The sequence below is a fragment of the Strigops habroptila genome, chromosome 10, assembly GCF_004027225.2.
Source record: "Strigops habroptila isolate Jane chromosome 10, bStrHab1.2.pri, whole genome shotgun sequence".
NCBI classification, from domain to species: domain Eukaryota; kingdom Metazoa; phylum Chordata; class Aves; order Psittaciformes; family Psittacidae; genus Strigops; species Strigops habroptila.
In genome coordinates, this window is record NC_046359.1 from 30,708,179 (window position 1) to 30,988,546 (window position 280,368).

Here is a 280,368-nt window from a genome sequence, read left to right on the forward strand (position 1 = left end):
AGCAATATCAGGCTAGAAGGAGAAAATCCAGACTAACAATCATATCACAGAATCATAGAGTGGTTTGAGTGGAAGGGACCTTCAAGCTCATCTAGTTCCAACCCCCTGCCATGGGCAGGGACACCTTCCACTAGAGCAGGTTGCTCCAAGCCCCTATGTCCAACCTGGCCTTGAACACTGCCAGGGATGGGGCAGCCACAGCTTCTCTGGGCATCCTGTGTCAGGGCCTCAGCACCCTCACAGGGAAGAACTTTTTCCTAATGTCTCATCTAAGTCTCCCCTCTGTCACTTTAAAGCCATTCCCCCTTGTCCTGTCCCTATAGTCCCTTGTCAAAAGCCCCTCTCCAGCTTTCTTGTTGGCCCCTTTATGCACTGGAAGCTGCTCTAAGGTCTCCCCTTAAGGAGCCTTCTCTTCTCCAGAAGAACAAATAAACATTCTGTCATTGCTGATGGGGTGGAGGGTTCTCACCAGCCGTTCTTCTGTGCAGTTCAGCAAACACATAGGTAAAAGGTCAATTGAGGATGTGTATTTATGAGTGTGGCATTTCTCCTCATTCCAGTGGTCTTACCAGTCATCCCTTTGCTGCTCCACACTGAATGGTTACAGCCACCTTCCACCAAAACTCGCCTAGGGTTTGGGTTTTTTCTTTTTCCTTTTTAAGTATGTTTATGAAGCCAGCAGTGGCTGGTACAAGCCCACAGTTGAAGAGGGAGTCCCACAGTTACAAAAGTAGACCCTCTTTTTGGATGCAATTAGTTGCACCGGGAGTTCATGAGTTTGCTTCAGCACATGCTGTGACACAGCTATAGGGTTTTATCAGATGGAACAAATTTGCATTGTCCCTAGCAATATAATGGCTGCTAATGTCATCCTGTGTGTTGAATCCAGGGGTTGTACAGCACCTGTGAGAAGGAGTAGCACCAGCTACTAACAGCATTTTGCTTTGGAAAGCTGAAATAAAAATCCAGTTCTTAACTCCTGCCCCTTCAGCTTCTGGCCAGTCCCAGTTATCAGCTGCAGTTTAACAGTGAATTTTGAGTTTCCAGACTAAATACTCTCAACATTTTTGGAATCTGAACTGACTTGCCAGCAGTGCTCAGTTTCTTTATAAGGAAACAACTTGTCTCCTGACTTGGAGACACGTTTCTGGCTGTGCAGTAGCACGAGCATATGCTCTTTGACTGCACAATTTGCATCAACCTGCAGCACTGTTGCTGCTCCGTACTTCTGGGTCTCTGCTGAGCATTAACCTCTTCTTCCAAAGTTGACTTCTAGTTGCTGTGGTCTTGGAACAAAGACCAAGAAATGACAAAGGTAGAGCTATTTTATGCAATTACTAGACTCATTCCCATGCTAGCTCAGGCTTTCTAAGCATTTTCTACTTAGACTTTTAAGGGCTTTGTGACTGAAAACTGAATCTTGATACCTGTTGTCAGCTACTGACATGCGATTATTTAGAAGACAAACATCAGGGAAATAAAGGTTGTCTTGAGTTCAGTGCAGATTTGTCCTTAGTGAATGATGCAATAGTTCTAGTTGCTGCACTCTTTGCTTTATTAGGAGAACCATGTCTTCCCAGAGAACTCTTGTCCACACAAACAGCAGGAAGAGAAAGACCTTTATTCCGCATTAGTTCTATATCACGCTCTCACAAAGTGCGAGTCTCTTGCTATGGTGGAAGTGGCACAGGAATGAGTCACTTTGAGTCCATGTTTGCACTTTTGCTCAGATTTATCCTGAAATGGGCTCTCTGGGCTTACTTTCCTTGCCTTATTGGTGATATGCATAAGGGTGGCTGTCTGCCAGGCACAGTGACTTTCTCCCTGTTCTCCTATCCCAAAGTGCAAGGGATTCCGGATAGATTACCCCTAATAAGGAAGCCGTGTGTTAGAACTCTTGAGGGAGGTCCCCTTGTGTTTGAGTAACCCCCTAAAGAGCACTGTGGTCCGTGCTAGAGAAAAGCTGCTGTCTCAGATTCACTGCTGTAGGAGATTGCCCTGGTTTTGCATGACCAGCACTTGATGTCAAAATTCTATGGTCATAGATGCTGCCAGCTGTGCCACCTCTCTTCACTGGGTTAGCAAAGCTATGCCAGCCACTGGAGTTACAGAAGGAGACATGTTGGTAGGAAGAGGACTCATCTGAGGTCCTGCGAGGTAGGCATTGGTCAGGGCTTAAAGCAAAAATACACGTTAAGTAGTTGTCCAGTCCAGTAACCATCTCCCAAGGACCTGTTGGAAAGGTAGCACTGAGCACCCCTGTACCACTGACCTCCCCAGTTTTGCAGCTGAACTCTGCTGTGTCTTTAGAACACTTCCACTCTGGCAAGGTACAGTGCCCCTCCAAATGAATGCATCAAACACACATTTTGGGGCTAAGCTTGAGGAAAACCAAAGTAAAGAACAACCTTTAGTCCTTTTCAACCTTTACTCCTTTTCAGTTGGTGTGTCTCACATAATGCTTTACTTGACTCTATAGTAGTGCTGGCTGTGCTTTAACAGCGATGTGTGGGAGTTTACACAGAGGGAGGAGGGCTGTTTTTCCTTCTGTGATATGAATTACCGTATCTGAGGATAAAGTCATCTGGATTTGGAAGACCAGCAGGGGAAGAAGCAGTATGAGAAAGGAGTCTCACTGTTTACACTGCATGCAGGGTTTTGAACAGACAAATAAGTGTTGGACAGCCTTCGGTTTGGTTTTTACTGCTCTGGCCAGGATGTCCTTCCAGCATGACTTCCCATATTTGCTATTACACAGCTGCTTTTAAGCTCTCCAACTTTGCTGCACTCTGATAACAAAACACAGATACAAATGCTTCTACCCTGCCACCTTTTTTTGTCTCATTCCCAAAAAAGCAGCAGACTGAAAATGCAGTTCAGCCTCTTGTCGTTCTCGTTAGGTCTTGTCCTCTTTATTCTGTGCAGCTGCCTTTAACATCAGATTGGTGATGCTGCATCTGCACCTCCTATTACAGCCAGGACAGGAAGATAAACCACTAAGTAACTAGAATTTCTCATCGGACTTCAAGGGGAAAAAGATGAAAAGGGAGGTAGCTTGCTTTGAAAAACTGGTGAATTGCTGGGAAATAGACACTTTAACTGTTAGACTTGCAACTTCTCCCTTTAAAACACTGAATTCAGAACAGCTTCTGAAAGTTGGCTTGTTCAGCTAAAAACCGTACCACTGCGGTCCCAGTACCCCACACTACATCTCTCTTCATGTCTAAACCAAATCCATGTGACAAGTGTGGAATTTGGCCACGTTTTACCTCTGCTCCTAAAGCTGCTAGTAAGCATGCTAGGAAACTTTGAACAGAAGATTCTCATGGACTTGGTTGTGTAGTCAGCCTGAAATGGGTAACAAAATTCAGCTGCTCTAATGCCAAAGGATCTGCCACAGCTGAATCTCGGAGGACAAGGGGTGGACATGCGTGTGAAACTACCCCAAATATAATGTTCTAGTATAAGTAGGATTGTGTCTTCTTTGGAATAGTTTTGGTTTGCCAGCTGTCTGTGGGCAGCATCGAGACTCCACATTCTTTACTTGGCCTGGAAAAAGAGGGCCTGCAGCCTTTCCTGACGAGACTCTTGGGCCACTGGCAACTATTGCCAGTGTCGGTTGTCTTCTAGCCTTGGATTTAAGGCAGCGTGGTAAAGGAGTTGTGAAACTTTGCGGTGGTAGCCCTAAAGGTCTTTGCTCTTGTCTTTACAGGCATCTGGAGTACAAGTTGCTGATGAGGTATGCCGTATTTTCTATGACATGAAAGTGCGGAAGTGCTCTACGCCTGAGGAAATCAAGAAGAGGAAGAAGGCTGTCATCTTCTGCCTCAGTCCAGATAAAAAGTGCATTATTGTGGAAGAAGGCAAAGAGATTCTGGTGGGAGATGTTGGTGTGACAGTTACCGACCCTTTCAAGCACTTTGTGCAGATGCTTCCCGAGAAGGATTGCCGTTATGCCTTGTATGATGCAAGCTTTGAGACCAAGGAATCCAAAAAAGAAGAGCTGATGTTTTTCTTGTGGTAAGCCATCTTCCCAGCTCACTCATTCCTAACATGCAGTCCAAGCACTGTGGGTGAGGTCTCTGAGAAATGGCAGGCTTAAAGTGAGCCTGTCTTTTGAGCCATGAGACACTTCACTTGTTCATCATCAGTAGGATACTGCTTCTATCTCTGCTGGATGATAAATGTCACTAACTGCACTCTTTCTGGTGTATCCCACTAGGGCACCAGAACAAGCACCTCTCAAAAGCAAGATGATCTACGCAAGCTCCAAGGATGCAATCAAAAAGAAGTTTCAAGGTATGTAATGCACATAGTGCTCCTACCTGTGCCATGCTCCTACAATGCTTACACAGCGTGGCTTAACCGTTGGCTAATTGGTTTGGGATGGTTTCGGGTTTTTTTGAGGTACTAGTGAGAGATGAGAACTTCACAGGTGAAATGCCTATGACAGAGTGAAAGTGAGATCTGCCTAAAACTTCCACTGCTGACTCTAAATTATAGAGACACAAGAGCTATGCTCAAGACAAGAGCAGGCTTTGCAGTGTGTGACACTGTAGCTGTAGTGTACAGAGCAGCACATCTGCACCCTACAGGCTAGAAACCATTAGATTCCTAACACAGAGCTGGGTTTTGTGCAGACCTGCCTCTGTGGCAGAGGACTTTCAGCCCTGTGTCTGATGAAATACACAATCTCATAAACTTAGTGTGCTGTAGTAGTAGTAATTAACGATTCACTTGATTTAGAGATGCAGTTGGGATTACTCATTTCAAAAGGCATTGCATCTCCAAGTGAAGAAGAGAAGTTCTTCTGTGAGGCACCATTAGCCATGAAGTAAACACCTTGCTGCAGCATTCAGAAATTTCATGCTAAGTCAGTCTGGCGCGTAGGCAGATAGCACTGCCCCCCTTCAGTTCCTGCTTGCAGTGTGCAGGACTGATGGGATCATTGTGCAGCAGTGCCAGCCAGTGGGTTGGAACTACTGCATTCAGCTCTGGGGCCCCCAACACAAGAGGGACATGGAGTTGTTGGAGTGAGTCCAGAGGAGGCCACGGAGATGCTCCGGGCGCTGGAGCAGCTCTGCTCTGGAGGCGGGCTGAGAGAGCTGGGCTGGTTCAGCCTGGAGAAGAGAAGGCTCCTTAAGGGGAGACCTTAGAGCAGCTCCAGTGCCTAAAGGGGCCGACGAGAAATCTGGAGAGGGGCTTTTGACAAGGGCCTGTAGGGACAGGACGAGGGGGAATGGCTTTAACCTGACAGAGGGGAGATTTAGATGAGACACTAGGAAGAAGTTCTTCCCTGTGAGGGTGCTGAGGCCCTGGCAGAGGTTGCCCAGAGAAGCTGTGGCTGCCCCATCCCTGGCAGTGTTCAAGGCCAGGTTGGACACAGGGGCTTGGAGCAACCTGCTCTAGTGGAAGGTGTCCCTGCCTGTGGCACGGGGTTGGAACTGGATGAGCTTTAAGGTCCCTTCCAACGCAAACCATTCTATGGTGAGACTTGTGTGCTTCATGTGTGGGAGTTAGGAAAAAAAAAAAAAGAAATCCTGAAGAAATTCTGCTTTTCTCCATATAAGACAGGCTTGGGTGTTGGGCTCCCTGCCCTCCCTCCCTTTGCCTACACCAGCAAAGTCTTTCTGGATTTACATCTCAGGTTCTCACTCTGATTTTTTCACCCACATCTCCAGAGCCAGCAGGAGCTGAGTCAGCCATCTTGGTGTGCTTGCGTGTAGCTCCCTCCCCTGCCATCACCAGGGTAGCACTAGAAATGAGAGCTTTGCTTGTGAGACAGCCTGCAATGAAAAGGCCAACAGTCTGAGCACTGATGTAGTGAAAACTTTCTCCCTGATATTTGTGTTGGTATTTGGTGTGCAGCCACATGTCTGTTGTGACATATCAGGGGAAAACCATCCAAATGCCTAAGCTAAGGCAGGACTTATCTGCTTGAGTGATCAGATTGCTGCTTCTAATATTACTAGCAAGTATGTTTCTTTGATTACTAGCATGTGGAAATAACAATGCATTATTGAGTGTTTTGCCTCTTTTTTAGGCATAAAGCATGAATGCCAAGCAAATGGGCCAGAGGACCTCAACCGAGCTTGCATTGCTGAGAAGCTAGGAGGCTCCCTAGTCGTAGCTTTTGAAGGAAGTCCCGTGTAGATGTCATACAGTGCCACAACTCTACAAGCATTCCATGTTTTAATATATCAGTTATGTAAAGCAACCATTCTAGGCAAGGGTTTCACTAACTGTAGGGAAGCTGTCTTGTAGAATAAAGTAGATTTTGGAGATGTAGCTCGTATGTACAAATGACCCTAAATAAATCAAATCTAAGGATTTATCTTGGTGTATTAATATTTGCATTGGTTGTCCAGCCCAGTTATGTCCCCAGTGGATTTAACACTAAAGGTATTCAAAAAATTTTGGTCCAGTGCAGCACTGTATCATGGGATGAAAGTGGGGGGAGGTGAGAACAATCTGGTTCCTGTTCTTGCTTTTCTAAATTGTATCAAGCAAAATTCAGCCGGTCTTTTTGAGGCTACTGGCCAAATTGCCAAACTCAAAAATGTTTCCCCTATAACTGTTTAATACAAAACTTCAAACCTGTAGTTAACTGTTTGGCTAAAGCAACCTGTTGGCACCAAAACTGGGTTAAATTCTTAGTACTTTCAGTTTCGGAGCAGTACTAATAAAGGCTAATTCTGAAGGTAAATAGAGATGAGACACACTTTTTTTTTTTCTTGGAGAAATAGTCCTAATCCACTCTCTTGTAAACTCACGGTGCAGTAATAATATTTAAAGGTTCACTTGTTGTGTAGGTTCAATTTTCTTGTTATGAAGTGTCTTGAGGTCTTTCCAGCCTGAGTGATTCTATAAAAACTGCTTTTCTGTTGACATAGTTTAATTTAGAACTACCTTAGTTTCTCTAATAACTCACTTACTAGCAGATCAGATGCTTCTGAAGCTTTTACAAGTGCAGATTCTTATAGCAGCGCTCTCCAGTTATGGGTAGTACAATGAGGAGGAGCCACATCTTTAAAAAGTGGTATTCTCAGCCCCAGTCCTTGGTCACTTGGTCCATTTGTCCGTAATTACTCTTGATTTAACTTAGTAGAACCCATCAGCCTGACTAATACGGCTTGATCTGGGCTTTTTTGTCTGTTAGCTTCTTTAATTCTGTAGAAATGCATGGAAATATCACCTACTAGAAAGTTTGACCTGAAATGCCTTTTGTATGGGGGGGGTGGGAGGGGGTAGAGAACATTCCTGTGCCAGCTACAGAGATCTTAAAAGCTTCCATGTTTCACCAGTGGTTGATTAAAGCTGTTTCCTTTGTGTAATGTGTACATGGGAGTTGCATAGAGTTTTCCTGTATGTCTGTAGAGAAAAAGAAAAAAAAAATAACAAAACCAAAACCCTTAGCCTCCAGTGCATTACTGTGGTATGTTCTGTGCGTGCCAAATTAAAAGAGCCTAAATAAATGGGCTTTCGCCTCCCCTGGGTCAGTGACTGATTCCTCTCCAGCCTCTGGAATAGCCCGGTGCTTGAGGAGCTGGTACTGCCCTGTGCTGCTCATGGTGGGAGAAGGGATGGGGGGAAGCAGGTTCATCAGCACAGTGTGCAGCTTGGTGCAGGCACTAGCTCCCGGACCTGGTCTCTGCCTTTTAGGTTTCAGACCTGAGTTTCCATGGGTTGGGGAGTTTTCTGGCAAACACTTGCTGTCTGAGCAGGAGAAACCCAGCACGTGTCAGTGATTGTGTGCTGCTTTCCCTGTAAAAACTGAGGGTGCTTTCTGTGACCAGGCAGTTGCAGGCTGCCCCTTCCTCTGGCCAGATGTGCAGGGACAGAACAGCTGTGCTGTCCCCACAGCTCGTTGGCAGAGCAGTGAGCTGCTGCCTGGTTTATTGGTGGAGCCAGGGAAATAATGGTCCATTGCCTACCTCAGTGTGTGCTCTCTCTGGCCATGCTGCATGGTTAAAACCCATAATTAAAGGCAGGCATTGCCTCTTTGCTCCAGCTTGGCACCCAGGCGGGTCACAGAGTTGGGAGCACAAGGTTTTCCAGTGCAGAGACCCACCAGCGCAAAGCTTTCTGATCTTGACAGAAGCAAACCAGCCTGGCTTCTGCTGGTGCTTTTAGCCTGTGTTTGAGTCAGCTTTGAGCTCACTCAAGTGGGTGATCATCATCAACAGCTCCTCCTTGCCTAGGTGTCTGCAGTACAGGTCTCTGTCCAAAGTCCAGGTTGAGATAAGGTGTGACACAGCGGGAGTGGCGCTGCCTGACAAACAAAGGGAACTCCCAGCCAAGATCCAGCTGATAACTAGTGCTGCCAGAGCCGGACTGCAGGCATCTTTCAAGACATACCCAGCCCAGGTGACGCCGTGGTGGACTTCTGCCTGGGATTTCCTTTCTTGGTTAGAAGACTGAGCCAGAGACCTGCAAAGGGAGAAGGATGTCAGACCTGCAAGGTAGGAGGGAGCTTCCCACAACATGAAAGCTCTTGGATAAGGGTACAAAGTGTTTTAGTCTTGGGACTTTGAGGGATGAGGGTTCTGAGGTGGCACTTGAGACATTGGCTAGGTGTGGTCCCACAGTTTAAGCTGATCTAAGAGGCTCTGGCTGGTTTTAGGATCCTCACAACAGGTCCCAAGGTAGTATACTGGCCTCTGGAACAGTGCTCCTTGCGCTCCAGGGCTGGCAGAACTCTTAACCTTCAGAGCTATAATGCTTCATACTTGTCCATGTCATGGAATTAGTGAGCCAGACTTCACCACCTCCCAAGGCTGTTTGTCCTTCTGTGGTTGGAGAGGATAAAAAGCATGGGAAGATGTTTCCTCTTGTGATTCAAAGGTTTCAGATCCTTTCAGTTCATGTTTCAGTTGAAGTTTCTCTGGTTTGGACTTGATGATCTTAAAGGTCTTTTCCAACCTTGTTGGTTCTAGGCGAGCAGGGAGAGACAACATTAGGAATTTTTCCTACAGCTTGGCTGGTTGCTGGGGAGAGAAGGTAATTTCTAACAATACTACATGAAGAAGAAAAAGGTGTTCAGGTGATGGACATGGCTCAGAGCCGTGCAAGCTCAGCAGGACCACAGCCCAGGTAGTGCAGCTTGGCTGCAGCAAGAGAAGAGCTGCCAGAAACCTTTTCAAGTCCACATGCAGTCAAGAGTTTCCCTGAAAGCCATTTTTGTCCATCATGCTGGGGAGAAGATGGGGATGTGAGGTGGAGACTGGTAATTCAAGCCTGAGCATGAGCAGCAGATGGTGCAAACATCACTTAGCTGCTCCAGCAAAAGTAAGGTTGGGTGTCTAAGCTGTGGCTTAGACAGGCTGATAGGTAACTCCAGCTGTGGCTGAAACCAGCATAAAGACCCAGTGTTCCCATCCAAAATCACTCCACCTGGGTGATTGCTTGATCCTTATCACTGAAGTACCTGTCTGCAGCACCCAGATCATACCTGCCCTGAGTCAGAGACTGACAAGTAACAAGGTGACAGCATGGCTTGCCTGAAGCAAAGAAGGTAGCCCTCACCCTTGGTGAGTAGTCAAAGCCTATGGTGGTACATCGCAAAATCCCACCAGCTCCTGTGAGAGCTGGGGATGGCCCGTCCTCAGCCCTGCATGAGGGCAAGGCTTGGGTTTCTCCTAGCCCCTTGGGATGTCCTTCCCTTTCTACCAAGGTGCTGAGAGAAGAAACCAAATCCCAATGAAACTCTGCCAAATGTCAAAACTTAAACTAAATGTCTTTCCCCAAAGAGAAGTGTGTTTTTCTGCCTCTCTCTTCCTAAAGCAGCCAGCTTGGTGACGTGTCCTGGAAGGGCACCATGTCACCCAATGCAGGGGACACCGAATCTCCTCTTGTGTGGTTTTTGGAGCCCTATCAGAGCCCACCTCCCCCATGGCACGTATGGGACACCAGCCACCCTCCTTGTGTTGGCTGTGTTGAGGGCTTTGTTACTGCTGGTGGATTAGTGCCTGGGTAGGTGCTCTGTTTTCTGCGAGAGCTCACGAAAAAGGAAATCATTGTTGCAAAAGCAAAAAAACTGAAAAACCAAAGTATTGCATCACTTGGTGGCTCCCAGTGCTCTGGGGCCCTTCTTACCCGTGGCTGTGTGGGGTGATGGCCACCCTGATATGCTCAACAGCTCCCTCCAGCCTCTGGGGTGGTTTATTTGCAATCCTGCTGAATTCCAGGTGATCTTCAAAGCCACAAGGTGCCAGGCCAGGCACGCTGCTCTGCAGCAAGAGGCGATGGTGGCGGCCTTGAGGGCTGAGGTCACCAGCGGTCCTTGCTTCATGAGGTTCCCCCCCCCATGCACCACAAAGTCCAGAAAGAGAAACCAAAGGGTAATTATGGCTGTGGGGCTGCTGAGCGAGTTTGTCCCTCCATTGTGGGCAGATGGACCTGCCAAAGCACTTGTGTGATCTGTGCATACGTGTACATCCATAAAGTCCTGCCTGTGTGAAGTCTCTGGCGTCTAATACAGAGGTTGAGCACACACTGCCCTCCCCAGGAACAAGATGGAGGTAGGTCTGCCCCTCATCTCCCTTCCTGGCCTTGGCTCTTCACACACCCCTGAGGGACCCAGCGCTTCCGGGGCTTTTTCCCCTCCTGCCCCTCTCAAATCCTGCTGATGTCAGCGCCCAGCTCAGCAGCTTTATTGTGGGAGACAGGCACCGAGCCATCGCGTGGGATCTGCCTCTTCCTAAGAGCACAGCTTGGGGGGGGAAATGAAAAAAAGACATAAAGAAAAAAAAAGACAGCAAGATAAAAAAGGGAGAAAAAGGAGAGAGAGAAAAGAGAGGAAGGGAAAATGGGGGGAAAGAGAAAGAAAGATAGCTAGAAAAAAGAAAGCTAGAAAAAAGGGGGTTGAAGGGAAGAAAGAAAGAAAGGAAATAGGAATAATGGAGAAAGAAGAAGAAAAAGGGCAAAAAAAGAAAGATAAAGAGGAGAAAAGAGGGGGAAAGAAAAAAGGAAGTGTGGGAAGAAGGGGGAGACGGAAAGGGGAAAAAAGGAAAAAGATACAGAATAGAAAAAAGAAAAAAAGGGAGAGAAGGGAAAAAAGAAAAAAAGGGAGAGAAGGGAAAAAAGAAAAAAAGAGAAAAGGAAGAAAGGGAAAAACGGGGAAAAGAAAAAAAGAGTGAAAGTAAAGAAAAAAATTTTAAAAAGGGGGTCAGGGAGGGGGGAAAAACCTTCAGAAGGAAAGCCACAAGAAGGGGAGAGCGGAGCAGAGCCCAGCAGCACCCAAGGGCCAGCACCACACAGCACCCACAGGGACAAACTCACAGGCAGGAGGGACAGTTGGTCACCCAGTGTGCCCCGTCCCCAGGCTTGCCCAACGCTGTAGCAGGGCAGTAGCAGCCCACAGGAGCTCAGTGAGCACAGCCAGTGCTGGAGGAAACAGTGCTCTGCTTCGCTTATGTTGGAGAAAAAACCCAGAGGGAATGGCTCTTGCAGCACAGCAAGCAAGGGGCGGGTAAAGGATCTGCTGCTGGCCAAAGCAGGGGCCTTCTTCAGTGATGCCAAAGAGCCGCCGGGCCTGAAAACTTACAATAAAAAGAAATAATAAATAGAAAACCAAAGCAAGGCCAAGCTCTTCACTACATCATTTTAATTGCATCAACACCCAGCAATACAAACAAGGAGACATGCCAAGAGCCACCCATCAATGGGCGGCTCCCTTCCTTCCATGGTGGGTCTGACTGTCACGCTTCTTTCACTCCCAAAATAACCAAGACAAATAAACCAAATAATAATAATAATTGCACCGGTCTTTTGCTGTACAAACACAGTCTTCCCTTTTCACACATTCGTGGGCTCTGTCGCAACAGGAGGGTGAAGCCCTGGCGCCCATCCCGACATGGCCGGAGCAGCTCCCCAGGGAACGAAGGCTTGTACAAAACAGTATGAAGATTTTCTTACAAACGGGTTTTTTTGGGGGGTTTTGTATGGTGTTTTTAAGTTTCAAAACTAGGTTTTGGGTCGCTAATGGCTTGTATCTTTTATCTACAGTAAATTCAGCATATATTTTTATCTTTAGGAATGTGTAAGGCATTTTGGTAAGTTGAACAGTTAAGGTCTAGGTCACAGACTTGTCAAACTGAAGTCCCTTCCTTTGAACTGTCCTCTTGTCCCTGGAGAAGGAAAAAAGAGGTGAGTTAGTTACTCAACTGCTTCTCAACCTCCTTCTTGTGGCAGCTCAAGCATCAAAGCATTCCACAGATGGCCCAGCTCCTGCCTTCGGGGCAGGGAGAACCATGACCACCATCACGTGTGATCCCCAGGACTTCTCAAAAGCCAGCAGCAAGTGCCACCTTGCCTCTGGTTTTAAACCACTGCCCGACCCATGGTTCCCCCAGCATCAAGGTGGGGATGGCCGTGGCCACCACAAGTACCGTTTCCTGAAGCTGTTCTTTCAACTTCTTCACCGTTTCTCTCTCTTTGGCCAGTTGGTCCTGGGTGACCTTCAGTAGCTCCTGTAGTTTAGTTGCTGCCTGGCCCAGGTCCTTTGTTAATCTTTTTTCTTTTTCAAGTCTTTCCTACGTGGGAGCCAAAAGAAGACATCTGCCTCAGCCTCCCTTTGCCGTCTGGTGACCTTCCCCCCTCCAAAACAGCTTGGGTCACCTCAGGTCTGCACCGAGCCACCTTGGTTGCCACAGGCCAGAGGAGCACCCAGCTCCCTCCTTGCCAAAAGGGCCAGGCATCACCCCAACAGCTACACAGAGCTCACTCTGGCTCCTCAGAGACGCCATGAGCTGAGATAACCTCATGATAGCAGAACAGTTTCTCAATACATGACAAACATCTCCCTGATCTTTGCCAATGTGATGAAGTGGCTGTGACTTGCACCCTGCTGCTCTCCATAGAATCCCAGACTGGTTTGGGTTGGAAGGGACCTTAAAGCTCACCCAGTTCCAACCCCCTGCCACAGTCAGGGACACCTTCCACTAGAGCAGGTTGCTCTAAGCCCTGTCCAACCCGGCCTTGAACACTGCCAGGGATGGGGCATGCTGGAGTTCACAGCCAGCCCCAGGCAGGATGCTGCCTCTAGGGGAACCATCTACCTTGCCACACCATCCCCAAAAATGACAAATCATGCCCTTATTCCTGCTTGGACATGGCTGAACCCCAAGCACAGGACAGCCCGGCAGCCAAATCACCTTGAGATGCTGGGCCTCCTCTGTGTCTGCAGCTCCTGCGTTTTCAGCCAGTCTCAGCTTTTCCAGCTCTGCTTGCAAACTGCATGCTCTACTCTGGGCCTGGAAGGGGGACACATAAGCACACGGTGGCAGGCATCTCCTGCATCCTGCCCCGTACACCCCGTGCTCTCCGGCGGGTCTGCCTCTGGTGAAGAGTTCAGTTATACAGCCAGGGTTGGATGCTAAACACAACACATTGCTTTTGCTGATCCACGTTCCACCAGGAAGATGGCATTTCTCACCACATGCTGCATGAAACCCAGATAAAGCCCTCAAGGGAAAGAGCTGGCAAAAAACCCTGGGGGGACTAGGAAAGGGGCAATTCGAGGGGCCAGCAACACCACCCTGGCTTTAGCACAGCTCCTGCAAGAAGTTCTTCAGATGTATGAGGGAATGTGTCCGAGATAGGGACAGGGATGGGCAAAAACTTGCAAATTAATCCTTCAACTTAATTCCTGGGCTTCATTAGCAGCCAAGAACCCACTAAGGCTTTGCAAACCCTGGTAACCTTCTCGACTGCACCTACCTCTTCCAGCTCCTGCGCCAGCTTCTGCCGCAGCACTTGCTCCTTCTCCACCAGCATTTCGTTCTGCTCCAGCTGGGTTTTCAACTGTGTTAAGAGGTGAAAAAAACTAGAAATAAGATTTAAAATATATAAAATAAAGGACCCAAGAGATGAGCTGGTGGTGACATCGCCAAGAAGTGACGTTGCCAAGAAAGCTGGGCTAGGCAGAAGAACTGAAAACTGAGCTCTCCCAGGGCACCAGAGGGCAATAGGTACAGGAATCCTCTCTCTGCACAAAAGCTGTTTGGATGATGATGGCAAGCCCCAGGCTTGGCTTTGCATTGCCAAATTTTGCCTGCTCTTTGGGCAGCACCAGATGGGACCTGGGACAAGAGGCACCCCATAGTGGAGGATCCCTGGCAGTGTTCAAGGCCAGGTTGGATGGGGCTTGGAGCAACCTGCTCTAGTGGAAGTTGTCCCAGCCCAGAGGGTTGGAACTAGATGAGCTTTAAGGTCCCTTCCAGCCCAAATCAGTCTGTGGTTCTATGATTCTATGACCCTGGCAGATCCCTATGCCCAGGAGAAGGCTCCACACTTAATAGGATTAAATGGGAGAGATAAATCCCAGCTCATGGCAGCACCACCACCGTTGAGAGGTGTTAGCTGAAAGGGAATAGCTGCTGCTGATTCCCTCAGCCTGGCTCCCATGAGATTTATGGAGTCTGTAATCTTAATCTCCACTGGCAGGGAAGGGATCCCGGTGCAGCTCTGTCAAGGTATCTGCTTCCTCCAAGGAGACCCAAACCCAAAAGGGCACTGTCATATGGCAATGTCAGCCCAAGGGCTTGCAGCATCCACTGTCTGCCTCCCGCTAAATCCTGCCAGCCTGACACTGTGATGGAGGGCTCCCAAGGGGAACAGCCTGGTGAAAGCCAGCTGGTGATGCATTCCCAGCAGGAATAGGACACATGGTTGAAGGGCAGGGGGGCTGGCTTCCCCCCAGCACACAGGACGGGAGACAACACAGCCGCAACAACAGCAAAGCCACGTGCGGTTCTCCATGCAGTTAGAGACGGTGAGACAGGACAAGGGACGTGGTTAAGGGTCAGCGGTCTCACCACCCTAACCCTGAGGGGTGCAGGCTCGCTTGAGTCAGCTCGTAACCCCACTACTCCATCCTGTACATGGCTCTTCATCTCACTCAACTGCTGCCTGACCTGGAAGGAGGACCAGCAAGCTCAGTTGCACATCCCCACACTGCAGTCATTACAAGACCCACAAGGACCTATAGATAAAGTTTTCCAGGTTTTTTCCCTTGCACATGAGCCAAAATGTTTGGAAAACTACCTGTTTCTGCTAGACACCTAACGTGGGCAGCTTGAGTCACAACAGCTCCCAGGAGTGCAGAGCACAAGCTCACGCATCGACTGCTCTCCTCTGTTCATGCATTCTGATTTAAAGCCACTTCTGAGGGTTTGCACTAACACATTTGAGGTGTTCAGTAAAGCAATTGAGGGAGGGTGGCAGGTGCCATTGTGCCACCCATCACAGCTGGCATAGTCGGAGAGGCAGTTTGCCCAGAGAAGCTGTGGCTGCCCCATCCCTGGCAGTGTTCAAGGCCAGGTTGGACACAGGCGCTTGGAGCAACCTGCTCTAGTGGAAGGTGTCCCTGTCTGTGGCAGGGGGTTGGAACTGGGTGAGCTTTAAGGTCCCCTCCAACTCAAACCAGTCTGGGATTCTGCGATCTAATGAGATTAAGGCTAATGATGACCTCATGCCATGTTCTCTCAAGAGCAAGAGGCTGCATTGACCTGCACCACAGCAGTTGCAAGGTCAGGAAGAGTCATGGCACCCAAGGGAAACTCTTCTGGCTCCGTTCTGAGCAGCTCTGCAGGCCAGCAGTGCTGCTGAGGATTTTAAAAGCCATCTCCTGAGCCTCTCAAAGTACGGATTTAACACCAAGAGTCCCCATGGTTTTGTCAGGTCTGTTTGCTCTTCTGGCTCTATAACCCAGTCCACTTCATGCAGAAACTCAGCCCCATCCTCCAGCTCCGCCAGTGACCTCTACATGAGGTTTACACAGCCTTGGTCCTCCCACCCAGAGGTGGATGGATGGATGGATGGATGGATGGATGGATGGATGGATGGATGGATGGATGGATGGATGGATGCTAAAGGCACCCAACTCCCTGCCCCAGGGTGGTGTTGGGGTAAGCAGTGTCCAGCAATGGGGTGGCTGCTACATGCCAGCTCACGTGAGCCTTGCTGCTTTCCCTTCCTTCCCACCCTCATCACTGGAGGAAAGGCAGGCAAATAGAAATCTCCTGGGTCCCAAACAACCCCTTACCAGGGCGAGCTCTTTGCTCTGCTTCTGTGTTTCCACCTTGGCTGTCTCCAGCTGCTCCTGGGACTCTGATAAGAGCTGCCTCAACTGTCAAGGAAGAACAGAAAAGTCCATTTATGCACTTGGGTTTGGAGCCCTTTGGCCCAAGGAAGCATTTTCATGATGCAGGATCTTCCCATTGAGGCCGAGAATCACAGAATCCCAGACTGGTTTGGGTTGGAAGGGACCTTAAAGCTCATCCAGTTCCAACCCCCTGCCACAGGCAGGGACACCTTCCACTAGAGCAGGTTGCTCCAACCCCTGTCCAATCTGGCTTTGATTGGATTGGTTCTCTCCTGCTTTTCAAAGCTGCAGATCCCTGCGGTGCTCCCCCAAATCCCGAAAACATGGATGGGTGGTGAGTCTGGCTTAGAAGAAAGAAGCATTTGAGAAGGTAATGGCCATCACACTTACCACTTCAACTTCTTTTGTGTAGTTTTGGCGTTCAGAGCTGGCTGTCTTCAAGTGATTTTCCAGTTGCGTTTCCAGAAGAGAAGTGTATTCCTTTAGCTGGATTAAAAGGGAGGAAAGCACGAGGGGGTTGATTGTTTGAGGTCCAATACCTCCCAAACAGCCCATGGTCCAAGCCTGCCTTCCCCAGGACAAGACAGGAGATGCGTCCCAATCCAGCCCGAGCACAGCATGTACCCATCTGGCACCTTCACAGGGACCTTCTCCCGTGCCCAAAAAACCTTACCTGATCTGTGCTCTGCAGATCTGCTTTCAACTTCTCCACCATGTCTTCAAGGGATTTCAGCTGGAGCTGTGACTAAACCAGAAAGGATCAGAGAAGGTCATCAGTGAACAACTCACATGGACACTGAGCACCTTCCATTCAACTAAAAACCAACCACTGTTTCCTTCCCACCTCTGCCACTTCATCCTGCACCCAAGTGTGAAGGAGACCTGACACCAAATTGGAGCTCCACAGCCTGCAGGGCAGGAGCTCCCCTTCTCAGGGAGGATGAATCCAACAAGCCCAGGCTGTAAATCGTGGAGCAAGGCAACAGCTTTTGCCTGCAGGACTTCAGCTGGCTGCAGTCAGCTTCCAACACCCCAGAAACTGGCACCAGACTCAGTGCAAGTTTCCTACTGAAAGCGCCTTTGGTTTGGAAGCAGCAAGGCAGACTTTCCAATGAGGTGTCATGGGCTTTGCTATGAAGAGCAGCCAAGCACGGGGTTTGTATTTAAGCCTGGACTGCTTTGTGAGAGGACTTGGCTGCTGAGCTTTTGGGATAGGAGGAATTCACCTCTTCTCCACAGAGAGGCAGGGCTGCTCCGGGACACGCTCTCACCACCAGACGTTCATCCCATCACGCACACCACCAGCAGCCACGTCATCCCGGTGCAATCCTACACCAGCTCTCAGCAGGAGCCAGCAAGGGCTGAGGAACCAAAGATCTCTTGTACAAGAGCTCCCCCACCTCCCTGCAGCCCCAGTTAACTTCAGAACCCCACGTGATGGATGGGGAGCAGCCAGACCATGGAACATAGCTTCATCTCAGTTCTGCATTCAAGAGGGAGGAGATAACTTAGGTCTGCTCTGCAGAAGAGGCACGGCCAGCCAAGTTCTCCTAGACTCCAGCTAAGTCACGAGAGCTCACAGAACTCCCTCCCTACCAAACTCCTGGGCAACAACAACGGCTCTCTGGCTGCTGCTGGCTGGCTTTTTAACCAGGAAGAGCTGTACCCAGAGCTAGACACACAGCTGGATCCAGAACTATGTGCAGAATGTGGCTTGGACCTCAACTCCTTCCTGAAGGCTCAACGAATGCCAAGGTCAACAGGTTTCAAGAGCAAGCCAAGTCCTTCTGATAATGGGAGTCCAAGAGCTCTGCACGTGCTCTCCTCCCGTCATGCCAGCACCCACCAGGAGGGCTCAGCCCCATTTCCAAGCATCCGAGGTTGGATTACTGAAGCGGTGTCATGGTTTCCAAACTACCACAATGCCTGAACTGGGGAGCTGCAACCACTCCTCCAGCTCCACTGGCAGCGTGTAGGCACGCACCAGAGGGAAGAGAGGCCTTGCTTCTATGTGAGGTGGGCTTCTTGTCTCCTGGTTTGGTGACAGGAGAGTCCCTGTGTCCCAGAGTTCAAGGTTGGCACGAGCAGTTAGTGTCAAAATCCCATTTACAGCCAACAGCCCATCTGCTCCCGTAAGTCCAGCTGCTTGAGTGACAAACCCACCTTCTGGAGTTCCTCTTCGGATGCCGTGAGCTTTGCTTTCCACACCTGCTCCTCCTCCTCCACGCTCTTCTGTAGGTCTCGCAGCATCCCTTCCTGTTGGCAAACCCTCAGCTGAGCCCACATCTCCTCCAGCCCTCCCAAGCCGAGCAGTATCAGGGCTGGAAGCCCTGGAACACCCAACACCCCTCCAAGGATTTGGGCCAAACAAGGGGTGATAGAATTAGGTAGGACTAGGAGATCCCAGCTCCTTGACTGGCTCAACCACCCTGCCCATCAGAGCCCACATCCCACCACCACTATCAAGGTTTCCAACACAATTAGGCTGAACAACAACTCAAGAAATTCACATTTCTCCTATTCTCCTGTCTCGACAGCAAACACAGCAGCCCCCCAACATACTGAGAGATGCGCACCATGAGCTCATCGGCAGCCTGAGCTGCCAGGAGACCTCTCAAGAGGTATTTTTTCGTGGAAGACCAACACAGTACAAAGGCCTGCAACCTACCGTCTCTGCAAGGATAGTTCTATACTGCTCACATTCTGCTTGTAAAGTGCTTTGCGCTTCCTCTGCCTCTTTTAATTTAAGTGCTGAATCCTGAAAAGAGAGGGAAGGGATAGAGAGGGAGGTGAGGAAAAGACATGAGTGACCTTCAGGCATTCCCTCACCCCTTCACTTTCCAGCTCCTTCACTTACTGGGGGCTCTGCTGTAACTGTTTGCTGCTTTAGCACATCCACGGCCTTCTCCTTAAACTCTTGTAGCCACGTGTCATAATCCTGAGTTTGGAAAAAAAGAGGACAAGGAAGAAAAAGAACGCTCAGACATCTGTCCTTCCCACGCGGTGGAGGCTTGGGAGGCCTGAGCAAGCCCATGCCTACCTGCTGCAATGACATGGTGACACCGGGGAGGGCAGAGAGCAGCGTCTGCTTGGTTCGTGTCTGGAGTGTGTCCAGTTGTTGGGTCAGCTCTTCCTGTAAAGAGGGACAAACTGGCATGGAATGGAGGTCTTTGGTGCCTCCAGTCCTGCTTTTCTGTGCCTACAGGGGTGAGTTGGCATGGGGAAACCAGCCAACAGAGAACACCACAAAAACATCCCTTCCAGATCACCTATCTTCCCAGTTCCCTGACCATGACCTGTAGCAGGGATACATGGCCCTCAAGACAACCTTTGGAGAAGCTGTCAGGAGGGTTGGGCCAGCACTGCTCCCAAGAGAAGACAGGCAACCCAGGGCAAGCATCTCTGGTGGCTTGGGGAGGCTGAATGTTTCCCTTACAACACCTCTAGAGAGAAATGCTGGGCTCACCTTTGTTTTTGTAGCAGCCAGCAGTTTTTCCTTGCATGCCTTCTCCACCGTGGTCAACGCTTCCATCGCTTTCCAGTTCTTCTCACGAAGGTCCTGCCAAGACAACAAACAGAGGGCAATAAGCCACACATCACACCAAAGGCCACCAAGCTGCTTGCTGGCACTGAGGAGGATGTCAAAGCCTCCACTCAGGAAAATAGGCATCAGCCCATCACTTATGTCAAGCCCAGGTTGGACGGGGCTTGGAACAACCTGGTCTAGTGGAAGGTGTCTCTGCCCGTGGCAAGGGGTTGGAACCGGATGAGCTTTAAGGTCTCTTCCAACCCAAACCAGTCTGATTCTATGAGTCCACTGCCTACATGTGCCCCTTTCTCCTCCATCCCTGCCATGGCCCAGATGGTGGCCTTAAGAGAGCAGAGCGGAGCTGGATGGAGGAGGAAGCTCTAGGAGCAGCCCTCAGGGTGCCTAGAGAGGACACAGGCCAAGCAGAGGGCCTCAAGTTTGCCTCCACACAACTATTACCACCTTTAGTAGAGGGATAAGGAGCAGAGGAGCAATGAGCTGTGAGGGACCCCTTCTCAGGGATTGCTGTGACCCTGATGGGGTAGGATCTCCCTGGCTTACCAAGAGAACAGGGGACAGACACCTGCACAGCCTCACGAGGGGATTCCTGCTCTCCAGCAGATGAGGCAATGCCTCCAGTGCTCCGCTGGGCTGGAAGAGCCTGTGGCCACACCATGGAGCTGTGATGGGGTTGTCATTCAACCTCCAGAGATCCTGGGTTTGGAGGAATAAACTGTGAGCAGCAAAAGCTGAGCCTGGTTCACTCACGTACGTTGTTTTTAGTCTTCTGTTGCTCCACCGCCTCCCGCAGCCCTGTGGCTTCCCTTTCCAAGGACAAGAGCCGGTCTGTCTTCTCCTGGAGCCTGGAAGGGCAGGATGCAGGAGTGAGTCTCAGCATCCACCTCCCTCCCAGGTAGCAAGCTCCCGAGATGGGGACCGCAGCCCTTCCTAACCCAGTCTGCTCCGGGATCTACAAACAGCAGGAGGAATCAGACTAAAAACCACAGCCATGGCCATGCTGGCATGGGATCTGGTTTTCTACTGGCTTATCAGCGTAATGGAGTAGCTGGCTGTACACCCAGGACAAGAGGAAGAAGCAACCTAATCCGAAGGCCAGAAATTCCAGCTTACACAACCAGGACTGCTCCTGTCCATGGTTCCTTAGGCTGAGACAGCTCTGCATTTTTAAGGCACCATCCTACTATCTTGAGTAACCAGCCTCAGCTTGAGCAGACCTACTACCTGTTAACCTGGGGCCAACACTGGAGCCAATTAATACTTTAAAGCCCTGGAAGACACGGACAGCAAGCTGGAAGTGCCACAGCAGTCTCCATGTGCACCTAGACCCACCTTGACTGCAGCTCCTTCATTTCTGCTTCATTGGCTGCCTGGAAGAGAAAAAGCACTTTGGTTATCTCTCCTAGGCACACGATGCAGGTTCAGCCCTTCCTGCAGCATCCCAGAGCAGAAGATAACACAGGCACTGTGTTAACACAGTGCAAAAGCACCTGCTTAAGCAGTGTAACCCCCTCTCTTCCTCCCACCCCATTTAAACAAGCACACAACCTGCAGGTCTCTGTCTTTTTGTGCCTCCCTCATCTGTCCTGCCTCCAGCAGAGCTTCAATAGACTTGATCCTTTCCAGGAGCTTTGTATTCTCCGAGCTGGCATCCTGCAGCCTCCTCTTCACGTTGTCTAGCTCCAGCAGCTTGCTTTTAACCTCTGCTTCAGAGCTCAGCAGCTTGTCCTGCAGTTCTGTTGGAGAAAAGGGTGAGAAACACGGTAAGGTAGGTGCAAACAAATTTGGAGGCTCCCCACCCAGCCCTGCCCAAGTAGGACTATTGGGCAAAGAAGCCTTGGCCATGGATGCTTTTCGGAGGGCAGGGATGCAGGACAGCATGGGAGAGAGGCACTGCAGTGGCATCCACAGGAGCACGGACCAGTCCCATGTCTCGCTCACACCAACACCAGGCATCCTAACTCAACCCTGGGTCTCCTTGTCCCACCGAGCACCCAGCCTCAAAAGCTCCAGGTCTGTCCCACAGCTCTCCCTGCACCAATCCATGGTCCTCACCAGCAATGCTCTGCTGTTGTCCTTTGGCCTTTTCTGCGTCTGCCAACAAGCTTTTGTAACTGGTCTGGGTTTTGCGGAGCTCGTCACTTACTTCATCCAGCCTCTTCTGCAGCATCACCTCCACCTCCCTTTGGGAAGCCTGCATGGCAGCAAGAGAAGGCTTCTGTAGTGTGCCAGTTCAATGCAAAGCTCCGTGTGTCACATAATGTTATTTTTAAGCTGTGCTTTGGGGGTTTAAGTCATCCTTCCCCCCTACTCCCCACTGTGCACGAAGCATCTTGCCTCGTGCTTGGGTTTTATCATTTGCCAGCCCTCAAGAGGGAAACAGACAACACCCAAACGTCTCGGTTTTGGGCCAAGACCACGGCCATCCTCTCCTCTGGAGAGCTCAGCTCTGAAAGCCCTGGTCCTAATGCACAGCGCAGCAGGGAGAGGTGCTGCCACAGTGTTTAGCAGGACGGAGACACCCAGCCACGTGTTTCTACATGCGGAGGAATGTTCTGTGCGGTTTGGGCCAGGGAATACTTTATTTTTCCATCTTAGAAAGTGGTGAGGAAGAGGCCTGGACAGGGCAGGCACTTCGAGGGGGAAGGCAGAGGAGGAGCATGATGCAAACCAGCCGCGCTACGGGTATGAGTCGCACCCTTGCAGATGGAGAAACATTGCTTTGCGTGGAGGTGACAGAAGAAGGTAAACCAGCAACCCCATCTCTCTCCGAGGGATGTTTCCACAACCACCAGGAAAGCAGGGCTTCTCCATTCTTTGAGATTTTGAGACATCATAGAATCATAGAATGGTAGAACCGTATCTCATAGAATCATATCATAGAGTCATATCCTCAGCTTAGAGGATATCCTCAGCTCAGAGCTCAGCTTCTCTCTTCCAGGAGAAGAAAAGGTTCAGAGGAGACCCTGTAACAGTCTTCCAGTGCCTAAAGGGGGCCTACAAGAAATCTGGAGAGGGGCTTTTGACAAGGGCCTGTAGGGACAGGACGAGGGGGAATGGCTTTAACCTGACAGAGGGGAGATTTAGATGAGACATTAGGAAGAAATTCTTCCCTGTGAGGGTGCTGAGGCCCTGGCACAGGTTGCCCAGAGAAGCTGTGGCTGCCCCATCCCTGGCAGTGTTCAAGGCCAGGCTGGACACAGAGGCTTGGAGCAACCTGCTCTAGTGGAAGATATCCCTGCCCGTGGCAGGGGGTTGGAACTGGATGAGCTTTAAGGTCCCTTCCAACCCAAACCAGTCTGTGGTTCTAAAAGCAGTCAAGGCAAGAGAGAGTACCCACATCCACGTGAGCACAGGCTGGTGGGGACCAGTGGGTTTCCTCTGTCGCCTTAGGGTACCACCATCTAGGCTTCCCCTCCACACCTTCACACGAGGCTCATGAGCTTCATAGGCCAGAGAGAAGGCCTTCAACTAGGGCATTGTGCTCCCAGGGTTTTGCTGCTGATGCTGCACCAAGACTGCATGGCATGTGACTGATTAACAGCAGGGAGGAAATTAAGAGGTCTGCAATGCAGCTTGCTTTCCAGCCACAGACTCTCATCTCCCTCCATGCGCTTCCTATGTTCAAGCCCTCAAATCCCATGCAATTCAGCCACCATCTCTGTGAGTGGAGTGGGTTTGCTGGCGCCTGCCTGACCTGCAGCTGCTCGATCTGCTTCTCTGAGGCCAAGGCTTTGATTTCCCAGCTCTTCTTCTGCTGCTCCTCCTGCTGCAGCACCTCCGATTTCTCAGACAGCTCTTTCACCAGCTTGTTGCACTCCTGCCGCAGCTTGGCCAGCTCAGCGTTTTGCCTGCACCGACAGAAGCAGGGTTAATGTAGCCCACAGGCCAGCCAAGCACCTCTGATGTTACCTAGGGGGGGAATCATCCTCCTGTGGGCCTGAATCAGGTCTTGAAACTTCCCAATGGCTGCATTCCCTGTTTCTAGGCCATGCCTGGTCCTTCAGGGAGGGGGTGGAAAGAGTTGACAAATCACTGCTCAAAAGCCATGTTTCAATCACAGGAGACATTCCTTTCTCATGAGATAGAGGACACAAGGATCTGTGTTCCCAGACACAAGAGGAACCGCTCTGAGCAGCTGCAGTCCGCTCTGTAATTATTTGACTGCTGTTAATCACCAGCCATTCAGACTGTCTATAAAAAGGAGTGTGAAATTATTCTACCTAGCTCCTATTTGTTCTGCATGCACCAGGCAGCTCTCAGTTCTCTGCAGCATCAAAGAGCCAGGTGCATTTGTTCAGATGCTTGAGAGTACAAGCTCCTCTAAGGTGGGAAGTGCCATGGTGCCTTCTGGTCCCCTCTGCCCCCACCCGCTGCTTGTTGGATCTACCATCAGCACAGGTGACTCCAAAACAGAATGGGGTTCCCCTGCCCTTCCACTTGGGAAGAACATCCTTGTTTCCCCTGCCAGCCTCCCAAAAGCCATTTGGCAAGCTCTTCCTCGCTCCCTCCTCCACCTCCACCTAGTTGGGCTGTCTACAGAAGCAAGGAAAGGGGGTGGCCAAGCCCGATGGACAGCCAACACCAGGGTTTGACAGAGGGCAGCCCCATGCTCTGCCCCCCGTCCCAGCCTTACTTGCTTTCCGTCTGGCTGGTGGCCTGGTTGAGGGCATCCCTCAGGATGGAGTTCTCCTGCTGCAGGCGGGCCAGCTGTGTGTTAGGGCCATTCTCCAGCTGCTCCTGCAGCGTCCGGATCTAGAGGAACCCAAGAGGGGTTAATGCCACCACCAGCCCCTTTGCTGTCCCTGTGAACCTCCCACAATGAGCAAGAGGGACCGGCAACACAGGGAGGATGTCTACTGATGCTGACAGCCCCCAGGGATGCAACATCCCATGAGGATGCCCCCACATGCCTCTTCTCCATGGTCCAGGAGCATCACAGGATCATTAGGGTTGGAAGGGACCTCTGGAGATTATCTACTCCAACCCCCCTGCCGAGGCAGGGACACCTAGAGCAGGAATGTGTCCATGGTGGGTTTTGAAGGTCTCCAGAGAGGGAGACTCCATGACCCCCCTGGGCAGCCTGTTCCAGTGCTCAGCCACCCTCAACACAAAGTTCTTCCTCTTGTTGGGGTGAGCCTTCTTGCATTTTAGTTTATGCCCATTGCTCCTCGCCCTGTCACTGGGCACCACTGAGAAGAGGCTGGCACCATCCTCTCCCCGAGGCTCTGGTCCCCTCACACCCCTCAGTCTCCTCCAAAAGCCCAGGTACCTGCCCCCAGAAGCCACGCCAGAAGCTGCACAGAGGAGCACAGCATGGGGCTCACCTTGCCCTGGAGCTGCTGCGTTTCACTGACGTGGTCCTGGTAGCTGGCCTGCATGCGTGCCTGCACTGCGGCAAGCTCCCGCTCGCGGGCCAGCAGCTGCTCCTTCAGCTTGCCCTCCACGGCTCCTGCCTTGGTCCGCTCGGCCACCAGCTCCTTCGAGGAGAGGTCATTCTGTTAGTCTCCAGCGTAGGAGCTTCCCCGCTCTAGGGATGCAGGACGGGTGGCCTCCTAGCTCAGAAGACTTTAGAGTTTAGCCCTTCCAGAGCTGCCCCCCTGCCCAGCTGCACTGTTTAGCACTTACATTTCCTCCTGCATTTTGTTTTGGGCTCTGTGGCCACTGGATGCCACTGTTGTTCCACATTGGGGCAGCTAAGAGAAAGGAGTTAAGACAGCCTGGAATTTTATTTCCTCCCCCTCCCAGGATCGATAACAACACATAAAGTTTGGGGCAAAGCAGGAAAAGTAAAAGCAAAAAAACCCCAAAACACAACCAAAAAGCCACCCTCTGCCCCCTGCCAAGGCAGGGTGCTCTGTTGGCTGGCTGGGCAATGCTGTGCTGCTGCCTTGTGTGGTCTGCACAAGCTGGGGTTTATAGCACAGCATGGGGTGGCTTTGCCCTCTCCTATCCTGCCTGCAGGCAGATGGACTCACCACTCCCAGGTCCTCCTGGCTGTAAGGTGCTGAGTACAGCATGGTGGGGTCTGTTCCTACTTGAACACCCGAAAAGAGGTGGAGGCAGGGGGCTGAGTGATGGAAGGGGGCTATAAATACAATCAGGCTTCCTAAAAAGGGACTGATCAACATCATCTCAGCTGAGGGGATCAAAGCAGAGACAAGAAGGGATCTATTTTCCTCCCTAAAGCAGCAGAAAGCTCTATCCTTTCCAGGAAGGACTTTCCCCTGCTTCTCCCATGGCTGCCAACAGGCACTACCCTGAGGCTCTTTGGGCTGGATCAGGCCCAGGAGAGGAGGTCAGAGGAGAAAACAGCAAATGGGTGAAGGGACAGAGAGCCCCTGGGCTTCACCTCTGAGGGGAATGAGATGCAGGAGGCACATGGTGAGCCCCAACCAGCAGAGCCCACACCAGGGGTGCCGGGAGGGCCGCGCAGCCCTTACCTTGCCCAGCTCCCGCAGCTTGTTCCTGGCCGCAGCCGCGTCCTCCTGCTCAGTGGTGAGCTGCTTCTCCTTCTCTTCCAGCTGCCGTTTCAGGACAGCGACCGGGTCTCCCTTCTGTGTGGCCTGCCAGCGCAGGGGGGCATGTCAGTGGGGACCACCACCTCCAAACCCCTCCCTCCACCCCATACATGCAGGATCCTGCCCTCTGCTCCAGGGAAAACTCAGCTCCATCTCCAAGACTGACCACCTTGGAGATGGAGGTGTCTTCCCTCCCCTCCGCAGCTCCCGAGGCTCGGAGAGCCCTAGTGGCAGCCCTACCGTGTGCCAAGTGTCCTGGACGATGCCTGCTTTCTCCGTGAGGATCTCGATGAGCTGCTGGGCCTCCCCCTCGCTGAACACCATGCTGCTGATGGTGGACACGAGTGTCTTGTAGGGCAGGTAGAGGGGCCCATCTGAGTCTGCGGGCGCTAGGGAGGAGAGAGGAGGGGTTGGGACCACTCGGGCCAACAGCACTGATGAGTAGCAGCATCTCAGTTGGCTTCAACCCCATAATTGCTATTTCAAATGAGCGTCCACCCAGATTTCCAGTCAAGTTTGATATGATGCTGGGCTGCATCCCCAGCAATGTGACCAGCAGGTCAAGGGAGGGGATTCTCCCCCTCTGCTCTGCCCTGGTGAGACCCCCGCTTCAGTCCTGCCTGGGGCTGACTGTGAACTCCAACATGCTCCATCCCTGGCAGTGTTCAAAGCCAGGTTGGACAGGGCTTGGGGTAACCTGCTCTAGTGGAAGGTGTCCCTGCCTGTGGCAGGGGGTTGGAACTGGATGGGCTTTAAGGTCCCTTCCAACTCAAACCAGTCTGGGATTCTGTGATTCTAAGTGCTGGAGCTGACACTCACCATACACGTGTGCTTACTGAGCCAGTTGTCACCTCTGTCCGGCTCAACTACCAGTACCACTGCCCTGCCACCATCCTCCATCAAACAAACAGAGTGATTCCCAGCAGGAGCTGGATGTGCTTTGCCAGCGCCAGGGAGCAGGGATGTGCTGGGCATCAGAAGCACCATGATACAGCCTTGCTCAGGGACATCACCCACTGCAGCAGTGCTGGTGACGCAGAGCACAGCAAGGTCAACTCCCGCCTTTCACCAGGCAGGTTTGTTCCAGCTATTTCCTAAGCAAACAACACAACTCCAACCCTTCCCCACTACCCCTCTGCTAACCCAGGAAAGCCAAGGAGCATCAAGGGTGATGATGCTGTTGTAGGACCACAGTGCACACAATCATGATGGATAGAGGGTGCCAGGCAGTGGTTTAGGAGCTCCTGCACATTATCTATGGTCCAGTGTGCTTATTTTCCTAAAAAATCTCAGACAAAAAAGCAGTTTGGACTCCAGTAGTCCCAGAGCCTCTAAAGCCATTAACATCAGGGTCTCGTGGACACAGAGCTCGGATCCCCCAAGGATAGAGAAGAAGGACAAGGTGCTCCAGGCATCAAAGCAGAGATTCCTCTGCAGCCCCTGGAGAGGAGCCCATGCTGGAGCAGGTTCATCCTTGAAGGACCGCAGCCTATGGAGGGCCCCACACTGGCGCAGGGGAAAAGTAGGAGGAGGAAGGAACAGCAGAGAGGAGCTGTTATGGACTGACCACAGCTCCCACTCCCCTGCAGCTCTCAGGGAGGGGAGGTAGAGGAGTCAGGAGGGAAGGAGTGAAGTTGAGCCTGGGAAGAGGGGCAGGGGGGAAAGGTGTTTTAATTTTGACTCGGTTCTCATGTATTTTAAGTGGAAATAAATTAAATTAGGGTTTTTTGTAGATGAGGCCCTTAGTGACATGGTTTAGTGGTAGATTTCAGCAGTCCTGGGGGAACGGTTGGACTTGATGATCTTAAAGGCCTTTTCCAACCTCATTGATTCTGTGACTCTATGATACCCAAGTCAAGCCTGTTTTGCCTGTGACAGTAATTGCTAAGTAATTGCCATGTCTCTATTCTGACCCACAACCTTCCCCATCATATTTTCTCCCCAGTCCTGTTGAGGAGAGGAGTGAGAAAGCAGCTGGGTGGGCATCTGGCAACCAACCATGGTCAACCCACCACAGCCACAGAGCGAGAACACCTAGCAGCATTAGCATGCACTGCTTGCTCCTGGCTTCTGGTAGATCCATTGGGATGGCAGCACCAAGCCCTCTTCCTCATATCCAGCCTGGATCTCCCCTCTTTTAGTTTCAAACAACTACCCCTTGTCCTGTCACAACAGGCCCTGCTAAAAAGCCTCTCCCCATCTTTTTATAGGCCCCTTTTAAGAACTGAAAGGCCACAACAAGGTCTCCCTGGAGCCTTCACTTCTCCAGGCTGAACAACCCAAACTCCCTCCTCCTTTCCTCATAGCAGACGTGCTCCATCCCTCTCATCATCTTTGTGGCCGAAACAAGAAGCAGCCATGTGGCAAAACTCCCATGGGCAAGCACAGCAGGGATGAGGGGTCTGAAGAGCCATTTCTCAAACCTAAAAGGACATGGGAGACACGGATGTCCTTTGAATGAAGCCCACACCCAGGAGGCAGCACCCCAGATCCAGTACCCACATGTGTTTCATGGGAGAGCATGGCTCCTGCTATCACAGATACAAGGGATATGAGTACAGACCAACCACTTGCAAGCAAGTTTCTGTGTGATGCAGGAGGCTAAAAACAAACCACACAAGAGCAAAATACCCCAAGATGCTCTTTGTGAGGTTTTCCATCTGTTTCATGTCTTTGAACACTTTGAACACACATTTTCATCTGCTACAGGATAATTTGTTGCTTCTGCCTCTGAGGAGGAGAAACCACAGCTGACAACAGGCTGCCCAAAATACCTTGGTCAAACAGCAGCCAGCTTCATGGCACAAATACTGCCAAGAGCTTTCCTTTGGAAAATCCCATAGGAGCAGCTAAGACATCACTCTTGTCTTTTAAGACATGCAGGATCTTCATACTCAATGGAATAGATGTTCGGAGCAGACAAAGAACTCCCAACTTAACAAGTGCTAAAAGTTCATGTCCCATCCACATTCCCTCTGCTGCTACACCTTGGATTTAGGACCATGATTTCCAGTGCTAGAGAGATGCAACCCTGCAGGCATATGCCAAAACAGTTTCCCCAACACCATCACTGCAATACCCTCCCGTAGTGGCTACTCAGACCATTTCAAACCTCACCACTATGTGGAGATGGCCTCTAGCAAAATCCTTTCCGCAGAGAAGCAGATACAAGGGGTTTAACCCAACCTTGGAGACCAGTGGCTGCAAAACATCCTGCTGAGTAGCAGGCCCTCTTCCAAAATGTGGGAAAGGAAACTCTAGCAGTGACCCACCTCCCCACAGAAGAGTGGTAGAGCTCTTGTGCACTTTTAATAATCGGGGTGGAAGGGGAAAACACCTCAACTTGGCTTTCCACCCGTATGTCCAGCACCTTGGCAGCTGTCCCCTCTCCCAGGACAGGTACATGCACCTTCTGTTCATTCCCAGTGTGCAGATCTGCCCAGAGACCCACAACACAACAGCAAATACAGAGGAACCTGTAACTCCCCAACATCTGTGTGCTGGACCAAGGAGCTAAGCATCAAGTAGGGGAACCCACTGCAGGAGGCAACACATTACAGAGTGAAAACAAGTCAATAAACTCTTGACTTCAACTCTACTTCCCCCAGAGAGAGCTACAGTCTAGACAGGCTTCTTCAGCCCACCTTCCCCTTGGCGCACATGATCCATCTCACCAGAGACAGCCTTTCTACAGCTGCCCTGTTTCCAACACTGAAGAACAAAGAGATCTCACAATTGTGCTGTTTTAACAGCACCAAGATGTGCTCCTAGCTTACTCGACAGAGATATATGCAGAGGAATTTGGCCTTACCTGGTTCGCTCTTCTTCTTAGATGAAGCCTTCTTCTTGACAGGTCCGTCATGCTTCTGCTCCTCATGGGTCGGAAGAGCATCAGTTTTCTTGACGGCAATGGAGCTGACGACTGGAGAAGCACTTTGCTGCGTGCCAACCGGCGGCACAGCCACCACGGGCACTTCCTTAGGGGTCACCTCCAAGACAGGAGAACTTTTGGAGACACTGACAGGAGGCGAAGCCACCACTGGGCTAGGAGCAGGCTCTACCTTTGCAACCTTCTTCTCCTTCTTCCTCTTCTCCTTAGGTGATGCAGCAGGTTTCTCCTTTTCCTGGGGAGCCACTGGCACCGCTGCAACTGGAGACTCAACAGTTACAGGCTCAGGCACCACAGCAGGCTCAAGAACCACATCCTTGGGAGAGTCCACCACTTCCTGAGTCAGTTGCTGCTCCGGGATCTTTCCATTAGGTTTCTCTTCCTTTTTCTTCGCTTTTCCCTTTTTCTCAACAGGTTTCTCTTTCTTCTTTTTCTCTATTTTCTGCTGCTGGGTCTTCTCAAGTTCTTTGCGTTGCTTTGCCAAGGCTTCCTCATAAGATGTCTCCTTCATGGAAAAGGTGGACACCAGGAAGATCCCAATGGCTGATATCACCATAAAACCTCCAAAGACCATAACACCCAGTGTCTGAGGGTCATACACATCCATCCTGCCTTATTCTTCTGTGCCTGCAAGACATCAGAACAGTTAGTGGAGGGAAAGAAAAGAGACAGAACAGTCTCCCTGAGCAGGGAGTTTCACAAGGACATCTGTGTCTCCAAATGGCACCATGGACTGAAAAGGCTGTAGCAACCTCCAGAAGAACCAAAGAGGGGGAATTAAAAAAACAGGGATGCAGAGACAGCCATGAGCAACTACCCCTTAGTCCAAAGGGATGTTTTTGCATGACCCCAGGCAATACCTGCAGCCCTGTGGCAGGTAGAGAGGCTGTTTTCAGACTGTCTGGTGCAGGTTGGCCAAGACCTGGGCTCTCCCTGGAGCATCTGGCCTTGTCATTGCGCCCAGACATACATCCAGGTCTCAACTTTGGAATAAAACACCCCCCGGAAGGAGAAAGCATGCACAGGAGAGCTTTCCCCGGCTTTGCAGCAGCCTTCCCTTTGCCACCTACACCCTGAGGCACTGCTGGCTTCTGCCCAACCTGGTAAGGATGCGAGGTGACCACATCCCGCTGGGTTGCTGTTCCCAGCAATGAGAACCACCCCAGCAACGATGCTGCATGCACAGATTCCATGCAGCGAACCCAGTCACCACCATTTCCTTGAGATGCAAATACCAATGAAAGCCACAAGTTTGAGCTAAAACCCCAAAAGGATGATCGTTAGTTATCTCATCTCCCAGGAGCTGCCTGCAGGAAGAAGTGAGACTTGCAAAGTGAGTGCTGGATGCAGCACTTCTCTGCTATTAGCTGGCGGGCAAACTGGCCATGGGGTCCTTCCCACCCTCCTCTCCAACCTCAGGTTCTCCACCTGTCATGGAGCAGCAATGGAGCCTGTACCCCTTGTCTGAGATCTGGCAGCCACGCATGGAGAAAGATGCTGTTATCTCCACCCTTCTCAATTGCTAATTGAACCCTGTCCCTAGTTTCGAAGACAATCTCTTATCTGCTGTCCCACGCACGAGTTTCTCCCATCAGGGCATCACCTTCACGTGGCTCCAAGGTGGCTCCTGAACCCCAAGATGCTGAAGTCAGGCAGTTAATCTGCAAAGGGGCACTTCCCAGGAGGTGCCCAGCTGCGGTTTCTTGTTATTATGCCTCAAAACATGCTGCAGAAAGTCCTTGGCTATCACAAGTTCCCATCCCCACACTTAACTGCAAACATTATCATATTTCCTCTTTAAAAGGTTGTGGGTTGAAGCAGGAGGGAGGGGCTGGAAGGGGAGGAGGTGAAAAGAAGAATAAACCCAAGGAGATCAGTATCTTTTCAAAACTTCAGTGCTCACAGGGGGACACCTCGGAGCCTTCACCTGCCCAACAGCCAGAGGAGGGAACTTGCAGCTGAATCTGCAGCTCAAGGCTGCTCGTGTAGCAAGGGGGTGACAGTGCAATGAAAAACTCTCCTCCAACACCCAAGCAGAGCTGGAAGCAGCTGCAAAGCAGCTGTTTCCCACTGGAGATACCGCCCTGCCCAGGGAAGGATGCTTTAACAAGCAGCCCAGCACTCCCGGCCCACCTCTCCAAGCATCCATGCAGGCGAAGCAGGAGAGAGCTGGCAGGCAGGAGGGCTGCCAATGCCAGCTGGAATCAGCCTCCCCTGGCAGGGCCAGCTTTCTACCCCAGGGCACCACTCGAGATCCCAGCTGATACTACAGGCATCCCTATTTCACATCCGCCCTGGCTGTTTCGGATTTAAACAGCCTCAGCCTGCTGTATCCCAGCACATCTGGTGCCAAGTCACTCCCTTCTTATTAAGCAGCATCACTCTGGGACAGTCCCCACCAGGACTGACAGATTAATCCTAACCTACAGGGTGGAAAGGGCTGGATTTCCTCTCCCTGGCAGTAAATACAAAGTAGGGCTGGAGATCACATATCCATGACCTTGTGCTGGGTTTAGGGCTACAGTGAAGCACCCAGGAGCTGGTTTAGGGAAAGAACAAGGTGACCTGTGTTCCTTGTCCAGCAACCCAGACACATCAGTAAAAATAAACACTTCCTGGCCTCACACCACCGCAGCTTTGTATTTACATGAGAATTTGCTGCTCCAGATTAGGGCAAGGACATTGCTGATTGCTGGCAAACGCACTCCAACACCACCAGCTGCTACTGCCACCTCCAAAAGCAGCTAGATGGAGCCCACAGACAATGCGAGTGGAGGAAAACACCCCAAACCTTTGCTATAGAGGCACCCAGCACACAGAGGATGGATGAGAGAGGACAGTTACTTCACATAGACCAGGGTGGTGAGGTGGGTGAGATGGCAGTGCCGGATGCGGCACTGTGTTGCCATAGCTCTCTGCCTGACCTGCATCTCACCCCACACTGCTGTCCCCAAGAAGCCTTTATACACAGGGTGCTTGAGCCCCATGCTCCCTCTGCCCCACACGCAGCCTTACCCAGCCCACTGCTGTAAAAGCCGCCTGCACCTTGCCTCCTCTCAGGTTTTACAGCCAGGGCAAGATAAGGACGGAGATTAGCGTTAAAGTCCTTCCTAGTTAAACAAAAAAACCACCCAGCAACCCCCTCCAAAACAAAATCAACAGAAGGAAAAAGCAGCCCAGAGCACTGACCAGCTGTGGACCTGCTGGGAGAGCTGTCACAGCAGTGATGCTTGCATGGGCCATTCGCAAGCTCCCACCACTGGACCAGAGAAACCCTGTGCTGTTCCCAAGGTGTGCCAGGAGAGATCCAATCAGGCAGCAACTGCTCCCAGCATCGCCATTGAGGCGAAGAGAAACTTTGGTCCTGTCTCGATGCTCGTGCCCTGCAGCCCGCAGCGTGGGGCCGGTCTTGGCAGACCTGGCGCTGACTCCAAGGAGCAAGTTCTACCAGTAGAGTTCCTCCTGCGGTTGAGACTTGGCACGGACCAGCCCAACAGCTTGTTCAGGGAAGAGCCTATCTCCCTGGCAGTGCAAAGACGGCGGCAGGCTGTGTGCTACCATAGAATCATAGAATGGGTTGGGTTGGAAAGGACCTTAAGATCATCTATTTCCAAGCCCCCTGCCATGGGCCATGCATGCTTAAATCAAACCAGCTTTGCCCTTCGGAAGGAAAGCCCTTCATGCTTCCCACCTGCACAAAGCCTCAGCCAGGACATGGAACAACAGGGCACCGAAGGTACCACTGCTTGTCTGCTTGTGGATGCCTCTAAAGGATAGTTTCACACTTAAAGGTCTGGCTCAACACCCAGGCTCTGAAGAGGCTTGAAGACTTCAGCATCCTCCCCTCTATACCTTCTGGTCCTCCACAGGACTTTGTCCCTATGACAATGCTTTTCAGTCTGATGCCCAGGCTGTTCTGAGAGATGGTTGGATGCTTAAAGGGTACAGGGACAGCACCAGCTATCGGAGTTCACATTCGCAAAATCAAGTTCACATCCAGCACTAAGCACATTTACCTGCATGTAGTTTTTTGATTAGGATAATCCTCTGCTCCTCACCCAGCCAAAACAATGGAAATCATCGAGTATCTCCATATGCAAACTCCGTCCCCAAAACAGCTTGTTCAGGTAAAGCTTTTCACCATCACAGAACAGAACTAAGATGGACAAGCGGTATTTATTTCGCTTGGCCTTGTCATGTAAAAGAGACAACTGAAACGCTGAGCTCTGACTCTTCCATTCCCATTATCCATCAAACTTCCCAACATTTCAAACAACAACCCAGGAGACCTGACCTCTCCCACAACGCTGCACATGCACTCACCTCTGTTTGCCCTCAGCAAACCCACTCTAAGGAAGCAAAACCAGTAAGCACTCAGCCTTGCTGGTTTTCCAGCACCAAACAATTTATAGGAGAAACTAATCCACAGACACATGGTGTGATGGCACGGGGGCCACACTCAGTGTCTTGTTGCATTTGCCAGGGACAGCTACGTGTCAAAAACCAGCTAGAGCCTTCTCCTGTTCAGCCTTTCCTCCCCTCTGCAATCACTTCCATGGAATCCATGGGTATTCAGCATCTTTGCACTCAGCCCTCCACCAACCCTGGTTTAAATCAGCAAGGTCAAGCGTCAGGTGGGCAGGAGCAAAGGAAGAGACAGTGTTATTGTGTAATAACTACAGAAACCTTAATTCTTTACACAGCCAATGGAAAAAGATATCTGTTATCTCCTCCTGCTCTGGATAAATGCTGCGGAAAGGAAAACATGCTCTTTGCAAGCAGGACACTTGGTTCCCCCGCAATCCAAAGCTCCATAGAATCCCAGACCGGTTAGGGTTGGAAGGGACCTTAAAGCTCATCCAGTTCCAACCCCCTGCCACAGGCAGGGACACCTTCCACTAGAGCAGGTTGCTCCAAGCCCCTGTGTCCAACCTGGCCTTGAACACTGCCAGGGATGGGGCAGCCACAGCTTCTCTGGGCACCCTGTGCTAGGGCCTCAGCACCCTCACAGGGAAGAATTTCTTCCTAATGTCTCACCTAAATCTCCCCTCTGTCAGTTTAAAGCCATTCCCCCTCGTCCTGTCTCTACAGGCCCCTCTCCAGGCCCTTGTACTTCACCGTGGTGTCAACGTGGCATCTCAGGTTAAGGCAATGTTGAGGAAGAGGTGATGGGGTGTTGGAGGCAAAGAGAGAACTGCACAGCCCTCAGCAATGCCTGCCTGTGAAGCACCAGGCTGAGATTTCAGCTTTCTCCCAAACACAAAGTTATCTCCCTAGGCCAGCAGGGTGAGAAGCAGCAGCAGACTGACCGCTGCTTGAGGAGGGCACTGCCTAGCCTCTGGTTCCAAGAAAAAAGGTCTCATCTCCTTCCCTGCCCCGGGGCTGCAGCTTCCATCACCAAAAAGGAAGCACAAGGCAGCAGAGACACAGCTGGAGAAACAACATCAAGGAGGGAGAGGGAACCAGGAGGCCTGATCCTGCCAACAGCAGCAGGAGAAGACAGCAGCAGCACCACCAGCAGATAACAGACAAGCACCAGATACTCCTCCTGGAGTTTCTCTCTCTGCTCTGTTGCAATAGAGAAAGGCAAAAATTAAACACAAATGCAAAAAGCCCATGTGCAGATCCTGCCCACATCACCATAGCCTCTGCTTAAACACATTTTCTGCTTAAGTGACTGTGCACTTCCAGCCTCCTGGCAGCATGTATTACCCTATGGAGCAACTCCAGATTGTCAACAGTTAGAGCTCAACTTAATTGAACATGTCTCAGCGCTCCATTAGCTCTTGGAGTGCAGCAGCAGCGGCCACGGCCCTGGGCAGTGCTGCCAGCTCCCTCCCTGAGCCCCAGAGTGCAAAAGAAAAACAGAAAAAACACATATATCACAGATCCACTGACCGGTTTGTGTTGGAAGGGACCTTAAAGCTCATCCAGTTCCAACCCCCTGCCACGGGCAGGGACACCTTCCACTCGAGCAGGTTGCTCCAAGCCCCTGTGTCCAACCTGGCCTTGAACACTGCCAGGGATGGGGCAGCCACAGCTTCTCTGGGCACCCTGTGCCAGCGCCTCCCTGTGCCAGCGCCTCAGCACCCTCACAGGGAAGAACTTCTTCCTAATGTCTCATCTAAATCTCCCCTCTGTCAGATTAAAGCATCTCCCCTTGTTCTATCACTCCAGTCCCACTACATATATACACACACAGAAGACGACGTCTGTATTAGCATCATAACACAGCTGCAGCTTGAGTAATCTCTGCACTGGCTGTTACAAATTTCCTCTCCCAAGCAGCATCTCACCACCAGCCCTCGTTACATCTGCTTGGGGTCCACATCCCAGGGAGCACCTGCCTCTCACAACCTCTTCCAAGCCCTTTCCCTGCAAGTGGAGGCCGCTACCACCACTTCTTGCCGAGAGGAACCCTGACATTTCAGGCAGGGAGGTTCCTCTATCGCGCCTAGCCACGTGTGCAGCGCGATTCCCCGGCGGGGCGAGGAATTCCCGGTTTGCCGGCGGGAAAGCTAGTGACATCCAGTTTGGAAAGATCCCAAGGTGGTGAGGGGGGGTGTCTCTGCTTATAGAGTCGATGCCTCTATCGGAAAGCTTCGGGCATCACTGGACTCAGCGCTGTGGGGGTCCCTCAGTGCTTGGAGGGATTTGGGGGGGTGTTAATTAAGAGAAATAAATAAATACGGAACAACTGCCTGCGGGCTGTGACCTTTTGCAACCGCGATTAACCAGATTAATGAATTTCATCAGGACGGCGCTGGGGCAGTGAATGGGGCTGAGGGCTGCGGGTGATGCCTGGAGGGGCGATGCCCGTGGGTAACCGGGAAGCCAGAGGGCGACCGGGTTCCCCCCTCTCCTTCTTCTCTCCCCTCCCGTCCCGTCCCCTGCCCGTCCGCACCCGCCGCCATTCCGCACCGCCCTCGCCTCGGAGGCCATTCATCCGCCTGACCCCCCCGCCCCGCAAACGTGGCCAGCCCCCAAACCCGGGATCCCATCCCCCTCCCTTCCCCGTTCCCCGTTCCCGGGAGCGCCGGGATGGGGGTGTCCTCCTCCGCTGCGAGGAGGGTCCCGCCTGGAAGTGGAAGGGAAAGCGGGGTCTGACCGCCGCCGCGTACCCACCGGTGACGGGTCGCGGTCCCTCCTGCCGCCGCGGCCGCCCGTGTGGAGTCGTGGCACTTTCCGCCGCTGTCTCGCCGGGTTCGGGGCCGCCCCGTCCCGCCCCGTCCCGCCCCGTCGCTCCGCGCCGCACCGCGGGGCCCACTCAGAGCGCGGGGCGGGACGGGACCGCACCGGACGGGACGGGGCGGTGCTGGGGGGTGCAGTCCCCGCGGGTGGAGGGTCCTCCGCGCCCCGGTGATCGGGCTGTGCCCTAAGGAAGAGCTGGGAGAGGATGAGGGGAAACCTGGGGAGCTCTCTGCCGGGGATGGGGGTGATGATTCAAGCTCTGGAGGCTCCCCAAGGGGTGGGTGCGGGCACCACGGAGCAGAGAGAATCCTGAAGAGGGACGTGGAGCTCTTGAAGCGAGTCCAGAGGAGGCCACAGAGATGCTCTGAGGGCAGGAGCACTTCTGCTATGGAGACAGGCTGAGAGAACTGGGCTGGTTCAGCCTGGAGAAGAGAAGGCTCCTTAAGGGGAGACCTTAGAGCAGCTTCCAGGGCCCAAAGGAGCTGACAAGAAATCTGGAGAGGGGCTTTTGACAAGGGCCTGTAGGGACAGGACAAGGGGGAATGGCTTTAAATTGACAGAGGGAGATTTAGATGAGATATCAGGAAGAAGTTCTTCCCTGTGAGGGTGCTGAGGCCCCGACACAGGGTGCCCAGAGAAGCTGTGGCTGCCCCATCCCTGGCAGTGTTCAAGGCCAGGTTGGACACAGGGGCTTGGAGCAACCTGCTCTAGTGGAAGGTGTCCCTGCCTGTGGCAGGGGTTTGGAACTGGATGAGCTTTAAGATCCCTTCCAACCCAAACCAGTCTGGGATTCTATGAAAATCACACAAAAGGTCTGGGCTCGAGTGGGAATGTCTCCCACACCTCTACATCTTTAGCCAAGCCCAAAGCCATCCTTCTCCCTTTCCTGCACCTCTCTGGCCACAGTGAGGTGCACACCCTGGGTTCTGGGCACTGACTGCAGAGTAATAAACGAATTTATTATGAGAGTGGCTGGGAGGGAGCGGTAATTCGGGATCTTCCAGCCTCCTGCCACCTCTCTCCTTGCAGCCTGCATAGCTGCTTGGGGCACTGATGTTGTAGTATTTCGGTGGCCAGACCTTCTCAGTGGGAGGCAATCAGAGCTGTTCTCCGTGGTATCCCTGGGATTTACATCCACATCATCACCCCTTGCATGGAGAACAAGCTGTGCCATTGAGGCTGGGCTGGGCACGGGCAGCATGTCCTGCCCGCAGCCTGGTACATCTCGACACAACAGCAAGGAGAATAAGTGACTGTTTCATGCAAGCTGATGTGATGGAAGAAGAGAAAAAACATGCTAATGGAGAGACATTTTGGGTAATTATGATAATATGGCTTCTGCAGAGGGACCTGGAATAGGCACAAACACTTCCAGTGTGGTGTGAAACCCTGGGCAGATGGAGCTGGGATATGAACCCTGGTGTCCTCCTGCCAACATGGCACAGCTCCCTTTGCTCCTTGTCCCTCTGCTGTGTTTCAGGTCTGTAGATGGATGTCTGAAAACTTTGCTTGCCCTCTGCTCACCAACACCGACGTGGCTCAAGGCTGGTCCACCCCACAGCACTCCTCCCAGCATCCACAGCCTATTCTTGGGCCTTTCCCCCACACACACTTTTTAAGACCTCAAGCATATACCTCCCACCATGGTGTTTCCCTCTGATTCTTGCTGCTGATCCAGGCCACTGGGTCCTATATTATCAGTATAATTTGCTTTCACCCCATATCAAAGGAATTCTCCCTAACTACTAGTTCTCCCAACTCCTGCCCAGAGGCTGCATCCAGCCCAAATCCAGAGGTCTGTGTACCCTGTTGTTAAAACAACCAGAGTGCTGGCAATTATCCACAGTCATCCTCACCGCTAGAAAGTTTTTCTTGGGTTCAGTTTGAAAATCCCTTGCTCCAGCTCAAGTTTTTCAGTTCCTAGTTATTTTTGCATCCACAAGTCTTTGGCTGTTGGTGAAGAAGCTGTTGTTTAGCCCTGGAACGGCTCCAGATCTTTCCACTGGATGTATTAGTTATCCTAAATTCATAACCATCGCAGCGGTATTTTTAGCTCTGCGCAGCAATCATCAAACCAACCCTGCCACAAGGTCTGCAGGGTTCGCCCTGCAGCCCGGCTGCTTCTGAAGGTCCAGGCTTGGTTGTTGCAGAGATGACCATGAAATCCTACCTGGGGAGCCAGCCGGGATTGCAACCAAGTACTGCGTCCCATCCCTGTGTGATCCACATCCAGGAGGTCGAGCACGCAGACAGGCATGGCTTGTGTTTCCTTACAGGAGAGCAGTCAGCTCTGCCTGGGCTCAGCCATGCATTTCAATCCTGAGCACTTGGATTGTGCCTGCCACCCTTGCTCTCACCATGGGATACTTAATGCTACAGAAATACACCAAAAACCTGGTAGGAGTGAGAGCAGAGGGGTCCTTTGCTCCAGATTTGGCTGCTGCCTGCAATATGGACATAATGCTGCGTTGTCTACCAGCTGAGCTGATCCTCCACATGGCCCCACATTGACGCTTATCCCTTTGGAGACTCTGGAAGCAGCCTTTCCTTTTGTATAAAGGCAGGAATCGGTACATGTGGCCTGGATAAGGCTTTACACCAAAGAGACATGCCAACCAGTAACTTCAGCTTTTCAGTTGCATGCTCAACCAGACCTGTTCTGCAAGCAGGTCCTGCTCTCCATGGCACTCAGGAGCCCTGATTCATCCCTCTGTGTGCGTGTCTATCTCGCTGCCACTTGGAAAATATTTCACATTCTACTCTTAATTTTTTCCCAGATCTTTGCATTGTTTCATGTACTAGATGGACCCATCTCACTAGGATGGCTTGAAATACCAGAGCTGCACACCTTAGCCCATGCCAGATGGTAACATTCCCTCTGCCATGATGGCAGGGAAGGAGTTGTCCTGACTGCTCCTGGTCTTGGTCCAGCACATGCCATGGTCCACCAAGTCTTACATCAAAGCTTGAGGTGTTTGGAAGTTTCCACACAGCTCTGCCAGGCACTGGAGAGCTGCAGGGCTGTAGGACTCAGCATCAGCCTGAGGTCAGTCAGGAAGGGCAGCAGAGTAGACAGGGTAGACAGAGTATAGCTGGATCCATCCCAACCTAAGCTGCAGCATGCAATGCTGCTGTAGATGCTGCTGTATCACTGTGCCGGGGCAGGCTTGTAACAGGAAAAGCCAGCCTAAGGGCAAAGCCAGAAACACAAGCTAATTTGGGAACACAATGGTTATGCTAATCAAAACACCTTTCAGAAAAGAAGGGAAGGAAATTACCTAATCCTTCACCATGCAGTGTGGCATCCCAGTGCCCAGTCTGCAGGAGCAAGGCTATATACAGCTTGGAAGAAGAGGTATTCCCATCTGGGCAAGGAAAAAAACATAGGGACCTCTTTCCTCCAGACATTATTCATCCACACTGGATGCAGGAGAATCCGCCTCTTCCCATCCGCAGACTGGCTTTAGGTCCAGATAACTTAATGCCTCTCTTGAAAGCTTGGCTGGACACAAACTGACGTGACTCCAGGAGCTGGGACTTAACAAGAAACTTTTTCAGGACTGGGAAAATCTGCCTAGAAAGAAGGGTTGCAGTGATTCAGGGACGTGCAGCTTGTCTTGTTCCACCACTAACAGACTGTGATGGGGCAATCACTGATGATGTCAAGGGAACTCTTCTCACTTCCCATGTATAATCTCAGCAGGGTTCATGCTCATTGCCTGACTCAACATCTGGAAATCGTAATCCAACTGAAAACAGCCCAGGAAGGACCTCCTGACGTGCCAGGAACAAACACAGCTCCCAGCTTTGAGAAATCCCAGGGCATGGCCCCGGATGGAGAATTAAAGGTATTTTGGGGATACTAGCACTGCAGAGCTACCAGAGGACACGAATGCACAGGCAGGATTAAATAAAAAGCCACAAGACAACACCTCTTCTGGGGTCAGGCTGCTCTGGTTGCAGCTCTCCCATGTTCAAGAGCCTCCTCTGCCTATTGCAACGTCCCCTCAAAGGTGAAACTCATGCAACACATCTCCGCTGGCTGAAGCATCTTCTGGGGAAGAGCAGAGGCATTTGCTTCTGCAGGTACCATTTGCCTGGCACAACCTGCATAAAGACAGGGGTTGGGACAGTCCACCTCTTCAGCTGTGCACAAGAGAGAGTGTGTCCATGCTGGTGTTGTGTGCAGATGCCAAGTAGACAAAAGTAGGCTTACGTGATCCATGTGTCTACTTCCCATCAGCAGCTGATCTCCAACCAATGTAGTAACAGGCCATAAGCTTCAAAGACACTGGTGTGAACAGGAGAGGTACCCAGATAGCCTACGAGTGCTTTGACTGGGTGAAAGACAGAACAAGCAGTTGGGGAAGGTTGGACACCACATAGGAAGAACATCAGAGCTTCCCACCCCACAAATGCTGCACAGCAAAGCCTGAGGGCCACTGGATCATAGCCCTGAAGGCCAAAGGGAAGAGGGAACTCAAAGCAAAAGGAGCTGGTGTGGCAGCCATCACCCTGCCACACCAGCTTCTCTTCTCTCTGGGCTGGGTTTGCAGGGAAGCAATAGGGGAAAGTGTGAACCGTGTCCATGGCTGGAGGTTTGGATGCGCACAGAGGGACTGCAGAATCTTGGCACAAGAGCCAGGAAGGGAAAGCAAAGACCTGAAGGGGTTTCTGCTATTCCACAGTGCAATGAAAGCTGCAGACAAAGATAATAAGGGGGAAAAAATCTCCCCATGGCTTTGTGTCATGGCCTTGTGGACATGCTAGTGATAGCAGTTTCCAGTATGTCATACCAAGCTGCTGTGAAGCCCTTTGGATAGAAAGGCAGTGCCATCAACCCCACTTTTCAGGAGGAGAAATGCAGGCAGAGGGAGGACGCAGCTTTTCCAGGGCCAGTGGTGGATGCATCTCCCAGGTCCCAGCTGAACGTGCTGACTCCCCAGCGAGCACGGCATCACCCACCATTCATGTCTGTTGATGCACAGTGCCTCCTCCCAAAAAAATCACATTCCACACTGACATAAAAAAATCTATACCCTGTGACATATTTTTCTGGAGGAGAAAAATTCCTGGTTTGAATACGGAATTCCCTTCTCTCTCCACACCCCACCCCACCCCAACCCTACCTCCTTCCCCCCCAAATTTTAAGGGGCTTTCTATGGGAAAAATGAACTTGGTTTTTTTTTGCCCCCCTTCGATTTTTGCCTGTTTGAGTGTTTCTCCAGCCCGCAGACACCAATTTCTCTTGCTGGGCACAGGCATCGAACACGTACCTACTACTGCAAAGGGGACTTTGCAAAGGTCCAGCAGCACCTCTCCATCTCTGCTGGGAAAACCTTGCTTCAGACGTCCTGGGATCTGCCACATCAGCATTGAAACATATCAGAAGGTCTCTAAAGCAGACACACCTAGGGATGGTTATTTACCCAGAGAAGCTGAACCGGTGTAAAGGGAATGCTCTGAATGTGCTGACTCTGTAATGGGACCAGTGAACCAGATCCTGAGAAGGAGAAGAAAGAGAATAAGAAGGAGGAGAAGGAGAAAAGAAGAAAAGGAATAAAAGAAAGAAAAAGAGAAAAGAATTTTTATTTTTTTTTTAAGGAAAGATTTATTTTTTTAAGTAGCTTTGCTTCCAAAAAATGGAGCAGGAAACCTGAGGCTCGAGGAGAGGTTAAATCTGTGTGTGAGGTGGCACTGAATAATGCCAAGGTAAATCCTAATTCTGAATTACTCCTCTTAGGGCAGAGCCATGTACCTGCACACTGCCATCCAAGAACACGCTGTGCTTACTGCCTGCACACAACACTTTGTACTCTGAGCAGAGCAGGGAATTTTATATTACCAAATTAAAAAAAAAGGCCTCTGAGTGCATATACAATTACACCCAGGTGCCAGGCTGACATTTCATCCAGCAAGAGGTTTGAAGCCACACATGGGTAAGCAGCATTGCACCACGGCCCTCCCTGCAGCAGCACAGTATAATGGCTAATGCTGGGGTGTCAAAATATCAGGGGTTTGGGGCTTGGGGAGGTTTTTGGGTGTGCAGGAGGGAGCTGGGACTTGTGGGAGAAATTAAAAGTCCTGTTTCAAGTTTTCCAGAAGTATCTCACTTGTCCCCTCATCCAAAGACAACAGACTGATATTGAATTGATAGACCAGGGTGGCTGCTTGTGCCAGCCCTGCGATACCGGCATTGGACTCTGGGAGGAGGAAGGCACCCCAACACCCCAAAATGCCCTGCTAGGCTTTGCCTGCCGTCTCCAAGGGGAGTTCTAAGTGATGCTCATAAAACACCTCTTCCCTGGGATGCACCATTGCTCATCCCCCCTGCCTTGGCAAGGGGCAGCATTACTGGGGACCTGACAAGGGCCTTCAAAATACAACCAGAGTGAAAAGAGATTAAACAGGAGAAGGCTGAGGAATAAGGTCACCACAACACTGGCCAGTTTGAAGCACTCTGACACAGCAGAGCTGTCCCGTGGGCAATGGCCTTTGGCTTGCTCATAGCTCCCGGGGAGCTGAGCGTGCCGCCGCAGCGCGGATCCGTCCCAGCCAGCAGAAGCTGTTCCCATTTTCACTGCCGGAGGCAGTGCCTCTCCTGAAGTTAATTAATCTCTTCATGCAGCATAATTACCCTGTGGGAATTGCTCATAAAGAACATGTGAAATCCAGGCCTTTACATGGGACAGAAATGCCAAGATTATCCTAAAAAAACCCCCACACGGAATCAAGTGCTTAAAACTTAACAGAGGGCAGGGGTCATGCTCTCCGGACTCTTTCCTAGCTGTGATTTCATTAATGCTGCTGGAAGAGCAGACTTCAAGCAGAGCTTCCCTGCAGCAGCTGCCCATGCTGGAACTGCAAGAGGTCCCAGAAGAGGACAGGGCAAGCACTGACCCGGAATAAAGCCGGCAAGCTGCGGTTTGTCCCTGGCTTTATATATATATTGTAAGCTGTACTTTAACTCTGTGTACTCAAGGGAAATATTTACCTTGAGAGTGACAATGTAAAGCTTGTCTGCAGAGCTACCTCTGCTCCTAATTGTATACCACCTTGCCAACCTCTGAAATACCCATCACCACACTCACACCTTCGCCAGGAAATAAATGGCATATGCATAGAATCACAGACTGGTTTGGGTGGAAGCGATCTTAAAGCTCATCTAGTTCCAACCCCCTGCCGCGAGCAGGGACATCTTCCACTAGAGCAGGCTGCTCCAAGCCCAATCCCAAAAAGCCCCATGCAAAAAGGCTGTCCCTCCCATGGGAGTGCAGGTCTACTTGGAGGGCTCAGAGATGCTCAAGAGGGAGAAGGGCCAGGTTTAAAAGCTGGGGAGTTTCCATCTGGTTCCCACAATTAAAGGGCTATCTTGACTCCTGGATGAGATGCATTTTCCTAGAAGAGCCACTTTTCTATGAATACCTATAAAAGCAAGAACAGATACTGCTCAGCCCGTCCTAGTTCAATGGGAAGAACAAGTTACACACTTGTTTGCAAGCCTGTAGATACTGCTAAGGACACTTTGTTCCAAAGAGCAGCTTTGGGATTAAGTGCACTTTGGTAGCAATTCAGGCAGGATCATCAAAGCCTTGCTCAACCATCTAGCACCTGGGTGAGAGGCTGGAGGTGACACAAACACCCCGCTCTGGGAGCTGCAGTGGGGTGGACTGTCTCCATGATGGCTCTCCATCATCTGCTGGGGCTCCAAGGAGGACCTATTGACAATGCAGGGGCTTAGCCCTGCTCCTTTCCAAATCATCCCGTATCACGCTGGGTTCCTCTAGTTTTAAATGTCAGGCTGCATTGTTCAGAAGGTGCTAAACACCTAGAGACAGGGCTTTTACTAGAAAATTTCACTCATTTATTAGTGTTATGTTGGAACTGGAAAAGGGAGGGTAGGGTTTGTAGCATGTATCCATGCTCGTTTATTAATTGGGTGCATGGATGAAGCCACATTCATTAATCCAGCTAATGAAGTGTTCTCCCCCTAATCATTCTGCTGCTCAGGAACAAGAAGCTTCCTGCTCAGGTGTTCCCATCTTCCCTATAGAAATGCCTCCTGTTATGTGGGAAGAGGCAAGGCTCACGTGGAGATCAAGGGGCAATGACAGGCAGGGATCAGCCTGTGAATAGGCTGGTAGTAAACACAGAGCAAATACATCTTCTGGGGAGCCTGTGCCTTTGAGAAAGAGTGTCTGAGGCTCAGAAAGAAGAGAAAAATATTAATAATGCTGCCTGACACTCCTGAATCATCTTTAACTGCACCACATAGTTTGCAAGAGGCAAGCTCATAGTGTATCTTGTGATGTTTTAAGAGGTACACCTGGCTAGATGGAGAAGGCGACAGCCAGGGACATGCATGGCCCATTTGGAGAGAGCAACACCACTCCTGTAACCAGCGGCTGCCGGGAAATTAGTGCAATGGAGTGGCAGGAGGTAAAGAAAAAAGCAGCCTGGCAGTAAATAGACTCGGCAAATTCAAACAGTGAGCGAGTTCCAGGAAACTGAGATAGCCCTGTAGGCACAAAGATCCTGATCCAAAGCCCACGGAAGCCAGTAGAAAACCATGTTAGCTTTTAGCAGGCTTTGGATGAAGCCCAGGGAAAGTCAAGTAAGTGACCCAGTCCCAGTAACTCTGTAATTCTTCCCAGTTAAATAGCCACCCCAATCTCACACACCTTCCCCCTGGCAGCTCCTCACACGCGGGTTGGCCCCACTCTAGGAGTTTGCACTGAGGGTTACCTATACATATTTTACTCACTGACTACTACTGGGTCCTGCTCTCCTGCCTGCTCTCTGGTGCCTGCAGCTTTGTCATGAGACTGAGCATTTGGTGTTTCTCCTTGAGCCTCCTGTAGTTAGAAAGATATTTGAAGATTTCAAAAGGAAGCAAACAAAAACTGAGCAGCCCCAAAAGTGGTGGATTTCCACATAACCTCACAGCACTCTACCCTAGGGTGCAGGAACCACGGGTCACCCAGCAGGGACTGGCATCCCATGGCATGGAGAGTACACAGGCTGGGGGAGACTGGGTGGGGCAGCCCTGAGGAGAAGACTTTGGGGGTGTTGGCTGTGAAGAAGCTCCCCATGACCTGGCAGTGTGCACTTGAGCCCAGAAACCAGCCGTGTCCTGGGCTACATTCCCAGAGTGTGACCAGAAGGTCAAGGGAGGGAATTCTCCCCCTCTGCTCCACTCTGGTGAGACCCCCCCTGCAGTCCTGTGTCCAGCTCTGGGGCAAAAACACAAGAGGGACATGGAGCTGTTGGAGCGAGTCCAGAGGAGGCCATGGAGATGCTCCAAAGGCAGGAGCAGCTCTGCTCTGGAGACAGGCTAAGAGAGCTGGGCTTGTTCAGCCTGGAGAAGAGAAGGCTCCTTAAGGGGAGACCTTAGAGCAGCTTCCAGCGCCTAAAGGGGCTACAAGAAATCTGGAGAGGGGCTTTTGACAAGGGCCTGTAGGGACAGGACAAGGGGGAATGGCTTTAACCTGACAGAGGGAGATTTAGATGAGACATTAGGAAGAAGTTCTTCCCTGTGAGGGTGCTGAGGCCCTGGCACAGGGTGCCCAAAGAAGCTGTGGCTGCCCCATCCCTGGCAGTGTTCAAAGCCAGGTTGGACACAGGGGCTTGGAGCAACCTGCTCCAAGGTGTGCCCGCCTTACCCTGGAGGTACAACCTCAGCTGTAGCTCACCGGTATGGACAGCATGGGTTGTCTGTGCTTTCCTTCCACAGGCTTAGGCTGTGCTTAGAACACAAAATACAAAGAGAGAAAGTAAAATCTCTCTTTTAAAGAGGGCAGCCTCAATTCTCCCAAGGGCTGAGCAGTTCAGTATCTCTCTCTGCTTTGGGAGGTCTGGTGCAACACCCTAGTTTAAGCAGGACCCTTGTTTGTGCTGCTCACCAGTCAGCAGACCTGGGCTGAGAATGCTTTACTTTTAAAATAAAAACATGGAGGTTTAACTGCAATTGTCTGGATTAAAAAATTACAGCAGCTACACAGTGCCTGCTCCAGAGACCACTGACATCAACAGCAAATCGCTCCTGCCCTTCTTCAGTGGGTTTTGAATCAGATCCTAAAAATGCAGCCCAGCCCATCCACATCTGCAATACCACAGTCAGAAATGAGCTCAAGCATCCTAGAAATCCAGAGAGGCAGGGAAAAAAAGGTGACATCTAGGAAAAGAAATGTGCTGCAGGTCAGCAGCTGCGTTACAGCTTGAGGGGAGAACACGGAGGGGGGATATCACATGGAACCACAGCATGGAGTTTAAAGGGACAATTGCCCTGTTAATACCAACATCATCCCACTCCAGGCCACTCAGTTTCTCCACGCTGACAAGTCTGACTGTCCCTGGGCTGTCAGGGCAAAGCTAAGCAACCATTTTCCAACAGAAAGAGCCTTGTCAAAGAAGGAAGTGCCTTCCTAAGAGCAATATGTTTGTATGAGAAAAAACAGAGATTTTATTTCTAAGGACTCCCTTCCCCCACTTGAATTTCTAACATTAAATGAATTGGATTAAAAATAAGACTGTTGGGTTTTTGAATTACAATATTTATCAAAGAGAGGCTTTCATGGCGCTGGAAAGGAAATTGAGTTGAGACTTTGGAAAACTGTTCCTGGAAACAACTCCTTTTTTCTTAACATAGTTTTAGTATGGTTTCTTAAGGCCATTAAAGCTTAAGCAAGAGCTGCATCTTCTCATCATTCCCCCTCTTTTAACATTTTAACCCACTGAACCCTTTCAAACAGATTTGATAGAGGGTAAGAGCTTCTAAACACAGTTCCAGTGATTTCTCTGGGGAATGAGCTATGGAGAAGAACTCCTACAAAGCCCTCTCTCCCCACCAGAGAGGCTGGACCATCATTAGACACCAGAGAAGCCATCATAAGGCACAGATCCACAGAGACCTGGCACCACACTAGACTGGCACAACCATTTGGGATGAGTCTCTGTTGCAAGGGACAGGAGCCTGGATGGGTTCAGTGGATGTTTGCCTGGGAGCAACTGGGAGCCAGCTTGACTACAAGGGCATCTGGCTTTGCTACCCACCAGACTCAGAGCCAGCATGTGGGCAAGGAAATAAATGAAGGCTGGATGACACAGCCTCCTTCAAGGCAGGGATGACTTAGGTTTTCCATGCCTAGCATCAGCTCCCTGGAGGTCACATCCTTGGTGACTGAGGCAGGCAGGGGGTTGTGACCCTCATGCTTCCCACCCACATGCCAGCAACAGCATGGGTCCAGAGCCAGCACCAAGAACCAGCCCTGTTCGGGGTTATAGCCAGTACTGTAATGCACACACTGCTGTGACATGACCTCTGTGGACAGGGGATGGACCATGCCCTGTGCTCTCCCTCCCGGAAGCGTTTGGGCTTAGGCCAGGTCTTTGTGCTACAGTGTGAAGGTCTAGGCTGGGTTGTGCTGATGATGCAGGCTCAGCCTTTGGCTCCAGAGGAACATCCCTTCATTGTCAAATCAAAGGCAGCAGCTCTGATGGGGAAGAGAAGGAACAACGCTGTGCAGCTCACCAGGCTTGTTTACCTGCTTGAACACAAAAGGTTACCAGCTCCTTGCAGCATTTCAAGGAACCACATCAGGCCAGACTGCACGTAGCTACATCTCTGCTACTCTGTAAGCTGATGTTCTGCTCATCCACCAGATCACCGGAGGAAGACTTGGTCTGCTATATTTTCTTAAAGTTTTTTCCTCTTTCCCATAGCATTTTGAAGTGTCAGGAGGTTTCCTCTATACATAGAATGTTTTTCTACTCATCCTTGGGCAGCTGAACACCAAAGAGTAATTCTTTTACAGAAATCTAATGGTTTAAATTACACCCTGTCTGTTCTGATTGTCATTAACAATATTGGATGAGCTGCTCTACAGCTAGACCTGTACGGAGGAGTAGGTCCCATCATGCCCGGTCCTGTCCCAATGCATGGCAGACACAGGACCCTTGCCATTACACTCCTTGGAAAGCTGATCTGAACCAAGGACCTGTCCCACAGCAGCTAGAAGCTGCTGTAATATCCTCTGAAGCAGGTTCATACCTCTGCTCCTTCTAGCGATGTCAGGCGAGAGTGGAGTAAATAACACAAGGTATTTCTCAGCATCAACATCCTGTGCAGAAGCTTCAGGGGAGAAGTGCCACGTAGGAGTGTGCTAGACACCAAATCATCACAGGAAGCTACACTCATTTATTTTTCCAGCACTGATCTTGCCATGTCTCCATCTCCTGGGGCTTTTCTGGCCACTCTCGAAGGTCTCTGTGCTGATGTGCATTAGCCAGCACATGCTCTTGGGTTCAACACAGCATGTTATCAGGATATATTAACCCCCTGCTGCAGGCTTTTCTGGCTCCCACAGACATCCAGGGCACGCAGCAGCAGCTCCACCAGCTCCAGAAGCCTCTGCTGTTTGGGCACCATCAGTCAGTATTTTGGTGCTGATTTTTCCCAAGGAATTTTAGGGGCTCAGGCCAGTGGTGAAAGACACCACCTGCTTCCCACATGGACAGCTTGGACCAGCTCCTGCGGCTGTAGCTGTGGTGGACTGAGCAGAGTGGCTGCAACCAGGATGGCCTCAGGATGCAGGAGAGACTGTGCTGCCTGTCTTCCCACAACCATGGGCTCTCCTGAGACTCCTGTTTCCTGGGGCTCTGCTTAACTCATGCGCTCACAATTTCCTATTGGGGAAAAAAGAGATGAATGCAAAGCAGGCCTGAGGGAAACATCTCCTCCTCCTCACCGACTAGCCAAGAAGAGCAGGCAATAAAAGGCCCGTTCTGCCTGCTCCCTGGTGCTCTGTTTTATTTGTCTTTCCAACACGTGGAAGGAGACTTTTGGCTGGGATGGAAGTATTTTGAAAGGCTGAACCTAGAGCCTTTCCTAGTTTTCCACAGCGGGGAAACACTCAACCCATCCCTGGCATCAGCATGTGCATGGACCCATCCCCCCATCTGTGTGGGGTCAGACTTGCACATCATCCTCTTCCTTGCAGCTAGAAGTACTTACCCAAACCTCTCCCTAAACACCACCAAGCTCACTTTTGTCTTGGATTTCAGCTCCGAAGCTGACACAACACCAGAAACTGAAATACTAGCCCTGAAAGCGAAGCTCCATGTGGCATGTCCTGAATGAAAACTGCTTCAGAGCTGAATGAGAGCAGCACATCCTGCAGATGTGGCAGGAGAAAACAGCGCAACTCTCAGGCTTAGCATGGACTCCACCACCCTGGAAGACAGGTTCACACTCCTGCCACTGCTTGACCATGTCTCTCAGCATGTACCACAAACATCCAGTCAGAAGGCCTGAGGAGAATGGCAACAATGGCCATGAAGGTACAAGACCTCAGGATGTTGCAGAGAGGGATATGAGATGGCAAGCTGCACCCTACTTGCTAGGGAATGGGAAGATCAGCAAGAGCTGTTGGTGGATCACCGAGATAGCAAGTTGGCTGATCAACACGGCCAAAAGTCTTGACTACCAGAGATTTGTAGCACTGTTGCTGGTGTACTCATGAGGAACTGGCACATAGAGCAAGAGCCTTCACATTAGCACACAGCCAACCCAACTCCTGGCCTTGGCGCATAGTCACTGACAGCCCAGTTACAGCAATATGTGGCTTTCTGGAAAGAGGAAACGAGAGCTGCAACAAGAACCTCATCACTGCTGGTAGCCACAGCCATCGCTGGCTGCTGAACCCATTCCCTTTCTGTGCTACAAAGGAACAGGCAAACCCTGGGTGGCCAACAAAGATGTGACCGAGTCCAAATAATCCTGCCAGCAAGCAGGTTACCAAATCAGCGAGGCCACCCAGCAAGAGAGCTTGGGCACCCTGCCCAGGGGCAAGAGCAAACGAGGCTGGGGAAGGCAGTCATGAGCTAGGAAGAAGAGAGGTCAAGGGGAAGCATCCTCAGAAACACAGAAAATAAATTTAATGGGAAATAGTCCAGTAAGCAATGCAGCATTTAATCATAGAATCCCAGACCGGTTTGGGTTGGAAGGGACCTTAAAGCTCATCCAGTTCCAACCCCCTGCCAAGGGCAAGGACACCTTCCACTAGAGCAGGTTGCTCCAAGCCCCTGTGTCCAACCTGGCCTTGAACACTGCCAGGGATGGGGCAGCCACAGCTTCTCTGGGCAGCCTGTGCCAGGGCCTCAGCACCCTCACAGGGAAGAATTTCTTCCTAATGTCTCATCTAAATCTCCCTCTGTCAGGTTAAAGCCATTCCCCCTCGTCCTGTCCCTATAGGCCCTTGTCAAAAGCTAGCGAAAAGCACAGAAATGGTTGTGCTCAGATATCTATAAGCAGCAGGAAATATTGCCAGAATTAGTAAGAATTGCAGGTTACGCCTGGTAAACAGGAAAGGAAGCAGGCACACTGACGCTGAATATCAGTCAGTCCCTAAGACAAGCCTGTCCTGTACCTGTACGCAGTGGGGCCGTACCCCTGAGGTGTGAAAATCTGAAACTCAGTTTCTGAAAGCACTAAACTCTGTGTGAAGGGAAGCCAGCTTTCAGGAGAAAGGATGCCTTTTTATCTAAGTGTGAATGAGAGGACCTTTACCATAACAGCCCCATTCCAAATTCTCCCTCAGGGGCAAACATATTGGAAAGGATTAGAGGTGTTCACCCATAAAGCATCAGGGGAGGGTCTGTGCTTTTGTTGCACTGATCTGACAAAGAGGACTTGCATCAGTAAGGAGAACCTGCCCTCTGCTTGCTTGTAGGAAGAGGGGTCCCTACAGGCATAAATCACTGCTCCCCACATGCTCAGAGCGACAGTGATTTCTGCCACTGGCAACAGGGATGGCCAAGCCTGGGTCATGTAGGGGCACAGGTTCCCCTTGCACCACCTTTGCTCAGGAAAAACTTTCTGGACAAAAGAGTGCTGGTGAGAGCCTTGCTCCTGGGACAGGGGTGAGTTTTACCAGGGATTGGCACTGGGACGGCTGGATCAAACCTTGTCAGAGGAACGTCACCCATCATGAGCTCTTCTACCCTGCGCTGCTCTCAGCCCATGCTGAAAACCAAAGTGTGTGCCAGCACGTCTGCAGCGGAAATCACCCCCTATGATGGGAAAGTCTGAAGGTCACAGATGCAAACAAATATTTGGTGAGCCAATACAAGGCAGCCTTGAACAGTGCACCTCCAGCAGCGGGGAGGACCCTCCTCCGCCGTGCCTGTGTGTGAATGCCCTTCAGCAAACCACCCACACCACCCCTGAGCTGCCCTGCTGCCTGCACACCGCCGGCTTTGTTAATGTTTAGACTTCCCCTGAGAGGCCTGTTCAGGCTCAGCAAGCAGGAACCGGCAACATCAATTAGCTGGAGACAACGTATTTACCTCAAATGCTGCTATCGTACCTTTTCCATAGGTGCAGGAGCCACGTTTCTCCTGAGCTTCTCTGGGCTCCACAGCCCACCCTCTCCTGGGATTGTTTGATTTACAATTCACCCGCTCTGGGTTCGACCACCAGAACCTAGACCAAAGGACATGGAGCTGTTGGAGCGAGTGCAGAGGCGGCCACGGAGATGCTCTGAGGGCTGGAGCAGCTCTGCTCTGGGGACAGGCTGAGAGAGCTGGGCTTGTTCAGCCTGGAGGAGAGAAGGCTCCTTAAGGGGAGACCTTAGAGCAGCTTCCAGTGCCTAAAGGGGCTACAAGAAAGCTGGAGAGGAGCTTTTGACAGGGGTCTGTAGGGACAGGACAAGGGGGAATGGCTTTAACCTGACAGAGGGGAGATTGAGATGAGACATTAAGAAGAAATTCTTCCCTGTGAGGGTGGTGAGGCACTGGCACAGGTTCCCTTCTAAATTTTGTCGATGAAGAAGAAGAAAGCATTTTACTGACACCTGAGACTTGGAGGAATGCAGTTTAGGTCTTGTCTCCTGACTCAGCAAATCCCCATATGCCCCAAAAGTGACTGCTTGCTCTGCTGGGAGTTTCATGGAAAGCTGGGAGAGAGAAGATTTAGGGTTTCTTCCCCTCATCCCTCACTCCCCTATAAATGTTTACATGGACAAATAAGCCTGGCCGTCCCACAGGCCCTCCAGCCAGATTTACTGCCCCATCACAGCGTGGCAGGAGAGCATGAGACCTACCAGCCCTTCCAGCTCTCCATCCAGCATCTCAGCACGGCTCATCCAACTAGCACAGACTGAGGGCTCTGCCACAGCTATCCTGAGGAAAGTCTGCTTTAAAAGGAATTAAGAGGATATTGCAGTATTTCTACAGGATTAGTTTAACTGAGACGTGTGCCACAGACAGCAACGAGCCCCAGTGCCGCTCCTCAGGAAGAGAAGCCTATAAGACAGACCTGCTTGCAAATCCCTCTCACAAAAGTCAGTTATTCCCCACATATAGCTTGGCAAAGGCAAGCTGTTCCACAATGCCAGCTTAAAACTCCTCTCCTTTCTCAAGAGCTCAGCTTTCATCACCCAGACTCCATGTACCACCTAAATTGAGAGCCACAAGATGGTACTTGCCCTGGTGAACTGCGATCCCCCTTGCTGCAGGAGCTGAGCATTTATTCGCACTGAATTCCCTCAACCCTCCTCAACACGTAGCTGCAAGAGCAACAAAACACCCCATTAACCATTGTTTCCCTGTCATATTCCCAGCAAATGAGGTTTGCAACAGGTTTTGTTTGAATTCTCCAGCTATGTGGCCTTTTTTAATGCCCAGCTGCCCAAGCATAGCCACAGGGCTCAGCAAAACAGGCTGAACTTTCAGCCTGTGGGGTGGTTTTGGATCTAAAATACCTAAAATCCTGGTGCTAAAAATACACCCTGTCACTTTCAAGAACTAAAAAAGTGCCTAGTAGTCATGTTAATTTACCTGTTGGCCTGGCTTTAGCACCCCCATATGTCTGCTAAGGAGCTATTTCCCATTTAAGCGGTGTGTTGTCTCTTTCCTCTTTTTTCATTCTAAGTCTTAGCTTATAATCCACAATGAAGGGGGCATGTAAAAAATAGCATCATACCCTCTTACAGCAGTTTCGGGTGCTCTGGTTCCTCCCTGCCATACAGCTGTGTGGGTTTCTGGACAGAGGCCCATGTATAGTAGCTATTTCTCTAAAGAGCCTCCCAAAAATGCCAAGGGGTGGCCCAGCACCAGGATCTCCACTCCTGCAAATGAACCGGTCCAATCCTGCCGGCCTCAAGTGCTCCAGGTTTGGTGCCTCCCACCTTGGCTTGGAGCAAGCCTGTTGGTTATGGACCCTGTCCAGTCCAGAAACATCAGGACTAACTAACCTGAGACAGAAGGAAGTCTCAGGATTTCCCCTGTACATTAGAGCCTGTATATATCAGAGGGCTGGAGCAGCTCTGCTCTGGAGACAGGCTGAGAGAGCTGGGCTTGTTCAGCCTGGAGAAGGGAAGGCTCCTTAAGGGGAGACCTTAGAGCAGCTTCCAGTGCCTAAAGGGGCTGACAAGAAATGCAGAGAGGGACTTTTGACAAGGGCCTGTAGGGACAGGACAAGGGGGAATGGCTTTAACCTGGCAGAGGGAGATTTAGATGAGACATTAGGAAGAAATTCTTCCTTGTGAGGGTGGTGGGACTGAGGGAGAGATTAACGTGCTCATGGCCAGTGGGGGAGGCAGCAAGGGGGACTCTGTCCATTGGATTTCCCAACAAGGCACCCTGCACCAACATGTGAGCCATGCCACCCAGGATGAAGCATTGGGAGGAGAGATGGGAAAACATCTCCCACTCTTGTTACTCCACAGAAGTAAATGGATGAGAAAAGAGTAATCCAGAAACTTTAGTTCAGGCAAATGAAAAATTACTGTCTTGGTTTGAGCACGAAGCTGTAAAAGCCGTTGTTCGCACAGTTATCCCTGTGACCGAGAGAGAAAGCAGCTGCAGAGAGTTTGGTGGGGTTTTTTTTAACATGAAACCGAGCAGCAGAAGTGTGAACAAAAACCTCGGCAGAGATGAAATTTCACATATTTACATGTAATTAGGACTCTTGGCTTTCCTAGAGCATTCCCCTGTCATTTCTGGGACCTCTGACACCAGCTTCCAAGAATCATAGAATCAACCAGGTTGGAAAAGACCTTCAAGATCATCAAGTCCAACCATTCCCCAGCACTGCCAAGGCCACCACTAACCCATGGCACTGAGGGCCTTGTCTACACTTTTTGTGAGCACTTCCAGGGACGGTGATTCCACCACTGCCCTGAGCAGCCTGTTCCAATGCCTGACCTTGGCTCGGACAAGTCAGACTTTCGCGTGCCCTTAAGCAGGCACGATGAGAATAAAGTATCTCTGAGGTCTTGCTTCCCAGTTCCAACCCCTTCAATGGACCCCATCTCCCTGCTCCCCACCTCCCGCCTGGCTTTGCCTCCACCCCAGGCCCACGTCACCCCCCCACAAAGAGGGGCCTGTGCAGCAGCCGGGGGCTCAGCCGTGCTGAGGCATCATAAAGCTCCTTTTAAGCTGGGCAGCACAAAGCCAAGCCTGTTCGGCCGCAGGTTGGGGCCGCCGCCTGCCCTCCCTGCCTCTGCCAGGCACCGAGTCATGGCCCCGATGTGGGGCTGCCAGCCCAGTGCGCGGGTGAGAGGAACCTGCCCCACTAACCACTGCAGCAGCCAGGGCTGTGCATCGAGGTGGTGCTTTTCCCAGAGATGTAGAGAGGAAATACTGTGGAATAGACCCAGGTCTGGACAGGAAAGGGGCAGCCACATGGAAGGGTCATGTGAAGTCTTCCTCAGGTTTGGGTTTTCCAGCACAAACCCCTTTCAAAGCTCTTTTTGGCATAAAGAAGGAAGGGAGGGTTTCTACCTGCTTCCTTTTACAAGGCAAGGGAGGGGGCCAACGAGAAAGCTAGAGAGGGGCTTTTGACAAAGGCCTGTAGGGACAGGACAAGGGGGAATGGCTTTAAACTGACAGAGGGAGATTTAGATGAGACATCAGGAAGAAATTCTTCCCTGTGAGGGTGCTGAGGCCCTGGCACAGGTTGCCCAGAGAAGCTGTGGCTGCCCCATCCCTGGCAGTGTTCAAGGCCAGGTTGGACACAGGGGCTTGGAGCAACCTGCTCTAGTGGAAGGTGTCCCTGCCTGTGGCAGGGGGTTGGAACTGGATGAGCTTTAAGGTCCCTTCCAGTCCAAACCAGTCTGGGATTCTGTGAAAGTGGAAGACATTTTCCAGCTTGCAGCACTCACAATTCTCATGGTGGGAATTTTTCTCTCAAGGACTCAGCACCCAGAGTCAACATTGCAAAGAAATCTCTGCTGTTGTCTAAGGCAGCACAAATACAAGACACACACCGTATTCTGCCCACAGAGGGGAAAAAAAATATAAAAAAATTCAGGAGTGGTTTTTGGCAATTTTTCAAGTTTTTAAAGCACTTTCATGACTCTAAGTCCCTCTTTTTTTGACACTCTGAGCTGGCAGCAAAGCAATGCTCACAGGTCAGGGGCTTTACTGGAGCCCAAGGAATCAAGGTGCTAGTTCTCCTTAGCTCTCTTAGACAGTACAGTCCAAATCCTCTAAGAGCAAACGGAGATGCAAAACCTCCTGCAGAGATTTGATGCAAGCAGGGAGGAGAGCTAGAGATACACATCATGGTTTCAGTCTACCAGCTCTTAAACCATAACAACATAAAGACTAAGTAAAAGGTGGGATAAAGCTGGGAAAAGGGTCCTGCTCAGAGCTAGAAATATGAGGTAGGTTGGAGAAACATCCTCCCAACTCCTTTACCCTGCCCATGCCTGTGATCCAGGGGCTCTCTTAAAGGACAGTTAGCGCCAGCAGCCAATTTAAGTGGAGTGAAATAAGAATAAAGCCCTTGAGCACCTCATCTGCACCCAGATGTGCGAGTTCAACAGCTGGAAGCCCTGGGCTGTTGCAAAAGCTGAGTCACACTCCTAAATATGTCCCAACGGGCTGGTTTCACTGAGTAATTGCCTTTTTAGATCGAAGAGGGTGATGGGGAAGACAAACTAAACAGCTTAGAAGTGTGCAAGCCGAGAGAGAAATAACTTCAGTGCAACAAAAAACACTCAATGCAGGCAGGAGATTCATCCTCCTCACTTATTCTTTGTCTTCCTGACTCTGCCTTTCCTCTCCCTTTGTCTTCCAGGTTATTCAAGATATATTGACAGCAAAGCCTCAGCCAATGTCACCCCCATGTCCTTCTGAAAGTCTAAACGCAGGGCAAGTGCCAAAGACTGATTTGCAAATCAGCATCAGCGCTGCAAAAGCTCCCCACACCTCTGCCCTGTGCTTCAGGTTCACTCCATTTCCATAGATATCATGGGCATTCCCCAACAAAGAAACGTTTTTCACCTGACACCCTGACTAATCTTGCCATGATCCCACCTAGACTCACTCATGGGTCCTGTTCTTCTTACAAGCATCACAGATTGTAGTATTGACCTCCCTGGTCACAACAGGCAGATCAGCTCCACCTTTTACATATGTGCTGAGCTGAACGATGTGTGTTTGCTCTCCAAGGAAAGCCTGTGGCAGCAGGTTCTGGAGGGATGAGTGGACTTGATCAGTGCTTCAAATGGCTCAGCTTTTTGTGCCAGGGTAGGCACATTTCAGCCATGCCGACCCAAAAGCTCCAAAGCTATAAAGGGAGGGGGTCAGACTCCTAAAACATAAAATAAAAGCAAAGTCCCACTGTTATTGCTGTCAAGCAGAGAGAAGAGGCTCCTCTCCCCTGCCAGGGCTGGTTCCCTCTGCAAAGGGGATGGGTACCTTGGGCACACTGGGACATCCCAGAGATGCTCACTGCTCCAACTCAGCTCCGGCCAGTCCCACATGTAGCGGCACCAGGCACTGCATCTCCACTGCTGGATCAGTGACCACAGGCAGCCCTGTGTCTCTCCCCACCCTCAGGTCTGCAGAATGAGCCCTTCACCTCCCCTTTTCCCTGTTCTTTTTTTTTGTGTTCCTTAACTGAATTGGTGGATTTTGCAGGGACATGGGCTGGAATGGGTCTCACCAACAAAGCTATTTTAAACTAGGTTTCCCTTTGCTGTCCAAAGGCCAGCAATTCCCTCCTCCCAGTAGGATGCTCTGCCCACACAGCCCACAATGTGCTCAAGGCACAATAGGGAGGAAGTGCTGTGAAGCTGCCGGGACTCCCAGCACAGCTCTTGGCTCAGTTTCCCCTCCCCAGCCCCCAGCTCCAGCGAGCCCTGGGAATACTGGCCCTGGTTGAGGATCTCCACTGCACATGTGCCTCCCTGAAGATCCCTTTGCCCCTTCATCTCAGCCAGCTGTGAATGGCGTCCCCTGAAACACATCTGGCAATTCCAAGCTATAGTTTCAGGTGGACCAAACCAGGGTTTGCCACTGATAAGCTCCATCAGCAGCACTGCAATGTGTTGCACACACTCAAGAGCAGCTGAATCATGCCCCTGATGCTCTCCCATCAGCCCTTCATTTGCCAAGGTCCATATGAACCTTGCTGCAGTCCTTCCCCCTCTGCAGCTTCTGGAACTCAGTGTCCTGCTCCCTGGGTCCCAGCATCCATCTCTCCCAAGCCTCCTCTCCATCTTCTTGCAAGGAAAAGCCCAGGAGAACTATATCCTTCCCCTCCATTTAAATGCACTCCTATTCAACTTTATAACCCTGACGGGGCTGGCTGTGCTCTGCATAGAAGATCTGTGCAGGTACTCCTACCTCTGGGCAATGTTTCACCTAATAGGAATGATCTAGGACATTTTGTAGAGTGGTCTATGCTACTTCAAGCCAGGCACTTGCTAGGGGAAAGAGTGGTTTTGGTTTCTTAGTGAGTTTACACTTGCTCCAGGTGAGCACTTGGTGATCAAGTTTACATTAAAAAGATCCCTGATTTTGGTGGCAATTCTTTCCTTTCCCCAGTCACAAAAAGTCAAGCCAACCCCTGCAGCTCATGGGAGTAACTTAACACCTCAGAAACAGGCTCGCATGTATGTTAAACTCCAGCCACACAATATACACAGAAGTCAGAGGGGAAACTGCTGAGGGAAGTGACAAGCATTGGTGCCCTGCAAGTCCTCACTCTGCTGAGCCCCCTACAAAGCCCTGACCTGCAGCCTTCAACCACCACCAGCGCAGAAGCGCTACCAAGCATCAGTAACTGCTCCTGACAGCCTCACACGGAGTCCTTGTCAAGATGTCAGGACCAATTAGTGAGCATGCAGAAGCCAGGACAGAGACCACTCCCCATGTCATAGAGTCACACACTGGGATGGGTTGGAAGGGACCTTAAAGCTTATCTAGTTCCAGCTCCCTGCCACGGGCCAGTGCCTCACCAGCCTCACAGGGAAGAGCTTCTTCCACCCCAGAGCACCTCCTCCAAACCCCATATTGATTATTTTCCTTCTTCTCCCACTTTCTCCCCTAATCTTTTCGCACAGTCTTACCCGTGCTTACTAGGGATGCTCTGGCTAACCAAAACCTCTTTGGCAGCTCAGGCACTGTCATGGCAGTGGGAAACTTTACCTCAAGCAGAACTGGGATCTGAAAAGAAGCCATCATATCCCCTGCAGGGGTGTGGAGCCTGATGGGACACGTGTCCAATGTCTGTCTGATAGCCTGATGTATGGTAGACCTCACCCTACTCTTTTGCAGATTAGATTGTATAAGCAGCCTGACTAGGCTCCTTGGCCTACAGAGACCTTCCTGCTCATCCCTCATCCCCGAGGACAAGGGTGGCCCTGTTCATAACTAGCCTCCTTGAAACCCTGCTTCTGGGCAACAAGCAGAGCGGGGTGGATGGGAGCAGGAGGCAGCAATTCACCCGCTGTGAAGATGCGCCCCATGCTGTTCCCAACTACAGCTGCCTGGAGGTGAGAAGGAAGGACCGCAACGCAGTGCCTGTGAGCCAGAGATTTTTCCCTTCTGCATCATGTTGACATTGGCAGCCATCCTCAGCCTCCCTCCTCCTCCATTTTTCTTTCTCTTTTAAAGATTTTCTTCCCCCCCGCCCCATCATTCAGGCCTCAGATCACTGCTGTGACCCTTCTGGGTGGCAGGGGGGCCTCAAGAGGTGTGTGAAGATGATGGGGCAGAGATGGCTTTTCTCTGCACGGAGGTGTTTCTGCAAACCAGCCCTCCCACGTATTTCACAACAGGCACACAGCCACCAGCAAATGTTGCAGTGAGTGCCTGCAATCCCAGTCCAGAGAAGACAACGCAGTCTATTGGGCTACAAAAGGATCACAGGATATATTAAAAGAGCTTATTAAACTCACTTTGGTCATGCTCCGAAGCACATTGAAAGTCAGGGGAGACTGACCCATGAATGGGTTTTGAATGGGGATTGATACCATTAAGCTGTGTGCTTGGGAGCTGCTGCAAAGCCAGACAGCCCTATAGCTATTACTGTGTGTGTAAGCTCTCCCCAATAAAATAAAGAAGATAAACTGGCCTCCTGTGTTTAATAATCTGTGATGACTAATGAATCATCTCTGTTTGTTAATATCCGTCTCTTACACAGCCTTGTCGCTCCCTAGCTAGCGCCCAGCTTGTCCTTCCTTACTGAAACCACAGCCAGCTTCCCTGCTGAAGGTGAATTCCTTCCAGTCACATTTCATTTGCTGCAAGCTACCCCTTTAAATCCGGGCTTTTACATTCAGTGACTCCAGAGACTGTGAGGACTGCCTCCCTGTTTTTTCACTGAGCCCATTTAGCCTTTTTTGGACAGGAGGAAGCATCAGAGAGGGAGGGCACATTTTTCCCTCTTTGAATCACGGAAGGAACACCACAGCTCATTCTTCATGTCCAGGCTGCTTAACCCTTCCCATATCCAAGCATCCCTCAGCCGCTCCTCCTGGCATTGGAGCCTCCCGCTATCACTCTGCCTGCTGGTCTGAAAAGCCATGTAAAGGACATGTATCAGGGAAACAAAGGCATGGGGTTTTCCCATCCTTTCAGGGCTAGAACCAAGGCAGTTGCTCCCACCTCAATCCCACGACACAGACCACAGCCTGACATGCAGTCCCACAGAAAACCCAGAGAGATTCTTCTCTCCAAAACAAGGAAAGAGTATTTTTCCCTTCCCACTCGTCTAACAGCTGGTCTCCACCAGCTTTACTGTGCAGCCCTCCAGCTTAGCTGGGTTTCCAAGTGCCCTGAATCTGCATCCGTGCCACGTGAGCAAGGCATTAAGCCTGCCCACACAGCTGGCAGAAGGTTCACTGGTATAAGTCTGGCTGCCGGGAATGGCTTTCTGATCTTAACATTACTCAGAGATTCCCCTGCCCTCTTCTCCTCCTCACGCTCCCATGGGATGATGTGGCATGCCAGATCACTGGGCTGGAGAGCACAGGGAAGGTCAGAGCTGTGGGACTCAGGTTTTATGTATGCACAGAAGGTGTCCTACCTCTTTTGTTTTTCCCCTAGTGTTTGAATACAGATTCAACTACTCACATAGGCAAAGGCAAGGATGAAGCAAAGCAGATCACATCTTCTCTCTGCCACTGCCTGGAAAGCAATGAAAGCTGGTCACAGTCAAGGATGGTTTATAAAGAACTCAGCATCTCTAAGTTAGAGCATTCCCTAAGATGACCTTTAGATGTACTTTTTTAACTGAGCTGGTGATAGAGATGCTTGCTTGGTAATAGCCCCACTCTTCATAAAAAGAAAATCCCACATAACAAAACACTGAAACCACCCAGATCTGACAGATGTGCCTGTTTGGAAGGCTGGAAAGTGAAATTACATAGCAACAATTCTACAGTGGAAGAAACAATTGATTTCAGATGCTGCAGACTGTGGGGACTCAGGGAATTATCACATCTCAGCTCAGCCACGTCGGCATCTGCCCCTGCACACCCAGCAGCGGAGACTACCCCATGACGGAGCAGCTCGCCTACCCCAAGGCAGGATAACACCCGGTCTCCTGTCCCAGCAAGCTGTGCCAAGACATGGAGAGAGCGGTCAAGTGCTCAGGCTACACTTCCACGACCAGAAACAGAGCATCTGTGCACCAGACCACGCACCAGCATACATTTCATCCTTGTTTTGCATGAGCAGAACATCCAATTCCTACCCAATTAGCCATGGTGATGGAGTTTATGCTGTCTCTGCACAAGGAAACAGACGGTGCGTGGTCCAACAGTTAGTGGGCCACAGAGACAGGCAGCTCCTGATGTGGCACAAGGCTCTGCAGTCAGCCTGCCAAAAACGTTTAACAAATCTAAACCAGAAAAGTGAGGTTGTATCGGTCATTATTGCCTAGAGTTATGGGACTGGGATATCTTTTTGATGTGGTAACCAGGAGCCCTGAAACCACAGCCTCCAGCCCCGGGCATGAACATGGCAAAGGACAGGAGGCAGCACAGGATTCACCTCGTGACAAGCAGCACCATTACCCTTGCTTCATTCTGGAGAGCAGAGCCTTGAAATATCATAGAATGGTTTGGTTGGAAGGGACCTTAAAGATCATCTAGTTCCAACCCCCTGCCACAGGCAGGGACAAAATAAATATGGTTCTATGAGGACCACACAGATGAACAGACAAATCTCAGCTCCTCCAACACGCTGACAGAAAAGCAGAAGAGCCTAAGAAACTTAAAATATGACAGCAAAAAAACAGCATGAAAAGAGATCTACATGGCTTAGTGGTAGCCAAGATGCTAAGGCAGCAGCTGCACAAGGGGATAGAAAAGCACTTTTAAACCGACCAGACGCACTTCTGCAGTTGTGATGGTTTCTGCACATGGTCAGAGGACAAGAATATTCCGTTTCCTTTGACAGCTTCGTCAGCCTACATGTGTGCCAGCATTCCCAGCCACTGCACCACAAGTTCCATGTTCTCCGAGGCCAGGACCGCTTTCTGCAGCACTGTTCAAGCACGCACAGCAAGGACAGCCCCGATCCCAAGCAGCTTACAGGCTGAGAACAGATGGATTGTGTTGTAAGGAATTATCTGGGAGCTGCTGGAGGAGAGCAGAACACAGCAGCTGTTGATACAAGGCTTCCTTGCCCAGCACAGGAATACTTCTGCCTTGGGGAGGAGCGTGGCAGCTGCTTCTGCGGAGACCTCGGTGCAGCCACAGCTGGAGTGGATGATGGCAGCTCATTGCAAGATGCAGCAGCATACTAAGAAACCAAAGACTTCCCAGCGCAGACACCAGCATTATTCCATATTCACATGGAATATTCCATATTCACATGGAATCACAGACTGCCAGAAGCATGACAGCCCATTGCTGAATGACCAGTACTCCTCCTTCCAACCCAGCAAAGCCATTTGTTTTCAAGGCCAGACTGGACGGGGCTTGGAGCAACCTGCTCTAGTGGAAGGTGTCCCTGCCCATGGGAGGGGGTTGGAACTGGATGAGCTTTAAGGTCCCTTCCAACCCAAACCAGTCTGTGATTCTATGATTAATGAAACTGCTATTACAGTCAAAAGAACAAGCACTTCCTGAGGAAGTGGGAATACAGGGTGAAAACACACAAGTGGAGACACAGGGACTTAGCAGTCAAAACACCATCTTGCCCCCTGCCTTTTCAGGGGCTAACACTGGGCAACCCCTTTTGCTGCTCCCTGCCTTTCTCTGGGTCAAAATAGAGTTTCTCATTCTGTGCCAATGTTACACCTCTCTAACACATGCAAACATCGCCTCAGCAAGTCAATCAGAAAACGGAACATCATCAGACTCAGACTGGTGCAACATTCACACTCACTTTGCCTAATTCTGGGTTGATTCAGGGTTTAGGGCTTTCTTACTCTGAAATTATTACCTTCAAGAGCTGGCATGAGAGCAGAAGCAGCAGCGTATTTCTCAAAACCCTTCTCTGATACCACCAGCCTTGTAGCTGTTCAGGCAAAACATGTCTGTACTCAAAAGCTTAGAGCAGTTCTGGGAAGTCCACCTACCATCTCTGACCACGGCCAGGGTTTCACAAGCAGTGTCAGCAGCAACACCTAAGCCATCAGTTTTGCTGTGTTATTTTTAGCCTGGGTCAGTTCCCTGCTCTTTTGCTCCTGGCTCCACATTGTGGATAAACAGGGAGGCAGGAACAGGGACCATTGCTTAAACCTGTATTGCTGCAGAGAGAATACTTTTGTGTGAGCAGGGAGAAAAAGGATATTCCTGAACAGCATCAGGAAAAAGAGTGGAAAGGAAACCTTGCCAGGCAGACCCTGGCAGAAGTTAGTGGCACATTAACACTCAGAGATATAACCAGAGATGCTTCTCTTTGCTCCCAAGGGATGCAGTAACAGAGCAAAGGAGCAGCCATCCCAGTTGGGATGCTCAGTGTGCTCCAGGCTGCTGCAGTCCATACACCAGTCTGTTTGAAACCAGCTTTGTCCAAAGACTGCAATATAGACATGCCCTTAAGGTGCATCTTTCAACTTCTACAGTCATTGCAGCAGTTTAGATAAAGAAATTAAGCTAATTACTTTCACTGTGCCAGCCTTGTCTCCCCATCTTTCTCCCTTTTAACACCTCAGAGTGGGCTCAGGAGTCCGCCACAGTTTGAAAACTATCAGACACTTCCTGGTGTGGTGGAACAAGTTATATCGGGGGTTTGGAAGAATGATTCATCAGGAGGGAAGGGGGCTTTAAGCCAGAGCAGATCCCTGGTCCAATCCACCATACAGCCACTGATAGGGCAAGGCTGGGCAGAAATCAGGTGGGTGATGACCCTCATGCTGGGGGACCAAAGCAGAGTTGATGGAGGGGAGGGTCGTATTCAGGCAGAGACAGCTGAGAGAGGCTCCCAAGGAGTTCAGGCTGCTGAGACCCCAGAGAGCGCCTCAGATCAGAGCCCCAGTGTCTCCCTTTGCTCCATACAGCAGCACAAATGTACCTGTTGCACTAGGAATGGAAAGGAAAGCAGCATGTTGGAGATCCCAGAGTGGCCATGGCAAGGGATGTGAGTTCACTGGTCCTAACGCTGGGCAATCTAGCCACTGCTGACTCACAGAGAGTCTCGGAAGAAGAAAGATTAAATCTGCAACCACTGGAACTGGGTGACTCAGGAAAGCATTAAAAGATGAGAGATTAGGCACATTAGTTTACAAAAAGCCCTGGCTCTTTGCAGGAGCCTAGAAGGCGTTTCGAGCTGAAAGCACGTCTTGCTTTGTGGGCAGTTGCTAGATAAACTGAATGCCCCATAAATCCCCAGATGAACACTGCTGATACCATGCCCCTTAGCAGCATGACACAGCAGAAGGAAACACCACTGCTTCCTTCCCACCGAGCAGCCTTCTTACCCAGCTCCCGTGGACAGGCTGCACACATTAGTTCTTCAAACATCTGTTACCTTCTCCCTGTGCAAATACCAGGCTGCTGATGGACGAGGGAGGCATGCAAATATTGACAGACAAGGCGAAGGTGGGAGCTCTGCCAGGCATTGTGCTTTGCTGGGCAGCAAACGGAGTGGCCAGGGTACCTGTGGCATGTGCCGGCTGCACGGACAGACCCAGCAAAGCCTCAAAGCACCAGCAAAGCGTTTCTTCTTGGGTTGGTTTCAAAGCATTTGGTTTAAAGCTGAGATGCTGGAGGCAGCTGAGGGTGTGGGAAGCAGTGCCATTAACCTGCCAAGCAATCATAGGCCCTGGTTAGGTATACAAGGGTCCCCATCCAGCACACCAGCAAGCTTACCAGGTATCGGTGCCACCACAAGCCTGCTGCCCAGCAGGAAAGGCTGCAGGAGAGAGGAGCAGCCACAGGAAGTCCCTACCTCCACCTCCCAGACAACACCAAATGCCAAAACACCCTTCTTTAGATATGTTCAGTCTCTTCCTTGTCCAGCTGGAATATTCCCTGCCCTCACACAGACCAACTAGGGCAAACCAGGCTCCCACTGGACCAAAGGAAGGAAGAAGTGGTTTCTGGATTGGCTGGGAACTGGAACTACGGCTGTTTGGATGGTCCCTGGTATGGCTTCAGCCCATGCAAAGTAGCTTCATTCTGCAGGTATCCCAGATCCGAGACAGGATGGACGAGGCAGCACTTCTAGGAGGCAGCATGGACACGGCTACCCTGTTCTGGAGGTACAGACAGACTTGGCCAAACCCGGCCACAAAACACTCCTGCATACCTTTAACTTCTTTATGGCAATGTAGCCCCCTGCATTTCTCCAGTTGGAGAGCTAAAGGTTAGCACCCTGGGGCAGGTGGACTATCTTTCATTCCAGTTTTTGCAGGCCTGCTCATGAATTCCTCTTTGATCTGACCTTTGCAGCTATCCAAAGCATCAGACCAGCTTCCTGGGGTTTATCCTTTCCCTAAAGCTGGAAACGAATTTGTGGCGATGAGGGGAACATTGGCCAGGGAAGCAGAGCTTGCCTTTGATGCTTGACAGGGAAAATCAGCCAGCCTTGCTCTGGGAGCATATTCCTCCCAATATACAGCAGGAGCCCCTCATATGGGAACATGCACATTAGGATAGGACTCTCCTACCTGCTGCAGTGTCCTTGTCACAGCTGATCGACTTTCTGCTTTTCGTTTCCCAGTCTAGTGCTACGCTACAAGCAGCACCTCACTGAAACGTGCCAAGTTGTTTTTCCAATCCCTGTCCTTACCAGCCCCAGGAAATCAGCCATGATACTGCTTTCACAGATCAGATTTCCGGCCTCACTAATTCATGGCAACCAAACCCATACAGTGAGACCACATCCTGCAGAGCCCATCAGGGAGGCACAGGAGGCCAAACCAAATGGCCAGGCAGGGATACAGGCCACAGTGGAGCCCATGGGGAGGCTCAGAGCAGGGCAAAGGTTTTCTTTACCTTCTCCTGCCACCAAGCTTGTCCTCCATATGGGCTCCAAGTAGCTGGCATGCCACTCCGCTCTGGCAAACACTTTGGATATGGAGACATTCACCTCTATGTACTTTGATGGGACAGCTGAGGACACATTATTCCTGCAGCCAAGGGGTTCTCGATTTATTCCAACACTGTGGGTAGCACTAGCCCTCTCCCCTCTCCAATCTGTACTTGTGCACTGCAGCGCTACAACTCTTCTCCTTTAAGCATCCCTACAATTCCAGGCCAAGGGAATAAACCTGTTTTCTCTGGCCCAAGGCTGCAGAAGTCTCTCCCATAACCAGCACAGAGGCTGTCTGCAGGCAGCCAAGACCGCGGCAGAGCCTCCTCCTCTCTCTACGACTCAGCACGTATCTGCCTAGAGTCCTGCAGAGTAGAAAGCTCTGAAGGTTCAGAGGGCTTGAAAAATGCCTGCTCCCAGGGAGATCACCGAGAGCTGGGACCACCGAAGCTGTGGCTGCCCCATCCCTGGCAGTGTTCAAGGCCAGGTTGGACACAGGGGCTTGGAGCAACCTGCTGTAGTGGAAGGTGTCCCTGCCTGTGACAGGGGGTTAGAACTGGATGAGCTTTAAGGTCCCTTCAACCCAAACCAGTTTGGGATTCTATGATTCCTACATCTTTCCTGCCATAGGTGAAGCAGGGGAAGGGAAGAGGGGAGGAAGCTGTCACCACCTCCATCTTTCACCAAAGCAATCCATTTCTCACTAGCTATCAGTCGGGCTGCCTGTCCTCCCAGTGTCCTTTCTCCTTCTTTACCTCCTCTATAACCAAACAGACCCAGGTGGTTTATTTACAAAGGCTTATCCACAAAGACATAGGGATGTTTGTCTCCCACAGACGACTCCCTGTTCACACGGGAGCTCCCTCTGGTTGTGTGCACCGTGGAGGCTTTGGCAGCTGAAGGCTTGCGTACTCATACCACACTGCTGCTGTGATTAACAGGTTGCTGTAGACCAATTCCCCTGCCTGAGGAAAGTTTTCAGCCAAGCACTATCTCCCTTCCTCCAGCGCACATCCTCCAGCTTGCCATTTCACTGAAGCAGGCAAACATTACGTGCACTGCTCCAAGGACAGCAAATAAGTGTTGCATTTGCCCTCTTCCCCTCGGCCCAAGGCTGAGCCACATCCAGATGCCACGTTACACGTTGCACTTGGCTTAAGGCGCTCTGAAGTATTTTACCAAGTCACCCTCTCCACAGCCCTTCAAAAGGTCTAACAAAGCTCATAGGCACGTGCATGCAGAATGCAAAAGATGGGCAGACATACACCCGTCGGTCCTTTTGGGGGGCATTGGCTCCATTGACATTGCTTTCCTCTTTTCTCCTGCAGAAGACCAAACTCTGGCTCTCCTTTGCCTATCCCTGCCACAGAGGGAGGAGACACTGTCTTGGGGTCTAATGGGAGACATGAGTCATTTGCTCTCCTGGGCCATGTTCCTTTGCCTCTTCTTTCAACAAAATGATAGCCTGGTCCCTCTATAAAATAAAAGACAGGCTGCACGCTGCACACAGCTGCCAGAATGGTTATCACAGACAATGGAGTTGAAGATCAGCAAGATCATCTCTGTTTTCATTTAAACTGGCATAGGAGAGAATGAGATGAGACATCGGGAAGAAGTTCTTCCCTGTGAGGGTGGTGAGGCCCTGGCACAGGGTGCCCAGAGAAGCTGTGGCTGCCCCATCCCTGGCAGTGTTCAAGGCCAGGTTGGACACAGGGGCTTGGAGCAACCTGCTCTAGTGGAAGGTGTCCCTGCCCATGGCAGGGGGTTGGAACTGGATGAGCTTTAAGGTCCCTTCCAACCCAAACCAGCCTGGGATTGTATGATCCATTTATTGCCTTGAATTCTTCCTTTTTTCTCCCTTTGATACACATAAGGGACCGGCAAAGCTTCTCTTTTTTACATTTTCTCATTGAGATCAGTGAGTGGTTTCTGTGCCACCCTCATGTTTTACAGGCCAGAGGATGAGGCAGCCTTAAAGAAACCCAGCCAGGCCCTACATCAACAGGAAAAATGGTGCCAGCCCAGCCCCAGGGCTGAAGCAGGCTTCTACAATAGATAGCTACAAAGCCTTCAAAGCCCAGCCTCACACTGAGGCAGAGGAACCACATCATGCAGAGGCGAACACCTCTCAAGCACACACCATCAGCTACAAATGGAAAAGTAAAGCAGCACAGTGGGTGGGACTTGACTTGTGCAAATACACCTAGGGAGGGCTGGTGTAGAAAGGAGGAGATGGCACTTCGTGGTCAGTCATAAAAGGATGATGTGAACTGGGTCACTGCATGCTGACTCCAGACAGACATCACAACCTGCCATATTCTGTGCTAGGCGAAGGCTGCCAGAGAGCCCCATCATGTAAATCTGCCATGCATTCATGCAAGTCAACCCAACGAGGCCAGGTTACATCAGAAGACACTCTCTCAATGCAGAGGAAACAGCACAAGAGGGTTGTTTGAACTAGGATTGCATCATCCTGCACTGCATGAAAGCTGGGCCGTGGCAAGTATGGGAACAGCTGCCAGGGAAATCCTGGAGCAGCTTCAGGAAGGATCAAGGAGTTTAACCCCCACAATCACAGACCTGAGGTTCTGACACTGTTCTCATCACACCAGATGTCAAAGGTGCCTCAAATTCACCCACCCCATCCCTATGAGCAGTTCCCAGGATGTATCCCCAGAGGCCTGGCTGGTGATTTAACAGCATGCAGCATTAGGAACAACATTTCTTTGCTTGGAAAATACACTTCCCAATCCAGTCGTCCATCCATGGGTGATCGATAACCACTGGTGTACATCAGTGGTAATCTGCTCATCTGGCCTCTGAAGCAGACCATGGGGAAGAAGGACAAGTACTGGTGATGGATTAGGTATTCATGCCAAGCAGCTCAACTGTTATACAGCTTGATTAACCCACTAGAGGCTTGTCAGGTCTCAGCTGCTGAAGGAGCTGTGTCCACTCATGGAGCCTGCATGGGAAGATGGCACCAACATGCCCTGAAAGATCTTTCTCAAGTCTCACCTTTTCCCCATCTCATTAGGATAGTCCAGCTCTAAGCCTCTAGGTATTAGCAGACACGGATGGCCAGCTGCTGGAGTTGCACACCTAGCCCAAACTGGTGTTCCCACCTCCAGCAATAGCAGCCAGGATACATCTGGGATTGCCAGTTGGAAAACACAGACACACCAGAACAAAGGCCTCCTGCTAGAAGAGGTCCAAAGGAAGAAAAGGCAGAGACCTTCCTCTCCAAACAGTAGAGGGAAACAGGAATAAGAGGAGCTGCAGAGTTAAGACAGGCAGATACTGTAAGTTGGTTGAGTATCTTACTCCCAAGCAAAAATCCCTCCTTGTTTCTCACATTAATCAGGGCACTTAAAACTAGTCCTAAACAGCTGCTCCCACATCCTTTGTCCATTAAGAAACAGAGCAAATATGTGCAAAGATTTGCAGACAAAACAGAGACCTTTGGGAAACCCCCACCCCCAGAAGCAAGCACCCCTCTCCCAGCTCACAGGCAGCTGTGCTTTACAGTAGGACAGCTTCCAATGTTTTCCTTCTCTGTGCAGACGAGGGATTTCCTGTCCTCCATGGCAACAACCTTGCAGTTACTGGAGGAGGCTGTGCCAATAATCTCCACAGCAGAATGAAAAGTTTTAAAGTGGCACTGCCTGTTAGCTCGGGGCTTCAGCTTCCTGATATGTTCCACACTACGGCCCAAACCCACCCTGCTACCTGCCTCAGAAGGGAGTAGGGGTAACCCTCCAGCGCTGCACTGCCAGCACAAGGGAGTTGGTATTTCCTCAAGCACTAGTGATGGGAATCCTTGTGAAGAAGTCACCAACCACCATCGCCCAGCATGAGCTGTGCAATCACTGTCCAAAGAAGAAGCTTTTTATAACCACAGCTCCCAGGTTGCTCCAAGTCCCGTGCAGCCTGGCCTTGAACACTGCCAGGGATGGGGCAGCCAGAGCTCCTCTGGGCAACCTGTGCCAGGGCCTCACCACCCTCACAGGGAAGAATTTCTTCCTAATGTCTCATCTATGTCTCCCCTCTGTCAGGTTAAAGCCATTCCCCCTTGTCCTGTCCCTACAGGCCCTTGTCAAAAGCCCCTCTCCAGATTTCTTGTAGCCCCTTTAGGCACTGGAAGCTGCTCTAAGGTCTCCCCTTAAGGAGCCTTCTCTTCTCCAGGCTGAACCAGCCCAGCTCCCTCAGCCTGTCTCCAGAGCAGAGCTGCTCCAGCCCTTGGAGCATCTCTGTGGCCTCCTCTGGGCTCTCTCCTGAAAGGGAAGCAGTGACTGGACCAGTGCTGGTCCAACAGTTTCAAAGCAGAGCTGAGCTAAGACTCCCCAGCAAGGTCTCCCCTCTCCAACCCCTCCACATCACCCTCACACAGGCCTGTGTGCTTCCCTGCTGCAGGAACACTGATACAGTGCACTGACTTGGCAAAAAGCCTGCCTTCGCCTTGGCCCATCTCATGCCATTTTAGTGAGTTACATCAGCTTGGCACAAGGCCACATGAACATCAGGGACCAGCCCAAGGGATGCAATAGGAACAAAACAGGAGGGGAAACGAGGCCATTCCCTTGCAGTGGCAGCAAGCTCGTGACAAAACTATATCCATCACTGACTCAGGTTTAACCAGACCAGTTAATGTCTTTGCTAACCTGCTCATTAACCTCTTCTGCCTAATGAAGTTCTGTTTAGCGAGGCCTTCAAGGGGGAGCAGCTCAAGAAAGAGCTGGAAGCCCCTGCCTATGTTATACCACTCCTGAGGTATACTTTTGGGCTGAGCCACGAGTGCAATCTAACCCTGTGCTGTCCTACAGAGTCAGGCTTTCTTTTCAATTTCAAAATCCCCCAGAGAGGAAGCAGCAAACTTGATCCAAACTCAACCCAACACAATAAAGCAGCATGTTGTTTTCAAAGCAGGTAGCAGGCTAGTGTTAAACAGGAACCTTCAACTTCTTTTTCACCCTTGTTTCATACGAGTCAATCAGACTCTCAGGGCATTTTCCCCACACAGAACAGGCTTAGGAAAGCTTTTAAGTAACAGTAAAGCAACATTAAACACAAGAAAGAGAATGAGAATGCCCTAACTGGTGGGGATGACTTGCACAGCCTCACCTAAAAGAAAGCAACGTGCTGCAATACAGCCGCTGCACTCTACCTTTGAGTGCTGACAAGAAGCTAAAGCATCAGCAGAGAAGCACTCACATTTCTACCTCCCTGGGACTCCACCACCCTCTCTTGCAGAAAATGACCTTGCAAAGTAAAACAGACCCACAGAAGAGAGCACTAAAAGTCATTGAAACCGACACGTTCCACTGCAGGCAGAACAGTCACGCTGGCAGTCACCACATCTCCACAGAAGAGCAGTAAACCACAGCCAAGGGACAGCCCAACTAAAAATCACAAGCACTCATTTGACTGCTTCCAAGAGCAGCACATCGAGACAGCAGGAGCCCCAGAGTGGAATTTCAGATCCAAGTTTCTGGCTCTGACAAAAGCTCCCTGTGGAACAACAGGCAAAGCACCTTTTCCACTCTCTACCTGAATTCCCTCCCCTGTACAGCAGGCACTGTTCCTGCCTGTCTGTTCAAGTTACAAAGCAGTCCTTGCAGGGATTATTTTTAGCAGGCAAGCACAAAAACCCAGCAGAGCTGGACTCTGATGTCAAGCTGGGCCTTCTCATTGGCTTTGTAATACAAAAAGTAAACAAAGCCCAAGGCTGAGCTCACACCAGAGCTTGGCCACAGCAATTAGACAGCAGATGAACCACAGTTTTCAGAACACAGCTCCAAAGCTGGAGCCAGGCAACAATCTAAGGGATTAAAATGGATCACTGGTGCCTGGTGACCAGCAAGCTGCCAACAGACAGATTTCAAATCCATTTCAGATATTCCACTGTCACCAGCAATGACGCAGGTGCTAAAGAGCACACGTTGGAATAACTCGTAACTGCCCTTTCAGACACTGCAGCAAGTGCTGGGATAGCAGGGAAGTACTGGAAGCTGCAGCCAAGAATGGGAGCTCTGAAGAGCTCTCTACTTCACAGCATAAACAAGCAGCTCCTCCCAGTCTTTTGAGAGACTGCAAGTGCCAGAAACTATTAATACCTGCCGAGAAAACCTCCCCAGCTCTGTGTTTTGAGGAGTTCACATTTGCTGCTATCAGAAGCATAGCACAAACTGCTAGAGGTCAGGGCCTCAGATTAGGGCACCCCTACAGAGTGTGCAGTCAGGAAGAAACAGGATGGAATAGAGAGGAGCTGAATAAATTGGCAGCACATCCTAAGATAAGTCAGGCTGCACCTGAACTTCTGCCCCCAGTCAAGCCAGGGAGTTTAACAGAGTTTCAGGCTTGTAAAGCCAGTCATAGCTGCAGAACCACAGTGGAAAGCACAGACCCAGCAGTAACTAACATAAAGAGTCCATGCTCACAGCTCTTCCAGGCTTTCTGTGTCCCAAGGGCACAGAAACCATTCTCTGCTTAGTTTACCAGCCTTAGCATTGGTGATGTGCCTTCCTAGAACCATAAGTACTTGCATAAACCAGCTCTTTCTTGAAGTACACTCAATCCTTAATCATTCCCTTTCTATAGCTCTAAACCCCTATTTTATTTCACCACCTGGAATCACAATCTCATACTACAGGACACATTTATGAGCCTCTCTTACGCAACCAGGTTGGTTCCCATCCCAAAGATGCTCTCATTTTAGTATGCCTGACCTGCTGCAAGCAGCAGGACTGCAAGCCTTCTGCATCCAGCTATCTCTGGATAGCTGGATGCAGAAAAGTCTAGTCTCTCTATTGCTAGTCTCTCCTGGGTCTGCCCTGTCATCCAGATCCACTGCTCTGTGCCCGTCTTACACATCAGCTCTGCTCCACTGAAGACAGCCATCACCCAAGGACTTGGTTCTAGTCCACCTTGCCTGCACCACCACCAGTCACCATTGCTTCTCTGTAAGCAGAGATGTGCTACTGCTGTCCAAGGACACAAATCACCTCCTTACCTTCCAATGCTGAGCACACAGCTAGATTCCTCAGGATCCATGCTTCTGTTGGGAAGATAACAAACATCTGTTCCTCCCCAACATGGAAGAGAAAAAGCTAGGCTCCAAATTCATCATGTGGAAAAGGAAGCATTGTATCTTGTAACACCCTTGTAACACTGTATCTTGTAAAGCAGCCCATAAGAAACATCCTCCCTTGGAGGGCAGTCTCCCTCCTTTGTAACACAGGCCATGAACACAGCACCAAGGCACAAAAGGACACACCTCTGCTACCAGCTCTCTTTAGACCATATGCCCTTGACTCCAGGCTGGAGATTTGTACCTGCTGGGACAACCCTATCCCATTTCAGGCAAGGCAAGCTGGATTAGCAGAGACTCGCTATTTAAACTTTTGGAGGGAACATGGCTGAAAGGAATTGCATAGAACTAACCCAAGCACTTGTGCTGCAGGCCAGTGGCATGCTTACCTTTACATAGCAGCTGCAGCTGCCTTCATCAGTAACACAAGCTGGATGTCTAACAAACCTTGGTAAACTTCATCAAACATTAGTTTTCCCCCTCTTGCCTCATTCAAATGGACAGGGAAGAACTGACATCTCTTCACATCAGTTACCATCACAGTGATGAGGCTTGGTTTTGTTCTTGAAAGCCCATTTACAACCCATAAACCAGAGCAACAAGCTCATAAAGTTAAACTGCTTTACAGATGTGATCAGTAAATACACTCTAGCCAATCCTTGGTTGGGACACCTATGAAACTGCTCTCACCCCCCAACCAGCCTTTTGAATTCAGCCTCAGCAGTATTCCTAAAAGCTTATTTTCATGTTGATGATAACCTGCCTTATCACACTGGACATGATCATGCTGATCTTTGTGCTGCTAAGGCTTTACTCAAGGCCCTGCTGCAAGGAAAGCCAGGTCCAGACATACTACATTAGTTAAAGAAAGATTTCTGTCCTTCCTTACGAGCAGACTGCCCACATATGCAGCTAATTTCTCTTCCAGATCAACATACGTCCAGCTGCCAGGTAAGAAACTGGGGTATGCAGCAGCCTTTCCAGTACCTCATTACAACTCAGTCTGAGTAAACACCGTGCAATTAGTTGCCAGCAGCTGTCCCAGCCCGCCACCCACTGGCCTCCAGCAACGGGATGTGTGCTGTGACTCGTATTTTCCAAGTCAACGCGTTTCAGACGTCGAAGCCGACTGCAATGCACTCTGCTGGCGGAGTTGACACAAAACAGGTTCAGAGCAACTGTTACTGGCAGAGATTGCTTTTTAGCTACCGTTTCTTGCAGTTACTGTAGATTAACTATAATTACGATACCTACAATATCAGTACAAAGCCATAATTACATCCACTGAAGTCTTTTACATATTTTAATCTGATCAGATTAATACTTTAATCTGAATCGAGCTATGTCAGGAATTTGGAGTGCAAACCACACAAGAGCAAGCATCTTAAGGAAAAGTTCTAAAAGCATATTAAAAAAGGGCATCTCAGCCTCAAGCATACTGTTACTGGCAGTGCATAAAGCTCACAACAGTCTAGACTGCTTCTCGAGTAAGGACAAAGTGTTGTTTGTCATGTTGATAGAGCTGCAGCCTTCCTCTGGGGAAAATAAGGCCTTTGAACTGGCACACCAGCAGAGCCTAGGATGAAGCAGCCAGAAGTGAAGGTAAGAGGCACAGTGGGCATTTTTAGGAAAAGCCAAAACTTTGCCAGCATGAATTGCCCAGCTTGGGACCACTAGTTGCCCCAGGACAAGTGTCATAAATTCCTAGTCATCTGTCATAGGTAACAGTGATGCCACCTACCAGCTCTCTTCCACACAGGAGCCACATATCCACAAGTAATATACATGTATGACTGCTGCTGGAACTGAGCAATTTGGGCAGAAGCTGAGCATGAACTCTAGAAACCCCAATCAACCACAAGTTGAAACCATTCCTGTCAAGCAAAGGTAAAGAGACAATTCAGGCATTTTTCAGCTAGACTGCTGCAGGATAGTGTGGCTGGTAAGAGCTGCTCAGTTGTCATGGGATACCAGAAGAGAAAGGCAATAGGTCATGGAAAAGTAGATTGCTAAACGGTCCTTACATACACTGCTGCTGAGCTGCCCATTCTCAGAGCTTCTCTGGTTGAAGCTGCTTCAGGCAGTCTGCCCAGAGCATAGCCACACAGGTTACTTTGAGCACAATTATAAGTTCGGTCAGAAGAAATTAAGCAAGGCTCAGATATTCATTCAGAAAGCTGCCTTTTGAAGGTTATGGCTCACTGACTACATCCACATAGGTCACATTACAGCCAACCTATAGAAATATGACCCTGTTTTACAGGCTGAGTGGCTTCAGCTATGACAGCATACACCCAGTTGGCCATACCAAGTTTAAAGAGGTTTATCTTACAAAAGATTTAGGGCTGTGCTTCCAGAAGTTGTGAACAGCCTCCTGCTGCTTGCAGGAGTGGAAAGATTGACAAAATATCAAGCATTGTAAAGTAACCTGAAGAAACCCAAGCCATCTGTATAGATCAATGCTTTGGAAAGGCTTGGTTTCCTTTATACGCAGCATGTAGGAAGTAGAAGTTTAAGGCTCAGACCTGACCTGAAGTCCCCACACTTTGTGTCAACACCCATTCCAAGAACAATCCTATTGAGTCAAATACTTATCTCTAGTGCTCTGAATGAAGAGGTTCAGATGATGACTAATTTGTGATAGTTCTGTGCCTGAAACCTCAGTTTGTCATCTTACATCCCACATAAAGTCTTGCCATACAACAGCTTGTTCTATCAGACATCTTTATTTGCTGTATTGCCCAAGTGTACAAATACTGAATGTAGTTATAGAAATTCAAAATATATTGTAGTAGAAATCTGTCTGGGAAGTGGAATGTTAAAGATATTTGCTTTATAAAATTAACTACACATAAGTCACTCCCATTTGCAAGTTTTAAATATATCAGAGCTATGAAGAGACAGATCACTCTCTGAACCTGCAAAAAAGGGAGTTCTCAGGAAACATTTTCTGCTAGATGAAGTCAGTCAACAGCAAGTTGATTTCTTACATTTGACTCATTTTGAGTTATCAGCCAAGAGGATGTTAGCTACATCCAGACAATTCATACACAATTCAGCACTCAGTTATACCAAGAAAGTCAATGTATCACTATCAACATATTTAAGTATTAGTCAAACAAAATCTCAGTGACAATATTTAAGCTAATGAAGTCAAGCCAATAAGTTGCCCCTGGCCATCGAGTGCAATTGATGCTTTTTCACATTTTCAGAATAAGGCGCCTTAGTTCTTGAACAAGTCAATACAGCTTTGCAGGAGAGAGACATTGTTCTGGAAAGGAAAAGAATTAGTTTCAGATGAGTATGACTGATCATTTAAAACCTGCTTCCCACAATGAAGTAGCTTCCAGAGCAGTAGGTCCATCCCAGGATTTTGTAGCCTGTGACAATACTAAAGAGCTTATACTGCAAAGACAAGCATTCAAGCAGTAAAGCATCAAAACCAGATCACAGAGTCTACAATCTGCCTCTTCCTGCAGGCCTGCAACCATGACTCAGTTTATGGTCAGGAGACAGGCAAAAGAGTATAAAGTTTTTGATGTGGGCCACACTGAGCACTACTGTCAAGCCTTTATGTCACATTCAAGCTCAGCACTGAAGTAGCTACCCGTGATGAAGTCCAGGACTCCCAGGGAGTAGGAAATTAGAATTTCCTTCCTCTAAAGAAGCTGAGGATGCACAGCTACTTCTTTCTGCATCTTCCTGCTTTGTTTCTATACTAAATTAACAGACCCTGTAATCAGTGTACACTTCCCTGGATTAAGGTGGCAGTACATGGTGTTGGTCTCCATAAGCCTGCTCCTAGCCTGCTCAGTAAGCCTTGGCAGAGGCTGCTACAAAGCCAGTGTCCCCCTTCACTGTCAAGCCAAGTGAGAGGTTGACACCTAGATCACAGGCTACAGGATGTGTTCTCACAGCACTCAAGAACACTTGAAGCAGCAGCTGACTCCAGATACAGGAGGCATCAAGCGCCACACATGAGGCTGCCTGATGGGAAGTGACGTGAGCTGTCGTGTACTACGGGCAAACTGAGATTTCTCACTTGCAATGCAATAGGCTGGTGTTGTAGGAGTCACAGGCTGAATTTCTGCACAGGACAGACAAGACTGTCTTTGTATGTGCTATACCTACAGCTTTTCACTTCCATTCCTTCCTCTTTTCAGCTCTCAGCTGAAGAGCCCAGCTGTTCTATTTCACATTTCCTAGCTTTAAAGGGAACCTAGCAAATTCTCCAAGTTACATCATACTCACACTCACTTCTCTAAAGCTATGCCTGTTAAATTCCAAAAAGAACACACCTTTGCATGTTTTATTTCCAGTTCTGCCATTTCAATTAGGTTTTTGCGGAATGCTGCTATTCTCTTTTGTTTGAAGCTCATCAGTTCTGTAGAGAAGAAAGATCAAAGACAGACATACAAAGCATGACTGAAGTTTCAGCAATACCCCTTATGTTTCATGAGTTCTGTTTCACAGTTCTAGTTACAGTATTTAACCACAAAGAGGTTCAAGAGTTAGCCTTTCTGTTTGTAGTCAGAGATGCATTCATCATACAACACTGACATCTTGGTGGGGAAAGAGCTGGTCTAAGACAGAGAGGTTTTGTAGGAAGACAACCAGAATAAAATAGAAGCAAGCCACACATTATGTGTTCTCACTGAACATTTAACCAAGAACATTAAAGGAGTAGCATGTGTACCATGAAAGCATGTTTCCTGTTTTATGCTGTCTAAAGGTATCTACTAAGAACCAGTGTTTGAAACTCCATATAAGACACTCAGCTGTACAGAGACAGAGTAGAAGCCTGTTTGCACAGTTCTAATTGAGATAATCAGAAGCCTAAGTAGTCACCTTCAGGTGGAGGCTGAAAACAACACTTCAGTCCATTCTTAAAAGCATTTAGCTACATTAGTTTTACAGGTATCTATATTGCCCTTAGGACATCCAGACTACTTGCTTCAGAAGCCTTCAGTACTTGAAAGTCAGGTGGAGACATGAACTGCATTAAGATCCCCATTCAGCATAAATACCTTGTTTTGCAGATTCTGAGATCTTTTCAAACTTCTGACAACAATCCTGTTGGTGTGCCTCAGCCAGCCTGACGTCCTTGCTCTTTAGTCTGGCTTTATCTAGAGCTTTGTTTGAGTTTTCATAGTCGACAAGAGCCCTTGTACGCCTGTACAGAAGATCCTGAAAGTAGACAGCAATAGCGCATCAAAGCTCTAGAGAACCACTCCCCAAACTGAGGTTCAACTATCTTAGCAGCAGGAAGTTTCACTTCTTTCAGCACCAGATTCTCCTTCTTCCAACACAATACTATAACCTGCTATACTCTTAGCATAGCAACAGAAGCCTTTCACCAGTGCAGTGTCAAGTTTTCAGCACAGCCACTTATGCCTTAGCAAGAAGAAGTCTGAGGGCTACTGTAGGCCTCACTTCTTCCCTGAAGTGGCTTTATCCTATAAGGTGGGCCTCTCCACTAAGCAGGAATAGCACTTTCTGAACTCCCTCAGTATACTTAAGGGATGTGTCCCTATCATTTAATTTGGTGGAGATCTAACAGATTGACTATACTAACCTAGACATGAGAAGCAGTACAGGTCTCTGCACCGATCCCTTTCTAATCTAGAAAAACTGTTTGGAGATATTAAACTGCCCTTCTGTAAGTGGGCTGGACTGCAGCTAGCCAATATACAGTTTCTGTATTCTGCTGTGATTTAGAAGTGACAGGTTTCTTAGACAACACAAGGATCCACCTTCCTGTCTTCTCAAAGCACAAAGAATACCACAAGTGAGTCATGATGCCCATAATAAAATTAAGCTTCAGAGAGAAAACTGTTCTCACCTTAGCAGCTTCTATATTGAGCATGTAGTATCTCAACAGTTCAGAGAGCTTTAAGTCTTCATCAGATGAAACTCTACTCTCTACCTTCTGCAGAAAAGATCATGTAGTTGGTATGTAACAGGAGACAGCAACATCCACATTCAGAGATTGTTTTCTCCCCTCCCAAAGCTTCTCTTACCCTGAGTTTCTCAAAGAGCTCAGCAACTTTCAACAAGTACCTACGAGGAAAAAGAGCATAAATAAGATTTAGATACTTCTTAGTCTGATAAACACCAGGACCAATTGGCAGGAAACCTAGAAGTTGAAGGCTGGAGTTTAGTGCTGCATACAGATCCCACTAAGGGCTTGACAAGAACTCAGGTCTAGGCAAAGACCTGGACAAAAGGTTCAGTGGAAGAAGCGCTGGATTCCAGCTTAACAGACTAGTATAGCTAAGCAGCTAGACACCATTTAAAGTAAACAACACTGACTTCTAGAGCATGAAGGTCTGGAAGAATTTCCCTGCTACTACCCTCCAAGAGGTATGAACTGTCTTGTTTATTCAGCTATATACTCTGTTTTAGCCAGGCCTTGGTAAATAGATAGCAAAGTTTAGGAAGGCGGAATAATTCACCTTAGAGAAGCTGACATTGTTTCCATAGCTTAAAAAGCACCCTATTATTCTGGAACTTCAGAAGTCCAGAAGATAATACAGGCCTAGTGTAAGCTGTGGTTGTATTTAACAGCACATTAGAACAGATGCACAACCGCTTCCTCTCATATTCTCTGGGAGTTTGTGACCTGAAAATAAAATACCAAGGAGACTTCTGTTTAGAAAGAGCTTTGATGACCAGCACAATTCAGCTCTAGGGCACAACTGGCAAGAGATCAGCTAGTTAAGAATCACCAGGAGCAGCAGAGAAAAAGTTTCAATCCACTTGCTTGCAATTCAAGAAACACAAACCAGCTATGACTCAATCCCCTGGATTTTGCAGAAGCAACTTGATATTCCCAGCCTCAAGATATGTTTATGTACAGTTAGAATTGCTTACTTTTTGATAACTGTAGGCTCTTCTAATGCCAGGCTGTTCAAGCAAGCTGAAGTATAAATATAGTCATCTGCCACATCTGCAAGAACAAGGCAAGGTTTTCAGGCTGAAATCAGCAAGACTACAAGATCTGTAGAAAGGTCTTTGAAAATACTCACTTTTATGAGATCTTGTCATCTTATCTGCTTTTGCACATGCATCCTTGATTCTGTTGTAGTAGTTTACAAGAAAAGTCTTCTCTTGTTCAAAAAAGTCTTCTACTTCCTGAAAGAGAGAATGACCTGTTAAGTCAGTTACATTACTGCAGAGTACAAGCACATCCCTATTTTGGAAGAGGCCAAAGAGAGATAACCACAGCCACTTGAGCATCTCAGGGGAGACCTTATAGCAGTTTTCCAGTGCCTAAAGGGGCCAACAAGAAATCTGGAGAGGGGCTTTTGACAAGGCCCTATAAGGGACAGGACAAGGGAGAATGGCTTTAACCTGACAGAGGGGAGAAATAGATGAGACATTATGAAGTTCTTCCCTGTGAGGGTGCTGAGGCCCTGGCACAGGTTGCCCAGAGAAGCTGTGGCTGCCCCATCCCTGGCAGTGTTCAAGGCCAGGCTGGACACAGGGGCTTGGAGCAAGTCTAGTGGAAGGTGTTCCTGCCTGTGGCAGGGGGTTGGAACTGGATGAGCTTTAAGGTCCCTTTCAGCCCAAACCATAATGAATCTGGGATTCATTATGCCCACAAACCTCTATTGAAGAACAGAGTTCAAGACAAGATCCTGAGCCAAGAGTTTGACAAACCAAGCTGTCTGGCAAGTTTCTTTACCACAGTGAAGATGGACTTAACACTCAACTATTCAACATTGCAGGTTGTCTGAAGCAACCAGTAAGTTGGTATCAGACAGCCCTCAGGGCTCCCAACTACTGGAATTTATCTCCCAGGCCTGCTGCAACACAGTAGCTAAGCAGCTTACAAGCTTGCTTCACATCCACACCGAACATTACACATACTGTAATGTTTCATGACACCCTGATTAGGACAGCAAGTGTATTAGAAAGAGCTACCATGGCAGCACAGTAGAAAAGCTGAAGCTGGACCAGTTACAGGAGTCGTTGATATTTGATCTTGTCTAGTGCAAGCACAAACCCACAAATGATGTCTGTTCAGAGCTCCAGAGTAGACAAAAGCCACGAGCACATTTGCTGAATGTGTAATTCCTTCCTCCCCACCAGTATCAGGTGTTAAGGCAACTCTTCTGCATCCACCAGAAACTTTAAATATACACTTCAATTTTTAACAGCCTATAGCTTTAATGTTTTTTTCTCTACAGAAGACAAAATTAATCCATGCTACTCCACCCAACTTGGGACAGCAGTGACAAGGAAGGTTAGCATTAGTAGCTGATCCTCACATGCCTCAAACCTGAAGCAGACATAACTAGCCTCCCTGGAGCAGGAAGCAAGAAACAATCAAGGTGAGGGTAAGTAAGAGGTAAACCAACTACCTTACCTTGACTCCAGAGAAGAGGACTTCATCAGCACTCTTTACCATGCTTTTCAAAAAGCCACCAAACATCTCTTTTGTGTTTTTCCTCCGAACACTCAGCTGCAACAGAGAGGCCAATGCAGCTTTAAAGTTAGCCCAAGGGGAAAAAAAGTGAGTATTTTGACATTTGCAGGGTAGTAGCATCATTTACATCTAGCATATGACAGAGCAGGCTGATCTCCAAGCTCTCTATCACACTTGTATAAGATGTATGAAGAAATGGCTTGACTAATTGTTGTTCAACTATTGTGTGCCACAGATTTTTTCCCATTCCCAGAAACAGCTCAGTTTTTCCTTACATATCTGGGATCAGCATCTATCACTCGTCATTAGGTGTGACAAAACAGATGCAGCACTAACTTGAACAGACCTCCATTTTTCCATTTCAGGACCATGTAACACAGCACAGGTACACCTGAACCATACTTGTTCCTAAGGCAGCACACAAAGTTGGCTTCCCAACCAGCTTAGCTAGGATTAAGAAACATCATGAGATTTATAGCAGAAAGAGGTCTAAAGGTCAGGTTTTTCACCCTTTTATTATCTCACAGAAGTACTGGCAATATCTGCTTGCTGATGCTGCACATGGATTTACATAACATTCCAACTGTGCCAGAAAAAGGGACACCTCTAACATTGTGCCTCATTCAGAAAAGAAAAAGGAAAAAAAAAAAAAAAGAAGAGTGCCTTACATCCTGGTCGTACTCCAGGAAAACATGAAAATTGCGATCTTTGCTGAGCACAGGATGAGAAGAAATCCGCTGAAGGAAGATCTCATGTGATGATACGGTCTTCTTGAAGACAGCGAGGTATTCACTGAAATGAAAGAACAGACTGAGATCTTCTCTTGTACTGCCTTCTTCAATGTACAAAGAATTGCTTTAAGTTTATCCAGTGAAAATATTCAACAGCATGCTTCTGAAATAGCTAGCTGGTGATAGAGAAGCTATTTTCATTCCCTTTACCTAGGAGGTTTTCCAGTTTGAAAGAAACTTCTGGCAACTCCCCAGCGCCAGGACTTTAAAGACTATGCAGCAGCAGACACCCTTCAAAACAGTCACACTCAAAATCAGTTATCACCAACTAAGTTGCTCTCCCAGGAGGCTTCTCGAAGCGCAGCTTTTGGCAGCAGACTCATTCTACTTACGCTTCTAGCTCTTGCTTCATTTTGGCAAACTCTTCTTTTGTCATGGACACTTCTCCTTCCCCTAGCTTCTGCATCTTCTCTCTGGGACCATCAAAGTCGGGCTTTGAAGGTGCTGGAGGTATCTAGCCAAGGAATTGGTTAGTGATAGATGCTAGCAAATAAAGTTTTCCAAAATTACTTCTAGCCTTCTCTGGAAGGAGGCCCTTTTGCCTGGTCAGCACAAGCCAGCAAGGCTTCACATCCAGGAATTCTAAGGCCATGTTGATGTCTGGGTCCCTCTTCGCTCCTCCCAGCTCTGTGCTACCGCTGCCCCAGGAGGGAAACCAACCAAGAGGAACAGCTTCTATATCCACCCCATAGCCAGCCATCTCCTGTGGCCCACAGGGCCTCCTAAAGAATCATAATAAGAAGGAAAGACTATATTTCACTGTGTCATCTTCAGGCACATATTAACACCACCATAGAGTCAAGGACTCCTAGAGCATCAAGCTTTTTTTGCTGCTCCAAGCTATAACATAAGAGCCGTAAATTCATAAGTTAACATAAGAGCCACACCACTCTGGTTGGGAATTAAGGCAAGAGGAAACATAGGGAATACCCAAGTTATTAAATGCTAGTAATATTGGTAAAGCAAATTTCATGCCCTTACTAATACGCACTTTAAATCACCATAGTCTTTTTCTTGGAATTGCATTTTTTAGGAAGTACTTACAATGAGTCCTGCATACTCCTCAGTTTCAGTGAGCGTATCGTGCAGCCACACAAAGTCTTCGTGCTGCCTTGTAACTGAAAACTCAGGGCTTTGAAAAGCTGGCAGTGTAGTCTGGAAGAGAAGATATAGAAGCCCTACTGTTTTGTAAATTAGTGCTTTTAGAAACAGTTCTGCCCGTTTCCAAAGGAAGCTTTTTTGCCTAGTAAGAGCCTCGCCTACTCCCTTTTAGCTGAGCTGGCACTCATTTCAGAGCCATATTCCTAAGGAGACTATTTAAAGAAAAGACACTGCTGTGGAACAGCATTAATGCAGTTTATTTTGTGAAGTTTCACAGTAACTGGTTTCTCCACCCCTACCCCCCCCAGTTTCCTGGCGTCAAGCTAGGATTCCTTACCAAAGCCAATCTAGTGTACCAGCTACCTTGTCTCTATTTAGAGAGCATTTAAGTCTTAGGAAATCTGAAGTTTCTGCATATATATACACCCTCAGGCCACCTTTAAGTGGTAAAATCTCCATCTAATTAGATTTCTTTCATTGCCAAGCCCATTTTTACACGTATGTGTATTGCAAATACACACATTACTTGCATAATATTTATATAGATTTCTTTCTACCCCATGATCTTACCTTAGTATGCACAGTGAACTTCACTCTGTCTTTTTCACTTAGGGCATCAGGTATATCAATTTGGAGAGAAGGATCAACATTCAGGTCTACAGACACAGACCTCAGCTGCAACAGAATTCACAGTATAAGCCTCAGTTCAAGCATAGAGTAGGTTTAGTGAAGCTAGACTGGTCATCAGCTATCAACAAGAAGCACACTGCACTAAACTGCTGCCTTCAGGATCAGCACACATGGACAAGCACAACAGCCTTGACACTACCTGCACACCACTGTCACAAGCCTTCCCTTCCAAACACAGAAAAGGAACAAGTCTTGTTAGCTTAAAGCCCGAAGAACCAATAGAACCAATTGGTAGAATTCACACTAGAGGTGTTGGGAAATACTTATCTTGAAAGAAGCATCTTCCTTCAAGTACTTCTCCAGCTTGTTCATTAGGAACACATCAAGCCAGAGCCTATTACGCCATTAAGCAACAAGCCAAATAGTTCTCTCTTCATTACCCTGTGCCTCCACAATATGTGTCAGCACAGCTCCCAAGAGCCTAGTCTTGTGTTTCCCCGCTCTTAGATCAGAGAGCTGCTTTAATCTAAGGCAAGAAGAGTTAAGTGCTTTTACCTATTACATGTAGCAAGCCCTTAGGCAAGCACCTGATGCTTCCTCACCAGGCCCAGGTTGATCACCACTGCCATTCCTACCTCCCAAAACTACTGCACATATTCCACTTGCTGTTCTGACAGCTGCAGAGGCTACACCCCCTCTGATCTTGAGGAAAAGTGGGGCACAGAACACCTTTAGGCTCCCATAAAGCCTAAGAGCCAACTGGTTGTCAGAAACAGGGTCAAAACCCAAGAACACGGTGGCACTATCACTATTCAGTCTTATTTTCAGGATACCTGGCATCATATTATTCATCATGGCTTCAATTCCCTGTATGACCTCAGAAGCAAGCAAAAAAATTTAGGCATATCCAGCATCACTTAAGAGGAATGCCTACATCCAGTTCTTACATCAAGCAGAATCATGTGTTTAGATACCAAGAAATAGACTCTCGTAAGCTATTAGACACTAGTGATTACAAGCTTCAGTCATCTGTAGTCCAGAAGCATGCAGGAACCTCAGCCTAGCACAGGAACCACCATAATGTGAAACAAAACCAGTCTCCTAAGAGGCCCTCCCTTCAGTGCTGCAGCACTTATTTTCTGCAGAAGGCAGAAGCTGCCAGAGATCAAGGTCACAACACAGGAAGTTTGCTGAAGAGTGACCATCAGAACCAGGCAGAATCCCAAGGTTATCCTTCAGAGATAATTCTGAATGCCTTCCCAGGAAAGCAAGCAAGAGACTGATACCATTTCACCACCCTGCAGCATACCAGTGCACAGAAGCCACCAGCCAGGAGCTTGCCCCTACCACCTACTAAACACAAGTTTCAGCACCAAAGCCCACAAGCGAGCGGTGCCAGGCAGCATCTGAGCAAGGCTGTCATGTCACAGATAGCTTGAATGCTGCCTTCAGTTCTTATGCAGCTTTCCAGAAACTTTTGAGAGGTTGCCCTTTATAAGGTGAAGCTTTGCCTCCAAAAGCTTTGGAAACTCCCCCTCCTTAGTCTGGTCATCTGTGTGCTGCAGTCCAGATCTGGTGGAAAACAAAGCCTCTGGCTGCCTGCATCTACCTCCAGCCAGCCTGCCCTGACTCCCACTACCACTGATGGTTACTGCCATCATCTATGATCAGGATCTCACACCTAAGCAAGGGATAGCCCAGTCACTGTACTCTCATCCTTCCAGCCATGCTAAAAAGAATTCCATCTCCTGCTTCAGCTGTTAGCTAAAGTTAGGAGGTAGGTAAGAGTTACACCTTTTTAAGCTTTGAGTACTCCCCACCAGCAGTGCTGCATCCAGCTCTGGGGGCTCCCAACACAAGAGGGACATGGAGCTGTTGGAGTGAGTCCAGAGGAGGCCACGGAGATGCTCCAAAGGCAGGAGCAGCTCTGCTCTGGAGGCGGGCTGAGAGAGCTGGGCTTGTTCAGCCTGGAGAAGAGAAGGCTCCTTAAGGGGAGACCTTAGAGCAGCTTCCAGTGCCTAAAGGGGCTGACAAGAAAACTGGAGAGGGGCTTTTGACAAGGGCCTGTAGGGACAGGACAAGGAAGAATGGCTTAAACTGGCAGAAGGGAGATTTAGATGAGACATTAGGAAGAAATTCTTCCCTGTGAGGGTGCTGAGGCCCTAGCACAGGGTGCCCAGAGAAGCTGTGGCTGCCCCATCCCTGGCAGTGTTCAAGGCCAGGTTGGACACAGGGGCTTGGAGCAACCTGCTCTAGTGGAAGGTGTCCCTGCCCGTGGCAGGGGGTTGGAACTGGATGAGCTTTAACATCCCTTCCAACCCAAACCAGTCTGGGATTCTATGATTCTGTGACTATGGAAAAACAATGTACACAGCACATTGAGCTTCCCAGAAGGCTTTTATCCCATCCTGGGTATTGCTTTGGCAACAAGCAAGGATGTTGAGCTTACAGAGCATGCCCTGGAACACAGTTCCTAGCAGTCCCAGGACTACTTACATCCAAATGGACACTGGGACTCCAACCACTACAGAGACTCCAACAGCAGTCACTTCTCTCCAGTAACCCCATAAGACAGAGTATCATTTTATCCTACAGGCATGCAATTCTGGCACTTTCAAGGAAGGCATAGACCAAACAGCCCAAATGTGCATGGTTCAGAGGTCACTGACACTGTTTAGGCAGAAGCTGCCCCAATTCAAGCACTAGAGGAGGGATAGGTAGAAGGCCACCACTCAGGCATTAGTTTCACTGGGAGCACAGCTTGCTGTGTGTTGCCAGCTAAACAAAAGGCAAGTTAGTCACTGTTTCCCAGCCAGATAACACTAGCAGCCAAAGCAGTGAGATGCAGACCTCAGTGTTTTGCATCCTGCTTACTTATCTTTACTGTCCAAACAGGCTCAGCAGTGCTAACAATATGAATTGCTGAGTCTGGAAAGCATGATAAGCCAAAGGAAACTGCTTCCTCTCAGTTAAACTAAGGAAAGGATTACACCAATCAGCCAGTCCAGAATTTGTGAGTTTTCTTATTAAGTCTTATGGAGAAAGTAACCCATGTTTAGATGCTGTGTGCAACCCCCTCTATGCCTAGTAGTTGCCTACACAGGAGATGGGCTGGTATGGAGACAGGATGTTACTGCTTAGTCAGATTAAAGCAGCTCATGTGTAACAAGCATTTCTCCCCCCACACGAGCAGTATAAACTGCAGCGGCAATGGGCAACAACACATAACCTCCAGCTTCAACAATCCCCAGGGACACTGCTGCAAGAGAGCTTATTGCCCCAGCATGGTCTTGCACAGAAACAACTGGGAGTCCGCAGCAGTGCTCAGCTGTGTACTCCAGAGCAGTTGCACTATGCATAGTGCCCAAAATGTGAGAGCAGCCCAGAAATAGAAGAGTCAAGAGCACCCCTACATCCAGTGGTGTGTTTCAGCCCCTCAGGGCTACATGAAGCCACTTGCTAAAATTAAAAAATCTGGGTCCCCTACTACCTTAAAAATCTGCTGTAAGTGTACATGACCCTCCATTGCTGAAGGCCACTGCAAGCTCAAACATCAAGCACATAACTGTTTGAAGACAGTTATATACACAGGATTATCACCTCTGCACTTCAGGCCTCTGGATTTCAGTAAAGTACCTGTAGCCATCTGAAAGAGAGAATCAAAACCACTGCTCTGCTCTATTCCTGTAAAGGTCACTGTGGCCTCCTAACTCCGGGCCAGAGACCTTTAGGATTACACAATCATGGCAGTAAGGCTCAGACTACAAAGAGAGCATTCACATTGTCTGACTTCAGGAGGATGGAGACCTTTCTTTCCCTACAATAAAGTGCTGGAGCAGCATTTCTCCACTGAATTGGAACCAAGAAGTACCCCCCACACCCCATCTTGTTACCACAACTCTATAAAGCACTAACCCAGCAAGCACCTAAAGCAGACGTTCCACACCAACACTCAGTCAACACAAGCACCCACTCCTGTAGCACTAGCAGCTCATCATTCAGGACCTTTCATTCCATCATCTCTCTTATACCCATCCTACAAGCACAAATGAAAACCAACTTGCTTATGATCACGTGAAGGCTGTGCAGAGCAAAGGAATTAAGCTTTCATCATCAGGACCCAGGCTTGTTTCTTTATCATAGCAGGCATCCAAACCAAGGCCTTCCCAGGAAAATACTCCATCTTAGCTCTCTGGCCTGCCATGTCTGGCAGCTCCATCTCCGCAAGTACTTCTCTTCTAGGACATCATTGCTTCTTCCATGCATTCCAGGCATTGGGCAAGAGAATTGAAGTTTCTCCATCCCAATTACCAGAAACAACTGTCACCCCACACTCTTGAGGGTATATAGTCCAAGCTCAGCAGCTGGTAAGAGATTATTCCTTACTTGGAGCTCATGTCCAAAAGAGGTAGAGGATGGTGACTCCTGGAGCAGCACAATGGGGAAAGAGCAAACAGAAACACCCACCCAAACTCAGCACAGTTCCCCACTTTCACCTCTTATTTCCCTTTCTCAGAAAAAGCTTAGATACTTCTGTTTTGCAATGACCCCAGCAACTGCTCCAGCTGCTCTTTGGCCTTCCACTTCTAGCTTCATGCCTCTAGTGACTTGTACTGAGATCCAGTGAGGTTTGTGAGGATTGAAGAAAAACTTCTCCCTGTTCAGTAAAGATACTGTCCACCACAACTCTGACCTGGAAATTAAAACAAGACTTCAAGCAGAGCCCTCCAGAATAAGAGTCATCCTATTGATCCATGTTTCTAGGCACCAGGACTAGAAGACTAAAAACATATATTATGGTACCAATTAGGACACTATCACATGATCGGGAAGCCCAAGAGAAGAGACAGCAGAGATCATTACTGTGACCAATCCAGGCAGAGTTTTACAGCACTTTTTCCGTTGATTAGAGATATTAAAGAGTTGGATCATTTAAGTACAATCCAGTGATTACCACCACCTACCCTGGCTTCAGCTTGACAGACAAGTTTCTGATCAGCCTCACCCAATGCAAACACACCTTCACATTCACAGGTACCCAGTGAAAGGAAATGCCCTCGCAGCTGAAGCTGCTTCTGTCAAGTGGCCCGAGCTGCTGCTTTTCAAATTACACCCTTGGCAGTTCTAGCATCAGTTCTGGATGACTCGATGTTACTTCTGCATTCTAACAAAAGAATCTGCCAGTGCAAGCAACAGTGTACAATATCCGATTGCTAGCAAAATAAGAATCCATGTTTATTTAGATTAATCCAGGGTTTTTCCACATAGCTAGGCTCCCAGAAGGAGCCAGGAGCCCTTCCACAAGGGCTTGTATGTCACAGAGCTTTCTGCTTATTGTCAGCTACCTTATAAGAAAACCTTTCTTCTCACTGATCACCTCCCTGCTGTCATTCAAACAACAGCCACAAACAAGACTGTAGTAATTACACCTGCCATTACCCAGAATCCATTACTTTTTACAGAGCAGTCTAATTAAGCCAGTTTAAGTGCTCTCTAGAGAGCACTAAAAGATCATGATCTTTCCTGGCAGTTTATACAGAGCCCTCAGAGGGCCTTGTTTCAACACCCAGGAGTTAACCAGCAAACGTTCAGAGTAACTGGCCAGCAGGTGTTAGTGGCATTAGTTGCTAGAACTATGTTTTAGTCATATTTGATAGAAGTAGCCTAAGTTTCCCTTTAATCAAGACACTAAAAATACATCGGAAAGTACACTGCACACATGCAGCAGTGAAGAGCCAATACAGTAGATGTGAAACTTTGATTTTACAGCCTTTGTAACAGACTTGCTGTTTGTTCTGACATTCAGCTGAAGCAGTACAAGTTATATCTAGCCACTGAACCAGCCTTCTTGCACACAGTCTTCATGTTGCTACTCAGGATACAAAAAATGCTTTTCCAAATTTGTGACTTTGGACCACAGACCTCCAGCAATGCAATGGTTCAATTACTTTTGTTTAAAACAGATAAAGAGGAAGTAACAGCTCAATTTAGTCATTGCAATTGCACTTCTAAGTACAGTGCTTGCCAAGTAAGCAGAAGGCAGCCTCTATTGCCACTGGCTGTGCAATAAGCTGGCCTTGATCACTTCGCTCTCCTGTCAGAGGGATGTCTGTATCACTGCAGAAACCAAGCGGTCACACACCTTCTTATAGAGGGCAGAACACTCTCAACATTTAAGGATCCCATATTTATAGGAAAAGCCTCTCTAGCTCATCTTGTTCCACCCAGGAGCACACAGACACCTCCACTCAACTCACTTCTTCCTCAGCTCAAGGAGTCAAGCAGCAGCTTTGGTAGCACAGGCCAAACCCCCCCCGCTGCAGCAGTCTGCTGGCAGAGCACAGCCCATGGCTAAGCACTTTCAGCCAACGTGCCATCTGTAACATGATGCATGCCCAGCTAAAATTGGAATTGGGCAATAGAAGCAAACCCCTAAGACATAGTCAGCATCTACAAGAATGTTTTGCTGACCTCCTGCAGTGAGGCCAGAGCTGGTGGTCGGGTGTCTCAGCAATGTAGCCTCACATCATGCTCTCCTCACCTCCCATGGATTTGAGATCAGATCGTTAGCCCAAACTGCTGTGCCAGCTTCCCAGAGGCTATATTCAGAGGGCTGGAGCACCTCTGCTACAGAGACAGGCTGAGAGAGCTGGGCTGGTTCAGCCTGGAGAAGAGAAGGCTCCTTAAAGGGAGACCTTAGAGCAGCTGCCAGTGCCTAAAGGGACCGAAAAGAAATCTGGAGAGGGGCTTTTGACAAGGGCCTGTAGGGACAGGACAAGGGGGAATGGCTTTAACCTGACAGAGGGGAGATTTAGATGAGACATTAGGAAGAAATTCTTCCCTGTGAGGGTGCTGAGGCCCTGGCACAGGGTGCCCAGAGAAGCTGTGGCTGCCCCATCCCTGGCAGTGTTCAAGGCCAGGCTGGACACAGGGGCTTGGAGCAACCTGCTCTAGTGGAAGGTGTCCCTGCCCATGGCAGGGGGTTGGAACTGGATGAGCTTTAAGGTCCCTTCCAACCCAAACCAGTCTGGGATTCTATAAGTCCTTGGCAATACATTATCCTTATCCAGTAGTTTTCTCCTTGCTAGCAGTTCATCTCCCTACTCGCTTTTGGGCCCAGCAGATTGCAGAAGCAGTTTTCTTGCAGAATGCAAGCAAGATCTAGTAGGCCCTCATTCTTTACAGAAGGTGTAGGAGAAGTTGTCTAGCACTGAGAACCACTGTTCAGGAGTGATAGCAGCAAGTCCCAGGCTATGACATACCATTTTTTCCTCCCACTGATTGTTCTGAGAAAAAGGGGCTACAACACTCAGTATTTCAATCTAGAGCACTTCAACTGCAGACTGCAGCCTTTAAAATGCTATTGAGCCACTGATATTAAGAAACACAGAGCTTAGCTTGGCAGTCCCACTACTTGCTTCACTTTCTGAAGTGCCTTTTCCTCCCCATGACAGATTACACCACCTTTCCCACTGCACTTCCAGTCACCCTTATCCTACTCTCCCTCCCTCTTCCTACATATCCTGAGTCCCTCCTGCTTTGCCACCTCAGGGTCAGTTTTTAATTTATACTTACCAATGATTCCTATTCAAGGTTAATACCTAATGAAGTTTCCTTTATAGGCATAGGCTTTATCTACTGGCCACACACCAGTTCCACATTGCTGTTTCCTTAGCTAAACAGGAACAGACAAGACAGGAGTATTTCTATCCTCCCCCTTGCTGCTGGAATCCTAAGGCAGCCCTACTACCTGACACAAGCTGGTTAATCTTTGGCCATTGAGCATTAGAGCTTAAAGCTACTCAAGCCCTCACTGTAGGAACATTTTCCCCTCCCCCCAATATTCCTGTTAAGTTAAAAATGACACAAACACTCAAAGTTACCAATTGCTGCAAGACAGTTGATATTTTACCTTCCCTGTCCCCAGCAGGTCCTGCAAGCCTATAAAGACACTCACTCTGAAGTGGCAGATACTGCAATACTAATAGTTTCACATACAGCAGGAAGAAGTTAAAGCAGTGGCTTGTTCATAGCTCAAAACAAGTAACTAGTAAACACTTACTCAATAAACACTTGCCTGTTCTGCTGGATCAAGATTGTTTTAAAAATCATATGCAAGAGAAGTTGCGCATATGCAAGTTATTCATATGCAAGGAAGTTACCTAAAAAATTAAAAGCTAAAATCCTAGCTCTCAAGTCAGCCAATATACATCTTCCAAAAAGCTAGAGAAAACACAGAATGAAAAGACTTACGCTCCCTTAACAGTTTAAGACACAGCTCATCTTCCCACAAGTGAGTTAAGCTTAGTCACAGTGCAAAGCTACTGCAACAATATGAAAGTCAAATAGGCAGCTCACCTACTGCTACAGGGCTCTTTCCTTCTATACAAGGTGTGTTGGGGGTAGTTATTAAACTAGGTAGATTAAGCCAGGCAGCTTCTCTGGCATAAGAAATAACTCCAAGCACTGCCAACATACATGCACATTAAATCATGAAGTTCCCATTTTAACATTTAATTTGCATTTCCTCCGTAAAGTTGAGAGTCTTAATGTTGGGCAACACCCCTTACTCCCTCAAAGACAAGATGTAAGCCTCCTTGGCACTTAAAGCTTCAACACTACTACAAAGAAAAGAAAACCAAGTCAGCTACCCATGTGGCAACCAAAGGACGGAAGTGGCACAACTGAAGCGACAGCTGACAGCCTGGGTAACACAGGCCACACCACCAGGAAGGCTGGGCACAAACACGCAAGCTGGCCTGCTGAGGAAGAGCAAGTTTAAGCGCCTCTGGCAGAAGCACCTACAGCATTTCGGTGCTAGCGCCCAGCCACAAACCCTGACGAGCAGGTCCAGCTCCTCCATCCCCAGCAGGCCCAGGCCCTGCCTGTCACCCTGCTCCCACCACCACCAAGGTGCTCCACACACAGCCTGGGCTGCCTATGGCAGCCAGAGCCCTTCCCTTCTTCTTCCCATTCTGGCTTTTCTTCCTTCCACTCCTCTTTATCTCTCTCTGGGCACCCCTCCCTTCAGGGGCAGCACCCCACACTCACCCTCATCACCTGCCCCCACAGGACCGCGGGTGCAGGGAACAAGCAGCACAGAAACTAAGAAAACTAACACCTCAAAAAAACCCAACCAAAAATACCCCAAAGAAACCGAAACGAAGCAAACCCCTGTCACTGCCTCGACGCTGCCGGAGAGAAAACAGTAGCTCCCTCCCGCCCCCCGACACCAGCCCGGCCGCGCTCCCACTAGCCCGCCTCAGCCAGCCCCGGGCCGCCGCACTCACCTTGCTCTGCGCGTCCTCCCGGAGCAAAGCCATATCTCCGCAGCACAACCGCCACTCACCACCCTCCCCGCCACCGCCGCCGCCGCCTCATATAAGCCCGGGGCGGAGCCGCCGCCGGCGACACACCTCCACCTTCCCGGCGGCCCCCGCGCGGGGCGGCGGCCATATTGGGTGAGGGCAGCGTGCTGTTTGCCTTCATCCAAGATGGCGGCAAAACATGGGTTGGGGTTTTTTGTCATTTTTTCCTTATTTTTAAAGATTCCGGTTATTCTCGTGAGCGGTTTTCAAAGAACACTCAAAAAATAAGGCTAAAGGGAGCAGGCACGCCCACTTCCTCACCGCCGCACCCAGGGGCTCCAGCGCCGAGACCCAGCGAGTAGAGAGGGGAAGAACTACAGTTCCCGGCAGACTGCGGGGTGCGCGCATGCGCTGCGAGGGCACTTGCGGCGGCCGGACTGCGTCTGCGCACCGGTGGCCGCGGCGGTGGCGGGAAGCGCGTCCCTGAGGTACCTGTCGTGCGCGGTTTCCCTCCCCGGGGCCGCTGTTCGTGACGGGGCTGCGGCCGGGCCGCGCCGGTGAGCACCTGCACCGCGGGCAGGGGGAGAAGGCGAAGGCTGCTGTGGGGAGGTGAAGGGGCGCTCCCTCGGCCACGGTCTCCACCGGGCCTGGGTGAGCGGAGGGAATGCAGCGGCCTGCCCCGGCTGTGGGGCCTGCGGCTCACTCTGCCCGTGGCCGGTACCTGCACCTCAACCGGCAGGCGTTTGAAGCCGGGCGGGCCTCATGGCCGGGCTGCCTAGGGATGTGCGGGCATGACCGCTGACGGGGGGCGGGCCGGCGTCAAGCAGAGCTTCTTATCTCTGGGTGGATTTACATTAGATATTAGGCAGAAGTTCTTCCCTGTGAGGGTGCTGAGGCGCTGGCACAGGGTGCCCAGAGAAGCTGTGGCTGCCCCATCCCTGGCAGTGTTCAAGGCCAGGTTGGACACAGGGGCTTGGAGCAACCTGCTCTAGTGGAAGGTGTCCCTGCCCATGGCAGGGGGTTGGAACTGGATGAGCTTTAAGGTCCCTTCCAACCCAAACCAGTCTGGGATTCTATGCCTGCACCCACACGTTGGTGTCACTGCAGATCCTTGAGCACAGGATCTGTCCACACAGGATAACTTCTGCTATGTTTTTGTTGTCTGTGGTGCCTGCAGCTTGAGCAGCGTGTGAAGTGCTGGTTAAGAAGTGTGGGGAGAGCAAAGAGTAACATTCAAGTGTTGTCAGGAACAGAATTCCAATGATAGTTGGCAGTGTGCATTGCCTGCATTTTTTGTTTGTAGTAGGTGGAAGGGAACTTTATCGCGGTAAGCAGATAACTTTCAGTGGGAGAACAGGGCTTCAATTCTGCAAGTGTTTGGTGTTGATTTAAACGCCACTATTCAGGTGTTCACAAGTGCATAAGCTTTCCTGGGACTTAGCACAGCAGTTCCAATGCGGTGTTGAAAGCTATGCTGGGAACAACATTTCTGGTATACTGGGTTTGGTTTTCAGCTTTTAAGCGTTGTGGCACACAGCTATGTTTGCAACACGGTTTAGAAAAATACTTTTATATTTTACTCTGATTTATTTGAATCTGAAAATACTTGCAGGCCATCTGGTTTCTTTGGCTTTCCCAGTCTCACATCTCCTGATTTCAGAATGCACATACTGCTGCTGTCTGCGTTCTCCTAGGGATACAAAAGAAAAAGCATTGTTTTGTTCTCCCAAAGGTACTTTGTTGCCACAATCCCCTTAGGCTGGGCATCCATTATAGGCTTACGTGATTTTAATACCTCACAACAATGAATTTGCTTTGTTATCTCTGCATAGCCTTTTTATTTTATTTCGCCCACCCACCTTTCAGGGGGTTGTTTGTTGCAGATCAGCTTTTCTTGTCTAGTTTCATGACAACTCTGATACTGTTGCTAGAAGAGCATCCTCTGCTGCAACTTTTGCTACTTTTGAAACACCTTTATGCTTTTGCCCTGTTTCAGATTTTGTGGACCAGCACCAGTTCTTCTCAAGATCATTTCCTCTTTTCATTGCTTATTGGTTCTTTCTCTTACTTTATTATTCACCTAAAGGAGTTTTGGTGGCATAAAGTGTATGAAGACACTTTACGACCATAGCAGTTCTTTGTTTGGCAAAGGGCAGAAATAGGTTGGCAGTAAAATTTTATGACTCTGGAAATCACTTATTTCTTTTTCCACAGGGGGAGATACAGTAACCTACAGATTGTTCCTAACAGCAGAAAGAAAATTCCAACTACTCACAATGCTTCCTGTCAGAATGAAATTCCTACAGCTACTGTCCATGAAACCGGGGAAACTGGAAACGCTCTTTCAAATAGCTGTTTGCCAAAAGCAATTCCCATTTATGTGTCTGGCTACCTCTACATGTCGTCATAGTAAAAAGAAAAAAGAGAACAGTTATGAACAGGTTGACCAAGAAAAATACAAAAATTTGGTCTGCTCTGTGATCTCTTACAAAACCAGTGCCCAAACACCAGAGACAATATTGGAAGAAGATAATTCGTTATATGGGCCACCAAAACAACACAGACGTCCAGTTAAACCTGAAACAAAAACTCCAAAGAACTGGGTTCCTTTAATAAACCCCAACAAGAGGATTCCCCTTCTCAACAATGATTCAAACTTCCCCATGAAAATCCCTTTACAAGAGAAAAACAAGACAAAAATGCCCAGTGTTACCCATATTCTTCAACAGACTATTTCTCGGCAGCAAGCCCTTTATCTAGAAAGATGGAAGCGGAAAATGATACTGGAACTCGGAAAAGATGGTTTTGCAGAGTATACTAAAAGTAAGTCTAACCACAATGCAATTGCAAAGTGGAAGCAATGTCTGGGCAGCTGGCTGGGGTGTGCTAGCATAGCTGCAGTGTTTGTCCCTACAGATCAAGCGTTTTGGAAATCCAGGGCTTGGAGCAACCGGCTCCAGTGGAAGGTGTCCCTGCCCGTGGCTGGGGGTTGGAACTGGATGAGCTTTAAAGTCCCTTCCAATGCAAACCAGTCTGGGATTCTATGATTCATTTCATAAGACCTACAAAGATGACTTCCTCCAAGCTGTAGGACTGAAGGGCACCTGGGAGGACCTGGGGGATAGAAGGTAGCCTCTTGTAGCAAGTTTGATAAACACCCAAATGCTCCTCACATAAATTATTATGCTATTTAAAACTGAATATCCTGTGTTTGTGCTTCTTGAGTTATTAAGCACTTCAGTGAATAACGTGGCATAACAAATCTTACATAACTATTTAAAATTTATCTTTCTTGGAATCATTTCTGAGATAAGCTCTTACTTCTAGAATCCTGCCCACCTATTTCAGGAGATTAATTCCATTCAAATGAACTAGTGCAGCAGAAGAAGCAAAAGCAGCCTAGAAGAATATCTTTAATTCACAGAAATTCACAAATGCCTTTGAATAAACAACACATTTAAAACCATACTTTTGTTTCTGGGTAGTTAGAGACCAAAAAAAATAAAGTAAGCATTAATATAAGAGGTACTATTTCACTGTTGACATTTCACTTATTTTTCGGTCTCATTCTCTCCTCCTCCCCACATCCTCAAGCTTTGAATCCAAAAACTAGAACTGGTTTATGAGCTATGTTGTGTAATATCTAGAGTACAAGTCCATCAGGTATTATGAGTAATGTATAAAATGTGGTGTTTCTTCACATTTTTCTAGATCTTTTTCTCCAAGGACATCTCTTTCATGCCACTTTGGAATCCATATTCCTGTCTGAAGAGATGGTAACTAAGGAGCAGAAAGAAGATGTTTCTGGGTACTTGTCAAGTGTGGAACATGTCTTGAAAGATATCAGCGAAGTGAGAGCTCTGGAAAGTGCAGTTCAACACGAGGCTCTTCAGTATCTGGGCCTGGTAGACTGCGTGGCTAAGTATCGGTGAGGTACTGGTTCTCTGAGAAACCTGATCGTGCCTGTGTGCTGTGGTGCTTCATGGCACAGGGGAGACTGTGTCCCAGGCTGGAGCTGGTGTATCTGGGGAGAGGGAAGCTGGACCAGATCTCTTAAGAAAATAGAAACAGATGAACTCCCCTGGAGGAACCTGATGATAGAAGTGCTGTTGTGGAGAATTCCTTAGTGGAGCAGAGTATGAGTGGGGCAGGGTTAAGGGATCCTCAGCAGCTGGCAAGAACTGCAGTGGATATTAGTAAGTATTCATTTTGGGGATCTAAACTACCAGTGTGGAAGAGACTTGTTTAGGCGTAATCATGAGCAACATGCCATCAGGTGAAGCAAGCTGAGAGTGATACAACTTTGCTGTCTCATCCCTTATTTCTTACTTATGACTAAACTTAAGTTTAAAACATTGTCCTATCTTGTTCTCTTATGCAGAGGCCAGTTGTGTGTGATTGACTGGAAAACTTCAGAGAAACCAAAGCCATCTTTGAAGAATACTTTTGACAATCCTCTACAGGTTGCAGCATATATTGGAGCCATCAATCATGATGCCAATTATGACTTCCAGGTCAGTAGCCCTGCTGCCTGCCAAGACAAGCAGCAGCACCCATGTTGTTTTCATTTCTCCCCACCTGCTGCCTTTAGCACTTACTGTCCATCGTGGAACCATTGGTAGGATTTGTGATAAAATAGTCCAGTCTTGGATCAGGTTTAGCTGACATAGTGTGAAATAACACCACTGCTCTTGCTAATCCTACTGCCTTTGCCTGTCAGCAGTCTATTTTCAGTGGTTTTAAGGAGCTGCCCAGTGGGACTGAGGGATGCACAGGAGGTCAGAATAATTCGCAGTGACTTGACATCTGGGCAACCCCCAGTGCTTAGTTCTGTATGGCTTTTGCTTGTGTGAAGTGTAGGAAGAGAGAGGAGAAGTGAAGCAGAAGAACCTCCAAACAGGGAAATGGAGAGGGAGGACATTGCTAGCATCAGGTGTTGCTGTACCCCACCAGCAAATGAGGGACTGATTTACTTCAGTGTTTGGAAGCTGTACAGTGTTTCCTCAGGAAAGCAGTGTGTTGACAAATCACTTAACCAGAAGACAGTGGAATAATGTTTTTAAATACTCCAAATGCAATTCTAGCCAGGCCTGCTTGGCCTGAAGAATTGTTATGTCCATACAAAACACTGAAGGGGGAAAACAGCAGAAGAAAGCAGAGTAATTCATAGGTTGTGCAAAGAACTTTTCTAGAATACTGTAGAGGTCAGTAAACACAAGCACATGACAGACATGATCCTTGCAGAGTGAAATATAGGCAGTAATTCTAGAATTCTGCTATTAGCTTGCTGTCCCCTACCACTTTCTCTTCATCCTGCTGGCTGTTTGGGATTTGGATTAGATGTTTGTCAGGTATGAAGGATGTCAGAACATACCTAAGCAACCATTTCTATTCAGACTGATGGTGGAGAATGGCATCAGTCTGGTTATATGACCCCAGGCAAAACCTCATCAGTCACTGGGAATTGAATCAGCATCTCAAGGTTTAAATAGACCTCATCACTCTGAGACTCAGAATTTGAGTCCTCTGGTTTGCACTGAAGTCAGTCAGAGCTTTGAACTCTTGAGTCATTGGAGCATTTGAACATCAGTCTCTTAAGTATTTTATGGTGAATTATTACTCTTTTTTGGTGCTTGTTTCTTATTTAAGATAGTTACATGTTAAGATGGGGTTTAGTTTGTGGAATTTCTGATTGAAGTTGCATCTTCATGTTGGATTTCTGACAGCCTTCTGTTTCTACCTGTAGGTGAGCTGTGGACTCATCGTGGTTGCCTATAAGGACGGCTCCCCCGCGCACCCGCATTTCATGGCTCCTGAGCTGTGCTCACAGTACTGGAATAAGTGGCTTTTGCGCCTTGAAGAGTACATGGACAAAAACCCACTCAAATTAGGCTGCGCAGAGGCAAGTGGTCTGAGCACAGAGCCACAGCAAGAATCCTTTAGTTAAATCTGCCGTTTTGATACGTATTTTTTGTTGAGTAACTTTGGCTAATTTCTTTATATCAGGTTCACCCTCCCTAAAAAAGGAAAAAAATTTGGAATGGGGAAGGGGGAATGTGTTTTTGCTTGTGCTGTACGTGACTGGAGTGGACCAGCCACGACAAAGTCGACTTAATTAATCTCTGCTTTTCCCTACATAGTTTATACGCATAGTTTATATATAGGTTGATAGGAAAGTTTCTGTTATCAAGTAAAACAGTTCAATCAAATCATCCTTCTTTTGTCATTTTTGAGAGAAAAAAAAACAACTGTTGTAGAACTGAGGCTTTAAAAATGAAGTTGGTGAACTAAAGCAAAATGACATCTGCATTGTCTTGAGCTGAGAGAAATGCAAATGATAAACAAGTGAATATAGCAGACTGGGTTTCAGTCAGCTTAGTTCTTGCTCATCTCAAAGGTATCTATTAACAGGTTTGTTGCTATTTGTGGGTTTTCTTACAGCAACAACTGGAAAAACTGTGCTAAGAATTAGAACCAAAGTTCTCATAAGCACTTTTTTTTAAATACTCAGGCAAAGTGGTCATTTAACAGAAGTGTTAAAAGGTGTTACAAGGGCAGGTAGTGACAGGGTAAGGCTTTAAGCTGACAGAGGGTAGATTTTTATTAGAAATTAGGAAAAAGTTCTTCCTTGTGAGGGTGCTGAGTCACTGCCACGGGTTGCTCAGAGAAGCTGTGGCTGCCCCATCCCTGGCAGTGTTCAAGGCCAGGTTGGACACAGGGGCTTGGAGCAACCTGCTCTAGTGGAAGGTGTCCCTACCTGTGGCAGGAGCTTGGAACTGGATGAGCTTTAAGGTCTTTCCCAACCCAAACCAGTTTGTGATTCTAAGTGGCTTAGCAAAAGAGGAGCAGAATTGTAACTGATACAGCAAGTGTTCTGAAAGGTTTGACTACTCACAGTGGCTCCTCCTGCAGAACTGTGAGAGAGTAGACAGGCTTTGTACATCAGGATGTGAGCCTCTGTGCAGGCCAGGGCTGCAACTGCCTTGAGCTCTCCTGACATTGCTGGGGGTCTGAGCTTACAAGGGGCCTATCCATGTAGAACGACCTCCAGTGTGAAGTTACAGTGTTTGCTAGTGCAAGTTAGTTATAAAAGCAGGCTTCTGACTTTGAAGCTGGGCCTTCTGAGGAACAAATTGCTGCTGGTTGGGTTTTGGGGGGTTGGTTTTTTGAGGGTTGTGTGTTGGAGTTTTCCTCCAAATAAGTTTTTGAATATATGTTCTGAAAACAGAAGTTCCTTTTGAAGCTTGTTTCATAAAATCAAATCTCTAAGGCACAGATTAAGCCTTGATGATGTCAGGCAGTATTGCTTTGTGTGCTGCACACCTGGAAAGCTTTTTACCTCCTTCTCTTTGTTTTCTCTGAATTGTGTGTGTGAGTTTTCACAATACCACTGCAGATTACAAATAATATGACCAACCCATCAGCTTCAAGAAAATCAGCCAGAACCATACCTGAAAACCTCAGTGGGCAGGCTTGCTGCTGAAGAAATATAAACCTCCATAGCGCTTAATGCTTAATCTGCTGCTGCTCCAGAGTACTGAAGTATGGAAACCTATGGAATGAGACTTAGTTATAGTGGTACTTGCTTATTCAAACCCAGTCTGATGATGTTATGATTACTCTGAGCTTAATTAGATTTCTATCTAAAAAGACTAGCCGTGGAGTCTGAGAAGCTGTGTTCAGAGATGACTAACCACGACAGCGCTGCGTTGCACACTCAGAAGTTCTACCTGTTCTACAAGTCTCTTCCCACATCACAAAATTTTAGCAAGCAGGTGTTTCAACGTCACTGAACACAGTCAATTTTCTGTGAGAGATAGCTCCATGGATGCAAAGAGGATGGACGTAAGCAAGAGGTGAGATGCCCTGTGTGGAAGCAGGAGGCAATAAAACATGCTGTATTCCCTGGGTTGATTGGGATTGGATAAATTGAGAGAGTGTGGAACAGTTGGGCAATATTTGGGTGGGATTACCTTCATCATCAGTGCATTGTTTAGTCTGGAGAAGAGAGAGAAGGCTCAGGGGGGACCTTATCGCTCTCTACAACTGCGTGAAAGGAGGGTGGATCCAGGAGGTGGCTGGTCTCTTCTCCCAAGGAATAGGACAAGAGGAAATGGCCTCAAGCAGTCCCAAGGGAGGTTTACACTGGATATTAGGAACAATTTCTTCCCCAAAGGGCAGTCAGGCATTGGAACAGGCTGCCCAGGGCAGTGCTGGAGTCACCGTCCCTGGAAGTGTTCACAAACCGTGCAGACGAGGCCCTCGGTGACATGGGTTTAGTGGTGGCCTTGGCAGTGCTGGGGAGCAGTTGGACTTTATGACCTTGAAGGTCTTTTCCAACCCAGTTGATTCTGTGATCATACAGCCATTAGATGTCGCTGAACCATGCAAGATTTCAGCCTCATCCTCCCTCCTAGGAAATAAGGACAAGTCTGGAGCCTGGGCAGTGTGCACTCCTGTAGGCTTCACCTGGGTTAATTTGTTTAACAAAAGCCTTGTCTGAGGAAGGCTGCCAGCTTCACTGGCAATGTCACTCTGTAAAGCTACCTTTAAGTCTCTGGTGAGTCTGTACCATCAGAGAGCCAGGAGAAGGCAGACAGGCTTCAAAGGCAGCGGTGGAAATTACTTATGTCTGGTACTTCTCAAAGTCTGGCTGCCTCAGGCATCCCTGTGTGAGCACTGGAGCATCTCTGTGGAGTCATGCTTGTGCCAGTTTTGCCCCATAACAGAACTGGCAGATGGCTGTCGCTGGTGTCATGCAAAATCAAACCAATTTGTGACGAGTTTAAACTAACTTGCCAGGCTCTTAAATTGATGTGCCCAAGGCATCTGCTACAAGTAGTGTCTGTCCTCTGCAGAAAAAACAGCCCATCAGGGCAGTTAGTCCAGCTACAATGTCCTGCTTGTCAGAGCTCTGCTCTCTAGAGTGGTTTAAATTCTGTGTGCTTTTACCTGCTGCTGTCTCTGTTGCTGTGAATGCTTTCTTTGGCTGAGATCGCATAGACGGGCCGTCTCATGGTGGCTGTAGTTCTTTCGGCAGGGACATGCTTTGGAAGTGATACTGAAGGGAAATCAAAAGCAGTGTCTGCTACAGGAGGGAAAATAAAAACACACAGACACACACATGTACATGCATAAAAATGCATCTCCAGTTAGACAGGTTGGGTTTCAGCTGTACCTTCACTGCTCCAGTGAAGGAGCTGAGGTTTCAGCAGAGCTAAGCACATGCATCCTTTCAGTCAGGTGAATCATAGAGTGGTTTGGGTTGGAAAAGACCTTAAAGCTCATCCAGTTCCAACCCCCTGCCACGGGCAGGGACACCTTCCACTAGAGCAGGTTGCTCCAAGCCCCTGTGTCCAACCTGGCCTTGAACACTGCCAGGGATGGGGCAGCCACAGCTTCTCTGGGCACCCTGTGCCAGGGCCTCAGCACCCTCACAGGGAAGAACTTCTTCCTAATGTCTCATCTAAATCTCCCCTCTGCCAGGTTAAAGCCATTCCCCCTTGTCCTGTCCCTACAGGCCCTTGTCAAAAGCCCCTCTCCAGATTTCTTGTTGGCCCCTTTAGGCACTGGAAGCTGCTCTAAGGTCTCCCCAAAGCCTTCTCTTCTCCAGGCTGAGCAGTTTACCTCAGATGCTTTTTTAACATGGACTTCCCATTAATTAAAGTATCCTGCTGATTTCCCATTACACAGGATGACGTGTTTGTTCTTTACACAGAAGCATCACTTTCCTATCCTTGTTCTCAAGGTCCCAAGCATCAACAGTTGTGCTGAATAAAATGTTGATATCATTAGAAATGCTTTAAAAACCACTAGAAGCTTTCTCCCCACAAAACGCCAAGCAGATGCCTGTACAAAACTGAGGCAGTTGAGAATATTTTTATGGTTCTTGCAGAGACGCTCATAATCAATCATTTTAGTAGCAAGGACTACAAAAGTCCTGGCTGTGACTCTTATTTTAGGTGGGTTGCTTTTCAGGTGTTGTTTCAACATCTACAGAATACAGCATATGCTCCCCCAATGTACAGCTTTATTTTGAGCACAAAACAAATTTGAGGACTCTACAAATGGAATCCATTCATTGATAGGCATTTAAATTGATGTAAAACCTGTTTAGCAGCTGTGTTCATTAAGAGACACATGAATAACATGCACTTGGAACAGAGAACCTTGTGGTGGGTTCACCCAAGTGCCTAGTAAGGGCTGCAGCAGCTTCTGAAGAGTCTTAAAGTGTCAGGCAACATAAGTTATATGGACATGCCTCTCCCTATATTTTTAAATCCATAATTTCACACTCAGTAGTCCCTATAGGCTACCCCCTTGGTTGTCCCGGAGCAGCTGGGGCAGGACCATAAGGGAAGTCTAAAAGCACAGAGATGTAATACAGGTCCCTCACCATCTCCACCCCTTGTAGCGTCAGCCGCTCTAGGAGCCTTCTAAACTGATGGTGGTTACAGATGAGAGGCCAGATTCCTGCCTGCAGCTGATCTCATGAGGCAGAGACAAGCCAAGCCGCCCTTTGCACTGCACTGCTCCAGTGTGTTAGTGAACAGGCACTTGGTCAGAAACAAAGAAAGAAAATTCCCCTAACACACACACATGCACATATGCACCATAAAATACATGCAAAATTGCATTTCATTACAACAGAAAATACATATCTTCAAGTCATTAAAGTGTTCTCTTTGGGTTTCTGGGTGATATTGATGTATGTTAAAAGGATGTGGGAATAACCCCCAAAGTGAGCATGAGAAGTCCAGGAACATCAGAGTTATGGTTACACTTAAATCTAAACATGATAAAAGTAAGTTCACAGCTTCAAACACCTAAAGCATGACTGTAAGTCTGCCCTGGAATAATGTCATTTGCCAGTGGAGAAAGTTTGGGAGGAAAAAGCTCTGCATCCTTTAAAAGAAGTTTCAGCTTACCTTGGATCACCCTTCCATAAATCATTAATGTTCTGCACAGGGGCAGGGTTACAGTTATTTGCACATTTTAACTATTTACCCACAAAATGCACTCCTTAAGACCATTTTAATTAACTTTGCACAGAACAATGCATGAGTAGCTGCTCTTACATGGCACTTTTCACTCAAAACTCAGAAGTCCTTGCACAGGAGGTAATGGTTATTATTTTTACAAAATACACTGGGGAAAGGCAAATTATTTGTCAGTGGCCTCTTGGATGTGTGGTAGAGTTGAAACAGAAGACAGGTTGCCTGGTTCAGTTCAGAAAATACTCCATCCAAGATGTGATGGCCTCTTCCAAGCTTTCCATTTCTTTTGGCCAGATTAAGTCTGATGCTCACATCATATAGGGGAGTATTTCTTTCAAGTTGAGGTTTTACCAACATCAAGAGAGCCCCATTAGCAAAAGCATCCCTTTCATCTCAGGGATTCCTTTCCATATTGTTTTAAAAAAATAATATATATATAGTCCTACATGTAAACTTCATTCCTTTAGACCACTGTAATCCATTGTGTTACTCATCCTTGTCGTCATCTTTGGAGTTCCTCTGCAAGACGGGGCTCAGTTTGTTTTGCAACACGGCCGCCAGTTTTTTTGAGGTCTTTTTCAGGAAGGCGCTTCCAGGATGCACGTTGCTAACGTGCAGGTACAGGTCCTCCTGCGTGGGGCCTGTGTAGCCGCAGTCTTCGCACACATAAAGTTTGTCTCGTCTCTGTTTGTAGGCGTATTGCTGCTGCACACCGTGGATCTTCTTCAGGTGGGACTCCAGGGAGCAGCGCTGGGTGAAGGCTTTGTTGCAAACCTCACACTTGTAAGGACGAATCCCTGCAACGTTAAGAGACAGAGGTTAGCGTTCTGATTTATGTTTCTTACAACCAAGTGAGGAACCAGCTAAGAGCAAGGCTCTGGCAGTAAGCCAGCCAAGCTCAATACTCATTGAACTCATTGGCTCACTCACCATATTGAGCCAATATTTACTCTGTACAACTGCCTGAAAGGAGGATGGAGCCAGAAGGTGGCTGGTCTCTGCTCCCAAGAAAAAAGGGATGGGACAAGAAGAAATGGCCTCAAGCTGCACCAGGGGAGGTTTAGACTGGATATTAGGAACAATTCCTTCCCCAAAGGGCAGTCAGGCATTGGAACAGGCTGCCCAGGGCAGTGCTGGAGTCACCGTCCCTGGAAGTGTTCACAAACTATATAAACGAGGCCCTCAGTGACATGGGTTAGTGGTGGCCTTGGCAGTGCTGGGGAATGGTTGGACTGGATGATCTTGAGGGTCTTTCCCAACCTGATTGATTCTATGATATTGAGTGAACACCTACTAACAGGGAGCTGCTAGCCTGAGGAACTCTCTGCCCAAATAAAACATGTTACTTTCAGGCTAAAACTGTCAGGAATGGGTTGATGTATATAGGCATAGAAAACCTCGAAACATTTGGAGCAGGTGTAGGCAGACACTGAGGACAGCAGGTGCCCATCAACACTTGGCTCTAAAGAAGAAACCATTAAGAACTCATGCAAAACTGGCTCCTTTAGACCCCTTGACTTCTTGAAGTCCTGTCATCAGGTAAAACCATCGGTTTCAGCCAGCCTTTCATTTTGGCTTTGATAATGAATGAAGTGTCTCGGTGAGATGTTAATTTTCCTCTTTTAGTGACCAAGCCTCAGCAAAGGGCAGCCCAATGCGAACACACAGCGATCACAGTACTTAAAAGGAGTAAGAGTGTTTTTGTAGCATATTGATTTGGTGACTGAGATGGCAAGCTCAAGTTCTAGATGAGAAGTGCGTTGAGATAAAAGAAATAAGCGTGTGTCTCCAGAAGAGGGAGAAGGGGCTGGCTTCTGATTTGAATGCCCAAGGAGTTTTGTTGAGTACAGACAACCAACATTACGAAAAGACTGAGCAGTAGAGTACCCATTTACCACCAACCAACATGATTTAAGAGCAATTTAAGACCAACCCCCAGACAAACAATTGAGGTTTAGCAATGCTTAAAAAACCAAAACCAGTTGCAATTTTACTTACTAGACAAGCTCAGTAAGTTTTCAAGCAAAGGTCAGCCTTAAAACTGATGCAAGGAGTTACCTGAACTCTTTTTCCAATGAAAGGTGAGACAAGAGCATGTGGAAGATCAGCCCTACAATGAGCCAGGCAAGAAAGGGCAAAGCACAAACGTCCACACTGACAGATGTGACGTTCTAATCGCATTGTGTTAAGGTCACCACTCTGCTGCTGAGCTTCCAACCAGAAATCCAAACTAGAGGTTCCAACAAGCAGCATCTCAACTACAAACACCCCATTGCACCAGCTTAAACTACCAGGATTAAAGTTTTATAATGCCTACTGCTGCGAGACTGCTTCAGTTACATCAAACTGCAGTTGGAAAAAAACTCCGAATCTTCATTAGAATTCACACACAAAAATGTCTCTTTTACAAACAGTATTTTGGGAGCAGTTTCATGCTCATCTGAAGGCAATTTGAAGCATCACTGTCCTTGGTTCCTGCTGCCAACAGTGCTCCACAGGCATGAATACAAGCACAAGAGGGCTGTGGGAACCTCATCATTACTTTTATCATTTTAAACCTTTATTTAACTGTGTATATTAGTTACTTTTAATGTTTAAGTCTGCTTTTACCATGCGGCTAGACTGCGACACTTGGCTTCCACTCTCTCTGATGCTGTTGCACCGTCTGGTTACAAACTGCATAATAATTTCCCCTGGAATTCAGCAGAGCACACGTAGATGAGCGCCTTTAGCTACAAAATATAGCCTGCACTACCACTTCCAGCCTATCTGTCTGCTTTTTAATGTTCAAATACAGTCCAGCTTTCCTGAACAGCAATCAACTTTGAAATAAAAAAAGCCACACTGCTTTAAGAGGTGCCGTATTTCAGCCTGGAAAAGATACATCCAGTACACCACTGGTAGTGCTGCTGCAGCCAGCCTTCACCCCCCATGACCCAAGGAACCAGGCAAAAACTCTGGGATTCAGTTTCTGAATTGCAAAGGATCAGGGAACAGGTTGAAAACTCACTTCTTTAGAAGCACCAACTCCACAATTCAGCTGTACCCCAGCAGCAGCTCCCTGCTGCAGCAGCAGCTTTCCTTTGGACATGACAGCTTTGCAAACAAACCAAAACAGCACAAAACATTTGCTGCAGCCTGTGCTCTCCCATCGAAAACAGTGGCATTGTCTTCATGAGCTCTACTGCTAAGAAACAACTCCTGCCAACCAGCATATGCAAACCATGTCCTGGGCTGCATCCCCAGAATGTGACCATCAAGGGAGAGGATTCTCCCCCTCTACTCTGCTCTGGTGAGACCCCCCCCTGCAGTCCTGTGTCCAGCTCCGGGGGCAACAACACAAGAGAGATGTGGAGCTGTTGGAGCGAGCCCAGAGGAGGCCACGGAGATGCTGCGAGGGCTGGAGCAGCTCTGCTCTGGAGACAGGCTGAGAGAGCTGGGCTGGTTCAGCCTGGGGAAGGCTCCTTAAGGGGAGACCTTAGAGCAGCTTCCACTGCCTAAAGAGACTGACAAGAAATCTGGAGAGGAGCTTTTGACAAGAGCCTGTAGGGACAGGACAAGGAAGAATGGCTTTAACCTGACAGAGGAGAGATTTTGATGAGACATTAGGAAGAAGTTCTTCCCTGTGCGGGTGGTGAGGCCCTGGCACAGGGTGCCCAGAAAAGCTGTGGCTGCCCCATCCCTGGCAGTGTTCAAGGCCAGGCTGGACACAGAGGCTTGGAGCAACCTGCTCTAGAGGAAGGTGTCCCTGCCCGTGGCAGGGGATTGGAAGTGGATGAGCTTTAAGGTCCCTTCCAACCCAAACCAGTCTGGGATTCTATGATAAAATACTTGTGTCACCTCCAGCAGTTTGCCTGGTTGATGGTGCCAAAGCCAAAAAAGGGGCATTCCAGAGCAAGCCCAAATAACCAGCAGATCCTGTAGGTAACCACAGACCTGGAAAGTTGGAACCTGCCCAGGAAATGTGGTGGAGATGGTTTAGGCCAGTGGTCAAACAAATCTGGATGGCTGGATCTGCAGAGGGAAACAGCTCCAAGAGAGGACTGGAGGAGCTGGTAGCCCGAAGCAGAGAGGATGCACAAGTCAGATGTGTTGCCTAGTTGCTCTAAAGAAGCTGGAGGCACAGCATGAGCCACACGCTGGTTCCTCCAGCTGGTGCCAAAATCAAGCCATAACCCCATCCTGCCAGCCAGCCAGCGAGGAAGGTTCCCAACAGCAAAACCTCAAGAAACTGCTGCTCATTGCCTCTAGAGGGCAAAGCATTTTCATCCACCGCCCACCTCTGCTCAGCGCTACACACTGGACTTGCAATAACATACAGTGAGTTATCCCAGGTGGGTTATCCCGGGAGGGTTATCCTGGTCTCGCTGACCCCTGCACAGCAGCACTCAGCTGCATCTATACCACATCTGGACAGCACCTCTTGCACCCGCACTGCCTCACACGGATTTCATTAATTAATGGCTTTAAACTGACAGGGGGAGATCTAGATGAGACACAGAAAGAAATTCTTCCCTGTGAGGGTGCTGAGGCCCTGGCACAGGTTGCCCAGAGAAGCTGTGGCTGCCCCATCCCTGGCAGTGTTCAAGGCCAGGTTGGACACAGGGGCTTGGAGCAACCTGCTCTAGTGGAAGGTGTCCCTGCCTGTGGCACGGGGTTGGAACTGGATGTGCTTTAACGTCCCTTCCAACCCAAACCCGTCTGTGGTTCTGATTCAGAGAAATTCTCAGACTTCATTAGTCCCAGGACTTAAATCTGTCCACACCCATATCTTTCCCTTTCCTCCACTACATCCCCTTTATTCTTTGCTAATGTATTTTGTATTATTGTCTTGCTGGGTTACCCTCACCCTCTCCTCATCCCATCTCACCCTCCTCCCACCTTCCGCTACCCAGAGCTGCCTGCAAACCCACCCGGGAATGCGTTCTCACCAGTATGGGTCCGGACATGTCTTTTCAGATCAAAGGTGTCGTTGAAGCCTTTTCCACAGAAGGTGCACAAGTGCCTCTTCACCTGGCTGTGACACTTGATGTGACGGTTGAGCATCCGCTGCAGGCGAAAGCCTTTGCCACACAGCTCGCAGTTGTGCACAGTAGCATCGTTACAGGTGCCGGTGGTGAACTAAGGAATGGGAGAGGACAGGATGAGTGGACATCAAGATGGCAAAGATCAGCAGGTAACAAACAAAACAAGGAGGGACGACTTATTGTGGCATTAAGACATTCTTAGGATATATTCAAAACGAAAAGTGAAAGCATTTGGGGACTGTTGCCAGGTGAAACCTTCACGCTTCCCTTGCGATCAAGTGGGTGACTTACCGCGCACGGTTTGGGACTAATGCTAAACCAAAGTCTATGTAATGGCTACCTCTCAGGGGCAGTCACCCTCGTCCAACTACATCCATAAGCTTTAAGGTCCCTTCCAACCCAAACCATTCCATGATTCTATGATTAACCTCCTCCTGTTGGTCTTGTTAATTAACGGCAGAGTGTCATTAGGGGTTAATCTCCTCATTCCCGCTCCTGACACCAAAAAACATTGCGCCAACACCATGACCTAACTTGACTAAGGGAGACACTGATGATTCAGCTCTCGGGAAGAGCATTCCTCAGAGGGAAGGCTTAGTGTCTGGACGATGCAAATACTTGGCTATTAGTTTAATTACTCGAGGAGGAGCGGACATGCTCAGGACGTGGGCAGCCATCGGAGCACGGCACCATGCGCACGCGTCCATTGGCCCTCGTGGTGCGTTTGGGGAGTTTCTGTGGCATGATGAGAAAACCCAACTCTGCCAAAACAAGGTTTCGCTGTGATAGTTAATAGCCCAGGTTAAATTATAGGTTAAAGCTCTTCACAAAGGAATACATTTGGGGTTACTCTTTCCTGAAGAGCCAGTTATTTTTCCCAATCCTCCTCCTCCACTGACTACCAAGGCAATGCTACTTGACATTGTAAAGATTAGAAAAAGAAGTCGGCTGTGAAACCACGAGGTGTGAAACCAAAGGGGAAGCAGCTGGGAAGTATCTGTTGGGCAACAGGTAGGACTCCACCTCTTGTGGCCGCATATAACCAGGGTGAAAACCTAGTTTTAACCATGAGATTAATAACAGGGTGGCTACGGGGCTGTCATCCCAGCAGAGACAGTGGGAATTTTTACATCTCCATCCAGCAAAGCAACAGCCAGGGTTTTAACGAGGTGTTAACTAGCCACAGGTAAACACATCTCCTTCTTCCTAGCACAGGGGTGGCCTCTGCTGAGCATGTTCAGAGAAGAACGTGGTCCTTCCACCCTACCTGCATCACTACTGCACTTTGGGAGCTTGGTCTTGGGTATCAGGAGGGATTTGAGTCTAGAGAGGAGCTTTTGACAAGGGCCTGTAGGGACAGGACAAGGGGGAATGGCTTTAACCTGACAGAGGGGAGATTTAGATGAGACATTAGGAAGAAGTTCTTCCCTATGAGGGTGGTGAGGTCCTGGCACAGGGTGCCCAGAGAAGCTGTGGCTGCCCCATCCCTGGCAGTGTTCAAGGCCAGGTTGGACACAGGGGCTTGGAGCAACCTGCTCTAGTGGAAGGTGTCCCTGCCCATGGCAGGGGTTGGAACTGGATGAGCTTTCCCTTCCCCAGCCTGGGAAGGGAAATCACCGCTCTGCTCTGCTGGCTTTGCCCAGGGGACACCCGGACAGCAAGATCTCCTGCCCATGCAGCAGGGAGAGTCTGAAGCAGAGTTAATGGACAGCTAATTGCTTCACTTCACCCAAACTGCGGGCCCACCTCAAGGTGGCAATGGCCTTTCCCAGCTTCAGGGGAGGACCTTTTCCCTGCTGCTATCTTGACAAGTCAAGAGGGTAGGGGGGCAGCGGGAAGATTAAGGCCTGACTACAACCTCACAGGCGGCCGTTTAAGGAGGCCCCACGTGAAGGAGTGCGATCCACCCAGGCGCCATGGGGCAGGACTCCCAGCTGCCAGGGCTGGTCCTTCCAGGCTGGGTTCAGAGCTCCTGCGGGACCCGAGCCAAGCAGGTCAGGGGCACCTTGTCCCAGGCAGGGATATAAGGGAAGGCAAAGGGCACTGGAAGATGACGGTACATCGCTTACAAGGCTTGTCCTGCCACCCTACAGTGTGTGGGACGGGTGCTGTCACCTCCAGAGCAGAGGGAGCCCAAGGGACTGTTGCAACACAGTGTCCCCAGCCCTTGAAGCAGGGAGGAGATGGTGGCTGGTTACCTTGATTTTCGACCTGACCACGGGGCGCTGGACGGCCAGGTCCAGCAGCATCCCCCCGGCCGTGCCCAGGTCGCCGGGGACGGGCTGTGGCGTCGGGGGATCGCTGGGCTCCGCGTCCCGGGTGCCGCTGCTCCCGCTGCTCTCCAGGCTGCAGCTGTCCTCGTAGCCCAGCAGCACGCAGCCGATCCCGCCTGCAGCGGGGGGATGCGGTGAGGATATGGGGGACATACGGGGGGGAACATAGGGCCCCGGTGTTTAACCTGCGGGCGGGCCCGAGCGGCGGGGGAGGATCCCCGGCTCCCGCTGCAATCGGAAACTCAAACACGAACGGTCCCAAAGTTCAAACAAGCCAGCTCCGCCGCCTTCCCGTTATACCCCGGGCAAGGGCAAGAGGAGGAGGAGGAGAAGGAGGAGGAGGGGGAAACCAGGAGTACATCACCCCCTGCCCCAGGACCTTTCTTCTTCTCCTCCCCCCCCGCCACCTTTCTCATGCAAACGAGGTTTCCCACCTTCCCGGACACACACATATACCCCCAATGCCCGGGGGGCTCCCCGGCTGGGAGATGATACCGGGCATGGAGCCGGCCCCCGGCACCTATCACCCCTGCGGCGGGGCGCGGAAGGTCCCCCCGGACCTTCCCCACAACCCCCCTTGGGGCTCCCCCGGCCCCTTCCCATCCCGCGGCGGAGCGGAGCGAGGGCTGGGGTCTGGCGGGGACCCCCCATCCCTTCCCTCCGTGTGTTCCGTCCCCCCGTCCTCCAGGCGGTGCCGGCGCGGGGCCCCGCCGGTGCCGTACCTGGGATGTAGGTATCGGCTCTCTCCTCGTCGGGCAGCCCATCCCAACTGCGCACCGCCGGCTGCGGGCTCCGGCGCTTCACCAGGAAGGCTCTGGGCATGGCGAGGGCAGGGGGGTCGGCGCGGAGCGGAACGGAGCGGAGAGGCTCCCACCGCCCGCCCGCCCGTCCGCGGGGAGCGGGACCGCACGCACCGGGGCAGAGCCGCTGAGGAGCGGGGAGGGGAAGGGGAGGGGAAGGGGGAAGAGAAAGGGGGGGTGAAGGAGGGGGGGGCAAGTTTCATAAGGTGGAATAGAAAAATGCACCAGGAAACTTGGGCAGGAGCATGCGTGCTGCCAACATAACGGTGTCAACAAGTCTGCTTACCTGTCCGACCGGTTGGAGCAGCTGAGCTTTGTTCCAGCCCTTCCTAAGGCATGAATGTTTGCAGAAGAATTTAACGTCTGGAAATTAAAAAGAGGAAAGCGAGGAGGGGAGCGCTGCTGCTGCCGGGGTGCGCCGGGGGACCCCCAGCACGGGAGGGCTTCCCGAGGCACATGGGAAGAGCCTCAGCTGCCTTCAGTGCAGCAGCGGGCAGAGAAAGTCGGTTTATTGTGACTTTTCTTCATGACAAGCCTTTCTTCTGTTAAAAACCCAAGGCTTTATTCTGTTTCAGTCATTGATTTAAAATGAAAAACGTGCCTCAGCCTTCCCCCCCCGCCCTTTTTTCTTTTTATTTTGCCTCTTGTCCTCTCCCCTCTTCCCGAAGTGGAAATGAAACAAAAGACAAGAGGATGGACGGGGTGGAGGGGAAGGAAGCAAAAGAAACAGAAGAAAACCCACAAAAGTGCACTGCAAGCCTCTGAGCGCAGCGCATGGCGTGTCCCCAGGGCTTCAACAGCGTTCCGGGGTCCCTTCTCCTGCCTCACACCTACTCTTCGGTCTGCTTTTTTCACTAAATGCAGTGGAAATGCACTTGGTGCCTTCATCCCCCAGCACATCCTCACTGCAGCAGCTGTGCACGGTGCTGGGACTGAGCACCAAGAGCTGTCACCCCATGTGAAGGGGCTGTAAGGCTCTGGGGAGACCTTGTAACAGTCTTCAGTGCCTAAAGGGGCTGACAAGAAACCCAGAGAGGGGCTTTTGACAAAAGCCTGTAGGGACAGGACAAGGGGAATGGCTTTAACCTGACAGAGGGGAGACTTAGATGAGACATTAGGATGAAATTCTTCCCTGTGAGGGTGCTGAGGCCCTGGCATAGGGTGGCGAGAGAAGCTGTGGCTGTCCCACCACAGACTGGTTTGGGTTGGAAGGGACCCTAAAGCTCATCCAGTTCCAACCCCCTGCCACAGGCAAGGGACACCTTCCACTAGAGCAGGTTGCTCCAAGCCCCTGTGTCCAACCTGGCCTTGAACACTGCCAGGGATGGGGCAGCCACAGCTTCTCTGGGCAACCTCTCAGCAGGTACTGAGTGAGAAGCCACCTCAGCTGCCTCTGGGCAATACCTCAGCAGTACCACACGTAAAACCTTCTCTGTCTTTCTCTCTCTTTAAGGCTATGTAATTTCTCTGTTATGTCTGAGATTTTGCTCCAGGTCAAAATGCAGCTACACGGCATTTAATTGATGTCTTTTTTTTTTTTTTTTTTTTGCAATGCTTTCAACTTGAGATTTCTTTCGTTTTAACCACTCCTTGTCTTTTAAGCCAAAAGAGGTAGCAAATGACATTAATCACAACTCTCCCAAACCAAGAGCTTGCTGTGACCACTTTAATGTCGTCTGGGCTTTTTCAAATCCTGCTTTGAGGTTCCCATTTAGCGAGGTCCTGGAGCACAAGCTTCACTTTGAGTGCTCCAACCCGGACGTGCACTTACAAGCACGGCTGAATCAGGAACTAAATTATTATTGTTATTATCAGCTCTGGAGCCTTGACATGAGTGGTCAGGGCTGTGGTGTGCCCAGTGCCGTCAGAGGCACAGGGTGGAGAGAAAGACCCGAAGCACCACCACCAGCACAAAGTAGAGCATCTCATCGGCAGTGGGCTGCCTTCCCCTTGAGCTAGAGCGTGGAAATGCAGACTGTTGACCAAGTCTTGGTGTTGCTTCTCCGTAGCCCAGAAGAAAACCATAACACCTTGCCTAAAAATACCATTCTTTGGTGTTTTCAACAAGGAGGAGCACGTTCACAGCATGGCCCTACCAGCACCGCCACATGCAGCACCACATCATTGTCAGCCCATGGACATGTCACTGTGGCAGCCTTGGCCTTCTCCATACACCCACTGGAGCAACGCTGCACGTAGAGCCTGAGCACTGTCATTACTCAATAAATAACAACACTAACGAGATAATGGCACCCGACCTTGCTGTAGGATCTTGTTTAATTTTCACCATTAGTTGGGTGTGGGAGAGAATCCCAGTACGTTTTGGGTGTAAATCAAATTAAATGTACAAAATGCCCTGTAGGGTCAGAGCACAATGGGACCCACCCTTACAGATTGGACTACTAAAATATGTTTCATTTGACTCGAATCATTTGGGAGTGAGGAGGGAGAGATTGGATCAAACAATGAATCAGCCATGTGTCGCTGTCGCAATCGCACCCAGCTCCTTCCCAAAACTAACCCCGGAGGGGAGCAGATCGATGGGGCCAGGGGGACTCATTTCTTTGGGAGGACACCCTCTCACTGCCAACCTCTCTTTGGTCCATATAGCACGTAGAAGGCGCTTAGGGGCAAGGACCTGGGTGTAGGGAGTGAGGGAAGGAACTGGAGAAGGGAAGGGAAGGGAAGGGAGAAGAGAAGAGAAGAAAGAGAAGAGAAGAGAAGAGAAGAGGAAGAGAAGAGAAGAGGAAGAGAAGAGAAGAGAAGGGAAGGCAGAAGAGAAGAGAAGAGAAGAGAAGAGAAGAGAAGAGAAGAGAAGAGAAGAGAAGAGAAGAGAAGAGAAGAAGAGAAGAGGAAGAGAAGAGAAGAGGAGAGAAAGAAGAGAAGAGAAAGAAGAGAAGAGAAGAGAAGAGAAGAGAAGAGAAGAGAAGAGAAGAGAAGAGAAGAGAAGGGAAGGAAGAAGAGAAGAGAGAGAAGAGAAGAGAAGAGAAGAGAAGAGAAGAGAAGAGAAGAGAAGAGAAGAGAAGAGAAGAGAAGAGAAAGAAGAGAAGAGAAGAGAAGAGAAGAGAAGAGAAGAGAAGAGAAGAGGAAGAGAAGAGAAGAAAGGAAGAGAAGAGAAGGGAAGGCAGAAAGAAGAGAAGAGAAGAGAAGAGAAGAGAAGAGAAGAGAAGAGAAGAGAAGAGAAGAGAAGAGAAGAGAAGAGAAGAGAAGAGAAGGCAGAAGAGAAGGCAGAAGAGAAGAGAGAAGAGAAGAGAAGAGAAGAGAAGAGAAGAGAAGAGAAGAGAGAAGAGAAGAGAAGAGAGAAGAGAAGAGAAGAGAAGAGAAGAGAAGAGAAGAGAAGAGAAGAGAGAGAAGAGAAGAGAAGAGAAGAGAAGAGAAGAGAAGAGAAGAGAAGAGAAGAGAAGAGAAGAGAAGAGAAGAGAAGAGAAGAGAAGAGAAGAGAAGAGAAGAGAAGAGAAGAGAAGAGAAGAGAAGAGAAGAGAAGAGAAGAGAAGAGAAGAGAAGAGAAGAGAAGAGAAGAGAAGAGAAGGAGAAGAGAAGAGAAGAGAGAGAGAAGAGAAGAGAAGAGAAGAGAAGAGAAGAGAAGAGAAGAGAAGAGAAGAGAAGAGAAGGCAGAAGAGAAGGCAGAAGAGAAGAGAGAAGAGAAGAGAAGAGAAGAGAAGAGAAGAGAAGAGAAGAGAAGGCAGAAGAGAAGGCAGAAGAGAAGAGAGAAGAGAAGAGAAGAGAAGAGAAGAGAAGAGAAGAGAAGAGAAGAGAAGAGAAGAGAAGAGAAGAGAAGAGAAGAGAAGAGAAGAGAAGAGAAGAGAAGAGAAGAGAAGAGAAGAGAAGAGAAGAGAAGAGAAGAGAAGAGAAGAGAAGAGAAGAGAAGAGAAGAGAAGAGAAGAGAAGAGAAGAGAAGAGAAGAGAAGAGAAGAGAAGAGAAGAGAAGAGAAGAGAAGAGAAGAGAAGAGAAGAGAAGAGAAGAGCTCCAACTTTCCTTTCACCTGGATGTCTTCTCTTGGTCTCACAGCTCAGCATCCACCTGCAAGGAGCCAACGTGCTTCCAGGGGAATCACCATCCCTGCAAGTGTTCACAAACTGTGTAGACAAGGCCCTTAGTGACACGGTTTAGTGGTGGCCTTGGCAGTGCTGGGTAATGGTTGGATTGGATGATCTTGAAGGTCCTTTCCAACCTCATTGATTCTATGACTCTATGATTCCCTCACCCTGCCCTGTGCCCCGTCACACATCCGCAGCACCACATGTTGCTGGAGGGGTTGCCATTGCCTCCGAGGACAGATTCCCACCCAAAGCATAGCATCTCCAGTGCCAACATTTGGGTGAACACTGGCCCGTGGTGCCCCAGAGGTCAGGGTGTGTGTGAGCATCACTGGGGTGGCACAGGCTGCCAGAGCAGAGCTACTGCCCTGGTCACTCCTGCAACACCCCCTGAGCTGCCGGGCACAGGGTCAAGCCCGGCCACTGGAAAGCTCTGCTTCAAGCCAGGTTTTGGCAGCTCCCTGGTCCGATGAGGAACCACCTGACCGCAGTGGATGGAGCCACGGTGGCTCCACGCCAGCATTATCTCAGCAGGAGCGAGCAGCGGCTCCGCAAGCTGCCCTGGTTAGGAGGGCGACCCTGGCTGCGCAGGGAAGGAGGGATGGAGAAGGTGCCGGTCGGGGGACAAGGGCTCCCCAGGCTGCGGCAGAACCTGCCCTGCCTGTGCTTCACAGCACCCCACTGCGCTGACTCACCGGGCTCTGTCTCCCTGCCTCCCACGGCCCCTGCCACTCCCAGCGTCTCCCTGTCTTTCTCCACCGATACCTCCGCTTCCTCCCCGCTCCGCTCCGCCGGCTCGGCGCTGTCTCTGCAGCCACCCACTCGCTGCGGCTCCGCTCCCTCGGGGCGCCCGGCGTCACCCCAGGCTGCCCGGCTGCTCCCGCTGGCGCTCCGAGCCACGCTCCCCATGGAAATGGCGCCCAGCCACCACCATGGAGCCCGTGTGGGTGTCTGACCCCAGCAGCATCCCCCAGGCATCCTCCCTGGGGGCACCCACAGCCTGGAGGCTTGGGGGAAGAGGCTGCCCAAGGACCTGTGCACCCATGTCCACCACACATGGTCCAGTGCGACTGTGGGAGTATGGGGAGACCCCTTTGGAGAGGTCTCCACTCTCACAAGGTGTTGGCAGAGCCCTGAGCTCACAGACTCTGCCATAGAAACACAATGGCATGAGCACTTGTCTCTGGAGGCCTCCTAAAGCCCCTTCTCCTGCTCTGCCTGCACTGCCCGACTTTTCCTTGTCACTTGGTTTCCTGTGATCCTGCTGTATGCCCAGTGATTCCTCCCTGGGAACTTGGGTGTGTTCCTGCCAAGCCTGATATAGCAGCAGAGGTTGCAAAGGTGATGAAATCCCAGGAGTTTCCTGCAAATCAGTAGCTAAATAGAGGACAGAAAGCTACTCCTTCGTAATGCTCCTGCTTGTGCTTAAAAATACATCACACACACAACCTTTATTAGACACCAGTGAATTCACATAGGTTCTAACGTCCAAAATCACGGAATCATAGGATGGTTTGGGTTGGAAGGGATCTTAAAGCGCATCCAGTTCCAATCCCCTGCCATGGGCAGGGACACCTTCCACTAGAGCAGGTTGCTCCAAGCCCCTGTGTCCAACCTGGCCTTGAACACAGCCAGGGATGGGGCAGCCACAGCTTCTCTGGGCAACCTGCGCCAGGGCCTCAGCACCCTCACAGGGAAGAAAAAACCACATCCCCTGCAGCAACCACTCGCTGGTGGTGGTCCTCAGTCCCCAGAGTTCCTCTGATGTTGTCACAAGACACATCTGTCTCCACACCAAACCCAGCAGCTGTGCGGACAATGAAGAAATGGGACAGAAGCCACTCGCTCTTTTTGACCAGTGGTTTGGATTTTGGGCTCTCTCTGGCAGGAGCTCATGGAAAGCTTCGGCCAGGCAGGTGTTGATACCTGTGAAGACGAGCAGCTTCCCTGTGTAAGCCTGACTCCATCTCCTGAGGAGGCTCCAGGTAGTGCTGGAATGTGGTGGGAAGGCCAGAACCCCATACCTTGGAATCATCCCTGAGAGATGCTTGCCCTCCACACGTGATGCTCCACTCCCAGCATCACCACATCGACATGTTCCCATTTTGCTGCCCGTCTGGTGCCTGCTTCAGCGGTGTGATCCATGCAAACAGGAGGCATTGCCCTGAAATAGACACATTTTCCTAGCCATCAAGGTGCACAGCACGTCAGGATGTGCTGCTGTCGGGATGCACTGCACATTAGGATGTGCATGCAATTGGGATGCGCTGCCATCAGGATGCACTGACATTTGGCTGTGCTGCCATCAGGATGCACTACTGTCAGGATTCACTGCATGTCAGGATGCACTGCATGTCGGGATGCACTGCATGTCAGGATGCACTGCTGTCAGGATGCGCTGCACATCAGGATGTACTGCTATTGGGATGTACTGCAATTGGGATGCGCCGCTGTCAGGATACATGTCACATCAGGATGTGCTGTACATGCTCTCAGAGGCTGGGAGTTCAAGCAGGGAGTGTGAAGCCTGGCTGCTGGGCAAGGCCAGCCTGTCCTGTTAGCTGACTGGGACCACAGCCTTGTGTCGGGGAGTCACTGGTGCTGGAGGAGCCTCAGCGGGGGTCTGACCCACTCACTGCCTTCCCAGGTTCCTAAAAATAACGAGCGCGCTTTCGAAACGCCTTTAAACCCCCATGTCCTGCAGCTGGCAGAGGCTGATAAGCCACCGGCCGCCCGGGGGCTGCACTCCCCCTGCCACAAGCTCCCCCAGCCCTGACACGCCCCTCCAAGCCCCAGCTTCGGTGGTAGAAAGCCCTTTGTCCCCTCCCCAAGGACCTGTGGGGCCCCCCAGGCTTCCTCATTCCTGGCAGATGAGCGCTGCCATAAATCCATTGTATGCAGAAAGGGTTCATGCATTTCTTTACCATTTCAAAAACCTCCCGGCTGGGTGGTAGGTGCTGTCCCTGCCATCCCTCTCCTCTCTGGAAGGATTAATAGCCTGATGGAGAAGTGATAAGACATAGAGGATCAGTGATCAGCTGGAGGAAGGAATAACTGTCTCGGGTTGGGTGCTTGGGGATGGTCCCACCACTGCCACCCCTGGCCAAGCAGCCTTGCAGCGGAGTTCCATGGGGATTTTGGCAGCAGTAAAAAGGGCAGGTGAGGTCCATCTGATTCCTCCCAGTTCCTGTCCAACAGGAAGGACCACCAGGACAGCCTTGGCCATTGGCACCAGCCTGAGCACAAGTCTGCTCTAAGCCAGGCCAGGGGACAGGTCAGGATGTCCTGATCCCTGTTCAAACGCTGCTGTGTTAGAGATGGACCTTTCCCGCTGCCTGTCCTGGTGCCACGGGTGCACGGGGAGGGCTGGCTCCCAGTGGGATCCAGTGCTGCTGCCGGAGGGTCCCTGCCCGTCCCTCCTGCACTACGGCAGAGCATGTGCTCCAACACGCCCAGGCTGAGTTAACCATCAGGATACGCGCGCGCTGCCTATAAAACTGCCCAGGGAGCTCAGTGGTGCTGCTTCCAGCCAGGATCCTTTCCCTGCAGCTCTGGTTTGACGGCTGGGGGGGCTCAGTGTCAGCTGCAGCACCCATGGGTAGCTCTGCCCCCTCCACACCCACCCAGCTGAACCCAAACCCCAACTTCATCCGTCTTTTCCCTGCACCACTGCAGCCCAAGAATCCCAGACTGGTTTGGGTTGGAAGGGACCTTAAAGCTCATCCAGTTCCAACCCCCTGCCATGGGCAGGGACACCTTCCACTAGAGCAGGTTGCTCCAAGCCCCTGTGTCCAACCTGGCCTTGAACACTGCCAGGGATGGGGCAGCCACAGCTTCTCTGGGCACCCTGTGCCAGGGCCTCACCACTCAAAGAAGCCCTCCTCCTCCGCCTCAGCGAGCCCCAGGAGGGTGGGAGCCAGGTGGTGCACCCCATGGGGCTCACCCCACGTTGGGGCTGGGGCACCACACATGTCCTTGCAGAAACTGGGGCAGGGTTACCTTTGCCATGCAAGCTGCAGGGAGATTGCTTGCAGAATTACCCCGCGAACGTTCTGGGGGGTGCTCAGCACACGGGTTTTTATCTCCCAGTGCCTTTTACAATGTTTGCCAGAGAAAAAGGAACAACCACCCCATGTGAGCACTTCTGCCCTCGACTCCTGCCACAACTCCTGCTCCGCGGGCAAGGGTCTGTGCGATTGCCGTCAATATAATGATCAGGTGCTGGGTGCACGTCCTGCGCTCGCTGCACACAGGTAGACTTTGGCCTCCGCCTGTGTTTCAACCGCCCATCCCTGCTCGGGGGACAGCACGGGCAGCAGGGAGCCGGGGTGCAGCTCCCTGCGTTGGGAACCTGCTGTGGCACCCCAAAGGGCATGGACAAGGGAATATTGGGGGGAAATGCTGGAAGCAGAGGCAGCATCTAGATGTCCCTCCTCACTTCCCACCATCCCAGGGGTGCTGGGGAAGGATCCTGATCCTCCATCCAGGGCGAAACGAGACCACAGCAGAGCCCACACCTTGATTTATTCACCTGGAGGTGACCTGCTGGCATGGGGCTGGCTGAGCTGTAACCACACGTGGCCCTGCTGTAAAACCAGCAGCTCTCACATAGCGGCTGCCTCCCCGCTGGAAGGAGGAAATCCAAACTAACTGTTTTGCAGGCTGCCCTGCCAAAGGGAAGGGAAGTTTCTCCCCGCCCTTGCTTGTGAGGGAATAAAAGAAAGGTCTCTCCCTCCAGGTTTTCTCTTTTCTCCATCTCAGGATGCCGCTGCCCTCCAGTAACCTGGTCAAAATAGGGCATTTTTAATACCTTCATTTCATCAATGACATTATTTTTTGAGTATCTGCACACAGAGAAGCCCCAGTGACCCTACCTCCTAATTACAGAGGAGGGACACAAAAACTTCAACCCATTTCCATTTTTCCCTCTGCATTTTTCAAGGTTTTGCATACCAATAACATGACACACCCCCCCCACCACCAAATCTGACAGAGACATTCACTGCAGGGCCATGGCGGCTGCACCAGGATGATCAGTGCTTGCACTGCCACAGCCAGCTCTGCCACTGTTGGGCCCACCGCGAGCCAGCAGCTGGAGGGAAGAATTTCTTCCTTATGTTTCATCTCAATCTCCCCTCTGTCAGGTTAAAGCCATTCCCCCTTGTCCTGTCCCTACAGGCCCTTGTCAAAAGCCCCTCTCCAGGTTTCTTGTTGGCCCCTTTAGGCACTGGAAGCTGCTCTAAGGTCTCCCCTTAAGGAGCCTTCTCTTCTCCAGGCTGAACCAGCCCAGCTCTCTCAGCCTGTCTCCAGAGCAGAGCTGCTCCAGCCCTCGCCGCATCTCTGTGGCCTCCTCTGGGCTCGCTCCAACAGCTCCACATCTCTCTGGTGTTGAGGGCGCTCCAGCAAGACCCAGCCCTCGTGAGGGAAGGGAGAAGAGTGGGAACACCTCGACTACCATGGGAGAAACTCCAGACTGTGAAAACAGAGCCTGAATGTTCCCCACCCGGGGTTTAGTCCTTCAGTGATTGATGCCGGGCTTGGGCAGAGGCTCTCGGCTTCCAGCCGGGGTGAGCTGCGCCCTTCCAGGGAGCCACGGGTGCTGCGCTGGCTCACATCTGCCTGCCTCTGGCTCAAGCCTGTTCTTGGCACTCCAGTGGCCTTGGATGCATTACAAGCACTTATACATAAGTCTTAATAACAGTAAACACACCAATGTGAGCAAAACTATTAGACACAATTGAAATACTATCATTCCCGCTAATTTTGCCTTTCATTTTAATCACGTTTATTCAGCAGACAGATGAAAAAGATTCTAATGAGGAGGGATAAGCTTCACACGATTGGTTTTCCTCTTCCAGTCCAGGCTGGGGATGCAATCCCACCATCCCCTCACAGCACCAACTGCTCTGTAGCTCCTCTGGAAACACCCAAGCCTAGTTTTGAGACAGGGTCTGTGGCACCTGCTGAGGTTGAGGTTCCTCATGCCCCACCATCCTGCCTGGCAGTGAGCTGTGGCAGATGCTTGGAGGGAAAAAAACATACATGCAGGAGTTGGGAGCCAGCCTACACCTTTCACAATAAACCTCCCACCTCCCCACTCATTTGTGGTTTGAGGAGCTCACGAGACACAAGCAGCACCCAGACATCCGGGGTGCTCCAGGAATCTGAGCAGTTCCCTTCCAAATTCACAGGTTAAGTTCACCTTCTGTAGTACCAGGGGCAAGGACTTCCACAAACCCACCCTGGACTGTGGGAAATGGTGAACGAGTCTTCCCTGACCTCCTTCAGGGTTTTACAGACCTTGTGGCACATCCCACCTCCCCACCAGACATCCTTTTGTTTGATACATTCGCAAGAGCTGCTCGTCTGCGCCGCTGATGTGCTCATTTGGGTGGTACACAGCGCAGAGCGACTGCTGACAAGGTCCCTGCTCTTCGGGAGCGTGACCCGAGCCTCTGTCTGCTCCACAGTAGCCAGGGGGAAGTTTGTTAGAGGGCGAGAGCGCCCTGAAAGGCTGAAGTCCTCCAGCCAAGGCCTGAAGCGCATCTGAACATGGTGGATCAAAGTCATTCTCGATAGCCATCAGTTGCCCTCACACGGCAGCACAGGGAACATAAATTTTCTCTGTCTGTAAAGCACTCGGATACTTCAGTGAGGAGGTGCCAGGGAACAGCCCCCGAGGAGAGGAATAATTCTGTCTTCAGAGCACGAAAAACTGCCAAACACGAGGCCTAGGGCCACACACTGAACAATGAGAAGAAACCAAACAATTGAAGAGCGGCTTTCTCCAGCTGCTTCATCTGTGCAATTCGGGTTTTCTGGGCAAGGAAAATGCAGAACTGGAGGTCTCCACTCAATAAAAGCGGGAAAAAAAAAAAGGAATCCTTCTTGAACTCAGAAGAAATCTGCTTTTCCCTTTTGTTTGTTTTCGGAGCTGCAGCCGCACTGGAAATGCAAGCGCACGCCGGCAGGAAGCTCCAGAAACACCCCCTGTGGAAAGGCACCGGGAGCTGCCGCTCTCCGCCCTCCCTTCGGGCCTCTGCCCCATAGCAGTGTCGATGGGCCAAAGGCTTGGCGAGGCGGGGGCCCGGCCTTGGAAGGGGTCAGTCAGGGAGGGTGCGTGAGGTTACACCGCAGAGCCACGCACGGGTTCGGGTCGGAAGGGCACTTCCAAGCCCATGTGGACCCAACCCTGCCATGAGCAGGGGCATCTCCTCGGGCCAGCGCAGGTCCCGACCAGGAGCCGCCCCCAGCCCCAGCCCGGGCACGCGGGTGGCGCCAGGCCCGCTCTATGTGCGGGGCCGGCGGCGGGAGCGCTCCATCCTGCCGCCCCCCCCAACCCCGCCCCGGGGCGCGGCTCCGGCCGCTCCCGCGCTCGGCCCAGCCGCGCACCGGCGGTCGATTGCTCTGGGCTGGCTCGGATGCCTCGGCGCTCGACTGGGGGCGCCTCCTCTCACCCCCCCACACGGCTCCGCGCCGGGCCTTCCCCCCGCGGCGAGCGGCAGGCTGCGGTGCGCGCCGCCCGCGATGTCGTGGAGGTCCCGGGCGGTGCTGGCCGTCTCCGTGCTGCTATCCGCCGCCACCGTGGTGGCCGTGCACGTCCAGCAGCGGCGGGAGCAGGAGGTGAGTGAGCGGCCCGCCGCGCGGCGGGGGGGGGCACACGGAGCGGGGACAGCTCCGCGCCGCCGGCAGGCCAGGCCACGCCCCCTTCCTGAGACCACGCCCCCTGCACAAACCACGCCCCTTACCTGGCGGCGTGGCCCGAGGTGTGCGGTGGAGCCACGCCCCCTTCCCGGAGCCACGCCCCCTTCTGCGTAGAGCCCCGCCCCCCGGGTCCCCACGTGCCTGTGCTCCTGCCCGCACCTGAGCGCGGCGGGAGGCCGGGCCCCTCGCACCGCCCCGCGGCTGTGACCGCCCCGCACCGCGGGGCCCTGCCGCAGCTAATCCCCCCCCCCCCCGGCGTTTCGCTCTCCATGAACTGCCCCTTCTCCTCCATTTCCCGCTTTGGCATCTGCTCTTTCCACTGCAACTGGTCCCTTGGCAGGTTGGGAGCTTCATGGTGAGGCTCATGGGCTGGGTGGAGGTGGCTTCATAGAACCCCAGACTGGTTTAGAAGGGACCCTAAAGCTCATCCAGTTCCAACCCCCTGCCACAGGCAGGGACACCTGCCACTAGAGCAGGTTGCTCCAAGCCCCTGTGTCCAACCTGGCCTTGAACACTACCAGGGATGGGGCAGCCACAGCTTCTCTGGGCAACCTGTGCAGGAAACAAAGAGCAGCTGGGATTTTCTTAGGGCTTTCAATGCCCCCATTGGGGCGCTTACGCGCTGGTTTGAAAACTGATGGTCTGTGTTGCACAGGTTGTTTTTGATGAACACTTTGGGTAAAGAGGATTCTTTTTTACTGTAGTGCTTTGCTTTTTCAAGAGCTTGGTGTAAGCAAATTGTGGGACTTTTATCAGCCATGCAGCAGGAGTTTACAAGGTGTTCTGTTAAGACTGAGACATGAGCAGGAAGAAGCACATGAAGACACGTGGCAGTTTTTCTTAAAATCACTTCCAGTTTGCCACCAAATTGTCTCCAAGCAGAAGAGAAGTTTTGGGGAGATTAGTCTGATTTAAGGCAGAGGGAACATGATTTATAGGTCATGTCCATCCTGCATGGCATGGGAATTACAGGTGCATAGCATTTATTTGCTTGATAGCTTTACCACTTAGTATACCCACCCACCTGAAGTGGGGACAAATAAAGCATTTTTTGGTGTAGTACCACTAGCTTATCGGTGTTGGGTATCAGCTCCTGTAGTTTTAGATTCAAACCCCATTAAGTGGCTGTGGCTACAGGTGGTGGCAGAGGACTTGCAAAGGCAGCATAGCATGGTGAACAGCCCTGCGAGAGTGGTTAGAGCCTGGGCGGAGGTTCATCGCATTCAGCATCCAGGCTGTCATAAACCCTGTCCCTTGTGTTTTCAGAGGCTGCACCGTGGAGTTCTCCAAGATCTTGAGCGTCAACATCAGAAAAAGGAGAATATTCGCCTCCTAGAAGAGCAGATTGCTTTGACAAAGCAGCTTATGGAAGAAAGAGACAAGGCACTGATGGAAAAAGGGTCCCAGCAGTCATAGGCACAGCCCTGAGCTGTTAGAGGTTTGATTAAAGATGTTTGGGGATCATTGCTATATAAGTACTTGCAAGTGTTTCAGTAGAGGTTATCTGTGAAAGACTGTTTCTTTTGTATAGGTTATAATCCAATTGAAAATTTATAGTGTGGTCACAGAACATTTCCTCTGTCATTGGCACTTTGACTGTGGAGACTTTGCTGACACATCCAGTGTGGGTGTACTTGTCAATGCATAACAAGAAGTTATTCCTCCCCACAAACACCATCTAGGATGGCTAATAACGTTCACATGAGTGGGCTGCTGAGCCGCCATGATGATGAAGCCACCAGGACCTCCACCTCAGAGGGCCTTGAAGAGGGTGAGGTGGAAGGGGAGACCCTCCTGATTGTTGAGTCTGAGGACCAGGCTTCAGTGGATTTATCACACGACCAGAGTGGGGATTCTCTGAACAGCGACGAAGGCGACACGTCCTGGATGGAGGAGATGTCCTATTACTGTGAGAAGTGCCAGAAGTGGATACCAGCAAGTAAGCTTGCCTGTTGCATTGTGTCGTGTCTTGCTTGCATTGCTGTGGTGGTTGTTTGCACAGTGTCCTGCATACCTGTTTTATGGGGCAGCCCTTGTTTAGCTGTATGCCATCCGATGTTGGAGGAGAACAGTGTTCTGCAGTGTGTGCTTGCAGCCCAGAAACCAGCCATGTCCTGGGCTGCATCCCCAGAGCGTGACCAGCAGGTCGAGGGAGGGGATTCTCCCCCTCTGCTCCGCTCTGGGGAGGCCTCCCCCCCACAGTCCTGTGTCCAGCTCTGGAGCAACAACACAAGAGGGACGTGGAGCTGTTGGAGTGAGTCCAGAGGAGGCCACGGAGATGGTGTGAGGGCTGGAGCAGCTCTGCTCTGGAGACAGGCTGAGAGAGCTGGGCTGGTTCAGCCTGGAGAAGAGAAGGCTCCTTAAGGGAGACCATAGAGCAGCTTCCAGTGCCTAAAGGGGCTACAAGAAAGCTATTATTTTATGAGGAACGCTTTCTTGGCATTGCCTGCAGCCCTTCCAGCCTGATGTCAGCCAGCAGTGTGTGTTAGGCACTTCAATCCATGAACTGCATGGATGTCTGAAGCTGGCATTCCCTGTAAGGAAATGGTACTGTCTTTAATTAGTAGAGAACAAGGGTAGGACTTCAGAAACATGCACACCCTCCAAAGTCTTGCCACTGGTGTGTTTAGGGAACTTCAGCCCAGCAACTTGGCCTCTGCTTACACAGATAATGACCCTTGCTGTAAAGCTCTGTGGAGGAAAAGGACTTTAAAAGGGCTTTGGGATGGGGTTAGTTGTTTTCCATTTGTTTGTTTTTTGTGTGTGTCGTTTTCTGGTCACTTTGTCACATCTGTGGAGCATATGGATAAATCTCAGCCTTAATGGTTTCCTGGTGTTGTGAATTTAAGATAGCTGTCACAGAAGTATGTCCAGCCTGTAGCAGGTCACTTTGGGAGGCATTTGGAGCAAACTGCAGAACTTGATTCCTCTGCTACTGCTGCTTGACATAAGATACGTGCTGTTAGGAACTAGGAACGTGACAGACTCGGCTTTACTTTCTAAATTCTGGTGTATCAGGTCTATTATTAGATCCAAAAGCTGGGTATTTGTAAGTGCTGGTTGGGTTTTGTGGTGTTTTGGGGTTGTTTTTATTATTTTTTGGTTGTTAATTGGCTTGTTTGTGGCTAGAAATAGTGAACTCTTTAGGTGGTACCTGCCTTGCAGTTATGTCAGAGCTGCCCTTTTTGTCACCTTAAGAGTTTGCCAACAGTCACAGTTGTAGAAGTCTCCTCTCAAGGGGTGTTACTGAATGTTTGATGTTAATGTAATGGAACTAGCATTGTACTATTAAGGTAACATGCAGTTAAAGGGAGATATTAACTTGAAATGTATTAATGAAAGAAAAAAAAAAGAGTGTTAAAAGTGGCATTGGAGCACTTGATCTAACACTTGTTTTATTTAACAAAGATGTTCCTCTCTCTCATTGCTGTGGAACAAATCCAAAGAGCAGAAAATGCCAATCACAGAGCAGGGGTAACTAGATACAAATGTGCCAAGTAAGTGAGCTGGAGAAGGGAAATACTGTTCTCTTTGCTAATTGTTCAGGTGTCAGTTGTCAGTTGTCACTTGTGAACATCACCACCATGTTCAGACAAATGATCACTTTTACACCGAATTGTCATGTAGAAATTTTGTTCATCTACTCAGTGTGGGCTTTTCCCCCCAACAGACATGGGTGCAACTTAAATTGTCAGGTTCTGCAATTCACTGTGAAAGCAGAGCATCTGTGTATTGCAACTGCTGTTGTACAGTAAAGGAGTTGTCATCCTGTTAAAGTCCTGATTCAGATGATGCTTTGTTTCTCTACTGCAGAAACACAGAATTAATGTCTGTACCTTTAGGTGCGTGGGGTTTTAGAGGTGGCTTAGGGTTAGCTTTACACAGTAAGGTATGTGCTTAAGTTCTCTGCTGATTGGGGACCTCATGTATCAACTGCAGTTAAGAGAAAATGTTTCCTGATAACGCTGGCTGTTCTTTTGGCTCTCAGTCTGAGAGAGGTGTAAAGACGTGCAGCAGTGAGTGGAAAGATGACATTGAAGAGAATGCTTCTATATTCTGATAGCCTTTGCAGTCACATACTGTTTTTTTTAACAGGTCAGCTTTTTTAAAGTAGAGTAGGAAACAGTTCTTTACTGAAGTACATAGAATCACAGAATAGTTTGTGTTGGAAGGGACATTCAAAGCTCATCTAGTCCAACCCCCCTGCCATAAGCAGGGACATCTTCAACTAGATCAGGTTGCTGAGAACCACATCCAGCCTGGCCTGGAATGTCTCCAGGGATGGCATATCTAGGTTATCCCTGGGAAGCAAGAAAGAGAAGTGCAGTGGAAACAAGGACATCCTTGGCTTTGTACCTGCATTCAAATGTTAAGTAGAATGCCCCTTTTTTGATGCCTGTGTTTTTCAGTTGGTCACTGCTGGCTGCTGTGGCTGTAAAATGAATCCAGCTTTCCATCGCAGTGAGTTCTGATGCTTCCTGGGAACTGTCTGGGTCTCTGGACTCTGAATGCAAGAAGTCCTTTCTGCATGATGTAGGGAATCCAAATCTCCTTTGCAGCACTTTTTCCTATAAAAGGACTGAGAAATTGACTTTTTTGCCTATTCATTTTAGGTCAACTGAGAGAACAGCTCAGCTACCTCAAAGGAGATAACTTTTTCAGATTCACTTGCTCCGATTGCTCAGAAGATGGGAAGGAGCAATTCGAACGGCTGAGGTTAACGTGGCAACAAGTAAGTAAAACATTTGTGCTGGCAGAACAACTACAGGATATTGTAAAATTGCTCTTTGTTGTGTATGTGCTACCTAAAAAAGGAGGATCCAGGTATAGGTAACAAAGAAACATGTGAATGAACTTCAGAAATGACTTAGCTAAGGATTGTCTGCCTATTAGAACTTGGGCATTTGGCAGGTAAATGGAAAGATAATCATACAAGCCACATGCCTTGTTCTTCTTTTCTTTACTTTTTTTCTTCCCCCTTATGTTATTCATGTATTCATGGCTTCAGGCAGATTTGGGAGAGCAGAGTGAATGCAGTTTGGCTGCAGGGCATGAACAGCTTTTTGTGTATATGAGCAAACGTAAAACCAGTGAGGTGGCAACGTGCAAACAGAAAGTTTGCCAGCTCCCTCAACACAAAGCCTCAACCTGGCTGCTTTACTAGCAACAGTCCGTACTCGAATTTGCTATTTCAGTCACTTAAGCACCTGAGCAATCAAATTAATTTGCATTATCAGCAACCACCTTTTGGGAAGACTGACGCATGTCATGGTGCTCTAAGCAGGGCACTGGAGGAGCAGTCTCTTTGGAGTGGCAAGGGGAAAGGATTGACAAAATCAAAATGGGTGAGGAAGAATGTTGACTAGTGGAGGAACTATCTCCTTAGGCTTCCAGCAGCCAGTGCTGCTGCTTCTGAGTATGTTGAATTGAGGGAAGCTATCAAAACAACTTCTCTGAAGTAGGAAGAAAGGGTACAGTGATTTCTGGATTTTTTTAGTTTCATAGTATGTGGCCTCAACAGATCCATGACCAGCAGGTCGAAGGAGGTGATCCTGTCCCTCTACTCTGCTCTTGTGAGACCTCACTTGGACTTTGTGTACAGTTCTGGTGCCCTCAGCATAAGAAGGACATGGAGCTGCTGGAGCAAGTCCAGAGGAGGGCCACGAGGATGATAAGAGGGCTGGAGCACCTCCCATGTGAAGACAGGCTGAGAAAGTTGGGGCTGTTCAGCCTGGAGTAGAGAAGGCTGCGTGGAGACCTCATAGCAGCCTTCCAGTATCTGAAGGGGGTCTACAAGGATGCTTCATTAGGGACTGTAGTGACAGGACAAGGGGTAACAGGTTCAAGCTGAAACAAGGGAAGTTCAAGTTAGATATAAGGAAGAAGTTCTTTTCTGTGAGGGTGGTGAAGCACTGGAATGGGCTGCCCAAGGAAGTTTTGAATGCTCCATTCCAGGCAATGTTCAAGACCAGGTTGGACGGAGTCTTGTGTGACATGATTTAGTGTGTGGTATCCCTGCCCATGCCAGGGGGGTTGGAACTAGATGATCTTAAGGTCCTTTACAACCCAAATCATTCTGTGATTCTATAAGTCCTTAGACCCTGTCCCACCTGAATTAAAAAAAAAACAACAACAAACCAAACACACTCCCCCCCCACCAAATCCTAGATAAACAGTTATCAAACTAAGAGGGGTTGTGAACTAGAACTAGAGTACAGAGGACATTAAAGCTGTCTGCGTTTCCTCATTTCGGCATCTTCAGCAATGCATTCCAGAAGGCTATGGCCCACTGTGAGGAAACCCGTTTCCCTAAGGAAAACACACTTCAGTCTTCTCTGACAGTAAAGAATAAGTCCCTACTGGAAAAAGTATCCACTAAAGCTGTGTGATAGTTGAAAGATCATAGAATCCCAGACTGGTTTGGGTTGGAAGGGACCTTAAAGCTCATCCAGTTCCAACCCCCTGCCACGGGCAGAGACACCTTCCACCAGAGCAGGTTGCTCCAAGCCCCTGTGTCCAACCTGGCCCTGAACACTGCCAGGGATGGGGCAGCCACAGCTTCTCTGGGCACCCTGTGCCAGCGCCTCAGCACCCTCACAGGGAAGAACTTCTTCCTAACGTCTCATCTCATTCTCTCCTATGTCAGTTTAAAGCCCAGCTGATTTTAGTTGTATTCAACTAAGTTGAGTAAATGTAATTCCGAATTGGTCCCCTAGGATTTACTTAAAGAGCTGCGATACTTTTCAGACCTGCCCTTTAGTTTAGGTGTTCAATAGGTCGGGCTGAATTTGGTTGTGAAGCACATGAATGAGCTGTAAATTGATTGTGTTTAATGGAGGTCACCTGGAGACAAACTGAATTCTTGCAATACCCAGAGCAATTAGCAGATATGTAATTTTACAGAAAGTTTAAAGTCTGTTCAGTTTGAAATGTAATAGTAAGTATCTAGAGACACTATTGTCACTGTGTTTCTGATGGATTAGATAGTGGGATTACTCATGACCCTTTTCTGGAAAGGCTTTTTCCCTACCTCCATTCAGACCCCAGTTGTGATATAATTCATTTATACAACCACTGCAAAAGCTTGGATCTCAGTATAAACCTGCATAACTAGGCAGCTTGATATTCCCCTGGGATGGCGAAATCTCTGGGAGAATGTGCATCTAACAATAGAAAGACGAGAATGGGCAGCATGAAAGCGGGAGGAAGATGGATTGCAGGAGTTGCCTATGAGATGTTGCGAAAGTCAGTTATTAATGAGGCAGCAAAGATCTCTGTGTGTGTGTGGCAGCTCTGGAGGGCCATTCAGACCATGAAGCAGAGAAGATTTTCACTTGTGTCCAACGTTTTCTATTCCAGGTTGTCATGCTGGCGATGTACAATCTGTCACTGGAAGGAACAGGCCGTCAGGGATACTTCAGGTGGAAAGAAGATATTTGTGCTTTTATCGAGAAACACTGGACTTTCTTATTAGGGAACAGGTAAAGATGTGATGTTTCCTGAAGGTCTGGTTGGTGAGCCAAAGGATTTAAAACGTGTTACGCAGATGGACAAGAAACCTGGTCAATTTGGTGATGTCTCTGTTGATCCTCAATAGTGAGGAAATTGAAGGATTTATATTGAGAACCTGAATGTAGGCATGAGGGGTACTCTTGAGAAAGAATAAGCATTTCTTAGTGAGGGAAAACAACCCCAAGAATGTCACACAAAAGCAATGTAAGTGCATATATTTTGGATTATTTCTTATTTTCCTTTAGGTAGCATACAGAATTGCAAAGCCTTTGAGTCTTTCTAAATAGTCACAACAGATGGGCTAGTCCTGATGTCACTGGGCTTTGCTAGACCTCTTTTTTTTTTTTTTCGTTTAAAGTATCCTGTTACTTGCCTATAAAGCTTGCATGGACCAAATTCTAAAAGGAGAATTGGGCCTCATCTTTTAGATCTTTTTGGATCTTAATAAAGTGTTCAGATACCTAGTAGAGTACACTGTCCTGCAGAGGGAAAAGCTTAGAAAGGAGGGCTTGTGCAGCCTGGGAAAGAGAAGGCTTCAGGGAGACCTTAGAGCAGCTTCCAGTGCCTAAAGGGGCCAAGAAGAAATCTGGAGAGGGGCTTTTGACAAGGGCCTGTAGGGACAGGACAAGGGGGAATGGCTTTAACCTGACAAAGGGGAGATTTAGATGAGACATTAGGAAGAAGTTCTTCCCTGTGAGGGAGGTGAGGCGCTGGCACAGGGTGCCCAGAGAAGCTGTGGCTGCCCCATCCCTGGCAGTGTTCAAGGCCAGGTTGGACACGGGGGCTTGGAGCAACCTGGTCTAGTGGTCTGTGACTGACTTCACAGCTTCTTTTCCTCCCCAGGGATTTCTCTGTTGTAAGATCTGGCCTTTCTCCCTAACTAGATTGACTCTTTTGCTTTAATTGCTTGTCTGTGCCTCCTTGCTCTGTTCTCATAAATGTTAGTATTTGTCCCCCCTGGAAACCAGGAGGAGCCTGGCAGGAGGCAGCTGATGGCCCCTTGTCCCTCACTCAGGGAGCCATCACCTCGCAGGGTTTGCCGCAGCATTTTGAGACCTGCCCTTGTAACTGGGCACTCCTTGCTCTGATTAAAATTCAGGTGAAGTGATTATTGGCCTCAGACATAGTTTTCCCACTTGCCTGGACAAGCCACTGGTGGAACAGGGACAGCTGAACCATGTGTAGCGGTTCAAGGCGTGCAATGCTTTGCTGCTTTGGCATATTAAAGAACAGCTTATCCAGACTTACTGGAACACTCTGAGCTGGGGCACCCGAGTTTAATCCCCCACATTTGAGGGTCAGTACCCCAAGGAGTGTAATTGCAATGCCCAGACAGCAGTGAATACCTGCTCACCCAGCCTAGCCTGGTACTGATGGTTTTTCCAGTGGAGGTGTACAAAGGCAAGAAGGAATCCCAAGACCCTGTGCAAATACAGGTTTAGGCTCTACACCATGAACATGATTCTCCAGTATCCGAGAGGTTACCTCAGTTATTGGCTACAGGAGCAATTTTGTAGTATTTCTTTTCACTTCCTCCCTAAACAACATCTTAGTCAGGGTCCAACAAGAAACATGGAGAGGAGCTTTTGACAAGGGCCTGTAGGGACAGGACAAGAGGGAATGGCTTTAACCTGACAGAGGGAAGATTTAGATGAGACATTAGGAAGAAGTTCTTCCCTGTGAGGGTGGTGACGCCCTGGCACAGGTTGCCCAGAGAAGCTGTAGCTGCCAGCCACATAGACTGTTTATAGGCTGGTTTGTGTTGGAAGGGACCTTAAAGTTCATCCAGTTCCAACCCCCTGCCACGGGCAGGGACACCTTCCACTAGAGCAGGTTGCTCCAAGGCCTGTCCAACCTGGCCTTGAACACTGCCAGGGTTGTGTCCACCAACCACAGGATTTTTTTTTTGGGAAAAGTGAGGGTAGAAACATCATCATTTGGCAGCTGGGGCTCTGGTGGCAGGGTGGACCTCTCTTCTGTAGGCTTGGTGTGTGGCAGCTCATTCACAAAAAAATAATTGCACTGTTACCATCTTGGTGAGGGAGGGAAGCTTCAGGATGAAAGCAGAGCTGACAAGTGGGGATCTAACACTTGTTTTCCCTTCTCCCACCATAGGAAAAAGACCTCAACATGGTGGAGCACAGTCGCTGGCTGTCTCTCTGTGGGGAGCCCCTTGTTTTTCCGCTCAGGGGCGCAGGAATTTGGAGAACCTGGATGGTGGAAACTGGTTCATAATAAACCCCCAACAATGAAACCTGAAGGAGAGAAGCTGTCTGCATCTGCGCTGAAGGCAAAAGGTAACTCTTTCCCTGATGGTGTGTAGGTTCCGAGCTGGGCCAGAGCTGACAGAGCTGGAAGACATGAGAAAAGTTTCCTTAAACCCATATGTTTGTGTGTGTGGGCAGTTTCTTAGTTTTGCTCTGCTGTAACAGTTGACTTAAGGAACAGTGACTGTGGTGCATATACTGTAGTGGGAGGAGGCTGTTAAGTTTTATTACCTTTTTGCATTGTAATAACTGATTTAAAGGGTTTGGGGATTTGTGCAGGGTTTTCGTTTTAGCTGACATCTACAATTTCTCTGCTCCCCTTTACCCTGGGGAGGGTTATTTATCTTTTGTCACTAGATGCAAATCCTCTTTCGTGTGGAGGAGCAAGATGGGGGCTTCAATGAGGCTTTAGTTGTGCATTGGCTTTATCCTATGTGTCCCAGAGTGAATTTCTTGGATACACTGAAAATACGTCCTCTAAGATTTGTCATGAATGTGTTTTTCTGACCGTATAGAATGCATCCAATGACTGCAGGAGCTCAGTGTCTGTTAGAATAAGCAAACTACTTCTTTAGCAGCTTCCAAGCCACCTCTGGATCCCATCATTACGGTGGAAGGACTCAGGAAGCGGGTAAGTCGCAATCCAGTCGAATCGGCCATGGAGCTGAAGGAGAAGAGATCTCGCACTCAGGAAGCCAAGGATATTCGGAGAGCCCAGAAGGAGGCAGCTGGCTTCCTGGACCGGAGTACCTCTTCCACTCCGGTAAAATTCACCAGTCGAGGCCGTCGTCCTGATATCGTCCTGGAGAAAGGAGAGGTGATTGACTTCTCCTCCTTGAGCTCCTCAGATCGCACTCCTCTGACAAGCCCTTCTCCTTCCCCATCTCTGGACTTCTCTGCTCCTGGCACCCCGGCCTCACATTCAGCGACTCCCAGCCTTCTCTCAGAAGCAGATCTGATCCCAGATGTCATGCCACCACAGGCTCTGTTTCACGGTAAGAGATGCCTTGGGTTTAGTTTAATAATCATAGAACCATAGAATGGTTTGGGTTGGAAGGGACCTTAAAGCTCATCCAGTTCCAACCCCCTGCCACGGGCAGGGACACCTTCCCCTAGAGCAGGTTGCTCCAAGCCCCTGTGTCCAACGTGGCCTTGAACACTGCCAGGGATGGGGCAGCCACAGCTTCTCTGGGCAACCTGTGCCAGGGCCACACTATCCTTACTCTGGACGTGCTCCAACAGCTCCACATCTCTCTTGTGTTGGGGGCCACATAAAGAGCCACATGTAGTTGTTTAGGAAGATGTTAATAAAAGTAACTTAGGATGAGCTGCAGGATCTGTTCAAGGAAAGTAACTGGTAATAGTCTGTCTTAGTTGCATGTAAGTCTTGATTAGTTTTCCATAGCTTTATCGCCAGTTTCTAAGGACAGAAGAAACCACCATTATTGTCTTCTGAGGGCTCCTGAATAAACAGTGGGTAGAAGATTTCACCTAGCAGCTGCTGCACCACTCAGCAGAAGCATTTTGCTGCAACACTGATTACGCTGTTAGAAAGCAACTCTGATTTTGTCTGTAATGGTTTTAAATGGCAGAAATTTGATTCTCATGATAGTAGTTCCAGTAGTTCTCTAAGTCTGAACATCCCGATTAACAGATGCTGAATTCCGGTCAGGTCGCAAAGCAGTGATGCATGCTGAATGCTGTTAGTTCCTTAACGAGCCAGACCTCAATCTAGTTGGTAGAGTAGAGAATAAAGCACTTTTTGTGGAAGTGATGGATGGAAGGATGAATGGAAGGAAGAATAGTCAGGTTCTGTAGAGGGACAAATCCTGGGCTTCAGTAGCTCCTAATCATCCCCTCAGATTAAACAGAACTTCTCCAGGTTATGCTCGCTGAAGATACAGCTCATCAGTTGGACCATTTGATCCCCAGGCTTCAGGAATTTACAGCAATTTAACATTTGTCCAAGAGCCTGAGCTCGCAGCTCAGGAGTGGTATGTTTTCAGATGCCAAACTGCAAGACACCTTGGAAGGAGGTGTCCTGAAATTGGACTCCCTATGGTGTCTCCTGTCCAAAATCAGGAGGGCCAGAAGTATATAGAACATGGAGTGTGTTGAGTAAACCTGCATTGTTTCTCCTTAGCAGAGAGGAATTAGGTGATCTTTAAGGTCCAACCCTAACCATTCTATGAAATGTCCTTTGACAACCTTTTTGAAATGGGGCTTTGATATTTACATTTTTAACCTGGATTATTTTTCGCTGTTGAACAGATGATGAGGAGATGGAAGGAGATGGAGTCATAGACCCAGGAATAGAGTATGTGCCCCCTCCCAGTGGGACAGGCGGTGCTGGCACTGTGATAGCAAGTAGGAAAAAAGTGAAGACAGTTGAGCAGATCAAGCAAGAGGTGGAGAGTGAAGAAGAAAAAACAGAGAGGATGGAAGGTGACAGTGAAGATCCCGAAGAGTCAAACGCATCGCTGCAGGTGAGGGGACGAGACAAGAGGAAGCCACAGCTGGAGAAGGATGCTAAACCCAGAGCTCCCAAGCATACCTCTGTTAGCATCTATGAGGAAAAGCTGCTGCTGAAGAGACTAGAAGCCTGTCCCAATGCCATGAGCATGACCCCAGAGGCCCGGAGACTGAGGCGCAAGCTGTTAGTCAGGCAGGCCAAGAGGGAAAGAGGACTGCCACTCTTCGACTTGGACCAGGTTGTGAACGCTGCGCTGCTCTTGGTTGATGGGATTTATGGAGCCAAAGAAGGAGGTGTTTCCAGGTCCCCAATAGGGCAAGCAACATACAGAACTACTAGCCAGGACTTCAGGATCTTGGACAGATACCAGGTGAGTGTTTCCAAATCTAAGTGAGCTTTTGACACTGGTTATTTTAGAGCTTTTGCTGCAGTCAGCAGTGTCACCTTGAGGTTATCTGACTCCCAGAGTGAAAAAGGTTATGAACAAGACTCATTTTGACCTGGGGCTGTGTCCCCACCAATGCTGTCACAAGCCCTTTTTCTTCTTGGGACTTGCTCATACAGCACAGCTGTCTGTCAGTGTCAGCACCACAAATGTCGAAATGCATTGTAGTACAAATGTAGTATTTGTACTCCAGCCCTGCCCAAACACCGATGGTGGAGGCCTGGAAGCACTCAAATAAGCGGTTGATCTTTCATGTGATGTAGGAGGAAGGTCACTTGTAGTGCTCTTCTGAGTGATATGTGTGGCTCATAGGTTTGGGTGCTGAATCCAAGAGTGCCAAGCATAGTCCCCTGAGGTGGGACCATCATGCTGTAGCTCCAGTCTATCTGGTCACATTGAAGGGCCCTTATTCTCCCTCTGTTGATGTGATTCCCTTGTGTTAAGTCATTGACTAATCTTCCTGAGATGTTCTGCATTATTTTTGTACATACAGACAATGCTGCCTGCCATGAAGGGCTATCGACAGCAGACCACAAAGTTCCTGTATCGACTGGTAGGCTCAGAGGACCTGCTGACAGACCACAGCATTGTCAGTCCTTACACATCCCGTGTCCTGAAACCTTACATCAGGTACAGATGGTCAGAGGTTGAATTTGAATTTGCTCTTGGCTTGTGAACCAACAGCCCACGGAGAGGACACCTTGGGCTGTGCTCCTCACTCATCCATATACAGCCGGTATACGGTTGTAACCCTGAAGAGATAGTGGTTGGTTTTGAGCTGGATTTGAGGATTCGAGCTGGCTCTGCACTGGGAAGGGCAATCTCCAAGAGAGGGCAGGACAGAGAGGGAATCACACAAGTCTTGCAGCGCAAGTTGCACCTGCTTTTTGGATCAGAACCATGATTTCCTTGCTCCTGCCTGTTAGGAGAGGCTGGCTTGGCGTGCTGCAATCCAGGACATGTCCTGGCCTCTGACACAAGGGTGGTTGTGCTGAGCTGGGTGCTGTTTTCCCAGTTGAACGAAGAATCTGTTCTTTTGTTCCGAGTTGAGCATGTCAGGAAGCATTTCATAGGCAGTACCCGTTCAGCTGCAGTGGCAGTTATTGTTGCTCACTCATGTTTTGTGTTTGCTTTTCATGTTACTGGCAGGCGTGATTATGAGACAAAGCCCCCAAAACTCCGGCTGCTGGCAGAAATCCGGGCGTATCCGCACAGGAATGATCTCAACTGGAAGGCTGAGCCAGAAGCACCCGTCGATTACTGCTACGTTCGCCCTAATCACATCCCCACTATAAACTCCATGTGCCATGAATTCTTCTGGCCTGGTAAGATTCTGTTGGTGCTGGGTTTTCAAAGAAGGAAGTGGTTTTGTTCAGAAAAGAAGTATTTTTGGGCAAATCTTTTCTTCAGTTGGTGTCTGGCTCAGTTCTTAGAAAACCATTATCTGGTGTCCTAGGAATGCAGTTGAGATGGAGACATGGGTTTGGTGTCTTTGTCTTTCGAAATCATTTAGAACTGGGCAATTAGGCCATAATTAGCACAGCGCTTAAAGAAATAGGTTGTTTTGGGTAGCACCGTTGATGGCAATAGGAGTAGTCAGTCAGGAAAATAAGCATCCAGTGAAACAATCAGGGGATGAAGTAACCAGTTTTATACCAGAGATCTACTGCTCATTAACTTCATGAGAAAGTTACTTCCTAGCAGCCATAAGCTGGCTGTGTTGGAGTGAAATTTGGGAATTATACTTAAAACTACAAGCTTCACTGTGGTGTCCTTTATTTCTTCAAGCCTCAGTATTTGCAAGGTAAGGGAAAGCTTGGGTATCGATTTTTGTGTGTCATTTCTTGAACTTAAGCTCTTTGGGGACAGTGTCTGCCCTTTATGGGGGCAGTTAGAAGGCTGTAGTCTTTAGTCCTGAAATAATAATGGCAATGTTCATCTACTGCATGGATCAGCTTCTGATCAGCAAACAACACAGCAGACTAATTAGAAAAGCCCAGTACAAACAGTACACACCTTTCTTCCAAGTAACTGTTTGCTTTATGTTTTGATTCAGCAGATAGTGATTCAGCAGGGCTTGTAAGTTCAGCAGTGCTCATGCTGCAGTCAGGATGGGCGCTCTTTGAGCTACTCACTGTCCAAATGGTACCACTGGGGGGGAGATAAGGAGGCATACCTTCCCTTTCACAAGCTTTTTGGAGCTTGCTTGCAATCCCAACAGAGGCTGAACCCCTTTGTCATAGTCTCTCCTCTACTGATAAAGCATTTGAAGTTCTGGCCAAGTTGGGTCGCACCTTCATTAAGTTCTTCAGGACTCACCCTGTTTTATTTCATGCAAGAAGCGTGGGTGTGTTCCACCTGACTGTGAACTGTTCATCATTAAATCAGAAAGTTGGCACTCCCATCGGCCTTCAAACAGGAATCGGGATCTCTTCCATGGTGTATGTTCTCTGAGGCTGAGATTACATGATTTATTGCACCTTGGTTCTGTTTTAGCAGGAGAGGTGAGTGAGGAGGTGATACTTCAGGAGATAAAGCAGTGTCTTTGTGGATGCAAAGGGCTTAGCTTCACAAGGGGCTGGTACAACTGATGGGGGTGGGATACGCAGCCAGCATTGTTGTTCAGAGAAAGAGCTGTAATTCCACCTAAGTTTAGGCATCCAAAGCATGTGTGCTTGGGGATGCTATGGTTAGTAACTGACTCCTTAGGTGTGCTCAGTTGCCTTCTAAAAGTGATGCTAGTTTTGGGTACTTCACCAGGTGGGGTAAGCCCAGGCCGTAGTCCTTCTGCCTGTCCTAATCCTTCCTGTCAGAGCTGCTCTTGTTTCTCACAAGGCAGAAACTAGTTTGCAGGTAGTTACTGCAAATGAGCTGATGTGAAGCAAGATTCTCCCTTGTCTCTCACGGTATCTTGTACCTTCATGCCCTAACGGGAAACATCTCCCCAGCAGACGAGTGGTAAACCATACTGAGCTAAGCATCTTCCGACAGGAATAACTGCGTGCTGAGGGGACGGCACCGTTCCATAGACGCCAGTGTGCTCAGGGCAATGCAGTGTTCCTGTTCAGACATGCTGTGAGGCACCTCACAGTCAATTGCAGCCTTGAGATAATTAACGTGGCTCCTTATTGCCAATCGATTCCTCCCACTCAGTCCTCTCAGCTTACTCTCTTCTTTGTGCCTGGTGCCTTATGGAGTCTTGCATCTCATCAGGAGTGGTAATAAACATTACTGGCAAACATACTGTGCTGCTTTGTTATCCCAAACAGGTCTGTGATGGCCAATTTGAGGCTGAAACTAACATTTGTGGCGCAGCTCCGCTATATCTTGCACCTCATTTAGGGCCTGTCCACACAAATTACCGAGCAGCCTTCTGTGCCTTGAACTGCACTGCTTGGCCTTGACATGCTGTGTGAATGCTCCCAGGCTGCTATCTATTCTGATAGCATAGAAAGCTGTGGTCAGGTTCACAGTGCAGCTCCACAAACAGCTGAGTGTGTGCAACAGGAGGCAGCAGGAGATCAAGGCCAGGTTACCTTAGGCAATCGTGCTACCAAAGCTGAAGCCCAGTTTCATGTCTGCTGCATCTGGAGAGAGTTTGCAGGAGGAACAGGATGGTTCGCCCAGTGCATCAGGCTGGTGCGCTCTAAACTATCCCCCTTTGCTTGTCTGCAGGCAGGTCCTTGGCAGCTGGAATAGGAATGGTGTACACCAACCTGGTGCTGGCCCAGCCTGGGTGAAATGAAGAAGCAAACCCCTATCTGTTAATCTTACTGCAGCCCTTAAGAGCCCCAGGCAAGAGGCACAAGCTTACTAGGACCAAATCCAGCAAACATTTGCACGTGCAAGTATCTTTATCCATGTGCATATTTAGAACTGGGTCTTCAGCAGAGCCTGCCGATACAGCTTACAATACAAAAGAAGGAAAGATTAGCTGGATGCTGAGATCGTGTGATTTTTAATTTATTCTAAACCATACTGTTTGAGAGAAGGTGCTTTTTGAGTTTTTAGCTTCATCCTCGAGTCATCTGGGGGAAATCAGCTCTCTTTAATTTCTCCGTGCAAGAATCCCCACTAGTGAGCAGGTCTCATTTTGTCTGTGAGTTTTGCTGAAGCATCTCTCAATATTAGAACTTTGAAATTAAGGTAAAAAGAAGGGATCAAGTGAGTGTTCCTAAAAGGCTTTAAGCCCCTGAATTTCCATGCATATGTGACACGTTTGTTTTGGTTTGCAGTGCTTCCAAATGCTGTTTCTCTCTTTCTCTATAGGAATCGATTTGTCAGAATGTCTGCAGTACCCAGACTTCAGTGTTGTCGTCCTTTACAAGAAAGTTATCATTGCCTTTGGCTTTATGGTGCCAGATGTGAAATACAATGAAGCTTATATCTCTTTTCTGTTAGTTCACCCTGAGTGGAGAAGAGCTGGGATTGCAACCTTCATGATTTACCATCTTATTCAGGTAATGAAAAAGTCCCATGTGTCTGCTAAAGAACTAGCTCTCCCTTCTTCCTTGTGTGCACACATGCAAATATTAGAGAGTAAGTAGTGTTGTGTTCTTCCCTTCTGGCTCTTTCCCCTTGCCCTTCCTCTGCTTACATTGCACACACTGTCAGCAGCCCATGTCATATGGAGAGAAATCACTTCAAAAGTAGAAACTACAGTGTATTTAATAGAATAACCATACTGGTCAGGTCTGGGAACTAGTGAGATGCTGTAGGCTTTGACTGTTTTGGGATTAGCTTTGTGTTCTTCAGTGGTCAATAGTTCACATAACAGTAATACCATAAATTTTGGGGGTTAAAGGAGAAAATGAGATCAGATGGGGAGGTTCAGTTAAAATCTACTGCAGCTTTCTTGGCTGCACCTGGATGTTTATTCTGTGACCAGGGCCGTTGCATTAAATAACTTACTGATCTTAATCATTCTCTTTCACTTTCAATACTCTGGTTCAAATCCAGCTGAATTGAAGATAAAAAATAAGTGTTTGCAACCTCATTCAGATTTGTTCAAACTAGCGTGTACTGGCCTTTGTTCCACAGGGATATTTGGGAAAATTAATCGGAGCTCACTAAATAAGTGGTATTAAAGTAGTTAAACTCCATTAAATCTCTGTATGAATACTGTTATTCAGGTGGCCTTAATTCCATTCACTTTCTTGAATTAAATTGCAGGAAAGCCAGCTTAATTTTGAGTAAGGATGCAGACATATGTCCTGTTTGGAGCTGAACTGTGCCTCTTCAGGGCCCACAGCTTTACCACTCCCTGAACAATGTTGGCAGAGCTGCCGATACGAAACATTTCTTAACTTGTTTTACTCAAGATGAGCTGCACTAGCAAAAACTCACCGTTGAAACTGTTCTTCCTCGTACTCATTTGGCTGAAGAGAGGCAGGGAGTGCTGGCAGAGCCTTGGGAACAGTGATCTGTACCTTGGAAAAGCAGATTCCACTGAAGGTAGCTCTTCTGGGCCACCTCAGGGTAACTCCTACCTACACATCTCTCTGCAGTGTTCACCTCTCTTTGCTCTATGTGTTGATGCAGGCCAGTAACCAGTCTGCTTTAAATTCACCCCTTAAGTTTCCCAAGCATCTCTGTGTAAAGTGTTTAAGTAAATCTCCCTCAACTGTCGTCTGTTGATGTGAGATGTCAACACCTAGTGAGAACAGGCGCAAGCCATGTGCCAAGGTTTGCAGGGATTCGGCAGCTGGATTGTGTCTCTCCAGCAGAGTTGGGATGTGTTGGCAAGTGAGCTGTAGAAAATCATCACAGCTTTTTGTAGCGCATATCACAGCCAATTAACCCAATTCTGCTTGCAGGTACATAACATAAAGTTACCATGTTGAGGAGAGGGCCAGGCGGGTTTGAGGCTGATGAGGCTCGCTAGCAATGAGAGATCACCATTGTATGTTGGGCTCACACTAGGTTTGTTTTTCTGTTGCGAACTATTTGTCAGTGGTAGAAGGCATTTAGTCATGTAGGAGAAGAAATGGTGGTTCCTCGACTGCCAGATTGTATGTGCTGCTTCGCAGCCTGCCTGGGCTAACACTGGCATCTGCTCTCTGTAGCAAGAGCCACTGTCTTATGCTGTTGGGATTAAGGGTAATTCTCTGAATACCTGAAAGGAGGTTGTAGTGAGGTGGGGGTCAGTCTTCTCTCCCAAGTAACAAGGGAAAGGACAAGAGGAAACGGCCTCAAGCTGTACCAGGGGAGGTTTAGACTGGATATTGGGAGCAATTTCTTCCCCAAAGGGCAGTCAGGCATTGGAACAGGCTGCCCAGGGCAGTGGTGGAGTCACCGTCCCTGGAAGTGTACACAAACCGTGTAGATGAGCCCCTCAGTGCCATGGGTTAGTGGTGGCCTTGGCAGTGCTGGGGAACGGTTGGACTGGATGATATTGAAGGTCTTTTCCAACCTGGTTGATTCTATGACTCTCTGATTGTCTTTTTGGATCAGCATGCTGAGTTTGGGGATGAATTCTTGGGAACAGCATAATCTAACAGAAAATGTGTTGATGCAAACAGTGCCTTGATGATGGGTTTGTTGTCAGAAGTTAGCCTCTAATGCATCCGGCCCAGAGGACCAGACTGCATCTTCTTAATGATTTCATTCCAATTTACCTTTCCCAAAAATGGCTCCTGATTATATTCCCCCCCCCCACACCCCACCCCATTAAATCCCTATGAGAGCTTTCTCTTTAAGTCATCTATCTTGGAAATTTCCTACAGGGTGGTACTGTTCCCACTTAGACTTACAATACATTCAGTGTACATAGAATGCTATTAAAACACTAGATGAAAGCGGGAAAGCTTTATTATATCAGTATCTTTATCAGAGAGCTGCTGGTTAGAATAATCTGGGATCTTTTAGGTAACTTCAGCTGTGCCGTTTGCTGTCTGAACTGAATTCCCTGCCTTCTCAGGAGTGCTGTGCCCTGAAGGATGGGAGAGGAGCTGGGTGGGATAGACAGGAATTCCAGCATGACAGCGCAGAGGTGCGCTGGCGCTGCTGGTCCCAGAGCTCAGCTCTGTTTGCTGACAGGGAGGAGTGGGGCGCCTGATCCTCTGGCATGTTTTGCCTTTTCTTCAGGCCATTGTTAGTAAGTATTTGAGACCGGTGCTGTGCACTGAGATTACTTTTAATTAACAATTACTTAGCAATCGACAAAGGAAAGCTGACAAATTATAATCCAAACCCCTGCTTTCGTTGTCGGGGAGCCCACGTTTCCCAGAAACAAAGGCGCGGAGGAACAGCAGCGCTCCCTCTGCTGTTGCTATGTGTGGTAACTTCTGTGTTGGGGCCTGCAGTTTTCTCACGTTTCCTCAGAAACCTGAATACCTGAACTGATGAATCTCTTCACCTCCGCATTCCCCCAGAGGCTGTCTCATTCTCTTGCTGTGATACTTCTTTCTTTTCTCCCCCCTCTCCTCCCTTGGCAGACCTGCATGGGCAAAGACGTAACCCTTCACGTCTCTGCAAGCAACCCTGCTATGCTGCTCTACCAGAAGTTTGGATTTAAGACCGAAGAGTACATCTTGGATTTTTATGACAAATACTATCCCTTGGACAGCAAGGAGTGCAAGCACGCTTTCTTTCTCAGGCTGCGGCGCTGATCCGGGTTGGGGGCTGTGAAAAGCCCAGTCTGACGAGCAAAGAACTACCATGGCTTTCAGTGGAGGATGTTGGCTGCCACGTGGGAGCTGGAGCACACCAATGCTGTCATCCCTAGGACATTGAATGTCAACAGTGTTGTGTGCTAAAACTGCAAAAAGAGGATTTATTCCTGTGCTCTAAGGGGAGAGGCCTGGAAATGCCAACTGGGACATGCTGAAACCACTGGAAGACTGTAATTCTTTATGGGAAGTTTTCGTGCCACTGTTACTTTGGAGACCCTTGTTGACAAACAAAAAGAAACCCCAACCCCAAACAAAAAATACTTGTCACTTCAGAGGGGCCCCATAGGTTTCGAATTTTGAAACATGTCCAAAAGTCACAGGTTTTTTGGTTTTGTTTATGGGAAAGTAACATCTGAACTTATCCAGTGTTTCTGTGATTTGATTGCTTTGTTAGGAACCATGTCTTGAATCCGTGAAGGGAAACAAGATACTGGTGCACCTATCTGGATGCACGCTTTAGGAAAGCTCTTGCACTTGCCAGAACAGCAGTACTGGATCCATGCTTTAGGAATAATGAAAAGCGTGTGAAGTCCTGTTCTTCCCCAGCACGAGGCTCCATGAGGTGTGTGTCTCCCACTCCTTCACTCCTGCCTTCCTTTTCCCTCGTTGGCCCTGTGCTCAATGTGAAGTTTTTGTAGTGCGCAGTGTTTGGTGTTCAGGAACAAGATGTCAGGCGGGTTTTGCTGCAGATCAGCCCCTTGGGCACATGTCTAACCACAGAGCCAGCCTTGCAGCTCCAGCACCCACCTCCTCCTGCTACAGACGCTCTGGCTAGAAGAAACCCAGAACAGAAGTCAGTGGTGACAGTTGAAATGCAGGCTCTGGTTTATATAAGCCATCTGCAGCTTGGAGGGAGGAAAAGGTTAGAGGCATGCCCGTTCCAGTTTTTGGAAGCATCTTGGCTGGGATTTCATGGCTGTAAGTATAAGAGAAGAGCAAAGAATAAATAGGAATAAGCAAGAATTAAAAGAACACAAACCCCAAACAGTTTCTCTGGTAGTGGGGATTAGTCCTTTTACAGTTTAACAGCTTCTCTCTGTCCCTGACTTTTATTGCAGATGAACAGTAAGCTGGCAGTGTGCTGCCTGGCCAAAGGTCAGCCTGTGCATTTTAAATACGAATCACATTTGCTGCTCTGTTCCTTCCACATCAAGCCTTACAGAGATCTACACAAGAAATGTGACTTCTTTGTTCTTAATCCGTTGTGTATACCTGGCTGTAGTAGTAGTTGCCTTAATGAAGTCTTCATTTTGGTAACAGCAGAGACAGACACACAAAGTGTGTTTTTGTGTAGCCTATGTACATCATCACCAAAACAAAAACAGTGTTAGTGGGAGGGAAAAGGAACCCATCCAAGAAGCGTTGTGTGCCCCAAGATCTGTGCACATCTCTGCCTGCTTTATGATTGTGTGAAAAAGTTCAGTGTTACTGATGTTATGAGTTAGCTGTGCTTGGAAAGAAAAAATATCTGTCTATGAATGGAATTAAAGCCCTTCCCTTGGAAAAGCCTACCTGTAGTCATACTGTGTGTTAAGCTGTGTCTCCATCAGCTTCTTTCACTGCAATCTGGCAAACTTGAGGATGTAAAGCCTGTGTGTGGGCAGCAGACCAAGGCAAAAAAACCCTTATTTCTCTATTGGGCACCCACACAGAAGCCACACATGTGCAGGCCCCAGCAGGGTGTTTCTTTGCTAGCCAGAAGTAGGAGATAAAAGATAGTCTGAAGAAGATGAGACGAACATGATGTTCTGCATCATGTTCTTAAAGGTGGCTATGAAGATTTTGAGGAGCTTCTTGTTCTGTGCTAATGCCTCCGTGGCTTTGTCCCTCAGAAGGAGGATGCCAAGTAGAGAAGGTATAAGAACAGCCCTGGGATTCCTACTAATTTGCCTGTACTTCTTGGCAAACTGGCGAGTTAACGGCTATACCTGTTACATCCCACGCTCCTGGGACTGTAGGCTTAAGTTTTGATCCCTTAGTGTTATCTTATGCGCTTTTGTAAACGCCACACCCTGTTTCTTAGTGCTGCCTGTGAAAATGTGGCATGCCTTTGAATTGCTTACAAGAAGATCCTTCCCTGTTGGTCCTAATGGATTACTTTGCTGATGGTCTGGGTGAAGCTGAATAGCTGTGACCCAAGAAGACCTGTCTGACTTGCAAAGAGATCCCAGCAAACCAGGGCTGAAGGACACTGGTAAAGCTTGTGATATCTGTGTATTATTTCCACTCAGCAGCTCACGCTGTCTGTAAGAGGTGATTTCTTTTGCTCTGCTGGCTGTATGGGTGAGCACAGAGCCGCTGTTCAATGAGCAGGAATTCAGCCCCCGCTCCCAACAACAGTCTTCTGAGGACAGGAGGTTGAGGCCAGGCTCATAACTGGCAGCATGTGAAGTCAGGTGTGTGATCTGATAGGAGCTGGCAGCCCTGGGGAAACACCCAGCCTTGCCAGGGAGCAATACCTGCCCTCTCTAGGTCGGCACCAGGATTAAGCAGCCTTTGAAGTAGCTGTAAAATAGCTGCTGCAGCTCCAAATCGCTTTTGTGGCTGCACAGGGACCACTTCCAGCCTCCTCTCCGGAGAACATTTCCTCCCCAGAATGCTGAATAATGAATAATGCTTAGCAGCTTAAGGCCACTGCTTGAACGGTCACGTGCAGCTGGCTTTCAGTGCAACGGGTGAGGTTCTTCCAAGGCACGTGGTGAAACAAACTGTGTGCTCTTAGCCCTCTGCTTCCCTCCTCGTCGTGCCTTGGAGACCAGCATGAAGAGTTATGTTAGCTGTGATTAAGAAGCCAGCATCCACCCCGCTTAATGATACGATTACTCCATGCTTCCCTGAGCTGTGCAGTGACTGTAGCAGCGATTGCAGTTGCCAAACACAGCCCACTTTAACAGAACAAAGTTTTCCTGGAGAATAAAGGTAGGACCTCACCCTGTCCTAGCAAGGCAGCAAAGCCTGACCCTTTCCATGTGCTTGTCTGAGCTTTGGTACTTCACAACCAGGAAGCTGCCTGCTGTGGTCAGCTTATCATGCCTGTTGATCTGCAGTGTCTGAGCTGGGTAAATACTGGGATCATTCTGCATAGTTGTCAGTAATTTTGTAGGAGTCATACTTTGCAGTTTAATTTGAAAGAGAAGTCTCTTCCCAGAGAGTCCTGATGCTGCACACATAGGTGTCGAATGTTTCTTTTCAGGTTAGATTCAGTCTGGGGGAAGAAGCAGAAGTCAGTGCGGTCCAGTTGTTGCCATCTATGGTGTAAGGACGTGCTTCTTCACAGCCCCACCTGCGTGTGAGGATGAACTCTTAGTGAGCGGTTGAGCTAAGGTGTCTTTATCCCTCATTTCTGACTCCTGTGCTCACATCAGCTTGCTGCAGGAGGTAACCTGGTCCAGGGGGTGGCTTCCCTCTAGCCCCGGTGGGTTTTTCTGCAGGAGATACTCTCTGAGCAAACACTGCCTGCCCCGTCGGACAGCGCAGGAAGCCCAGCCCCTGCTGCTGTGATGGGTGGGTAGCCAGTTCTTCCCTGCAGAACCAGCTGCCTCTTGCCCCCGTGGCAGTGAGCCAGATTGCCAGGTCCCACTTCCTTCTCCAGACAGAGACAGGGAGCTCAGCCACTCCTGCTGCCTGTGGGAGGGGAAGAGCAGCTCTCTGTGCCAAGAACAGGCGGTCACTGCCACAGAGCAGTGGGAGCAGCTCTATGAGGGTCCTGCCTAACAGGACCCTTCCTGCTGTGCTCCTCTGCCAGCTCTGTCAACACGGATACCCGGGGCACCTTCTTATGTGTGTAATAATAAAAAAACAGAGAAAAAAGGTCAAACTAGCACATTTGTCTTCTTTCCCTTTGGATTTGTGCTGGAGGCTTTAAAGCATCCTTTTTCCAACTGGTTCACATGATATCATAGAATCACAGACTGGTTTGGGTTGGAAGGGACCTTAAAGCTCATCCAGTTCCAATCCCCTGCCACAGGCAGGGACACCTTCCACTAGGGCAGGTTGCTCCAAGCCCCTGTGTCCAACCTGGCCTTGAACACTGCCAGGGATGGGGCAGCCACAGCTTCTCTGGGCAACCTCTGCCAGGGCCTCACCACCCTCACAGGGAAGAACTTCTTCCTAATGTCTCGCCTAAATCTCCCCTCTGTCAGATTAAAGCCATTCCCCCTTGTCCTGTCCCTACAAGCCCTTGTCAAAAGCCCCTCTCCAGATTTCTTGTTGGCCCCTTTAGGCACTGGAAGCTGCTCTAAGGTCTCCCCTTAAGGAGCCTTCTCTTCTCCAGGCTGACCAAGCCCAGCTCTCTCAGTCTGTCTCCAGAGCAGAGGTGTTCCAGCCGCCATAGCATCTTTATGGCCTCCTCTGGACTCACTCCAACAGCTCCACGTCCCTCTTAAACGCTGGAGCCTTACACCTCAGGCTCCTCAGGAATTACGGTGGTGCTTCTTGCCCGCCCTTGCCAGCAGTGCTGCGAGGGCTGTGCCGCACTGGGGCGGGGCGGGGCGGTGCGCGGCGGCGCGCGGCGGCGGGGCTCACCCCTCTGCACGGGGAGGAAGGGGAGCGATGCGGGAGCACGGCTCGCACCACAGGGTGGATGGGGCTGCGTGCGCCGCGCCGGGGCGTGGTGTCGGCGGGGCGCTGCCCTCAGCCGCGGGGCCGTGACGGGAGCGCAGGGCGGACCCGGGACTACAGCTCCCGCCCTGCCCCGCGCCCAACAGCCGCTCCCGCCCTGCCCCGCGCGCCCGCCCGCCGCCATTTGAACGGAGCGATGGTGGCTGTGGAGCTGGAGCTGTCTGAGGAATGGCGCTCGTACCTCGTCTGCACCCGCGCCGCCACCTTCCGCAACTGGCCCTTTACCGAGGGCTGCGCCTGCACGCCCGAGCGGGTGAGCCCGGCGCAGGGGAGCGGGGCGCGGCAGGGCAGGGCGGCGGGGCGCGGCGGTGGGTGCTGATGGCTTTTCCCGCCCTGCCTCTGCTCGCAGATGGCGGCGGCAGGTTTCGTGCACTGCCCCAGCGAGAACGGCCCCGACGTGGTGCAGTGCTTCTTCTGCTTCAAGGAGCTGGAGGGATGGGAGCCCGACGATGACCCGCTGTGAGTGCTGCGGGTGTCCCCGTCCCCTTCCCCCGAGGGGTAGAACCGGGCCCCCGAGGGGCCTGGCAGGGGCAATGGTGGCGTGTGCCCTGTTGTGAGCTGCTGTCCCTTTGGTTTTCCTGGTTTTCTCTTTCCTCCTTTCAGGGAGGAGCACAAAAAGCACTCTCCGCGCTGTGCTTTCATTTCCCTTCAAAAAGATCCTTCTAACCTGACGCTGCAGGAGTTCTTGAAGCTGGATAGAGAACGAATGAAAAATGCAGCTGTATGTACATGTTTATCCACACCCCCGTGATGCTGGAAAAGTTATTTACAAGTTTCTAGTCTTGTAATCTTTTCTCCGGCCTCTTGGTTCCTTGCCACAGTGTTTCCTGACTGGTTCTATATCCTTTCCCAGTTCTCAGCCTTTGCCTCATGGGAGATGTAGAATCCGAGACTGGTTTGGGCTGGAAGGGACCTTAAAGCTCATCCATTTCCAACCCCCTGCCATGGGCAGGGACACCTTCCACTAGAGCAGGTTGCTCCAAGCCCGTGTGTCCAACCAGGCCTTGGACACTGCCAGGGATGGGGCAGCCACAGCTTCTCTGGGCAACCTGTGCCAGCGCCTCACCTCCCTCACAGGGAAGAACTTTTTCCAAATGTCTCATCTCAATCTCCCCTCTGTCAGTTTAAAGCCATTCCCTGTTGTCCTGTCCCTACAGGCCCTTGTCAAAAGCCCCTCTCCAGATTTCTTGTAGCCCCTTTAGGCACTGGAAGCTGCTCTAAGGTCTCCCCTTAAGGAGCCTTCTCTTCTCCAGGCTGAACAAACCCAGCTCTCTCAGCCTATCTCCAGAGCAGAGCTGCTCCAGCCCTCAGAGCATCCTTGTCCTCTGGACAAGGCTTGAGCATAGCCTCGTTTCCCATCAAAAGTGAACAATGCCAAATTTAGTGGTAGGCAGTAATAATGTTATTTTTATTCTCTGCAGAAAAAAGAAATTTCTCGGAAGGTGACTGATGTTCAAGGTGCAGCCAAGATTGTGCGTCGGGAAATAATGAGTTTGTCTTCCTAAGATACTGTGGCTCCTCACTCACAGGTAACACCTGCCCTGTGTGTGCTCTGGCACTGCTGCTTTGACTGATGGCTGTTTCCTGGACTGCTTTCAGAATGGCCATCCCTGTGTGGAGCTGACTTGAGCCTATCTGGGAAGTCCCTGGGGCCTGATGCACTGCGTACATCATCTTTTTTTAATGCAGGGGTTCTCCTGTCCTTCCTGTTAAGGATTACTACTTGTGGCTTTATTTTTTACTTTCTATTTTTTAAACTCGGCTGTTTCTACTTTAGAGATCCAAAACCTTGTGTTTCTTGCAAGAGTTGGAAGGCACTTCCATTTTTATCCTGAAAATACCAGTGCTTTCAGATACTTTTGGAAATAAAGAGGGGAGGGAATTTTAAAACTCCTTTGGGGATTTGGGATTGTGGCTAATAATGCCTATCATACCACATCTTTGTGTGCCTGGTATCTTTGTAAACCTCTGTTTGTAGCTGTTTCTGACTCATGTTGATGCATTTAGAAATAAAAGTTGAAGCTAAAAGAGCAAAGTGATTTTTACTGAGCTTTCTGGTGGAAAACCATCTGAGCCCTCATATGATGAGCTGCACCAAACACACTCTAAGTTCAAATTGGGAAACAAGCTAATGAGAATACAGCTTGCAGTGCTATTCAGCTTTCTTGTTGGCCCCTTTAGGCACTGGAAGCTGCTCTAAGGTCTCCCCTTAAGGAGCCTTCTCTTCTCCAGGCTGACCAAGCCCAGCTCTCTCAGCCTGTCTCCAGAGCAGAGCTGCTCCAGCCACCTATTGCTCAAGTGGATCGTCAGATCTCCTTAAAATGACCTTGTGTGTTGGAAGGTTTGGTTGGTCCCTCTCCTTGCACAAGTTTGGTAAGAAATCTTGTAGAACAGAGCACAGTCGTGAAGAATTGTGCTCGGAACTGCTGGGGAGGATTGGGGGGGATCTTATGGAAAATACGTGGCTGTTACAAGGCCTGAGTTGTTTGTACAGGACTGGTAAGTCTGTAGACAGAACAGGACGTGTGCTAAGGTGCTCCCAGTGTTGAAGAACCTCCAGCTCGATCTTGGGGGAGGTCAATCACACGCTGACACGATCAGTGTTCCTGGGTTTCACAAATTTGTCTAATGTTCCTTGTCCAAGGTTACTTGTGAACAAGGAAATCACTTCATTATTTCCAGCTGTAACAGCCAAATCATATGGCGACTGCCCTTCTGCGTTCTTTATGCTTGCATTGCAGCTGTAAATAAAGAACAGATTGGGTTTAGCTACTTAAATCCATCCCAAGTGTCCTGGCTTCAGCTGTAGCAGTTATTTTTCTCCTTCCTAGTACCTGGTGCAGTGCTGTGTTTTGGCTTTCACCTGAGAACAGTGCTGATAACACACCGATGTTTTTAGTTGTTGCTAAGTAATGCTTACTCCGATCAAGGACTTTTCAGTCTTATGCTCTGCCAGTGAGGGGCACGAGAAGCCGGGAGGAAGCAGAGACAGGACTCTTGACCCAAACTAGCCAAAGGGGTCCATACCACATTCCATACCACAGCACGTCATGCATGTGTTTATTGTTTCCTTTTCCCCTTTTAGTTTTATATTCTCTCTCCTTATTTCCCTTATCATTATTATTGGTGGCAGTAGTTTTGTATTATGCCTTAGTTACTGGGCTGTTCTTATTTCAACCTGTGGGATTTACATTCTTTTGAGTCTCCTCCCCATCCTTCCACGAATGGGGGAAAAGAAGGAGGAGGAGTGAGTGAGTGGCTGTGTGGTTCTGAGTTACCAGCTGGGCTTAAACCACGACACTAAGATACTGGAGTTAGTGAAGCAACATGTAGGGCTGCGTCAAAAGGAGCATGGCCGGCAGGTCGAGGGGAGGGATCCTCCCCCTCTGCTCTAGTGAGGGACCCCCTGCAGTCCTGTGGCCAGCTCTGGGAACACCACCACGAGAGGGACATGGAGCTATTGGAGTGAGAGGAGGCCACGGAGATGCCCTGAGGGCTGGAGCAGCTCTGCTCTGGAGACAGGCTGAGAGAGCTGGGCTGGTTCAGCCTGGAGAAGAGAAGGCTCCTTAAGGGGAGACCTTAGAGCAGCTCCCAGTGCCTAAAGGGGCTGACAAGAAATCTGGAGAGAGGCTTTCGACAAGGGCCTGTAGGGACAGGACAACAGGGAATGGCTTTAAACTGACAGAGGGGAGATTTAGATGAGACATTAGGCAGAAGTTCTTCCCTGTGAGGGTGCTGAGGTGCTGGCACAGGGTGCCCAGAGAAGCTGTGGCTGCCCCATCCCTGGCAGTGTTCAAGGCCAGGTTGGACACAGGGGCTTGGAGCAACCTGCTCTAGTGGAAGGTGTCCCTGCCCGTGGCAGTGGGCTGGAACTGGATGAGCTTTAAGGTCCCTTCCAACCCAAACCAGTCTGGGATTGGATGATAAATTTTAATGCAGGGTACGTCCAGAATTCCTGGATGCCTCTTCCTGCAGGAACACTACTGTGAGAGATGACTGCTGGGCCTCGGGCAGGCTCTGGCTGTTCAGCATTGCCAGGGAGGTCTCTGCAAGCAGACTGGGGGTACCATGCAACCAAGCTAGAGGCCCAGCCTCAGCACTTACCGTAAGAGAACTTGGACAAGCTCCTCTCCCTCCGATCCAAGCAGAACTGCCTTGTGGAGAGCAGTGTTGTTGTTCCTGCATAGGAGCAAGAGCAATGTACTCGTTACCTAAAGAAGCTGTGCTGATACATGGAAAGTGGTCTAGCAAATTAAACTAAAAAAATGAATAGGCGGATATAGAATATGTTAGGAGTCATGATGAGTTGGGTTCTTTTGGTAGGCTTTAGTGTGGTTTATTGTATTAAGTTGAAGTGGATTGGGCAACGAATTGAATAGAACAGCAGCTTTCCGAAGAGAAATTATGAGAAATCTTCAAAGCTGGCAGCTGAAAGGCCTGTGAATACTACTATCTTTGCTCATTTGCAGCTTGTTATTTTCAGATTTGGCTTTGAAAGGAGCTACAGATTTGTGGAGGAGGGTGAGAGGTTAATGCTCTCTAAAACTGGAGCACAAGTGCTTTTTTTGGGAATACTTCCAAAGAGTTTGTTTCCTTACAGTCCTGCTTGCTGGTCGATGTTGGCACCTTTCTGCACCAGAAGGGAGATGGCTTCCGCGTGCTTGTTAAGGGCAGCAACGGTGAGAGCAGGTTGGTCCTCGTTGCTGATGCAGTTTGGGTCAGCTCCCTAGTGCACACAGGAGAGGGAAGGTGAGCTGTTAAAAGCCATAAAGTTTCTTCAGCTTCCATCTTGCTTTAATCACAGAACCCCAGACTGGTTTGGGTTGGAAGGGACCTCTTTAAGGTCCAGTTGGAACTGGAACTCATCCAGTTCCAACCCCCTGCCATGGGCAGGGACACCTTCCACTAGAGCCGGTTGCTCCAAGCCCTGTCCAACCTGGCCTTTAATGGACTTTATGCTTAGGACAGAGAAATATTCAAATTGTGTGGTATTGTTTCTTCATGTTTCTTTTGAATGTATTTCTGGTCTCCTAGCTCAAAGCCAGAGTAAATGTATATAATAGGAGTAGTCATACTAGATCCTGCAGTCAGGATGCACCTCACCATGCAGCAAAGAGGTAGAGGTTTGCTTGCTCTTCTATGTAGAGGGCTTGACCCTAAGCTATAGAATTTATCTTTCATTCTGTATGCCCTTGAGGAGATGAGGAGGATGTCCAAGTAGGAATTTGGAGAAAACATATACACACCTAAAATAGGCTGTTTCTTCTCTAAAATGCTCTTTTAATCTGAAGACAGTCAGTTGTATTGCAAAGATGTTGCCTCCTAAGCATAAAGTTGAAGTTGTGTACCAGGCTAATATTCATGCAGTAAATGGCTAAAGAGTTGGAAAACATAACTTCAGCAAGCAGTGACTTACTTCCCTGGGCAATTGTTCTACCAAGGGGGTTCTTCCTTTCCCATTTGGACCCAGTTCATCCAGTAGCTGTCTGGACTCCAGCTGTGGAAACACAGAAAACAGCCAGTAGCATTTCACGCAGTGAAAGTACAACTACTCTGCGTTTGAGTAAAGGTGGGCAATAATGCCTCCATCTGATGTTGCTTCTGAGAAAAACCTGTAATGAAATCAGTCTGCAGCAGTCTTTAGGCCTAATGCTGTGTCAGTAAATCAGAATGGGGCCAAAAAAACAAAAAAGAGAGTAACAATGTCATTAAGCTCCTCGTAGGAACAAAGTTTAGTTATTTCCAATTCTGTAATAAATGTCAGTTACCAGTGTTCAGGTTTTATATTAAGTTGGACTTTTGTCCACTTCCCTCAACCCCAGTCAGTGTTAAAACCTTTGTGTTTTTACCCTTGGCTACCCTCCTTCATGTTAGTGCTGCTCTATAGAGAGGTTTTTCTGTACGGGCAGAAGATACGTACAGGGAGCTTATCTTCTTTTCCTGTAAGTGTTCTTGACTTTGTTCTCTTTATTTTGCCTCTTGAATGGAAAAGATTATGATCATCTTTGCCTACCAGAAAGGGAAACAAGTGTTAATTCAAAGCAAAGTCAGTATCCTAACAAGAACTTGGGGGAGAGATCTGGAAATAATTTATCCACAAAAATATTTTATTTTGTGTTGAAATCAAAGCAATATTGATCAGTTTCCTACAAGAGAAAGTGATGAAATATCTGTTGCAGATCAGACTGGTTTTAACAAAAGGTTTACACTTAAGCAGTCATAAAAACTTGCTATTTTGAAATGAAGATTCAGTGAAATGTAGAGTTTGAGGAGGTTTCGTCTTTCTTTTCTTTTTCTTTCACTAGCTGCAGCTATTCAGCAGGCTTGACTTGGAGTCATGAATTGTTTTGACCAGATACCTTATGATTTTTCAGTGCTGTCCAGCTCCCAAATACTTAAGAACAAGACTAGTGGACCTATAGTAGACCTGTTCATCCATTCTTTTAAAGAGACATAATCTACCAACATGCAGGAGGGTTGGTAAGGAAATTAGGCAGCACGTATGGACCCTTTGAGCTGGTGCTACCAGAGTGTCTGGAGTCATAGTCATTACTGACATTCCCCAAAAACCCAGCTCCTAGTGCCCTGGCTGTCTCTTGCCAATTCTTAGACTGAAAGCACAAAGTGGATGAAACTTGCATGTGAATTGTATGTCAAATGTCACCATAGGAATTTCTGAATTCTGTTCACAGCTAGATGATTGAATGAAAACTTAAGTCTAATATGAGATGCCTAAACCATGGAGCTGTTAATGACACTAATAGAAATGCAAGTTGAGCATCTCTGAAAACTAGGTCTAGAATGTCTTTCATCATTTCTTAAGTTCTCCAAATGTGCCAAAGCTGAAGTCCCTGGCAGAGCTCAAAAGCAGGGATAATACTGATGTCCTTGGCAGTGTTCAAGGGATGGAGCAACCTGCTCTAGTGGAAGGTGTCCCTGCCCGCGGCAGGGAGTTGGAACTGGATGAGCTTTAAGGCCCCTTCCAACCCAAACCAGTCTGGGATTCTGTTATTTGTGACTCCTATTGTAAAAGAATGTGCAAAGCATCTAAAGTTTTATCACTATAACAAAAGCACTGCTATAAGCTGTGACTGCATTTGATAGCCTCTTCAGCGGTCTTTCAGTGATGGAGCATTTCTATGAGTTCTCAACAGAGTCCATACATTGCTTAAATCTCAACTCAGCCATTTTGAGACTTAAAGATCAACTTAAGTAGGTTCAGAATGTGCCAATATATTAGTTTGTCTGTCTCAGTGGCTGACCTTCCAAGAGCTACTTCTGTATTCTTGACTGCTATATTTAACAGAAATGTTACCTTAAAAGTTGGTCAGAGAAACTCTCTAAGACTCAATTTGGAGTTTTGGAAAGCAGCATTCTTTATTGCAGCACTGGGCGCACACGTGAATAGCTTCGCAAAGGTGAGTGCACCCGTTACTTGCTGGTAGCAGCTACATATTTAGCATACTCATGCATATTCATAGCTTTCCCAGGAACTAATTATAATATTTGCATCCTAATTACACATGCACTTTCTTGCCGAGTGGGGGTCTCTAGTGGTCACCGACAGTCTTCCTCACTGTGTGTACTGAATGATCTCGGCGCTTGCGCACGCTCACAAGGTCCTAGTGCTGAGTTAGCAGTTGGTGTGTCCTTGCTTCTGTTCTAGTCCAGTCTCGCTCCATGCTGGGCGCCACTCTGCTATCTTGAAGGCTGGCATCCTGGGTCTTATTTACTGTCTCCTTAGTTGTTATCAGTCCCGTGATGCTCCTTCCCCCATCAGCTGAACATTCCTTTCTCTCTACATGTTAGCAAGTTAGAACAGTTTGCTGTATTCTGCTATGTTAGTTTAAAGACACACACACTATTGTTAGTTTAAACCTACAATTTAAGCCTAGATAAAGACAGGGGAAAAAAACAACTTACCCAAACTAGTCTGGCTGCCATCCTGTCCATCTCTGACTTCTGTTGCAGCATTCAGGTAATGATTGCTGAACTTCACTGCCTTATTAGTGTGAATATTCTGTAGAATCATCAAATGGAGGTAGTTAGTAAGGTTATCACCTAATGCTGTTATAATCTTAGTAGCACAAAACAGCGGTGTGGCAGATGAAAAAATATACAGGCTTTTAATATCAGTGTCAAATTAGCACAAGACAAATTGTTATACGTAATTGAACTCTGTTATGAGGCAAAATAATGTAGCATTTTTTCTAAACCTTGTGGTAGTATTTGGTTTGATTTAGGAAATAAAAAAGTGACACAACTTCACCTAATGAAATGAAGATTCTCATCCAAATGAAGTGTTCTACGCCTTGAGAGATCTGATTAACTCCTCACTTGTGAAAGGATGTGATATACCTTTTCAGGTACCACATAGCAAGGTAAGCTTGTTCAGATTCTACACAAGACATACAGTCTGAATTTTGGATCTTTCAAATGGAGGATTCTCATATTTGAAAAGCTGGGAATAAATATCTGGGTGGTTTTTGGGACATGGTAATTCCGGAAGTAGGGATTTCAAGTGTTTGATACAGTTAACAGTAATTCTTGTAAATGTTATCTCCAAACTGTTGGAAAATGAGCTTTTTCTTCAAGAACACAACTTGCACACTGAAGACAAGGAGGATCTAAGCTCAAGGTGATAAGATCATCAAACAACATCAACTGAAAAACAGAATGTTAATATTAATAATAGCAAACTAATGAAATGCAAGATGATAACAACATAACCATGAAGTCTGGCTTTATCAGATAAAGATACCTGTTCAGCCAGCTCTAGCAGAGAAATAAAAAGATTCCTTTCTCTGAAGTGATAAGTTAATACCCTCTCAACAAAAGAATTTATGGTTTAGACCTGAATTTAAAATATACAGGTGTAACACTCACTGGTCTAGTGACAGCTTTAGACCAGCTGCCTAACAATAGGCCTCATCCCTCAAACTAACCTTATTAATAGCAAGAGCATAATTCAGTGTAATAGTGACTTCGTAGTCATCCTCACAGATGGTAGCAGAATTAATCTAGAGGGAAAGAGCCACCGTTAGTATCTAATACAAACAGTACACAGAAATAGTTTTAGGAATAAGTCGTGCTTTTCATGTTTGTTTATTATGGAGCCAATAGACAAAATCACACATGGCCTTTGCCTACTTGTGATATTGCACCAACACTCCCCATCTCACTGAGGAAGGGGCAGGTGGTATTTTGAGTAACTGGAAATATCAAAATGACTGAAATGCCAAATGAATCCAAAAGATGTAATAATGCTATGCTTCATGCAAACTCAGTCATTCTCCACCCAGGTTTTGCAGCTGAGTGACAGGCTGTGTTGCTCTTAGGACTCTCTACTCCAGGCGAACTGGTTGCTGCTTTAGTTGTAGCAGCCTGTAGAGGAACAGTCTGTAGTAAAACATGGATAACTTTCTATATGCTTAAGTGCGTCCAGAGAAGGGCAACGGAGCTGGTGCAGGGCCTGGAGCACAAGTGTGATGAGGAACGGCTGAGGGACCTGGGGGGGTTTAGTCTGGAGAAGAGAAGATTCAGGGGAGACCTTATCGCTCTCTACAACTGCCTGAAAGAACGATGGAGCCAGGAGGTGGCTGGTCTCTTCTCCCAAGGAATAAGGGGTAGGACAAGAGGAAACAGCCTCAACCTGCACCAGGGGAGGTTTACACTGGATATTAGGAACAATTTCTTCCCCAAAGGGCAGTCAGGCATTGGAACAGGCTGCCCAGGGCAGTGCTGGAGTCACTGTCTCTGGAAGTGTTCACAAACCGTGCAGACGAGGCCCTCAGTGACATGGGTTAGCGGTGGCCTTGGCAGTGCTGGGGAATGGTTGGACTGGTTGATCTTAAAGGTCTTTTCCAACCTGGCTGATTCTACAATTCTTTGATTCTAGATCAGTTCACTGAGACAGTACTGCTGGCAAGAAGACTATTGAAGTTATACAAAAATGAGTGCATGGTGGATTATAAAGAAGCGGAATGAAGCTGATGAGGTTTATACTGCAGCAGGTAGAGATTTTTGAGATAAGGTTAATTATATTTCTAATTCATATGAAAATCAAAAAAGCAGCATTAAACCCAGATAGTTGGCATCTACTTTGAATCACTTCTGTTACTTTTTCTGCTACTTTTGTACTAGCACTGATGGCCTATTTTTCCCCTAGAGTTATTTTTAGCCTAGTTCAGTCTCTGATCCAGTCCACAGGACATTGCCACATGTGCTAGCAGCACCTAGGAAGCAGTGTGAGGGGATTCAATTCTCTAACCCAGCAGGGCTGCCAAAGCAAGCAATACAGTGCTGCACTGAACAGCAAGGATAATTGAGCACAGAAATGGACTGCCTGGGGCAGTTGTGAAATTCCATTGTTGGTGAGTTTGAAAAGCTTCAAGGCAAACATCTGTCAGGAACAGTTTAGGCAGAGTTGATCCTCCCTCAGGACAGGGACCAAATGATCTCTCAGTCGTCCCAGCCCTGTCTTCTAGGACTAGAATGTCTAGTTTCCACCTTCTTATTATCACCCCTTTAATCATTTTAATGCAGTTTAGTGACATCCTGAAGACTACATCTCCAGTGAGGAAAACAATACCCTGTTCCTGTAAAACTGGTATTGTTTACACTAGAAGTAGACTATATAGCCAAAGAGAATTGCTGCTATCTGCTGGTATTATCCAGCCCAGAGCAGAAGCAAGCGTATCATCTAAATCCCATTTCTAGCAGAGCTTATTTAACTGACCAACTAGTGATCTCTTTTTCTTGGTTGCCTGCTGTGGGATACTGTGAAAGCAGCTGAGTAAGGGCTTTCTCGCTTCCATCACTTCTCATACAGCTTTGAGGTGAGAGAACAATAGAAACTGCCATAGGAAAGAAAGCAGAAAAAAAATCTTCAGTAAAAGACTGAGCAGAAAATGGAAAACAAAACAAGACAGATTACACAAACAGGTCAAGGTCTAAAGAAAAGAGACATTTATTTTTCCAGCGTTTATGTAGCAGCCACAATAATCTTTTCATGACACTCCAGAGGAAGATACTACTCACAAGCTCCTTCCTACCTTTCCCATTCGAGGTTCTCCAATCAGTGCTCTGAATTCAAGGTTGTTCTGAGCATAGCTTCTAAGGTGAGCACAGATGTGATCCAGCTGTTTTCTCCAGTAACCTGATCACAGAGAGTTAAGGAGAAGAAAAAAATCCTGAACTTCTGCTTAATATTTCTTCTCATGCAATAGATGATTTAAAAGAGCATATTTCCACTGAGACAGAAAAAACACCAGAAGATTTGGATTTCTCTTTAAGAACCTCATCTGATCAAGAAAATGAGAAGCAAGCTATACCTGTAAAAAGGGTGAAATGCTATCTTATCCATAGGTTATAGTTAATTCTTAGGGCACCTCTATTCATAACAAAACGATGCCTTGGAATTGTCCTTGGGAATCAAAACTGGCCCGTGTGAAGGGGAATCTCATGCTATTCCACAAGATTAAAAACCAACCAACCAACCAAACCCTAATATTATAATTAAACAGTTGTGTGTTGTTGAACTGATTTGTAGTTGGTTTGTGACCGCTGACAGGTAACAATAGCCAAATCTGAAAACTGCAGACATAGAAACTCAGCCTATACAGCATTCTGGTCTGTGTAAATTATTCCCCAGATAAGTGCCTTTTAATTATATCATAAAATCACAGAATGGTTTGGGTTGGAAGGGACCTTAAAAACTGAAAACTGAAGTGAAGTTTTCCCAGGACAGTATAACTAAAATCTCTAAAAATTGCAAACTTTTAAATGACAGAAAACAGTCAAGTGATTCCACAAAGCACTAACTGACCAAACCAGGGACTGTGGAACGAAGTTGTCTGCAGTACTGATACAGGAGCCTGTGCGTGGGCACACTCTGCAATGAGTGAGGTAGATGTACTGCTGCCTTTGCAGGGCCAGAAGATGGGGCCTACAAGAGCTCTCAAGGTTTCTACCAACCCTGGGTTTTGTAATCCTGTTTAAGAGTCCCTTTCTCTAATTTACTTTCCTTTGCTTTCAAAACTTCCACAGTTTATTCCATAACAGGACCCCGGACAAGTTCTTCGCATACACAAGCCTCATCATCTTTTTCAATGCTATGATCTATTGCTATTGTAGCTGTTGATGGAGATCAGTGACTGAATTCTAAGCCATTGCATTTACAAGTGACTGGTGGGAAGACAGACTTGTAAAGATGTAAATCAGTGTCCTACTGATGGCACATTCCAAGATTAAATTTTCAAGAAAAAGCAAGGTCATATATTGCATCTTTGTTTAGAAAACATAAAATCAAAACTCCTAACCTTTTCCAGGACTAATAGCTGTCAGGAGAGGCTTATGATCACTCATCTTTTCCAGTTTTTCTTTTTGCGAAATCAGCTCAAGCTCCTTCTTTTCCAACAGTTTGCTAGATGGGTAAAAAAGTCCAATGGTTTGGGTTCCTTTATCTTCTCTTTCTTTTAGTTCTGCTCTTGATTTGGGCAAGGAAATAGGAAGAGCCTGCCAGGCAACTTGAGCTTGAAATCGTTTAGACTGCAGGGGGTAGAAGGGAAGGAAAAGTGTATATATTATAATTAGATAGATTTAAATGGCTTACAAGCAAAAATTGCCTAGACCAGTACACAAATTTGTCCAGGAATGAAAAAGCTAGCAGGAAGGATCATTAACAATTCCTGATTTTAATTACCAGTCTGTAACAATGATGCACCTTATCACAAATATTCAAACAAAAGCAAAACTCTCCACGATTGCCAGCAGTATGTATGCTTTAGCCAAGGCCAGCTTTTGTCCTGCAAAGTATTACATTCTTCTTCAAAGCAGAGTTTTAAAAACAGCGTTACACATGCATGAAAGAATACCTTGTATCAGCAGGACACAAATAATTCACACGTAATAAGATAAAAGTACTTAAAGAGCTAAGACTTTTGAAAAGCTGATTGGTTCTCACTTTGCTATTTAGAATAAGGCTGGATTAAGGCCTTTGGCTAAGGCTACTTTTTGGCAGAAAGCAGTTCTCAGTAGAAACATATCCTTGGTTTTGCCCTCAGCATGCTCACAGGCCACAGCCTTGTCTCAAAGAGGAAATGAATGGAGTTGTGCCAATCTCCACCCACAGTCGACTAGCCTTTTAGCTGTGTTCCAACCTGGCTTTGTAATACTGTGTATCTTACCTCAGAAACCCCCAGTGAGTCCCCAGCATCCACGAGACTGCTGTTGGGAGAACCCACCCTTGATGGGGGCTCTATGTAAACACCACAGGACCCACAGAAGCGAGCGTATGGATGGTTGCTTGTACCACACTTGAAACAAGAAAAGTAGGATGGAGGAGGTCCAGGCTGGAAAGTTCAATGAAACACTTGTCACTACAGAAACATCTGATGCATGGTTCAGGAATGATAAAAGCAGTGGCATGAAGTAAAGTAGCACTACCTAAAGCTATTAGATAAGTAACATTAACCAGGATAACAGGTTGCTAACACGCCGCTAGATGCAAGACAGTAACTCTTCAGGTATCTCAGCACTATACTATGGAGGCAAACGTTTTTCAGACAGATCTATCATTATGGTATGTTATTTTAACATAAACTTTCAAAAATACCTATTTTCTTTGGCAAAGCCCTGTAATTACTGCTGCAGTCTGGTGCACAGATGCTGAATATTGACTGCTATTCTTTCCAGTTCAGTTCTACCACCACCCCCTGCCGAAGTCCCCACAGTACTGTAGAGGACCAATGGTTATGTAGGCAGAGGGGAGTGTTTCAACTTTTGTGCAGACTCAGCTCACAGAGAAAAAGAGTAGCTATGGGAGAACTTGCTCTAGGTCAGCCTATACATTGACCTTTGGTGGATCAGTTACTTTGGCATAACATGCAGTTGTTGCCTCTCAGGTGAGCTGATGCTTGTTGACCTGTGGTAATTTGTTTACATCTCTAAACCCTTCAGTCACTGACTAATGTGGGGTCAGGATGTCATCAAAGCCTTTCATTTTTCTATACGTAATCCTATGTGCTCTAAGTATTTTGGTAGTAATAAGCTGTGTACTAACTGATGGAGTTTTGCAAAGAGAAGTTTGAAATTGCTGCAGGCCATGGCTGAGTAGAAACAGATTTGTCGACACAAACATGGATAGCACGTGCCTTGGCTCCACACCAGTCACAGAAACGGGCATCACTCTGGTTAACACGATGGCACTTTGAGCATGAAACTGTCTTGCTTTGCTGGCTGTGGTAAGGTGGGGGTGTGTCTCCAAACATGGGCTAATTAAAACAAAACAAGAGTTAGGGAGAAAATACTTCTTATGAAATAAGGTCACAAGCCAAATAAGGGGAAAGAGGCAAGCTACTTTGATAACATTAAGTAATATTCCGCCTAAAAGAATTATTTCATAGAAGCGTCACAGAATCCCAGACTGTGGTTTGGGTTGGAAGGGACCTTAAAGCTCATCCAGTTCCAACCCCCTGCCATGGGCAGGGACACCTTCCACTAGAGCAGGTTGCTCAACTTAGAATAAGCATCAGACTGACTTGAATCTGACCTGTAATTTTTTTTCATTACAAAACCACAGTAAAATATGGCATTAATTAATTGTAAAATATTTTCAGCAGAACTAGGGTCAAAAAAAAAAAAAAATCCTTATCACTGGTGTCCTTTTACAATGAGTATTTTCTAATATGGCCCTTAAGATGGAGGTTTCCCTGTTGATAAACACAAAACACAATCCCAAACACAACTTCTTTGTACCTTTCTTTGTAGCAGTGTGGCAGGGAGAGTGTGTTCAGACAATGAGTTTTCTCTCACTTTGGTATTTGCTAGCTAAGGCGGGGGGTTTTTTGCACTTTTTTACCTCACACAAGTTATATATTACCTAGCTTCTACTACAATTAACTTACACGGGTATGCAAAAGGAAACAGATTTTTCAGCTGAAACTTCTAGAGATCGAGTATAGATCCTAGTTCGGACAAAGCGGTCTTAAAAATGTTTTGTTAAGTTTTGCCTCAGGGCTTATGCAATTTATTTTCTCTGCAAATCAGGAATATGGATAAGGAACAGATCCCAGGAGAATTATTGTGATTACAGACACCACTACAGCAAATAAGCAAACAGATAATAGCCCTATTTTCATCTGTGGCCTCAACTGCAATTTCAATGATGTAATTTTGGGGTTCACTTGGAAGATAAAATTTACAGGAGCACAAGTCTAAATACACTCTAAATCTAAATTATTTAATAGCTATTAATAGTAATACCAGAATTGTTACAAATTATTAATTATTCAGGAATTACTATTGGTTATCACTAATTAACCATTATTAGTAGTAAAATTTCTGATTACTACCAATAGTTCTTTGCAAGCACTTAACTTTCTCTCTTAGCTGCTACAGGTCTCACCATTCAAGGCATATGCCTGACTACACATGCAGCTACATCTTAATATCTACAAGCAGTGAAGCACTAAGCATATGTTTATTTTAGGTAAGTACAACTTCCTACTGAAATTCACTGCGAAATAACACCTCAGTGGCTGTACAAGAGACGTTTGCCTCTAGCCACTGACAGTTTTAGAACTCAGGATGTTTGTGTTATAATCAGAAGATTTTTAACTCGCAAATCAGCACAGTAGCTGCATGCATGCAGAGGAACCAACAATGAAGGTAAGAAAAATAAGGTAAAAGAATATTTTATTTTCACAAATTAATTGAAATTAATGAGAATGGTTTTCCTGATGTAGACACTCAAGTTTTGTGTTGCAATTGAAAATAATCTGAGCGCAAACACGAATTCCTTGGAGCCAAGACTACCTGTTTTTTAAGAGCCATCTGAGCTTGCACAATGGCACACACAATCCTGACTTGCACAGGAGGAACTCAAAGGTACACTTATGTTTACCTGAACGCTTGTGATGGAGCATCTGTGGGAACACTGGGCTTGAATATCCCATGGGGGACGGAATCTCTGCTTTTGTAACGTAGGGACACAGGGACATGACTTCAGTTTTCCAAAGAAAAAGAATGTTGTGCTTTGATTTGATTATCCCTAGTATGATTGATGGAAGAAGCCTTACCATCTGTATTTCAGGCAGCTTGCTTTCACAAGTCACACAGTGTTTATGGTGAAGAGGATTTCCTGTGCCACACGCTTGACAAATTACTTTGCCCTTTTAAATAGAGAAAGAATACATTTCACATACTATTTGAAAACTGTGAACCACACTAATAAGAAGAGGACTTGATCCTACAGAGTGCTGTGGTTATTCAGCCCTGCAGACAGAAGAGATCCTTAAGGTCTGTGCTGTGAGCTTCAGGTTTTAGTTAGGCAATACTGCCTGCTCATCACACATCTATGAGTCCTGGTAACAATTTATTTTAAACTATGGTACAGCCCCCTCAGGATATCCAGCATCAATACCTCTAGATCTTTGTATATGTTAGTGTCAGTTTGCTTAGTCATTGCACTCACATAAACCAGAAAGTCCACTATCTGCAAGGAAAATTATTATTATCCCCTTGAGGGTGCCCTAGCACAGTCACTATTAACAGTGAGTTTCCAGCAGAGCTGAGAATGAGTCTGCTGTTTTGCTTGTTGCCACCAACAGTTCAGATCTGCCTTTATACCTACCTCAGGGCTGCCATAAAACATCATATTTGGGGCAATGTCTATAATCTACCAACTGTGGACATGTAATATCAGTTCTCTCCTCCTCACACCCTTTTCCCTGACCGGAGGGGTTGAGAAGGGCCCCTACGTGCATCCGCACACCCTTGGGTAGGGAGTGTTTTGTAGGGTGCATTTTGTCTAGTTAAGACCACCAGCAATTTTGGATCACTAAGACTGTGCTTGAACATTTAGGGCATCTACCCACTACCCCAGTCCTGCCAGCTCATCTGTGCTAAGCACTTACAACTTATAAGGTAAGTAGAGTAATGAGGACATATTTAACGAACTTAAAATGCTTAGTAATACTAAGGCCAGAGATTATAGAATCATGGAAAATCTCTTTACTGAACACAAGTGCACGTGTTCCCATCATTCACACTGCTACATCATGTGCTCTTCAATATGCCTTCCCGAGCTTATCTGGTTTACCTTTAATGCTTATTTCTATTCAAGCTGATTTTAATCCTACTAACTCTTAAATTTGTCATAATGAAATTATACAAAACCAAGCTGGCTCAAAATAGTTGTAATGAAGTCACCTGTTAGAAAAATGCATGCCAGGAGGTAAACTGCTCTTTTGTTAGATTTATTCTCAATTACCTTTACACAGATGTTGGTTTGGGGCTGCAGCTGTGGAGCTATTGGTGACTCACATACAATGCAAAAGGGTGTATTCATTGGCACAAGATGTCTGCATTCAAGACATGGTGCCATCTGAAGAAAAAGACACATCACAGCATGCCATAAAGGTTATAATGAGATTTTCAGTATCTTCCTGGTTAAAGTTTACATCAGCAGCACAGTCACTGGAAACATAGCAACTGACAGCCACAGATGCTGATACTGATCCTTAAAGATAAAAGCCTGTTGAGAAAATATGAAGACAACTGGAAAGAGTGACTTTACTGACTACTAAAAATATGCCAGAAAGGTACTAAGTTAATTTTCAGTAAAATTAAATAGCTACTATAAAATGTAGTAGTTGAAATCATCCTAATTATGAACCTAATCTAAAGAGGTGGTGAATATTCTCAGTCATCACTCGAAACTACAGCATTGCTCCAGACATCTTTCTGATGATACAGGAAAAAGAATTACACCACTGACTTGTTAAATCAGGTTATTATCTCTTGGGAAGAGCTTAGAGAAGGCAGTTACAGGCATCACTAAAAGCTTGCTGTTCTTACATATATGCCCACACATGCCACCGTTTAAGGTTTCAGGCATATTAGATGGATCTTCTACAGCTACGACATAAGCACTAGTTACTAACTAACTGCACTAGTTAGCACTGGAATAAAATACATATGCAGGTGCTGAAGATGCAGTGGTGGTTCTTGCAGGATGAGGAGGAACCCGAATTTGGTAATGTTTCCTGTCCCTGGCAAATAAAAGTTTACTTTTTCATTGTTTCCCTTTTTAAAATATATGAAGGACACTTCAAGGAATCTATGGTTAATTTTGCCCATCATTTAAGAATTACATTAGGTCCACTGCTAAAGGTATTGAACAAAATAGAATCCCAGACTGGTTTGGGTTGGAAGAGACCTTAAAGCTCATCCAGTTCAAACCCCCTGCCACGGGCAGGGACACCTGCCACTAGAGCAGGTTGCTCCAAGCCCCTGTGTCCAACCTGGCCTTGAACACTGCCAGGGATGGGGCAGCCACAGCTTCTCTGGGCAACCCTGTGCCAGGGCCTCAGCACCCTCACAGGGAAGAACTTTTTCCTAATGTTTTATCTACATCTCCCCTCTGTCAGGTTAAAGCCATTCCCTGTTGTCCTGTCCCTACATGCCCTTGTCAAAAGCCCCTCTCCAGCTTTCTTGTCAGCCCCTTTAGGCAGTGGAAGCTGCTCTAAGGTCTCCCCTTAAGGTGCCTTCTCTTCTCCAGGCTGAACAAGCCCAGCTCTCTCAGCCTGTCTCTAGAGCAGAGCTGCTCCAGCCCTCGGAGCATCTCCATGGCCTCCTCTGGACTCACTCCAACAGCTCCACGTCCCTCTGGTGTTGGGACTATGAAAGGGTGACTAATGGTTTTGCTAGCATTGCATGTGTAATTTGCTGAAAAATTTGTTTTCTCCAAAGATAATTTGTTGATAGTTACAATGTTTTGCTGACCTGTGCTCCTTCGGGGGGTGGATAGCAACGTACTGTCACAGGTGGGATAGGACATCCACATTCCTGACAGAAGTGAGCCAAGGGGTCAGACAGGCGAGGTGCAGAACAGCATGCACACCTAAAAATAAGAGCAAACTGGCTGAGCTTGTTTTGGTATTGTACTGCTGCATAATAATGAATAATCTGGAACTTGTTGTGACAGGACTTAGGCCACTGATTTCTCAGTTGTGGTTTCCAGGTGGTGTCCATCAGACTATGCCCCAGCATCCATGACATGAGGTTCTGAACAGCTTTGCAAGGTAGAAAGCTCTCTGGCTGCTATGGAGTTTCATACTTTCTTCCTCACCATGTGAGGTAAAGTCTCCTGACATACAATCTGTATCAGGCCTCACTGCTGCACCATGGGGAACCACTGATGTAGATCATAGAACTCTTTCAGTACTGATAAGCATTAATGTTCTGTGAGACTACTCCCATGAGCAGTTTTTACCTACAGCAGTGAAGGCTGTACTCCAATTTGAAAAGACAGCTTTTCCTCTGATCCTACAGGTGTTAGGAATTTTCTTTTAAAAGATGATAAGATAGTTGATAACTGTCTCTGGTGAAATGCAAATAAAACTACATGCAAGAGGAAGAATTTGCAAAGCTCTACCTAGACCATACTATCCAATTATGAGCTAGAGTCTGTCTTTGCTTTCCTTACGTTTATAGAGCCCTACAGTATTATCAACTTAGCTGCAAAAGGCAATTGCTCAGTTACTTTCCAAGGACGAATATGTTAAAAGGAGAAGTCACTTACTTGAGGAAATCTGTCTCCCTCTGGATCCTTGACAGCTGTGTGCTTGCTAAGCTTTTCCTGCTAGTCACTGCAGAACTAGCAAACTGAAATAAAAGTTATTATTTAGCCTGAACAAGCAAATATTTGCAAAATGCATATGAGAGGCAAAATCAGCCAAAGATGTTATTTGAGACAAACTGCACTGAAATGCATTGCTCTAAGAAATATCTACTACACTGGATTTCCCATTAGCTGCATTAAAGATCCACAGCTTCTTCCAATAAAAATAAATCACTATTTACTTCCAAGACACCTTTACTGAATATTAAATATCAACTTGCCAACATATAGCAATAAGTATTTGCTAATTGCAGATTCAGTAACGTATTAGGAGAAAATTAGTAGGGATGCAGGTGTTGTTTATTTGTTTTGCTTGGTTTTGTCCTTCCTGATAATTGTTTTGCTTTGGGCCTTCCTATTCTAGCATGTCATTACCAGCAAACTTAAACGAGTACTGTACAGTATAGCCCAAGGCATTAATTTCTGAGAGATTATGATCACATCTTCACATCTGTATTGTTTTGGAGCTCAGTTCTGATGACAGCCTTTTACAGTTTTCCTCATCACCTATTTGCTTACCTGTAATGACTCTATTGGTAGTGCTGAGACAGATTCCTCGCTGTACTCTGCTGTTTCCAAATGGCTGGCAAGAAGCTGTGGTCCTTGCAGGGCCCTGTGAGTAATCTGTCTTTCTGTTTGCAAGTCTAAAATTACAATAGTGTTATTCCACTGTCATTAACATTGTGCAGTTACCATATATCTTAACATGAATATTACATGCCCTTGTTTTAAATTCCAATAGCTAAGCATATTTTAAAATGTATTTACATCCAGATTTTGGGTTCAAATAAACTGCATGGATTTACAGGCTATTAATCTAGAAGAAACCTCATTCCTTTCTGAAAGAGCTTACTTTTGTATTTTTCCCTATTTACAGTTGTCTTCCTGTATGCTCAAGAAAAACCCAGCTCCTAAGAGAAATTAATGAGTAAACATTAATACAACTCCCTGATCTTAAACAGTCCCATTGCTGTTGCCATGGAACAGGCTTTATCTATAGAGAAAATCTGGGTCAAGCTTTCATTTCTGCTTTGTGTATCTATTTTGGAATCTTACTGCAAGCAACTCTCAATAAAGAACTCCGTAAACGATTGGCAATTCCACCAATTTAACAGCATTTTCTGGCACAAAGGGAAGTATTGACTGGGCCTTATCACGTTGCTGAGAAATGAATGACAATTAAGTATGGCTTTAGGAGGTAATGTGAAATGTACAGAAGGTAATCTTCGTTCTGTATTTGCAGTATTGAGCAATCTAAATTGGAATTCCCACAGGATGTTGTGTCTTCTGAGATGGTTTTAAAATTACCCGTATTTTACCAGTGATACAAGAGGAAAACTACACTATTTTCAGCTAAGACAGAAGTCTATTTCAGCTTTATGAAATAATACTACACCTTGAAAATCTTGGGGTGCTTCACTCCAGGCAGGCTTGATTTCCACATTGACTCCATTCTTCTTTGGTTTTGTAATACATATACCACCTTTCCTCTCCTAAAAAGTAATTCCATTTGAATTCTAAATGAAACTTTTGGTTTTGTTCTAATCCCCTCTTGCTATATTTATTTGTTATGATTTTCAAAGTACATGGTTAAGGTATTTATTTTGATGCAAGCATTTGAAAAGCTTAAATTCTAAATGTATTTTTTAAATATTTGACCTGAACTGGTCATAAAAGACCAGTAACAAAAAAAAAAAAAAGAGAAAACCCAAACATGTTCCCTTGAAATTTAAACATTACAAAAAGGACCAATGCAGCAAAGATGGGCAAACAGGGAAAATAAAATGTATTAGAAGGATAGGCAGTCAAGGTTTAATCTCTAAGTTGTATCATACATACAACATTTTATATTCACACAAAGGGTTACAATTTCTAAAACTTACCTGAACGATGCTATCTTTTAGGAGATTCTTGTCATCCTCTTTAACAGAGAAAAGGGCATTTGGTTGCTTGCACTCTACCAGAAACACTTTTGTTACAACTGTACTCTCCCTGCAGTCCCTGAAAATCAATTTCACAAAGCTATAGACATCCCACAAACCCATGTACAGCAACAAGTGAACCACTGATGAACATGACTCATTTGCTGGAACAGCACTTCCAAGCTTGCAAGTCATTATTCAGTTGGTAAGTATAATCCTGTGCAACGCTCTCAGGAACTACTCCTTTGTTTTGTTTTAAGTTTAGAATATGCATGATAAGAAGTTACCAATAAAACATACTGATACTTTAATCCCTCAACATCTTTTACAAGTAAAATTCTTGATATTCCTGTGTCTGCTTTCTAGAGTAATAGTGTTTGCCAATGTTGCAGAAAATTGAGGAGAGCAAGACTTTTTTTCCTATTCACAATCCCTGCAATGACAGGACAAGGGGGAATAACTTTAATCTGACAGAGGGGAGATTTAGATGAGACATTAGGCAGAAGTTCTTCCCTGTGAGGGTGCTGAGGCCCTGGCACAGGTTGCCCAGAGAAGCTGTGGCTGCCCCACCCCTGGCAGTGTTCAAGGCCAGGTTGGACACAGGGGCTTGGAGCAACCTGCTCTAGTGGAAGGTGTCCCTGCCCGTGGCAGGGGGTTGAAACTGGATGAGCTTCAAGGTCCCTTCCAGCCCAAACCACTTCATGATTCTATGATAACCCAACTGCACAAACACCTAATGAATAAAGTGAATGAGAAAGTGAAGTCAATGCAACCCATGAAGATCACTTTGGTTGCAGATTGGTTGGGGAAAGGGGTGTTTGTGAGGTATGGAGTGCTTTAAAGAACACGAATTCAGGCCATTACTAGGATGTCTGTCCCTTGCCAAAATACAACTAAAATAAAACAGGACACGTACTTTGTAACTGCCAGTGCTTTGACCATTATTTTCCCAGCTGGTAACATGATAGGACCCTTATACTTAAAAGTGTTATGCTCTCCGCAGCCAGGTTTTCTAAAGAGTTCTGGCTTACTTCCATCTAAAGTGTAATAAATAGAGACCTCAGGTGTATCTGAAAGACACAGAGAAAGTAATTAGTCAAACTGTATTCAACCTGTGAAAAACAAGCTCTACACTTCAAAGTAATCGCTTCTGTGCTTGATTTTTCTCACATAACAAAATAAATGAGTTCCATAAATGTCTGAATGTTTGGGACCAAAACTGTTTATCCCATGAAAAACGAGTTACTCAACAAATATTTCTTTTCACAAAGTAGCTGTGCAATGGCTTCGCATGAAAACACTGCAACAACTTGTCTGTTCCAATGACAGAAAAGATATTTGCTCCCATGGTAGAAGGTGACATTTCAAAAATTGTAAGGAACACCTTTGGGGTAAGCCCATCGTGATACTTTCACACACTGTTTTTGCACTCAAGGCGAAATGCAGCAGTTTAAGAGCTTGATCTTGGAAGCAATTAAGACTGCTAACATACATGAAATAACTCATATGTCAATAATAGTTCGAATGCATAAAATTAAGTTTATTTGGTGTATCAAAACATGGTTAATTTTGTAGTTCCTTAACGAAATGCTCCCTGGTGAAAATCATCCTGAAATGCAAACAAAAGTATAGAGTCTAAAAGTTTCAAATGAACACATAAGAAAAGTTTTTACCTAGAGTCAAAGCTTTTATTCATACCTGATTTTATTTCTACAAGAGTATTTGTGTCTATTTCATGTTTAGCCTTCCCTGGAAGAGGGATTCGAAGTGGTATGACCTGAGGAACTGAGACAGAGCCAGCCGTCATTTTTCTCCACAGTGATCTTTAAGAAGAAAAACAAAAAGGCAGACAATAATTTTTCTAAACAGAAGAATGCATTGAGAGATACTTTGAATGTGATTCCTGTCTTCTTTTGTTTCTCTTAAAAGAGAGAACACAATTCTTTGAACTGTTATTTCTCATTAATACTTGCATGATCTTCACATCAAAAAGGAGCAAGGTCCTAATGACCTTCCCAATTCCAATTTATTCTCCTGGTTTAGAACTGTGAGCAAAGCTTGAGATGAGCACTATTGCTTTCGTTTCACTTTAACCTTCCTTGCCCAAGTCTGATTTCTGTGTTCCAGTGAAAGAGCTTTAGCAATATACATCAACAATACATGGTAGGACTGAGTAACAGGGAAGTATCTCCACCCTAATGGCAGATTGGAGCCAGCCTCTTGTTTCATTGCAGCCATTTGAATATATACAAGATGTCTTGAAAAGGGCTAAAGCAAGACAGCTACTGCTTAAGCTTATCTCAGCTATTGTGTGCATTAAGAATATACCCATAAAACAGGTGCCAAATGTGATTTATCATAATTTATATAGTCATTATCATGTCACACAATTCAAGAATGAAAAATTGCATTTGGATACGATAACATTTTACAATACAAAAAGATGTACTCTAGATCTTGGGAATTGATACTCAGAGCCAGGAAACATGTCTACACTAGAAGCATTTTGTTCTGTAACCAACCCTTTAATCCACCAGAAGCATCTCTTAAGCTACTCATCAGTGCAGACAGTAATGATTCAGCACAGGAGTAGTTTGTTAGTCCATGCTCTGACTAGGGCCATGCTGAGGTAAGCCACAGTGCTGCCTCAGTGCTCATCTCCTTGGCTGGCTTGCCTGGAACAGCGATTAAGGGCTGTGGCAGTTCTCAGCCAAACTCTCTTGGGCTGCATGCAGCGACAGAGGAGACACAACGATGGGTGGATCAGATCTTTACCTGAAGCAAAGGGGCAGAGAGTATTTTTCCTCAAGAACCTGGCTGCTCTTGGCACACCTGCAACAAAAGCAAGTACCTCATTTCAGCCTTCTGGGAGCCTACTACTGGTGGGACACAATGGTCATGCCGCCATCCGCAGCATGCCCAGCCCCTGCCCCGGCGTGGGCTCCGTCCCTGCCTCTGGGTCAGGGCTCGTCTCCTGTACGCCCACACAGTCCATCCCACCTTACCCCACTCCATCCCTGCTGTACAGCCCCTGACCACCTCACTCGATCCCATCCCACAGCCCTGACCACGCCACTTGACCCTTGCTACCAAGCCCCTGCTCAATCCCGGCCACAGCCTTGCCCACCCCAATTGATCCCACTCCACCCCACAGCCTTGCCTACACTACTCGATCCCTGCTCCTGAGCCCCTTGTCCACTCCGCTGGACCCCGCCCCGCAGCGCCGCTCACCCCGCTGGATCCCACCCCGCTCGATCCCGCCCCGCTCGATCCCGCCCCGCAGCGCCTCTCACCCCGCCGGATCCCGCCCCGCAGCGCCGCTCACCCCGCTCGCTCCCGTCCCGCTCCCCGTTACCACAGACGCCGCGCCCGGCCCCGCCCCATCCTCCCCGGCCCCGCCAGCGCGGCCGCCCATTGGTCCGCGTCCCGCTACTTAGCAACCGGCGCCTCCCCGCCTTTCTTTCCGTCGCGCTGGCTCTGACGTCACCTCTCCGCGCCGCCCGGCGGTGCTGTCGCGGGTGGCGGAGCGGCCGCGCTGCGCCATGGCGGAGGTGAAGGTGAAGCCGGAGGTGCCCGACCCCATGGATATAGAGAGCAGGTGCGGGGCGGGCGGGCTGGGTGCGCCGGGGGGAGGCTGCCCGGAGGGGCCAGGAGGGCCGGGAAGCGGCGGGGCGCGCTGGGGATGCGGGGAGGCGAGGGAGGCAGCAGGTACATGCCTTGGGGTGGGTTAGGGGATAGGTCTGAAGGAGAGACTTGGTGCTGCTGGGGGCGCCGTGTGCTTTGTGCTGGGGCAGCGGTGCTTAGGTGGCAGCGAGGGACGGGGTCTGGTTGCCTTCAGCTGCCCTGGAGTTTTAGTGTACTTAGAAGGCGGGTTGTGGCTTTTCTGCTTTTCTACAAGGTGTTTCATCAGTGTTTGCGTTCTCTCATGCTAGCGCTTCCTTCCCATCAGAGCCTTTTGTATAGAGACACTGTACGGAGGCCTCTAAATCTGTGTTGTTAATAATGAGAGCAACATCGAAGTAAAGTGGAGCACCATTTTCAGTGTTATCACAGAGCAAAGGTGAACTACCTTTGTCCAGCAGTTGCAGCAGCACATTTGTCAGCACAGGAAATAGATGCCAAGTTCCCTCAATAGGTATGACTGAGAATATAGTGGTAGGGCAGGGGGGTATGGTTTTAAACTGGCAGAGGGGAGATTTAGATGAGACATTAGGAAGAAGTTTTTCCCTGTGAGGCCCTGGCACAGGTTGCCCAGAGCAGCTGTGGCTGCCCCATCCCTGGCAGTGTTCAAGGCCACGTTGGACACAGGGGCTTGGAGCAACCTGCTCTAGTGGAAGGTGTCCCTGCCCGTGGCAGGGGGTTGGAACTGGATGAGCTTTAAGGTCCCTTCCAACACAAACCATTCTGGGATTCTAAGAAGCACTTCATGGGTACTTTTTCTTTAAGTTCTTCTTTTCCCTGTCTTCCATTCTGACTCCAGTACCATTTGGTTTTGATTTTGGATGCAACAGAACATGATTTTAAACTTGGTTTTCTCCTCCCTTAGGATTATTGAGCTGTGTCATCAGTTCCCTCATGGTATCACAGACCAGGTGATTCAAAATGATATGCCTCACATGGAAGCCCAGCAGCGAGCCATGGCGATCAACAGGCTGCTCTCAATGGTAGGGGGATCTCGCCTTCCTCATGTTATTTCAGCCAACCCAGAGCACTCTTCATACACACATTCTGCTTGGTAGCAACCTGCTGGGCAGGGCTAGCAAATGAATCCCTTTGGATTTAGCATCATTTGCCATAATATACAGTTACCATAACTTACTTTTGGTTGCCATAAGCACTTATCATTGCCAAAGCAAATTAAAGCTTATCTCAACTTACAAAATTAACGTGAACATGTATATCCATGTGTATTTCTAGGTGAGGAAGCTACTATTGAGAAGTACATTTGTTTGTTTGGAGTTTTTTTCCTGGCTATTTGTTGGGGAAAAAAATATTCTCAAGGGTATTATTGTTTCCAGTGTTAGAAATATTAGTTTTCTCTTTTCTTTACCCTGTTGACGTGAAAAAAGGTTTTTATTTTGGAAGTTTAGAAGATTCTTGCCAAGTTCTGAAACACGCTATTTGAAGGAAAGTAAATGCATTGTGCCCATCTCTCCTAGGGGCAACTGGATCTTCTCAGAAGTAATGCAGGTCTCCTGTACAGAATCAAAGAGTCTCAAAATGCAAGGTAAGCCCTCTGTTTGCTGGAAAAATATATTTGGGACACAGTTCTGCAACTCATGTATAGCCTTGCTGAGGAGACACTCAGCAGTGTAATATGGATTCTGTAACATGGATGTTATGAGACAGAACTGCTTGTTTCAGGAGGTGCATTTAAATCGCCTAAGCTGATCCTGACAAGTGTTTTAGGTATAGTGGTTTCTACTGTACAGAGCTCTGTCTTCCTAGCAGAATTCCTGGTCCAGATGACTGCAAAGTGATCTGTGCAAATGTATGTATATGCTCGGGTGAAATCCAGCTGAAGCCTAACCAAACCATCTGCAGGCTGTGGTTCTGTGGTCTTCCTCACTGCTCATGTTTCAGGATCAGCAATCATCTTTACAGCTGTTCCAGGAGGGCACTTGAACTCTTTGATTTACGGAAGTGTACCTTCAAATCATGTCTTGTGATGCCTGTGTAAATCTGAGTAAGAGATGCCTGGACATACTTCTGAAAAGAAATATCCTTTCAAGTTATCCTCAGTGCAGGCATCTCATCTTTTCTTTCAGATGCATTAGAAGAAATTGTTGAGTTCAGGCTTTCTCAGACAAGTGAAAATACGTGTTTTAGAGTTGGAAGCATGCTACTATTCTTCTGAAGATGTTCTGTGTAGAGACAGATTATCCTAAATTATGCTCTGTGCTGTGTTAGACCTTCCGCAGCTGCATTAGTGTGCGACCCTGAATTCTCTGTTGTTATGACATGTTGAATAACTCCCTCTTTGCAGCTTTTCTTTCATACTGTGCTCTTTTCTCTTTATTGTGGCTTCTCACTGGCAAGCTTGGCTGGATCCAGAGAGGTTTAGTGTCATGTATTATATTGGCCAATGGCTGGCTTATTGTGTAGAGGTTCTATTTTGTGTGTTGGTTCTTTTCATAGTACTCCTTTGCAGTTTAAAACAAATTCAACTTTCAGATTTTGGGCCTTTCAAAAACCCTGATATGTGTCTTATTTTACAGTAAAATGAAAGGCTCTGACAATCAAGAGAAGCTGGTTTACCAAATTATAGAAGATGCAGGCAACAAAGGTACTTTAATTGTGAATGTTTACTTAGGGAACCATTCCTGTCCAGACTTTTAAACGCTTGTGCAGATAATAAAATATGAAATCTGGAGTCCCCAAGCCAGATCTGTAGCTAATGTTCCATGTGTCTGCATTTTAAAAACAAATGAGAAGATGACCTATTTCTCTATTAAAATAATGACCTATCCTGGTTGACTTTTGGGGGGGCTCTTCCAGAATACTTGGAATATCTTTCTCCCTCTCTGCTCCGCTCTGGTGAGACCCCCCCCCTGCAGTTCTTTGTCCAGCTCTGGGGCCCCCAACACCAGAGGGATGTGGAGCTGTTGGAGCGAGTCCAGATCAGGCCATGGAGATGCTCCAAGGGCTGGAGCAGCTCTGCTCTGGAGACAGGCTGAGAGAGCTGGGCTGGTTCAGCCTGGAGAAGAGAAGGCTCCTTAAGGGGAGACCTTAGAGCAGCTCCCAGTGCCTAAAGGGGTTGACAAGAAATCTGGAGAGGGGCTTTTGACAAAGACAGATAGTGACAGGAAAAGTGGTTTTAAACTGACAGAGAGGACGTTTAGATTAGACATTAGACAGAAATTCTTCCCTGTGAGGGTGCTGAGGCCCTGGCACAGGTTGCCCAGAGGAGCTGTGGCTGCCCCATCCCTGGCAGTGTTCAAGGCCAGGTTGGACACAGGGGCTTGGAGCAACCTGCTCTAGTGGAAGGTGTCCCTGCCCGTAGCAGGGGGTTGGAACTGGATGAGCTTTAAGGTCCCTCCCAGCCCAAACCGCTCTATGATTCCATATATTCATGTTGGCAGTGAAATGGGGTCCATGTGTAAGAGCAAAGGGCAAAAAGACAGTGTGGTGGTTGTGGTATGTTTCTTGGTCTTGTTAGTTGTTTGTTTCGTTCCGTCCCCACCTGTCCCTTTCCTACCTTTTGCTGGGAGTGGTAGGATTGAGGATACACCCTGTGGTTGGCAAGCAAGTCAAGCAGTCCTGTGACGTGACTTTTGGTTTGTGAGTATGTAGAAAAGCAAATGGTTTCTTTTATTCATTTCTGGTCACTTCTCTGTTTTTAAACAGGTATTTGGAGCAGGGACATTAGATACAAAAGTAATTTGCCTTTAACGGAGATCAACAAGATACTGAAAAACTTGGAAAGCAAGAAACTAATTAAAGCAGTTAAATCTGTGGCAGTGAGTATTTGACTGTTGCGTTTTAACAATTTCAAACATTTGCTGCATGCTGTGTATGTTTGAATGGGACTGGGAGCAGAGATACCTCATTCTGCCTCCAACTTTCTCACTGACTGTGCACCAGTGTTTGACGCTCTGCTTTGGTGTGCAGGTTTGAGGTGCAGTGATACAAGAGGCCATAATGTTTATTAAATAATCAACATACCACTAGCAAACTGATTTAACTAGTAAACACATGACTAGTAATATACGGCCCTATCTCTCTTCCCACCACTACTAATTACACACCGTTACTAACAAGTTGCAGTTCTAGTTCTCTTAACTCTTTATTGCACATAACTGTTGTTATAGTTCTGTTACCCTTCACAAACCCCTCACATTGCTGCTGGTCTCCAGTTCTGGCACCCTTTTCTCTGCACTTCCATGCCTGATCTTTAAGACCTAAACATAGGGAAGATTTTGGTGGGTTCCCCCTAGCATCCAGTAGGCTTAGGTCCACAGGTCTGCTTCTCTGCTGTCTGTACACATCCATGCTCCCGCTGGCTGCAGATCCTGCTCTCTCTTGTTCTCCGTTTTTATACCTTATTCTCCTCTTCTGTTTCTTAACTCTTTTCTACCACTTGTCTCATTTCTCCATGCAGTCTGCACCCAAATAAGCAACCTGCCTGTAATTGCTTTTTCTCTATTGGTCCCAGTGTTGCTGTACACAGCAACCTCAGCCTTTTTACATGGGACAAGTGATAAAGTTACCTAGCTGCAAGTGGCCTTGCAAGGTTCCTCTCTCCCAGAGATCCTGAAACTCCCTTCATTTATCTGGTTCGTACTGGATTTGCATTGTATAAACAATTTCTAAGACATTTGATTCTGTTTTAGTCTTGGTTCCTCTACTTTGTTCCAGTTACTCAAGTACTTTCTTATGTGCAAACAGTCCACGTACCAGAGTAGGGCTTATCCTATTCCATGCTTTTTCTCATGCTCTTATAATGCCCAGGCAGCATATGTTCTCCCTTACCTGCTTAATTACAAATCATTAGTATTAGCATGTTCTTTGGACATTTTCCTGGTTTCCAGCAGAGATTCTGTCTTGTTGCAGGGCCTGGTAAACCAGGAAGTCTACTTGTTTGTGAACTTGAAAGTTTTATGTTGTGTGCCTTTTCTGTGTGCCAATCTCATCTGCACCGTGGAGGCAATACCTCGTCTTGTGTGTGTGTGTTTGTCGGGGGATGTGAGGGGTGAGGGTAATTTCCTGAATAAAATGGAGATAAAGGAGTTTGACACAGAAAAGCAGTAGCTTTTTCATGTTCTTGTGAGAGATGCTGGCTTCATCTAGCCATACAGGGGGTGTAATGCTGCTAAAATAGCTTCAGGGGTTGCTGAGTTAGTCCTTTGGATGACCATTGTCCTTTAAGTGACTACTACTGTCAGTACTGAAGCGGCATTCTCATTCGCCCTGTCTAGTTGTGGCAGTAAGGAGTGGGCTCGCAAGGGCTAACTAGCTGCAGGGTTTGATCGTGTAAAGGTGGTCTTATCATCATTGTAGAGGTTGATTCCTGCAGAAACAATTGGAAGCATCTCCATTAAGTTTGTCTTTGCTGTCTTCTGGAGACAGCTTCCTGTCCTCTTTTGACTGTGGAGGGGAATAAGAGTCAGTAGGCTACAATTAAGCTCTGAGACCTCCTTCAGTGAGGTTTGTATTGTGTGCATGCTGCTGATATTTTGGACTCTCCTAACACTATGTTATAAAATGATTAGGAATCTAAATGTATTCATCTTTATCTCCATGCTATCTGAGGGTCAAACGTGTTAAGGATAGCTTGAGTCAGCTGGATTGCTGCGCCCTGGGTTTTAGGAGTAATGAACCATCTCTTTGACAGATATCATCTTCAATCTTCCTTTCTTCAATCTTCCAATCTTAAGAACCATCTCTTTGGCAGATATCATCTTCAATCTTCCTTCCAGATATTGAGAGCTGCATGTTTTCTCCAACAGGCATCCAAGAAGAAAGTGTATATGCTGTATAACCTGCAGCCTGACCGCTCGGTGACCGGTGGGGCTTGGTACAGTGACCAAGACTTTGAGTCAGAGTTTGTGGAGGTGTTAAATCAGCAGTGTTTTAAATTTCTACAGAGTAAGGTGAGTGCCACTGCTAAAGTCAACTTCCATTTGGTTTGTGCAAGTAATTATTTTCTTTATAAAACCAGTGACAGGCAAGGCTTAAGTTTTCCATGGTGTTTTCCATAAGTGTTGACTGTTGTTATAACCAGATTGGCAAGTCTATACTGGTTTATTTTTGTCACAGCAAGTGGGATGCCGTTGCATTTTAATAATGCATATTTTCACACCCTGTGCAGGGAGCGAAGCCTTCTGTCTCCAAGCTCCATTGACAAGCTAGGCAGCAAAGACCACAGCACCAAAAAATGCAGCAAAAATCACTGTGTTCCCTGCAGAGCTCCTTATTTCTGAGAGGATATAGGGTGCTTAAAAAACAGTTTTCCCTGGTTGAACTGCAGGAGAAGCCTGCTCTCTGTTAAATAAGTCCTATACAGATTGCAGCATTCCTCTATTCTGTTAAAATATATTTTAACTGGCAGTAGGTACTGCATGAATTATTTTTTTTTTTGCCAACAAAATGCCAAATGCTGCTATTCCTTCATAGTAACCTAAATGACTGTGTAAATTTTGTCCTATTTCTTGTAAAATTCTGTTTGGTTGTGCGCTGCATTGTCTCACAGTTTTAAGGACATAGCTTTAAATGCTAAATAAAAAACATGTCCCAGAAATGGTTTGGAAATCAACTTTTGTACTTCAGTCTGCCTGAAACTGAACCATGAAGGAGGCTCTTGGCAGTGGGTACTGACTGTAACTCATCTTTGGTTTTCTTCCTTAGGCAGAGGGCGCTCGAGAGAGCAAACAGAACCCCATGATACAGAGGAACAGCTCGTTCGCCTCATCCCATGAGGTGTGGAAATACATCTGTGAACTGGGTATCAGTAAGGTCAGAATCGATTCATTTTACTACTGTCAAAATTGTCAGTGCATGGCTACCTAGAGGAGTTGGGTCCTGCAAATTTGGTGAGGGTCCGGTAAGTGCTTTAGTACCCTATGGTTACTGCAGTGGAGGTGGGATTTGCTGTTGACTGCTTTTTGAGGAGAGTCACTGATGCTGCATGGAACTCCAGGATAGATTGTGCCTGTGGGTTTTTGAAGACTTATAAAAGAATTAGCGTTCACATCCTTGTGGATGAAGTAAAACTGACTTTGAAGTAAGTGTTCCTTTAACAGTCTCAACTACTTTTATAATTTCTCTCAAGTTTGTCTGTGCACTTCAAGCAGTTTTAGGAGAGGGGGAAAAAAGAAGGGAAAAAACCTTGCAATTATCCATCATTAGGTATATCTTCAGCAGTCTTGTCTTTTTCTTTTTACAATACTTTTCCTCTAAAACTGGAAGTGTGTAGTGTTTGGAGGATGTAGGCACTTGAGGTGCATAGGGAAACTTTTTGGTAAGCCAAGGCTAGTGTAACCCAAAAGTCCTTGGGAGGTAGGAGGTATTGGTATGTGCTTTTCTTTTTGTGTCTGCATAGCCTCATAAAGTGCCCAGTGTCAGCAGTGCCTTTATCTGGGCTAGGCTAGAACCCCTAAGGATTTATTACTCAAGGACTCATTTCTTCCTTGCAGGACTTGCTGGCATGTATCTTTACTAATATTTATCTTTTAAATTGTTTCTTAGGTAGAGTTGTCAATGGAAGACATAGAAACCATTTTAAATACGCTCATATATGATGGAAAAGTGGAGATGACTATTATTGCTGCAAAGGAGGGGACGGTAGGCAGTGTGGATGGACAGATGAAGTTGTACAGAGCCGTCAGCCCTCTTATACAGCCCACTGGATTAGTCAGGACACCCTGTGGACTCTGCCCTGTAAGTAATTAATTCTGTGTATGAATAGGTGGGTGCATCCAGATTTTCAATGCAGTCCTGCAAATGGCCAGCAGGCACACTGCAAGGTTATGCCCAGGAGTGATCCTTGTGGCTTTCTAAGCCAGCTGTGCTTACGAGCGTTATCCATGATGCTTCAGCTATGGTGCAACACGCAGGTTCTTCAGTTTAGACCAGGATGCTTCACACTTACACAGTCCAGGGAAGAGATGTATGAAAGGGTGTTCTCAAGTGTAGCCCATTCGAAATTATATTAGTGTATTTTCTGATCCCAAGTTTCATAGAATCATAGAATCAACTGGGTTGGAAAAGACCTTCAAGATCATCCAGTCCAACTGTTCCCCAGCACTGCCAAGGCCACCACTAACCCATGGCACTGAGGGCCTCGTCTACACAGTTTGTGAACACTTCCAGGGACGGTGATTTCACCACTGCCCTGAGCAGCCTGTTCCAATGCCTGACTGTCCTTTGGGGAAGAAATTGTTCCTAACATCCAGTCTAAACCTCCCCTGGCACAGCTTGAGGCTGTTTCCTCTTGTCCTGTCCTTTGTTCCTTGGGAGCAGAGACCAGCCCCCTCCTGGCTCCATCCTCCTTTCAGGTAACTATAGAGAGCGATAAGGTCCCCCCTGAGCCTTCTCTTCTCCAGACTAAACCCCCCCAGGTCCCTCAGCCGTTCCTCATCACACTTGTGCTCCAGGCCCTTCACCAGCTCTGTTGCCCTTCTGTGGCCCTGCTCCAGCACCTCAACATCTCTCTTGTTGTGAGGGGTCCAAAACTGAGCACAGGATTCGAGGTGCAGCCTCACCAGTGTCCAGTGCAGGGGGATGATCACTGCCCTGGTCCTGCTGCCACACTATTGCTGATACAGGCCTCTGTTAGACTGCTGCTGTTCTACTGGAGAAGGAGCAGCAAACACATGAGCATGTTATTCCTGTCAGATATTGCTTGCTGTGTATAATTTCTCTGCTGACATGGGGCTTTCTTTTGTAGGTTTTTGATGATTGCCATGAAGGTGGTGAGATTTCTCCATCAAACTGTATTTATATGACAGAGTGGCTGGAGTTTTAAAATGAAACTGTAAACTGGACTCATGCTTCACAGCCAAGGTGACCAAGCAGCTTGCTTTTTAAGAAGTGGACTTCCTAAACTTGTGAGCAACTTCAGGACATTGCAGTGACTTCGTTTTTTAATGTAACATAAAGCAGCAATACATCAGTTGTCTAAGCAGTCCTGTGAGTGGACTGGAAATTGAGTCAGCACTGAAGATCAAGGCTCAAGTGGAAATGTAGATCCCTTTTTGTATCAAAAATTGGTTGTGGGACTTGGCAAGTGCCATAGAAGAGCTGGGTGGTGATGCATCACATCAAGGGTTGTGTTGAGTACGCCACAGATGCTTATTCTGAATGACAAAGTAAGTCATTAGCTGATCAGAAGAACTTGCTGACGAGTGTTGCCAAGAAGGAGATCCCAAACTTTGCTTTCAGATTAATGCTGCTAGGGTAGTTAAGTCCTAAATCTGACACTTTTCTCCCATGACAGCTACCATCTAATTGAAGACAAAGAATCTTACTTGGGAAAGATCCTGAATATGTCAAACAGAACTCACAGTCTTTATTATCTTTGTTACCTACTAATTTATCATTAAACCCCTGACTTTTTCTCATGTACATCAGTGCTTCATTTCCTCCATTGCCTGGTGATGCATCTGTTGTATTTATCCCTTCATCTGACAGCTACAAGAGCATCATCAGATCTGTGTTGGTGTGTTCTGGCAGCTGCATCATGTATGTGGTTATGAAAATTTGACTAGATGTATTCTGGGAAGATGCTTTTTCCAGAAGAGGGGAAAAAAAAGTTTCTCTCGTGTGATGGTACAGGGAAAATTTTATAGATGATCCGAGTACCCCCAGGGTTGAAAAAGATGTCAGTGACGGTTGTTGGCACATAAATATGACCTCTGGCCTTGGTTTGTGATTTGAGAAAGGCATGATATCAGCATCTCGTCAAAAAGCACAATCTTATCAATGTGATGGGGAGCCAGTTTCTGTTTATCTTCTCAATGTGACCCCTCTGGTTCCTCTGTGTGACTGGAATGATGAATTAGCAATTGCATGTTACAGTCTGTATGTTACAGACTGTGGCGTTGTCATAAGCCTCTGAAGAGAGAGCTGTGTCTAGGTTGCGCTGGTTATTGATGTCCATCTGGCGGTTTTAGAGGGGTCATACTGTCTTTGAAAAATGCAGGTTTCGGATCCTGATCTGAAAATGCAGGTTCGGATCAGGGAAGTAAACAGATTTTTGTACCAGCTATGTTATGCTAATTAGTGACTCCACCTCTTCCTTAACCTATAATCAAGCAACCTCTAGGGAAAACCAGTCAGCTCCGTTCTCCTAAGTGAGAATATTGTGCATGTAGGGTACAGCCAGTTCCAGAGTAACAGAGGACTGAGTGATGTACTAGCAGCAGGGCACTGTGCAGACACTCTCCTCCCAGTACAAGTTGCTACCTGTAGCTTCATCTTGCTGGATCTCTACTCATCATCTTCACAAGCAGCCTCCCAGCACTGGGCAACGATACGTGGGCCAAGCACAATGCTGGACCTGTTGCATCTAGCTATTTTCAAGATTCCCTGTCTGAAAATAAGCCCTCCTGGACACTGTTGAGGGGAAATGGTCAAGCACCTCTACAACAACTGTTATCAGCTTGCCAGGTAATTGGACCATGAGTAGTAAACAGTTGGGCTAGCAGATTTTGGAAGACAGTTTACCTAAGAAGGGCAGGAGTCTTTACATCAGCTATTTCAATACTGTCCAGGAGTTTGCACCTTCTAAAAGCAGTCTGGATCACACACAGAAGTGTTCAAATATTCTTTGATTTTCTGTTTTCCTACTTACATCGTGGGTTGTGGACAGAAGGTAAGTGCTGAACAAAGAATAAAACAAAAACTTGGTTTCTGTCCCATTCAGAGAGGGTGTAGATAGAGGCAAAGGCTCCTTGTTTGGGGGCAGCTGGGAATGCTGTCTCCAACTGGAGCAAATAACTAGTACTGATAAGCTGAATGTGATTGTATTAGCTAGTGTGAGCACCCACAGCCAGCTTTTTCTTTTGTTGCAGAGGTGACAGGGATGCATATCTCTGCAGAGGCAGAAGAGCTCTTACAAAAGAGTACTGGGAGTGAAATGATCCGATGTTTGTTCTTTCTCTGCCACTTTAACCACTCAGCACACTTAAGCCTGAGGAAAATGCTGCTTCAGATAACCGTTATATGGCCAAAGGTAATTTCATTGAGGTGTGGGTCTAGGGTTGCCTTTTGTCCGCTTGTGTTCAAAGAGGACCTAACACAATGGGGTCCTGAATCCTCCTGCTGGCAGAGATAACACATTGTTTGTGCTCTGCTGCAGCTAGAAGATAGCTTTCAGGGAAACAATACATCTTTATCATGCAGGAATGTCACTTCATGCAGTATAACCATATTCACTGGCAATAGGAAAAAGGAGAGCTTGTCTGCGAACAGCTTTAGGAAGTAGAGAGCTGGTTTATTAAGCTCTTTAAATTCTGGCTCATTTGTACAGGGTTTACCTGGCTTAGATGACCTTTGTGGTCTCTGAAGCTTCTTGGTGTTGTAGCTCTAACAAAGCTTCTCAAATTTGGAAAAAATCCTCTATGCCTATAGAGAAAAGTAAAGCAATTTCACTTGCCTATCTGTAAAATAGGAATCTGATCTAAATGAATTGGAGGAATGATCTTTCTGTCATTCTGCTTTGTCACAAACCTGGCTAATCTGTCAGCCTGTAATTCTTAAGAAGGGAGTAAATGCTAAAAGGTAACAGTATAGTGGGGTTTTTTTTCCTGCCTGAGTTGCCAGGTAAAAGACTGAAGGAAAGCTGTCCGTTTTACAAACTGGTATGAAATGCGACATTTTGAGGAAGCTACTATACTAGCTCCAGTACTGAATGTGAAAACACCTAGCTGTAGAAAGCTGAGAACTAAATAAAGTTAACCCTCAAAAGATTGATGACCACCTGGAAGCATGATCTGCTCATTTCTTTATGCACGCCTCCTACAAGAGGTCAGTTTCGCAGGACCATGAGGTACCTCCTGGGTCAGAGAGCTCATCCCTGTTTCTGTGAGCCCTGGGGAGTGCAGACCCTGCTGGGAACTACCAGGCTGCTCTGAGCTGTTTCCTCACTGGTGGTAACCAACTGTCCAAAGGCAAGCGGAGGGTTGTCATACCCCACTGCCATCTTCACATGGGATCAAGTGCTAGACTGCTCCTCATGTCTAAGAAACAGTAACTTCAGTACCAGGCTGCATCGTGAACGAACAGAGGACAGCTAGCAGGTACTGTTTGACGTGTCTAGCCTTTACAGTCCAAAGTTTAAAACATTAACGGCAAACTTGTGATAGGGAAAACATTCACCCCGTGGCTGAATGGTTGTTCCGTTTTTCCTCCTGCTGTCTTTTGGTTTACTCTGCTCATAACTCGTTGGAGGTGTTAAGCGCGATGGTTGTTCATCTGGTGCTGTTCGAGTGCCACCTTCTGTCTCCTCCTGGTACGGCTCCCCTAGGGCTCAGGAAAGGGAAGAGAAAGCTCTTGAAGCTTGCTTAGGTTTCCTGTTTTGTCTCCATGTGCAAAGCGCTTTGGGGGAAGAAACAATCTCGAGTGGGGACAGCTGGGTTTCTTATAGCTGCCAAACACTTGATGCTTTGAAACAGGGCATAGACACCTTAAACAGGGCTGCCCACCACACACAGACTGCCTTCCCACTCCTCAGGAGATGCTGGGGGGAGTGAGGAAGAGGGGAAGCAGAGCTCAAAGCATTCTCCTCTTCCAGTTGTTAAACAGAAAACAAGTTGAGGCTTATGTAGGCAGCCGGTGTTGTTTTCCCCCTTCTCTCACTTTTTGAGCAAGCTTGTGCTTCTTCCAGGAAAACAGGAGAAGGGGAAAGCTTTTACTTATTTGGTCTAGAAGCACTAGGCAGAAGAGGCCTTGACTCTGGGTGAGCACTGCTCAGCACAGCTAAAACGTAGTTGTGTTATCAATATTATTCCATCCTAAATCCAAAACACAGCACTGCACCAGCTACTAGGAAGAAAATAGAGTTTATCCCAGCTGAAACCAGGACACAAGCTCACACCAGCTGCTCAATGTTTTAATCTAATGCTAGCAGGGTGGGTGCAGCATGGCCTTGAACCCCTGGGTCCCAGCTGAGGTGCTGTGCTTTGCTTCTGAGACATGGCAATATGAGGAAGATGTAAAATGAAGGATAAAGAAGCAACTCCAGAGGAGCAGATTTGCTTTGCCTCTTACTGATAGTGCTTGGAGAGCAAGTCCTGGGTCTGAGGACATTAACAATAGTAGTAATTTGAATATTATATACTTTAGCGTATAAGCATAGGTAGCATTCTCTATGATGAGTGATGAACCCCTGTAGCCTCAAGCCAGCGGTGAGGGTAAAGGTGAGCGTAAAGCTGGCTTCTGCATCTTTTCTGGGAACAGCAACGATGGGAAGTCCAGTTTATCCCTGGAAAGCGACCCTGGCTTGGGAGGGGAGCTGGGAACTGAGATAAAGATGAGGCTGCTGTCAGTTAACTGTCGGTTAACTTTCTTTTAAAAAGTCTCTTTAGTTATTATTAATAACCTCTTCCCGGGAGTTTCTCCGTTTACAAAGACGACCCTCCGTGCTGAATACGACAGCACCCTCCAAAGCTGCCGAGCACCCCGAGAGAAGCGCTGCTTCCCCCACCCCTCGGGCCGCCAGTGCCAGCGCACGAGGGCGACACCCCCCGCCATCTTTAGCAGGGCACCCCGTTTGGCTCCATTCCAACGCTGCACCTGGCACCCTTAGTCAAGATGGCGCCCCTGACGCCGCCGCCTCGCCATGTTTGATAGGGTCGCGCCTCTTCCCCTCCTTCAGCACGGCGCGTAGCGTGCCCTTAGCCAAGATGTCGGCTGAGCCTCTCCGGGCGCGGGCGGCGCGTGCCGGTGCCGCCATCTTGGCTGCGGGCACCCCGTACCGCTGAGCTGGCCTTGCCGGGTGCGCGGGGGCTGCCGGGACACACGGCGGCGGGGAGCGGCGCGGCGCGGGCAGGTGGGCGCTGTGGGTCGGGGTGTCCGTGCTGACCCCTGTACGGGAGGCTGTGGGGGGTGTCAGTGCGTCCCCTATAGGGGCTGGGGGCGTCAGTGGTGTCCCATATTGTGGGACATTCAGTAGCGTATCCTATGGGAGAGGCTGGAGGGATCAGTGGTGTCCCCTATGGGAGGTGCTGGGTGGTCAGCAGCGGAGGGGATCAGGGCTTTACGCTATGGCCGTACGGGTCGGAGGTGGTCCCTGTGGCTTTGCTGGGGATCCCCGCTGTCCCCTATAGCTGTGCCGAGCTCTGGCTGGGTGGTCTGTGGTGTGCCCCATATCACCGCGAGGAAGCAGCAGCTTCGCTGGAAGGAGTGGGGGTGAGCAGTGTGCTCCATAGCAGATCCCATGTGGATGCTGGAATACTACCACTGCTCATCTGCTGAGGCTTTGGAAGGGTCTGTCCTCTCCCGCCTGGAGCACAGCATCCAGCACTGGGAGCAACAACACGAGAGGGACATGGAGCTGTTGGAGTGAGCCCAGAGGTGTTTTTTGAGCTTTTTGTGATGTGCTCCTTTCCATCTGTAAGCAGGTCAGGCTGGCGGCCAGGTGACATTTGTGATGAGTGTTTTGGTCTCCTTTTTTTCTCCCCAAGGTTTCAGCTGAAGGCTTCAGGATATGTTGCAAATCTGACCTGGTTTTCCCTTACCTGAGTCAGGCAGGATTGCTTTGGCGCCAGCATGAGGCTGAGTGGATACTGGGATGTTAAATGTGGATCTCAAGGGAAAAAATCCCTCATGTTCTGGCTTAGAGTGTCAAATTGCCTTGTTTCTTCTTTGGATTTGGTGGTGGTTTAATTGTCTGGAATGTCTGGAGAGCACTGGACAGAAGAGGTTAATATAGCCACATGGTTCATTTGATAATGGGATTAACTCATAATGTATTGGCTTTGTTCTGCAATGCCTTGTGCCTACATGCAGTGTGTTGCTTATGTCCTTTCAGAGCTTCTGCAGTCCCATGGCGACGTACCTGGAGTTCATCCAGCAAAATGAGGAGCGTGATGGTGTGCGTTTCAGCTGGAATGTGTGGCCGTCCAGTAGGCTGGAGGCCACGAGGATGGTTGTGCCCCTGGCCTGTCTTCTGACCCCGCTGAAGGAGCGTCTTGACCTGCCACCTGTGCAGTATGAGCCGGTGCTTTGTAGCAGGCCAACTTGCAAAGCAGTGCTCAACCCACTCTGGTATGAATTTGGTGGCTGGGGATGTTGATAGAGGTTGGATAGAACCTAGTTTTTATCTGAGCTTTGCTACTTCCTTATTTCCCCTTTTCTCTGTCTAGTGCCTGGCAGCCTTTTTCAGTTACATGTGGGTTTGTTAAAGTCATATAATCATAGAATCCCAGACTGGTTTGGGTTGGAAGGGACCTTAAAGCTCATCCACTTCCAACCCCCTGCCATGGGCAGGGACACCTTCTGCTAGAGCAGGTTGCTCCAAGCCCCTGTGTCCAGCCTGGCCTTGAACACTGCCAGGGATGGGGCAGCCACAGCTTCTCTGGGCACCCTGTGCCAGGGCGTCAGCACCCTCACAGGGAAGAACTTTTTCCTAATGTCTAATCTAAATGTCCCCTCTGTCAACTTAAAACCACTTTGTCCTATCACTACCTGCCTTTGTCAAAAGCCCCTCTCCAGATTTCTTGTCGGCCCCTTTAGGCACTGGAGCTGCTCTAAGGTCTCCCCTTAAGGAGCCTTCTCTTCTCCAGGCTGAACAAGCCCAGCTCTCTCAGCCTGTCTCCAGAGCAGAGATGCTCCAGCCCTCAGAGCATCTCCATGGCCTCATCTGGACTCACTTGAACAGTTCCACATCCCTAAAACCCATGCATGCATGATGTTGAGTGCCAGCCCATTACTAGAGTTGCCAGAACCAGAGGAGAGAGGAGTGCCTTTGGGGAGGCTATTAAGGCAGAGATGATGTGGAAATGGCCAAGAATTTTGTGATGAATGATGAAACTTAAACAAAGATGCTGATTATACTGATATTGTTCTCTGGGCTGTGATGTTCACTTGGTTTCCTGCTGCTTGTAGGTCAGCTCCACTATAAGCATCGCAGCTGTCTTTGAAGTTTTGCTGAGAATGTAAGAGGAACAATCTTGGTCCCAAAATCATGTGATGATCGTACATACTCGGAGCGTAGTGTTGGGCTGAGAAAAAGCAGGGAAGGCCAGTAAGAGGAAGCAAAAAGAGCTCAAACCCATAAACCAAGAGTATGGCCAGGCTTTACTGTACCAGCAGTTCCAGGATGTCGTAGTGAGCTAAGTAAACTCTTTGGGGCAGGGAACAGCCTATTTGTTCAGTGTTTGTGCAGGATCTGGGTGAGTAGCTCCTGCTGCTCTGTCACTGGAGTACTTGCGTGCTACAGCTGTACAAACAATAAGATGACTGAAATAAGTCCAAGTGTAGTGAAAGAATGATTAGACCTGAGCCTTTGTCTGCCAAACCTAAGCTCCAAAGAGCTGTTGGTGCTCCGTCATGCTGACAAGCCTGGAATTGGCAGGGCTGGATGAGCTGATGGACTTTCTGGCAATAGAATGAGAGTTTGAATCCCTAAAACTCTTACCACTCAAGTTGTGTGTATGGTAGTCTGTTTGTTTCTCAGTGCTGTGAACCAGCACAGACAATTGTGAAGCTGTGCTGTAAAATCGGTCCTGTGGTTATACTAATGCTTCATCTTTTCCTTGCAGCCAAGTTGACTATCGGGCCAAGCTCTGGGCTTGTAACTTCTGTTTTCAGAGAAATCAGGTAAGTTGGAAAAAGCATCAGCCCTTCCATCTTTTCAGTGAACATTTTATTGAACATCCCCAGCAAAGGATGTTCAGCATAAATTCCACTTTTTTAGATTCCTTTGGCCTTTTTCTCCTGATGAACCCAGGACAGAGTACTTGTTAATGCGTCTGTTCTACCTGACATCTTGTCTGGCTTGAGTTCACTTTTGCCAGCATGCAGAGCATAGGAAGGAGATAAAAGTGCTGTTTTGTCCCTCGTGTTTCCAGTGGGGTTTTTGCACTTGATGTTTACTGTTCTTGCCAAGTATGAAATTCATTAGATTTGAGTAGACTTTTGCCATCAGAAACTGTCATGTGGCTAAATGAATTCCAGCTAAAGCATAATCACTGGTTTAGTCCTTTTATTTGCACTGGGTTGAGCAGCTGTCATTGCTCAACCTGGGAACTTGTCCGTGCCTAGGAAAACAGCACTGTGGGTCTCTGGTCATGAATTAATCAGGTTGGTGCAGTAGCAGTAAATAGAGTTGAATAACCACATCATGAGCAGGGCAGCCTCTGTACTGCAGAGGAGGGCCCTGCATTTCTGTCCTGCAACTTCCTTGTCCTAATTTTTTGTTCTCTTTTTCAGTTCCCTCCAGCATACGCAGGCATATCTGAAGTCAATCAACCTGCAGAGCTTATGCCTCAGTTTTCAACAATTGAATATATCGTGCAGGTAAATGAAATATAGGCAAGTTTGAAGCCCCCCCCGAATTGTCTTGTTTGTGACAGATTATGTATGTATTAGATTTACTTAAGATAATGCAAATAAATAACATTTCTGCAATGTGCTTAAGGTAGGGCTCATCTTATTTCTTATGAAGCAGCACCTGGCTTATACACATGCCCAGTAAATGCATCTCTTTCCACACTAGCGAGGTCCACAGATGCCATTGATCTTCCTGTATGTTGTCGACACGTGCTTGGAAGAGGAGGACTTGCAGGCACTGAAGGAGTCCCTCCAGATGTCCCTGAGTCTGCTCCCTGCTGATGCTCTGGTGGGGCTGATCACTTTTGGCAGAATGATCCAGGTTCATGAGCTGAGCTGTGAAGGGATTTCCAAGAGCTTCGTGTTTAGGGGCACAAAGGACCTGACAGCTAAGCAAATACAGGTATATTCTGCCATGTCTTAGGCCAGTGGCTTGTTCCTCTTAGGTCTACTGACACCACTGGTGGTCTTTCAAGCACTGGGCTCCTGGGGAGAAAGAAGGGCTTAGTGCTCTTATTGTTAGCTTGTTTCCCTCCCAGTATCTGTCCTTTCTTTTTGGCTTTGAAGCTTGTCCAAGATACAGTTTGTGTGCCTTACATACGGGCTCACTGATCCATTCCTAATAGGAGCACAAAGATTAATAATTGCACAGATTTTAATGTATTTAATGTTATAGTATTGCAGCCTCAAGGTTTGACAGCAAATAATGTTTAGTGTCTAAATAGTATATCTCCTTTGCTTCCTTGTTACTATTCTCCAGGATATGCTTGGGCTTTCAAGGCCAGCTGTGCCCATTCAACAGGGAAGACCTCTTCAGGCTCCAGAGCAACCTGTTATTTCAAGCAGGTAAGCTGCACCAGCACAACAGAAGAGCAGGGCAGATGTTTTATGCCCCTTTGGCATCATACTTCTAAACCTGGGTTTCCCAAGAAGAATCTTTGTAAGAAGATTCATATGGTATTCTCTTGTCACAGTTATTTCTCTGTTTCAGATGATATGGGTATGGGATTTCAGGTATGGGTGGGATTTAGCAGAGCTGCCAGCAGTGTATTAGACTTGCTGTAGTGTCTTGGGTTTGCAGTTGCAAGAACATAATTGACATTCAGTCTAGGTTTCTACTTGAAAAACACAGAGTAGCTGTTTTTGGAAAGCATATTGCTCGGGAGTTGTTTGGAGCAGGGGCTTGTCTTTTTGATTGAATAGCCAATGGTGGGGCTGGTCTGTGCGTAACAATCCTACATAACATCTCCTACCCCTGACCCAGCAAAGTCCAAAAAGTGGTGGACAGGCACGTAGTGACCCCTGAGCAGTAAAGCTTTATCTGCCTCTGCTGAATACGGTTTTTTTCGTTCTCAGCTCTTCTCTTTCAGTGGCAGCTCTTGTGCGTTTTGGTAGACTAAATCACCACTGAAGTTCTTTGTGACTTTGGCTTGTTGTCAGTTCCTGATGTCGTGCTTTGATCAATTTTTGTATTTTGCAAAGGCCTTGGGAAGTGTGGATGTAAGCAGGGAATGTGCCACACGACTTTTTGCTTCTGATAACTCAGTGCAATTTGTGTGTGCCAGGAACAAAGAGGCACTTTCTTCTCTAAACTTCTAAACAGGAAAACATTTTATTTGAATTTTTGCAGGTTTCTGCAGCCAGTACATAAGGTTGACATGAATTTAACAGATCTGCTTGGAGAACTGCAAAGGGACCCATGGCCAGTGACCCAGGGAAAGAGGCCTTTACGTTCCACTGGAGTAGCTCTTTCGATTGCAGTTGGCTTACTGGAGGTAGTCTTCTTAATACTGCTGTTTGAGATGAGGTGGTCAAAGTAAGCACGTGTCAGTCTTTGCTGAGAGGTGTGCAGGTGTCAGTCCAGCTCGGTCTGTGGCCCAGTTACATTGGGTGCAGAGGTGCAGTTTGTCTCTACGACATTGTGGGCTGGGGGTTTCCATCTAAATGGTAAAATATGCAGGTGTTTCAAGGTCTCTGATTCTTGTGTGTATCACCACGTGGAGGCGATGGGATGCACTGGGTTTATCTGACCATCACCTAAGATGCAAGTAAAAAGAACAGAAACTGCTTGCTTCCTGTTACAAAGACATGAAGCTTGACATAGCTTGAGCCTAAACGTGAGAGTGCTGTGAATGTCAGGAAATGCACTGCTATTTGTCGAGGTGACCTCTAGCAGAGACAGGGCCCTAAAGCATTGTTTGCCATTTAATAATTTTTTTCCTCCCCTTCTCCCCTGATATAACTCTTTATTTATTTTAGGGCACATTTCCAAACACGGGGGCCAGAATAATGCTGTTTACAGGTGGGCCACCAACACAAGGACCAGGCATGGTGGTAGGAGATGAACTGAAAATGCCCATCCGTTCTTGGCACGACATAGAGAAGGACAATGCAAGGTTCATGAAGAAGGCCACCAAAGTAGGTGCTAGTGCCTGCTGGGCATGTTGAAAAACAAAACCTGAATGTTGTATCAGAACACTAAATGAGGGGAAAGTACATAACACAAACCTACATTGCTCTGTTGACAGCTGCCCAGTGTCCTTCCCCAGGGAACAAATATATTCCATTCTCTGGATGTGGGAACAGTATGTCCAGATATCTGCATGGTTGTCTTTGAAGTGTCTGAGCCCTTCTGGGGAGGAGAAAACCTGTTTTCCAAGAATTGGTCACTTCCAGAAAGCCTCCTTTGTCTTCTTGACCTATGATTTCCAATACCTAAAGGGGGCCTACAAGAAATCTGGAGAGGGACTTTTGATAAGGGCATGTAGTGATAGGACAAGGGGGAATGGCTTTAAAACTGACAGAGAGGAGATTTAGATCGGATATTAGGAAAGAATCTTTCCCTGTGAGGGTGCTGAGGCCCTGGCACAGGGTGCCCAGAGAAGCTGTGGCTGCCCCATCCCTGGCAGTGTTCAAGGCCAGGTTGGACACAGGGGCTTGGAGCAACCTGCTCTAGTGGAAGGTGTCCCTGCCCGTGGCAGGGGGTTGGAAGTGGATGAGCTTTAAGGTCCCTTCCAACCCAAACCAGCCTGGGATTCTATGAAAGAAAACAGTTAAAATAGTAAAAATGTCAGACATGACTGTGCCTGTCAGCTTAGGGAAAGCAGTATGACACCTCTGATGTGCAACTCAAGCTCATCCATGTGCAAACTTCCTCGGAGAAGTGTGCTCCAGAAGAGCAGCAAGAGCAAAACTGTTTAGTTACCACAGCACTGGTAATCACTTCATTTGAACCTTGTATTTCATGGGTTGGCCTCTGCTGGAGAGCAGTATTAAAATTGCCCATTGCAGCATCCTGACCACCACGTGTGTTTCCCCAGCACTATGAGACCCTGGCTAATCGTGCTGCAGCCAACGGGCATTGCATCGACATCTATGCCTGCGCCTTGGATCAGACTGGACTGCTGGAGATGAAGTGTTGTGCAAACCTCACTGGGTATGTTCACAGCAGGAGAGCACAAAGGTGGCACCTGTATTTGTTTTTGTTGGAGGGGGCCAGCACTTCAGAAAGCAGTTAAGTTTGCAAAAGGGTGAGATTTTTATCATTCTTGTCTAAACTGTGGTTTGAATTTGCCAGGAGTTTTATGGCAAACCTCACCTGATCCCAAGTCCACATTTCTGAAGTCTCAAAACAGCATGTGAATTAGCACTGCTGGTAGAAAACTCCATGTCCTGCTTTGAGAAAGGTATTCTAAAGCATGGTGCAACATGTCTTTTGCAAAGGCCTCCTGCCTCCTTGGGAGATAGCCAGTATCCTTTCCGGAATTTATGGGATAGATACGCCATGCTTTGTGGTGTGTGCATGACTGAAGTGCCATCAGAAGAGCAGACTGTCAGGCACTGTGTATAGAAGCTTTCCTTGTCTGGGCCAGATTCTCTCTGCTTAACAGCTCAGTTGTGCTTTTCCAGGGATTCTTGGCTTCCCTGGGTCTAGTTTTAAGTGACACCTCTAAGAGGTAAATGTCTTGTTTTCTGTATCACTGAAAACAGTTCTGGTCTCTGCAAGGAAGGCTGTGTGCTAAACCAGGCCTTTTGGGTGCTCAGCATGTCTTATCAGCCATTATGTCTAGAGACTCAAAGGAGGGTTTGAGCAAGGTATTTGCAAATAATCATGTAGTGCTCAGTAAGCAGCAGATTGTTTGACCCGTTGGTTGCGTTACTGAGCTCCATCTGATCAGGCCTGGGTTTACAAAGGCACTTTGGGGAGGCACAACAGACTCATGCACCCACAGGCATCCTGTCTGTAGAATGGCTGGTTCCAGCCCTGCTCAGGGAAAGCAGGCTGAGCAAAGCTTTTTCCTGAGGAGTTAAAGTATTTCTAACTGCTGGAACATGAGCATTTTTAAGGCAGCTAAAGGGATGGGCAAGAAATATAGTTGAGGAAGCAAGCTGGCCAAGATGGAGCATTAACTTGCCTGGCTTTGGAGAAGGCATCCATGAATGTGCACTCCCTGATGTGAATTCTACCTATGCAAAGGCGTGCTTTAGAACAGGTCTGCATGTGTTTGCGTGCATGAGAGCTGGAGGGATGTATTTTTTGTGATTTACTTTCAGTTCCCAGTTGCTTCAGTTCTTTTGTGTGGTGTTTTTTCTTTCCCAGAGGACACATGGTGATGGGAGACTCCTTCAACACTTCTCTCTTCAAGCAGACCTTCCAGCGAGTATTTAACAAAGGATTCAATGGAGAATTTCGGATGGCTTTTGGTGCATGTTTGGATGTGAAGGTTAGAAATTAGTTTCATTGGATGATATTAACTGGGAAATACAAGTGCTGGTGATTTAAAAAAACCCCAAACCAAACCACTTCTTTTTTTTACCTTGTTCTAGACCTCTAGGGAGCTGAAAATTGCAGGAGCTATTGGACCGTGCATATCCCTGAATGCTAAAGGGCCCTGTGTCTCTGAAAGCGTAAGTTTCTGGCATGAAAAAATCTTTAATAAAGATGTAAATAAACAGTGCAAAGTTTCTGTCTAGACCTACAGCTCAGCTAGAATGTCAGAGTTTTCAAGAAGAACAATTTGGAAACATCCCTAGGAAAATACAGTCTTTCCTACATGGAATTCTCTCCCCATAAGGCTTTCTTTTAACTGTGGCCTTCAGTAACTTCATTCACATCCAAAAGATAAGAAATCTAGAATGCCTGTGATTACTTGTACCTCTGCTCAGAGTATGACATAAGCTTGCCTCACCTGCTGCTAGAGATAAAAATGCTGCTTGCTTTTTGATCCTGTGCAGGAGCTTGGAATTGGAGGAACATCTCAATGGAAAATTTGTAGCCTGGATCCCAGCACAACTCTGGCCATTTACTTTGAAGTGGTAAATCAGGTCAGTCCTGGCTTCTCTCTTTTTTTGGTCTTTTTTTGTTTTTTTACACACCAAACTCTGTTACAGGGCCAGAAAGTGCAGTGACATCCCCTGTGTGGCAGATGGATGGCTGCAAAGCAACCAAGTGTTTTGTGCCAAAGAAATAGTCTCCGAGGGTGTTTTCATATGCATAAATTGCCTTATATTTTTGTTCTATACAAAATCTACATTCTTACATTGTCTTCTTCTTATGGTATTTATTTAACAAAGAAGAAATTGTCTTTTTGCCAGTAGGTGCTGTGGAGAATATAAGTATAAATGCCATGGAAAATGAAGTATACTTTTAAACACCAATGGAGACTTGGTCCTCCAAGTTGTAATAACTTGATGGCTCAGAAGTAGCTTCTGGCTGGGGAAGTTTCTGAGCATGTGGCAGCTAGAAGCTAGGAAAGCTACCCCAAAGGAATTCTGTTCCACATGTGTGTCTCTGTCTTCTCTGCTGTGTGAGCTTGTTACTGTTGGGAATAGGATGGTAGACTCACAGGACCTTTGCTCAGGCCTCTTAGTGCCATTCTTACGTTCATTGCTAGAGATGATAAGTCGCTGCCATCCTTTAAGGGACAAGCTGAGGAATATTAAATGGGCCCAGCACCACTTGATTCTAAGGGCTGCTAGAAAACACGATGCTAACAGACACGTCTCTTCTCTGGTCCATCTCTAGCTTCTACTTAACTCTGTGACTGCTCAAATGATGCCCTGCAGTGCACTTCTCTGTAGTCTACCATTATGGAAAAGCCACCCTGTTTTGAAGGCTTACCTTGTTTCATTTGCAGCACAACGCCCCGATACCTCAGGGAGGCAGAGGGGCAGTGCAGTTTGTCACTCAGTATCAACACTCCAGTACGCAGAAACGCATTCATGTCACCACCATAGCCAGAAAGTGAGTATCTCATGCCAGTCCTGTGGCAGAATGGCAGAAACTTAAGGCACGCTCTGTGTTGGAACTTGTCTAGCTTCTTGTTGCATGCATTGGCCATGGAGTATTTGGCACAGGGAGGTTGAATCTGGTTTGGGTTTTGCTGAATGCATGTAGCACTAACCCTTTACTAACCCTATAGTTGGGCAGACGCACAGAGTCAGCTCCAGCATATAGAAGCTGCGTTTGACCAAGAGGCAGCTGCAGTGCTGATGGCACGACTGGGAGTGTACAGAGCTGAATCTGAGGAGGGACCTGATGTTCTGCGGTGGCTGGACAGACAGCTGATCAGACTGGTAAGACCCAAAGACTGCAGCTGGGTGCATTCTCCATTCTAGTAAAAATGGTCTCTGGAAACGCAGAATTCTTTTTCCAGATTGACTTGCTTCATTTGTGCTCTGATCACGGTCACATAGTTGCAGTACACAATAGCTCAGAAGCCAGTATGATCAGCAAATGTGTAATGGGGTAGATAAACATCCCATCATGCTGAAGGGGTTAAACCTGAGATTACAGAAATGACAGTGAAACGCAGAATAATGCAGGTGGGAAGGGACCTCTGGAGGTCTCTAGTTCAATCCCGCTGCTCAGAGTAGTGCCAGCTTTGAAGTTAGAGCAGGTTGCTCCAGCTCTTGTTCAGTTGAGTTTTGAAGATCCCCAAGGACAGAGTTTCTCTTGCTTCTCTTGACAACTTGTTCCAATGTTTGATCATTGTGATTCCTGCCTCCTCCCTTTCCCCCATCAGAATTTCACCTCTCCACCTACCAGACAGCAATATGATTCCCTAATCCCACTCTTCACCAGGCTGAACAAAACCACCTTCTTCAGCCTTTATTTCTACACGAGGTGCTCCAGCCCCTGACCAGCTTGGTGGCCTCTGCTAAACTCACTCCAGTATATCCATGTCTGTCTTGCACTGGGGAGCCCAAAACTGGACAGAGCATTCAGATGTGGGTTCACTGGTGCCAAGTTCAGGATAGTAATTATTTCTGCAGCTTCCTACTGTCTTTCGCTTTGAATTGCACAAGCCTGATTGCCTGAATTAGTTCTGGCCTTGTCCAAACACCCATGTGGAGTTGATTCTAGCAGACCTGAAAAACCAGGACCAGTAGCAAATAAAGATTTGAGTGTTGAAACACACATGGGCATGATGCATGTGGAAATGATTGTGGAGTCATGTACAGTTAAATTCCTCAAACCATTTGATGCTGCTAATTTTCAGTGAAGCCGTTGCTGAAATGCAGCGGCTGCCGCTCTAGAAGGCAGTGGAGTTCCTGCAGAAGTGTTTCACAGTGTACAAAGCAGCTTAGGTATAACGTGGTATGCCTGGTAAAATGGAAAATAAAGAAATGGGTAGTACTAGAAGAACTATTTCTTTCATTCTTAGATAATTTCAAATCTACATTTAATATATATAAATAGATAAACAGATTGAATCACCATTGTTGTTCCAGTAAGATACAGAAATGACTGACTTAAAGAAAAATAGGCTGTAAATTTTATATTACTTGCTATTGTCACATTTATGCCTTGCTTGCTCTGTTTAAAAACAACCAAAAGAACACCCTTCAAAAAAAAAAGGTGTCAATTCTAAAAAAAATAAAATCAAATATAGAGATAACCAAAGTATCCATTTTGCTTCCAACAGTGTCAGAAATTTGGACAATACAGCAAAGATGATCCCAACTCCTTCAGATTGTCAGAATCATTTTCTTTGTATCCCCAGGTAAGAACTTCACTTCTCACAGCGTGGGAGAAGTATGCCAGGGTGAGAGTGAGTGATGATAAAACATCTTGTACTGTTTATCAGCTTCAAGAGGGGAGGAACAGATGCTTTTTTAATTTGGTAGGCTAGTCCTTTAGGTCAGTGCTACAAGTGACTGATAAGGAAAGAACTCTGAGGAGTTAATAAAGGGATTTGCTGTTCAGAAAGACTGGACTTGGGTGCAGAAGTTTTGACAACTTGCTGAAATGTCTCCTCTCACACTTCTTTCTGGTGCAGTTCATGTTCCATCTGCGACGATCCCCATTCCTGCAGGTCTTCAATAACAGCCCAGATGAATCTTCTTACTACCGTCACCACTTTGCTAGGCAAGATCTGACCCAGTCTCTCATTATGATCCAGCCCATCCTTTATGCTTATTCTTTCCATGGCCCTCCTGAGGTGAGTCCCTTTTTAACAGGAAGAGGTGGATCAATCCAAAATAATGAGTATTCAGTCAGAGTAACACTATTTCAGTAAAAAGGCCCTTATATGTATTGTTTTAATCGAGGTAATTATTAAAGGATGAGATGGAGCAATGTAGAATATCAATTGTGTGTTCAGTAAGCTTACAGCTTTGATTAAAAAAAAGCCCTCAAACCCACAAAAAACCCCCAAATGCACTCTCCTGCCCCTGCCAAGCCACTGCTCCTGTCCCCCAACAGCCAGTGAATGTTTTAGTCTGTCCGTATTGCTTTTGCTTCTCTACCAGAGGCTGCCATCTCCACTTTGTAAGTCAGCAAGCCTCAGCCCTTCCAGACCATAATCTCTCACCAGCTGCCTGTTTTCAGTTGTTTAATTATTCAATGGACAGACATGGATTCCCTTACACTGACAGCTTCCTCAAAAGGAGTGTGTCTGGCAAGAAAGAAATGCAGGAGCTACTGCAGTAACACTTTGACAGCATTTGCCAGGGTTCGCATGTTATTCCTTCTTATTTTTGAGATACTTTTGTTCAAGATAATTTGAAATTAAACTTGGATAGCCATAGGAATCGCTCTCTCCCATCCTGTGCTTCAGACAGCAGCTGATAACTCACTGCTCCATGCAGTGATGCTGCAGGAGGGTGACCGTGCTCTGCAAGGCATTTGCATGGACTGAGCAGCTATTGGTGGAGCAATGTCTATACAGGCAGGGCCAAGCAAGCTGTTTGGCCAGCCATGAAGGTTAATGCAGTTCTGAGGGCTTAGCGGCACCTGCAGTGTGCCTGGGTAGCCAAGAAAGCCAACAGCATCCTGGCTTGTATCAGCAATAGCGTGGCCAGCAGGACCAGGGAAGTGATAATACTCCTATACTGGACACACCTTGAACCCTGTGTTCAGTTCTGGGCCCCTCATTACAAGAGAGATGTTGAGGTGCTGGAGTGGGTCCAGAGAAGGGCAATGGAGCTGGTGAAGGGCCTGGAGCACAAGTGTGATGAGGAATGGCTGAGGGACCTGGGGGGGTTTAGTCTGGAGAAGAGAAGGCTCAGGGAGGACCTTATCGCTCTCTACAACTGCCTGAAAGGAGGATGGAGCCAGGAGGTGGCTGGTCTCTGCTCCCAAGGAACAAGGGATAGGACAAGAGGAAACAGCCTCAAGCTGAGCCAGGGGAGGTTTAGACTGGATATTGGGAACAATTTCCTCCCCAGAGGGCAGTGAGGCATTGGAACAGGCTGTCCAGGGCAGCGGTGGAGTCACTGTCCCTGGAAGTGTTCACAAACCGTGTAGACGAGGCCCTCAGTGCCATGGGTTAGTGGTGGCCTTGGCAATGCTGGGGAACAGTTGGACTGGATGATCTTGAAGGTCGTTTCCAACCTGGTTGATTCTGTGATTCTGACTTTCTTCTTTATTTTCCCCAGCCAGTGCTTTTGGACAGCAGCAGTATTCTTCCTGACAGGATCCTACTGATGGATACTTTTTTCCAGATAGTTATCTACCTTGGTGAGGTACGGTGAAACACGTTCTTTCTCTGTTTGCACACCTTCCCTGTGGCCATGCACGCAGACAGTGTCACTGCGAGTACAAAATAAGCTGCTTGCAAAGCCCACGCTAACATAATGACATCGCATATGTGCTGCCAGTTTCAATACAATTTCCCTCCCCACTGTCCTAACAAAAAATCCAACTGGAGTCCCTAAGGATGTGTTCTGCACTGAGAAACAGCTCTCATGCTAGCCTGGAGTCCTGTTTTCTGATGGTATAGAGTTAATTTTCTTCCTACTTCCAAGTATCCATTACCAGGACACTTGGTAATGAAGGTGATCCCCTACCATACCTGGAAAAGGTCAGAAAAGCTTGGACCTAAGCAGGTCAGAGAGCTGCAGGTTGATATTCAGATACAGTTTGATTTTCAGCTACATGGCATACTTGGTTGCTGGGTTTTGACACTTAAATACTGCTGCTCTTAAAGAAATGGGTTATGGATTTTTCCAGTTTTTGCTTTTAAATACTGGCATACTGGAAGGCATTTTAACTTTTACCTTTGTTTTTGAACTAAGCTACTTCACTAATATCCGAACTGTTGTTAGGATACTTGAAGTTTGGCATGATAGTTTGTGACACCTCCATTACTAGCTCCTGACTTCATTCCATATGAGATTTGTTCCCTTTGAGAGGTGAGCACGGATACCCAAATTACATTAATGGGAGTTAAACACTTGAGTCAACAATGACAAAGAGTTACCTTAAAGAGTTTCTACATATTGTTGGAGAGCAAGACACTCAGCAACTGAGTAAAACTGAGACGAAGGAAGAGCTAAGTGTGTGACCAGCATCTGTATAGAACAATTGATAGGTACATATGGACCTTGAAAATACTGTAAGGCCATGGCTGCTTAATTTAAGACCAAATCAGATTCAAAGTGTCAGTCATCTCTAAATGCTTTGTGTTTCTGTGTTGGTGCGGGCTGAAACATAAAGGTTTGAAGATCACTTTCAACAAGTTGCTCTTGCATTGCACAAACTGCTACCTGCTTTTGTGTTGAGAAACTAAATAACGTTACTGCCAGAGGTAGTGAAAAGTGTGTATTCTGCTGCCTTAAGGCGTGCAGGTTAAAAGGGGAGGCTTGCAGACACCTCTGCTGTTTTTATATCCCCTCCCTGTCCTGTCAATAGACTATTGCACAGTGGCAGAAAGCTGGTTACCAAGAGATGCCTGAATATGAAAACTTCAAGCACTTATTACAAGCCCCACTGGATGATGCCCAGGAAATCCTGCAGACCAGATTCCCGATGCCACGTTACATCCACACGGAACATGGGGGCAGTCAGGTAAGGAGGTTTATTGAAGAACTCTTTCCGTTGTTGAATAGAGCAAATAGCTGTCTTTCTGCTTTACTTTAAAAGGATGGTTCTGTAAGTAAAATACAGTGGTAATTTAGCTCTTCAAAGTACAGAGCTTGCATATTTTCTGGTGAGCTGTTACTACAACTTTGTCTTTTAATAAGCCAGTTGCTTGCTGGATATGCCTTTGAAATCTGAGGATGGAAAAAGCCCCAGAAAGACAGGTTAAATATCTTTTTATCCCACAAACAGCTGGAAAAGAAATGCTTTGGCTATGTATCTAAACTTACCCAATACAGGGAGTGCAGTTAGTTTGCAAGGACTGTGTGTTACACTGAAGGACTGACCATCTGTTCCTTTAGTCTCTAATGCCAAATGAGGATACAAAATACTTCCTATTTTTGCTCTTCCTGGAATTACAGTTGTGTTGTGCTCGTCTGTGCCTGGTTTGTTTGCAGCAGTGAAGAGACAGGAGTTGATGCTCTGAAACAAAGATTTGGTATTCGTTTCTGATGTGACCATGTTATGCTGTTCCCCCACTGACCTCTTTGCTGGAGAGCAGATGGGGGCATGTGAGGGACAGTGCTGGTGACATGCCTGTGTCGCATGGAACCAGAGCTGCCCTACCAGGTGAGTGCCCTTTGTAGACAAGTTGTCTGTGGAGCAGGGCTGTTTCTGGACTTAAAAGCCATTTAGGTTAAATTAGTCCTTTGCTTGCAAAAGCAGAGGGACATCACTAGTCATGGATCTAAGGCAGTAAGAAGTCTTTTTACATCTTACATTTACTTCTTTAACATTTTGTCTTAATAGGCGCGGTTCCTCTTGTCTAAAGTGAACCCTTCTCAGACCCACAATAACCTCTATGCATGGGGTCAGGTAAGCAATGGAAGAGCTGCTCATGTTTAGAATGCTGTAAAACAATGTACATGTACAGATTTGTTTACGTAGTAGCCATCCCATTTCAGCACATGGCCACAAACCATGAGCAGGTTACATTTGTTCTCTATTTCTTACCTAAGAGCTTTTTGCAGACACACGTGACTGCATTTGAAAATCTTACAGTGCTTTGCAATGCGAAGAAACAAGGTTATTTCTGCATGCCAAAGGATCTGGTAATGGAGTTACCAGTTTAGGAGGTTAGATTTTTATGCAGCCTGCAAGATGAACAGTGCTGGTAGGGATCACTAGATGTCAAGATGATCAAAATACAGTTTCCAAGCCTGGATGACTAAACTCGTGTTCCTTGTACTGAATCCCCCAAAATTTTCAGCAAAATGCAGTTGACTTTGGGTCTTTTTCTCAATGGATCCAAGGACTGGCTGTCCAAACACAGGTGCTGCCACAACAGCTCATTACCTTAGCAGCTCAATGGCAGGAGGTAAGTGGCCTCCACAAGGAGTGCTTTGCCCCTTTGATCTCCCTGTATCCCAGCTACACGTGGGGCACAGGCAGACCAGGAGCATTTTCTGTGGTGGCTGCTATTGAAGCGAGCAGCTAACTTGCTGTAGAGTATGCTCTTACAGGTTTCAGATGACCTGATGAAAAAATTGATCTTCACGCTTCCCTACAATACGATTTAAAACTCTTAGGTCACAGTGTATTTAGCATTCTGGAGAGAGTACCTTGAATATAGATACATATCGATCTATTTTACCTGAGAATACTAGATTTTTATATCCTCTTTCTTTACCTTGTTTTGGGCAGCAAAATTCCTAATGCTTTATAAAAGACAAGACTTCCTTTTTGGGATTGCACCAGAGGACAGTGTCAGAGCTGTTGCCAAGGAGTAGCATCTTTCCTCTAGATATCTGTCCTTGGTTTAGCAGGGAATTAATTCAGAGTGCTGACATCTGATTTGCTTTCAGTTAGTCCCTGGTGCTAACACCACTGTTTTAGGCTCATTCTTTCTTTATCTGTCTGCAGGAATCAGGAGCTCCAATCTTGACAGATGATGTTAGTCTCCAGGTATTCATGGACCACCTCAAAAAGCTGGCAGTTTCCAGTGCAGCTTGACTTGGATCAAATCGAGGTGAAGAGTTACATACATCATGTGGATAACAGAAACGGAGCAACTTATTTTATGTTTCCTTCTTTTAGAGTAAAGGTTTTTAAGTATTAAATGAAACAAATATGCAGGGACAGTTTTTTACTTGGCCCTTCTAGGTATTAATTTATTTGTATTCCTTTTTTTGTCTGTATTCTGTTCACTCCACATTTTTCATACACTGTAATTAGAGATAAAGGATGTTTTAGCCAGCACAGATTTTAACAGTCTTTATCTCAATTTGTAACGGGGCGCGTTCTTAGAAGGTGTCTTTTTAGCAACCGGGGCCTGTATTCATTAAAAATAAAACTGGGTGAGAGCATTACTGTTTAGTGCTCCCCCCACTTCAGCTGTACGTGCGGTGGGCTTGGTCTGTCTCCTTTCTCCTTTTGAACACGTTAACTGGGGTATGTGCGCGCTGCTGGAAACCAGGGGGAGCGCAGATCCCCTCTGCCGTGCCCGCTCGTTCCCCTCAGCATCCCCCCGCCGCCATCTTGGGGCCGCCCCGCCCGCCATCTTGGAACCTCTCCCGCCCTGCACCTTGGGCGCACGCGCGCACCGGCGCTCTCCGTGCCCCGCCCTGCGTGCCGCCCCATTGGCGGCAGCGCCCGACCAATGAGCGCGGGTGTCGCTGGGAGCCGGCGGGGGGGGAGGATGCGGTTGGCGGTGTGGAACGCGCGCGCTGCGCTGCTGTACTCGTTGGGCGGCTGGACCGTACTGGGAGGCATGCTGCACTACACCAGGAGCCACGGCGGCGGCGACAGCGGCGCCTCCGGTACGGGCGAGCGCCGCACCGAGTCCGGGGACGCCGCCTGGGGTCACCTCGGCGGGGCGGTGGAGAATGCGTGAGGTGGCCGAGGATGGGCCTGGCAGAGGGGGCGGGGCTTGGAGGAGGGAGGGGGCAGGGATTGGCTGAGGGAGTTGGCGGGGGACGGGGATTGGCTGAGGGAGGTGGCTGGGGGCGGGTCTCGGGCACCCTCCTTGGCCCGGGGTGAGACGCTGCCGACGGCGGGGACCTGTCAGCCGCGGTGCCGGCTGTTCCCTCGGCCCAGGGCGGCAGCGCCGGGTGCTCTCCGCCCGGCTCTCGGCGATATGCGGTTGCCGCGTGCGAGGGCTCCGCCTGGGGCGGTTGAGCTGTCAGGGCCCGGCAGGATGCTCGGGAGCGTCCAGCGGCTCCCGGCGTGCCGAGAAGGATCGTTCTGAGGGAAGATGAATCCCGCGTTGACGGCAAAAGCACGTGCTTTATTGCTGGTGTCCCATTCCAACTTCTTGCGCTTAATCGCAATGTGGGAATGGTTCAAAGCTGCACCTGGGGACGTTCAGACGGGACATCAGGAAGCATTTCTGTATAGAGAGGGTGGTCCAACTCTGGAACAGGCTCCCTGGAGAGGTGGTCGAGCCTGTCAGTGTTAAAGAGGCATTTGGACAATGCCTTTAATAACGTGCTTTAACTTTTGGTCAGCCCCGAATTGCTCAGGCAGTTGGACTAGGTGATTGTTCCCTTCCAATTGAAATAGTCTTTCCTTTCTCATCCTTTCCTTTCCCATCCTATCAGCTCTGTGTTGCTCAGCAGCCTGCTCCTTATTGTAGTGTAGTAGCATGGAGGTAGCTGTAATGCAGATAATGTGAAGGCTGTTATTGCTGCTACTGTAGTACCGATGCTGGTCCAGCACCAGTGCAGCAACCTGACTTACCCCAGTGAATCCTTTTTTCTGTCCTCACAGTCAGTAGATCCTTGGTATCTTGATCATAAGCAAAGAGAAGCCTGTGTGGCTGCTGTTTTGCTATGATGAAGGGATAAAATGTTTTTATTGCTATGCTCTTTTTTCTTTTTTTTTTTTTTTTCCCCTCACCTCTTATTCCTTAGAGAATGAAAGTGATCCTCAGGCAAAACCAGCGCTCAAGAAGGAAATATACACGAGAGAAACAGCTTTAGGATTTACAGTGACAACAGTAATAACACACAAGGATGTTGAACCTCCCATTACTCAACTGCTCAGGCGTGTGAAGTCATACTTTTTTCCGGACGACAGCCCTCCTCCTTCCGAAAACTGAGCACTCTGCAAGCTCAGGACTTTGTGCTGGTGCCGGCATCTCCGAGAGTCATCCTGGCACCAGCCCATCGGTGGAAAACTATTCTCCTGCATGGCTGAAATGACAGCTCTGCCTGGGACACAGCCCGGCGGGACTTGCAGGCTTTGCTCGGATCTTTGCACGTGTGTTCAAGTTACTAACCATGAGTTGGGTTCAACTACCTGTGCTGTGAGGTGTGGGTGAGGCTGGTGGTCACCTTGGTGTGCTGTGGCCAGTGGTCTGACCAGGTGGCCCTGGTGGCTTTGCTTGTGAAGTTGATTTGTGTGCAGGATGTACCTGTAGCTGGGATGGCTCCTTTGGTTGCCTCTGAAATGGATGATTTAAAGATTAGTAAACAGGAAGGATCATGGTTTAATCTTTGTGGTCCGAGAGTTGTTACTCATCCTTCAAATAAAAGCCTTCCAAGAGATGAATTACAAGTGCAGGAAAACTGCTGTAAGCTGAAAACTTACCATGTTTTCTGCTCCAGGCCCTTGTTTCTATAGGGGTTTCCCTGATCCTTATACATGCTGTTGGCCCTTGTAGGGTACTGCTCCCCAGACACCGTGGCGGTAACTCACTCTCATTCTACAGGGTTAGATCCTTACGGATATTGCCTCTTTCCCTTTAGGAATCTGCTCCTGGCTGCTGTTTTCTCCTGCTGTTTTCCCCAGCTTCTCTGGCTGCTGACCCTTGTTGCTATAGGGGCTCCCTATAGGGGCTTCTACCACCTATAGGGTGCCCCCAGCCCCTGCTCTCTGCAGGGGCTCCCACCAGTCCCTATGGACATGGAATCCCTTTTGAGGAGCCTCTGCACACACAGGGCTTCCTTTCTTAGGGGCTTTCCCCTTCAGAGACCTTCTTGTTTCTATGGGGGCTGTCCCTATAGCCTCTTTTGGGTCTGTCAGGTCTACCCACAGCCTTGCAGATGCTGCCTTGCTGCATGGAAAGCTGTGAACCCCTCTGCCCGCTCGCCCAACTTCTGTGGGAGCTTCTATCCCGGGCACGGCCACCACTTCCTTTTCCAGAAGGCTCTATCAAATTCCCATGCCCACCCCCCCCCGTGCCCCTATAGCCATTCCTATAGAGGACACCGCTCCCTACAGCGACCCGTGGGGGGGTGCTGCGGCAGCACCTCCCACCCGCTAGGGGGCGCTGTGAGCGGCGCGCTCCGGCAGGGAGCGGCCGCCGTTGCCTAGCGCCGCCGCCTTCTCCCCGGAGCGGCAGGGGCGCCGGGCCTGCGCTGCGCGGCCGCGCCACCATGAAGGCCATCGTGCAGCGGGTGGCCCAGGCCAGCGTCACAGGTCGGTGTGCCGCCGCCGGGGGGGACCCCGGCGGAGGGCGGGGGCTCGGGGGGGCGCGGGCGGGCCTCCTTCCCCCGCCGCGGCCTCCAGCGGCCCCCCAGCGCCGTTTGCGCCTGGCCGGTCTCCCGGGCGGGCGTCCTCCTCACACACACACAGCCGTCCTGCCCCAGCGCGGCTCGGCTTGCTTGCTGCTTGTGCCCGGTGCGTGCCGGCAGTGTGGCCCGGCCGCCTCCGCCGTGGTTCGCATGTGCCGCCTGTGTGGTGAGAGCTGGCTCCCTGCGTGGCGCGCACGGGCTGGCAGTACGGTTGCAGTCGCCTCCTCGGGTGACTTCCCATGCAGTGGCACTACGGTCGCAGGCGTCTTGCAATCCTTGCATGTGTTGGCAGCGCAGTTGCAGTCACTTTCTATGGCTTGCACGTGTCGGGCACTGTAATTCACCTCCTTGCATTTCTTCTGCGTGTCACCAGTGCCATCCCATTGCCAGGGATGGAGTTTGCATGTGTTGGCACTATACAGCTGCTTCCTTGCATTGCTGTCGTGTGCTGGTACTTCAGTCGCAGTCATGTTGTATTGCTTGTGTCTGCTTTTGCCTTTGCCCATGCTTTGCCTGTGTTGTCTCTATAATGACAGTTTCTTCCTTGCATGGCTTGCATGCACTGCTGTACGGCTTGCATGGTTCCTGCTGTTGCACTGGCTGGAGCTTCTGTGTTCAAGATGCTTAAAATCCCCAAGACGTTTGCATGGGAGTCCTGCATGTGTTAGCAGGACTTGGAGAGTGATCATCTCCCTGCACTGGGCACTGGTGAGGCTGCATCTCGAATCCTGTGTTCAGTTCTCGGCCCCTCACTACAAGAGAGACACTGAGGTGCTGGAGCGGGTCCAGAGAAGGGCAACGGAGCTGGTGAAGGGCCTGGAGCACAAGTGTGATGAGGAACAGCTGAGGGAACTGGGGGGGTTTAGTCTGGAGAAGAGAAGGCTCAGGGAGGACCTTGTTGCTCTCTACAACTGCCTGAAAGGAGGATGGAGCCAGGAGGTGGCTGGTCTCTGCTCCCAAGGAACAAGGGACAGGACAAGAGGAAACGGCCTCAAGCTGCACGAGGGGATGTTTACACTGGATATTGGGAACAATTTCTTCCCCAGAGGGCAGTCAGGCATTGGAACAGGCTGCCCAGGGCAGTGGTGGAGTCACCGTCCCTGGAAGTGTTCACAAACTGTGTAGACGAGGCCCTCAGTGCCATGGGTTAGTGGTGGCCTTGGCAGTGCTGGGGAATGGTTGGACTGGATGATCTTGAAGGTCTTTTCCAACCTGGTTGATTCTATGATTCTATGAAATAAATCATGACATCAGGAAGACTTTTGCAAGAGGGATTCTGTGTGATCTTTATTCTCTAAAAATCTTAAGACAGAGAAGAAGGGATCAGAACGATGTTTTCTCTGGTGGTTGTGCAGTTGCCAGCTGAAGTCAGTAGCTAATCTGTGTCATAACCCGAGACAGTGCATTTAGCCTCATTCTTCTTCCCCTCCCCTTCCCCAGTGGGTGGTGAACAAATAAGTTCGATAGGACGAGGCCTCTGTGTGCTGCTGGGCATTTCTTTGGAGGATACGCAAAGAGAGCTGGAGCACATGTAAGTCACGTTTCCTTTTGCCTTGTACTCTTTTATTTGTGCGTTTCTGACACTGAATCAGTGATACCTGTGCAGTAGCCAAATAAATGGGGTGCCTGTTCGGAAACTCAGGTTTGCTTGTTAGTTCCTCTTCATATTTTACCTTGAATACTGGTTTCTTTCTATGTTCCATTGAGAAAAATCTGTTTCATTCCCTGTCTATGTGTTTTTTATTGGGAACAGACTCAAAAAGGAAGAAGCAACATGTTTGGTTTTTCACATCTCCCTTTTTAAAATGTCTTTCCTCTTTACTGGACAAATTTACCCCGAGGGAGTCCGTTCTTCAAGGATGGGCTGTATCAGAAAGCTCAACTCTCATTTTAGCTTGCACGTGGAAAGTTTTGTTCTTCCTAAAGGCTGGATAGTCTCCTCGGTTACGTTTCTGTAGAAGTGAATCAATTTTGGCAGCCTGGAGGACTGACTCTGGCCATCTGTTCCATGGCCACAGAATGTGATGATTCAGCCAGCAAACACATGCAAGAGAGAGTTCTCCAGGGGCTGCTTATGCCTCCTTCAGACATTGTTCTAGGGCTGACCTCAGTTCTTATGAAGGCAAAGAAGAAATGGGTAATAGAGCTAACTGATGTCAAGAAGAGGAAAGGCTCAAGCAGTGAAGAGAGAAGAATGTGAGCAAGGGTGAAAACAAGCCTTGGCAGATGTGGAAGAGAGAATGGGGGTGTGCTGAAGGTGTATATGTTTTGACAGGCTCCATTGGCTTGCCTCACTGTTTGTTTCTGTTGTTGTTTCTCATCCCTACCTCGGTGAATGTGAAAGATGCTTCTGAATGTTGCAAGTGGGTGACCAATAGTAACTGTGCTCTCAGCACCAGGCTGGTTGGATGACTGACACAGAAAAGGCAGGAAGCCAGCAGCTGGAAAAAAAGGAATGAGAGAAATCAGCTTAACTCTTCAAGTCCTATTAAAGGAAACTTCAGTAATCCTGTAAATGAAACACAAACATCTTTATCATTAAAACACAGCAGTGCCAATGATTTGAGCCTAAAGGCTGGGGCCTTCCAAGGCTTTTAACCATTCACTTCATTCAGGAGTTAATTCTGTTTGTGGCTGACACACACACCAATTGGCAAGGATGGTTTTTGTGACTGCCTTAGTGATGGCAAAGCCCTGAAGCTACACCATAACTAAGTCTCGCTTTTGTTTTATGCTGACTGTCTCCCCTGTGGAGCAGCCTAAAATGTCTGGGTAATGACTGCAGTTGAAATGCTTTGCACTTCCTATGCTCCCTTCTTTATAGTTGCTGCAGATGTGAACAGGAGAGTGGCAGACATGCAGTTTTGTTATCAATCAAAATCCAGCCTAGGCTGGGTTGCAAGTCTGCTTGCTGCTTTACAGGGTCTATTTATGAAAGTCCTCTTATTCTCTGAGTATTCAAGCCAGTGAGTCCTACTTCCACAAATCAGCCCTAATACAAATTCAGAAGACAAGTCTCAGTCATCACTTCGCTGCACCTGCAGTTCTGTGCTCTTCCCTGCCTTCCACCTCTCATCCTGATGAAGAAGTACTGTCCTCACGTGGCTTGTGGGCTTGGTTTGGGAAGAGTGCGAGGAGGTGGCAACGCTGGAGGAATATATGTGAACATATTTGGAAACAACCCTGGTTTAGGATGATCTCATTTCATACCGAGTGTGATTTCCCAGTGTGGTGGGAGGATTAAAATTCCCAAAGCTATTCACATGTTAAATAATGTTGTGGCACATAAAATCAGGTAGTGAAGAGTGAGCTTTCCTAATTCTTATGCCATCATTATGTCACCCTGTAACTTGCAATTATTCTGTCCTGATCTCATGCCCTATGGCCTGACAGTAATGGTCTGACAAATGTGTGCCTGTAAAGACCTTGGTTATGGTTCTGCCTAATGTGACGAGATTCCCGTGGTTTAGGAAGGGAGGGACACAGGGGTATGATGTTGTGTGGAGGCAAAACGAGCATACATCTGCATTCCCCTTTATCTCATGCTGTGTGATAGGCATTAGCTAGTACCTGTTGATCATATATGGGACAATTTAGGAAGTATCTTTTTCTCCTTTTAGGGTTCGAAAGATCTTGAACTTGCGAGTATTTGAAGATGAAAGTGGGAAGCACTGGTCCAAAAGCGTGATGGATAAACAGTATGAAGTGTTGTGTGTGAGCCAGTTTACTCTCCAGTGCATCCTGAAAGGAAACAAGCCTGACTACCACATGGCAATGCCCACAGAGCAGGCGGAGTGTTTTTATAACAACTTCCTAGAGCAGCTAAGAAAAGCCTACAAACCAGAGCTTATTAAAGGTAAGGGCAAGAGGTTGGTAAGGCCCTTGATGTGACCAGTGGACCTTGTTTGTATGCGCTCTTCCCTGATCATTATTTTCTTTATTCTGTGATTTTCTGTTTGCCTTCCAAAGGAGCTGTCTTTATGTGGCAGTAGATGAGGGGATATTATGGTATCTCCACTAGCAGCCCAGCAGGGTGGTCGTTCCTGTCTCCCTCTAGCCAAGCCGCTTCCTGGTGTATGACACATAGATGTTTTTCTATTGTCATTGGCTGTACAATGTGAGCAATGACCCTAACAACACAACCCAGAGACGCTGCAGCCATAAGAACAAGCTCTGTGCCTCTCAGCTGGCGAGCTAATAAATGCCATTGATGACAAATGACAGACATTTCTGATTTCAGCAGTGTATTCCCGTGAAGCAGACAGGATTGAAGCAGTAGATGATGTCTTTTCTTTCCACCCTGTTGGCCAAACTCTGTCAAAGAATGACCTGGGTTGCAAACAGGAACTTAGAAAGAGCTGTAGCAGATTGGGACTGAGCTGCATGCCTATTCAATTTCAAATGCTTCAGAGAAAGCTTCAAGTCTTTTTATCTTTTGCCAGTATATAAGATTTCCTCAAAGTATTAACTGGTTAGCTGGACTGGATCCCTGGGCTTAGCTGTTACCTCCTTTAATATATCATCTCCTGCCTGTGAGAACTCTCCTGCCTGTCCTAAACTGTGAGAACCTTGATTATCTGGAGATTTGGTTTGTTTTGTTGACATTTCTGTACTTGGGATTTACCATCTCAGTGTCAGACCACATAGCTGGGTGCACATACACTGGTATTTTTCTTAGTAGCTTTCTGCAGTTTGTTAATTGGATGTGCTTTTATGTATGTGGTTTTTTAGGGTTTTTTTTGGTCTTTTTAGTAGCACGTTTGGTAAAGATTTTGGTCTGTGTTATCCTTCCAAGAGTCCTAAGCACTTCTTGTATCTTCCTTTTGCAGATGGCAAGTTTGGGGCCTACATGCAGGTCCACATCCAGAATGATGGTCCTGTAACAATAGAATTGGAGTCCCCGGCTGCTACTGTTGACCCTAAACAGGTAAGTGAGCAAGTCCAGAGGAGACCACGGAGATGCTCGGAGGGCTGGAGCAGCTCTGCTCTGGAGACAGACTGAGAGAGCTGGGCTGGTTCAGCCTGGAGAAGAGAAGGCTCCTTAAGGGGAGACCTTAGAGCAGCTTCCAGTGCCTAAAGGGGCTACAAGAAATCTGGAGAAGGGCTTTTGACAAGGGCCTGCAGGGACAGGACAAGGGGGAATGGCTTTAAACTGACAGAGGGAGATTTAGATGAGACATTAGGAAGAAGTTCTTCCCTGTGAGGGTGCTGAGGCCCTGGCACAGGGTGCCCAGAGAAGCTGTGGCTGCCCCATCCCTGGCAGTGTTCAAGGCCAGGCTGGACACAGGGGCTTGGAGCAACCTGCTCTAGTGGAAAGTGTCCCTGCCTGTGGCAGGGGGTTGGAACTGGATGAGCTTTAAGGTCCCTTCCACTCAAACCGTTCTATGATTCAATGATGTAGTGTCCCCCAAACTAACTGCAACCTGCTTCTCTAAAAAAGGAAAAAGATGACAGCTGTTTGCAACTTAGTTTGACTCTTGGTAGCATTGAAAGCATTTCCACTGTGAGGTTGCAAGGGAGTGTTAGCTGAGGGCTTTGTCAAAGCTGATTGGAAATGGGTATTCTATATCCTAGTTGATGCTAAGGCTCATATATATCTTTCTTTGGATAAAGAATAAAATAGATTTATTCTTGTGTGCTGGATGACTGAACTTGGGATACATCTGTTGTCAGCAACTTTGAAACTACAAAATTGCCACTTAAGACTCAAAACAGAAGAGGAGCTTGGTGGAATCTAGCCCTCCCTTTTGGTCCTTGTGTTTTATTTTTTCTCACATTTGCAGATTGTGTCGGGTGAAGGAACCCTGGAAAGCAGAGGGTAGTCCTTTGAATATGTGCACTGTTCTCTCATACTCAGTGGGTGATGATGTTGGCAGATGATGATAATTCACTGTCTTATCCAAATTTCTGAAAATGTAAGCCTTGAGCTTTTTGGGTTTTATTTTTTCTTTTCTGTTTTATTGATGTTGGTGTGAATCTGAGTTGCAAGGTTCATACAAATGCTCACATTTATGATTTTTTAGAAATAGTCTTCTGAAATGATTTTATTCCATGAAGTGTTTTCTTGCTTTGTGAATAGCTGACGAAACTTGAAAAACAGCAACAGAGAAAAGAGAAGACCAGAACCAAGGTGCCCTCGGAGTCAAGTAGAGAAAGAAATGCTCCCCGGAACAAGGATGACCCCAGTGCAAGCAGTGGAGCAGAAGGAGATGTGTCTTCGGAAAGAGAGCCTTAGCTCATCCAAAGCAGGCCTCAGGTTTGGTTTTTCCACTCCTCCATATAGCTGTGTCCTCCTGCTTGGCAGTCTCTAACCCTGGGTGCTTTAGTGAAGCAGCACATAACAGAGAATTGCGTTAGAAGTACTGAAAGGTGAAATTGGGTAATCTTGCTGATGGCTAACCTCTGCTTCTGCAGTTGACTCACCAGAATGTAGAAGTGGGTGAAAACCTTTTCCCAGCTGTGTGCTTGGCTGGAGGTGTATATCTCTGAGCCTGGCCCAGCCACCACTGTCTCCAGGTTGACTCAGGAAGTCTAAAATTGTGGTCTGATAGCACAGCAGTGACTTAACTCTAAATCCTGCTTTGTAATTCTTCATGGTTGTGTTTCTTTCTCAGTCTTTACCTAGCAGGCAGGTCATTCTGGAACAGTCCCCATTTGTAATTACCGTTTGTAATGCCCAAATAACACCTAATCCTCAGCAATGGAAGTGGAAAACATGTCAGAAATTAAAGACAGGCCAGAACTGCAACTTCCTATCATTGTTCCTACCCCTCCTTCCTCAGTTTGTTCTTCCCAGGATGACTTGAGAACAGGCTTTTTCATGTACCTTCACCATCTAAGGAGAACATTGGGCCAGGCATTGAGAGCCACGCTTGCTGCTCGAATTCAGTAGGAGAACTGGGATTTTCTCCCCGTTCAGGCACTGGACCTGCAGGACATGCCTGGACATGAGTGAATGGAATTAGACCAAATTCTATGTCATGAATCATCTACATATGTAGATATGAATTTATCGTACTCTTCCAGTCAGTTTTAAATCTTCGGGACAGAGCTTTCATTACCTTCCTTCTCTCCCCCTCAGCTATATTGCTGATTTTGAACTTTCAAACATGTCCAAGCTCTCAAGAAAGCATTATTTCCCTCATCTGCGCAACTGAAGCCCTGAGTTGGCTATGCAGTTTAATTATTAACAGCTTTGCAAAGTTAAGGTGTAACCTTTCTCTCCTTTTCCTGTCCCTAGAGTTCAGTCTGGCCTGTAATTTGTACAATTCAGTATCTTGCATTGCTCAGAAAGTTGCTTTTTAAAAAAAAAAATAAAGAATCCATCCACTTCCCTGGTGGTCAGACACTGGGGGATGATTTCTGTTTTGTAGAGGTTCATGTTATCTGCATGGTACTAATGTAAATGAATTTGCATAAGGCATTGAATAGATTTCTGGAAATTTGTTTTGGATTGACCTGGAGAAGAGATCAAAGAAACTTTCAAGTCCACAGGCTTCTTTCTCTGGCCTCTTGAAGAGCAGCTTCAAGACTGGAGTGAAATGGTTCCATTCATTAACTGAGTTGCAGTCAAAAGTGGATTGTTGTATCAAACAACAGCTGGAATCACAAATTCTGCTCTCTTTGGCTTTATGTTGGGCGCACTTTCCTTCTTCAATACTGGAGATGAGCAGGCACATTGGGAAGGAGAACTTTTTCTTAGAAAACGAAGCGAGGATGTACTCTTTCTCAGCAACTGTTGGGCTTGCTGCTGTGCTACAGGGACATGAAGTTCCCCCCACTGTTTCTAGGTTGTGTGTTGAAATAAGAACATTGTGGAGAGCAAGAGTTTGCAGAGTTGGTGTGCTTTGGTCAGTCTGACCTTTCCAATAGCATTTGAAATTCTGGAGAGCAGAACAGATCTAAAATATGATACTGATAACCTAGCATTAATTTGCATGCTGTGGCAATAACTAAAGATACTTTATGGGATTTGAAGGAATCCAATTCTATTTCTACTCTACCTATAGTAATGTTCCCGTTTGTTTGCCTTCCACAGTTTCTCATACAAAAGCTACACTGGATTCTTGAAGACACCCAACATTCACCTCAGCACCACTCTTCAGTGACTTTGGAAAAGAATGGAAAATGGGAAAACAGAACTAAGACATTAGAAACCTGTTATCATTCTGTATTGAAACAACCAAAGCAATGCTATCAGATCCAGTTGTTAACGTGTAGTATCAGTAGTAAAAAGGACTTGTAACATTTTTGTGTATGTGTTTTCACATGACTGCTGAGTAAAGGGTGACTGTAGGCAGATTGTAGCAGAACATTTACTCTCAGTACATAAGCTCCATTTCAAAAAGAAATCAGGGTTTTTCCTTAAACTTACACTTGAATTTTGAAAATTATCCAAGCAGGCTTGTATATTGATTCTCACTCTGTGGTGTCATGTGCGACCTGTTTTCATGGCAGCCTGTACATCTGTGTATATTTTGGTATGTTGTTCAGCTGCTACATAACAGCAGGGGTAGGCAGTCCAGTCTTTCTGCATGGATTAAGTTATTAAAAGGAGAGATCAGCTGCTAGTTGTTTATTCTGTGGAGCACATCTGTCTTGTAAACTTTTTCTAAGAACAGAAAAGACTTTATTAAACAAATGATGCTAGCTGAGTGCCTGTTGGTGTTTGTGTATTGCATTCCCTCAGATAGGGCCAGGTGTGTAACAGTGTGTGACACAAAGCAAAGGTTACAAGCCAAGAAACACCTACTGGTATAACTCATCCACATCTCCTGTGGAAGTCAGGTTGCTGACCTGAACTCTTTGCTCTTTCCAATACTTCTAAGTCTTTTAGTTACTTTATGGTGGCCATCAGAATGCTCTGCATACTGCATCACATGCTGCTGACGTTTCTCTCAGATCCATCAGAGGCAGAACTGCATTTGGAAGCTGCCGGCAAGCAACAAGACCTGAGAAGCAGCTACAAAAGTGCTCTCCTGTGGGTGTGAAAGGAAGTTTCAGGAGAAATGAAAGACTGCAGATCCTCACACCTTTGATTTCTTTCAGTATAAAGGGTGGTGGTACCCTTTATACTGGCTGTTCTCTAGGCCTGACTTGCCCTTAACAGTCTTCACTAGCCCTCTGCTGTGGCCATAAGCAGAGCCAGGATGCTTACTGCACAAATCTCTTCACCTGGTTATAGGCTCACTGATGATAGATGTTCTTCATCCAAATACATATTGTATTTACAATCACAGACTCATAGAATGGTTTGGGTTGGAAGGGACCTTAAAGCTCACCCAGTTCCAACCCCCTGCCATGGGCAGGGACACCTTCCACTAGAGCAGGTTGCTCCAAGCTCCTGTGTCCAACCTGGCGTTGAACACTGCCAGGGGTGGGGAATGCTGCAGACTGCGTAACCACTGTGGCTTTTTTTGTGTGTATATGTTGTTTTTAAGCTTTTCTCTTGTAGGCTGCTTGTTTAGTAAAGTATCAGTGAAACCAAGACAGAGTTATCTGCAATTTAGTTTGCCTGAAGTCACAGCCTCATGGTGTTTCACCTCCAGGTGCGTGTGTTGTGCCTTGTCCCTTCAGAGTCTCCCTTACTTGGGACTACAGCCTGATGGGCTTTTGTCAGATCAGTGCTTAATTGGCTGCAAAGGGCAAATTCAGTCCTACCTCTCAGGTGCTGAGGGGGCTGTTGACCCACCAACCCTCAGACCTATTTCATGTAGCTTAACTCTTCTGCTTGCTCCAGCATCTGTGAAATCTTGTCTTCCGCTTTGCAGCTTGTCCTAAGAAGATAAGGAAGTGAAGAAAGTCCCACAGCCTCTTTGTACCCTGAAAGGTAAGTTGGTAGAAGCTAAGCTACAAAGAATAATAAAGATTGAAATGAGAAAGTATCATAAGTATGTCTCAGGGGAGGCAGGAGGTGGTACAAGAGGTGTTATAAGTGGGACCTTGTAACAGCCTTCCAATATCTAGAGGGACCCACATAATATCTGGAGAGGGGCTTTTGTCAAGGGCTTGTAGGGACATGACATGGATGAATGACTTTAACCTGACAGAGGGGAGATTTAGATGAGACATTAGGAAGAAGTTCTTCCCTGGGAGGGTGCTGAGGCCCTGGCACAGGATGCCCAGAGAAGCTGTGGCTGCCCCATCCCTGGCAGTGTTCAAGGCCAGGTTGGACACAGGGGCTTGGAGCAACCTGCTCTAGTGGAAGGTGTCCCTGCCTGTGGCAGGTGGTTGGAACTGGATGGGCTTTAAGGTCCCTTCCAACCCAAACCATTCTATGGTTCTATCAAATAGTGTATATTATAATAATGACTATATTGCACCACTGGTGTACAGGGAACGTGGCTCAGTCATGATGTAAGGAGAGGAGAAGTAGTCTTTGGGTTAAAGGGTACTTTGCTATCCATGCCTATTTAGGTTTTTTCCCCCTTGTGTTACCTGGGACATGTTAACCAGTGCCAGCTGAGGTATGATGGCAAACTTTTTTTCCTATTAAGAACTGGGATTCATTTCATGTGGGTGGTTGAAAAGGAGCGAATACGTATCTTTTTATTACTCCTTTTTCACTAACACAAGCATATGCAAAAGTCTGATGTACTTGGGGGTAAATAGTTCACATGGTAGACGTCACTATGTCAAGGCTGAACCTGTGAAAGGATTCCTGGCAGCTCTTCTAAGACATCGAGTATATTGGCTTGCAGTAATAGGAATGACAAATCTTTATTCCTAGAGGTTAAGGTATGATGTAGCTGTAAAGCAGGAACACGGATGTTTTTTGCTTTAGGACTCTTTGCCTGCGCACCACCAGGCGTCAGCAAAATCTAAGAAACTGAAAACCACTGCAGTGGACTTAGGCGGTTTTCATTGAAGTCTCCTTCCTTAAAGGAAAATGATCACTTCGGTGATAATTGAGAGAGTTGTTTTCTTTAGAGTGTATGTATTTGTCTGTAAGTGGGGTCTGTATCCTTCTCCAGATAGTTGCTCTGTTCAAAACCTGTGGAATAGAATCTTTTTTTTTTTTCCCTGTTAGTTTAATATAGGTATATTTTTAACAGGTCTAGCAAAACATATTGTGACTAAATTTCCATTTCCTCACCTCTGTTTGGGGAAATCTACGTTTCTCTGCTGTAAAACTGAGTAGAAATATTACTGATGGTAGGAGGAATTGTGTATTTTCCATTATGCTCCTTTGTTAAACGTATATTGAGCTAACCAGAATGTTCCTGCAAATAATTACAGTGAAATATAATGCATTATTGATTAAAAATCTTTAAAGAAAAATGATCAGAGTATTTACCTCCACACTAATGTCCTCTGCTTAAGAGAAACTGTCCTTGACGAGTTCATGGAGCAGGTATCATAGAATAGCTTGGGTTGGAAGGGACCTTCAAAGGTCACCTAGTCCACCCCCCCCCGCAATGAGCATGCACATCTTCAACTAGATCAGTGTAGTCCTTTGCCGATAAGAAAACTATGTTGAAGAGCAGCACAGAGCATTTTTTCAAGAATAAACATGCTGACATTAAAAGCGGAACTGATTAGGTTGAACATGGTTTAGGAAAAAGGTTTCAAAACTAGCCCAGAAATTTTTGCTACAACCCTTTAACTTCAACTTTGAAACTTCTTTGTTGTTGTCTGCATTGATGTTTAAACTGCTCCATGTTCTTGTGGTTTCCTTTGTTTCTTCACCTGCACCAGCTCTAGAAACCCTTCATGATGAATAGGATCTCAGGCCAGGAGAAGGGGTGCTGCTTCTGGTGAAGTACCACTGTTGGTTATCCTCTGATCTGCGCTAGAAAAGGCAGAAAGAATTTGCATATATTAATATCACAGACAGGTTGGGGTTGGAAGTGACCTTAAAGCTCATCCAGTTCCAACACCCTGCCACGGGCAGGGACACCTTCCACTAGAGCAGGTTGCTCCAAGCCCCGTCCAACCTGGCTTTGAACACTGCCAGGGATGTGGACGGTTGCTTGTGACGGTTGCTGATTGATGATTTCCATGTTTTTGGCATTGTTAGCAGGTGATTTTTTCCCTAACCTATCTTGACAGCTGTAAGGCAGTCTAAATGCTAACAGAGTTGAAATGCACTAAAAGAGCATATTGAGACCACATCAGATGTTAGGAAGCAATAATTATTTAAATATTACAAATATTGCATTTACTTATGAGTTCATTTATTATATTTTGAAAGTGAATCTGTTATGAGATTTTTTGAGAAAGAGTTGTTTAGTATCTCTTCATAAGTGAGATGTATGATCTATTTCCAGAACAGAAATATATTAGCTTAATGGTTCTAATAAACTAATTCAATTTCCATTTCTGTTTATTGGGTAAATAAGCGAATGTGAAACATTAAGTTTGTCTAATTTGTTCCACCCTTAATTTTTAAGCTTGTATTTAAGTATTGAATATTGAAAATAGAATCATAGAATCACAGAATGGTTTGGGTTGGAAAAAACCTTAAGATCATCTAGTTCCAACCCCCCTGCCATGGGCAGGGACGCTTCACACTAGACCATGTCACCCAAGGCTCTGTCCAGCCTGGCCTTGAACACTGCCAGGGATGTAGCATTTACCACTTCTTTGGGCAACCTGTTCCAGTGCCTCACCACCCTCACAGTGAAGAACTTGATAAAATACAGTTGTCTGATTTCTGTTTGGAATGTGTGTGTGGGAGGAAATAGGTTATGTCAATTTCCCAGTGGTTTTTAAGAGGAAAAATACTTATTTTAGGGATACACTGAAAAAATAAAAATACTCATGGAAAAAGGAGCAAGCAAGGAATGTGAGGAGGATTTTGAGTTACGTGTTTGTTTGTTGCTGCTCAGCTTGGAAAGCTGGAGAACTTAAGAAAGCTTCTATCCCATGGTAGTGGTTGTCATGCATTTAACTTGGGTTTTTAGACTTGCATGAATTGTCATTGGATACAGGTTTACAGTTTTAGTTCTACTTTTGGACACTAATGTCAAATTTCAATGTTTTCAATTTAATGTTAGTTACAAGCAGGTATGCAAAACCATTATTGATTATTTAAATCTTTTTGGTTTGGTAATTTGATGTATTTTTTCTGGATTAATAGCAAGAAATAGGAAATCAAAGCTGTGAATAGATTGAAGACCAATATTCACAATACTAATCACCCTCAGTAGCATGAGCAAAGCAGTTTGATTCTGATGACATTGCCTCTGTTATAGGATATTGTTCAGTGAAGGTAATGTCTCTCTGGTCCTAAAGTGACAGCAATAATTTCATTCACATAGATGTATAAAACTTCAGTACAATTATTCCTTTCAACCAAAGTTGAATGGGTTTCTATTAAACCTAAGGGTGTCTTAACCTAACCAGAGAAATCCTACAAACTGATCTGTCAATAGCCATGGGGGAATACATATTTAAAAACCCAAAAGTATGGTAAAGAAATAACCTTCCATCCCATTGCCTTTCCTCCAGCATGTGCACGAGTTGTTTATCTGATGTCGCCCTGAACTTTTACGGAGCTGGAGCAGTGCCCCTGATCTGTCTTCTTTCAGAGTAGCAGCAGAAAACCACACCTAATGCTGAAGTAAGGTTGTAGATACTAATAAGCAATTATTATGATTTATAGTTCCACTTCTTACATATTATTTTATTATTGGCGTACAAGATACCACTAACAATTTGCGGCTATATGAACCTAACAATCTGTCAGCCAAAGAAGATTATTGGCATATTGAATAATGGCAGTGTCCGCTACATGGAGAAAGTGGTTCTCCTCTGTAGTATGTTATTTTAGTGCAATTTTAATAGTGCAGCACAAATAACTAATACCAAAGGGTTACTTCTTTTTCTTTGCTGCAGTGCATTTTTTGTATTTTATGATTAACTTAAAAATAGGGTGATCAATATGGTGTGTCTCTGCAGCAGACCATTATGCTCATCTGAAGAAGATATACAGCCCCAAATCTTTAGAATACTGTTTTTAAAATATGTTAGTTCTTTACCGTGTAGAAAATAGGAAACATATTGCCCTAACCCACATATAGAGAAGTAAGGAAGCTCACTTGCCTATGCTGGTTTGTCATGGTAGTGGCAGCTTAAACAGCAGCAACCTACTAATGGTTCCCTTGTTACTATGGACAAACTGCTGAAGGGTGAGGTTGCTCTGTGAAGTCGCTAATTACCAGTTAAAGGTAATTTGTTTTTTATTTGGTGCTGTGTAATGGTAGTGATCTATTGTGCGGTGTATTGGCTGTTCCATCAGGTGCAAGCATCAACTGCCAAGCCAAGGAGAAAGACACCAGTTTATGGACTGTGGCATGGGGTGGCCATGCCAAGGGGCAGATCCCAACCTGCCAGACCCCTACTGTATTTATTGGTGTACCCAGTCCCAAAAAAATAAGCAGTTTTTGCAGCAGAAAGCCAAGAGAGGAATGTAGTTCCCGGAGTAGCAGGTCACTGCAGAGGAGCTTCTCCCAGGAACCCCATGATTTGCATGTGGCTGGCAGCACTTAGAAACAAAGATATTTAATACAAACTAAAGGCATTTAAACCAGCAAAATAATCAGCAGATGTTTGATCTTAACTCTTAGCAGAAGGGGATCATCAGCTAAGCTGTCATTGAAGCTGTGTGCCAGACCGAGGACTCCTCAGGCTGATGAGGAGGTCAGGCTGCAGCAGATATTGAGAGTGCTGCTTTGTTTTCCTTCAGCTTTCAGGAACAAAAGACACGTTGGCAAAGTTGTCAGTACCAAAAAATGTCTTTAAATCAAATACTGCCTTCAAAGCTTTTCCAACAGTATGTAGCTTGCAATCTCTGAGCAGCACCAATAAATCTGAGTATCAAAAGAACCGGTGTTTGTACACCCATCCTTGTTAGTGGCGGAAGGATGCGGGTCACAGGGGTCAGTTATGAAATAAGATGATTTTTTCTGCTTCAGTATCTCAGCGAGTGCTGTTCAGCAGAAAGAAATGTTCATTTTGGCTGCAGCTCACATGCTGCAGCTCACTTTGCCTCCAAACTCCACAGAAGCCTGAATCTAAATGCATGCCACGGGCATTCAGTGTTGCTGTAAAAGGGATTGCTGGGTAATGTCAAATATCTGTCTCTGGTTCTAATTAAAACATATTTATTGCTTGCCTTCATAGAATAATGGAATACAAGATTTTAGAGGCACCTGAGCCTGTACGTGGCAGTGTAATTTGTACAGCCAGTCAGGAATGTAAACCAGTGCCAGAGCGTTGTTATGAGCATATTACTGAGTGATAAATGTTGTTCTTTTAAGCAAACTCAGCAGTGGGGGAAAAGAATAGGTTAGGTAGGATTTTTGTTCTTAGTGACCATGTGAAAAATAACCAGAAAATTAAAATGTAATTGTTCCACAATGTCTCACAAATAATTAGTTGACTTTAAATATTTGCAGTATTCTGGAGTTGCTAATGCTGATGTGATCTGTGACAGAAGCAGAACAAGCGAGTCCCATGTGTTCAACAACAGCTTGTGATGGTGATGGAGAATGTTTGGAAATGCTACTTAAAGATGTCTACAGCCCAGATGCTTGAAAGTGTGAAACCTTTGGCTGCAGATGACATGCGCGGGTGTGTGGTTTTCCAAAAGAGTAAGTTTACCTCTTATGTTTTTAAATTACTCATAATTGCATTGGCTTTTATTTTACTTTACTTTTTTGTTTGTTTGCTTGTTTGATGTGCAGAGTTTTCCTCCCTCCTTCCTTAGCTCTCGAGATCACAGATTTATACCTTCAGTACCTGGATGATGTGCAGGGTTGGGGTCAGATGCAAAAGCTAAACAATCTTGCTGAAACCTCCTTTGGGAAGCTCAGGTCTTTGAAGAGGAGTCTTGTAGAACATAATTGCAGTCTAGTTTTTGTGCTTTCAAAAGGCCTTATCAGCCCATCTCTGTTTTCTGGGAACTTGGCTTGAAAGTCCCACAGCCTCTTTGCACCCTGAAAGGTAAGTTGGTAGAACCTAAACTACAAAGAATAATAAAAATTGAAAAGAAGAAGTATCATAAGTATGTCTCAGGGGAGGCAGGAGGTGGTACAAGAGGTGTTACAAGTGAGACCTTGGAAAAGTCTTCCAATACCTAAAGGGGCCAACAAGAAATCTGGAGAGGGGCTTTTGACAAGGGCCTATAGGGACAGGACAAGGGGGAATGGCTTTAAACTGACAGAGGGGAGATTGAGATGGGACATTAGGAAGAAGTTCTTCCCTGTGAGGGTGGTGCAATTACATCTTCCTCTGCTACTTTAAAAAAGTAAGTTAGACTGGAAGAAGAGGTATGTTACACATATATATGCCTCAGTACCAGGCAGCGCTCTCCTCTGCAGCATTTTGTTATTCCACCTAAGCTCTAATAAGGTCTTCTCTTACCAGGGCATTATAAGCAATTCCATCACATTTGGAGAAGAACAATAACAACAAAAGACCACACCATGTATATTTAGTTTGTTTGTTTTTTTTAAATACAGAATGAACAAGTGTTTCAAACTCTCCTTCCACCAGAGATTGCATTTGTACCTATTCAGAAGTCAGTCTGACTTGCAGTTCAAATCTTTATGATGTGTGAAGGCCTTTTAACGATAGCTTAATTGGGTATGAACAACTATTAGGGTATTATGTATGATAAAAAGCCATGTAATTTCCCAGAATAGCTTCCTGCCTAGATGTGTACATTCCTGAATTTCCATCTAAATGGGAAACTAAATGCTCTAAGTGCACAAAAAAGATCAGAACACAAATCTTCAATAATTTGCTTTTTTCCAAGAGATTCATGTCAAAGGTTATTTTATGCACTTTCTAGTGTAGTTTGAAAAACTTACTTCCTTTCTCAACATTAAGGGACTTCATGTTTGAGTGCAACCAGCAGAAAATAATTTTTTGTGCTATCACCAAAAAACATACAGGGGAGAGCCCCGATTGCCTAGCTCTCTTTAAGCTAGGTAACAGTGCCATTAAAATTGTCAGTACACTACATTGACCAGTATGTGACTGTACAACTACTTTGCACAGTGAGCCAGACAGTTAATCAACCATGTGCATAAATATAATTTATCATCTGTAATTGTTCTGTTATTTTCAACTGCGAATATTGCAGTTGATCTTAGAAATACATCAGTTTTCTACCTTATGATGGGCAAGAATTGCAAGTGGAATTGCAACTGTGCAGTATGTTCACTTCTGCAATTATAGTTAGTCTTCTATATATAAATATATATGCTCTATTTACATATATATGTAGCCACAGATAAACTAAGTTTGAAGTATGCTTCTCTACTGCTTAGAACGGTGTGAATGCCAATAGATGACAGGATTTCACTACATGCAATTAAACTACAAAGAGCATAACATCAAATTTTTGTAAAGGTCTTTAAATGTCACTTTTATCTAAAAAAGGTTTTATTGAAATACATTTTGGCATTCTAACGATATCTGAAATAGAAATCAATATTTAAAACTTAGTAAATCTTAAAATCCTGCTCTTTTCAGATAGTTATGTAATGATTTTAGTGACATATATCTTAAATTCTTTTGGTGAAGGCTCATAAATATGGAAGTTTAAGTATCTTTTAATGGATAACAAAAATGAAGAAAATACAAACACTTGATAATGTTAAATACAAATTTAATTCTATAGGGCCTACTTAAGATCTAAGCATTACCATGCAGTTATTTCTATGTGGGAAAAATACAAAAATGAGACTGGTATTTTTACCTTGTTTTATTTCACACGAACTCTAACTGCACCCGTTTCCTTTCCTCCTAACCTTGGCACAACTTCACTTAACTTTCATATCCTATATCTTCAAACCTCAAGTTGCCATCAAAATCTGTAAACTCACTCGTGCTATAGCTTAAGACAAAGCTCAAAACTCCCAAGAAGTGGCTGAGATTTGATGCTAGATCTTGATTTGAGCCGTGACCATATTTAATCCTTTGAATAGTATTTTATCAAACCTGCTTTGTAGGAGGACAAGGAATGCTCCAAGACAGCAACATGTTTTTTTAGAATAATACTGTACTTTGCCATGAATTAATTCCTTTAGAGGTAAGAATGAGAATCTGTAGTACTAAAGGAAAAGTCGATGGTAAGGATGTGAAGGCAGCTTACTGACCCACCCTATGTATATTCACAGAATCCCAGACTGGTTTGGGTTGGAAGGGACCTTAAAGGCCATCCAGTTCCAACCCCCTGCCATGGGCAGGGACACCTTCCACTAGAGCAGGTTGCTCCAAGCCCCTGTGTCCAACCTGGCCTTGAACACTGCCAGGGATGGGGCAGCCACAGCTTCTCTGGGCACTCTGTGCCAGGGCCTCACCAATTCGCTGTCTCATTGTTGGACTTACTTTAGGATTGCCTTTGATGCTTTTCTGTCCTTGGGATGTAGATTGGTAAGGATTTGCTAGAAAACAGCAAAGCTTTCTATGTATCATTCCCATTATTATTTTTATGCTCTTGTTTAAAACATTTTAGAGGAGTGGTTTGTTACATAGGATTTACTCTGTGAATGGGGGTGCCCTTGATTTCATTCTGGAATTAGTGAGCAGGGGTGGATTCCCTCCATCTGTGGAGCAAAACCTTTTAGGCCACAAAGAGAACATTGCCCGTGTTGCCAGCAGTCCCTTTGGTAATTGGTACAATTAGCAAAAACCCCTCTGCATACACCGGTTTCCAGAATTTAAGTGGGAAACAGTTCTTTGTGCTAATGCACAATAGCAACAGAAGGTTATATAGTTGATTGATAGTAATTTCATGTCCAGAACTTGGACAGCTGAAATAGCAGTTTGTAGAAAAACCCATATACTTGAATGCATTTCACTGGGGCAGTGAATGTAAATTAGCACTGCACCTTCCTGATGTGATTTGTTCAGCCTCTTAGAAAATTTAAGAGAAGATAATTAATATTGTTTGATTACATTTTCTAGACAATGTCCCACTGGCTCTGTTTCTTAGTTTTGGAACTTGATTTGTATTTATAACAGTGTCTATCCTGCTACCTTAACACTTGATAATTAAAATACAAACTACATAAATGATGACAATAAATATTTACAGCTTATTGTCAATCCTGTAATCAAATTGAGGTCAGCCAAAACGTTCAATAGCTGTTTGTCTGCAAATGCCACCCTCCAGAAGAGCAGATTTAACATACAGACTTTGCCATATGACGTATTGTTATTGAGAAGTTGTGCTCCAGTGCCTTTGGCACTGACTCATTTCTAACAGAATTCTTCTTTGAAAGGTACTAAAATTCTGTTAAATGTTATTAAAGAAGATATTCTTTGGAGTGTTACATTTAATGCTACTTAGCACAAGGGTTTTTTTGAGTGACAGAGGGGATTGCCTGGGGAAATTTAATTAGAGTTCTTTGTTTCCTTTGCTAGTTGAAACACTACATATGAGAAGTATGATTGTTTACATTTGTTTTTTGGTGTGTGTGCAAGTTGGCCACCTCGGTGGACAAAAAACAGGAGAGGTTTTGCTAAGTACAGAATTAATTACAGAGAGTCTGTAATTAACATTTTTGAAGGAATGTGTTCTATCAGAAATAAGGATATGGTGGGCAGCTGCTATTGCCCAGGCTTTTGGGAACCGTCTTTGGTATTCTTACTGAAATTATAGCAGATGAGCAGCCACATCACTGCACAGCGGGCTCAATGTCCATTAACCAAACAAAACCAGAGGAGGCAGAGAGGAGGGGGGAAAGAAGAAGTCAAAAGTTCTCAGTTTTTCATTCTTTCAGCGAAGAGCAGTCAGGGTAGGCAGCCCAGCTGCTGTGCAGAGATACAGCCTTTCCCACTTGTAAAGTGCCGAGTTGAGGTAAGCTCGTCACGTGGCTGGGCACAGGAGATTAAAGATGAAGGGCTCATGCTGACAAGTTCAGGAACTGGCGTTCACACCTCCAGCTGATGCATGCCCCCGGCATGCCGGGTTTACAGCCTGGTGGAGCTGCACATCTGCTGTCCTGACCCCTCCATCCTGAACCAGCACATGCTCTTCACCAGCTCCTTGCACCAGCTTGAGATAGTTGCTCATGGCCAGCGTGGGCTCTGCTGTAGCGAGGATGTCTGCAGCCCCCTGTGTATGTACTTCAGGTTGTTGCAGCCTTTCTTGCCCAGCCCTGGCACCACGCAGGATAATGGGAAGGCAGTGACCCCTGGAGAGGTGGGTCCTCTAACTAGCTAAGGGGCTGTGTGTAGCCACATGGCTCTGCACGCAGCCAGCTCAGATCCTGTGTTGTTTGTTAGCTCTGCAGTGTGGTGGGCATTGACATCCCTGTCCTGGCTCCTCCAGAGCTACCCAGCGTGTCTGCCTCAGCTGGCGTGTCTGGAGCTAGCAAACATCGCAACCAGCCAGCCACAGCGCAGATGCTCACCCTTTGTCACACAGCAGATACAAGCTCTTAGGCAGATGCCAACTTGGGGATCAGTACATGTAAGATAACCCATGTAAGAGTGGTGATGTTAATGCCTAATTCTCAAAATAGCTCAAAATTACTCCTCTCTCCCTTCTTTCACCCTCTTGGTTAGGAAGTGAAATGAAAAACATGATTTTAAAACAATGAATTGAAGAAATGACTGTTTGTTTGTTTATGCTTTGAATATTTATATTTTCATTTTCTCTGATTCTTACATGATCCATCTCAGGAGCTAACTTTTTAAAGACTGTATATATGAAATGTTAGATAACATGTTCACCAAAAGGGTTGTCAAGCACTGGAACAGGCTGCCCAGGGAAGTGGTGGAGTCGCCATCCCTGGATGTATTTAAAAGATATGGTATTTAAAAGCTTATTCCACAGGATGAGCTTTCTGACACTGTGAGAGAGAGTGGTTTGACTGTAGCAGAATCCTCTCTAGTCTGAACCATATAAAAAGTAAACTAGATTTTTTTAAAGTAGACATGGTGCTTAGGGACATGATTCAGTGATGGACTTGGTAGTGTTGGCTTTACAGTTGGACTTGAAGATCTTAAGGGTCTTTTCCAACGTAAATGATTCTATGTAATAAATGCCATGAGATTTAGCAATACTGCAGATAAACTTAGTTTGGATATGAGAAGAATTTGTCTTTTCTTGGGAGAGGCTGCAGCCTCTACAACCACATTTTCTTTTATATAATTAGAATTTCACAGAACCAGGTCAGGTATGTGGATTTACAGCGAGAAAATTTGGGAACAACTGATTGCCCAGGATAGGCAATAAATTACATCTTTAATTTCTAAAAAAGATAAATACATACAGTAAAATAATAAAGAATGCTGCTTCCTTTAGAAAGGTCTGTAAAGCAATGACTCCAGGTTTGTTCCTGCAATGAGAAGCACTCTGTTGAGAGGAGCGTCACCACTGAAGGTGCTCATTCCACAGGATGAGCTTTCTGACTCAGTGAGGGAGACTGGCTTGACCATAGCGGGCTCCTCTAGCCTGAACCATATAAAAAGTAAACTAGATTTTTTCTTAAGTAAGGCACAAGTGATTACAGTAAATATTTTAGATTACCTTGGGATACACTAAATGGGGAAGCAGTTCTAGAAGGGTTTGGAGGCACTGGAGTGGCTGTTGGTGTTAATTGGTTCCCAGAAATACATAGTGTCAGGCTTGTGCACGACAAAAGCATATATATACACACAGATGCTATTTTCAGCAGAGAATATGTATTAAAGACTGCAGTTTATTCTTGACTCATACCATATGCTCTAGTTTTTGCTCAGATGTGCAAGTTATTTGTCATGCCTGGAGTAGTATTTTAGGAATCAATCTTCTTAATTTTAGACCATAGAATCACAGACTGGTTTGGGTTGGAAGGGACCTTAAAACTCATCCAGTTCCAATCCCCTGCCATGGGCAGGGACACCTTCCACTAGAGCAGGTTGCTCCAAGCCCCTGTGTCCAACCTGGCCCTGAACACTGCCAGGGATGGGGCAGCCACAGCTTCTCTGGGCAACCTGTGCCAGCGCCTCAGCACCCTCACAGGGAAGAACTTCTTCCTGATGTCTCACCTAAATCTCCCCTCTGTCAGGTTAAAGCCATTCCCCCTTGTCCTGTCCCTACAGGCCCTTGTCAAAAGCCCCTCTCCAGATTTCTTGTCTGGAGAGCCCCTTTAGCCACTGGAAGCTGCTCTAAGGTCTCCCCTGAGCCTTCTCTTCCTCAGGTCCTTTTGGCTTCTGGCTGTTCACTAGTTGCAATGGTCAACACAAAATGCATCAATTTTTGCAAATGACTGCTTCCTCGGGCTGTTGCACTGCCAAGGGAGAAGGTACTTTCCCCACCCAGGTGAGCAGAGAAACCAAGGGCCATCAGCAGGGTGGTCCATGTGTATAACTTGCATTGATCTCGGGAAGAGAGACTAAAGGAAAGGCTGTGGCCAAGGGGAAAAGGACTCCAAAGGAAAGATTATTCTCACTATTATAATTCCCTGTGCTGTATGCCTGAGACAAGGACTGGGGCTGGCCCCCTACCCCATGATGGGAATACATTGAGTCTGCTCCAAGATGGAAAGGACTTTGAGCTCATCCTATCTGGGCATAGGGGACATAAATACTATTTTGTTTTCCATTTAAATCCTCAATTATATGCATTGTTATATTTTATAAATGCTCTTGTTGCTCTGCTGCACTCCTGTTCTTGAAGTAAAGGTCAGGCAATTACTTATGGAAACCACGTAACCACAGACCAGGCGTTTAGGGGAATGGGTACTGAAGATGCAGTGTCTGATCTTCAGTTGCTAAATAGGCAAAGAAGAAGATGAAATACCACCTTTTAATAATGAAAAGGTTATGTTAAACTCTGATCAGAAATTGTTTTTATTTTCCTGTTGGCCAGCAGACATGAAGTAATGTCTGCACCTGAGTATTTTGCTAATTAAATTAACCTTTTTTTCCGTAACTTGCCCCTTTGTCAGTTCACTGAAAAGGCAGAAGCTGTCCTCTGCTACTTTCGATGAGTTCTCCTCTAGTTTCTTTCCTTGTTATTTGAACGTTTCTTACATCCAGGCTCTCTTTTCCAGAAAAGTTGCCCAACACCTTTTGCTGGTTCTCTTGTTCCCCTTCTTCTCTCTCCCATTGAATGCCACTGGCAGAAAGCCCAGAGATTCCTTTAATGCTTAAAGTTTAGTTCAGCCTGCTTAAAGTTTAGTTCAATCTATGTTCTTTGTTATTGTATAGCACTTATAACATCTAAAGAAACAGAAATCTCCTTTGTAGGTAAGTTTTAAACAAGCCTCCCTTTTCGAATGAGCCTTTTTTTTCTTCCTGCCGTCAAATTTAAATCAAATTTCTAAAAATTTTGAGGTACATTTAGAAAGAACTTGAAGATAAAATTTCTTTGGTATATGTTCCTTTAAATATATTCATGTTCTAAGTGCTAAAAAGGCTTGGCCTAAGATTTCTGATTTGGTTTAAACCCTCAGGTTATTAAAGGTGCAGTGTTACTGTGGATGACCACAACCCTTTTGCAGGGATGTGCAAGGGTTGACTCAATGGGAATGGGGACTGGGCATGTTGATCGCTAGCAAGAGACTTCATAGGTGATGGTAAGAAATGAGACTTCTCTGAGGAGAAGTCAGAGGTGCAAGTGGAAGAAGATGTCCATGTGGAGACTGCAGTCTGGTGAAGCTTTGGTAACTCTACTGTCAGATCTCTCTGACCATGTTTGAAACCAAAATGTCAAGCTTGTATTAGAATGTTCAATTCCAGAATATTAAAGCTTTTTTCTTGAGTGGATGCACCTTTACATACATGTTTGTGAATTTTTAGCATACTGTGTATCTATTGCCCAATTATTTAGCAACGTAAGATGCAATGAGAACATCTGGCATTATATATCATAAAACCAAGAGAGAAAAGGTTCCCTTGGAATTGTTTCTCATTTCACCTTGAAGCATGCAAGCTAACATGATTTACATTCTGTACAAAATGTAATTAAGAGTCTTAACAGGTTTTAATACACCAAGAGAAGTTATGTTAAAATAACTTTAACAATAATAGATCATAGAATCCCAGACTGGTTTGGGTTGGAAGGGACCTTAAAGCCCATCCAGTTCCAACCCCCTGCCACAGGCAGGGACACCTTCCACTAGAGCAGGTTGCTCCAAGCCCCTGTGTCCAACCTGGCCTTGAACACTGCCAGGGGTGGGGCAGCCACAGCTTCTCTGGGCAACCTGTGCCAGGGCCTCAGCACCCTCACAGGGAAGAACTTCTTCCTGATGTCTCCTCTAAATCTCCTCTCTGTCAGGTTAAAGCCATTCCCCTTGTCCTGTCCCTACAAGCCCTTGTCAAAAGCCCTTCTCCAGATTTCTTTAGGCCCCCTTAAGGTATTGGAAGACTTAGATGCACAAAGTCAGGTGAAATAGCACTAGCAATATTATTTAATGGATTAATTTATCTTTCTTGCTCTGTTGTTTGACCCTACACTGCTACCCCCATAAGGCAACAGAAAAATGAGGGAAATTTCCTTTGTATGTTCCTTCTTAGCTACCCAAAGCTGGTTTGAATTTTGCCTGCACATGTAAGGGATGCATGCCAGTCGTGCACCAAAGAGCATTCCTCATTTGCAGTTCTGATCTGTCATTCTGGTTGTGTTTTATCTTGTTTATTGATGATCTGTTCTATCCCTTTTTCTTTAAAGCAAGATGATAGAAAATAAGAAAAGTAATATGCCTCATCAGTGGAGAATCGGGGAGGTGGGGAGGATATGAAGTTACATTGTTTCTAAATCCTGCAGGTTGTCTGATGTTTCAAAATGTGAAGTTGTGGTAGTTATCTTAATGGTAGTATTATAATCATTACAGATATATTAGGAACAATATAAGGAAGAAGACTCTGCAGGAAGAGAGTCTCAAGACAAAATGGGACTGCCGTGATGTGCAGCCGGTAAAACATGCCTCAGAATCTGAATGTAACACCTATCTGTGGGAGTGATATCTGCTCTTGCCATAACATCTCCGGTGAATGACTCTAAAGCTTCCGCTTATATTCTTTTGCATTCCCTAATTGCCTTTACACTGGTAATGGCAGGAGCAGTTTTATTTCAAGTTTGAATTGGTGTGGGTTTGTTTAGATTCCAGCCACGTGATTTTGCTGGCTCTTCGTGAGATTAAGAAGTCCCTTGCTATCAGATACTGTTTCCGTCTTTAATTAGCTATACACAGTGATTGAGTCACCTCTCACCCTCCTTTTCAACAAGCTGAATAAATTGAACTTCTCTTTGTAAGACTGCATTGAAGGAAATCCCCAGAAACATTTTTGTTTTACACATTTAACAATGTCAGGGCAGACATAAGCTGCTCTGGTTGTCATTGATATATTTTCTTTGTATGTTCTTCCCAGGTAGTGTGTTTGTACACACATTTAGAGAGATATTTCAGCAACATCTCCCTCAAGGTATTTAAATACACCTTAAGATGCCTGCACTGAGCATGTTCTGGTGGGACAGAGCTGGACCTTTCCTGTGATTGTGGTGGCTTCAGCAGCTGGTCATCCAAACTGGAAACAGAGAGTCTTCCCTGTGGCTTCTGTGAAACTTTCCAAGCAAGGAGAAGCTGCTGGATGTACCATGGAAGGAAGGACCTGGCAGGTAAATGTCTGTGGCACAGATCCAAAGATTTCAACACTGTTGGTTGTACATGTGAACAATGATGGAATTTAGTTTTGACTTCTTATGAACATCTTGAGAGTTACATGCACACAAATGTGTTAAAAATACTTGGGGGTGAACAGAGGGAGAGAGTAAGATGGTAAAATCAAATATTGAAGATACTGGGAAGGGGTAGACCCTGTTTACCTAATTCCTCTTTAGTTTCTCTGAAGAAGGCAGTTCTCTCTGATCTTAAGGTCCTTTCCAACCCTTACGATTCTATGATTCTATGATTCTATGATTCTATCTCTCTTTTCTTTGGAGCTCAGTTCTGTTCCTCTAGCTGCCCGGGGTTTGACCATGGTGTATTGTTCTGAGGTTTCTTGCCCTGTTATTAGAAAAGCAACAAAGCAGATCCAGGCAGCAGCACTGCAGAAACTAAGCAACATGAACAAAACACCCGACTGTAGATCACCAAACCCAGCCAGTGTGTATGCAGGTATTGGCAGCAGGTACAAATAAAATTCCTAGTCAAATGTCACAAGGAATAATGTCAATCTTATGGAGACAGCAAAAATCACAACCTGTTTCTACTGATACCCCTAGAAGCAACCCCACCTGAGCCTGTTATTAATCCTTATGAGCATCCTGAATTTTGAGATTCTCGGTCTTCAGCTGCCTTCCTGCATCTCAAACTACCAGGGACTTTGCAACTACAGAACAGTCATCTAACGATGAGATATTATTCTGGGGAGGAATTGCCATGACTGCAGCTTTACTGTAACAAGAGCATGGGCTTTGCATTTTGGAAGAGGTGGGGAGACTGGAAGAACAGAGGAAACCATATGGGGAGAATTTTAGCCTGTGGAGCATGTTGCGTGAAGTTTCCTTGATGTTGCAGAAACTCTGATGTAAGTCTGAATTCTGTGCATGAAAAGAACAATTTTAAAGGTGGTGCTTCATGGTACAACCTGGCAACGTATAAACATAGCAGCAGAAGTTTCAGAAAAAAGACTGGAAACCACATTTATGCTGTCACTTGACACATACCATTTATCTAGCATTGAGGGGCTAGTTGGGCTATGGTGGGACCATGCCCACCTCTCCAAGAGTGCTGTGAGGTGGCACGGCTAATTTGGGGCTGGACCAGGTTTCTGAATTGAAGCACAGTCTTCACTTTTTTTCTTTGCTGTCTCCGGTGTCTTCATTGTGATCACTCCAAACCCAGGTAGTTCTCACTTACTCATCAGCAGACAGTAGACTTTGTGAGCATGAGATACTCTGCAAGAAGGAGAAGTCCTCTGCCTGCCAGCAGAGCATTTAAAACTAGTAACAGTGTTATTACTGTCTCAGTCATAAAAATGATATGGCTTGTTAGCTGTTAAAATTGCATACTACAAAATTAAAATGAGCCCATATAGTTGGGGTGTTATTAAGAGGCAGGGGCTGTTCTGTGTAATCCCTCCTTGTACCAGGGCTTGGTTCAGCTCTGCTAACTTCACCATGAGTCTTTCCTGTACCCCCGGCTGGGCCCAAAAGGGAAAGAAGAAAGCCCACGGATGTAACCTGTCCTCCTTAATCACTGGATGCCCTGTAAGCTGAGCTTACATGAAGTTTGAAGGATTTGGTTTCTCCTTTCAGAGCAGATGCTGCAATGCTCATAGGAAGAGCTATGGTCAGGGAGGCAGATGGTCACTGACACTCTGGCATCAAGCTGTGCTGGGGCACCTTCAGACATCAGAGCTTCTCACTGTCTCCTGTGAAGAGCTGCTGGGGTCAAAAGAGGAAGATTTCTAGGGGCAGAAGAAAGGACTAGCTGTATTTGTACAAGAATGAAATAAAAGCACAGACCAGGGAATCCAACACTATGTTGAGTCCAGACAAGTGACAATAAAGTAATCTTCAAAGAGACAGGCTGACACAGCCCTTACCTGTGGTGTTCAAACTGCAGCAGGCAAAATGAAGTGAGGTTTCATAGGAGAGCTACGTGCAGGTAAAGACTTAAGCAAGGAACCTATCCAGTTCTGTGGAGGGGCTCTGCTGAAGCCTTCAAACACTGCAGTGGGTTTGCCATGCAGAAAGGTGCCTTCTGAGGAACATGAGTGAAATCTCAACCCTGCTAAAATCCAGGGAGGTTTTGCCACTCATAATAGGATCTCAGAGTTCATTCCAGGTTTCTCCACAACAGGACCACTGCCTGTGTACAGGGGAGTACAACAAAAGTGAACTCACAGCTCAAACAGCTTTCATACAACAGCGGTTATGAAACAGCAGAGAGGATCAGCAGCATTAACTCTAGGTAACTGTAATGAGCTCTCTTAATTCTAGAAGCAGTGAGGAGCTCAGCATTGTTCCTTACTGGGGTAGACAGAATAACAGTGTTCACAGAAAAAATTAGCACCTTCTCAGACAGGAGGGCAAAAGGCTAAGGAGAATGGCTGTGCATCGCTTTCACCCTCCCTGCCTCTCTGCCCCATTCTTATCCACAAAACCTGAAATGGCTTTGAGTTCCTGTTATTTTTCTTTTTTTAAAATGCTAGGTTAATATTTTTCTGCCTCTTTTTCTTGACCTTTTGTATTTTCAGAGAAGGAAGATGCACTTTTCTGAATTGGGGTGAAAACTGTCCTAACCTGTAGCATGCACACCTACACCAAGTGTTTGGAAAACAGAGGGCAGCTGTGCTGTGCCTATGTGGCAGGGAGCATATTCGAGCATTTGATCTAGGGAACACGTCTGATGGGGAAATAATTTCTCCCTTCTTTTCTCTGTTCGGACAGCTTTGGTGTGACGGATCACTCCTACATAGCTAGGAGGGTAATCTGTCTTCTAGGGCAGGACCCTACTGGTTTCTGTAGGAGCTGGATGGACTCATAAAGGCACCTTTTGTAGGCATGATTTGGTACTCTCAGCTCTGGTCAGTGCTTTCAAATACTTGAATTTCATTAAATGAAGAGTGTTCAAAGAGGAGATTGTCTTCACTAGTTCTGCCCTCATCTCTGGCTGCGTGATCTTGAGCAAATCATGCAGGTCAGAACCTCCTATTTTGTATTTTTTGGTCCATTTTCAGGTGACATCACTGAATTGTTTGACTTCCCAAGGTGTCCAACACCCTCAGAGTAAGATTCCCATATTTTAAAAGCAGGAGGGTACACCTTTGTTCAGAAGACACTGAGCTTGAAGGGCAATACTACATGCTCCATGCTGTACACATCCTAAGGTTATAGAGGTAAATGAAGACATGCAAAACCAGAGCATCCTTTGCAAAGGGAGTGTGGTGACACTCCCTCTTGGCACACAGGGATGGTGAGCATTTCGGATGGGGGTACCTGTGTGTTGTTAGGGGTCGAGGTACTACACTGCAATATGCTTGGGAGCCATTTGATGCTCTGGGGGAAATCTGGGACCCCGCACCCACAGCTGAGGATATGCTGCAGGGAGCAGTGTCATGATTCCATGTGCTGTGCAGTGCTTTGCACTGGTGGGAAACCAGTGTGATAGGCCTGTGCTGCATGCAGGCTTCACCCTGTGACAGTGCTAGAGATTTGCTGCTGCTTGCGTTGCCAAGGAGATGAGAGATGAGCTCAGTGATTGAGGTGAGGGCATCTGCACCCCCTCTTCCAGCAATGGATGGAGGAGGGTTTGAAGGATATTTGAAGGATCTTCAGCCTGGAGAAGAGAAGGCTCAGGAGACCTTATAACAGTCTTCCAATACCTAAAGGGGGCCAACAAGAAATCTGGAGAGGGGCTTTTGACAAGGGCCTGTAGGGACAGGACAAGGGGGAATGGCTTTAACCTGACAGAGGGGAGATTGAGATTAAGAAGTTCTTCCCTGTGGGGAGGGTTCTTATCTTCTGAAGACTTGTAGCTAGTTTTTACCCCTTTTGGGTCACAGGGAGAACTATTACAGCTCTCCCCTCCCTTGGAGATAGACGTGGCATTTCACACCTCTCATCTGTTAAGCAGAACTAAGACTCTCCCAGCTGTCTTACATCACTCATCAGTGAAGTGGGCACTAATTAGATAAACACATGCAGCTGTGGCAGCTCTTATTGCCATGCATCTGCGAGCACCGAGTCTGGTAGTTGCTGTGGTTGCTCTTTCTAGAAGGTGTTGGAAGTTCTTCTGGTCTGCATGAGCTATCCCATGACATGGGACCTCTGTGTCCTGGCTTTCTAGGGGTGAAGGGTGCTGTCAGCTCAGGAGGTGCCCCTACAAGCTGTGGAGCAAAAGGTAAGTTTTCTATTTAGCAGGTAGCGGCTGCAAAACACAGTGTGTTATGGGGTGCTTGGAGGGAGAAGCTGGAGGAAAGCTTCTGCATTTGAAGTCAATGCTAAAGCTTGACTTAGGTGGTGCTGAGAGAGTAGTCTCATCTGCCTCTCTGGGCACCAAAACTGTGCTGACCTTCTCTGTGTTGTGTTTGGGTAATTGTGGATAGAGGAGAGTTGTATTGATAAGCAGGATCCTGAAGCATGAGCTCTCCTGATTTGCAACAGGCACTGTGTCTATAAACATGTCTATAGGCTTAGAAACTTCGCTGGGTTGAAGGTTAACTTTGGGTATCTAACACTTGTGTGAGCTTACTCAATCTTGTAGGGGAAGCCCCTTGAAGGTGGTTGTATTTTAAACATGATTGTACAGCATCTGTGGTTATGGCTCTGTGTGTGTAATTGCTCCAGAATACATGTGTGGTTTTGGCTGCACAGTGCTGTCTCGGGAAGAATTGCAGCATGTGTGGTTGGTTAGAAAATGTAGCAAATATTATAGGTTATCTCATTAAGTTACAACTGCTCTACTCAGGGGATAAGAATGTGATTCTCTGACTTAGTATGCTGGCTCGTATGAAATCTTTCTGGAGGTCTGGCACAATGTTTTCTGCTCTGCATTGGATAAAGAGGCAGCCATAAACAAACCTGTGCAGGTGACAAATGTGACATTCCTTGTTTTAGATGGACAGAGGGAGATAAAAGCTGCAACCACCCAAGAGATGAAGTACAACTAACACTCGATTTCTGTTCTGGTGGAAATCTACCTCTGTGTAAATGGTTACTACACAGTCCATGTGCAACCCCCAGCCCTATATACAAGGTGTATCTTGGCAGTGAGGATGCAGGTATGCTATGGCTGAGGGTGATGCAGCCTGTGCTCCAAAAAGCTGGAGTAATGGTGCCAGAGTTTGCCTGCAAAGCTATGTGGAACAACGGCTTCAATGGCATTTTTGATTACAAGCTTAGGGAGAAGGAAGGGTGGCAAAATATTTGCCAGGCTGATGGTAAAGCCAATGGTACAAGCTCTGCTGCTGGAGGGCTGTAGACAATTGCTGGAGAATGGTAGCAGGTTCTTGCTGTTAATCCTTTTGGATTTGATGAGGTACCAGTACAGGTGTTGGCAGCTTGTCTGGAATGGTTAATGGGCTTTATGCTCTTTACCACTGGAATTTCACTAAACTTGTATGAAATTAGTATCATGGGGGTTACATGCAATAAAAAAAGAACAATATTCCTTAGTGATGGGAATAAGAAAGAAGTGGAAATGAGGTACCAAGCAAAGTGGGAGTTTTTTTGAACAGATCGATAAGGCTCCTGAGAATTTTGGAAATTCAAATTTTTCGGGGGGGGGAGGGGAGAAGGGGAAATTATGACTATGAAAAATTTAGTCAAATAACATAGTCAAATCCTTTGACTATGAAAAAACAAACCTGAAACCAGAGTGCCCCTCCTGCCCTGCTGTATGGGCTGGTCCTAATGAGACAGATCCTTTGCAGGTGCCTTCCCACTGATGTCAGCAGGAAAGAGCCTGCAGCTTGGGAGAGCACATCATCTTCCATAGAATCATAGAATGTTTGAATCAGTCTCAATTCAGCCAGGCCTACTGTGGATTTAGCTTTAAGCATGCGCTTAATGTCCCATTGAGGCTTTGTGTTTGCATGGGTGTAAGTACTGCTGGGATTTTAGCTTCTGCTAAAATGGATGCTGGAGTGCCTGGCTGCACGGGTGTGTTTGAATTGTGGCTTAGGAAAAGAGCATGTTATATACAATGCAATATCCTGATTTGTGAAAGGAGGGACATAATATTTATCTGGGTATTGAAGGAGTTGGGTTAATCTCTGCATCCTTATATCCTTTCATGAATCTTTGCAAGACTTTGGGCACAAAGACCCCTGTGCTAAGGCTGTAAGAGCGCTGCCATGTGAGGACAATTATCCATAAAGTCTATTTATGTTAGGGAGTTCATATCAGAAAATGATGCATTTGGAAAAGTAACAGAAACCCCGAATTTATGCAGCATGGCAGTTCTGAGGTAAGCAGGCAGTCTAGACACCTCCAGCAGTTCCGTAAGGATGCATTGAGGGCTCATTAATATTTCACAAAACAATGAAATGTTGTATATTAAAGTATTAAAATATAATGTTAGCCATTTAGTTGCCTTGAAATGGAAAACAAACTGCAAGAAGGCATCTTGTAGGGAGAAAAAAACATCAGGGTAGGCTTGCAACTTACATGTGATGCTTTGTTGATACAAAAAGGGTGCTAGGTAAGAGAAGGGAAGTGATTTTTCTAGTATATAACTATATATACAATATATGGTTGAACTATATACTGTACCCTGGGATAAACTCACCACAACTTGTGTGCATTCACACAAGTAATGACAGTCATGTTCAGAGGATCCTAAAGGCAGGATTACAGGCTCGTTCTCAGAGCTGTTGGCTCTGTGAGCACGCGTGGCTGCTCAGCAGCTGCAAATGAAGATGCTTTAGTGGGATGCTGATATTCCAACTGCTGAGTAGTAACTGAAGCCCATGGGGTTACTCCTGTGAATGACTGTTCCCTGTGTGAAGCCTCAGGCAGGAAAGGCTGAACAGTTTGTCTCTGTCCTGTGTAAGACACAAGCTGAAGCATAAACCAAGCTTCATCCCAAGTGCAGGCACATCTTCAGGCTACCGTGGTGAAAATGTGCCTTGTTTGGAATGAAATACCTTAAGCTGCTGTGGCCTTCTCCTTTCCATGTGGCAGAGAAAGTGACTGAGGAAAACAGAGGGCTGCTTCCTTATTTTTGTTTTACTGGTGATTTGCAATTGAGATTTGTCAAGAAAGACTAAGAGAAAAGCAGTAAAACTAATTGGTATCTGTGGCACTCACTTTGTTCTGAAATCAGACCTCCAATTTAAAGCCAAGGGGATTATATTTAAACTACTGGATTTGAAAATGGTATTTTTCTTTTGTCCTAGACCTATAAATAAGAGAGAAGCCTTTGCTGTATATTGTTGTTAAATATGAGATCCCATCCTTGGAATCTCCAGGGGATTCAAAGTCCAGATTTGATTTTTGCAGTATTGATCCATATCTAATACCAATTCCTGTCACTTGCTAATTTTCCCCAGTAGTGATGGGAGTGAGTAATGAAATATTAAACATTTCATTATGTTTTTGACAGCCTAGGGGTTTTACATTTCTGGAGTTTTTTTCAAACATTGATTCAATTCAGAACCATCAAGGGCTACTCCCTGCATCATATATCTAGTGACACACAAGGGAGTGCCACACACAAACAGTTATCCCCACCTGAAGGGCACCAAGAAATTGTCAGCTGAGACCTACTGTTCTCATTTCAGTTGTATATACTGAATTGCCTGCTTTATGTAGAGGTCTGGGAAGACTTGTCCTTTATTTGTTGCTAAATGTTATGTTTGTTTCTCAGTCAAATGAATTTTTGTAAGCGCAGTTATATGTTTGGAGTAGGACAGTTGCAGGCTTTAAAGCTGTGATGTTTGGAGGAATCGGGTGCTTAGCTTGGTCGCCAAATCCCATCTATATCCCTTTGAAAAGCTAGACATCTAGGAAGAGTTCATATATGGAAGTTACACTGAACTCCATTTAAAAAAAAACAACCCAAACTGCCAGAGAATATGGGCAAAAAGCAGTCTCTCTTTTTGCCTTTGGAAATGCACTCTGCAAGCAGTTAAGAATAATAGCAGCCTCTTTAATAAGTGTCTTCTCAGTAGGTCCTGAAATACTGTATGAAAATAGTTCAATGTCATCAACTTAGCAGTCTTCCAATACCTAAAGGGGCCAAGAAGAAATCTGGAGAGGGGCTTTTGAGAAGAGGGTGTAAGGACAGGACAAGGGGGTATGGCGTACACTGATAGAGGGGAGATTTAGATGAGACATTGGGAAGAAGTTCTTCCCTGTGAGGGTGCTGAGGCGCTGGCACAGGGTGCCCAGAGAAGCTGTGGCTGCCCCATCCCTGGCAGTGTTCAAGGCCAGGCTGGACGGGGCTTGGAGCAACCTGCTCTAGTGGAAGGTGTCCCTGCCTGTGGCAGGGGGTTGGAACTGGATGGGCTTTAAGGTCCCTTCCAACCCAAACCAGTCTGGGTAACTCTTTTTTTAGGTTGAGAAGCTGAGGTAGTGCAACTTCTTCATCTGCTGGCTGCAGGTGTTGCTGGCTGCAGGGTGAGAGATATGGTGACTGCAGCTTTAGGTCACTTGGCCCTTGGAAGGGAAGTAGCCTGTACACCAGGCCCTGCAAACAAGAGCCTTCATTGTCAGTAAATGATTTTGATTTCTATTAGTTCCACATAAAAATAAAAAACCAACCCCTCAATACAGAGAAATGATGCAATCACTTAACTATGGTTTGCTTCTAGTTTTACTTGGAAATGGCTACACTGAGGTCTTCTAGGTTACATGTGTGTGGAACCTTAAAATAAATAATTTTGAGGGGGAGACGACAGAATTTATCTTAGCTTTTGGCAGTGTTTTCCTTTGAAATGGTGGAAGCATTTATAATATTTTAGCTCTTGTAAAGTGCTTTTCATCAGCGTTTCAGAGTAAAAGTGTTCTTCTGTAAAGACCTTACACAGATAACTAATATCGATTACAATCAAAGTCTGTCATTTGAAGTTGATTTAAGGCATGCCAAATATGACAAGAGGCTGTTACTATGTGATTGATACACATTTTTTGATGGCTAACATTGGCCTGTAGCTGTTTAAAAATTTAATCTTATAAACAGAGTGCATAAATGTCATATATGACCAATGGCCACATTCTAGATAACTTAGTACTATTAATTTTCATTGTTGTTTTCGTTTTGTAATAATAGAGATAAGGTTGTGTTGGGTTTAATATACAAGCAACTTGAGTAGACATTGTTTATATGTATGGAAGTATTGGTGTATTTTTAATTTTCCTTCATCTTCTGAATTAATGCCATGCATATGTATGTGCATGTGAAGTCCAGTGTAGGTTGTGTTTAAAACTGCTAGGTAGGTAAATGAGGTTTTGACATTTAATTCTATAGAAGATGCCCCTCAAACATAATTAAATCTGGTCTCTCTTACTTGCAGACAGATGAATATTTCATGGAGCTTAGGCATAATCAGGATATGTGCTTTCTGAAATTCTCAGATGATCTGCAAAGGTTAATCTTTATATTATAAAAAGAAAAGCTTGGATGGTTTTATCTCCAACCTGGGTTGCCTAGGATACCATATTAAAGGGGACAAAAGGTTCAGGGTATGTATACATCCACTATATGCGAAGTCAAACGCATCCCAGCATGTATTTAATCCAATAGATGTATAGATTTTTATGTCTGAATAGCTCATTATTTTCTCTTGAAAACCAAGATATACAGCAAGGACGAAGGGATGGGGCTAAAAGGGGAAAGGAGAGTGACAGGAATTGGAACTGAACCACTGAGAAATGGCAAACACCCAAGAAGGCAGAAGGAGAAAGGGAAAACGATGAGGCTGGGAGGAGGAGCAGATGCCTGGCAGCTTTAAAGAAACCTGACGTGGATAAAGAGGAATTAAACTGATCGGTTGGTTGTATACATGTAGCAAGCAGGAACTGCAAGGGCCGATAGCCCTTTTTTAACACCTCACTGGCTGTTGCAGCAGTATAGAATCACAGAATCCCAGGTTGGAAGGGATCTCAAGGATCATCTGGTCCAACCTTTCTTAGCAAAGCATGACCTGGGCTAGATGTCCCAGCACTCTGTCCAGCTGAATCTTAAAAGTGCCCAGATATCCACCACTTGCTTTTGGAGGTTGTTCCAGTGGTTGATGGTTCTCATTGTGAAAAGTTTTCCTCTTGTGTCCAGTTGGAATCTGTCCAGGAGTAACTTGTACCCATCACCTCTGGTCTTTCCCATGTGACTCCTTGTAAAAAGGGAGTCTTGGTCGCCTTTGTAGCTACCCTTTAAATACAGGAACATGGTGATAAGGTCTTCCCTGAGCCTTCTTTTCTCCAGGCTGAACAAGCCCAGCTCGCTCAGCCTTTCCTCACGTACTTCCCAGTCCTCTCATTGTCATCTTGCCCTTCTCTGGACTATTTCCAGTCCATCCACATCTTGGTTTTTTTTTTTTTCTTTTTGTATAGTGGAGACCCAAACTGACACAATGTTCCAGGTGTGGCCTGACAAGCGCAGAGTAAAGCCCATGTGCTCTTCTGTAGTCTGCAGTTGGAATTACCAGCTGATCCCTCTCTTTCCCCCACAGGCATACTCACTCGGGTTCTCTGCAGCGCTGTGTTTCACTCAGCACCTTAGCTTCCTTGTGTTGTTCTCATTGCTGCTCTTGGAAATCATACACTTCAGGATCCCTTCCACCATGGAGTAGCTTTTTGAAGACGTTTAAGTGAGTCCGCAGTGAAGAAGAAACCGGGGTGAGCCTGCTCAGCTAAACAACAAATAGATCTTCCTCCTGTTAGCAATGTGTAATAAACATGAAAGAAATGATTCTTTTTGTTCCAGTGTGTATTATCTCTGGCGTACTTGCTTGAAATAGCAGCACACTTTGTATCTTAACAGAGCAGAAAATGGGCTTTGCAATAGTAAGTCTCAGCTTTTAACCATCCAGTCACCAATATGGTTTTATATAAATAATGTTTTGGGGGCTGCCTTCACTGATATGTTGGGTTTGTCCACCACCATCTTCTGTCTTAAACATAATTGTGTGTTTTAGGTTAGTCTTTATTTCTGCCTGCAAGCTCTTGCTAACTGAAGCTGGCAGCATCCAGCCATCCACCGAGCACTTCTTGCAGAGCTCAGAGCTGGTTTGGCACTTGATATATTTGCCCAAGTCAGCTGAGCTCCACACTGAGTATATTGAAAACTGGTGTCTTAAACTCCCTTTCTGACTGGAGAGTTTCCTGGGTGTATGTTTGGCTAACAGAGGGTTGAGAAGGGGAAAATGCCTACTTTGTATTTTGGTGATTTAATTATTTCTCATTTCTTATGTCCCTGGAACTACTTTTGGGTCTCTTAAACCATTCTGTTTCCTCTCAGCCTGATGAGTCTTTTTATGAGACCAGATTCTTGAGCATGTCAGTTGCTATTTGGAGTAAAGCTTATTGTTTTCACCCTGAAAAGCAGAGTTGTATGAATGCTCAGCGTAATGCTGGTATCTGGAGAAAAGAGAAGCATTAAATGCACTTGCCGTGGGCTTTGGTTTTTTTCCCTGCTTGCTGGATGGTGTTTCATGTCAGGCAAATACAAAACGCATCCTTCTGACACAATACCACTATATCTACCAAAACCACTGCCTGGATTTTAATTTTGCATATTGTAGATTTATAGAAATGTGGTGGGGTTTTTGCTGGGGTTTTTTGGGGGGTGTTGGTGTTTGGTTTTGTGCTTTTCTATGACTAACTGAATCTTGCTGCTAGCACAGCTCAGTGGCTGTAACGAGTAAGGCATATAAGGTGTTAGCCTGTTGAGAATCCTATATTATTGCAAGAAATCATTTACTGCCTTGCATCTGTGCTGTCACTGCTTTCTGCAGCAGAAGTGAAACCATAGGGAAGGCTGGAGATCAAAACCTTATTTCCCATTACCTATATGCTGAATAACATTAGCCTGATATCTTGCACAAACAGGAGAAGTTACCTCAAATGAAAATACCATGTAATCCTTTCATACAGGCATATGAGAGGGTTATGACAGTAGAAAGAATTGAAAGCTTCCCTGCAGTAGCTTAGCCTTCCTGTCAGTAGACATGTAATACAAATGAGCAGAGAGTCAACGAACATCTCTTCAGTTTCTTTCAGGAGAGCAGTGTTAAGTTTCTCTTTTGTATCAGATTTTTCTGACTGGCAGGAAATAAATTTCTTTGCTTAGGAAACAAACACATCTCCACTGTGGAATTAGATTATAAGGGTCTGAGATGAAAACACCTTTGAAGGTTGAATTAAGTCAATAAGCTTCCCAGCTGGATTTTTCCTTTTCAATCCTGTTTCTTAGGTGCATCACAAATACCCCTTTGGCTGCTGTTATGGGATGAAGTAGTTTGGCAGGGAGGAAAGTGAAGAATGTTAATGTTGCAAAACCAAGATTGCTAAAGGGAGGAAGCTTTGTCTTCACAGTCCTCACATGTGTCATGAGATGTTCTCTTACTAGTCACGGTCTAATGCAAATGTTTGTCCTCTTCAATATATGAATAATTAGTAATATTCCTTTTTGTTTTCCTCTGTTATGATTCAAAGCCTTTCTGTTGCATGTCTGCATCCAGGCAAAAATCAGTTTTAATGGTATCCTAAGATGCTGGAAAGAGAGTTGCGCAAACATTATTTTGTGTGTCTTCTATGAGATGACAACAGTCCTGTTTTGTGGCCAGGAGACTTATGGGCTGTCAGAATTTGCTACATTAGGGTGCTGAGCTTTAAATGTTGAGTGTTACCAGTTAGAAATGATGTTGAAAGTGTAGCATCTAGCACGTGTGGGTGTTTGACCATTCCTCTGCCATCTGGGCACCTAGGCAGGGGTCAGATGAATATACTCCCCTATTCATTAAGCAGTTTCCAAGTTTGATTAGCAAGAGATAACAGAGCACCTCCTTAGCTATGCAGGAGCTCTGTTGAAAAAGAGATATTGATGTACTAAGAATTTGGTGTGATGCATATGCAATAAGGGGCTTTGTAATTTTTTAATGCTGGTCATAAGCTCAGATGCTCATTTAAGTCAAATATAATAAATAATATTAAAAAAATAATAAAAAAACCTGTGCTGGGTCAGGAGGTTCTTGCCTCTGTGGTCATGTTGTAGCTGAAGAGCTGTTTGAACAATGAATAATGGTAACAGAATACTGAGTCACTCACTGTATTTGACTTGACTATAGGAAGATAAAATATACTCCCTTCCTGCCAGTATGCTTCTTATAATTTTATTCCCAGCAAAAGAAAGTAGAGACTTGATGGTCCTAAATTCAGCTGTAGACTTTGGAAAGGAGGGTGTCCAAGCTGTTAGACTCTTATATTATGACCCTGGGGCAGGACTTATTCGGTAGATACTGTGGCAATAAAAATATCTTTTTGTTCTCTAATTGTAGAGTTTACAATGTAGTTCACTTAAGAGCATTCATTAAGTAACAAGATTAATTTCTTGTATTTTCATACAATATATTGATTTAATATATCAAGAGTGTTTGAAAAAAACAAACACCAAAACAACAAACCACCCAAACACTTGACTCTGAGAAATTAGAAGGGCACAGACAGAGTTTTACCTGGACAAACTTCATTAAGTATCTTCTCCTCTGTATCTAGGATTGTTGGATGTAAAACCCTGAGACAGCTCTTTGTGCTCACAACCAAGAGAAGCAGACATTAAATTGGCACGTTATTTGTTTGCATTATCTATGGTCTCTGAAGCCATTACTTCTGCATATGTTAGTAAGCCTGGAAGTCTTTCAGCTTGCATGTTTACAGGGTAGAGACAATAGCTGCAAGGCCTGATCCTTAAAGCAGCTGAATTAGTACAAAGCTGACAGGATCAGGCCTCTGCTGATGTCTATAGTGAACATACCGGTTTGGGGTTTTTTTTTGGTTTTTTTGGTTTTTTTTTTTAATCATTAAAAGCTACTTTACTTCCAGTCATGGCCCTTCCACCTCATTCATCTGGGAATAAGCCTTGTGCATAAGTATTGTCTATTGCAGCCTCTAGGAACTCGGTGTTAATTTCACGTGGGTAGTTTTGCTGCCTAGGCTGGTAATACTTCCTTATAACTACAGTGACATTTTTCCCTTTGGTCCAGAGATTGTTCTGGCTATTTTCTCTGTGCAAGAAAAGTTTTATAAGTGGCTGATAACAAAGTAGATGCACATATAATTACTCAAATGCAGTATGATCCAGGAGCTCTCCTGCCTGCTCTCACTTCTTCATTGCAATACACAGCAGGTAGAGCATTCAGCTGGTGAGGGCAGTCCTAGGATTTAATTTTCTGTCTGCTGGAGGACTCCAAATGCATGTTTTCCACTCCTAAGTGAACTTGGCCATAAGGAGTCCTGAGATAAGCTTCATATACTTCCTCGCTTGCTGAGAAGAGCTCTTTTCTCCAGGATACTTAAGTACCAATCGCTCCAAATAGCAAGAGAATTACTACACAGCTGAATCATTCAGGTGCTTCCTAGAGAAAGGAAAGCCTTGGGTCAAGCCTGTCAGTATGCCCTCTGAACTGGTGAGTGTATGGCAATAAGGCACAGGTCTCCCATCCTCCCAGTAAGGATGGCAATCAGTAGGTGTTGGAATCAGTTTCCGTCTCCCACTGAGGGAGGAACCGATACTCGGTGTCTCCCATCCTCAGGGACCGCAGCAAGGGCTGGCTTCTGGATGGAAAGCAGTGCTAGCTGCAGTGTGGGAGAAGCTGGATAGTTCAATCTATTGCTGATGTTTTAGTCTGTGGATAAAGAAGTGGGAAAACTGGGGGGGAATCCAGTTAGATAAAGGAATTGTATGAAGATGCTGTAGGCAGGTAGATGCAACAGCACTCTGATGCTTTCTACCCTCTGATGCTTTCTACCCTGCAACAGGGTTATCTGCCCTCATTTGAAATAATGATCTTCACTCTGAGTTTCAGATGGAATAAGCCAGCTAGCAAGCAGTGTGCAATCAATTGAGAATAGATACAGTTTACATCTGCAGATGTGCACAGGCAAATCTGTGAGCATCAATATTTCATTAAATCGAGAGCAGTGTTTGTACAGACACTTTAATTACAGACATTATTTAATTTGGAGGTGTTTTTTTGGAGAGGGAGGGGTTCTTAATGTTTGCTGCTGAGAGCACAGGCAGTCCCTCAGAAGAGGGAAGATTTAGAGGAAGGTTCCTACACCTCTGTCAGTATGCTACAAGAGTGAAGCAAATCCTGGGGCAATGGAAAAGCAAGCTGCAAGGCTGCAACATCCTGTACCCTACTGGAGATGGGACCCCGGTCCCCTCAGACAAAGAAGGAATATGTGGTTCTTGCATGTCCAGTAAATAGGGGTGATGGTCTGACTGGCTGTGAATCCCACACAGAGATGGTTGCTTCTCTCTGGTCTGGAGTTAATTGCTGAACTCTGATCCTAATGCCAAGGTAACTTGCTTGCGAAGTTTTGTGGATCTTACAGCCACTTTCCTATGTCCATTTGAAACAGGATTTGACATAAAAAGTGGGATCTTTGGATTTCAGTAGACTTTTGTGATACGTAAAAGTTAGGGATTGCAATTCCCTGCTGGAAATAGAGCCTCTGGAAGACAAAAACTACTTCTAAGCTTATAAATACAAAGCTCCAAATCACAGAATCCCAGACTGGTTTGGGTTGGAAGGGACCTTAAAGCTCATCTGGTTCCAACCCCCTGCCACAGGCAAGGACACCTTCCACTAGAGCAGGTTGCTCCAAGCCCCTGTGTCCAACCTGGCCTTGAACACTGCCAGGGATGGGGCAGCCACAGCTTCTCTGGGCAACCTGTGCCAGGGCCTCAGCACCCTCACAGGGAAGAACTTCTTCCTAATGTCTCATCTAAACTTCCCTTGTATAAGTTTAAACCCATTACCTCTTCTTCTATTGCTGGGATGATGAAGAGTCCCTTTCCAACATCCTTGTAGGCCCCTTCAGACACTGGAAGCTGCTCTGAGGTCTCCATGCAGCTTCTCTTCTCCAGGCTGGGCAACCCCAACTTTCTCAGTCTGTCTTTGTATGGGAGGTGCTCCAGGCCCCTGATCATCTTCATGGCCCTCTTCTGGTCTTGCTCCAACAGCTCCATGTCCTTCTTGTGTTTGGGACACAAATGACATCCTACATTTCTTCTGGAATTTAATTTTCTTCTAAAGAATAGCTCAGTGCTTGCAAGTGTTGTGGACTGGACCATAGAGCAATGATGTTTTTGATAAGCACAAAGCAAGTTGAAACCTCATCTCTTTCCAGCATGTCTCATCAGCTCTCTGCCTTAAGACAAGAAGATAGTGGTGAATGTGGGTGCAGGAGTTACAGGATATGTTGTGCACAGGGCCCTGATCTTGCATCCATCCACTTGCTCTTACAGTCTGCTAGGACCATGGGGGGACTTTCTGGCAGAAAGAAAGTTAGTCTTGCTATATGCCTCCTTCTCCACAATTTTGGAGTAAAAACCCACACATTTGCTGGTGAAAGCAGTAGAGAGAAAGTGCTCTGACATGATAACATTGGTCGCTAGCTGCAGACTACCTGGCCAACTGTACTACCCGGTTTCTTGCTGAGGTGGGTTGAAAGACAAGTAACCCTGGTTAAAGGTGCCCTGGAATGCCTGTAATGGAAGGCAGTAAAAACTTGGGTGAAACGTTTAAAGCCATTTATCTCTGAGCCCAGAAAGCTGAGGTTCTGAGGTCGGCTAAGCCAGCCAGGTGATGAGACAGTTTAGCACCAAACTCCTGTGCTCTAATTTAATACTGAGCGTATCTCAGTATGAAGTGTGGTACCCCCTTCTCTTTCAAGGAGCACAGAGGTATTACTCAGGATACCACCCATGGGGTGATGGAGAGTAGGCTCACTAGGCACGGGGAGTGTGAGCAGATGAGCTGATCTCATTGTTTTCTCTCTTCAAGAGTTCTGCTGCCATGTGCTGAATCAATTATTTAGGATTCATGAATTAGTGATTGATTAATTAAAAGCCTCACTTGAGAGTCCAGGAGTTCACTAAAAACCACAGTCCTTTCTCGGCTGAAACACTTGCTCAAATACTGGTATAAGGGATAAGCCTTATTTTCTTAGCCATTTCTGTTAAAGAAGGCTCGCCATTCCTTTCAACCTTCCCCCAAACCGGAGATTTGGGATGGAAATGAAGAATAACCTCTGTTCTGCAGTCATCTTCATATGAGAGGTGTGGAACAAAATTATTCTGGTCTTAGCAAATGTTGCTGTGTTCTATGTATTGTACAGGGTCATGCTTTTGCCATTATTGGTGCTTGTTTGTGTGTTGAGAGAGGGGTGAAAAATATTCCATTAAATTCCGTTACTACAGCCTTTATGGACCATCTTTAAATGTAGCATGCTTAGCAGATCACCTGAAATGCTTCCTTCTAGTTACGGGTCTAGTTTTAAAATGTGGCCTTAACATTTTTGCTATAGGAGATACATTTCAGCTACAGCAGATTGTGTTTTAGCTTGTCAGGAGGTATGCAATACTTCTAGCCTAGGTGGGACCAGGGAGGATGTGTTCTGGGGCCATTACTTGCTTCTTGGTGGCAGGCTGGCTGTCCATCCATGAGGGCAGCCCCATGGAGCAGGCAGGGCTCAGTCATTCCCATAACCCAGAGGCATTTTGTTGCTATTTTGGAACTATCTATTCTTTGGGGTTTTATCTTTTGTTTTGTTTGCCTAGCCCTGCTTGCTTTGGAAACAGCTTTGTAGCTAATCTTCAGCTCAGAGCATCCTCAGTGCAGGACAAACATCCTGTTGTTTATCTGTCTTCCAGATGTAATGTTTTCTGAAACCAGCTGTATACTTTACATTTTATCCTCTGACTTTAGCACTCACAAGATAATTTTAATCAGAATCTTCCTAAATTCCAAATAATGGGAAGAAAAAGTTGCATTGGGGCCATGTTGGCTTTCTGGAGCCCAGTGTTTGCTGTCTTGAGCTGAATTTTAAATACATGTAAGTCAGCAGTGCTGGTGGTGCACTACACTGACCATTTGTCTGAAGTGCAGAGCAGAGTTACTGCTGAGGAAAATAACTTTATGGGAGAGAGGCCAGGAGCAGCCATGAATAAATGCTTGGATGTGTTTCTGGACTAGGATGTTTACTGCATAATGACCCTACACTGAAAAAGAGTATGCAGTAAATGACTTCTGCCAGCAAGTACGAGTATCTCAAAACCAGCTATTCTACTGATTCTCAAAAATAAGCTTTCTTGTTTGTACTAGCTTATCTTTTTAGAACTATATATGTTTAGTGGTGACCAGACATATGTAGCAAGAAACATGTTTCTTATCAACTCTTTTCTGCCTGGCCTCTTGGAGCTAGGATTTAGAACCCTTGTGCTCAGCGTGTTTTTGAATTTGTTATGCTGCTTTTTGTGCCTGGAATTGCATTTTTAATATCTTGGCAGACGGTGTTCAAACACTTAAGAGTTTTTCACCCACAGTTCCCCTGGTGCCAGTTGGGCATTTCTTCTAAGGAGCATTTTTCTTTTTTAATTACACCATACTGCAGGGTGGCTTTTTCCTCTCCCCCAGCAGTAGCATATCCTGCAGTTTTGGGTATGTTGCTACTATCTCACAGTTTGGAATGTGGCAACCACTGACTTTCAAAATTTTTGCCCCTGTCCTCTCTCCCTCTTAGTTTCCAGTAATGTAAAACTCTACTTTTTAATGTTTTGCAGCCCGTGATGCATCTCCAAGTGGTTCACAGTTACAGTAGAGGAGAATAGATTGGAGGTACTGTAACTGTGTTTTGTGGGCAGTCTCAGTTGTATAGGTTGTCCACTGGATAAATAAGCCTACAAGTTAAATCTATCAGTGCACCTTCCACTAGAGCAGGTTGCTCCACGCCCTGTCCAACTGGCCTTGAATGCTGCCAGGGATGGGGCAGCCACAGCTTCTCTGGGCACCCTGTGCCAGCGCCTCAGCACCCTCACAGGGAAGAATTTCTTCCTAATGTCTCATCTCAATCTCCCCTCTGTCAGGTTAAAGCCATTCCCCCTTGTCCTGTCCCTACAGGCCCTTGTCAAAAGCCCCTCTCCAGATTTCTTTTTGGCCCCTTTAGGTACTAGAAGACTGTTAAAAGGTCTTCTCCTCCCCAGGCTGAACAAGCCTCTCATTGGGAAATGCACCGAGAGCTATCTAGCCATCACAGGATGATCTTGGAGATGACGATGACCCCAGTCCAGGGCTAACTGGTGCCTGTGTCTGTGTAAAGCTTATACCTGGCTCCTGCTCTGGTTCTTCAAGCTATGACCACAGAAGCCAGGTGCCAGGCTGGGCAGTAGCTGTTCCTGCAGCTGAACTGTAGCTGTAGGGGCATCTGTAATTATTGTATGGGCACTCTGTTCTGCTAGTGAAGAAATGCCCTTTGTTTTTTAAATTAGCACCCCAGTTGTGTCTTCAAATGAACATAAAAAAGCCTGTCTATAATGTGTCACTTGTAGATTAGGTAATAAGCACAATTGATTGTAAAACAACTGTTTTACAACAAACAGGGAAAAACTGGAATTAAAATACATGTGGGTTTCTTCCTCTCTTGCAGTGTTTGCATTTTTTTGCTATTTCATCTCTCCTACTGTATCTTCATTTAAGCCATTCCCAGATAAGAGTGTGCATATTGGAAGTAGGAGGTTGAACCTATACTGTGTTTCCTTGGTTTTATTTATTCTGGATTTAGCGAAAAAAAATAACCACCAAACCCTTTGAATAAAGGCTTGTATATTCAGGACTTTCTGTTTCACATTATAAAGAATGCTGCTACTTAAGAGTTAGTTCCAAATTGGGATCGCTCCGAGGGGGCCTTGAGAAACATTACTGGATTTCTTACTAACTATAGAACTTCCTCAAACAATAGATCTGGGAGAATCAAGAGCTTTAAAAGCATCTAGGTGGAGTTATTTAGTGTTATGGTCATTTGTCTTTTGTCACTTGCACGCTTGTGCTGCTGTCTCATTCTGGAGCTGCTGTACCATTTTGGGAACTGGGAGAGATAAAATAGCAATGATGGCTTCAGGGGGAGGATGTGTATGTTTATTATGAGCAGTTTTTCTTTGAAATGCTCTTCTAGCATCTCAGCTGTTATGAATGAAGCAGGAGAAACTGGCATTTCTTCTCTTGTAGGTGTGTAGTGATAATTTAAAAATATATAATAATATGAAATCTTTTCAAATATGGGGCTAATAAGTGCCAGCTCTTGCCTATGCACCTTTGCATCATTAATGGATCAAATGCTCATCAATAGATCTTGATTTACACCGAATTCTTCTGTGTCTTCTGAGCCATAGGGTGCATGTTATAGTATGTGTTTTAACTCCCTAAGAGGGAGTTAGTTACACCATGGCCTATCCTATCATGATCTTGGTGTCTTCATTCTTGTTATGAGTGGGGAATGATTTATATCGATGCTGAGAAGTGGGACTTCTGCATGTCTCCTCAGTTATCTCCTGCTGACAGTTACTCAGTTACCAATCACTTTATGTTGACATTTTAGCAGCTGTAGTGCAGGAACTTAGGTGAAGTCCATGTGAAGAAGGATTTGGAGGTAATTAAAAGGAAAGTGATGTAGAGGAATGGGACAGGACTGAGGAGGAGGAGATGACAGCAGGGAAACTTCCTGGTTGTAGCATGATACCCTCACTTGATCTTGTTGGCTGTAATGCTCGGGTACCGAGCCAACATCTGAAGCGAATAAAAGGGTTAAAGTTCTCCATTGTTACTACAGAGATTCTGCTCCAGGCTTCAGCTCAAACCACATGTGGCTGGCTGCTAAGGCTTCTCTGCAATTTGAAAGTGGTCTATGCTTCAATTTGTTGGCCACTATAGGAAGAGGGATTTTTTTGGCCTCTGAGTTACCACACCTCATCTATTAGCAGTGATTTGAATTCCCAAGCACTTACTAGAACTAATCACATGGTTATTCTAGAGGGATGACTTCTTTGTGCCTGGCCAATTTATAGCTCAGGCTGCCAATTTAGAATCAATTATTTTAAAAACAGTCACTTTCCTTAACTATGAATGTCTTTAGAAAATAATCATAGCGAGATGCTTGGGAGAGATGAAGTGTAATACCATGTTATTGTTATTTTGTGGCATTTTTCTGCCAGTTTTACTTCTGTAATATAGTTTGCTCTTTTTGTAAGACTCTGAGCATAGACTGGAATCAACAATTCAGTATAGCTCTTCCATAACTCAAATGATGCAGATTTAACCAAAACTAACTTTATAACTTTGTATGTTTATATGCTTCTGTTTAGAATGGATAAACTATAAAATCCAACTACTGCATCCCTTTCAAGCCTAATTGTCTGAAACAAAGGAAGCATCTACACTGGTCGCTTCTCACTTTCAGTATAAAGTTGGGCATTTGTGAGTGAATCATACATGACATAAATGTGAGTGATACATGCAGTCCTTACAAGGAAGGTATGATATTTATAACCGTTCTCTGAAAATAAAGTATGTAAGCTTACACAGCAAGAGATAATAGATCTTGATATTCTTCAATAATTTTCACTTATTTCTACTGGGCTCCAAACAGATTTACTTAGATTATTAGAATTATGATATGCAATGGCACTGAAATTCCTGCTTTTTAGCTTGGAGCCAACCTTTGAATCTGCCACTAATTAAACACACGCAGTGTGATTGAGTACTCCCTGGGATCTGAACTGCATGGCTGTGGCTTTTCGGTATAGCAGAATAAACCGCCAGTGTACATGGTGCTCAGTCCTGCACTAGAGAAGGTAGCTGGGGGGGGAGGGGTGTCACAGGGGAACACAGACCTGGGACTGGGAGTTTGCGTGGCTCTGTCTCCAGCGTCCTCAGCTCTGCCAGCAGAAGGGAGAACCCCTCCGAGATGCTGCAGTCACTAGGTGGTGCCTTCAGCCCAGCAGTGAGGGCTTGGCAGGCAGCAGCAGGGCTTTTCAGAGCCTGCAGAGACAGGTCCCTGCCAGCCCCTGGGCTGGAGGTGCGGGCTGGAGGGCTAATGCAGCTCGCCGCCTCTTAAAAACCCTGCTCGGTGGCGTGGGCCTGGGCAGAGTTTCCTCCTGTCCTCCCTTTCCCTCCCTGTGAAGATGCTCCTTCCTGGCTGTTGCCCCTGTTGGCAGATGAGGATGGAGATTAAAGTGTGTTCTGATCCTCCTTACAGTTCCTCTTGGAGCCCTGGGAGTGTTATCCCTCTGGAGTGGCCACCTGCTTTGCCTTGCTGATCTCTCCCGCCCCTTAGATCGCACTGGCTTTCTAGACAACTGGATGTAAGCTGATTTCCCTGTGTACTGGTTTTGGCTGGGATAGAGTTAATTATATTCATAGTGTCTGGTATGGGGCTATGTTTTGGATTTGTGCTGGGAACAGTGCTGATGACGCATGGATGTTTTAGTTACTGCTGAGCAGCTTACAGAGAGTTGAGGGCTTTTCTGCTTCTCACCCCACCAAGCACGTAGGCTGGGGGTGCACAAGGAGTTGGGAGGGGACACAACCGGGACAGTTAATCTCAACTGACCAAAGGGATATTCCATCCCATACAGCGTCAGGTTCAGTATGTCATTGAATCACAGAATGGTTTGGGTTGGAAGGGACCTTAAAGCTCATCCAGACCCAATCCCCTGCCATGGGCAGGGACACCTTCCACTAGAGCAGGTTGCTCCAAGCCGCTGTGTCCAACCTGGCCTTGAGCACTGCCAGGGATGGGGCAGCCACAGCTTCTCTGGGGAACCTGTGCCAGGGCCTCACCACCCTGACAGAGAACAACAACTTCCAAATCTCTCATCTGCATCTCCCTCTGTCAGTTTAAAGCCATATAAAGCTGGGGAGAGAAGGAGGAAGGAGGTGGACGTTTGGAGTTATGGTGTTTCTCTTTCCAAATAACTATTACACGTGATGGATCAGTGCTTTCCTGGAGGTGGCTGCTGATGGGAAGTGGTGAATGAATTCCTTGTTTTGCTTCACTTGCCTGCATGGCTTTTACTTATTAAACTGTCTTTATCGCAACCCACGAGTTTTCTCACTTCTCTGATTCTCTCCCCCACCCAAACGTGGGGGGAGTGAGTGAGCAGCTCTGTGGTGCTTAGCTGCTGCCTGGGGCTAAACCATGACGCTCTTAAAAAGCTTTTCACATCTTCAAATTGAAAATCTGAAATATCTCTGCTAGTTACAAAGTGTGGTTCCAGTGGGCTTTCCTCCTCAACTGAGACCTGCCCGCACTACACAGGTCTGGTTTTGGCTGATGCAATGTTTGTTATAGGTAGTAAAATAATGAGTTATGCTAATGCCAGCTTGCGGAAGCAAACAGTTTACAAAACTTGTGTTCATCTACAGAAGGAAGAAAAACTATTGAAATTTTAGGTGGACTTGCACCCTGAACGCAGCAACTTCCAGCTGCAAGCCTGTCATGAGCAGTGACAGTGCAATGCATGTTTTGGAGCAGCAATGTCTTTTTGTCAGTGACAGCAAATTAGTAACGCAATGTTGTCAAGACTCCCTTTACTGATGCCATAGGCTGTAGAAGTCCAAAGTATGACAGCTTTCACTTTAGTGCTAGCATATGGCTGTTTGTTCATTTTCATCTCCTATTTTGATAGGGCTTGCCATGTGTGTTTGAGGCCGTCAATCATGGTCTAAGTTTTAGAAACAGAAGTGGGCTATGAATGTGAAATGCATGTTTTAACCTCCAGCATGTGATGGCAAGTTGATGTGTGGAGCCTTGGGAGAGATGCACAATGTTCTGAGTCACTTTGTGTGGCTCTCCAGTGTTGTTTGAGAGTGCTAAGCTGGAAGCATGCTCAGGAGTAAACTGGTTTTCCAGAAGCTGACCAGCAATAACCTGCTGAAATTCAGGCCTCTCAAGTGTGTTTGATATCAGGTGCTAAAGTCAGTTGGTTAAAAATCTCAGATGTGCTCTTTTCAGGTTTTTTTGCATGTTTCAAAATGATCACATTTTCTTTCTGTTCCCAGGCTCTGAAACTCATCTCTGTGCTTCTTGAATTGGTTTGAAAGTATTATCGACCTCTTCAGATCAGGTCTCACTTTCTCTCTTGTGTAAGAAGAGCCAGCTGCTTATGCTCAGAGTTTGGAATTTATACTGACTGGCTAAGGCTTCTCTTTTTGGAAAGCAGGAGAGTTTCCCCTGCTGAATGACTTCTGGTGCCATGTGAGTTGTGAAACAGCATCAAAGCATGCTTTTGGTAAATACCTGAGCATAAAAATGAAATTTTCATACATATTTATGCTTACTGCAGTAATGCAATGAAAAGAAATTATGACATGAAAGAATAAAAGGTCTGCTTTTAAACATGGACAGGTATTCCTGGACTTTGCTTAGCTCTATCAAATACCTTCAAAAGGGTTTCAATGTCTTTAAAACCTTTTCTTTTTAACCAAGGTCCAAAATAGGGAATGAGTGCCACTAGGAAATGAGTATCTGGGTAGGGAGTGATTATGTATAGGTCTTGTTTCAAGAAGTGGGTGGTGTAACCCATGGTGCCTGCAGCATTTGTCTCAGGTCACTGTACAGCACTAAACAGTAAAGCACAGCTTGGGATTCAAAGAGAGGACATGGTTGCTTGCCTGGTCCCATGGCTTCTGCTTGCATGAAAATCCTCTGTAACCTTTTATTAGCTATAGAAAAAGTAAAAAAAAAAAAAAAAAAAAAAAAGGTGCTTGAAAGCAGATAAGAATTTATTTGGAGGATGGGAGGAGAGAAATCTGTTTGACAGCTTTTTGAAGTCCTGGTATTAGAGGTGGTTATGTCTCGCCCTTGTCTGCGGAGCGCTGAGAAGAAAGTGAGCTGAAGTGCCTGTTGCTAAAATCTCACCTTTTCTGGGACCAAAACAAGAGAAACTAGTAAAATAAGAGGGAGTGAAAGGATAAGCCAAAGGTAGAAAGTGGAGCTTCTGTTTGGGGTGCAGGCTCTTTGCCACCCATTGACTGGGAGGAGGAGATGTCATAGTATGTCTTTGATTTGGGTGAGTAATGGAGTGGCAAGCAGTGATTAAAAACTGTGTCTCTAATTCCATCTGATCTCCTGAACGATTTGGCACAGCTCTTCTTTGCCTTGAGCTTTATCTTGTGTTTCCCAAAACACCCCAAAAAGTGGGATGGGCCCAGAAGTTGTTTTTGGTTAGCAATGAGGTCTAATGTCTGATTCCTGAATTGTAGTCTCAGAGTTTTTATTCTCTTGTATTTCATGTTTCCAGTCACTATATTAACGTAATGTAGCAGTAAACCTTTTGTCTGCACTAATTTAATAATCTAGTTTTCTTTATATAACTCCTGCAGTGCTCAATTGTTAAAATTATCTGTGATGCTCTAGGAAATAACTTTTGTTTTCAACGCTACAGCTGCTACATTTTATTTTTGCAATGGTGGATTAGGTTTTATTTAAACAGAACTGTTGATCCACCTCATTTACTCCTCACTCCTATCCATTTCTCCCTGTTGCATCTGGAGCTCAGTAACTTAATTTAGCTAAAAGTTGCCATTCAGAAAGCACCCTGTTATCTGGTGCTGATCTTAATTTGGACTCTTTCTTGGGATAAGCTTTCTCCAGTAGGTAATTGCCCTCCCTGTGAACAATGCCTTAGCTGTAAGCTGAATAATCTGAGTTAATTTGGCCTGTTGCTTTTGTTGTATTTATCTCTTCTAGATGGAGAAATCCCCCCTTAATACCTATTATTATCCTTGAGAGGGGCTGTTTTGAAACTGGGAGCTGAGGGTTGTTTCTGGCTTGAGAAGTAGGGATGGGGCTGGAATATGGGTGGTGAGAGCTCGTGCTCAGTACAGTGCTGCACTGGTATCGCCTGATGGGGAAGCAGGAGCAGCATGTCACCTACAATGCAAGCTCCACCCCCTTTTCCCTTTTATCCCTGCCTACCACCATTAGTTTTCCTGTCAAAACTGTAGCAGGTAGTGACCCAAATATGTCTGAACTAGTGCTTATGCAAATATCAGCCTTCCAACAGAGCAGTTCTCATTATAAGCTTTGCAGATACTTACACCTCATGGGAAATGGAGAGGCTGAGTCTTGCTTTGGCCATTGATGTCTTAATTTTTCACTACTTTAGTGGATGACCATGCTTTTTCCTCTGTGCTTGCAAGATCTCCTGCCGTGTCTCATTTAGCCTCCTCCTGGCTTTTCCTAATGATATGTGAAAAAGAAAATCATGGTGAAGTGCAGGTGATTGGTTAACTGAACTAAATCATTTTTTTATCTAACCTAAGGGAAAGACCACTTTTATCACACTACTGGTGCTGCTGTGCTTGTTGCACTACATGCATTTTGCCACTCTGCTCTGAAATGCAGATGATGCATCATCCTTATGCTGGTCTCCACATCCTGTTGGAGACAAAAGGTGCTTCCTATCTTTTGCTGGGGTCAGATGAATTTACTTGCTGAAATTAGGCTTAGATTTAAGTGCAGGTAAATTGTTCTGAGTATCTAAAAAGAGCTGAACTAAGACTTATAGAGGAGGTGGTTATAGTCTGTTTAGCACCTGTAAAACTTGTGGATGTTTTCTTCTGCAAAGGGAATACAACTATTTAGGAGGTTCATTGTGGACTTTGAGGTGCTCCTCTGTGGCTCTGCCTGTGAGGAAGCTGCTCTGCAAGGCAGGGGATGAGCTGTGAGCAAAGTGAACCTCTGAATCTAGGGATATGGGTAGGGGAGGAAATAGTGTTTGAAGCTGGGTGGAAAAAGGAGGGCATATTCAGTGCAGAAGCATTAATTTGGCTAGTAATTACAGTGGGTATATTTTGTACTTGCTTCTTACTCTTTGATTCATTGTTTGCAATTACAAGCTGCAGTTAACAATTCTAGGTTATTTTGCATGCAGGATTCAAACCAGAGCACTGGGCTCGCCTCTATGGAGCCTGATGGAATAGGTAATTATTTGGGTCATCCATATTCCAAAGAACAAAGTACAGGCAAGGAAGGAACAAAGCTATTTGGTTATTGCTAGTACAATGTAATCCCTTCTACAAATAATTACTGGTTTCCACCTACTTCTCTTGGGGCTTAAACTAATTGCTGTGTTAGCAGACTACAGGCTGAGTTCAAAAGGCTGGTGCTTCTGCAGCTGGTTCTGGAGGCAGTGAAAAGGAAGGATTTTGGGGATTATATTGCTACAAACACTTGACATGAGCAGTTTGGTCAATTTTTCAAATGAATAGCTCTTGCAGGTTATTGATAGCTGCCTTTTTTGGATTGTCAGCCATTTTCTGCACCCAGTAAAGTGTTGCTTCTTATTGTCCTCTTGCATAGTCACTGCCAGGAAGGTTTACTGCTTATTTTCAGCCCTCCAATATGTATCTGCTTAGCCTCAGTGACACTAAAATTTTACAGGGCATTGCCAATTTATGAAGCAGGAGCTAAGTGCCAAGCTCTGCTGCTGAAGCAGGGAGCAGAGAAAACATGCAGCAGAAGGAGAAAAGATCCAAAGATGAGCACATGGTATAAAATACACTAGCCTAAGCTGATGCTATCATGAAACTCTCAACAGCATGGTTATGCTCAGGGTTTTGGGATGCAAGGAATAACACTATGGGGTGCTCCTAGTCAGTGTCACATCCATGCTTGACATGCAGGGTAAATAGTCCCTAAGAATCCAGCACTACCTCCATAGTCATGAAGGGCTTTGTTTGGAAATGGTGATGCACCACCAACATGGATCAACACTCGTACATGATTTAATTTAATCTGGGAAAGGGTGGAATACTGTCATAACTTGGGAGCTATTTTGGACTCTTGGATAAACACCATTTAGACTTGTGTAAATTTGTAAGTGTTATTTTGACAAAAGTACTATTTACCCAAGTGAATATGTGCTTTATTTTGGTGTGCGCTCTGTATCTATTTGATCAGTCTGCATACGGTTTACTTAGACTGTACCTCTAATGCTTTCAAGACATCTAGACCACAGGATATAGTGTGGTTTTAGTTTGATCTCTGACTTGGGTTTAAGACAGACAGTGCTTAATGGATTGAAATCATCTAACGTGAGTAACTTTGAGTGGCAGATTGCCTGACCTATTTCTCGCTAGAGTCAGGATAGTCATGCAGGAGAGGGATGTTAGGTGTTTAACCCATTGGGTTAGGGGCTCTCTGCTGGGGGAAAGAAGTATATATGCCTGGGGTAATAGAATCACAGACTGGTTTGGGTTGGAAGGGACCTTATAGCTCATCCAGTTCCAACCCCCAAACCTCTGCCACAGGTATCCTTCTTTTCAAATATGTCATTTGATAGGTGCTTGTGACGCTGCCCCTCACACACATGTTGAAAAGCCCATGCTAATATTTCTGATAGGTGCTGCTCTTCTGCTCTGTTTTCCTGGAATTATATTTCCTAGTGGTGGCCCTTGGACTCCCCTGAGAGTCAGGAGCAGTCTGTTTAATATCCAGTAAACATTCTTGGCAGTATAATACTTAGTCATCTAATGAATATAGCTAAGTAATTATTAACTACAGGTTAGAAAGAGGTGGGAAATAATGGAGGAATTCACACTTTCTATTTTGGTTTTGGTGGGTTTTGTGTGTATGTCAGTGAATGAGCGAATAAGAGACACGAGAACAGCCCTGGTCTGTGGCATCCTTCACCCTGTCCCATTCTTCACTATTCATCCCTTTTATCCATAGAAAAGGGCATTATTTTTGTTTTCTTCCAAGTAAATTTGGAAAGTTTCAGTTTTATTCTGATTCTGCAAGAAGTTGCCTGGGAAATGCTTAGCAATTTTTAGTTGAGCTGAATTGTTTTCATTTAGCCCAAGTTCCTTGAGAATCCTTCACTCAGCCTCTAATTTCAGAGCTTGCTTATCACTGTCCCTCACAGCTAGCCCCATTTGTTTCTCTGCGTCTATTCCTCTTTGTTGGTTAAACTCATTTTGGACTGATTGTGATGGGACTAGAGTGAGGGCTGGTAGACAATGCCATAGAAGACAGTTGCTCTGAATGGCTCTGCTTTATATAATTCATTGCTTTTCAAGTGTTTTGTGCATGTGAGAGATGAAAAGGCAATGCTCTGTGGGCTGTCTCATTGCTTGGTTTGCAAAGAGAAGAATAAGGTTCAGAAGGAAAAGGTATAGTCAGCCTATGGCTAAAGCATCCAATATTAGCAGGTGATAACAGGTAAGGAATCAGCAAATGTTTATCTACCATAATTAGTAGGTACTAATTTGACCATTTTAAGCAGTCATATCTTTGTCTAGTCCCTTTGTCAACAGGATCAGACAAATAGCAGTAGATCTGTTGCTGCTTGAGGCTGTGTCAGCATCTAGTGATGAGACTCCCAAGGTATGCTCTCTTCCAGGATGCAATGATATTAAAAATAACTATCAGAGCTGCCTCTTAACAAGCTTTGTTGTTGATGACGCAGCAGCTGGCACTGTGGTTTCTCAAAGGGTAACACTGTGAGAGGTGGTGGTTGTGTGAGATGTGATGGCAGGCTTTCACAAACTGGGAAACCCTGAGCTGCTTCACACTGTGCTGAATTCTTGGAACACCAGTTGATGATTGGTATGACTTCACACTCACTGCTGATGATGCCTATGTAGGGTTTGCAACCCCCATGAAGAAGACATGAGTAAGAGACATCAAACAGAGGAAAAGAGTCAAATTTAAGCCAATGCCAATTAAACAATGGGACAAATCTTGCCCTGACATCTCTGGCTCGTGAGAAAGCAAAGCAGTTGCTTAGCCGTTTAGCTGTCAAGTAACATACTAAATAGCTACCAAAATAGCTCATTAGTCGTCTGAGCTTCAGAAGAGGGGTGAGGCATCATGGTGCATGCTGAAGCAATTAGGCATTTGTTCCACTGAACTGTGACATTAGGCACTGAACCATGAGGTTGGTGAATATATGATATGAGGACTCACTAGTTAATGAGGGGAAGAGCCCACAGTAGATGTGGAGGCAATGATGCTCCAGCTGTGGGCCGTTGGGCAGGTGCTAGAGCTGTACTTCTAAGGTGTTGATATGGTTTCAGCTCCTGATGAACCCCAGCTTTGAGATAGACTGGGATGGTGGAATAGAACTTCTTGAATTCTTCCTTTAAAAAAACGTGGAATGACTGTCAGTTTAAGCCATTCCCCCTTGTCCTGTCCCTACAGGCCCTTGTCAAAAGCCCCTCTCTAGCTTTCTTGTCAGCCCCTTTAGGCACTGGAAGCTGCTCTAAGGTCTCCCCTTAAGGAGCCTTCTCTTCTCCAGGCTGAACAAGCCCAGCTCTCTCAGCCTGTCATACCATGTTTCTGTGATTCTCCAGCAGTTTGGGGTTTTTCTCTTCGTATGTACTAACACCATATTTCCTGATCTGTTGCCACCTGTGTTTCTTGCAGAACTTTACCTGGGAGGCTGAGGGAGGCTTTGGAAAAGGAGGAACACGACCTGAAATGTCAGGTGCACAGAACTTTAGATAAGTGGATGAGGCAAGGTAGAAGTGTGGCTCAGGATGGCTTTTGTGTGTGTGAGATGCAGCTTTGCTCTGGTCAAAAGTTTGGGCAGTGCCAGCTGAAGGCAAATGATGGGGGGTGATCGCTACAGGGTCTGGAGCTGGATCAGAGGCAGAAGGTAGGAAGTGTCCTGGAGAGAGGTGTGAGGGCTCTGGGTCAAACAACAAGATGGGTTTGGGAGCCTGAATTGTTCAGAGGTTGTGTGGAAAGAGCTTAGGAAGAAAGAGCAGACCAGGTTTACCTTTTTTATGTGTTTACTTGGCTTTTGGGGAGTGGTGGTGAAACAGGCAGTGAAGGAAATGGAGTTGTGGATGTGGGGAATAGTTTGTGAAAGTTGCAGAAGTGTGGATGATATCCAGGCTTTAGTTTAAGCTCAGTACTGCAGTGCCAAAGTGGATTCCAGATCAGTTTAAGAGGTACTTAAATGCTACGTGTGGCCACCACATTTTCAATACCTACAGAGGTTCCTGGGAGGTTCCTGGGAAACATAGGGCTGGTTCCTGGGAAACCTTTCAAATCCAAGAGCTGTGAAGTAAATACTGAGAACAAATTATAAGCAGCAGTTGTTTGGCTTATTTTGGAAACCTTCTCTTGTAATCTCACCGGTCCCATTGCAGTTTTAGTCGATACAGCCTATGATACCACCTCTCTGATGTCCTTGTGCACTGTGTGAAGGTCTCTGACCATCTCAGACCAAACTACAGTTGTAAGGGCACTGCGTGCAGAGATGCTGGTTTCAAACAGCCCCATGCGCACAAGCAGCCTTCGTGGATGCCCTGCCAAGCTCCCCACTTCAGTGGCATCGTTCTTCCTTCTGTGACTGCTGCAGGTTGTCAGGGATGCAGCATCTTCCTGGGCATCCCCCTGTAAAAGGCTTTATAAACTCCAGCCCCTCTAGCAGAGGCTTGTGAGAGTTTTAAATAAGATGACACATCCCTGTTCCAGATGGATCAATATTTGAGTTGCTTTTAGGTCTGCCTGTCACAGAAGAACAGGTAGATAAATGGCATGAATTTCTAAGGAATATTCACAATGCCAGCTGCCAAGGATGTCACTTCTGAATGCAGCATCTGCTTGGGTGCGATGCCTCCCTTGGAGACCTCCGAGGCATGGGATGTGTGTCTAGGCTGGTGGGAGTCCCTGGTTACGAGGTGTGTGTTTCAAGTGAATGAGTGACACCTTCGGGGCATTGCAGTGCAGGTGGAGATGGGGTTTGCTTCCATCTGGGAGCCTCAGCTGCAGTCTGTGAATTAAAAAATAAAATCCTCACGGGGTGTGGGGGAGACCCCAAATGCCTGCTAGTGCTGTGTCTGCTTTCACTGGTAATATGCAAGATATTAGATGTTCTCTGTTTGGGGGAGGGGAGGAGGGAGGGAAGTAATAGAATTAGAATCCCAGACTGGTTTGGGTTGGAAGGGACCTTAAAGCTCATCCAGTTCCCACGGGCAGGGACACCTTCCACTAGAGCAGGTTGCTCCAAGCCTCATCCAACCCGGCCTTGAACACTGCCAGGGATGGGGCAGCCACAGCTTCTCTGGGCAACCTGTGCCAGCACCTCAGCACCCTCACAGAGAAGAACTTCTGCCTAATGTCTCATCTAAATCTCCCCTCTGTCAGGTTAAAGCCATTCCCCCTTGTCCTGTCCCTACAGGCCCTTGTCGAAAGCCCCTCTCCAGATTTCTTGTAGCCCCTTTAGGCACTGGAAGCTGCTCTAAGGTCTCCCCTTAAGGAGTCTTCTCTTCTCCAGGCTGAACCAGCCCAGCTCTCTCAGCCTGTCTCCAGAGCAGAGCTGCTCCAGCCCTTGAAGCATCTTCATGACTTTCTCTAAGACTTGCTCAAGCAGGTCCACATCTCTGCCTGGAATAGCTGTAGTAGAGTCCTGTGATGCTGGGCTATAGTGCTTCAATGCATTTAGGTTGGTCTTCAAAAAGTGGTGTGTGGTGATTTCGGTTTTTTACAGTATCACTATAATACTCTGTTGCTGAGGCTACTTTGGGCTGTTTCTTATCACTCACTTGATCTATTCTCTATTGAGAAGGTTTCCTGGGCTTGGAGATGAGAAGCACAGGCTTGCCCAGAGATGCTGAGCTTAGTGGGAAGCCCTATGTCAAGTTCAGTGTGTGTGAGGTGCTGGGAACAGGGGAGAGGTGGGTGGCAGGGAGATGTGGGATTTGCTTGCCTGTTCATCATTGGTAGACTGCTGCTTCATGAAGTTTGGATTGCAAATGCATGGATTTATATGGACGCCTACATCTTAGAAGCTGCCTGACAGCCTGATTACCCTTAGTCCTCTGATGTGGTTGTGTGTCACATTAAACCAATGGCATTTGGGCTGGAAATTGCCCCAAACACGCAACTACATTTATAACTCCCTGCTTAGGAAATGTGAATCAATTTGAATTTGAAATTTGGGAAAGCTAATCTGCATTTATCCTGACAGGTGACATAGTGTTGCTTGAAATAGTCTTTGTAATGAATAAAGTGTGTTTGGAAAGGAGATCACCATCTGGTTTGATTTTTGGAGTCTGGCACACTTTCCAAGCAGAAAGTGGATGCTGTCCTGGTTTGATGCCTTGATTATGTCTGTGTAGCAAGGTGAGCTCTGAACTTCGGGTCAGCTTGTGCTGAATTGTTTTCCCCTGACCTTCATCTGCACTGGCAAATGAATACACGAAGAAAGAAATACTAATAGGAAAGAACCAATCCTGGAAGAGCTGTAGGAGAAGGAATTTTAAATGATGGATGCCACAGGCACTGTGCATTTGCAGTTGGGCTTACTGCAAACCTCTTTAACTCAGGAATGCTGTCCCTCCATATCCAGCACTTTTGCAGTTGTGATGTTTGTGATGACCTGGCTGCCTGTACGTCACCTCTCTATCAAAGAGATGAAGGTGATTTCAGATTGAGGTTACCTCTCCCAGCTGCTGCCTACGAGTGTAAGAGTGTCTGTGGAGCTTACATTTAGTTAGTTGCTTTTAGCAGATTTAGGGCTATATCCTGCGTGAGCAGGGGAAAAAGAGAAACATTCTCTCCTTGCTGTATCTTTGCATCAAGGAGGATGCTCTTCCATTGGAGCAAGCTGCTTGATTCTTTGCCTTATTCCTGTAGCTAGTGTGTGGGGCAGGATGTTTGCAGGGCTGCGATTAGGATATTGAAGTTGGTCCAGATCAATGGAGTACCTGTTCAGGCACAGGGGTGGTTGCAATGTAGATTAAGGGAGATCAAGGACATGAGTCTCAGTGTTAGAGCAGTTCCCAAGCAAAAGGGGGAGAAGCCCAACCAGGGGATCTCACAGCACTTTGTCCACAGCAGCTTTTCCCAGGTTGCTGGTCTTGGGCAGCGAGCTGAGCCAGGACTGTCGGGCTGTGCAGCTCTTTCATCTGCCTTTTAAAAAGACCCTTAATATTTACTTATTGATTTCATATCTCTGTGTTCAGTCTATTTCCTTCCAGTTAGCTGGTGCATGTAACAAAAGCAGTAGTAGCGCTTGTGGCGGTGATTTGATCCTGGCTCCCAGCATTTTTCTGCACTGTTGCACATCAGCTCTGCTCGCTTCTCAAAGAGCCCTGGCATGCTGCTCTATGTGACAGAGGCAGAGGTTTCTTCCTGAGAACAGGTGATTTCTATGCTCAGCAGGCTAATTTGTCACACATCACTGGATGCAATGTAAAATGTAAAAGAAGGAAACAAAATTCTGCTTATCTTTGTCTACCTACACATTAAAACATTTGGGGTTTTTTGTCTTTTAAGTATAAAACTAAGAGTAAACTACTTACAGGCTTACCTAGAAGGCTGTAGCTATTAGAAAGTCACTAGTATTCCATTTACTTGTTTTATTCTTTTTGAACAATCATTTTATATTACTGGGTCATCAGTTTGGGAGTGATTTCTTGACTCTATAACTACTATTCTTCTCTCAGGCACATTGATTGCATATATCTGGTATTATCAAAGATGTAATTGGTAGAAAAGCAGACAGTGTCATTTGCTCAACATTGTATTTTTCTTTGCATTATTTTTTTCCTAGCAGTGCAATAATTACTAATTATTAACTAAGTATTGCTTATTATTTTTAACTAATAGTTATTAGTAATAACTATTACTAATTATTGCACTACTTGAAGAAATTATTCAAGGGTTGCTTTCCATTCCTAGCTGGCTGATTTTGCAGCTCATTCATTTAGCTATTGAAATTCCACCAAACCTACGGAGTCTCCTGCTTTCACAAGCTGCCTGTCTTCTTATTCCCAGGGTATAAAGGACCTTTTCTGTGCAGAAAACAAAAACATGTACTTTCTACCTCTAAGTTTCTAGAAAGTAAAGGAGAGAAAATCAGAAACAACTCCCCCCGCCCCGTGCCTGATTCCTTATAATTGTTCTTTGCGTAGAACAGTCTCCTCGACACTCTACATTGAGAGTTGAAACCTCCTATACCCTGCATTTTTTTTCAGTAGGTATTTGAGATGAATGTCATTAAGTATCTGTTTTAGGAGCTAGAGACAATATTCCATGCAGACCAACCCCTCTTGGGTCTCCTGCAGCTGCAAGGGTCTTGTGATGGGCTGAGCTGTTCCTCAGGGAGAGAAAAATAAAGGGACAGCCATCAGGAGCCCTACCCTTTGATCTCTGTAGTCTTTCCAGGGCATCTTTCAGGTATATCCTGGACCTTATGGTTTTCTACTGCTGAGATTTTCCTTGGCTTCCCATCTTTTGGTTCCTGCCAGAGCCATTTGCTGAGATCCTGCCCTCCTGCATAGTACCCCTTTTTTGTTTCCTCATTCCTCCCTCATCACCACTTTGTTGCCTCACCCTCTAAAACCTAGCTTTGTCTCTCTTTCTCATGACCCTCTAAGAAGAAAACTTCGTTGTATACATGCTTATAGCTTTTACATACTTACTGCATAGTATGGAATAATAATTAATAGAGATATGTGAGTGGTCAGGATCACCCATCAGCCAAAAATAAATGTTTATAGGATCATAGGATCAGTTAGGTTGGAAAAGACCTTCAAGACCATCAAGAACTGTTCCCCAGCACTGCCAAGGCCACCGCTAAACCATGTCACTAAGGGCCTCGTCTACACGGTTTGTGAACACTTCCAGGGACGGTGATTCCACCACTGCCCTGGGCAGCCTGTTCCAAGTACTAGCGTGAATGGATTTGGCAGAGTCCTGGCTATGACAGTGGTTTACAGGTGAGGAGTTCCTGCTCTGCTGAGAGACCTGTTTGCTTGGGCTTGTGCACATGACATGCGAAGTGCAAACAAACTGTAAGCCTCCATTTTACTACATCTGAAGCTGTGTGCCAGTTTGGGTTTGGCACATATTGCCTACCCCAAAACATTGAACCACTAAGCACATGAAGAAAGCACTGCCAAGGCAGCTGGAGATGAGCCCTGTCCACCTCACTCTAAACCCTGTCAAGTACCTCTAATGGTGAACTGATTAACCATCACAGTTTAGGAATTTGCGTTGGACTAGTGACATCCCAGGTGAATGAGCAAGTTAATAAGGTTTCCTGATTTATGTATTTGTCTGTGTATTTTAAGTAAGAGGTTTTTGTTTCATGGCATTTGAGTTGCCTCAGAATGGCACTGTTTCTCATCCTGTATTTACAGTCACCTAATTAGTGTAGGAATATCTTACAGACATGACAACTGATATATCACTTCTGTCCTTATCGGCTTTGTAGATCTATTTAGGCAGGCATAGATTTGGACTTGTGGATATAGAGTCAACTAGGTTGAAAAAGACCTTTAATATGACCGTATATCTCAGTGATGACAGTTCTCACTGCAACTGTTGGTAGTTCCTGCAGCTCAGAGCTCTGCCAAACAGACTTGAAGTCATCTTACTGATGTACTCTACCACTGATACCACTAGTGTGAAGGTCTTGTCAAAAATATGAAAACACGCCTGCTTCCTGCACTATGCTCCATGCAGTATGCTCCACTCAATATGTTGCTGATGATACGGCAGTATTAATTACATAGCTTAAGTGAGAGCTGTCTTTATGTTATATGGTCTTATTGTACCTTTAACTGAGGGAAATTCTTCTCAAGCGGAATCTTTTCTTTATGACTTTATGACTTTAAGTCAGTTGCTTCCATGTTTTAAACATGAGTTTCTTCACAGTTATGACAGTTTTGGAGGAGAGGAAAGAGGAAGCTTAAAAGTTTGGAGGTTGGAGGGTGTTTTTTTGGTTTCATTGTGGTGTTTTGTTTTAGTTTAGGAAGAAACTTTCATAGGATGCAACTCCTCAGTTACCTGTGAAAAACAGCAAGAGCTGCAAACAATGCTGATCTGCTGAGCAGTAGCATAGCCTCTCTGCCCTCAGCAGCTAGTGTAGCTTGTTTGGGATTCCTGGCAGGTGTGTCCTGCCTGAGGTACACTCAGTTATTTCATATTCACTGTCACTTTAAGATGTGCTACCTGGATTTCTTAGGCTGAGATAGTTAAAGTGATCCTATGCTGTGTGATACTGTGTCTTATTTGCTAAATCCCATCTAAAACTCTCCTTGTTTACAAGACACTTTGCTTTCTAGTGCTGCAAACCTAAGATGAGAGTGAAAATTAAGCAGTTGTTAAAATTTCTATTCCTGATACCCTCCTGCTAGCGAAGGTTGTGAGCAATTCCCCATGTGACACCTGAAGCAGGAGCATTCAGGTGGGTTCAGAAACACACACTTTTGCCTTGTCAGTCTGTCATCATGTCTGAAAGATTGATAGTATGGTGATGAATAAACATATGGCATTTTGATGTAGTCTCCTTTGAATATAAAGCATGCAAGTAATTCCTGAAATAAAACAGAAGTGTGGGAGGGGGCAGACGGGGGAGTCAAATCCTGGCTGAGAGAAGTTCATTTCATTTGGAAAAGAGCCAGACACTATGTAGAGGTAAAGGCAGGTAACAAAGTAGAAAATGGACACTTGTTCCAGCTCTCCTCAAGGTTTTGTGGCAAAGCTCCAATTGACAGGCTGAGAGAGTTGGGGCTGTTCGGCCTGGAGAAGAGAAGGCTGCATGGAGACCTCAGAGCAGCCTTCCAGTATCTGAAGGGGGCCTACAAGGATGCTGGGGAGGGACTCTTCCTTAGGGACTGTAGTGGTAGGACAAGGGGTAATGGCTTCAAACTTGAACAGGGGAAGTTTAGATTAGATAAAAGGAAGAAGTTCTTTACAGTGAGGGTGGTGAGGCACTGGAATGGGTTGCCCAAGGAAGTTGTTAATGTTCTATCCCTGGTGGTGTTCAGGGCCAGGCTTGACAGAGCCTTGGGCAACGTGGTTTAGCGCGAGGTGTCCCTGCCCATGGCAGGGGGGTTGGAACTAGATGATCTTAAGGTCCTTTCCAACCCTTACTATTCTGTGATTCTGTGATGTCCATGGAAGGTGTGGATCAGTCTACTTAGACCAGCACTGAAGCCTTGAGATGCTTTGGTAACTGGTTCCATCAACGACTTAGCTTGTGGAACCAAAAACTTCTCCCCAGATAGTGAGGAAGGAATTGTGTGTATTTCTCTCACCTGTTTTCCATTTAATGATAAAGTGGCAGTAGCTGCTTTGTTGTGTTTCAGCTTGGAGTAGTAGTTTACTTAAAATATACAGATTAATAGATGGGTAAGGCTGTAAGAAGAAATCACCCCACGTGTTAACACAGAGGGCTGCTGAGTAATCCCTTACAGGCACACAGATAAGACTTGTAAAATAACCTTCTGTGTGTACATTCTGACTTTGCTATAAAAATCTGTTCTCTTTTAATTTCCCCAGAGTTTGCAGGTGCACTACTGCCATTTTCTGGAGATAAGCCCACACAATTGTTCAAGAGGAAATTGATGGTGAAGGTAAATGTCCTATGGTGAGCTTCTCAAAATCTGCTACGTGTGACTTTCTTTTTAGCATTAGAGCTGGATTCTAGCTCTGAACCTTCAGTCCAACCCTCAACTTCTCTGAGGTCCAAGGCTTAATGACTTTCACAGTTCAAAGATTTAAGGATTTAGCTTGAGCTGGTTTCTGTTGATGCTTTTTTAAATGCGCTTTTCAGAAGAAGTCTCTCTGGGATAAGGCTGTAGCTGATGGGCACATGTAGTGTAGAAAAACCCCTGTCCTGCACCTTGAATGTTGCCTCTCCTTCAAAATCAAGAATGGTTTCCTCAAAATGTTTTCTAGAAGCGCTAAGCGAAGCTGCTTCTGCTCTCTTTTAGGACCACAACCCTCTCCATTTTCCATTCTATAAACCCTCACCTATTTGCTTTCTAGGAACTGTATGCGTTATTTTAGAACTTGCCCTTTAATGCTTTCTAGGGCTCTGTTTTTTCCATGCTTCTCTCCCTGCTTTTTGATTTCTAGGAAGCTTTCACGATTTGGAGGAACTCATTATTTTTGCTTCCCTAGGAATCCTCCTCTCTTGCTTTTCAGCACTGCTCCAAGAAAACATGAAGTATTCCAAGACTCCCATGACTTGTAGGAATTACCCACATTTTCTAGGACTCTGCAAGTTTAATTTCTAAAAATTCCTTTTGCTTTATACGAACTGTCCACGATTTCTGTGGATGCAGCTGGTTTGTTTTCTAGAAATCACCTCTTTAGCTTTCTACAATTTGCCCCTTAACACTTCCTAGGACTTTTCCACACTTGAAAGGAATTAATTTACTAGGAATACTATTCTTTGGCCTTCTAGGGATTGGCTCTCCTCCGGTTTCTAGGAAATCCCCATGTCTCCTTTACGTATTCCCTATCTACTTCCTAGGAATATCTGTGAATTTTTCCCTCTGCTTTCCAGCCATTCCCCATTGCTCTCTAGGCCTGCCTACAATATGAAGTAGTCCTTTCTGCTTTGCAGGATGAGTTCTTCATTTGCTTTGCAGGAATGCTGTGTTAGCTTTCTAGTGGTATGCCCTTGTCTTTCTAGGGATGGTCACTTTTGTTTTGAGGAAACCTTGATTTGCTTTCTGGCACTTCTTCCTTTCTCAAAATTCCCCCATGACCTTACAGGAAATCCCCCCAGTCTAGGGAACTCCCGCTTGATTTCTAGGAAGACCTCCTCTTTTAGACAAATTCAGTCTTATTTCTGGGAATTCCCCTCTGCTTTGGCAGAATTCCCTACTGTGCTCTCAAGGAAAGCCCTGCTTGCTCTCGAGGAATTTTCTCTTTCTGTTCTAGCAGTTCTCCAGTGCTTTCTGGAAGGTCCCTGTGTTCTCTCTAGAATTTATAAACAGCATCTCTTGGAGTGTGGTGGGTTTTTTTCCCTTTGGCTTGCTGTGAATTCCCTGCTGCTGTCAAGAATATATTGCTCGCTTTTCTTAGAAATCCTCATCTGTTTTCTAATAATTCCCTCTTCCTTTGTAGGGATTCCCCATCTGCTTTCCAAAACCTTTTGTGCTTTCTAGAAATTCACTCCTTGTTTACCAGGAGTTCTTCATCTGCTTTCTAGGAATTCCCCATTTATTTTCTAGATTTTTCTCTCCTGGTGTCCAGTAATTCTCTATTTGCTTTCAGGAATTTATTGTCAGCTTCCTAGGAGTGACAGATCTGCTTTCTGAGTGCCTTATTTTCTCTCTAAAAATTCCCTGATTTCTTTCTAGGAATGTCCCATTTGCTTTCTAGGGATTCCCTTGTGCTTTTAAGGAATTCTCAGTTTGTCTTTTGGGAACTGTGCAGTGCTTTCCAGGATTCCCCAATGTCTCTTGTATGACCTTTCTGCTCAGCTTTGTAGGAATTCCTGTTTTCCTGTGAGCTTTTCATGTTTCTAAGAAATCCTCATCGGCTTTCATGGAAACTTTTTTCCTAAATACCTAGGAATTTTCCACATTTCTTTAGAGTTCCCGAATCTAGAATATTCCCAGGAATTTTCCACTACTTTTTTTTTTTTTTCCCCTTAAGGACTCTCGTTTGGGGTTTGTACAAAGTGAACTACTTCAGGAATTCTCTGGTGTCTTCTGTATAGGCTTTATACAGAGATGGGGGAAACCCCAAAACCACACCCCCCCCCCCCCCAACATAGCATAGAGTATATGCTATCTCTATACTGAGGATAAGGAATCTATGCATATCCCATGTATGGCCAGACTTCTAATGCTCTGCAATGCATTTGTTCTAAGTTCCGGCCTGGTGGTTCTGGGAATTCACTTACTGCAATCTGGCTGCTGTGGGCTTGTCTTTTCTGCACTTGTTTTTCAAACAGTGGAGCCTCTCTAACTTGAAGCAAATTTAAAAGTCCATAGTGAGGCAGCTTGTTTTAAATGTTAAAGTTCCACAGCCACTTGTAATTAAGTTGCTTAGGTAAGTCCCAAATACAGTAAATGCTTGGGTCCTTAAGTGTGCTGCTTATGTCTGTCTGTGGTGTACTAGAAACAAATAAACCAGACACTCCAAATACTTACAAGCTGCATGAATTTAGCCGGGTTTGTGAAATCCAAGCAACTCAGGAAATAAGATTAAAAAAGACAAATGCCTTGGGCTGGTAACTCTGTAGAAAAGCATAGCATCTTCTAATTTCCTTTTCTGATGAACAGTGGTATGTTGTCTTGCTGCAGCATGGGAAACATGCAGGAGTTGTTCACAAGCCCAGAAACCGTAGTGTAAGAAGCTTAAGACTTTGCATTTAATCTAATACCAAATCCATAGGTTTTCAAAACCTGAACCTAATAACACAAAGCCATAACAACTTTAAATGTTTTTCTCCCTAATTTCTTTGTCTTTTATTGCTGCAGACATTTAACTTGAAATTATTAAATGACAATCAGAAAGGTCAAGGTAACTTTTTGTTGTGCACCTGATGCAATTTTTGTTGTGTTGACATCATACACTGACCACACTGTCAGCTAAAGATAAGTTTTTCTTCATGCACCATTGTCAGCTAAGCATTCCCTTATCATTTTGCTCAGCTATTTGTTTGGTTATATTTAAATTATTCAGGCTTGGGTTTGTTGAATCTTTTGTGTCAGTGCTAGCAGAGAGATAAGGAAGTTTGTTAAGTGCACACGTACAATGATGTTGGGGGTGGGGGGAATAGATGGAGAGTGTCTGTGCAGCTTATCTTTATTCATTAAGCCCTTGAGGATGATGGAAGAAGGGTACCAGGAATCCACGCAGGCTGGCAACTCATTCAGCCATATTTAACTTTGTTCATCCTGGTTGCCTCAGCTAATGCACACATGAGGCTGTGCCAAGCCTTGTACTTTGCCTACCTTGCATTATTAATGCTCCCAGAAGGGCTTACATTTGTATACTGCTGGCTGAGGTGAGACTGGCACTGCTGCGTCTCTGCTGGGTGCCGCATTTGGAGCTGTGACATTGTGGCTCTATGAATATTAGTACTGAGCAGGCACAGCTGGGGCAAAGCAGGTTCTAGTATTTTCCAGTGCTGCCAATGGCTGTACTCCAGAAATACAGGCCTCTTGAATTCTGATATATGTAATTAGGGAGATCATGACAAATGCATAGATAAAAAAACAAATCCAACTGCTGTTACACATACTGTAGCCTATTTATGTTAGGGAAGAGACAGATGATCCTTTGGATGTTTAGGTAATGTTTCTATTTATTTCCAAACACAAACCTGCTGCTACATAGTACTTTGGAATAGGTAATAACCTTTGGTTATGAAAACCTCATATCCAGGTTATGCAAAGGGCCTGTAGGGACAGGACAAGGGGGAATGGCTTTAACCTGACAGAGGGAGATTTAGATGAGACATTAGGAAGAGGTTCTTCCCTGGGAGGGTGCTGAGGCCCTGGCACAGGCTGCCCAGAGAAGCTGTGGCTGCCCCATCCCTGGCAGTGTTCAAGGCCAGGTTGGACACAGGGGCTTGGAGCAACCTGCTCTAGTGGAAGGTGTCCCTGCCCGTGGCAGGGGGTTGGAACTGGGTGAGCTTTAAGGTCCTTTCCAACCCAAACTGTTCTGTGATTCTATGTATGTAATGCAATAATCATGTAATAAATTTATGAAAGTGTATTATGCTTGATGTAACTCCAATAAGGACAGATGAAGGAGGCAGTACTGTAAATCGGAACAATTCCTTCTAATTTAGGAGGAATTTGAAGCTGCCAAAAATGCTGCCTATCCAAGAGCACAAACTATGAGCATGTATATTCAACAGGTTAATGCAAGACAGAACCGTAGTCTGCTTGCCTCTCCCAGGAGACTACTGAAGGAAACCAAGGGATTAGCTCTATGTCAGTACAGTACTGCCAACCTCAGGCTTTCCCAAATTGCAGGAATAGCTTAAAAGTCAATACAATTGTAGTGGGGTTTTTGTTTTGCAGCTTTTTTCCCCAAAGAGCTATCTCATAACAAGTGGTTAGTTTGAATTTTTAACCTTTCTCCACAATGAGGTCTACAAATAACACTTAAAAAAACCCTAAAAACTGAGATGAGTTGATAACAGGCCTCTAAAGAAGACACGAAATATCATGACATGGGATAAAAATGGGGGTAGCTGGTAATGCTGCCCGTATTAGTTTTGCATGTGCATTCCTTTGGGTTTAAAATATACCAGTACTTGTCAGAAATCCAATTGCTTGGGCTGTTATGAATCTGAATTTCACCAGCACTCTTTCCCTCCCCGTGGCTGATGTCAGATATTTTGTTACTGGGAGCTGTTGCAGGCACATGCACAGGATAATTTCAGGCCCATTTCTCTATACTGCTGCAATATTAGGTTTTCCAGGTAGAAGCAGCAAATCTTGGCTTATCTTTATTTCATCCCCATCTGTTACTAATGTAAAATGACTGAAAAAGTCAATTTTTAATTAAAAGTGGAAAAACAACAGGGTCGATACGTGTTAAGATGTATTTGGTTTAGGTGACGCTTCACCCAGATATCAGCATTTCATGCTGAATACCCAATGGCTGCTATTGTGTAGCAGATCAGCATTTCTTAAGCAATGCTTTTTCCTAATGAGGTGGGTAATTGAGATAAGAGGTAAATGGTCAACCAGGCAAGTAACAGCCTATTTTTAATTGCCATGAGAAGTGTTTACAAGATTGCAAACATCAGAGGGCTATGACATGACAGGAGACTTTGAAGAAGTGTGCTGCATAAAACAAGCTTATGGTCTTCTTGCAGCAGCTGATATTCTCCAGGCTGTTCAGAAGAGAAGTTGTGGCGGCCCCATCCCTGGCAGTGTCCAAGGCCAGGTTGGACACAGGGGCTTGGAGCAACCTGCTCTAGTGGAAGGTGTCCCTGCCCATGGCAGGGGCTTGGAACTGGATGAGCTTTAAGGTCTGTACCAACCCAAACTAGTCTGTGACTCAGTATTTTTTAAATAGTAGTGAAATCAACCATCTTTCAAACAGGTGCTAAAGAACATCTGGCTGTTGGTCTTTTGTGTTTATCTTCCTCTAAAATGCATGAGATTTCTCACCTTGCAGCGAAATGGCCCCAAAGAGCTTTGTGGAGATGATGCAGCTTGTATATGGAAGTGATAACTACTAGATATTAATGGCCTGATTTGTCATTAGGTGATTAGTACAGCACACCCCTATAGTGACAACCAGATGTTTGTCACATCCCTGTTAGCATACTTTTCCTATAAGGTGGCAGGGAGGAGCGAAGAGCAGTGAGACACTGCTCTGAAGGAAAACAGCTACTTCATATTAAACAATTATAAACGACCTGCTAGAGTGAGTGCCTGTCTCCTGCTTCAGCCTGAGTGTGCTTCTAAACCGGTGGTACAACAGACACCCTTCCTGTGCCAGATTCTGTGTGTAAATTAAGAACAGAAGTAGCATTGATTATAGGGAAAATGATAAAGCTTGAAATTACTCTGTATGGATCCGAGTGCTGCTTGCCAGCAGTGAAAATATTTGTTTCAGGTTGAATCAGGCCCTTGAGATCTGGCCTGACAATGAAGGACAGAACTAGATGATCTTTAAGGCCTCTTCCAACCTGAACCATTCTGATTATATGACAGTGAACACCTCCAGTGAGGGTGGCTAATCATTTCAAATAGCCTTAATAAACCTACTGAGCAATTAATATGCTTTAAGTGACCCCTCAATATCCTTTCCTGCTCACCACCAAGGTGATGTCCCCGTCCTTTAACTTGTCTTCTTTCTCCAGGCATTGTAAGTTGGCTCTGCAAGGCTGAGTTCAGGCTTTGGGACACCACAGAGCTCTTGCTGCTGTGACACTATTGCTGGTGTAAATGATGGGTGGAAGAATGATGGTTGCTGCAATTGGTATGCAAAATGTTTGTCTACAAGCTGAGTGACTCATTAATTACAGGCTATAAAATGCTACTTTGCTTCTCCTGCCCCCCTCAATCTAATCTGTAGGCATTTAACTCTGCCTTCTCTAGATAATGCATGGATGCAGACAATGAAAAAATACTCAGTAAAATCACTGGTTTAGCTCTGCCAATTTGCCTCATCTCTGAAATGACCCCTCAGGAGCACAGCTGAAATATAAAACTAAGCTGGGGGAGGAACTGTCATTGACAGTTTCTGATAGATGAGGATTATTTGTGCTGCTGCTTCTTCCTGCTTCCTTAAAAGTGGGATTACTTTTGTTTACATACAGCTAAAAATGCATTTGATCTTGTTGATAATTTATCTATGTTGCCATACATTATTTTTGCCTCGAACTTCTCTGAGGGTGAAATCTCCATAGCATCCCTAGGCAACCTGCTCCACTGTTTGATCACTTTCGCAGTAAAAAGCAATTTGTGTGTTTAGATGGAATTTCATGGGTTTTATGCCCTTTTTGTCATGTCCTGTCACTGGACACTACTGGGAAGAGCCTGGTTCCCTCTTCTTTGCTCCCCCCTATCAGGTATTAATAAAAACTAAGATCCATGACCCAACAGTCCCAGCTCTCTCAGCCCCTCCTTGTAGGGCAGATGCTCCAGTCCCT

General features: G+C 46.8%; 12 protein-coding genes and 1 long non-coding RNA gene across 32 annotated transcripts in view; 9 read left to right on the forward strand and 4 right to left on the reverse strand.

Annotated features, from left to right (window-relative positions):
• The window catches only part of DSTN (destrin, actin depolymerizing factor), a 13,499-nt gene extending 6,020 nt beyond the window's left edge, over positions 1-7,479 (forward strand). The window contains exons 2-4 of the mRNA XM_030500190.1: positions 3,713-4,020; positions 4,223-4,299; positions 6,044-7,479. Of these exons, the coding sequence (XP_030356050.1) occupies positions 3,713-4,020; positions 4,223-4,299; positions 6,044-6,153 (495 nt within the window). The 3' untranslated portion in view covers positions 6,154-7,479. The remainder of the gene's footprint in view (positions 1-3,712; positions 4,021-4,222; positions 4,300-6,043) is intronic.
• Positions 7,480-11,588: 4,109 nt separating this feature from the next.
• Positions 11,589-37,430, reverse strand: RRBP1 (ribosome binding protein 1). 3 transcript variants are annotated; one of them, XM_030500191.1, is made up of 24 exons: positions 37,188-37,430; positions 29,985-30,689; positions 26,414-26,562; positions 26,096-26,218; positions 24,980-25,132; positions 24,289-24,407; positions 23,350-23,503; positions 21,708-21,846; positions 21,201-21,388; positions 20,985-21,022; positions 20,407-20,497; positions 19,572-19,664; positions 19,146-19,238; positions 18,963-19,043; positions 18,774-18,863; positions 18,269-18,361; positions 16,779-16,850; positions 16,496-16,591; positions 16,046-16,129; positions 14,826-14,915; positions 13,720-13,803; positions 13,155-13,253; positions 12,390-12,533; positions 11,589-12,128 (listed from the first exon to the last, which is right to left on the reverse strand). In XM_030500191.1, the coding sequence occupies exons 2-24, from the start codon at positions 30,667-30,669 to the stop codon at positions 12,090-12,092; spliced, it is 2,997 nt and encodes a 998-aa protein (XP_030356051.1). In that variant the 5' UTR covers positions 30,670-30,689; positions 37,188-37,430; the 3' UTR covers positions 11,589-12,089. The 3 variants fall into 3 exon arrangements, with proteins under 3 accessions (XP_030356051.1, XP_030356052.1, XP_030356053.1); XM_030500192.1 differs by lacking the exon at positions 14,826-14,915; XM_030500193.1 differs by lacking the exons at positions 14,826-14,915; positions 16,046-16,129.
• Positions 37,431-76,774: 39,344 nt separating this feature from the next.
• On the reverse strand, positions 76,775-94,420 carry SNX5 (sorting nexin 5). Of its 2 annotated transcripts, XM_030500194.1 has the most exons (13): positions 94,308-94,420; positions 84,958-85,062; positions 84,331-84,441; positions 83,619-83,740; positions 83,164-83,287; positions 82,436-82,531; positions 81,093-81,198; positions 80,938-81,013; positions 80,085-80,124; positions 79,907-79,993; positions 79,092-79,251; positions 78,363-78,448; positions 76,775-77,335 (listed from the first exon to the last, which is right to left on the reverse strand). In XM_030500194.1, exons 1-13 carry the CDS (start codon positions 94,338-94,340, stop codon positions 77,288-77,290), a joined length of 1,194 nt encoding a protein of 397 aa, XP_030356054.1. In that variant the 5' UTR covers positions 94,341-94,420; the 3' UTR covers positions 76,775-77,287. The 2 variants fall into 2 exon arrangements, with proteins under 2 accessions (XP_030356054.1, XP_030356055.1); XM_030500195.1 differs by lacking the exon at positions 94,308-94,420 and having other exon boundaries at positions 77,249-77,335; positions 84,331-84,464; positions 84,958-85,042.
• A 320-nt stretch (positions 94,421-94,740) lies between these two features.
• Positions 94,741-100,534, forward strand: MGME1 (mitochondrial genome maintenance exonuclease 1). Of its 2 annotated transcripts, none has more exons than XM_030499889.1 (5): positions 94,741-94,813; positions 96,540-97,148; positions 98,037-98,253; positions 98,707-98,839; positions 100,072-100,534. In XM_030499889.1, the coding sequence occupies exons 2-5, from the start codon at positions 96,602-96,604 to the stop codon at positions 100,270-100,272; spliced, it is 1,098 nt and encodes a 365-aa protein (XP_030355749.1). In that variant the 5' UTR covers positions 94,741-94,813; positions 96,540-96,601; the 3' UTR covers positions 100,273-100,534. The 2 variants fall into 2 exon arrangements, with proteins under 2 accessions (XP_030355749.1, XP_030355750.1); XM_030499890.1 differs by having other exon boundaries at positions 94,743-94,882.
• A 4,806-nt stretch (positions 100,535-105,340) lies between these two features.
• OVOL2 (ovo like zinc finger 2) lies at positions 105,341-113,481 on the reverse strand. Its single transcript, XM_030500004.1, has 4 exons — positions 113,345-113,481; positions 112,548-112,738; positions 110,254-110,443; positions 105,341-106,119 (listed from the first exon to the last, which is right to left on the reverse strand). The coding sequence occupies exons 1-4, from the start codon at positions 113,442-113,444 to the stop codon at positions 105,809-105,811; spliced, it is 792 nt and encodes a 263-aa protein (XP_030355864.1). The 5' UTR covers positions 113,445-113,481; the 3' UTR covers positions 105,341-105,808.
• Positions 113,482-124,900: 11,419 nt separating this feature from the next.
• On the forward strand, positions 124,901-126,809 carry LOC115613996 (protein PET117 homolog, mitochondrial). Its single transcript, XM_030500176.1, has 2 exons — positions 124,901-125,083; positions 126,431-126,809. The coding sequence occupies exons 1-2, from the start codon at positions 124,988-124,990 to the stop codon at positions 126,578-126,580; spliced, it is 246 nt and encodes an 81-aa protein (XP_030356036.1). The 5' UTR covers positions 124,901-124,987; the 3' UTR covers positions 126,581-126,809.
• On the forward strand, positions 126,551-147,045 carry KAT14 (lysine acetyltransferase 14). 3 transcript variants are annotated; one of them, XM_030500166.1, is made up of 11 exons: positions 126,579-126,645; positions 126,847-127,103; positions 129,778-129,896; positions 132,524-132,645; positions 134,792-134,973; positions 135,519-135,938; positions 137,215-137,786; positions 138,355-138,491; positions 139,011-139,186; positions 142,131-142,321; positions 145,298-147,045. In XM_030500166.1, the coding sequence occupies exons 2-11, from the start codon at positions 126,848-126,850 to the stop codon at positions 145,469-145,471; spliced, it is 2,349 nt and encodes a 782-aa protein (XP_030356026.1). In that variant the 5' UTR covers positions 126,579-126,645; position 126,847; the 3' UTR covers positions 145,472-147,045. The 3 variants fall into 3 exon arrangements, with proteins under 3 accessions (XP_030356025.1, XP_030356026.1, XP_030356027.1); XM_030500165.1 differs by having other exon boundaries at positions 126,551-127,103; XM_030500167.2 differs by lacking the exon at positions 126,579-126,645 and having other exon boundaries at positions 126,647-127,103; positions 135,522-135,938.
• Positions 147,046-148,128: 1,083 nt separating this feature from the next.
• DZANK1 (double zinc ribbon and ankyrin repeat domains 1) lies at positions 148,129-175,140 on the reverse strand. Of its 6 annotated transcripts, none has more exons than XM_030500171.1 (22): positions 175,086-175,140; positions 174,536-174,592; positions 173,459-173,583; positions 172,677-172,830; positions 171,722-171,839; positions 171,235-171,331; positions 170,358-170,482; positions 169,740-169,822; positions 168,941-169,058; positions 167,427-167,540; positions 166,234-166,326; positions 164,308-164,427; positions 163,342-163,506; positions 162,475-162,703; positions 161,209-161,312; positions 159,100-159,174; positions 158,078-158,174; positions 156,075-156,163; positions 155,571-155,651; positions 154,753-154,880; positions 154,259-154,333; positions 148,129-148,817 (listed from the first exon to the last, which is right to left on the reverse strand). In XM_030500171.1, exons 3-22 carry the CDS (start codon positions 173,565-173,567, stop codon positions 148,724-148,726), a joined length of 2,268 nt encoding a protein of 755 aa, XP_030356031.1. In that variant the 5' UTR covers positions 173,568-173,583; positions 174,536-174,592; positions 175,086-175,140; the 3' UTR covers positions 148,129-148,723. The 6 variants fall into 6 exon arrangements, with proteins under 6 accessions (XP_030356031.1, XP_030356028.1, XP_030356029.1 ...); XM_030500168.1 differs by lacking the exon at positions 148,129-148,817 and adding an exon at positions 152,377-152,895; XM_030500169.1 differs by lacking the exon at positions 148,129-148,817 and adding an exon at positions 152,377-152,895 and having other exon boundaries at positions 175,054-175,098.
• On the forward strand, positions 149,870-152,189 carry LOC115613995 (baculoviral IAP repeat-containing protein 5-like). Its single transcript, XM_030500174.2, has 4 exons — positions 149,870-150,407; positions 150,504-150,613; positions 150,758-150,875; positions 151,576-152,189. Exons 1-4 carry the CDS (start codon positions 150,117-150,119, stop codon positions 151,657-151,659), a joined length of 603 nt encoding a protein of 200 aa, XP_030356034.1. The 5' UTR covers positions 149,870-150,116; the 3' UTR covers positions 151,660-152,189.
• On the forward strand, positions 158,298-165,772 carry LOC115613997. 2 transcript variants are annotated; one of them, XR_003993591.1, is made up of 3 exons: positions 158,298-158,535; positions 160,053-160,167; positions 165,545-165,772. It is a non-coding gene; the product is annotated as an uncharacterized LOC115613997 (long non-coding RNA). The 2 variants fall into 2 exon arrangements; XR_003993592.1 differs by lacking the exon at positions 165,545-165,772 and adding an exon at positions 162,203-162,468.
• Positions 175,141-175,237: 97 nt separating the features above from the next.
• LOC115613998 (protein transport protein Sec23A) lies at positions 175,238-206,458 on the forward strand. 8 transcript variants are annotated; one of them, XM_030500177.1, is made up of 26 exons: positions 175,238-175,358; positions 176,307-176,424; positions 176,920-176,987; positions 177,979-178,046; positions 179,108-179,220; positions 181,210-181,353; positions 182,108-182,215; positions 190,233-190,468; positions 191,965-192,022; positions 192,635-192,721; positions 192,921-193,157; positions 193,515-193,600; positions 194,385-194,529; positions 195,014-195,172; positions 196,075-196,190; positions 197,355-197,478; positions 197,582-197,662; positions 197,990-198,079; positions 198,892-198,998; positions 199,177-199,330; positions 200,683-200,760; positions 201,037-201,198; positions 202,637-202,723; positions 203,892-204,047; positions 204,870-204,935; positions 205,983-206,458. In XM_030500177.1, the coding sequence occupies exons 1-26, from the start codon at positions 175,303-175,305 to the stop codon at positions 206,070-206,072; spliced, it is 2,994 nt and encodes a 997-aa protein (XP_030356037.1). In that variant the 5' UTR covers positions 175,238-175,302; the 3' UTR covers positions 206,073-206,458. The 8 variants fall into 8 exon arrangements, with proteins under 8 accessions (XP_030356037.1, XP_030356039.1, XP_030356046.1 ...); XM_030500179.1 differs by having other exon boundaries at positions 182,108-182,179; XM_030500180.1 differs by lacking the exon at positions 177,979-178,046 and having other exon boundaries at positions 175,252-175,358.
• A 238-nt stretch (positions 206,459-206,696) lies between these two features.
• On the forward strand, positions 206,697-208,552 carry SMIM26 (small integral membrane protein 26). Its single transcript, XM_030500188.1, has 2 exons — positions 206,697-206,878; positions 207,971-208,552. Exons 1-2 carry the CDS (start codon positions 206,719-206,721, stop codon positions 208,156-208,158), a joined length of 348 nt encoding a protein of 115 aa, XP_030356048.1. The 5' UTR covers positions 206,697-206,718; the 3' UTR covers positions 208,159-208,552.
• Positions 208,553-209,338: 786 nt separating this feature from the next.
• DTD1 (D-aminoacyl-tRNA deacylase 1) lies at positions 209,339-218,229 on the forward strand. The gene is made up of 6 exons (XM_030500187.1): positions 209,339-209,480; positions 211,016-211,106; positions 213,196-213,431; positions 214,405-214,502; positions 215,655-215,831; positions 217,614-218,229. Exons 1-5 carry the CDS (start codon positions 209,438-209,440, stop codon positions 215,808-215,810), a joined length of 624 nt encoding a protein of 207 aa, XP_030356047.1. The 5' UTR covers positions 209,339-209,437; the 3' UTR covers positions 215,811-215,831; positions 217,614-218,229.
• Positions 218,230-280,368: the final 62,139 nt, after the last annotated feature.

Coding starts and splice junctions, on each gene's coding strand:
- RRBP1 (XM_030500191.1), bottom strand. CDS start 30,669: ATGGATGTGTATGACCCTCAGACACTGGGTGTTATGGTCTTTGGAGGT. Junction 21,847..23,349: donor AGCAGATCGAGCAGCTGCAG/GTCAGGCAGGCG, acceptor GCTGCCATGCAG/GCTTCCCAAAGGGAGGTGGA. Junction 20,498..20,984: donor ATGAAGGAGCTGCAGTCAAG/GTGGGTCTAGGT, acceptor CTGCCCTTCCAG/GCTCCAGGAGAAGACAGACC.
- SNX5 (XM_030500194.1), bottom strand. CDS start 94,340: ATGGCTTTGCTCCGGGAGGACGCGCAGAGCAAG. Junction 81,199..82,435: donor TCCTCTTCTCTGGAGTCAAG/GTAAGGTAGTTG, acceptor TCTCTCTTTCAG/GAAGTAGAAGACTTTTTTGA. Junction 80,125..80,937: donor GAGCCTACAGTTATCAAAAA/GTAAGCAATTCT, acceptor TTTTCCTCGTAG/GTACTTGTTGAAAGTTGCTG.
- MGME1 (XM_030499889.1), top strand. CDS start 96,602: ATGCTTCCTGTCAGAATGAAATTCCTACAGCTACTGTCCATGAAACCG. Junction 97,149..98,036: donor TTTTGCAGAGTATACTAAAA/GTAAGTCTAACC, acceptor ACATTTTTCTAG/ATCTTTTTCTCCAAGGACAT. Junction 98,254..98,706: donor GACTGCGTGGCTAAGTATCG/GTGAGGTACTGG, acceptor TCTCTTATGCAG/AGGCCAGTTGTGTGTGATTG.
- OVOL2 (XM_030500004.1), bottom strand. CDS start 113,444: ATGCCCAGAGCCTTCCTGGTGAAGCGCCGGAGCCCGCAGCCGGCGGTG. Junction 110,444..112,547: donor TGGTCAGGTCGAAAATCAAG/GTAACCAGCCAC, acceptor CCCATTCCTTAG/TTCACCACCGGCACCTGTAA. Junction 106,120..110,253: donor ACATGTCCGGACCCATACTG/GTGAGAACGCAT, acceptor TTAACGTTGCAG/GGATTCGTCCTTACAAGTGT.
- LOC115613996 (XM_030500176.1), top strand. CDS start 124,988: ATGTCGTGGAGGTCCCGGGCGGTGCTGGCCGTCTCCGTGCTGCTATCC. Junction 125,084..126,430: donor AGCAGCGGCGGGAGCAGGAG/GTGAGTGAGCGG, acceptor TTGTGTTTTCAG/AGGCTGCACCGTGGAGTTCT.
- KAT14 (XM_030500165.1), top strand. CDS start 126,848: ATGGCTAATAACGTTCACATGAGTGGGCTGCTGAGCCGCCATGATGAT. Junction 127,104..129,777: donor CCAGAAGTGGATACCAGCAA/GTAAGCTTGCCT, acceptor TATTCATTTTAG/GTCAACTGAGAGAACAGCTC. Junction 139,187..142,130: donor CCATGAATTCTTCTGGCCTG/GTAAGATTCTGT, acceptor CTTTCTCTATAG/GAATCGATTTGTCAGAATGT.
- LOC115613995 (XM_030500174.2), top strand. CDS start 150,117: ATGGGGCTGCGTGCGCCGCGCCGGGGCGTGGTGTCGGCGGGGCGCTGC. Junction 150,614..150,757: donor GAGCCCGACGATGACCCGCT/GTGAGTGCTGCG, acceptor TCCTCCTTTCAG/GGAGGAGCACAAAAAGCACT. Junction 150,876..151,575: donor AACGAATGAAAAATGCAGCT/GTATGTACATGT, acceptor TATTCTCTGCAG/AAAAAAGAAATTTCTCGGAA.
- DZANK1 (XM_030500168.1), bottom strand. CDS start 173,567: ATGACGGCTGGCTCTGTCTCAGTTCCTCAGGTCATACCACTTCGAATC. Junction 171,332..171,721: donor TAAAAGATAGCATCGTTCAG/GTAAGTTTTAGA, acceptor ATTACTTTTTAG/GAGAGGAAAGGTGGTATATG. Junction 158,175..159,099: donor ATGCTCTTGCTATTAATAAG/GTTAGTTTGAGG, acceptor ATGATTCTACAG/AATATTCACACTAATAAGGC.
- LOC115613998 (XM_030500177.1), top strand. CDS start 175,303: ATGGCGGAGGTGAAGGTGAAGCCGGAGGTGCCCGACCCCATGGATATA. Junction 202,724..203,891: donor TAGTTATCTACCTTGGTGAG/GTACGGTGAAAC, acceptor TCCTGTCAATAG/ACTATTGCACAGTGGCAGAA. Junction 204,048..204,869: donor CGGAACATGGGGGCAGTCAG/GTAAGGAGGTTT, acceptor TTGTCTTAATAG/GCGCGGTTCCTCTTGTCTAA.
- SMIM26 (XM_030500188.1), top strand. CDS start 206,719: ATGAGCGCGGGTGTCGCTGGGAGCCGGCGGGGGGGGAGGATGCGGTTG. Junction 206,879..207,970: donor CGGCGACAGCGGCGCCTCCG/GTACGGGCGAGC, acceptor CTTATTCCTTAG/AGAATGAAAGTGATCCTCAG.
- DTD1 (XM_030500187.1), top strand. CDS start 209,438: ATGAAGGCCATCGTGCAGCGGGTGGCCCAGGCCAGCGTCACAG. Junction 211,107..213,195: donor CAAAGAGAGCTGGAGCACAT/GTAAGTCACGTT, acceptor TTCTCCTTTTAG/GGTTCGAAAGATCTTGAACT. Junction 214,503..215,654: donor CTACTGTTGACCCTAAACAG/GTAAGTGAGCAA, acceptor CTTTGTGAATAG/CTGACGAAACTTGAAAAACA.